The 251,813-nt window shown below is 38.8% G+C and overlaps 29 protein-coding genes, 4 long non-coding RNA genes and 1 pseudogene across 63 annotated transcripts; 18 read left to right on the plus strand and 16 right to left on the minus strand.

Annotated features, from left to right (window-relative positions):
- Positions 1 to 1,137: 1,137 nt before the first annotated feature.
- Positions 1,138 to 4,019, minus strand: LOC103975368 (transcription factor bHLH115). The gene is made up of 5 exons (XM_009390319.3): positions 3,704 to 4,019; positions 3,090 to 3,158; positions 2,445 to 2,522; positions 2,175 to 2,337; positions 1,138 to 1,668 (listed from the first exon to the last, which is right to left on the minus strand). Exons 1-5 carry the CDS (start codon positions 3,823 to 3,825, stop codon positions 1,408 to 1,410), a joined length of 693 nt encoding a protein of 230 aa, XP_009388594.2. The 5' UTR covers positions 3,826 to 4,019; the 3' UTR covers positions 1,138 to 1,407.
- A 2,570-nt stretch (positions 4,020 to 6,589) lies between these two features.
- LOC135630779 (spindle pole body component 110-like) lies at positions 6,590 to 13,828 on the plus strand. Of its 4 annotated transcripts, none has more exons than XM_065137952.1 (16): positions 6,590 to 6,750; positions 6,840 to 6,924; positions 7,019 to 7,059; positions 8,372 to 8,461; positions 8,534 to 8,587; positions 8,691 to 8,768; positions 8,859 to 8,927; positions 8,996 to 9,148; positions 9,242 to 9,368; positions 9,553 to 9,593; positions 10,520 to 10,606; positions 10,722 to 10,826; positions 11,849 to 12,022; positions 12,683 to 12,792; positions 12,876 to 12,964; positions 13,503 to 13,828. In XM_065137952.1, exons 1-15 carry the CDS (start codon positions 6,721 to 6,723, stop codon positions 12,949 to 12,951), a joined length of 1,320 nt encoding a protein of 439 aa, XP_064994024.1. In that variant the 5' UTR covers positions 6,590 to 6,720; the 3' UTR covers positions 12,952 to 12,964; positions 13,503 to 13,828. The 4 variants fall into 4 exon arrangements, with proteins under 4 accessions (XP_064994024.1, XP_064994027.1, XP_064994026.1 ...); XM_065137955.1 differs by having other exon boundaries at positions 12,689 to 12,792; XM_065137954.1 differs by lacking the exon at positions 13,503 to 13,828 and adding an exon at positions 13,068 to 13,142.
- Positions 13,829 to 13,990: 162 nt separating this feature from the next.
- Positions 13,991 to 17,443, minus strand: LOC135631260 (acid phosphatase 1-like). 2 transcript variants are annotated; one of them, XM_065138782.1, is made up of 3 exons: positions 16,926 to 17,442; positions 15,273 to 15,482; positions 13,991 to 14,332 (listed from the first exon to the last, which is right to left on the minus strand). In XM_065138782.1, the coding sequence occupies exons 1-3, from the start codon at positions 17,318 to 17,320 to the stop codon at positions 14,155 to 14,157; spliced, it is 783 nt and encodes a 260-aa protein (XP_064994854.1). In that variant the 5' UTR covers positions 17,321 to 17,442; the 3' UTR covers positions 13,991 to 14,154. The 2 variants fall into 2 exon arrangements, with proteins under 2 accessions (XP_064994854.1, XP_064994855.1); XM_065138783.1 differs by lacking the exon at positions 15,273 to 15,482 and having other exon boundaries at positions 16,926 to 17,443.
- Positions 17,444 to 22,427: 4,984 nt separating this feature from the next.
- Positions 22,428 to 28,128, minus strand: LOC135583880 (NAC domain-containing protein 75-like). Of its 6 annotated transcripts, none has more exons than XM_065139105.1 (7): positions 27,352 to 27,676; positions 26,964 to 27,237; positions 26,566 to 26,743; positions 25,691 to 26,253; positions 24,781 to 25,005; positions 24,337 to 24,426; positions 22,428 to 23,398 (listed from the first exon to the last, which is right to left on the minus strand). In XM_065139105.1, the coding sequence occupies exons 2-7, from the start codon at positions 27,075 to 27,077 to the stop codon at positions 23,318 to 23,320; spliced, it is 1,251 nt and encodes a 416-aa protein (XP_064995177.1). In that variant the 5' UTR covers positions 27,078 to 27,237; positions 27,352 to 27,676; the 3' UTR covers positions 22,428 to 23,317. The 6 variants fall into 6 exon arrangements, with proteins under 6 accessions (XP_064995177.1, XP_064995178.1, XP_064995179.1 ...); XM_065139106.1 differs by having other exon boundaries at positions 24,337 to 24,423; positions 24,781 to 25,008; positions 27,352 to 27,673; XM_065139104.1 differs by lacking the exon at positions 27,352 to 27,676 and adding an exon at positions 28,061 to 28,128 and having other exon boundaries at positions 22,430 to 23,398; positions 24,781 to 25,008.
- A 3,410-nt stretch (positions 28,129 to 31,538) lies between these two features.
- Positions 31,539 to 36,848, plus strand: LOC103975363 (ATP-dependent 6-phosphofructokinase 6). 2 transcript variants are annotated; one of them, XM_009390310.3, is made up of 15 exons: positions 31,539 to 31,665; positions 31,890 to 32,101; positions 32,542 to 32,588; positions 32,678 to 32,717; positions 32,873 to 32,935; positions 33,011 to 33,148; positions 33,526 to 33,684; positions 33,819 to 33,872; positions 34,001 to 34,069; positions 34,174 to 34,303; positions 35,213 to 35,253; positions 35,410 to 35,634; positions 35,914 to 35,962; positions 36,044 to 36,198; positions 36,356 to 36,848. In XM_009390310.3, exons 2-15 carry the CDS (start codon positions 31,997 to 31,999, stop codon positions 36,551 to 36,553), a joined length of 1,473 nt encoding a protein of 490 aa, XP_009388585.2. In that variant the 5' UTR covers positions 31,539 to 31,665; positions 31,890 to 31,996; the 3' UTR covers positions 36,554 to 36,848. The 2 variants fall into 2 exon arrangements, with proteins under 2 accessions (XP_009388585.2, XP_009388583.2); XM_009390308.3 differs by lacking the exon at positions 31,539 to 31,665 and having other exon boundaries at positions 31,725 to 32,101; positions 36,356 to 36,779.
- A 1,812-nt stretch (positions 36,849 to 38,660) lies between these two features.
- LOC103975362 (zinc finger CCCH domain-containing protein 2-like) lies at positions 38,661 to 40,305 on the minus strand. Its single transcript, XM_009390307.3, has one exon. The coding sequence runs from the start codon at positions 40,220 to 40,222 to the stop codon at positions 39,014 to 39,016; it is 1,209 nt and encodes a 402-aa protein (XP_009388582.2). The 5' UTR covers positions 40,223 to 40,305; the 3' UTR covers positions 38,661 to 39,013.
- Positions 40,306 to 44,185: 3,880 nt separating this feature from the next.
- On the plus strand, positions 44,186 to 50,296 carry LOC135631650 (U1 small nuclear ribonucleoprotein A-like). Of its 2 annotated transcripts, none has more exons than XM_065139392.1 (10): positions 44,186 to 44,578; positions 44,853 to 44,915; positions 47,235 to 47,313; positions 47,461 to 47,535; positions 47,791 to 47,866; positions 48,045 to 48,090; positions 49,029 to 49,120; positions 49,229 to 49,298; positions 49,666 to 49,748; positions 50,037 to 50,296. In XM_065139392.1, exons 1-10 carry the CDS (start codon positions 44,234 to 44,236, stop codon positions 50,065 to 50,067), a joined length of 960 nt encoding a protein of 319 aa, XP_064995464.1. In that variant the 5' UTR covers positions 44,186 to 44,233; the 3' UTR covers positions 50,068 to 50,296. The 2 variants fall into 2 exon arrangements, with proteins under 2 accessions (XP_064995464.1, XP_064995463.1); XM_065139391.1 differs by having other exon boundaries at positions 44,188 to 44,578; positions 47,788 to 47,866.
- Positions 50,297 to 50,900: 604 nt separating this feature from the next.
- On the plus strand, positions 50,901 to 54,329 carry LOC103975359 (RGG repeats nuclear RNA binding protein A). Its single transcript, XM_018820511.2, has 6 exons — positions 50,901 to 51,301; positions 51,446 to 51,839; positions 51,921 to 52,044; positions 53,565 to 53,723; positions 53,817 to 53,876; positions 53,959 to 54,329. The coding sequence occupies exons 1-6, from the start codon at positions 51,142 to 51,144 to the stop codon at positions 54,154 to 54,156; spliced, it is 1,095 nt and encodes a 364-aa protein (XP_018676056.2). The 5' UTR covers positions 50,901 to 51,141; the 3' UTR covers positions 54,157 to 54,329.
- A 1,815-nt stretch (positions 54,330 to 56,144) lies between these two features.
- Positions 56,145 to 57,124, plus strand: LOC103975360 (dof zinc finger protein DOF1.7-like). Its single transcript, XM_065139393.1, has one exon. The coding sequence runs from the start codon at positions 56,280 to 56,282 to the stop codon at positions 56,964 to 56,966; it is 687 nt and encodes a 228-aa protein (XP_064995465.1). The 5' UTR covers positions 56,145 to 56,279; the 3' UTR covers positions 56,967 to 57,124.
- A 4,774-nt stretch (positions 57,125 to 61,898) lies between these two features.
- Positions 61,899 to 63,677, plus strand: LOC103976228 (uncharacterized). The gene is made up of 3 exons (XM_018822240.2): positions 61,899 to 62,103; positions 62,210 to 62,732; positions 63,473 to 63,677. The coding sequence occupies exons 1-3, from the start codon at positions 61,899 to 61,901 to the stop codon at positions 63,675 to 63,677; spliced, it is 933 nt and encodes a 310-aa protein (XP_018677785.2).
- Positions 63,678 to 65,602: 1,925 nt separating this feature from the next.
- On the minus strand, positions 65,603 to 75,157 carry LOC103975358 (cysteine synthase). The gene is made up of 7 exons (XM_009390301.3): positions 75,026 to 75,157; positions 72,546 to 72,673; positions 70,630 to 70,832; positions 69,170 to 69,295; positions 67,412 to 67,570; positions 66,099 to 66,292; positions 65,603 to 66,016 (listed from the first exon to the last, which is right to left on the minus strand). The coding sequence occupies exons 1-7, from the start codon at positions 75,110 to 75,112 to the stop codon at positions 65,891 to 65,893; spliced, it is 1,023 nt and encodes a 340-aa protein (XP_009388576.1). The 5' UTR covers positions 75,113 to 75,157; the 3' UTR covers positions 65,603 to 65,890.
- Positions 75,158 to 77,802: 2,645 nt separating this feature from the next.
- LOC135630851 (protein IQ-DOMAIN 6-like) lies at positions 77,803 to 80,033 on the minus strand. Its single transcript, XM_065138096.1, has 5 exons — positions 79,721 to 80,033; positions 79,345 to 79,611; positions 79,022 to 79,249; positions 78,771 to 78,893; positions 77,803 to 78,641 (listed from the first exon to the last, which is right to left on the minus strand). The coding sequence occupies exons 1-5, from the start codon at positions 79,784 to 79,786 to the stop codon at positions 77,985 to 77,987; spliced, it is 1,341 nt and encodes a 446-aa protein (XP_064994168.1). The 5' UTR covers positions 79,787 to 80,033; the 3' UTR covers positions 77,803 to 77,984.
- Positions 80,034 to 82,849: 2,816 nt separating this feature from the next.
- On the plus strand, positions 82,850 to 84,304 carry LOC135632111 (heat shock factor protein HSF30-like). The gene is made up of 2 exons (XM_065140514.1): positions 82,850 to 83,242; positions 83,440 to 84,304. Exons 1-2 carry the CDS (start codon positions 82,955 to 82,957, stop codon positions 84,172 to 84,174), a joined length of 1,023 nt encoding a protein of 340 aa, XP_064996586.1. The 5' UTR covers positions 82,850 to 82,954; the 3' UTR covers positions 84,175 to 84,304.
- Positions 84,305 to 84,653: 349 nt separating this feature from the next.
- LOC135583890 (BTB/POZ domain and ankyrin repeat-containing protein NPR1-like) lies at positions 84,654 to 89,191 on the minus strand. Its single transcript, XM_065140513.1, has 4 exons — positions 88,406 to 89,191; positions 86,295 to 87,042; positions 85,702 to 85,902; positions 84,654 to 85,103 (listed from the first exon to the last, which is right to left on the minus strand). Exons 1-4 carry the CDS (start codon positions 88,967 to 88,969, stop codon positions 84,862 to 84,864), a joined length of 1,755 nt encoding a protein of 584 aa, XP_064996585.1. The 5' UTR covers positions 88,970 to 89,191; the 3' UTR covers positions 84,654 to 84,861.
- A 2,006-nt stretch (positions 89,192 to 91,197) lies between these two features.
- On the plus strand, positions 91,198 to 96,129 carry LOC103975354 (uncharacterized). Of its 10 annotated transcripts, none has more exons than XR_010494373.1 (5): positions 91,198 to 92,011; positions 92,206 to 93,919; positions 94,131 to 94,853; positions 94,915 to 95,043; positions 95,645 to 96,129. It is a non-coding gene; the product is annotated as an uncharacterized LOC103975354 (long non-coding RNA). The 10 variants fall into 10 exon arrangements; XR_010494375.1 differs by having other exon boundaries at positions 92,206 to 92,837; positions 92,935 to 93,008; positions 93,194 to 93,919; positions 94,131 to 96,129; XR_010494368.1 differs by having other exon boundaries at positions 94,131 to 95,043.
- Positions 96,130 to 97,200: 1,071 nt separating this feature from the next.
- Positions 97,201 to 100,013, plus strand: LOC135631859 (protein indeterminate-domain 7-like; annotated as a pseudogene).
- Positions 100,014 to 102,578: 2,565 nt separating this feature from the next.
- On the plus strand, positions 102,579 to 104,182 carry LOC135630794 (uncharacterized). The gene is made up of 2 exons (XR_010494139.1): positions 102,579 to 102,727; positions 102,890 to 104,182. It is a non-coding gene; the product is annotated as an uncharacterized LOC135630794 (long non-coding RNA).
- Positions 104,183 to 104,391: 209 nt separating this feature from the next.
- Positions 104,392 to 106,027, minus strand: LOC135630824 (uncharacterized). Its single transcript, XR_010494150.1, has 3 exons — positions 105,875 to 106,027; positions 104,645 to 104,952; positions 104,392 to 104,554 (listed from the first exon to the last, which is right to left on the minus strand). It is a non-coding gene; the product is annotated as an uncharacterized LOC135630824 (long non-coding RNA).
- A 1,300-nt stretch (positions 106,028 to 107,327) lies between these two features.
- On the minus strand, positions 107,328 to 112,501 carry LOC103975352 (uncharacterized). The gene is made up of 6 exons (XM_018820275.2): positions 112,179 to 112,501; positions 111,885 to 112,083; positions 111,024 to 111,225; positions 110,466 to 110,669; positions 108,821 to 109,141; positions 107,328 to 108,723 (listed from the first exon to the last, which is right to left on the minus strand). The coding sequence occupies exons 1-6, from the start codon at positions 112,395 to 112,397 to the stop codon at positions 107,697 to 107,699; spliced, it is 2,172 nt and encodes a 723-aa protein (XP_018675820.2). The 5' UTR covers positions 112,398 to 112,501; the 3' UTR covers positions 107,328 to 107,696.
- Positions 112,502 to 112,934: 433 nt separating this feature from the next.
- LOC103975351 (V-type proton ATPase subunit B 2) lies at positions 112,935 to 120,992 on the plus strand. Of its 3 annotated transcripts, none has more exons than XM_009390291.3 (15): positions 112,935 to 113,026; positions 113,712 to 113,778; positions 115,217 to 115,272; positions 115,406 to 115,504; positions 116,247 to 116,306; positions 117,416 to 117,527; positions 117,636 to 117,844; positions 118,221 to 118,346; positions 118,473 to 118,610; positions 119,280 to 119,430; positions 119,702 to 119,784; positions 119,951 to 119,998; positions 120,128 to 120,181; positions 120,271 to 120,354; positions 120,509 to 120,992. In XM_009390291.3, the coding sequence occupies exons 2-15, from the start codon at positions 113,721 to 113,723 to the stop codon at positions 120,692 to 120,694; spliced, it is 1,464 nt and encodes a 487-aa protein (XP_009388566.2). In that variant the 5' UTR covers positions 112,935 to 113,026; positions 113,712 to 113,720; the 3' UTR covers positions 120,695 to 120,992. The 3 variants fall into 3 exon arrangements, with proteins under 3 accessions (XP_009388566.2, XP_018678206.2, XP_064996670.1); XM_018822661.2 differs by having other exon boundaries at positions 118,218 to 118,346; positions 120,509 to 120,895; XM_065140598.1 differs by lacking the exon at positions 112,935 to 113,026 and adding an exon at positions 113,218 to 113,238 and having other exon boundaries at positions 118,218 to 118,346; positions 120,509 to 120,895.
- A 1,925-nt stretch (positions 120,993 to 122,917) lies between these two features.
- LOC135630650 (probable serine/threonine-protein kinase SIS8) lies at positions 122,918 to 134,856 on the plus strand. The gene is made up of 13 exons (XM_065137743.1): positions 122,918 to 123,394; positions 124,093 to 124,533; positions 126,184 to 126,287; positions 127,149 to 128,338; positions 129,067 to 129,107; positions 129,914 to 129,982; positions 130,098 to 130,198; positions 131,449 to 131,527; positions 131,609 to 131,707; positions 132,524 to 132,592; positions 133,534 to 133,583; positions 133,672 to 133,848; positions 134,258 to 134,856. The coding sequence occupies exons 1-13, from the start codon at positions 122,993 to 122,995 to the stop codon at positions 134,334 to 134,336; spliced, it is 2,901 nt and encodes a 966-aa protein (XP_064993815.1). The 5' UTR covers positions 122,918 to 122,992; the 3' UTR covers positions 134,337 to 134,856.
- A 2,517-nt stretch (positions 134,857 to 137,373) lies between these two features.
- Positions 137,374 to 138,653, plus strand: LOC103975348 (protein CYTOKININ-RESPONSIVE GATA TRANSCRIPTION FACTOR 1-like). Its single transcript, XM_009390288.3, has 3 exons — positions 137,374 to 137,667; positions 137,752 to 138,033; positions 138,131 to 138,653. Exons 1-3 carry the CDS (start codon positions 137,506 to 137,508, stop codon positions 138,449 to 138,451), a joined length of 765 nt encoding a protein of 254 aa, XP_009388563.2. The 5' UTR covers positions 137,374 to 137,505; the 3' UTR covers positions 138,452 to 138,653.
- A 2,794-nt stretch (positions 138,654 to 141,447) lies between these two features.
- On the plus strand, positions 141,448 to 144,675 carry LOC103975346 (cytochrome P450 90D2). 2 transcript variants are annotated; one of them, XM_009390287.3, is made up of 8 exons: positions 141,448 to 141,783; positions 141,869 to 142,193; positions 142,432 to 142,581; positions 142,673 to 142,918; positions 143,072 to 143,161; positions 143,290 to 143,475; positions 143,546 to 143,667; positions 143,816 to 144,675. In XM_009390287.3, exons 1-8 carry the CDS (start codon positions 141,575 to 141,577, stop codon positions 143,874 to 143,876), a joined length of 1,389 nt encoding a protein of 462 aa, XP_009388562.2. In that variant the 5' UTR covers positions 141,448 to 141,574; the 3' UTR covers positions 143,877 to 144,675. The 2 variants fall into 2 exon arrangements, with proteins under 2 accessions (XP_009388562.2, XP_009388561.2); XM_009390286.3 differs by having other exon boundaries at positions 141,449 to 141,783; positions 143,908 to 144,675.
- LOC103975347 (uncharacterized) lies at positions 144,216 to 150,230 on the minus strand. The gene is made up of 3 exons (XR_001976584.2): positions 149,950 to 150,230; positions 148,907 to 148,971; positions 144,216 to 144,520 (listed from the first exon to the last, which is right to left on the minus strand). It is a non-coding gene; the product is annotated as an uncharacterized LOC103975347 (long non-coding RNA).
- A 512-nt stretch (positions 150,231 to 150,742) lies between these two features.
- Positions 150,743 to 155,808, minus strand: LOC135583904 (nucleosome assembly protein 1;2-like). Of its 2 annotated transcripts, none has more exons than XM_065137744.1 (12): positions 155,657 to 155,808; positions 155,507 to 155,550; positions 155,287 to 155,382; positions 152,902 to 152,994; positions 152,672 to 152,762; positions 152,524 to 152,585; positions 152,258 to 152,442; positions 151,990 to 152,167; positions 151,855 to 151,898; positions 151,373 to 151,574; positions 151,266 to 151,283; positions 150,743 to 151,159 (listed from the first exon to the last, which is right to left on the minus strand). In XM_065137744.1, exons 1-12 carry the CDS (start codon positions 155,706 to 155,708, stop codon positions 151,109 to 151,111), a joined length of 1,116 nt encoding a protein of 371 aa, XP_064993816.1. In that variant the 5' UTR covers positions 155,709 to 155,808; the 3' UTR covers positions 150,743 to 151,108. The 2 variants fall into 2 exon arrangements, with proteins under 2 accessions (XP_064993816.1, XP_064993817.1); XM_065137745.1 differs by having other exon boundaries at positions 155,669 to 155,801.
- A 1,482-nt stretch (positions 155,809 to 157,290) lies between these two features.
- LOC103976226 (cytokinin dehydrogenase 6-like) lies at positions 157,291 to 159,708 on the minus strand. Its single transcript, XM_009391438.3, has 4 exons — positions 158,981 to 159,708; positions 158,493 to 158,875; positions 157,970 to 158,238; positions 157,291 to 157,904 (listed from the first exon to the last, which is right to left on the minus strand). Exons 1-4 carry the CDS (start codon positions 159,696 to 159,698, stop codon positions 157,607 to 157,609), a joined length of 1,668 nt encoding a protein of 555 aa, XP_009389713.2. The 5' UTR covers positions 159,699 to 159,708; the 3' UTR covers positions 157,291 to 157,606.
- Positions 159,709 to 167,118: 7,410 nt separating this feature from the next.
- LOC135630643 (beta-galactosidase-like) lies at positions 167,119 to 172,869 on the plus strand. The gene is made up of 18 exons (XM_065137718.1): positions 167,119 to 167,594; positions 167,705 to 167,800; positions 167,936 to 168,048; positions 168,148 to 168,214; positions 168,328 to 168,420; positions 168,564 to 168,710; positions 169,134 to 169,222; positions 169,347 to 169,452; positions 169,553 to 169,640; positions 170,053 to 170,171; positions 170,260 to 170,424; positions 170,706 to 170,875; positions 170,977 to 171,086; positions 171,180 to 171,289; positions 171,527 to 171,637; positions 171,715 to 171,816; positions 171,943 to 172,148; positions 172,252 to 172,869. Exons 1-18 carry the CDS (start codon positions 167,382 to 167,384, stop codon positions 172,361 to 172,363), a joined length of 2,217 nt encoding a protein of 738 aa, XP_064993790.1. The 5' UTR covers positions 167,119 to 167,381; the 3' UTR covers positions 172,364 to 172,869.
- Positions 172,870 to 175,775: 2,906 nt separating this feature from the next.
- Positions 175,776 to 178,573, minus strand: LOC103975343 (protein CHUP1, chloroplastic-like). The gene is made up of 4 exons (XM_009390281.3): positions 178,212 to 178,573; positions 177,986 to 178,059; positions 177,172 to 177,903; positions 175,776 to 176,852 (listed from the first exon to the last, which is right to left on the minus strand). Exons 1-4 carry the CDS (start codon positions 178,423 to 178,425, stop codon positions 175,914 to 175,916), a joined length of 1,959 nt encoding a protein of 652 aa, XP_009388556.2. The 5' UTR covers positions 178,426 to 178,573; the 3' UTR covers positions 175,776 to 175,913.
- Positions 178,574 to 182,508: 3,935 nt separating this feature from the next.
- LOC103975342 (GDSL esterase/lipase APG-like) lies at positions 182,509 to 184,326 on the minus strand. Its single transcript, XM_009390280.3, has 5 exons — positions 183,939 to 184,326; positions 183,719 to 183,849; positions 183,388 to 183,621; positions 183,053 to 183,308; positions 182,509 to 182,971 (listed from the first exon to the last, which is right to left on the minus strand). Exons 1-5 carry the CDS (start codon positions 184,195 to 184,197, stop codon positions 182,775 to 182,777), a joined length of 1,077 nt encoding a protein of 358 aa, XP_009388555.2. The 5' UTR covers positions 184,198 to 184,326; the 3' UTR covers positions 182,509 to 182,774.
- Positions 184,327 to 185,750: 1,424 nt separating this feature from the next.
- On the minus strand, positions 185,751 to 214,827 carry LOC135631278 (uncharacterized). Its single transcript, XM_065138809.1, has 22 exons — positions 213,733 to 214,827; positions 208,095 to 208,210; positions 207,214 to 207,422; positions 204,624 to 204,743; positions 203,651 to 203,779; positions 203,392 to 203,517; positions 202,050 to 202,105; positions 201,840 to 201,939; positions 201,635 to 201,752; positions 197,990 to 198,199; positions 197,403 to 197,715; positions 195,426 to 195,519; positions 193,155 to 193,263; positions 192,663 to 192,934; positions 192,454 to 192,581; positions 192,021 to 192,255; positions 189,440 to 189,628; positions 189,036 to 189,322; positions 188,745 to 188,928; positions 188,409 to 188,651; positions 186,355 to 186,437; positions 185,751 to 186,191 (listed from the first exon to the last, which is right to left on the minus strand). The coding sequence occupies exons 1-22, from the start codon at positions 214,566 to 214,568 to the stop codon at positions 186,044 to 186,046; spliced, it is 4,305 nt and encodes a 1,434-aa protein (XP_064994881.1). The 5' UTR covers positions 214,569 to 214,827; the 3' UTR covers positions 185,751 to 186,043.
- Positions 214,828 to 222,968: 8,141 nt separating this feature from the next.
- On the plus strand, positions 222,969 to 225,234 carry LOC135631137 (pectate lyase-like). Its single transcript, XM_065138573.1, has 6 exons — positions 222,969 to 223,303; positions 223,483 to 223,524; positions 223,607 to 224,264; positions 224,346 to 224,449; positions 224,555 to 224,693; positions 224,792 to 225,234. Exons 1-6 carry the CDS (start codon positions 223,113 to 223,115, stop codon positions 225,014 to 225,016), a joined length of 1,359 nt encoding a protein of 452 aa, XP_064994645.1. The 5' UTR covers positions 222,969 to 223,112; the 3' UTR covers positions 225,017 to 225,234.
- A 6,825-nt stretch (positions 225,235 to 232,059) lies between these two features.
- Positions 232,060 to 234,536, plus strand: LOC135631397 (protein NRT1/ PTR FAMILY 4.6-like). 3 transcript variants are annotated; one of them, XM_065139043.1, is made up of 4 exons: positions 232,060 to 232,160; positions 232,227 to 232,332; positions 232,680 to 232,897; positions 232,999 to 234,536. In XM_065139043.1, the coding sequence occupies exons 1-4, from the start codon at positions 232,158 to 232,160 to the stop codon at positions 234,415 to 234,417; spliced, it is 1,746 nt and encodes a 581-aa protein (XP_064995115.1). In that variant the 5' UTR covers positions 232,060 to 232,157; the 3' UTR covers positions 234,418 to 234,536. The 3 variants fall into 3 exon arrangements, with proteins under 3 accessions (XP_064995115.1, XP_064995116.1, XP_064995117.1); XM_065139044.1 differs by having other exon boundaries at positions 232,146 to 232,160; positions 232,648 to 232,897; XM_065139045.1 differs by lacking the exon at positions 232,060 to 232,160 and having other exon boundaries at positions 232,213 to 232,332; positions 232,648 to 232,897.
- A 733-nt stretch (positions 234,537 to 235,269) lies between these two features.
- Positions 235,270 to 241,043, plus strand: LOC135583920 (small GTPase LIP1-like). Of its 4 annotated transcripts, XM_065140426.1 has the most exons (8): positions 235,270 to 235,401; positions 235,515 to 235,680; positions 236,588 to 236,679; positions 236,762 to 236,903; positions 237,610 to 237,914; positions 239,262 to 239,315; positions 239,398 to 239,528; positions 240,607 to 241,043. In XM_065140426.1, exons 2-8 carry the CDS (start codon positions 235,584 to 235,586, stop codon positions 240,800 to 240,802), a joined length of 1,017 nt encoding a protein of 338 aa, XP_064996498.1. In that variant the 5' UTR covers positions 235,270 to 235,401; positions 235,515 to 235,583; the 3' UTR covers positions 240,803 to 241,043. The 4 variants fall into 4 exon arrangements, with proteins under 4 accessions (XP_064996498.1, XP_064996497.1, XP_064996500.1 ...); XM_065140425.1 differs by having other exon boundaries at positions 235,271 to 235,680; XM_065140428.1 differs by having other exon boundaries at positions 235,271 to 235,680; positions 240,610 to 241,043.
- Positions 241,044 to 241,937: 894 nt separating this feature from the next.
- LOC103975338 (ubiquitin-conjugating enzyme E2 2) lies at positions 241,938 to 249,248 on the minus strand. Of its 2 annotated transcripts, none has more exons than XM_009390269.3 (6): positions 248,922 to 249,248; positions 247,879 to 248,012; positions 247,766 to 247,791; positions 245,950 to 246,039; positions 244,667 to 244,755; positions 241,938 to 242,260 (listed from the first exon to the last, which is right to left on the minus strand). In XM_009390269.3, the coding sequence occupies exons 2-6, from the start codon at positions 248,001 to 248,003 to the stop codon at positions 242,132 to 242,134; spliced, it is 459 nt and encodes a 152-aa protein (XP_009388544.1). In that variant the 5' UTR covers positions 248,004 to 248,012; positions 248,922 to 249,248; the 3' UTR covers positions 241,938 to 242,131. The 2 variants fall into 2 exon arrangements, with proteins under 2 accessions (XP_009388544.1, XP_064996352.1); XM_065140280.1 differs by having other exon boundaries at positions 247,879 to 248,008; positions 248,922 to 249,143.
- Between the last annotated feature and the right edge of the window lie 2,565 nt (positions 249,249 to 251,813).

Raw genomic sequence — 251,813 nt, forward strand, 5'->3', positions numbered from 1 at the left:
ATATGATTAATCTCATTAAGGGTTTCATAGTAAATATTTCTAATCTTAAAATGACATAGGATAGGAACGTTGGTACTGTCGAGGATGCTGAACATTTGTAACCACATTTAATGGTGCGGGTGCTCATTCTCAAATTCGGTGCTAGTGAAATTTGAGCCTCCTTAAACATAATAGTATGTATCGACCTTGGCCTTTATTTTCTTTTCAAATGGTGAATTTTTAAAAAAATATTTCTTTATTTTTTATTTTTCAGAATGCTCTTACTTTAAAAAATATAAAATAATATATTTTTTAAATAATCATTTTATCCCTTTTTGATCATCGCCCTTTATCTATTGCTTAGTCGTACCTTCGCCCCATTGGTCGTCACTTGTGACCCTTGCAGTCGTACCTTCGCCCCATTGGTCGTCACTTGTGACCCTTGCACAAGGGTTCATCGCTCACAACCCTTGTCATTGTTGCTTGTAAACTTACCTCATTCCTTTGTTCATTTCCATCATTGATAGTTGCAGTCCATACTTCTCCCCTCATCCATAGCTTTCGTCGTCGATCGTAGGAGAGAAAGGAAGGGAGCATGCCATTGATTATAAGCGAGAAAGGAGAAGGGGGTGATCGCATGCCCTCATCGTCAATCGCAAGGGAGTAGGGGAGGAATAGGCGAGGAGGCAGCCTGCACATTCTCGTCATCGGTTGCATGGGAGGAAGGAGGAGGGGGGTGCATGTCTTCATCGTTGCTACCTCATGTGAGAGTCATGAGCGAGGCAAGCAGTGGTCGAGCCAATAGGGTCAACAAAAACGATCTCTATACGTTATGAGCAATGACAGATATGATGAAAGAAGAGATAAATTAATTTTTTCATAACGGCCGGAGGGCCGGAGGCACTAATTCCAAAAAATAAAAAAAATTTGTTAGAAAATTCGCCTAACAATAAAATAAAAAGGAAATGACCCGTTCTCTACTAATAAAGGCAGATGTACTCATCATTCTGCGTCCAGATTTGCGGTCTCTTCGGCTATAGTTGCAGGGTGGACAATCAGATTCGTCGATTGTTACAGTATGCATCACCCTGATCGAGCAAAATAAACTTTCTGGGGATAATACTCGCAGAAGAAAGTTCAACGCATGAATCTTACAAGTAAAGAGAAGAGGCAAAAGCTGGAACTACATTAGCCAAAATTCCAAAGTCATGACTATGACACGTTCCAAATTCATGAACTTAATCTTTGTTACAATTTCGCAAGATCCCAATGTTTGACTGGGACTCGAAATTTTCAAAGTTTTGACTGGGACTCGAAAATTTTCAAACAACCAATAAATTTTCAGAAGCTTTCTACGTTGATGCTAACAACAACCTACACAAACTTGATTGATGTTGATTTTTGACTCAAAATCATCGAACATAATGACTACGCAACAGGTGGCCTTAGCACATGATCCTGAGAAGTATCAATAGCTGCTGGAGCTGTCCATTGCCACATGCCCATCGGTAGATAGTTTGGATACGGAATGGTTTTGCTGTGAGCTGCAGCTGATGTCTCATGGAATGTTGCAGCAGCAGGTTGAGTGATGAACTGGGGTGTCGTGCTAATGACTTTGAGCATCTCTTCGATCCGTGCTTTCTCAGCCTTTAGCCTCGTCCTCTCATCCCTTAGCTCCACTTTCTCTGCCTACAAGTCATGCCAACCAATCAAAGAGTAAGAACATTTTTATGATGTCACTGACACACATTGTTATGATGTCACTGACACAACATTGATATAAGTGTGTGCATTGATAGGATTTTTATTTTTATTTTTTGTTGCACTGAATCCTAGTTGTTAAGGAGTTCCTTGGAAGTTGACTGTATTGACAGAATAAGACGAATGAGAACTGTCCATATGTTGTTCATGACTTGTTTGATCATTCCGATTGAAGCCTGCAGAATAGTTTGCAATTTGTAGGAGGTGAGAGGATCCAAGACACATGTCCTTGTTGATCTTGACCAAATGCTGAACTAGCGTAATTTACAGTGCTATTGAAAATTTTAGATGCCCTGTTTTGAGATGACCATTACGAGTATAACTTTGTCCCAGTAACAAATGCAATCTTAAATTTGCATATCAAAACTCAGTTTAACTGGCTAGAACTGAAAAATTATTTGTAGAGCTGGAAATGATAATAGATCATCCCTCACCTTCATATTCTTTATAGCATCATGAAGTGCTTCATTTGACTCTTCAATCTTCTTTGCTTCATTACGTAAGTGGTTCAACAGACGAGTGGCATCACCCAGAATGGCAAATTTATCTGTCTTAGGAGGCTTCCCAGGATCCAAGATAGAACAAAGCTCTGTAAATCTGAGCATGTAACAACACCCTTAATCAGTACAAACATATGCATAATAAGATACCCATAACGGGCTATTTTTCCTGTGCGTCACCAAATGCATATGAACTACACGTACCGACAGTTAAGTCTATCCCTTCGTATTTTCTCCCGGCAAGCTTTTGTCCCTGGTACAGCACAGGACTCGGCACGAGGTCTGCAGAACAGTAACACAGGAAGAACTCACATCAAAGTGTAAAAAAACGAAAGAAAATGAGAAAAATATTGGCAAAGTATGCAATCATCTGGGCTACATAATAAACTGAGTTAAATCATCGAGGTACTTAGCTTTTGCTTCAAAGTAGCACAAAATAAAATGGCTAAACTAATTCATTTATGTCATATTTAATACTATGCATATTTCCTCACATATTTTACAACTCATTCAAAATCAAGTCATGTGGGGAACATACTCTATCAACATTGGGAAAATCATGAAAATAGCATAATCAGAAAATAGATGCAAAACTGGTGAAGTTCTTCTGCTTTACCAAGATTTGAGTGTCTTCTATATGTGGTTATAAAAAACATGATTATGAAGGCAAGTCTTTTAAAAGAAAACAGAAATGCAATTCAAGCTGAAACAACAAACATATAGAGTTTTTGCTATATAGTAGTTGTTTATCATGAGACAATCACAAAAAAGACTTAACCTATCCTTACAATTTTATGATCTTCTCACCTTTAACGGAACACTCAATTAGAAAACAAAGTTGCTTCATACCGTTTTCTCAGGTTACCATTATTTGGACGGTTGTCCTCCTTGCGCAAGGCATCAAACCCAACCATTGCGCTGCACATGACACGCTAGAGTAAGGAACATCATACTGATGAACTATAGATGTATTTGATCAAGGAAACACTATCAAGAATCATGGAAATGTAAACTATAAAATCTCAAGCATCCTGATACATCAACTGAGTCACTAATTTGTGGTGGCATGGATTAAGGAGCATAACTACAGAGGTTAAGGGGGATCATACAAAGTAGCCCTTTTGTCAAATCTTTTCTCTTTCTGTTCAATGGAATGCTATTAATTAAGCCAACACAAAGAACCTAATACATCAAGTTGATCATAGAACATGATATCCATTCTGCTCGAGAGATACTAGCAATATATATGCTTGATCCAAACACCGACCGATGCCTTTGTTTCCACTTGCAAAGCAACCAGAGCTGGAAACTAGCTAAAATGGTGCTTCGTTTTCAGTATAGAACGAATCCAAGAATATAGTTCAACGCATTAGAACAAAATATGTGAACTCTCAACAACGACCGGTTTCAGAAGCTATTACATAAATCAAGAAAACACCGGGTGGAACACACGAAAAAATCACCTTGAAGCCGAGGGATCGTCGACGACCTGGGGCGCCCAGATGAAATCCGAGGCGTGCACATCCTCCATGAACCCTCCGTAGTTTATAATCCACCCCCCGCCGGCGTTCGGATTGGAGCCCATATCTTCCAATAAATCACCGTCAAAAAAATTCCCCCAAAACACAACAAAAACAGCTAAAATATCGAATCCTCAACACCAAGTTCAAAGATGAAGCTGAAGCATCCGGGAGCGCTGGGGATCGGCTACAAATCCAAAGAATAATCCGGTGCCTTGTAGAGGAAGGAGGAGTTTGGTTTGCTTGCTTCTTTGGTTTGTTTTCTCCATCTTTTCAAATGAGGATTTATTGGCTTCAATTATCATTACGGAGGAGGGTAAATTGTCCATGGGGCTCATGATAGTTAGCCTTCTCCAAAACCACGCTGTGCGATGGTAGGGCGTATCAACCATCGCCGCCCGTCCGCCATGAGTGCGGCACACTTCATGCATAATGCTAGAAAAGTGTACCATTTCTTATTGCACACTTAAACGGGCATAGGTTCTGCCACGACACCGCGGCTAAAAGAGATCGAAGATGCGGTGACTCATTCGACATCGGGAAACGTTGTTCCGCCGGTACACATGAATGACTGGTTTACTGTTAGTTGATTCGAGTCTCCAACCAAGCAACCCTTCTTCCCCAACGAGGCTGCGGGTCTCATATGGGGTTACGAAGGGGCACCGTTACTAGCGCCGTCCGCGGAAGAAGAGATCGAACGCACGTACAAGTGTTCGCGGAAGAGATAAGGATAACGACGCCAACCGCGACTCAGTCGAGGAGACGAGTCTCCGGTCGTATGGGCATGACGAGCATAAAGAATGCATAGTAACCTCTGGTTATGGTAGAAGTCAATGCTGGGATGCGGCGTCATCGAAGGAAGAAACTGTTTTTTATTCTAACTTTATGCGTTCGAATTATATAAATAGACATCATTTTCGCCCACTTGTGAAATATTTTTACTAAGATATTATTTTTTTATATATGAATATGGGCACATCATAGGATATATAATTGGGTTGGTGGTGCTTCCTAGAAAGATACCTACTACGTTCGAGCTGTTGTTGGAACTTGTGAACCCCTTATGCCCACGCAACCTGAAGGCCTGACTCAACCAGTCCAACTACGAGAGACCTTGCGATTGACATTGTTCCGGTCAATTGTGACTTCGATCGTAATATTACTGGTGGGGGGCAACTGTTTGACCGGGGAAGCCCGTCCCCGGGGTCGAGCCTCTGACCTCTCGTTTTATGGGCCCCACCATGTGTTGGGTTCGGCTGAGGCGCGTGGCTGGCTGTGCCGTGTGCCTCGCACGTTATGAGTGTGAAATCAGATTAGTGTCGCCGTAGAATAGGGTCGAACAGCTCATGAATCCGACCACATCAAGAGATCGCATCATTCTTCTTGGCTTGCTTTTCGCGAACAGGCTAGCGGCATCTTTTACCACATCAAGACCGAATCTCAAAGCATGATGAACGTAGATCTGACGCTGGCTTGCCAAACATCCACCGGGTTCATTCTCGGAACCTGTTAAACCGATGCGTCATATTAATTATCCGTATCTTCACGAAAACAATCATTAGACTTGAAGAGATAATGTAACATTAATACGCGTCAAATTTCACTATTTTTCCATCGTTTTAATCAATTGCAAGTAAACGTAAGAGACATCGACTAATTAACTGTCTTTCGACAGTAAGATTCCAAAGTTCTCTCAAAATTAACCAGTTGGTTGTTTCCCCTTGGTCATAATTAAAAAAAAAATCTTTCACAAAAATAATAGGACATATTTAAAAAAATCTATATTTTTATTTTTATTTTTCTTATAGATCTTTCTTTTTTTTACTTTATTTATGTAGAATAATATTTATTTTTTAAAATATGATACTACCTATAACCTTTGTATTGCTACAGCTGTTGTCACTACCGTGAGGTCCTTGTCAACGTCCTCATGACCTCGACCCATTGCCTTCGCGTGATCACTTCCACCCCTCCGTATAGCTATCACCTTTGTCTATTATGCTTCTTCACATATCGACTAATCTTCTTATCGTTTCTCCTATCACCCTTTCTCCAAGAAGGGGAGGTAAGGAACACAAGAATAACGTGATCACTAACCATTTGAGAATGGGTGAGGGATAGTGCTCATAGCTTCACTCTTTGCTTATCTCTTACTTCCTTCAGACATTTTTATCTCGCTTGTTCCCATATTACTAGCATCATCTCATGCCTCGTTGTCCTTAAAGATAAAGGTAACGATGAGAGAGTAGTCAATAAAAAGGATGAGGCTTCACAAAAAGTGAGGCTAAGGCTCTATGTATAATAATCTTGTAGACAATGATAGTGGCCCCGATAAAAAAAAAAAAGATATACTCAAATAATATGACGAATATAATGAGATGATGATGAAAACCTGAAAGGCGACTCACAACGATGACGAATACTCAAGTAGTGTAGAGAGATGACTAGGATGGGGGCAACTAGGAGAAGGGGTCATGATAGAGAATGACCAAAGGAATTGGAAACGTGAAACTTTTGTCAGAAAAAAAAATAGAAAAAAATAAAAAGAAAAACGTTTTGTCAGAAAAAATTGGAAACGTGAAACTTTTTAAAGGAATTTGTCTAAAATAATAATATTTGAATATATGACTGACAACATTTTGGTCCTATGTGGCGGCGTAACATTTTAGGCTGTGGAAAAATTTCAAAGATGTCGAATGCGTTTTCAAATTTTGAAAACAGAAACAACGTTAAGTTTCTACGAATCGTGTTTCCGTCGAATTCTGTTTTCATGGAAAACAAAGATAAGAAACAACAAACAGAAATAGAAAGAAACACGCAACAAAATCTAAGTCGGGTTGGCTGCGGTCGCATCAGAGGAGAAAAGAGAAAAAAAAAAAACCAAAAACAGGAGGAGAACTCGGTCGACGAGATCGAGCCCAATCTCGCCGCTCCTCTCTCCGCTGGCCCCTCGCCTCGCCATGGATGCTCAATCCCGCGGTCGACGAACGGTACTGAATCTCTTAAGCCTCCACCCTCCCCATCTCGTTTCTCTTCTTTCTCCCTCCAGATCTGCAACGGTTCCTTGTTCCCATTCCAGTTGGAAGAAATCCGTCAGAAGCGAGCGGCCGAGCGATTGCACAAGGTCCCCTCTGGCTCGGATCTCGAATCCGCCAATCCATATGGTGTGCTTCGCTCTCCCTCGTCTTTCCCTTTCCCTAATCGTTCGTTACCTTCTCTACTGCTGGAGAGTTGCTGTTTCGCTTTCGCGTTTTGCAGGCATGCAGAGATCAGAAGGCGGCGTCCGATCGACAGCCGAGGTTACTCTTCTTTGTGGTCTTTTACTTGATACCTAACGATGCCATCTTATTCTATCAGTTTTGTACAAGTTCTACATTGTATTTTGTTACATCTTCTCTTGATCGATGCCTCTAGAGGTTTACATAATTTTTCTCCTAATTTTCCTTGATTCAGTGGATCCTGGGCTTATTTTCACAATGATCTCAGTGTCCGCCGAGTTCTTCTTTTTTTGTTTGTTTGTTTCTTTTTGATGTTGCGGTTGTGTTTAATTTAGAGCACGCACACAGGGATAAAGAATGATGATTATAATAAATTGAGGTGACTATTTTTGCTGTGACAAAATTTTAGATAGATAGAGAGAGAGAGAGAGAGAGAGAGAGAGAGAGAGAGAGATAAATGGAAAATGAACTAGAAGGATTCAACTGAAAAGAAAGTGTTAAATCCCATAATTCTTGACGAGTATGTTCAGTAGTTGGTCTTCATCACTTTTCTGATTAAGACTAGTTTGTCGAAAGATTATTTTATTATCAAGTAAATGGAAAAGTTCATAGATATGAAGAGTGATCCACATCGTTCTTGTGGACTGAGAAAGAAAATGCAATTATAGTTCTTAAGAGTCATGGCTGATTTTCAATCACTTTGTTTCTTTCCTATCTTTCTGAGTCTTAAGTTTTCACCAACTTGGTGAGGTCATTTTGGGTTGTATAATTGATGGTTGCTTTTGATTTATTCTGTTGATTATTTTATTCTTTTCCTCTATTACGTTAGATGAGATTTTTTACCATCACTTGCCCATTTAATGGTTCCATCTTCCACTTGAAAATATCGTAGGTCGAAAAACTTTGTTTGACTAGTTTTTGAAATTTGGACTTTATGCTTCTTAGGTGACTATGATATTTTGACATTTGTAAATGGAAAATGTGATATTTTACCATCACGTTGCCATCCTTTAACTTTATGAGTTAACTTTGAAATTTGGAAACCCAAAACTGCTGATACAGTGATATTTCTTAACCTACAATCATTGTACATGGAGATCTTCATAATAATCATAGTTTGAAGATATGAATTATCAAAATCAGCTGATTTTAAACTCATTGTCTGTATAGCAATATACATATCTCAATATGACTCTGCAGAACTCTTAAAAATTACTTTCCTTTGTATAGGATACCACCTTTTGTGTTGAATAATTATATTATACCAAAGTAAGCATGCTTTCATATCATTCTAGAAATGAGATAATGCAGATAGTTTTTTAAGTTATAGTCGTATCTATTCATAGTCAAATGATTTTAAAGTTGACTAGATGTTTCTCTGTTTCATGTGCAGAGAGATTCTTTTGCAGTGGCATCTCGAATCAAGGAGTTTGAGAATAAGAATTCAGAACTTGAGAGTGAAAATCAGAAATTGTTAGCGACGGTATTCTGCTAAAATAACTTTTCCTTTATGATAGGCACCAAGAAAGTTCATGCAAAAAATTTATGTTCACAGCTTGATGAAAAGGAAGTTCAAATTGATTCATTGAGGAAGCACTTAAGTGATCTGGTAAAACAACTCTGGGTTACATATTATATTGTAGATCATGTATCCTAATAACATGTCAAAATTGTGTTAACCTTTTAGTTTCCTTTTGGTTCATCTATTACAGGAACAAAATAGCTTGCCCTCCTTGAGAAAGTCTCTGAAGGATGCTTCCATTGAAAAAGATGCAGCAATTGTTGCCAGGGTATTCGATATTGAATTTTAGGCTAGAAATAACTACTTTACTATAATGATTAATATTGATTATTCAATTAGCACTTGAATATTTATGTAGGAAGATGCTTTGTCCCAACTTCGGACCATTAAGAAACGATTAAAGGAGGCAGAAGAGGAGCAATACCGAGTATGTAATTTATGATTGTTGAGTTGGAATCAAAATGTTTCAACTACTGATACTGCTTTTGTCAGTAGGCTGAACAGGATGCTGCAGCTCTAAGAGCAGAATTAAATTCACTGCAACAACAAGGTCTAGAGACTTCGTTTAGCAGTGTCCCATTAGGTAACTCACCAGATCATGTTCTTTCCCTGGAAAAGGAAATAATGGAATTGAAAACTGAGTTACAGGTAAGTATGTATGTATTTCTTTCTTTAACAATTTTATTTTTAATCGATAGTTTAATCTTTTAAACCCATATGTTGTTTTGTTGCTTAATACAGCACATCTCACTGTTGAGACAACAAGAGCAGCAGAAACTATCTGAAGAACAGTTCCGCAGTTCTTCCCTAATGGCTGAAAAGAAAGAGCTGGAAGATAAAATTGCATCTTTCACCAAGAAGATTTCAGGTACCCCCAAGTAAATGATGTTTTCTTATAATCCACGAGAAGACCAAGTGTGTTTTTAAATTTTAATCACTTTATTTTAGAACCACTAGTCAAACACATGAGTGCGAAGTATTCTTTTGGTGTTATAGAATGGTGCTTTTTATTTGGCAATATTTTTCACCATGTTTATCTTCTTTGGGTGCAGAAAATGCTTCAGATTTAGCTGTGCGCAAGGCAATTTCAGTGGTAAATCACAAATTCTGAGGATCCCTATATAGTTTGTTTCATGCTATAATTAATTGAACAAGAGAACAATTTTATGTTCACGTATTCTTTTGTGTCACATGATTCAATGTTTGTTTTCTTTTGGCCTCTTCTGACATTTAAGTGAAAGCCAGTTGTTGGCTAATACGTGTTCATTTGTTTCACTTTTATTATCTTGTACCAAGGCTATTTTTCTATGTGTTTCTGTTTAATTAATGCATGTTCGGATAGTTTTTCACGCTAGTATTATTAGTGTATAAGTTGTTTTCCAAGGTTTTTCTATTCCACATTGGATGGTAGTCTTTCATGAGTGTTTTTCTTTAAGATAAATATCAAGTCAATATGCTTTTCCATAATTTTCAAGTCACTATGCTTTCCACATTGGATGGTTGTCTTTCACGAGAGTTTTTCTTTAATATTATAATTATTTACAAAATTTTTTCTTTAGACATTAAGGTCAAATCTTCCTTATGTATCATCTGATCTATCATTTCACTTAATTTGTATAACATTTTCTTTTCACTGTCGGTCTATTATACTTTCCCATCTCAGTTTATTTTTAACCTGGGATCGGCTTTTATAGGCTGATTTTCATGCCAAAATTTGTTTTGGTGTAATACTTAAGCATGAAACTGTTAGTTGTTAGTAAGTTCCCAATTTGCTGGCTGCTTCTCTCATTTCACTTGCTTTGCTGTATTCTCGTGGTTTCACTAGAATAAATCTTTTATATTATGCCATCAAATAAATGAAAACATAAATGTTGCATGACTTCTGATTTATTTCTTTATATAACCACCACAGCCGTTAATTAGATGCTTTATTGTTCTTCCTAGTCCTTGTATGTTACTTCCCAGTATTCTTTACCTATTTTAGTATTGCATCTACTATGTCAATGTCTTTGGCATCAGGACAAGGAGAAACTTGAAAAGCAGTTGCATGATATGGCAGTTATGGTTGAGAGACTTGAAAGCAGTCGACAAAAACTGCTGATGGAGGTATTTCTTCTTCTTATCCATTAGCGTAGACAGAAACGACTGATGGAGGTATTTCTTCTTCTTGTGCATTAGCATAGACTTCCTTTTTTTGACTATGTCCATCTTGTCTCGGCAGATTGATTCTCAGTCTACAGAGATAGAGAGGTTGTTTGAGGAGAACTCCAATTTGTCAACTTCATATCAGGAAGCAATGGGGCTAGCAGTGCAGTGGGAGAACCAGGTACACTGTATTGCTCAAATGAGTGGACAGTAACTTTTTAATTGAGTATATCACAATTATCTTTGTTTAAATGGTGCATAATAATAAAAGAAGTATAATACATGATCCTATCTATCTGGGACTTTAGGATGTATTTGTTAAACATTTATCAAGGGCTACATTTCCTATTTTCAATTGGGATTTATCAATTTTCCACTTCTTTCATCTGTGGTATTGTACATCTTATTCTCCTTTCCTGGATAAGTTTTCTTTCTCCTATTATGACAAAGGCTGCTTATATTTGGTTACTGTTAAGTAATCCATCAATTTCTCCAAATCACTGTCAATATTGTCATTGTAAATAAGGAGCAGAGTCTTCATCATTCCTCTTATTCTATTTGGTTTAGTCATCTCGTTTGCCTACATTCCTTCATAACACAAAGTTGTTGACTTGCATATGTTGACACAACATCATACATTGGTCCTTTTGCTGTATTTGATTTTGAGTACCTTGGCTTAGGGGTGTCTTATTACCTCAAGGATGTTGTCATATCAGTTAAAGCATGTAAAAGCCATGTCCATTCATTTAATTTATTAATGCATACATTTTGCCAAAGCATATGTGTTTTGCAAAATATTTATATGTTATTACCAACCTTTCTGCAGGGTTATCATTCATGAAAACGAGAACATTGTTTTTCACCTTAAGGGACATTAATATCATATTCTTTAGATCTACTTTTAGTGTCATCTTTTTCAGATTGAACTTTATTACTTTTCACAGAGATTGTTTTATTGTATTTAGGATGGTTCAGTCCATTTGCCTGTCATTATCTGAGATGTATCAAGATGTAGCTTTGGCTACGTTGCAAAGATAATTAAGATTTTCACTTTTCATGAAAACAATAACTTTACGGAGCAAGTAAAGCTTCTTTCGTGATATTCATTTCTTATATTTTGACAGCTTATCGTGCTTAGAATATGGATGAAACTGGTAGGTGATTCATGTGCATGGGTCAGTGTCCTAATCATGTAGCTCACAGGTGAAGGACTGTCTGAAACAAAATGAACAGCTTCGATACCTGCTTGACAAACTCAGGTCTGAACAAGCCAGCCCATCGCAAACAAGTGATAGCAATATTCAATCAGATGTTGAAGGTGACAAAGGGAGAACATCTGACCCATCAGAAGTTGCTTCTGAAAATTTGTCACTTAAGGTTAGTTGTTGGAGTAAGATTGAGAATGTCATTATTGGAAACTTGAGTTTCTAGAAAAACCAAAATATGCTCTATATTTTCCACTATGAAATCTTATATAGTGCATCAGTTTTATCAAGAAAAATGTATTATAGTCTACACAATTTAAATATTAGTTTTTCATATCTTTATTTGCAAATTTATTGAAATAATAAATATAATGGTAGTGTAATATGTGCTCCTAATTATTTATAGTATGATAATTGGATCTTAAAATATTCTAGACTTCTTTCCCGCTTTTCGCATGAGCGAGGTGCTAAAGTCTGATCATCTAAAACTCATATAAACATTCTTTTTCATGAAGTCTTTTGAACTCAAGTAGCACTTGGTAGTTTGTACTGAGCTGTGTGGGTCAGTCATGTAACTCGTCACAGGATGGTTCTGATAGGATGTGCTCTGTAGGATATTGGCACAGTTAAAGATATTTATTAGAATGTTCATATTGATTTTTTTAGCACCAAAAATGTTGTAAATGACCTGCTAAAATACCTAAAATATCATTGATTACCTGTGCTAATTCAACAGTAAGTTATATTAGTGACATACAGATTGATATGTCATCATGGACATATTAGTTGGAATCCACTAATACTCATTTTTTTCTTGGTTCATTTGCTCTAGGATCAGTTGGCAAAAGAACAGAGCAGAGGTGACGCATTGGCTGCAGAGGTTATGAAACTCACTGCTGAGCACAGACGTGCTGCCCAAGCATATAACACACTCATACGCCTGTAGTGCTTTATTCTTTACCCTCTCCAGCTTTGTTTCATCCTTTTTTTTTTCCATAGTAAATTGTTTCCCTTGTTTTGTGCAGGTATAGACCTGTACTGCGAGACATAGAGAACAACCTAATGAAAATGAAGCAAGAGAGCTATGCTGTGGCTTTGTGATGATATAATTGAGGTATGAATGACATCCTTCTGCCTTTCTGCTTCACCGTTGTATGGATTTAAACTATAAATGGTGTTGTAACAGAAGCTACTGCTTTGCAAATAAAACAAATTAGATCAATTTTCTATCTGCGCCTGTGAAACGTGGCCAGTTCAAGAGCATTGCAATTCAGATATGGCTTAAGATGCTCTCTTATATATCAAGGAAAGATTGGGCAGCACTGTTTCCCATCATCAAAACTTATAACGCTATTGAATTTAGGAAGTAATAGTTTTGCTAAATGCTTTAGTTTATGAGAGCTTTCTGCCGACCTGTGAATCCCCGACTTGTCTCTCTTCAGATTGATGCAGTATTTGGTCAGCGTTACATGTTACCATGGTAGTATCTCTTGTTGTAGGAGAATTTGACGATCCTATCAAATTTTTGTAAACATTATCAGATTCTTGCACTGTAGCTTAAGAACATTATCTTTAAAGCTACTTACATCATTGAAACTTTCTCCCACCTGTTACTTATATTTTCCCATTGATTGGTGATCCTCCATGAGCAGGACTTGGCCACAGCAAATATGATGTACGCATCCTTAAGAAAGTTTGAACGCCATCAATGTTGCGGTGCAATTCAATCAGAAGAGTTCTCGGGTGACAAAAAAATCCCCATCATTATTGCTTTCATTTGGAAAGCAAAATGTTAGATTTGCTGATTTTGTTGTGTTCTCTTTGTCGAATTATTCATTGGATCTCAAACACCCACAGTTTCTAAATCGTGTTATTGTGAAATCGAATGGCCTTTTGACTGTCGGACATAATGTCCGTCTTCGTAAACTGGACTTGGGTTAACATCAATTTAACTATGAGCAATGCAACTTTACCAACATGTACATTTCTGAGCCCTGTTAAAAAGTGGAATCTATTTAGCCGACGGCAATTAGAAAATAGCCAATATGTGCGTAATTAATTTCACTTCTTATTACGACACCTGTGGTCATATTAGAGCAAATAATACAATTTCACTTGCACCTTTGTTCGGTCTGCAGGATACTAAGAACAATTTTGACTTGCCCATGATTTAGATCCAATAGAGCATTAATACAATTTGCGAACATACTTGTATCCATAGAAGATTCTATCATGGAAAGCATTTTACATTTGAGGGTGAGATGTCCAATCAATCAAGCAGTCGGTCAGTCAGAGATCAGTAGATCAACCGATATAATACATGGGATTTGGGTGTTTAAAAGATCGTTGGGCCATCGGAAACCCCAGCAAGTCACTCCATTGATCCCCTGAGGATGCCAGAATCCTGAATCCTTGACCTTCCAACTCTGCCCGCCTTCCTGATTTGAAGACCACCGCAGGCTTGCCCATATCAGAGTCCTCCCTGTCGCACCACAATTTCAATAGATATTTGCAGGTGCAGAATCCATAAGCATCGGAGTACAAAATTATTTCAGATGCCTACTCTAACAGAAAATTTGATCACGGCATCCTACAAGATTATGAGAATCCATACCAATATGCAAAATGTAAAAACAACTAGGTGCCGATTATTTAGGGTGTCAATTTTTGTAGAAAATTCAAACAAATCCAAGAGAAATCAAGCATACAACAAGATTATTAGAATCCTTACCAAAATGTCAAATCTATGTTAACATGTCAACTTTTATAGAAAATTCACACAAATCGAAAAGAAACCAAGCGCGCAACACGATTATAAGCAGCAAACTTTTGCATACATATACACCACCCACTAGGATTTTTGCACAATTAGAAAAAAGTAGCAACCTTGATCCAAAAGACTCCATAGAACTGGGAATATCTCTGCTATGTTGAAAGACTTGTTTCCTAAGTTATTAGTAAACATACACTTCACAGCTTCTATTTAGCTCAGTTCTAAACTAAGATGACACTGAAATATCATACTTTACTTATACAGTGCTTGTTAACGTATCAACTCATTGGAGCAAAAGTCGGATGCCACAAAAACAAAATCTATTTACCAATAAAACCTATCTGACACAGTATTTATTGCTTCAACCATACTAAAAGACAAAGAGAAGTTGCTTCAAGCATAGTTCAAAAGCCAATCTTATGCGCTAATAAAAAGGTGCTAATAAAGTTGATTTTTTTCCTATATTCATAAAGCTATTTACATCATTATCAATAAGAACCAAAATAATTTTCTAGTTTTTGCTGTTCCGTTTAAACTGATTATTCTTCAGATTGCATGTCCTTTGAAGCTTTTAAAATTATCTGGTGCTACAATGATTGTAAGAGATGAAACAGAACCATTTAAACGGAAGACCATTAAATTAACGAACCTAAATATGAGACTTCTCCAAGAATGGTACCCAGCGTGCAATAGATTCTCCACAGTGACCTTCCTTTGAGCTTCATTTCGGCCAGTAAGCAGAATAATCTGAAAACCACTAACCAAGAGCTCTTCATACAGCCTTAGACTTGCTGCTAAAGCTGGTGCTCTTGCCTTATCTACCCATTCATTGAATGAAGTCTCATTGAAGACCTTTGTTCTACGAAATTGTAAAGCAAACAGAATTGAACACATACTTAGTTTTGATTCTAGATAGTGCAAAGAACAAAATACAACATAATAATAATGATAGTAATTACAATAATGATAATGATAATAATAGTATGATGTTCAAGTAGTAATACAATAATGGAGAGGGATAGTAATCCACCTATACTTTGGTGCAACAAATTAATGCAATATAGAATAAATGTAACAAAAACATATATCATTAGAGTGAAAAGGTGGGGGGGTATAAGCTGTGAATAGATTCAGAAATTTAGATAAACTAATGAGAAAGAGAGGTAAAGATAGTCAAGACCATTAGGCCTAAGAAAGGATAAATTTTTTCCATAAAGAATTCATCATGTCTTACTCAAAACAAACCATATACAAAATATGTAAAAGTTGACACATATGAAAGGAAAATTAAACAAAACATATATTTTTTAAGCCTATCATATGTTTGCTTTTCTATTCTTTCTATTTACATATTTGATATTATAATTTGATTTACTTTCTCTTTAAGGCACCAAATTCAATAAATTTATACATATCCCAATAACTTGACAACACCTTCCTAACCAACATAAACTCCAACCCAATCAATCTTTCCTCTAATAAAAAAATAAATATTCAGGTGAAAACTTAAAAAGAGCGTGGAGACCTAACCGGTTTTAAATCTAGACAAGCTAGAGAACTGACACAGAATTCTTATTTGATCCCTTCGAATCAGATTGCAATAGGTAGCTCAATAAGGCCACCACAATTCCATATAACAAAAGTACTATTAACATAGCCAACCATTGCCAATGGCCATCAAGCAAAGAATTTTAATGGCAACAATCATCAACTGTGTTCAAGAATAATGATCAAGCTCAAATATGGTTATTCCACTTCATTGGGATATATGAGTTCCAATATTCCCATTGATGCTAAACTGATAACTATAGAAGAGGCTTCCAGATAACATAATCTCAATGTTCTTGGTGTTGATCATAATGCTATTTAGTTATCCTTAAGTTCCACAAATAATCTACATTGTCTGATTAAAATTGACTGCCATTGACAAAATCTACTACCCCTTTCATGTCCAGGAAAATATTGAGATACTCTGTTTTATGAGCTTGATTGTTACTGAGATTGTTTTTTAATACGATCCTCAGTTCATAGATTCATAACGGCCGGAAATTTGGTACCAACATGCAAGAGGATTCACATGAATTTATCAGATAAATTAAACATCTTATATTCTGTTCTCGATGGAGTTTTCTCAACATATTATTCTTCTCCACAGCTGATCACATAAAACATGTGTCGATCAATTCGAATTGAACTCTACACAAATATATCTTCAAATCACCGTGATTTTCTCCGATCAATGTTCTACTAAACACTAACAAAAAGAAGATATGACGAAAGGAAGGGAAATACAAAGATATACCCGAATCCGTTGATGGCATAATAGGGTACATTCGAGAGCAGCGTCTCATCGACGTCAAAGATCCAGGCGTCGTTCCCGTCATTGGCGATCTGGACGCTTCGTGCAAAGGCCAGCGACTCATCCACGACGATGTCGGTGTCAGACGCGTACCGCGCGCCGCTCATGTACTCCTGCACGAATTCGCTGCACCGGAACGGGACCGTCCGCCAGAACCTGGCGTTGTTGGTCTCCACCGAGAGCCTCCAGCTGTCGCAGTAGAGGTGGTCGTAGGCGAAGGCGGAGGCGGAGGCGGAGGCGGCGACGGCTTGGGTCGTGGTCCGGAGTATGGTTTGGGGTGACTCGGCGGCCACGACCCCGAGGAAGAAGAAGAGTAGAAGGAATCGGAAGGGCCCCATTGGATCAGAACCCTAACCCTAACCCTGTATTCGTGGTTCTTGTTCTCGCTTTCGTTCTCAGTTTCGTGCGCGCTACGGTTTCCTTCGATGAAGAGAGACGAAGATTCACTTCGAGAAGAGGGTAATGGCAGCCTTGTTGTTATTTATAGAGGAGTGGGCAATTCGTAGGAGGCGATGGTGGCGTCGTGGTCGAGGAAAACTTTGGTCGGCGCACCTAAATGGCGTGACGTGGTTGTAGTTGATTGGTGTACGGCACCGGGAGAAGAATGCTGGAGTTTATTCGGTCTCCGACGCTTAATCGTTGACGAGCCACGTGGGCCTAATTTTGACTTATTCCCAATTAGTAGGACACCCCGTCGGGTTCACCCGCCGTAGACGGGCTGCAACGGGCGTCCCATGGATCAGCCTAAGTGGGTCCCATTGGTCATCTCGCCGTCGTACAAGTCGAGTCGGTGAGACGGACAAGTCGAGAACGAGTGGAAGGAATCCGACACGGTTCAGAAATCCCGCACGACTGTAGGAATGGGCCCACCGCCAATGTGAGCGAGGCGAGAAACGTGGCCGACATTATTTTTAAAGCGACCCACAAACCAACGTTGTAAAGTATTTATATCTTATCACAATAGTAAAGCGTTTATCTCATAATATAATCCATAATCGGAATAGAGGAAGAAGTCGTCCAGTCTGAAAGAGATAAAATGTTCACACTAATCAAAAACCATCTCACTCCCATTCCCACTACAACAAAATAAATATAATCTATTACTATGCTTGCGACTGTGGGGCGAAACAATCTATTATTGTGGTTGAGTTACCGCAATAATACGTAGATATTTATCTTTTCACGATGGTAACTGATAAGGTAGTTTTACCCCATGTACACGTCACAGTTGATGTCACACGTCACATCAAAACTCGTATCCCAAGATATTATTCGATACGCCTGGTCTCGGTAATCCTGGGACGACAACGCCCCGCATACCAAGCCAAAATCCGTATTAATGTCATGCTGTGTCCACCACGCCAATCCACGTACGACCGACCCTCTCACGTCAGTATAAAGACCTCTATCCCGACTTCAAAAAAGGAGGAGAAAAAAAAAAGAAAATAACTGACTTGCTCATCGGAGAGGCCAAAGTCGGGGATCACCCGACAAAGGCCATTTTTACAGGAAAGCAGCCCAACCTCGGGAGTCACGGACCGACGCTCCCGTGACGAGCCATCGACCAACCCATCCCTTGACTCGAGGATCTAGTCGGCTCCGACAACCAGCTCAACCGACATAGGCTCCCGACAACGATCCATGGACCAAGCCGTGCTGACTCATCATTCTTCACTTGTTTCACTTGTTTCATTCTTATAAAAGATTGTAATGGGTGCGTCCCACAAACACATAAAGCGGTTTAGGAGCTTAGGCTTAGTTGACTGTGTTAGGAAGAACACATACTCGGAGGGGGTGCTTATATTTTATTAGTTTTGTAACCATCATTTTAATAAGGAACCTTTAACATTTAGGTGTAATGCTGATGTAACACATCAGCTACGTGTTAATTGAACTCCATATATTGAATCTCGGGTCATATTTGTTTGCCTTCTCACCGATTGTAATTTGGGGATGTGAGCTTGTCCGTCCAAAAGAACAATATCCCTTTTGCAATCATGATTATTGTTATCCACGTTAAAAAAAATAGTTAAACGATACTTTTGATTATTTTTTTGTCACTAGAGGATGCATCAAGTGGAAGGGGATGTTTGGATCGCATTGATCACACTAGATGTCTTGTTGTTTTTTAGTAAATTTATTGTACATGAATATGATGTTCTAATTACATTACATGTTTTTGTCTTTGATGGATGTACCATGTTTAAGGAGATATTTTATTTGCATTAGATGATTTGAATACTTTAGTCATGTTAGATGTTTTGATTATTTATTTTAGATAAATATATTGTGCATAAATAGAATATCTTGATCATAATATTAAGTACTTGAAATGTTTTTTTTCCCGAAAACCAAATACATCATGTATAAAAGAGATTTTTTGGTTATATCAAACACTTAAGCTATCTTATTCCGAATGAATGAATTACTTACAAAGTCCATATTTTATGAATGCATCACATAAATAGATACTTTTGTGGGTTGTATGTCACAAATATATTTTTATTTTTATTTTTTTATCATAGGTGGACTTATAATTAATAATAGATATTTGGGTAACTGATTAACAAAATAATTGGACGCTCTCGCCTGGTCGATTTTATTAGACGTTTTCAATATTTATTTTAAATCATGAATAGATATACTATCTAGATATTTTACGTGCAAGTATATATTTTGTGTATCAGCTATATCAATCTCAAGACAAGTAATTTCTTACGCAATGATAAGGATTCTCATCGCTAAAGGAGAAACCAAGATTTGAATGCTAAAGGCAAAGAATAAAATTATTATTTTTTTATTTTAATAGAGGTGTTGTAAGTTGGGCTTAACATATGTTATATGCTTTCTTTTTCCTATCTTTTCAACCCTAACATAAGTCATACCTCTTTATAATAATTGTACCGTCAATATTATTGACAAAAGATACGTTGGTTGAAAGCTTCTTAGGTTGAGGAGAAAATTAAGCCTCAAAGCTCAAGATATTATTATTATTATTATTATTATTATTATTATTATTATTATTATTATTATTATTATTATTATTATGTGTTGGTGTATCCATTAGAGTAGGATAGGGAATGTGATCCAAATAACGAAAATAATGATCTCATAATAATTTTTCTAAGTTATCGATAAATGAGCTCTCATGTTGGCCTCAATTGTCCCGATAACCAAATATTTTTTTATAATAAAACATCATCCATCATTTTTGTTTCGACATTCCATCAACCGCATGCTGTCTTTACCCTATTCCTGATCTGGATTTTGCAGCTCGTGCAGCCTGCTTTGACCTTTAAATAAAAATCATGAGAACATTTTAGAGAAAATTTTAATTGTCGCACTTTTTAGCATGAGAATTTTCAAGGCTTTGAGTTATAATGACCATATCCAATTTTTTTTGCTAAAGAGAGATTGACATCTTCATCTTTAGAAGTTGATGAATTACTTGGAAAATTCTCAAAATGGGCTTCTGTTGGCCTGCCCACAAAGTCAGGCTAAATCCAATCCTTATTCGGCTTTTGTGCCATCGCCCTTTGGCTTGGCTTGTATCATTATTTTTATTTTTGGATCAACATGACAATTCTATGAATCATTTGCTACTATAGTTTAGACTTTTAGGAATAATCCTTTTGCCAAATAACAAGAACATGATTGTTTCTACTGATTACCAAATGATGCAGCACCAAAAAAATGTTACATGATTCTCCATTTATGTTTTCTTGATCAACATTAGTCATAGTCTTTCATTTTTTTTTTTGTCTTCAAGACAGATCTGAGATTATGATGCCTAACTCTGAAATCATATATGAATATGGTGTTATGGAGCAATCGAGGTGATAACTAAAGAATCATTCTGAAAGGAAGAGAATCCCAAAAGGAAGGCCATGTTCTATTATTCTCTCCCTCCACCGCACAGTTCCTCCTGCAACTTCTTTTTGGGACCGAATGCTCACATGAGAGCGGTAAGATGGCCTCACCGCACCTTTCGAAGAGCATCCAGAATCGCCCATGAAGAGAAAGAGATGAAGGTTAGCTTTTCGGAGGGAGTGAAGAAGACATGGCCTTCTTTTCTGCCTCCTCCGCAGGTGGTGGGCACACAGATGCTCCGCTGGATCTTATTCCCCTTACGTCCACCGAGCGGTTTCCTTTATCTGGCCAAGGATCCTGGAACTCAAGTGTAGGGATTCTCAGCATGATTGACCTTACATGATCCGGTATTGGTCCTGGTCGCGCATAAGCTGATGAGCAACTCTTTGATGCAGGAATTGCATGAACCATTGCAATATATTGACGGTCAAATGATGCGACTCCCTCTTTTTGTAGTGGGAGGGAGCGAAAGATCTATCTTTAGCATCTGATGAAGCAAATTTGAATGTCAGTGGGAGGGAGAGAGGTGATGTATGGAAGAAGAAGGAGAAGAAGGAGAAGAAGAAGAAGAAGAAGAAGAAGAAGAAGCAGGAGGAGGCTGGTTGTGTAATTTTATGTGATGACCACTTTATTCCTTCTGCTGTGAAACTTCACAGAAGGTTCCATGAGGCAACTTTCTTTCTTTCATGTCCAAAGCAAAGAAAAGAGTCGGAAAGAGAACAGTGTGCGCTCCAACACTCAAGTGGGAAAGCTGTACCAACGGGTGCAGCAGAGAAGAGAGTTCTTTACTTGTAAGCAGTCATAGGACGACTGCTGCTTTTTCTTGGTGGTTTTTAGAGGGAGTAGACTGCTTTGTTAAAGCCACTCAAGAAGAAGACATTGATTGATACATAGAGACGCAAAGATTTCACATGATGTGATTAAAATGTTTTCAAATCATTGGTCTAACACTCTAATAAGCTCCTCTTTTTTTTTGTGTACTTAGGGAATGGACTAACTAACACCGCTAATGTCGATCCCGAGTCGAGATGAAAAACATAAAAGTTATCGTATTATTTTGAGACGATGCAACTAATGAACTTCAAATATAAGAACACTTACAATAAGACGTGATGATTTATAGTTAGTGTTAGAAAAAGAAATATCAAATATTATAAGATGAGCAAGACAAAATAATAATAATAATAATTCTGCAAATTAAAAAAAAAATCCAACTGAAAAATTATCATTTGAATGGCCATAGAAAGAGAGAAAATACATAGAATTTCAAGAAAGCATGAGAGTTTCAAATGGATTTCAAGGGAAAAAATGACATAATTCTATGTTTTCATTTAATATCCTTTTCAAGAAAGGAGATAAACATTGAATTATTTATAATGATGTACCTAAAGAAAGAACTTTACTAATCAGCAAATGAATTGTTGATATTATAAATTATAGAAGAAAATAATAAGTAGATTTAGGAGTCGTCGGACATGATATTGCTATAAATTTCGATTCATTGATATTACTGTAAGATCACAAAAAGAGCAGTGACTTATACAAATAACTCTAAAATGAGCAAAAAAAAAAACACTTACCTAATATCCTAACAACGACCAAAGTTTTTAAGGCTAATCACATGTTTTACCAAATGCAAATAACATAACTCTTATTTTATTTCTATCACTAATATCAGCAAAGTCACTCCACTTGGGATCCTATCAGCAAAGACTCACCTCAAATTTCATTATAAAACATGTAGGCTACACAATTGCTGATGGAAGAAAAAGAAAAAGGACTATTATTCTTCACTCTTACCCCTTAAAAATCACAAGTTAATTTCCAAACAATAACAAACGCTACAACATTAATTTGAAAGCTTTCCCTTCCCTTCCCTTCTGGCTTTCTTTTCTAACATATAAGCCAAAGAACCACAAATGAAGAACAAAGTGAGAACAAAAGTGTGTCAATGTAGTTATTTGCTATACTTTGAACACCAAATGAAAGTTGATGATGGGTGATATTAGCAATGATGAGAGTGCTGATTTTGATGTGTGTTCTCTAGGCATTTTGGCATTCCCTTCTAATGTCAGCAAACAGCAGCAGCTGTCTTTTTCTTTTGCTTCCCTTGTCTTCTGTCTCTTTTACTTTCCCTCTTCTCTCTCTTCTCTCTCTTTCTTTCCACCAACACTCTTTGTCACTTTGTTTCCCTCCAACTTGGCTTATTGGACAATGAGTTATTATTAGTCGTATGCGCCTTCAGCGACCTATGAGAACCTCCTCCTCGGGTGAAGAGGAGAGGGCGGGGGGGGGGAGGGGAGGCGGGGGAGGGGGACACGTTTGCTTTTCTTTCTTTTCTCAGTTCTTTTTTTCCCACACCAGTTTCTGCTCCTTGGAGTAACTTCGTCATAAGTATATGTACTGATGATAATGATGATGATGTTCTGTTACCTTTCTTTCTTGGTTTTTCCTCCCCTTTGTTATTACCCATGATGATCTCGGTTGTCAGGTGACCAGTATGAGTACTGCCATTCTGTCTCTTGGGTCTGTGGAATTAGTGCTTCCTGCCAAGAAGAGTAAGAATTGAAGGGGTAAATCCTGGCTGATCAATCTATATCGATGCATCGAAAACAAAGACAATAGCATTTGATTGTGCTAGAACAAGAAATGCTTTGTCTATTCAGGTGTTGCATGTTGGAACACTTGAAAGTTAATCTTCATTCTACATTGGTTAATAGACATCAGCAGAGGTTACCAAGGAAGCATAAATTTCTCCAGCACAGATTGCCATTTTATCTGGGAGTCTTCTGTAGCTACTAAAAAAGGAAAAGGGAAAGTGTTGCTTGTTTCTTTTCCATCCTCTCAAAATAAATGCAAGGAATAACTTTTAGGTCAAGGCAGAATTATACTGCTCCAAGTGGAGTAATTTGCAAGTTGCTGCTATCAGGAAGTTTTGGAATGAATCTATAGATAGTAAGTACTACAGTAGAAGACAAATCTTACAAATGAAATGTCTATTCTTTCTTTAAACTTGTTTCCTTTACTTCAGTAGAAGAAACTTGTTCTCTGGTTTAACATTCAAGAAAGACAACAAAGTTGATCTTTTGGGGTTCTCTACCTCCTTGGGTAGATTCCATTTTTTGTTTCTAGATTCTCTGAATTAAGCCATTCAAGTGCAAGAAGAAGATTACAATGTGTTTGTCTAAATTCACATATTAGACTGGTACAGGAGCCACATGGCACCAACTATCTTATGTTGCTCAATAAATCTGTAGCATGCCCTCTCAACAATTACTAATTGCTTGCTGAAGTATATGTTGTTATCTCGATTGCTAAGACAAGATTGTCCATGTTCTAATAGGCATAGTATTGTCATGTCACGTAGCTGGGCATGGCTAGCAAAATCCAATAATGAATATTTTGTGTCTAGAGAGAGACGAAAGTTTGATGATGCTAATTGTCAACGCATGGTGGGGATATATTTAGGGTTTTGAACACTCACTCCTTTTGTGCCTGATGAAGTGCAACCCATTATCAATTCTTCCAGGCCAGAAGTAGATCTGTGATCCAGCTTCTGTTGTTGTTGCTGCTGCTGCCATTTGCCAAGTTCCACAAAAAAGAAGAGAAAAAACATCAGAACTTTCGTTGTTCATCCAACCAGTAAACTATCAGGTCCAAGTCAGAACACAAAAATATGTAAAAGGTGAATTATGTATTGCTGATCATCAGTTGTTTGAACAAAACATTATGTTGTGAGGATGGGATGATTAACCCATAAACTTAATATTGAAGACTCAAATTTTTGTTTCCTTGAGAAAACAACTTGAGTCCAATTTCATATGTAAGGTGAATTCTCCATTTTCCATTCTACAGCTCTACTGAATGTAAAATCACAATGTGTCACAGTTAATACAAAATGGTATATAAATTTGTCATGCAAAAGTACCTGATACTTGTCAGCCTGAAGAACAGAGACATGATAGGGGTCATCAAGAACGATCGACGTCTGCTGGATCGGAGGAGGAGAGACAAAGGTAGACATGAGGTTTGTAGGCCTCGTAATGTGCAAGGCCATGCTCCTGTCGCCATGGCTTTGCTGCTGCTGCTGTTCCTGGATTATCTGATGGTGCTCATGCTCTCCTCTCTTGGCTGCAGCTTCTCCCAAGCTGGCCTGCTGCCATAACACACACATTTGCAACTCAATTGAATTTTCTTTTTCTTTCTCTGTAATTACTTCGATTCATTTATTATTATCAGTCATTTTTCCTCACCTTCTTTATCATCCTCTTTAAAGGGATGGTGAGCAAGATGAAGAAAAGGTCGATGCCTACTACTATCATGATCAGTATACATGATTTCTTAGAGTTGCTTCTGATTTGAGTAAGCTTTGATGTGACAGTTTAGCTAACATATAGTGAAAGCTAGCTTCAACAACCGGCACATACTAGAGCATGAAGAGCATATCAAGGTACACAGACTAACTGTTTCCTGTGCAAATCATATGCATTGATTTAAGAAGATGAAGAGAATTTAGGAATTTGAAGCATTGATCAAATGAAAGTTTGAATATTACTTTGTTTCTTTTCTTTTATCATAAATAAATAAATACTGGTTGGAGTTTTTGGCTGAGCCCTTCATTGGAAGCACTAACTTGACACAGAGACACTTTAGATGAGATCAGCAAAGATCCAAGTGAAGTCTTCCTTTTTTCTTTTTTTGTCTTTTCATTTTGTGAATAAACTAGAAAAGCGTTATCATATAACTATTCCTCTCAGCATGCTTAGATTCTTAATGTTCATAGAAGTTTTCTTTTTCTTACAGCGGGAATTCATGTAGCAAGTGCATCTAAAACTCACCTCCTCAAAGCTTTTCCTGAAGGGAGAAAAGCTGAAGTTATCGGGCTTGAGATGGTGGTGGTGGCGCATCTCCATGCCACCGTACCCTGAGATGACAGGCCCAGAAGAGATCTCGTCTCTCTGGCCGATGACCTCCTTGGAGGAGCAGCTCCCGCTCCCGCTGTCCCTCCTCTGGTCCATCCCTTCCACGGTCGCTGCAGCTGCTGCATTCTTATCCGACCAATGACACTGCCTTGGCTGTGTCTGGTAGAATATTTTGGACACCACAAGCTCACCTTCCTTCTCTTCCTCCAACTCCCCCAGGTGGTACTGGTGCATCACCCAGTTGGTCTTCTCCGGCTTCCTGTTCTTCCCGAAGTTTGTGTACAGGACCAGTATCTTCTTGCACCCCTTCTGCTTCCCGTTCACCATCACCGGCCTCGTCTTGCCTGTCTTGTGCCACCTGGTCTCGCCCCTTTGGAGGTCGCACTCCGTCTGTATCTTCCTTCTCTTCCTCGTGCCGGTGGTGTAAGCCTTGGATGGCCTGTGGAAGAAGTGCTTGCTGAGGCCATCCTTCGTCACACCTGAGGCAAAATGCACGGAGAGCAGTGAAGCTAACTCTGACCATGTCGGATCACAAGCCTAGTTTTTCTTGTCAGATGCAACTACTTCTTAGACGTTGGCGTAACTTAGCAGCATCATAGATTTCAAGACAAAGGAGAAAGATTTGAACCCACAAAAGAAAACAACATATGACATTCTACAGAAAAGATTTCTTTCGAAAGTAGAGAGAGAGAGAGAGAGAGAGAGAGAGAGAGAGAGAGAGAGTGTGTTGGGGCAAACGAAGGAAGGAAGGAAGCATAAAATAATGTAGTTAATGTGACTTGATCTCTAACCTGGAAGTTTCTCAGGATGAGTGTAGCAGATGCCATCTTCGCCTTCAATTGTGGGTATGAACTCATCTATCAGAGGGTGGGACTTCAGTCCTGCTGCTTCGACCTTGGCTTCCAGATGCTCTATCAATTCCTGGTCAGTTGGATCGAACTTGACTCCTGCTGGTAGCCCAACCCAGTCCTACAATTCTCAACCATACATGCCACAACTGTTTCAACTTCATTTTGCTTATCTCAAAAGCTCTTATTAAATGCAGAAACAAGTAATGCAAGTAGATGAAGAACTACAACTGAAGCTATGCGTTCTTAGCTTCATTGAGTATCAGTTACTGCTGTCTTTAGTGAGTTAGAGAGATATATATATATATCGCGGTGGCATCCATTCTTGTACATTACCGTACCGGCTTGCGATCTAATCTGTGGCCACAGCTTGGACACTGGCTGGCTCCACACATCCGGTGCTCTTCGAGCTTGGCGTCGATGAGATTGGAGCTGCTGATATGACTCAAATCCATGGCTGCTTCATCAGCATCGATGTTCTCCGAGTTGTAGAAACTTCAAGACAAGGTCCTAATCACCATGACTGGCATCCAATTCCAGCGAAAACATGGCTTTGAATCAGCTTCTCAGAACTCAGCAGCAGGTTTCTACTTCCGCAGCTCAATTTGAGAAATCCTGGATAGAGATCCACAGAGACCACCGATTAAATTCATTACAAAAAGAGGTAAAGAAGAAAAGATGAAGAACTGAGGAGGGAAAAAAAAGAAAGAAAACTACGACTATGCTAACCATCAAAAGAACGAGCTCATAGAAAAGGAACAATTAAAGGCATGGCTTTCCAGAATCAAAATCAGATCGAAAGCCGGAGATCTGAGCGGAAGAAGCGAGTATGGAAGGAAGGAGAACGAAAGGCGGAAGTAAGTGGAGATGCTAGAATAAGAAAGAAGAGAAGAGAAGAGAAGAAAAAGGAGAAGCCCGGCCAGACTAGGGTTATCATCTACAAGAATAATCTTCTTAAAAGAGAGAGAGAGAGACACACACACACACAAAAACTCAGAATTCCTTATGCTTTAACTGAAACCCATGAGCAAAAGGAAAAGACTCTTAGCAACAAGCATGTAGATAAACACAACATCTTCGATACTATGCTAAATCAAGGGGTTAAAGACACAGGGTCTGTCTACCTTTGAGGTCTTCTTTAGGGTTCAGCTAGTAAAGCAAAAGCAGGAAACGGCTGTTACAGCACATTCCAAAGAACCCAAACTGAACACTGTTACCAAAAAAACGTAAACGTAAGTTTAGTACATGGGATTTACAGATATAAAGAGAAAGCCAACTCTGATTTGTCCCCCTAAGCAAAGTTCCCCACCAAAACATGTCTATTTCTTCAGTAAACTTAAAGATTTTGGATCAATAGCCTTCTTTTCTTTCTAGAAATAATGGAAAACAAGATGACTAAGTCGGGGATTGAATTGGCAAGAGGAAGATAGGAGCTCACATGGGTACTGGGAAGTGCTGACATGATGATCCTTTTTGGCATGAGGAAGGATGTTTGCAGGGAAAAAGAGGTCTGGGTGTGGATGCATATGTTGCTTCATTCTCAAGGCACATCAGCAGTCGGACAATCGATGGACCCCAAATTTAATATGCTAAATTAAATGATACATCACATGCCCAAGCAAGCTTCAAGTACAAGCAGTCCCCCCTATCAAATTATATATAATATATATATTCCTGGAAAGTGTATAGGGTACTGAGAAAACATTAATATGAACCAGAGAACAGGAGCTGCACCAGTTGTGCCCTATCCTGTTATGCTTTGTTTCTGCCTGTTTCTTTCGCACCGAGCCTGTTATGGAATCTTCACCCGTAGCAGCATTGAGATTTATTTGCGATCCACAGGGAGAGTGTCCCATAGGAAGAAGTGAGAGAAGATTGCCAGTGGTATTGCTTCTCCGATACTTCATCATGTACTCTTTTTCTTCTGAGCTTGCTTGATGTGTTGGCCCTTTTTAATTCATGTCTTTCCTCCCTGGAACAGCTTACATCTGCTGTTACGGTCTGGGTGTGCATGCATGTTAGCTGACCTTCTCGGCCATGAGAAGGTTAGAGAGAGTCGGTTAACTGCGCCGAGAGGACCACAGGATGCACTACACATAGGAGTTTGTGGCCTGTTTTTGACGTAGTTTCGTCAAGTACTTGGATACACACGAAACCCTAACATGGTCCACAATCATCATCGAAACCATTATTATAAGGGACGTCGTAGGGATGGATAGTAACTCATATATCGATCAAATCATAACTCACATCCGATGTGTGCCTAAACGCAAATACTTCTAAATTCCCATATGGCCTCCCAATCTTCTTCTGCCTCATTCTCTATGCACCATTCAATCACAAGCACTCTATGCTTCCCATCCAAGTCTCGTCATAGGAAAAGTGGGTACGTATGCCCCACCGGAACTATACATTGCTCGACACACGTAATGGTCATTAGATATCAATACAGCTTCCAGAACAGGGAGGAGGCTGAGCTCATGAGGATCTCACTAAAGCATGGCATCACCAGGAAACCGCATGCAGGCTGATGTCACTTCCATTAGCTTGGCATCGTTTTTGGATCAAAAATACGTTGAAAATTCCTAAACAGTCAGTTCATCTTTTGTGTGCTTTTCTCGGTGACTGCAATGATTGTTTGAAGCGTTACATGATAATGAAAGATCTCCACCCAAGAATACTAAGAACTCCAGCAGAGTTGTCTGGAACAAACTGTTAGGAAGAGACACAGTTGAAAGGTTCCATTTCCACCAGCCCATGGGCTACTCTGATCCACATAGCCAATTGTCTGCATTTTAGTGTGCAAAAATGGTCTCTTTTCCTGCATCAATTACCAGCACTATTTAGGCTGGAACTTTGCTTTTGATGGGAAGCAAAAAAGCACTCTCTGTATTCTTCTTGTGTTGCTTTGCCCTGACCGGCATGAGAATAAGTAGATTCATGAACTTTATTCATACGGAAATAATTGGTGATTCTACTGCTTCCTGGTTCATTCCAATTCCAGTCCTCTTATCTGTCTAGCATTGATGCTCGATTTTACTATGTTGTCGACTGAGCCCTTACATTTCGATGTAATGTTTGAACTTTACATGAATCAACGACCCAAGTCATGAATGTGTTTCTTGATGGAAATTTAATGATGCCAACCAAAAGGATTAATAAATGAAAATGGCTGTATCATGATCTATCTGGTACTTTGAACAGTAAGCTGTATATAATATTCCGATTCCCGTTCTGATGATGAACCAAATGCAGTTTTGATTTCTCACTACAGAGTGAGAAATTCAACTCTCTAAGAGTTGCTTGCATGACCTAATGTTTTCTTTCATGAGCTATGATAAGAGTTGATGCTCGATTTTAAGTTAATATATCAGTTTGCTGCATGTCTGTAATACAATGAAAGATTATAAATGACAGTCCTAGATTGGTTTGATTGCCGAACGGAACGTGACGATGTTGTCATGTTCATGGAGCGCCGACGGTCGATCCGCAGCACGGAAAGCATTAAAAGCTCAATAGCAAATTAGATCTTTGCATCCATAAAATACTCCTTTTGGTGTCGAGGGATGTGGATGTTTAACCATTAATCTTCAGTTGCTTTCTGAAACAAAACTTCTCTAAGAATTTTGGAAGATCCAAAGCTCATCTCATTCATCTAGCTGTAGAATTAATTCATAAATGTTGATCATGTCGAAATCTGTTGATGCTTGTAATCAACCTATACCTACAAAGAATCTTGTGTGCGTCTTCTTATTCTATTTCTTCAGCAATCAGACTCTCCGTATCCTCCTCCACTGCTCTTGTCCATTCGAGATGGATGCTGGAAGCCATGGTCGAACATGTCATGGCTTCTCGGAGACTTTCTCGAAAGCGATGCAGCTTCCTTGGAAACCAGTTCCTGGTCTCGCTGCGTCCTGCGTTCAAGCACCCGGTTTTGCTGTTGCATCACATGATGATACAGTGCAAGAGCGGCATCTTTTTGACGCTGCAGCGCCGACCTAGCACGATTCCGACGCCTGGGTTTTACAGAGGCCGCCGTGGTTTTAGCCTCGGCCTCTGCTCTTCAACCAGAGTACACTATTCGAGTACTCTGAATGAGATTATATTATTGTTAAATAGGAAGTAAAAAAAAAAATAACTCAGATTAAATTATTGTCGAAGGTTATTGAATTCATCAACTAATTTATAGGAAAATAATTATGTGCACTTATAGATTTTGTAATTACATTTTCCTTTTCGGTTATGTTTTTGGCTGGGAAGCTTTCACGAGGCCGAAGAAAGAGATGCTATTTCTCTGGAACGTCAAAGCAGGGAGAAGCCATCGACCGCTGTTTTTGAAGCAGCAGTCAAAACGAGGCCGCTTGCCGAACCACGCGTTGACCATATGTTGACCAAAACACATTTCGTCGACTCCCGTGTTGGCACGTGCAGACTCTGCAAGCTCGGGGCTCTCGTGCTTGACATGGACCAGCTTGGCACGTGCATGTATGATGAATCGATGGCAGTTACGTGGTTTCAGTCAAATATGACGGCTAGTTTCAGTATTCCTCCCGTTCTACAGGAGTCCAAAACCCGCCAACTTCGCAAACTGTCCAAGGATCATATAAAGGGTGGCTTGTAAATTCACTTTAAAATGTTGGAAGTAATTTAAATTATGTTTTTTAAAATGTAATCATCTTTTAAATAATTCACTTCCAAAATATTATTGTTCCTGAAAAAATAAGTAGTGACTTGGGAGGGATCTTTTACTAGGGTTCATATTCTTTTATTTTTGTTTAGGAAAATATTACAAGAAAAAGAAAACAAAATTTCACATTTAAACTTCCCATTAAAACAGTAGAACACACAGTGGCATTATCGTTATATGATCCGAATCCAAGACCTAATTCCACCGGCATGTTGTGCTCCGCTTGTGCCACTTCTTTCGTGTGTTCTTCCCCATCGCAATCGAACGAGCGTCAAAATCTTAACCCACAGAAAGGGAAATAAAATGGAAGAAGGGAAGAGAAGAAGCGCACAAAGAGAAGCAAAGAAGAGAGAGAGGTAATTGACTTCCCCTATCGATCTCTTCCTCCTTCCTTATAAATATGACGCCTCCCGTAAGCCATCTCCCCAAACACGAACAACATCAGCACCTTTTCCTGCTATCATTCTTACTCGATCTATTTCTTCTTCTTCTTCTTCTTCTTTTGACCTCACTCTCGCTCCATTCATTTCGATCTGCATGGGGTCGTTGCCTGATGCTCCGATCGTGCACAACATTCCAGTTGAATCGAGCGGCGGGCACCGGAAACCCAACCACCTCAATCTCCGCACGTCGTTCTCGTCAGCGAGCAACGGGAGAGTCCCAAGGGTGCGGTCGGACCGCCGGAGGATGGGCTCGGAGGGGAAGACGGCGCCGCCCAAGGTCGTCTGCGGGGACGCGGGCTACGTTCTCGAGGACGTTCCCCACCTCGCCGATTACTTGCCCGATCTGCCTGTGAGTTCCCTTTCGCTTTGCTTCCTTCGTGGTATTGTTTGATCTATTTTCCCCCCTTCTTCTTTGGATTGGAGAATTTTTTGAAAGTTGGTATCTTTTTCTCTGTTTTTGCGCCTTTATCTGGCTTTGTTACTCATTTGTTGCTCGATGAGCTTGCTGCAAATCGATTTCTGGTTTTCTGGCTCGAAGTTCATATCTTAAGCGCTCTTTATTGTTCCTACTGGCTTTTCTTTGTCGGATACTATTCGGTTTTTGATGTGGTCATGCCATAGTATCAGTGTTTCAGCTGCTACTTTAGTGCCTGCATTGTCTTATATTAAAAGGCTTTGTGCATTTTCCGCGCTTTATATCTCAGAGACTATTCTATTTCTGCAAGAGATAACGAATCTTTTCTTTCGTCCATCGACTTTAAGGCTGATACTTGTAATTTATTTTCGTAGACTTATCCAAATCCGCTGCAGAATAATCCGGCATACTCAGTCGTCAAGTAATTTCCTTTTCGTTTCCTTTTAGTCTGCCTTCTGCCCTCATTGGCACATTCCAAAGTCACCACACTGCTGCTATTTGTGGTTGCAGGCAGTATTTTGTGAATGCAGACGATACGGTGGCTCAGAAGGTGATATGTCAGATTAGTAGCTGTAATCTTTGAATTTGAAAATTGTGATTTTCAGATATCTCGTGCTGCATTAAAGAGAATTTTGGCACTGATTATAGTTTGATTCTTGAGATTTAGTTACCTAATTTCCCTCTCCCTCTCTTTTCTAAATATAGATTGTGGTTCACAAGGACAGCCCAAGAGGGACACATTTTCGACGTGCTGGGCCTCGTCAAAGGGTAGGGTCTCCTGCATGTTATCTTTTAGCAATTGTCAAAAATCATCTAAACTGATTTTTATTTTTATTTTTCCAGGTGTACTTCGAATCAGATGAGGTGCATGCTTGCATTGTAACATGTGGAGGTTTGTGCCCTGGGCTTAACACGGTGATCAGAGAAATAGTCTGTGGCTTATATGACATGTATGGTGTCCGCAAAATTATTGGGATAGACGTGAGTGTTTCCCTATTGAATTCTATTACTGAATGGTTTCATTTTGTTGACTAGGACTTGGTGTAATTTGTGGCTTCTAGCTTATGTAGCTTTTGTTCTTTTAATGAATCACAAATTACTAACCCATACCATTTCTGAAATCATGTCATGTTAGATACTTAATACTTGGAAACTGAAATTGTCTAAACTCTAGGATGACTGGGGTTGCATGACTACCAAGATCCATTTTGAATAGTTAACTATCTGACACAAGAACATTAGGTTCAGTCAATGGTCATTTTGGTTAGATATTGATCTTTACATTAAATCTTCTCCTCTTAATCACCTTGATAAATGTTTTTCTTTCTGTCAACTAATTTAGTTGGTGGCATCTATAGGGTGGATATAGAGGCTTTTATTCCTGCAACACCATTGACTTGACACCCAAGAGTGTCAATGATATTCACAAACGAGGAGGTACGATTCTTGGCACATCAAGAGGTGGTCATGACACTTCAAAGATAGTTGACAGTATCGAGGATCGTGGTGTTAATCAGGTTAGCAAGATAACATATACAATCTTTATGTTTTATTTTTATTTTTTAATCACAAACCAATATCCATAGATTAGGAAGTTACTTCTTTTACAACAGTATCAACAGATTATAACTCTTCTTTTTTATTATGCTAGGTCTACATAATTGGAGGTGATGGAACACAAAAGGGTGCATCTGTAATATTTGAGGTAATTATGAGAGTATATTTACTTCTAATCCTTCAGTTCCTAAAGGTCTTTAAAATTTCATCTATTATTATTGTGAAAAATAAAGTGTTGTTTTTATTTTGGCTCATTCTCTCATATTCCATTTTCAGGAAATTCAAAGACGTGGCCTCAAGGTTGCTGTTGCTGGGATCCCAAAAACCATAGACAATGACATTGTGGTACTTTCCTCTCCCTATTTTCTTCACACTCATTATTCATGTCAACTTTTGCTTTATTGATATTTATGTATTAACCATTTTTCCCATTGTGACCACTTAATCAGGAAATCGACAAATCCTTTGGTTTTGACACTGCTGTTGAAGAGGCCCAACGGGCAATAAATGCTGCACATGTCGAAGCAGAAAGTGTTGAGAATGGTATAGGTGTTGTGAAGCTAATGGGTCGCAATAGCGGTTAGTTGTAGCCCTTAACTAGCCTTGTGCAATCATGCATGCATATGTAGATTAGATTCAAAAGAGCTAATGACTACATATACATAAAATTGATTTCAAGCATTAGAAAGAATTATAATATCTGACTTTGCATGTTGCATGTTCCTATGCAACTAAATAAATTTTTGGGTAACATTATCAGACTAATTTGCTGGTTTTGAATCTCTTTAAGATGTTGAGGCATTATCAATTGTGTACCTTGATTCTGACTCACTTTTGGTTCAAAATGTTAATCGATGCTTGTAAGAGATGAGACTGGTCCCATGAATGAGTTAAAAGTAGTAAAGACATGATTGTTGTCATGGTACAGACATTTTAGTTGCCTCACTTTAGGCTGAGTGGGATCTACATGGTGTTTTAATCTCTTTGCATGTAACTTTCTTCAGGTCTTGTACTCTCTTTTGTTTTATCTATATTTTTTGGCTTTTATGTATTCTGCTTATTGTTATGTCAATTGTTCAAACATTTACTAATGTGTTGTATGATCTAATAATCTATGATGTATTAGCAGAAAATGTTCACCTTGATGTGAAATTTTAGTAGATAATTTAACACGATGATCTGGTAGCTTGTGCACATATCTAGGTTTAATGCATGTGATATACATGGAATTTGTCGGAAGGTTTCATAATACTCACTTACAAAGATGTGTAAGCCTCTGATCAATTCTTAGAACAGCCATATCAGTGTTGAATTTCCCAATTGCAAGGAAGCTGCATCTAATTATTACTGTTGGAGTGCTATCTTTTATAGTTGCTGATTCTGAACTATGATTGAGAGGCAATTATGGAACTAATAGTTGCATTACTAAATACATCTCTGTAGACTATCATCTCTACTAATGATCATTCAACTAATTTGATGATGCAGGATTCATTGCAATGTATGCTACTCTTGCAAGCAGAGATGTGGTATGAATTTTGTCTTGTTTGTTTTGCATGTCTGATCACTTTAATCTGTTTGTCAACTGCGCAATAATTGTCTGAGATGTTTCATTTTTCCTTGTGTATCAAGGTTAACATCTTCTTTTTCCTAAGAAGGTGTATAATTCTACTTTTTGTCCCCAGGATTGTTGCTTGATTCCTGAGTCACCTTTCCATATGCAAGGGAAGGGTGGACTTTTGGCATTCATTGAAAGGCGACTTAAAGAGAATGGCCATATGGTAATCGTTGTCGCTGAGGGTGCAGGACAAGAGCTGATCACTGAAAGTATGCGATCGATGGAGCATCAAGATGCTTCTGGAAATAAGCTACTTCTTGATGTTGGGCTGTGGCTGTCACATAAGATAAAGGTATCTTTTCTTATTCTGACTTCTAATAACAAGATCTCCTTAATAGTAGAGGAGTAGTATGTCTAAGGGAACATAATTGACACTGCCGGCCACTTTAGCATAGGGTTATCACAATTTGCAAAGTCATTAATCAATGTCTTTTCTACATGAGAAGGCTATCTTCAAGCTCACAATCCATTTCAACTATAAATAAGTGAATAGTTCTTTGAGAACTCTTTTTGAGCTGGAAATAATTGAACAGTCCTCCGACTACTCATTTTGACCTTGTGTGTACTGCAGGATCACTTTGCAAGAAACCAAAAGATGGCTATAAATCTCAAATATATAGGTATGTAGCATAGCAGAATTCTTTCACTGGATCTGACTCGCTTTAAGTATGATTCAATGTGAATTCATGTTTATATTGCAGACCCTACGTACATGATTCGTGCAGTTCCCAGCAATGCATCTGACAACGTCTACTGCACTTTGTTGGCCCATAGCGCATTGCATGGCACCATGGCAGGATATACTGGTTTCACTGTTGGTCCTGTTAATGGTAGACATGCTTATATACCATTTCACGTGAGTAGCATCTTTTCTTTTGCTTTTTTTTTTGTGTGTAGATGTTCTACGTAATTGGCATTAATTGGGTCGACTTCGATTTCAATGTTGGGAATGCTGAAGCTCTTTTCTGATTATAGCACTTTGTCCCACAATTTTCTGTTTCATGGTTATGCAGAGGATTACAGAGAAACAGAATAAGGTTGTGATAACTGATAGGATGTGGGCAAGGCTTCTTTCTTCGACTAACCAACCCAGTTTTATTAGCCAAAAGGACATTGAGGATGCCAAGAAGGAAGATGAGCCACCAACACTCTTATCGGACAAAGAGAATAGTCATGGAGTAGGGGTTGATTTCGACACCTCGGCTAATTAAGAACACCAGCTGAGACTAGTGCTCTTAAAATCTTCAGGCTATATTTGTCTTAATTGAGGATTAGATGCTTCTTGAAAGCATGCTTGTGCTTGAGCTATGTATATGGTGGATCTGATCGGATATGACTATCCGTTAATTTTCCGGGAATCAATTTGGCTGTAATTTTTCTGTTTCGTAAGTTAAAGTATCGATTGTTTTGATCAAAAGAGAATAAGGTTTTTTTGGATGTTACTGTTGTGAAAGAATTAAGGTATTTCAGTATTCGAATAAGATGAAGTTTACGAGCATTTATTTACTCGTTATGGGAATATGCATTTCTAAGTTGGAGGGCCTTTCAATTCGAAGCATCTTCGAACTTTATCCCACAACTTAAAAAGAAATTATATTTCTTTCCTGATTCCTTACCTCCACCAATTAGAATCGCGAAACCATCTTGGAATTGAAGTGATTGGCTTTTAAGACATGGCATAAGTAATTTTATTGTTTGATTCGATCCCTACTCTAAACCATAATATGCATTCTTATTAAAATCGATCTAACTAAACTGAAATCACAATCGATTGTTTAAGTTTTCAATTTCGGGCATTTATTTTTCTATTCATATTAAACCTAAATCAATTTAATGGATGTCTCGATTAAAGCTAGGGTAATTTTTCCAAATATAAACCTTTTATTTTTAATTTTTCCTAGTTACCATCCTCATTTTTTTATTTATTTTCATAGAGTATCCCTTATTTCTAAAATAAAAAGAAATTATCCTTAGCCTCCATACTATTGCACTTAGTCATGAGTCCCTACATACTCTCCACCCGTTCAATTACTTATTGATCGCGTGTTTTTATTATCGTCCTCACTTGCGATCGTCCACTTAGTGCTAGAGTTCAGCCAAGTTCATCACCCTTATCATTGTTCGCTTAATGAAGCGAAGGCTCTTGGGGACCTATTACGTATTAAATCACATTTGCTCTAATTATGTACAGATTTGTCAGGCATTGTACAATGACAAAGTGATAACAAGGGTTGGGCATGGGGAGTGGGCCAAAGGCCAAGGCCGAAGCCGACTCTCTCTACAACCAATAGCTTCACTGGTGTTCGCCATGGCATCAACGACAACAATCATAAGAACTTGTGTCGAACCCACGAGGATGACAATGAAGGTGAGGGTGTATGGGTGACAACAACGATGATGACATGCAGATGAGAACGACGAGGATAGGGGCGCGCAAGGAGATAGAGGAGGAGGAGATGATGATCAACAAGGGCGATGGAGGAAGAGGAGAGAGGAGTGACAAGATGGAGGTCACAAGGCAAAGGTTAAGGGTAATTTCATCTTTTTAAGAGATAAAAAATACTATATGAAAATAAATATTTATATATATAAATAAGAATTTGCCATTAAAATTAAGTGAGTCGAACTATAATGGGAGAAAAAAGAACCGCAGCTATTCATCTGTTGTTGGGTTAGATTGGAGGGAAGAAGAGATACGGCCCACTCGTACCTGTTTCAGTACTGGGGTTCATGTAAACCGAGACAAAAGTGACTATAACAGGACCAACAACGCCATCACCCTCCTCTCCCGTTGGGCCCCGCACTAAACGCTGCATGGAGCCCGCTGTCGTAGGGCCCTAACTCTCGGGTGACGACCACATCCCCACCGTTGATGTGGACGATAACGACTCCACGACGGACGGCCACAGATTTATTAGAGCCGGTAACAAAGAATTAGGACGCTCTTAATTCTTCTTCCTTGCCTTAAAAAGACCGGTGGGTGCGACGTCAGGGACGCCGGTCCCACGCTTTAACCACGTGAAAAGACGCGAGACTTGAGTCGCACTGCTGCTGCTGCTTCTGCCGCATCATGAAAAGGGCGTAACAGAAGTTAATGCACGGCTTCCTTCTCTCTTGCGTTTGCGGAAGACAGCAAAGCGAGCAAAGGGCTTTGCGGGTCCCCCAACTCTGTTGCCCTCCTCCGAGGGTGCTGCTGGACTCCGACCAAGAAAAATTCGAGTATCTTCATTAAATGATTTTTCCTATTTGATTACCCAATTATTATTATAAATTCCAACAACTTAACAATGCCAACCACCTGCAACCACTCCTGACATATACTTCAACAAACATATATATATATATATGTACAACAGTGAGATTGACGGGAGATGACATCGATAATTACAGGTTCAACATTGAAATAACAAGACAAAATAAGATTAGAAGAAGAAAGGTAGTAGCATAGACTCAGTGATAACGAAGCTTGAAAGCAATCGGAGCTACAAATTTCCACAGCCGCTCTAATCCATCTTCAGGTGTGTTTACCGATCACTTCACCTTCACTTTGTTTTCCTCCATCAGAATCCCCAAAACAGGCCACCGTTTTCTATGTACAAAGACACCACATCTCTCCGCCTTCGTTGTTTCTTCTGACGTCACTATTTATGGTCGTCCATGAAATCTACAGATTACATCACCAACTCCGACACCCACCCGACGTCGGGCGCCGGCATCGGCGGAGCCGCCTCCGCCCTCTTCGCCACGCAGCACTCTTTGCTCAGCTTCTCAAAGATCTTCGCCCTCAGGGCCCTCCCGGACTCCACTCTCTCCACTGGCTCTTCCCCCTCCGCCGAACCACCGCTCATGTCATCTAACCACGCGAGTCCGCCAACGCACGTCCCCGGCGTCGTTGGGATCGATGGCAGACCGCACAGATCGGCCCTGAACCCGGTTCCGGTTCCTCTTGGCGATCCGAACAGGGTGCTACCGAGTTGGAAGCCCCAAGAACTCGGCGCGGACTTCGCCTTGCTGAGCTGCAGCTGCCGCATCGAGGCCACGATCTCGTTGGGGGATGTTCCCAACGACCACGACGCCCGCCCGAGCGCCGCGGTGCTCGGCGACATCGGTGGGGAGTTCGAGGGCGAGGATATCGGCGGAGACATCAATGTGGAGGTTGGCGAGGAGGACATCAGGTGCTTTGAAATGTAAGACTCCATCGCCTGCTGGAGCAGCGGCGAGCCATCGTACGACTCCACCGTAGCCGATGCGTTGGTTGGCGTCTGCTGCTGCTGCGGGAGGACACGGAGCTGGTCAGGTGTGTGGGCGAAGAAGCAGACGCGGCGGCGGCAGGCGGTGCCATCCTTGCATGGCTGCGTCCGGTAGCGCGCGGGATGGAGCCAGCACTCGAACACCCCGTGGGCGAACTCGCAGGCGTCGCCGCGCTTGCAGCCGCCCTTGCGGAAGTCCGGACAGGCCGCGCCGGAGTAGTGGTACTTCCTGGGATCCCGGCGCCGAGCCTTCTCGCCGGGGTGAGCGAAGGGGCACTCTGTCCAGTCGTGGGAGCGCCCGCGCGCGCATCGGCGCACCTTGAACTCGTACATCCGGAACTCGTCCGACGAGTACACATCCACGGCGGAGGCCGGCTCCTCCACGTCCTCTTCCTCCGCTCCCGTCTCCTCGCCCTTGCACGAAAGCTGCCTCTGCAACGCTGTGAAGGTGGACTCCTCGAAAGGAAACTCTTGGCCACCAACACCCCCGCCGCCAGCAGCGGCGGTGACGTGATAGTCGGTCCCCGCCGCCATATTCTCGAAGGGCAATGACCACGGCGGGACGTGGACCGTGGGATAGCGAAGCTGCCCTCCGTCTCCGCCCGTCGTCGTCGTCATCATCATCATCATCGTCTCTCTCTCTCTCTCTCTCTCTCTCTCACACTACCAACCTTCTCTTTTGCCTACCTATTTGGGCGCAGGGCGAGATATCGGTGAGGGGGGAGGCGGTGATTATAAACTACTAGGGTGACCCTGGTTAAGGATCCATAACTGTGGTTCAGTTAAGCTACGTAACCGTGAACCAGGACGCCAAAAGTAACGGCGTTCGAAGGACCAAGGCGGTGCAGAGCAAGGTATAAAGCTCCGAGTGGTTCCGGAGGCAAACGGCGGGAGAGTGAGCGGTTAGCGGAGAAGCGGTTTAATGGTGGTGGTGGGACACGTGGAGGCAGTAGGAGGCTGTGTCAGGCCCGTACCAGTCTTTGGGCCCCAATCCCTTCGAACTCACCAGATTTATTTTCTAGTGTCATTATTATTACTGTTTTACTTCGACTCGTACGTTCACACTTGGTGCGGACTTCCGACCCCAACGAAGGCGCCACATCGATCGAGTCATGTCGAGTCGTTGCTTCGCTGTAGTGTCGTCGTTAATGTCGGTGCTCGCTGATATCGCCTAAGGAGCACGGTTAAAGAAGGTGGAGCCATTAATACGCTGTACGATTTAGGTAACGACGGTGGTGCCCCGGGTGCCTATTAGCCAAATCCCGTCACCGCAAGCTGCAGAATATTTTTATGTCTCCATACGGATGTGGCCAAGTCATTTACTCCAGCAGCACCCATGACTCGATACCACGAGTGACGAGACCGGTGCTGTGGGCCCAGTAGTTCCTGATACAGTATTTTACCCTCCTGTAGGTGACGAAATGTTTGTTTATTTCATGGCGAAACATGATGCGATCGACGGCATTCATGCACGCAGATTATGATGGACCATGGTAAGGAGCGCGCTGCCCGAATATAGAACAAGCAGCGAAACAAAACACTGCCACGAGACACTTCGCTTTAAAGCGAGGTGGAGGAGGAATCAATGCGGGACGTACGGCGTCGTGCCACGCGGCACGCCCATCACGAGGGATCAAAGGACAGGCAGCCGGAAGCGACGCGCAGGGCCACGCCGTGCCGCCACGTGGTCGACGATGCCACGCCTACCGGCCTCGCGATCCCCGTCCAAGGCTGCATCCTCTCATTATCGTGCCCCCACCCACGGGCTCGTCGATGAGGTTCTCTCTCTCTCTCTCTCTCTCTCCGAGTCGAGTTTGGAGGTTACCGGAACACGAAGGATGGCGTTTTAGGCGTGCCAGCTTTTTACGTACGCCGCACACTTTGCTTCGCCTAGGATGCGACCTTTATCCCTTCCGTAGGCCGGTAGACCGCAAGTCATTTCGCTTTTGGTGGGTCAGCCGTGGGTCCCGACGCGTTGTCTCCAATCGCAAGGTAGGAAGGCCAGCTGGGTGAACCAGGGGCGGGGTGGAGAAAACGGCGGTGAGGGTTGCGGTAGAGTAACCGAAGAGTGACGGCACTCGTTAGGAAGGATCCGCGGGCGCTGTCAGCCGTTGGTGACGCGGTCGGGTCACCGTGGTCAATGTCGTTGACTAACTCTGTAGCATTTGCTGTGCCAAGAACCGTAGGCTAACGTATCAGAGATCAGGAATAATATGAGGTCCCACTTGATATAATTAACATGCAGAAGAAGAGTTTAAGTATCTGGGACTAGCTTAGTCCAGCCAGATAAAGAAGAATGTAGGCTATTCTAGCAAGACATTTATTCCAAGGTTTATAAACTTTATAGGGTGAATACATGTATGGATGTGATTTGGATAAACACCAAGACATGTAATGTCAAGCCTACCTTCCAACTAATGGAAACTTTGCTGAAGATACTACAAATATAATGTCGAGCCTCGTATCTTCTGCTACAATCTACGTAAACAGTTCCTGTTGTCCTGTGTACTGGGAGCTGGCACACAGGCCCAACCTTCCTTTCTGAAGGCCGAAGAACATGCCATATTATCGTGTGATGAGGAGAGAGAGATGGAGAAGGGAAGGTGGCGAACTGTGTACTGGGATAAGACATGGAGACTTGTCCTCCCACAAGTTGATGCATCGAGATAATGTATTGTATGATGTATATAAACAATATTTTCTCTGACGGCTACAGTACCTGTAACGTAATATAGTGTTGTGTGGAATGGAAGGTGGCAGTAAAAAACATTATACAAGTAAAAAACAAATAGCACTTGTAGTGCAACTTTATGCTGTGCTCGATGGGGTTTGATCTTGTCCCGAAAGTATAAGATTATCCATGTGAATTATTAAGAAGAGGAGGCTGAGGGAGTGAGGCTAGTCATGGGTTGGATCTCAAGGTTCCGTTGTGTCTTCATGGTCGACCCGATGTGAGACTCGATCGATCTCATATGTGGTGTGCTTCTATAAGATCGATCTCATACGTCGAGAAAAATTTTTTGACTTGACGAGTGAATTGTAATGATATTAAAAATTCGATCTCAATGAAAGTTTGACATTTGTACCTACATAAGCAATCCGAGGGTAGGTGAGTCATTAATATTCATCATTATCTTGTTTAGCATGGCCATGCGAGCAACCAACTCGTATGTTCCCAACAGTGTTGATTGACCCGTCTCGACCTCTATTGTGTGGCGTCATCGATATGGTCTCAAGTGATACGGAGTCGATCATGTGTAATTTGCTAAGTCAGCGTCACTCCTTACGGGACACATGTCGAGTCATTTCACGTCGATTCTTTGGTAACTGTCAATTATCGCTTTGACCGGTGCATAAATATTCCTTATATGTTAAAAAAAAAATGATTGGAGAATGTATAGTAGGATAATTTAATCTATTGTATTGTATATGTTTGGATTATATATTGGGATATAATCGGGAATTCATATGATCAAATATTATTTTTTATATATGTATGATCATAGAAAAATTTATAAAACTAGCAAAATAAAAAAAAATAAGAAGTTTATGGAAACAAAAAAGGGAATGAGAAAAATCCCATCTTAGCAAAGAATAAACAATAAATTCCTCTTACAATTCCGACAATGTTTTTCCTCAAGTGGTGGTATTTTCTTGTAGCTCTTGTTAGTGAATTCCTGTCCATTTCATCTTAGTTTGTTTTGCAGGTAGAGTTCTATGAGAAGCTGACTGTTGTTAATGAGCAACCTCAGGTTGGTGAGCTCGAAGAAATCTACATAGGCTGTTCTTCATGCTCAGTAGCATTCAAGTGGTAGATTGCATTAATTTGACGGTGCTCTTTTCTTGCTGCAGGAGACTCAATGACCCGTGTTAAGATAGTTTTTGTTTGTCGGATGAGTAGTTTCTCAGGAAGTCAACCTATCGAAGTTTCTTCATGCGAGCGATTTTGCAAGGTTGTGATATGCTATTCGATAAGAAATCATCGGAAACGTTGGACATTATAATCAATGTCTGCCATACCGAATCGTACCGCCCGGTATGGGCGGTACGTACCGATCCGACAGGTCAGCAGTATGCGGACCGTCCGGTACCGATCCGCATTGTAGCAGTGCTACAGTGCTCGGTACACCGTACCGTACCGGTACTAAGCCCAGATCTACTGCTACAGTGCTCAGTACACCTGGGTGTACCGCTCGGTACACCGTACCGTACCGATACTAATCCCAGATCGAAATATCGGTACGGTACGGTATTACGAACCTTGATTATAATAACTATACTCGGATAAAAGAAATAATTATTTGAAATAGTAACTACACTCCCTCTTTAATAAGTTTGAATAAACGTAGAGGTGGTGGATGTAATACTACTTTATCGCTCATAAAAAAAGTTAGAATATCTATCTCAGATTTCCATTAACCTTATATTTTCTTTTCTTTCTTTCTTTCTTTCTTTTGTGTCTGTTTGTTGCTGTTAACGTGTGGCATTCCCAGTGCAGCTGAGAAGCCGACAGAGAGCTATCTTCGGAAAGATTTCCGGTAAGTAGAACACACAAAACATTACCAATTCTTTGTGGGCCGGCCCAATTTATTCTTCTCCAGCGGCCACAATCTCTCTCTCTCACTCTCTTGTCGGTGGGAGATGAAACCCTCCTACGCCTCCCACGCGCCGCCCAGCAACTCTTCGGCTGCGGTCGCGATGCACCCGCCGCCACCGGCCGCCGCAGGAGCGGTCGTCGAGGCCCCCGGCTTCCCCCAGCCCTACTACCTTCACCCTCACTCCCACCACCACCACCACCAGCAGCCACACCCGGCGCATCCGCCTGCTCCGCCGGTGGTCTACTCCAAGCCAGAGCAGCAACGGATCAAGACTCTCTTCGTCTCCGGCCTCCCGGACGACGTCAAACCCCGCGAGATTCACAACCTCTTCCGCCGCCGCCCTGGGTTCGACTCTTGCCAGCTCGAGTACACCGGTCGCGGAGATCAGGTCGCTGCTTTCGCCCCCTCTTTTTGTCTGGGGTTTTGATGCTTCCAGGGTTTTTGGTGTTCGATCTCCGTATTTTGTTGTTTGAAGAGTCCAATCTAGTGAAGTTTGTTCGGCTAACAGTGAGTATCCTTGATTTTTGTATATTGAACAATGACACGCACCTTTTTGGGCTGACACAGACAAAACTCCGTAGATGTTGCTTGTGTTATAGTTACTCTTTCGCGATCTTTTGTCCTATGTTGATCTGATATAATTATTATTTTTTCAATTACAGGTTGTTGCCTTCGCCACTTTTTTCAATCATCAATCAGCAATAGCGGCAATGAGCTCCTTAGATGTGAGATTTTGCTTGATTTATTCATTTCCGAAATATTATAGCTTATTCCTTTTACTGTCAAATTTCCTTTAGACGTGGAAATGCTTCAATGCACTTTGAGTGCGAATTCAATATTGTTTCTCCTTCTTTGATATTTAGCTCTTAGAATTTTTTTTTTTTTAATTGGGATATGTAATTGTTGACGTACTTGTAGATTTTGGTTTCAAAAGTGCTTTTCTGACCAACTCAATAGTAGTAGAGCAACTTCTTGACAAATTTTAACAATAAAACCAATGACAATGGTTGTGGTAGTGAAGGATGTGGTGGTGGCAGCTATAGTGGAGATTGAAACAGTAAAGGTGGCTAGCGATAGTGGTAATAGCATTGGTGGTGATGAAGATGGTGAGATAATGGTAATTGTTGGAGTAGCAGTAATAATATTGGTTGTTAATAGCGGTAGTGGTGGTGGTAATTTCGATGTCAGTGGATCGCAATAACTGATGGTGGTGGTGGTGTCAAATGGAAGCAATGGCAGCAGCGATAATGGTTGCGGCTGTTGACAATGATGGTAGCAGAGGTGGCGATCATGGTGATGACAGCCATGGTGGCCACAGTAGTAGCTATCATGACAATGGTGGTAATTCAATGATGACAATAACATTAGTTTCTATGCTAATGGCAGTAGTGATGGTTGTAATAGTGGTGTTGGCGGTGACGATGCCGGTAATAATGATGATAATTGATTGTTATTAGTGGAAGTGACGGTACTGGTAGTAGCGATGACAAGGGTAGTTTTGACCATAAATAGTGGTGGTAGTGGTAGATGACAATAACAGTACTAACTGTGATGTTGGTGGTGGCAGCATTGTCATGATGGTGACTGAAGCAGTGGCCGTGGTGATGGTGTTGCTGCTGCTGATGAGACGATAGTGGTGACAGTGATAATTTCTACAGTGGGAAGTTCAATAATCAAATGAGAGGGTGTTTATATTTATATAAAACATGGGCAAACTCTGTTCTGCTTGGAAATTGTAATTAGCAGGTGCTAACAGCTTAAAACTCCTTTTTTGCAAGATTTTTTGCTGAAATATTTATTTTTTTTAATCTCTGGCTTGGACGATGCATCTGCTCTCTGATATGAGGTACAACACACTGATACTGATAACCTTGGTCCGCATCATTTTCTATACCCTGAATGAATCAGTGAACCAAATTGTCTTAACACTCAAAGAGGTGGCAACTCTTGCTCTTTCTTTCAATTGTGACTGTTGGCTTTCTTTTACACATATCATATTGGCATGACACTCCTGAAAATAAATTCTCGCTGACTTAAATTCTCAAGTTAATCTTGATCAGAAACAAAAAATCATGAGAAATTGAAAAGCTAAAATTAAATAATCTAAAGTAGATTGATGACACTTAAATCTGTCCTATGTGAGTCTTGATTCATCTAATCCTAGTAACTAGCAACTACAAAATATCAGGGAAAATAAAGCTTCTTTTATTTTTCTTGTTTTCCTTCAATGTCACATGAGTTGGTGTGCCAAGGTGATAAAGTGTTAATCACCTGATTTCACTGAGCCCCACAAAGAAGCATATGACAAGCAGGGATAATAGCAGTGCCAACTGGACTTAGCCAACCCTCAAAATTAAATAAGGATAATGCACTATTACGTTAACAATGGCCAATAGTACTTCCGACAATTGCATACATGTTTTTGGAATGATCTTTGATCAGTTTTAGGTGCTCAATCTAATCTATAGTAATTTAAAAGCCACCTAAAAGAATCTTAGATTCCATACACACACAAAGGCATAGTTATATTTGTAATTTTCCTTTTCTTGATGAAGTATATCTGATCAACTTATGGAATATGTTCGACAGACAACTAAACATGTACTTATTTACTTCGGATATTTAGGCCATCCGTTTCTGGATGGTGGGGCCTTATCAGTGGAGAAAAATGTCTCTGTAACTATTCAAATATTGAAAAATCTAATGAATAACTTGATAATCTCTAACAGATAACAGCCGTTTATGTACACAACTTGATGGCATTTTGGAACTTTATTAGTTTATCCTTGTGTCTCTGGATCCTAATCTCCTAACAGGCAACAACTTTAATGTCTATGTGTCAGTGCATATCTTGATGAAACTCTCCAACAGGCTGTAATTGCACTTTGCATATAAGTTGGCCTATCCGAAGTCTGAACTTAAATATATAGTACTTGTTAAATTAGAGCAAACAAACAGCTACAACTGTGGCTATGTTACTCCCATCTATTGCATTTATCATCTTAGGGTCTTTATTCTGATTCTTTATGATGTATCTTTTTTAGGGGGTTGTTTTTGATCCTGAAATTGGAGCTACCCTGCATATTGAGTTGGCCAGATCAAATTCTCGAAAGCGCTCACGGGGTATGTAGAATTATTCTTTATTAATGCAAATGAGAAATGTTGCCAGTAGAAAATGATTTTGTTATTAGTTCAGGCGTTGACTACTTGTGAATAGTATATATCCTGAGCAGATTGTTCATCAGATAATATGGTTGTTTGTTGATATAGGAGTTGGTGCCTACACGGTAATTGACAAACGGGTTAAAGTTACAAATGATGATCAGGAGTTATTTAGTGATGATGGTAATGAAATGTTTAATTGCTTGAAGTCAGGATTATGTCTCCTTTGATCCATTAATGAAATACTATATTGTTATCATAGATCTCTTTCTCTGTTCCCATTTTATAAGTTTACTGTTATTTTTGTTCTCATCACTTCAGCTTCCACATAAATTTTACTGAGGATTTGCATGCTACATTTCACCATAAGACACTAACACCATGTGTTGATTCTCCAACTCACTTGCACATGTTTTTGACACATTTGCACGTCAGGAGATGGTGGATCTGATGAACCATCAGGCACAGATAATGATAATCCCAGCAACAAGGATGCTTTAGCTGCAGTAAAGAGGTCAAAATGCACTTCAAATGCACATGGTTACTTATGTTAGATTGTATTTACTATTATCGTGATTTTTTTTTGGTTTAGATCATCCCAGATATATGACTGCTTTAATATAAACTAGCAGATTGTTAGGTTTGGTTTAATTTTCTATTAGTTTAACTTTGTTTATTTCTATTGAAAGCAGTGAGGGGACCGTTGTTATACCTGATGGTGCTGATGGTACATTCAATGTAAGTTATCATACTGAGCTTTGATCTTATTTCAATATTCGTTTCAAGTACATCTTTTGGTACCAGGTCTATTCCCAATATTATCAGTCTGGTAATAGCAGACCGTAAGTCCTTTTTGTACACTTGTATAATGTGAGTTTCTTACTAGAATGGTATCAGATCAAGAAAAGATTTATGGTTATTTTTGGGTTCTCTTACATTGAAAATTTCCATATGATCTGGTATGTCATATTTCTATATTTCCATATTGTCCCTGGATTTCCAGTACAATAACTTTATCGTTCTTTGTCATCTTTTAGTGAAGATAGAACTTATAGACTTAGCACATTGTTAGTGTCTGGAGAAAATCACTAGCTGGTGGTTAGGATGATTAATTTTGCTTATTCTTTTTTTTCCAAAAGAAAAACACTATGTTAAGAAAGAAAACTATTACATCCTAAGCCCTGCTCATCAGAGCTCAAAAAGGAGGATAGAGAAGGGGGCCAGTTGTCCCTTCACAAAACCTCTATCCTATTAGATTTGGCATGATTATTTAACCAATGAGCACACCGATTAGCTTCTCTACGAATGTAAATCACCTTCCAAGCCTGAAGCTTGCTTAAAAAAACAAAAAGGTTACTAATTAGGTTGGTAAAGTTCCATGGTGGTTTGTCCTCTTGATCAAGGACTTGTACAATTTGGAGAGCGTCAGTTTCAATCTCCACAGACAAGAATCCCTCATCGATTAATTTTGCTTGTCAATCCAGAATAGTAATGAAGTGATTTCATATCTGTCACCTCATTTGGAAAGATCACTTTGGCTGATAGACAAAGAACTTCTTCATGTTATCTTGCTATCTGGTGTGTCATGCTTTTTATTCCTGCAATTAACTGTTACATGTGTGTATTCATTTTAGGCATTCTGAAAGTTGACATTCATGGTCATTCTCATGCTGCAGGATCACACAGATATTCCACCCTGTTCTACATTGTTCATTGCAAATCTGGGTCCTACTTGCACTGAAGAAGAACTAAAGCAAGTCTTGTCTAAGTAAGTTTTGATGCTTCCTACAGCTTCTGAGTGAACAATTGCTTTGTTTTTCTCTTTGTTTGACTGGATTGCATCAATAGTTTGTCTTAATTTTGGTTAACTGTCTAGATACTCTGGCTTCCATATGCTTAAGATGCGGGGAAGAGGTGGAATGCCTGTTGCTTTTGCTGATTTTACGGTACCTATGCTGTTTGTTATATTGCATTAGTTTGACTTGTAGAATGTGTTGCTTCTTTTAAATTGTCATGTTTCAAGTTAATGGTTCACTTGGACCATTTGTTTTCAAACCTTTGTGGGAACTCCCATTGTGTTCTTAATAAGAATTATTCTAGTTTTGCTTGGAAAGAGAAATTCTAACTAGATAATGAGAGTCAGTATTGTATATTTGCTTGAAGCATTAGGGGGTTGCTGATGTATATATTTGCTTTAATTGTTAGTGTCAAACCACATCAAAATGACTATAAAATAGTTTCTCTCAAGCTTTGATACTTTTGAATATAACTCACCATAAAGTCTCCTCTGACAAAGAGAAAGCTTCATTGCAGGACACTGAATCATCAACCGCTGCAATGAATGGTCTTCAGGGCATTTTGCTGGAATCATCTGACCGTGGTGGTGTGCATGTGGAGTATCCTCTGTTCTTAGTCATGGCATCTCTAGTGTAGTATAAATCCTTCATATGCTCACAAGCTTTCCTGAATCCATGTTTTGAGACTCTCTCTCACAGAGAGATTGCTTCTCCATGAATCCTTTGGCTGACAACCAGCATAATCTAGGTTTTTCTGAGGTTCTTACTCTTACAATTGCAAGCTCCTTAAGTATCTTAATCTCTAGCATTTGTCATCTTGGTTTGCTTCTCTCGGATGAAGCTTTCACCATTGTTTGTACTTGCTAAGAATTTCCTTAAGTTTTTCAGATATGCGAGGTCGAAAATGAGAAAAAGTTAGTCGTGCCATTGAAGAGCCAACTTCCATCTCTGCACTGAGCTGGTTTTATTGTCAAGATTCGAGTAAACTGGTGTGCCTTGCAGTACACACATGACTTATTCCCTAATGATCTCAATGTTTTAGGTAAACATTTAGCTTATAATTGTGTGTTCTAACTTGTAAACTATCCGCCGGCCTTATTGTATCCAAATAACGAAGACAATCATTCAATATTAGCCGAATTATTCCACTGGTTTCTGCCTGCTACCCTTTGATATTTCCTCTTTCCATTCTTGCACAACTCTAAAATAGTCCTGAATTATGATGTTGTGCTGGTGAAATTTCTTAGGTTAATGAATGATGATATGGAAGCTTATTGGTCAGTCTTTCCTCGTCCTACTTGCAAGATGCTGTAAATATCGTCTGGATTCACTGCAGAAAATTCAATTGTTTAACGTATATGCTGAAACTTAAAACGACAAGCAAAGGCCTCATCTTCCACGTCCAAACATCCATCTACATCAATTTCTGATGTCTTCGCTATATCCTGACCATTTCATTATTACTAATTCAGTATAATTGATGACATATTTTTGTAGAATTCGTGCATGAAGCTGAGGTGGCAATTTCAGCGGGCCCATGTGTCAATACCATGAATAAAAGGTGTTCATATATAGAGTATTTATTCTAAGCTCATCAAGTACATCGAAAAAGAATCTCGTTGAACGTCGTGCTGGTGATCTCATTACAACCGTCTGATGCAGATTCTAAGACTCAATCACAGGAATGCCCTTCCCTTGCTATTTTCGTAATAACAAACTCCGCAGGAGAATAGAATGCCGTCATTTCGTGACATTAACTTGCATTAACGTAATTAATCGAATTGGCTCGAGGCCAGGACGAGCCGCTAGGGTTTTCCTTCTCGAGCTCGCTCTCGCTGTCCCTGCCGACGCAGTAGAATTCCAAGCTTTACGCTAACTCTTGGGGCTTCCTATCCATACTGGCACGTTGGGTTCTTCCGTGGCGATCGAATCGTTCTAGTCGTTGATCCATTGCTGGGGTTTGGGGCGGTGTTTCCTCGGTCCTCCGACGCCGATGGCTAGCCTCAACCCCTTTGATCTGCTGGCGGACGACGATAACGATGATCCTTCTCATTTTATCGCTATTCAGCAACAAAAAGTCGTCGCCAAGAAGCCACCCGCTTCTGCTGCGGCGCCGGCGTTTCCGTCCAAGCCTGTCCCTCCTACCCAAGCAGGTATTTGTCGCTCTTCTTTTTCCTTGCCGATTACTTGATGTTAGAACCGTTTACGATCGGAAGTTGGTATATTCATTTTATCCTTGATCTAGTTTTGCTCTATACAACCATGAAATTCATCTTTTTGTGTGCTTGGATTCTCAGTGAGGGAGGCTAGGAGCAATGCTGCACCACCTTCTCGTGGTGGCGCTGGCTGGGGTGGGACAGGGCGTGGTAAGGGTGGGAGAGGAGGTAGGGATTTAGGATATGGGGAGATGAATGGATTTTCGAGGGGTTACGGGGGCGTTGTTTCTGAAGAAGGGGATGCTGATAAGCCTTCTGAAAGGGGACGTGGTGGATATGGGTCACAACGACAGTTGTTTCGTGGTGGTCGACGGGGTGGATATGGTAATGTGAATGGAGAAGGTGGGATTGACTCCGAACGACCCCCACGGAGGATCCATGAGAGACACAGTGGATCTGGTCGTGGTTATGAGATGAAGCGTGAGGGCGCAGGGCGTGGGAACTGGGGCACGACTTATGATGATTTGATTGCAAAGTTAAGATTTGTCTTTTATTATAATGCCACTCACAGTAGATTGTTTGTTTATTCGTGCTGATTTGAGTAGCGTCCAATTAGGGTGAGTGAAAAAGACTCAAAAATGGATGAGAAGCTTGCAATTCCTTATAAGCAGGCAGAAGAGGATGATAGACTGCCAATGGAGGTGAATAAGGAGGCCTCAGCAAATGAGAACGAGGAAAAGGTACCTGAACATAAGTTATTTTGTCATCTAATTTGTTGCACTTGTTTGTCCTCCTTTCTTCTAGAAGAAAGAAAGGTTGGATAGCTTTTGATGATGATTTTATAAATAAATCACATCAATGTCTTTTCTTTGTTTCTGATAATGGCAGTTTTTCCACATACTTGTTTATTGATATAAATGACATGAGAACCATTACCTTAAAACAAATTAGGAGGACATTATTTAGAGTCCAATACTGAACATACTTAGGGGGTTGAACATGTTGACCGATTGCCTTATTGAACACTTTGCACTATGTTACACTAGGCAAGGGTTGATCTCCTCTAGATCACTATTGCCTTTGAGAGAACTAAATGGCTTGCTTTAAAGTTCTTGAATGTGCCACTTTGGTTCCGTTGCAGGTATATACTAAAGACTACTTACAGCCCTATCTTTGAAATTTTCTTTCAACAGCAAAATGTTTCTTGCAAGAAGGGCTTTGGAAATTTTATGCTTTCAGCTTTCTTTATTTGTTTCAGAGTAAGATTCTTGAGTTTTTATTTATCGAGCCCATATAATTTGCCAAATTGAACGACGAGGAAGATTATTTTGTAACGTAGTTTGGGTTCCTAGAACATGGTGCTATCTTTTGATGAATTAAATTTCTGGAATGATCTGACTCATGCCTATGGCCGATCCAAAAGGTCTTGCATGGTGTAAACCAAAAGCATATGCAAGTGTTCTTAGTCACTCGGCCAGGTTTAGGCATGTTTCTTTTGGTCATGTACAATTCAGATAGGTGCCGCATATTGCACCATCCTATTGGTATATGGTAATTAGAAGTTTCCAATTAGTGTCTTAAGCTTGGGCTTCTTAGAAGTTTGTTGCCAGAACATCCTAGGTTTTCCAATATGTTAACTTTTAGAAAAGTCTGCTTCTTCTATGAGCCATTGTTTACACCTATACTCTGACTACTTTTTGCTTCAGAATTCTAGGTACTGATATATCAGCAATATTGATGGTTTATGGTAGAAAGACATGATATTAATTTTTTTTGGCATGAATTTGATTATGAATCATATTTTCTATGTTTTGAAAAGTGGCCACAGTATGTTAACTGTCAAAAGTCCAGAAAAATATCTAGTCAACTGCAAAAAGAAAAGAGTCAAAAAAATAATTTGATAAATATTGTTACAGACAGATTATTGTATTTGTACACGTTAAGAAGCTAACATGTTACAAGAAACATACAAGTTTTGTACATCTAAATTTATATGATATGTATACAAAAGTTTTTGTCATAGATACATATCTACTATGTGTTGACTTGAAGTGAATGTCTGAAATTATGATTTGAATATAAAAGAATCTAGTTAAACCAGTTAGCTTAGATTTATTTTATATTTGTTGAGGTTTTCTTTCAGAACCTCTTTGAGTAGTGGACTTGTGCAATTTTCTTTTGGGTTGGAAATACGTGCTGCCATTTTTTCCGTTTGATGGCATGGTTGGGCCTTATTTAGCTGTTGGACTGGTTGATGTAGGAAATGACTCTGGAAGAATACGAGAAAATAAAGGAGGAAAAACGGAAAGCACTACTTGCAATGAAGCCTGAAGGGAGGAAGGTGGAAATTGACAAGGATTTTGAGTCCATGCAGCAGCTGTCTATTAAGAAAGGAAATGATGATGTATTTGTTAAATTGGTAAGCTTAGTCACCTGCACCTTTTGTAGACTCCACCCGTCCAATGCATTGTAAATTATATTTATTGTTCTATGTTATTAATAATTTTAATAGGGTTCTGATAAGGATACGGGAAGAAGGAAAGATAATGATCATGAGGAGCGGGGAAAAAAGGTATTTTTTGTTTTACTAATTATGTTTGACTTGAATAAACCAAACCTGTTCTACAATTGAGTAATTTATTTTCCTTTTTTAGCATGTGCCTATTCCTGAGTTTCTGAAGCCAGCTGAAGGGGAAAGATATTACAGCCCTGGTGGTCGTGGCTTTGGTCGTGGGAGAGGCCGAGGTGATCGTGGATCAATCTGGAGCGAGTTTGCTGGTGAGACAGTGATCTCCGTTTCATCTCCTTCTCTCGAGGATCCTGGACAGTTCCCTGCCCTTGGTAGGAAGTAGAATTTTAGTATGACAAGCCTCTTACTATCCTTGCAGCTTTAATTCTATCTGTTATCTATTGAGTTCAACCGTCAGGGTTTGCTTTATCTGCATAAAACATATCCCGTTTGATTGTTCTCTGCTATGTGGTATTATGAGGGCCATGTATTTTATTGTGCTTGCATTCATGTCGAGATTATCTTGCATGGCATTCATGTTTGTGGTGGACCAGCATATGGATTGGGCCAGAGAACACATTAGTCCTGAAATATCTTGTTTTTTCGGTGGACCTATATAGGATCGAGATTGCGAGGATACGTAGATTTTACCCGATCCGATGCTACCCAACTTAGACCTGATCTGTGTGGTTAATTGAGTTGAATTGGCTGCTAAGCCAGGTTTTGCTTTTATAGAGCCCAAATCAGATTAGAGATTTTTGGGGAGTAACTAATTGTCAAGTCAATGTTGATGTACTTGAATCTTCCTGCTGCTCATTTTTGCATTCTGTAGCCCATTTCCCTGAAATAAGGAAGTATATAAACTGTTTCCAAAATATTATGTTCTGGTTTCTGCCTGACTAGTTATCTTTTACATGGTAGATAAGTAAAGGGCTGCTACTATAAGAATTCATAACACAGAGTCAGGCATGTATTGAATTCTTGACAGCAAATGTTGGCTACAATTGCGCAGATCAGCAAAGCATCACAAAACTGAGTGATTGTTTACAGCAGTAGGACTCGAACTGTTTACATGAATTAATAGCAGTAAGTGATTGTAGCAACAGTAGGAATGATTTCAGAGGTAACACTAATATTTGTCCATCCTTGATTAAATATATGTTAGGAAAATAAAATAAATCTTCACCAAGATGTGCTAAAGTAAAAACAGAGAAAGAGTAATATGGATGAGGTGCCTATTTCCCCATGTTAACATGCTCCTGGACTAAGAAGTGATTTGAGAATCAAGTGGCCCTTGATCATGATTAATAAGTCACCAGAGAGAACTTTAACGGGTTGAGAAAATTGTGGTATCCAACATCGTTTGTGGCGTGAATGGTATCAAGTAGTAGAAATGATCGTCTCGTCGCCTCCAGCGATGTATGATTAGACGCAGAACATGTTAATCGTGGCCTCATGACAAGTATTCACAGAACACGCCCACGTCCCATGCAGGCCCCACTCTGATAATGCTTAGCGGTTCGGTTCATCGTATTTTAGTACGCAGCCCACTCGTGGCGGGTCGCTGCTTGACTTCCCGAGTCACGAACGGGGAACGGTGTGCGATGGTGCTGCCGACGCGTCGCGGGTCGCCGCGTGGCCTTCTCTACGTGTTTCGCGGCGAAGTTCAGGAACGGGGTCTGAGGCGCCGATCACGGAGCGGGAGGGCTGCGGCTGCGGCCCTCCTGTGGGGATCAAGGTCTGTGACTCGAGCCGGGCGTGGCCGTCGGACGCGCTATCCGTGATCAAATCACCGGTCCTCGAGCCGAAATTTCTCGGGACGCCGCGCAGCTGTCAGCGACAGGCGTAGGCCGTAGGATGGGCGGCCTACGAGCTGCTGCCGCTGCTACAGTGCACCAAACATCACAGGGCATCACCTCGACGCGCCGCCGTACCAGGGCAGTTCGCGCGACGCACAGCCGACACCACCTACCTCCTCTAACTCTCTTTATCCCCGACTTTTGTTCTTGATCTCTCTTGCCCTCTGTTGCTGATATTAAGGTTTCTCTGCTTCAAGAGTGACCACGATTCATCTTCTTCCTGTTATTTCTGCTGGTTAAACAATAAGACATACATCTTTAGTGACTGACCTTTGTTTCCTTGTTCATGCCTTCGTCAGCTTGTCTTCGTCTCTCCTCTCATTCGGCGAAGTCTCCCGAAAGCAACCTAACCCGTGGAAGTGGAGCATATTTCTTCGAGGAACTTCGTCTACACGGTTCAACTACCCTTCATAAGTCTTTTCGTCCGATCAATTTCAATCCACGCGCTGCAGGAGCAATCTGGGGCCAACAATCCATACCATAGAACAGCGTGTCATGATCAATGAAGCACAGAAAAAGAAGCTAACACGGATTCAAATTCTATCTAAAAGGTTCTAGCTTTACTGCAGAATACCACTTTATATCTCGTCCTCCGTCTCCGCCTCCAATGATGCAGGACTCGGCGGCCGCAGCCCCATTCCAAGCGGCGGCCGCGAAGTCTCAGATTCCGGAACCAGAGGAGAAGCTGCGATGCCCAAGGTGCGACTCCACCAACACCAAGTTCTGCTACTACAACAACTACAACCTCTCCCAGCCGCGCCACTTCTGCAAGAGCTGCCGCCGCTACTGGACCAAAGGCGGCGCCCTTCGGAACGTTCCCATCGGCGGTGGCACCCGCAAGAGCTCCAAGCGCTCCAAAACCTCCTCCTCCTCCTCTTCTGCTTCCAGTTCCAAGAGCTCCAGTCCCCCTAAACCCGGCCTTTCCCCGTCTGGACACGCACAACCTGAGCCCATCTCCGTTATGCTCCCACCCCTCGACGCGGACTACCGATTGCTCGATACCAGTGGAAGTTTCATCTCGCTTTTGGCATCGAGTGGACACTTCGGAGGCCTCTTGAATAGCTTCCTTCCGGGGGGTGGCGCCTCTGCTGCGGTGCGGAATCCCAGTACTGTGAGCAGTTCAGGCGTCGATGGCCATGAATGGGAATTACAGAACTTCACTGGCAGCAGTGGCTATGAGAGCATAGCTGCGACATTGTCAACTGAGAACTTGAGCTTGCAAGTTGATTCTGAATGCTGGGCTGGAGCATGGCCTGATCTCTCCATCTACAATCCAGGCTCAAATTTCCTCTGAAAAGATCACCTTAAAGCCTTGTAGCAATGTATTATTAATAGGAAGGTGGAACTGAAAAAGATCACCTTTTTATTCTTCTTCTTCCTTGTCACAGGTAACTGAACTGCTTATGATACATATCATGCTTAATGGTATAGTTAGCATATAGTTTTTGAGAATGTTGTGATGCAGAGATGGATTAGAATAATCTCCAGCCCACCTTCTGGTTTTCTAGGCTCAAATTCTCATGTTTTATGTAGTTGTTGAGCTTAGAAGTTTTGTTGAGGTTGATGTGGGTGTACTCGGCACATTTTGGTGGTATAGTGTAGATGAATGCAGATTGGTGTCATTGGGCTTGTGTTGTTCTGTTTCTCTATTTTGTACTTGTTACTGTGATTTCGTTTTCGTAGCTAATGGTTGACTGAGCTACATGGAAACTTAAATGGAGTCTGCGTCTCTGCATTTGTTATATGGATCTTTCAGTGGATGAACACAGTAGCTCATCTTCTATTGTCATTGACCACCATCAAGGACTGCAGGTAGCATAGGGCAATCTTTCTGATGATGTTGAAGAGGTCAGTTTGACTGGTAGTAATTAAATATTACAATGTAAATGGCAATTAAACATCTAACATTTAGAAATTTGGAGCCTTGTGGCTTTGAACGTTCCTGTGTACTTTATGGTCGAGGAGTATGTATGTACGGCATGATCCAATTGGTTATGTCTAGGGTCGTCCCGGGGATGAGGTCCTCTCTTGATCGGGTCGAGCTTGGGATCGTTTAAGATGTGCCTCTTTATCGAGCTCGTCCGCTTTTGTCATCGTTGCGCATTGGCCTAGGTTGGGATAGGGAGGGGATTCCCGGCTTAGGCCCCTTTGAATATTAAGTTAGTAGAATTCTGTTTTGTCAAAGATCATTTCCATTGTCAGATGTTGGCAAGGGGCTTTTATCATAGTGCAGAGGGTCAGTTGTATACTTATTGTTTTTAAGATACATTGAATAGTGGATGATCCTTTGGATGACCAACGAGGTTGCTTCTCTGAGACCTGGGTGTCAAGTGTTGACATGGAAATAGGTTCTCCACTTGCAAAGTTAGAGTTTCATACTTTCACCCTCAGGGAGCCTGAATTGGTGGGAGGTTTGTCTAGTAGATGCCCCTTTTAAGTTGTATTGAACTGAACTCAGACTGAATGATACGTTTAAGAGCGTTGATGCACAATCAAGGAAATGTGTTTCTTCTATTGACAAGCGATGCAAGAGAGAAGTCATTGATTATATGCATTATCATAGTCCATGGTCTATTGGTTAGAATCTGTTCCGGACATATTCGGGTTTCAGTTTGTCTTCCGGATTTGAAATCAATTGTATGATTCTATCAAATACACTTCTACGCTTGTATATTACTAAGCCCGACACCTTACTACACATGTATGGGTTCCTCTGAATTGCCCCTCTTGCTGTCCAATTTTGGCTTGTCATAAAAAATACTTGGTTCTACCAGTAACTACGAAGGAGACTAACAATAGCAGCTTATGTAAGGGTTAGGGGAGCTTTATATTCTAATGATTTGCTCAATCCTCTGTTACCTTCATCTTGTCAAACTCACCACATATGTTCGTTCGGGTGCACTGATGTTAACATTTCATACTTCATAGTCTTGTCTATATATTCTAAGGCCTCTCCTTGATAAATAACTCCATAGGTTTCGTAATAGATTTATTTCAATGGTTACGAACTCGATCTTCTTTCAAGATTGTCATAACAGACAAGTACATAAGTAGTTACAGTTAGAAAATACCATCATTTGGATCTGCCTTTTACATGACAATAAGATTAAGCCATAAAATTATAAAAATACATATGTTAATTCATTTATGGTAATATATGGTAGCTCACATTGTCTATTTTATTTATTCATAGATATGGTAGTTGCTTATGCCTCTGGCTTAATGTTATATTTCTTACTAGTTATGATGTAATATCTCACAACACAACAAAATATCTTCTTTCAATATAACACAATGTAATTTTTTCTCCATTAGGAACTAGTAGAAAATGTAACATTAGGCTAGAGGTACAAGCAAGGGGAGCTATACATGGAGAACGTAGAGGAGGGTAAACCAGAGGGCTTCCCGCGTTTTGCGTATGAGGGAGATCCACAAGAGGTTGTCGAGGCCACTAATTACAGTAAAAAATCATCTTTGCTTTCCTTTGTTCCCGTGATGTTCTTATGGTTGTTCTTTTCCAATTTTAGGCAATCAGTACATTTCCTCTGTGTCTTCCCTCTCGGCTTTGAGAGGGGAAGGGGAATGGAGGGGAAGGCGAGATCTTCCTCTTTTGCATCTCTTTATTATTAATTATGCTGAATCATGCTCCCTTCGAGGTAAATTACGCAGCCCTTGAGAGCGCTTTGTCTTTTGATTGATAAGATTAGGTCAAGATGTGCTTTGCGCTACCATCCAATGATGCTCTCATTTCTCTTAGCATCAGACATGATTCTCAATAGTTACTGCTCTTAGTAAATCTCAGAGTTATAGTCTTGTGGATCCTAATTTCTTTTGAACTTATTAAGATTTTATCTAATATTGACCTTTTTGTAGGATCTTTTTTCTTAACTTGTTTTTTTAAAGATACATTGAATAGTGGATAATCCTTTGGATGACAACGAGGTTGCTTCTCTGAGACCTGGGTGTCAAGTGTTGACATGGAAATAGGTTCTCCACTTGCAAAGCTAGAGTTTCATACTTTCACCCTCAGGGAGCCTGAATTGGTGGGAGGTTTGTCCAATAGATGCCCCTTTTAAGTTGTATTGAACTGAACTCAGATTGAATGATATGTTTAAGAGCGCTGAAGCACAATCAAGGAAATGTGTTTCTTCTATTGATAAGCGATGCAAGAGAGAAGTCATTGATTATGTGCATTATCCTAGTCCATGGTCCATTGGTTAGAATATGTCCCGGACATATTCGGGTTTCAGTTTGTCTTCCGGATTTGAAATCAGTTGCATGATTCTATCAAATACACTTCTACGCTTGTATATTACTAAGCCCTACACCTTACTACACATGTATGGGTTCCCCTGAATTTCCCTCTTGCTGTCCAATTTTGGCTTGTCATCAAAATACTTGGTTCTGCCCGTAACTATGAAGGAGACTAACAATAGCAGTTTATGTAAGGGTTAGGGTAGCTTTATGTTCTAATGATCTGCTCAATCCTCTGTTACCTTCATCTTGCCAAACTCATCACATATGTTCTTTCGGGTGCACTGATGTTAACATTTCATACTTCATAGTCTTGCCTATGTATTCTAAGGCTTCTCCTTGATAAATAACTCCATAGGTTTTGTAATAGATTTATTTCAACAGTTATGAACTCGGTCTTCTTTCAATATTGTCATAACAGACACATACATAAGTAGTTACAGTTAGAAAATATCATCATTTGGATCTGCCTTTTACAATGACAACAAGATTAAGCCATAAAATTATAAAAATCTATCTGTTAATTCATTCATGGTAATATATGGTAGCTCACATTATCTATTCTACCTCTTCGTAGATATGGTAGTTGCTTATGCCTCTGCCTAATGTTACATTTCTTACTAGTTATGATGTAATATCTTACAATACAACAAAATATCCTCTTTTAACATAACACAATGTAATTTTTTTCTGCATTAGTAACTAGTAGGAAATGCAACATGAGGCCAGAGGTATAAGCAACTATCAAATCTATGTATAGGTAAAATAGACAATGTGAGCTACCTTATATTACCATAAATGAACTAACAAATGGATTGTTATTATTTTATGATTTAATTTTGTTGTCACGTAAAAGGCAGATCCCAATTATGGTAGTTTCTAACTGTAACTACTTACGTTTATGTCTATTATGACAATCTTAAAATAAGACTGAGTTTATAACTATTAAAATAAATCTATTACAAAACTTATAGAGTTATTTATCAAGGAGAGACCGTAGAATACATAGACTAGGAAGTATGAAATGTTGACATCAATGCACTAGAAGAAATATATTTGGTGAGTTTGACAAGATGAAGGTAACAGAGGATTTAGCAAATCATTAGAACATAAAGCTACCCTAACCCTTACATAAGCTGCTACTGTTGGTCTCTTTTGTGGTTACAGGCAGAACCAAGTATTTGAGAACATAAAACTATATTTTCTATTTTAGCATTTCATTTCCTACTAGTTCCTACAGTTTCTGTGCTGCTGCAAATTTGTTGTGTTGAAAGAGGATACTCTGCATCATGCATGTTAATGAAATGTATATGTGAGTTCATTTTAGGTATTCTCCCCATGCCATTTTGCACGGCAATGCATTGATCATTCTCACACCAACAGCTTAATTGCTGTATCTTGTGCCTTCTCCTTTTCCTAAAAAAAAAATATATATATATTTGTAGTACATATTAAGAAAAAGATCCTGAAGGCTGACAACATTTGTTACTCCCAGCTAAAGACAGGGCTTTATGTGCAGACTGTGGACATCATGCAAGGATTTTTCTTATGGTTAGTTGGTTTATAAAATGCTTTCTGGAGCTGCTGGTAAAATTTCTATCTCTGACTGAAGGATTTACATTACCCATAGGATACTCGTACCACAACATGGTCGTAAAATTGCAAGTGGATTAATCTGGCACTATATTCACAAGCCCATTCAACACTTTTTAAGACATGATCATAAAATGGCAAGTGATCTTAATTTCTCTTTGTTATCTGTATCACTGCATGCATGCTTTTAAGCCACCCATCTATCTGTTCCTCTTGTTTTACACCCTGTATTATGCTTTTTTATCATGTTAACATAGTTTGCACTGAGGATTTTACAATTAATTCATTCTGTTTTTTTGTAGGTTTTAATTGACAAACTATTAGAATCCATTACATATTATGTAGTTTAAGAGTTTGAGACCTGATCCAGACATCACTTATGGACTTTGAACATATGAGAGCAAGTTCCAAATCGAGCAACACAAGTCCAGAGAATGAAAAGGAACATACCCATGCAGCCATCATTGTCGATGACCATGATGTGACAAACTCAGAAATTGTACCTAAAATTGTGGAAGGATCCTTGTCGACTTCCCCTTCTTCAAGCACTTTATCAGATGAAGATTTCTTCCAGATAGATACAGGTAAGCACAGCAAGCCAAAGACAGGGCTTTATGAGATACCAAAAAAACAATTTGCAGTCTCCTTCTCATGTGGTGTAATATATGACTGTTGAACCCATTTTGTCAGGTAAAGTGCCAATTGGAACACCATTCTCTCCCTATGCTTCTGGTGATAGTCTTGGATCTGATAATTTTGGCATGGTTGGGGCGAAGCAGTCTCCATCAATTCAGTTAATGGGAAGAGCAGATGTCCCTGATCCAAACAGGATACCTTCTTCGGTATTCGATAGGACGAAGTCCAACGCACCGATGGAATGGAGTGTGGCTTCTAATGAATCATTGTTCAGTATCCACACGGGGAAGTCCGGAGATCTGACTAGCTTGTACGGCAACCATTCAGATGGATTTCCTCCACCACTTAGCGGCTCTTCTCCAGCACGGAGTGTTGGAGTAGGATCTAGTTTCCGGCAACCGGTTGAATCTGAAGTGACAAGTGCCCAACCCAAGAAGGATGTTTTGAAGGCGATCACAGAGGAGCATGCTGAAAAAGATAGACCTTCTACGCTTGGCAATATTCCCCATTCCGATAGCACACCTCGATATTCTGATTGCGGCAGCGTGAACAGCTATCGTTCTTTTGCATTTCCGATGTATGTACTCGTTCTAACCCTCTGTCATTTAACTGGTACGTACACATGAATACGCTGAGATTATTGACATACATGCTTGTGATGTCCATTCTTATTATCCTCGAATCTATTCGAAGCAAAACATGAGATGCTTGAAGCCAGATAGATACAATTCAAGTTTGGCTATATGGTGCAACTACTGTTTTATATTAAGATAAAATTTTAATGATGCTGTGGGGATGTCAGATGTCTTGGCAATGAAATTTAAATCTGTAAAAATGTTTTGTTTTCTCCTCTTCTAAGTTAATCTGTTTCAGATTGACAGTGGAAGGAAGAAATGGATCTTTTAAAGGTGAATCTGTACAACCATTTGAAAAGGAGCAGACGCAGCAGCCTCAACCACAATCGGAAGAGCATCCTGAAGCAGACACTCCAAAAACAAAACCAGTTGCAGCACGAAGGACATGGCTCAGATGGCCTTCATGCTTTTCTTGTTGCTCATTCTGTTGTTGAGTTAGTGAGTTACAATGCAACTCGATTACTCCTTTTAGTTTTGTTTGTTGACATCCATTTCTTGCCATGTCGACTGATACATCACTACAAGTTGATTGCTCTCGGATCTCATTTGGCTAATCCACCATACGTGGAAAAATGTGTTTATATATTTCTATGAGATGATGGTAATTCCAAATTTATCACCCTTTTCATTATAGGCAATGAGTATCTAAGTAAACTTGACAATAGTTTTCCCTCTATTACAGGAGCAAATGGGAGAAGGCCAGTGTTCTGAGTGCTGCCCTGGAGATGCTCAAGTCATCTAGCATTTTTTTCACTCTTTCATGGCCTTGGCTTACAGCTCTATTGCTTATCTTGGATTCATGCACAATGGTAAAAGATTTAAGTGACCTTAATTATGTTGGTGATGACCAGCAGAATGTGCTCATTGTTTCTGTTGGTATGCTTTAAGGAAATGCATACAAGGTGGCCTCCAATGTAGCAAAAGGGTGATGAAAGTTCCTACAAAGACCAGAACCAGAACCAATTATATGGATACCAATTCCAATAATGTTGTGATCCTTGCTTCATGTGTAAACAGTGTGTAAACTTGCAATTATATGGATACCAGTTCCAATAATGTTGTGATCCTTGCTTCATGTGCAAAACAGTGTGTAGACTTGTGTTCTGTACCATTAAAATAGTTAACCTCGGTTGACTATGAAAAATGATCCCTGAACTTACTACTGCAGTCAGTCTACTGCAGGAATTCTAGCATATTATGGCTCCCTTCCTACTAACTCTTACAGGTGATGAGCCATGTTTTCCCAAGATTTGCTAGTAACTGTTTCCTGTGGGTTCATTCTGGCAGCGACAGTCATACTCTCCATAACATTCTGATAATAAGTCAGGCATGCAAAACTTGATGAAGGAATCAATCAAGGGTTGCTCAAGTTTCTGTTTCTGAAAAGGAATTCTAATTCTTGAAGATACATTTTGAGTAAGAAAAATTACTAACCACCCAATAGGGCAAGTTGGAAGTCATGGGTTTTCAGCTGAGAACATCAAATGTTTTTGTCACACACTTAGATATACAATTTATAAATAATTTATAAAGATACTATTCAAGCAGGGATGGGAGCTGGAAATAATAAGAGACAAGAAAATATCATCCACTTGACCTAAGGTTTGCTGAGTTTGCAAATATTCAAGATAAATGGAATATTGGGCAGGTTTATACTTAATCTTTATTTATGCTCTTCTATGATTAATTACATATTATCTCTTGTAGTTAACGACCTTTAACATTTTAATCCCTATACCTTAAAAGATTATATTGATATCTCTATAGTTATAAAAGTGAAACATCTAGATCCATTTATCCTAACAATATTGATTTTTATCAATAGAAACATGAAAACAAAAGATAAAATGATAATTTTAACATTTCAGTTGGTGGTGACGGATGATGATATCGCTAGAGGCCACGGGTGATTGTTGTGGATGAGGAGAGTGACAGTGAAAAATAAGGATTGCTCTGCATCTATGTCAACATCGACGTAGTTATCAAATAATAAAAGGGCCACTAATGCAAATGCCGAGTAGTGTCGCTCGGCAACTGCATTGACGCTAAAGCAAATGCAAAGTGGCATCACTCGACATCTACATCAACGGTACTTTCGTTGCTCGGCAACTACGTTGAAGCTATTGCAGATGCCAAGCGATCCTTTCACCACTCTACATCTGCGTCAATGATGATGCATATGTTGAGTGGCCCTTTCGCCACTCAACAACTCCATCGACATCGACATAGTCACCAAGCAATGAAAGAGCCAACGATACAAATGTCAAGTGGATTGCATTGACATCAACATAGATGTAGAGCAACACAAATGCAGAGCAGCCCTCACCTCTCACCGTCGCTCTCCTCATCCACAACAGCTACCCGCGACCCTAACGATGCCACCGTTCACCACTACCGACGTCGTCCGTCACCACCAACTAAAATATTAAAATTATCTTTTTATCCTTTGTTTTCACATTTTCGTTGATAAAACCAATGACATTAGGATAAATGAACATATTCATTTTACTTTCATAACTATAGGGATGTCATGTAACTTTTTAAAGTATAAGGACCGAAATGCTAAAGGTAACTATCTACGTGGGATAATATGTTATTAACCCCCTACTGCACTTTACAACTTCTTTATGAAATGAACAAAACTTTGAATAGGATATAAAGTAGAAGAGAAACATGTATCCATGATCTTCTATGAGCTTATGATAATGTCTTCATATTATGAAATAAAAAGAACAAGTTAGGGCCAAAACCCAATTAATGGCATAATAGTAAACGCATAACAGTGAGAACATCACAGAACCATACTTGAATGTGACAAACTACAACATATTCTTTCATAATCAGATTCTTAGAGACTTACATTGATATGATGTATGCTGGGAGTTGGTTTGAGGACATCATCTGACACTTGTTTCCTGTTGCCAATCACATATGTAATATCGACTCCTAGGTACAACCATGGAAACACACAATACAGAGATTAGGGGAAGTATGAACTTACTACTGGAGTTGTATATCGGTATCATGCTTCAAACAAAAATTGGTGTAGGATACAACATATCTGTAGAGGTCTTTACAATTTACTGAAAGAATCCATCCTTCAGTAAGTCATATTCATGCATTCTTCTCTCACTTTGTCGAATAGGTCTGTGCTCATATATCTTTCCCCACCACTAGGGAATATTGTGACAATCATCTTGCCCTCATTCTCTGCTCTACGAGCGATCTATATCCAGTAAATCATTAGAAACAGAAAGAAGAAAACAAAATTGTATGCAAATTTTTTTTCAAAATTCAACAAAATCAACCTTTAGGCATGCTGCTAAATTGGCTCCTGAAGATATACCAACAAGTAATCCTTCTTCAATTGCCAGTCTTCTTGCCTGTGTCATTGCCTCTTCAGTGGACACAGTGATAACCTCGTCGATGTAAGATGTATCCAGGTTCTTTGGAATAAAACCTGCTCCTATCCCCTGAATATTATGTGAGCCTGGATTTCCACCTACATGACACAAACAGACTTTAACTTAATATATCTCCTCTTGTAGAAATCAATGACATCCAAAATTCTCAGAACAAGAGACACTGGTGCATGCTTTCTTTTTTCTCCATGCTTTCTATCACCAAGGCAAGTGTGCAAGTTAATTATATATGGTCAACATTTATCTCCATGACTGATGGAGAAGTTATTTCACTGACATGATGAGGCGATTAAGCACCTATTATGATTAAGAAAAATCACAATGGGGAGTAAATTCAAAAGATTTGACATCTTAGGCATAATATCATGACAGGATCAATACGACTAAAAGGTGGTTGCTGTAAATTTTAGTTAAAAAAATATCACCCATGATAATAATTGTTTCTTGATGAAGAATAAAACCCAAGCTGCTACCTGGTCATGTTGGGTTACTGATTAAAACGTATATATGTTAAAGCATACATTAGGCTCTTTCCTACTGACCTAAACTTTGGGATTTTCTTTGTGATTTGTAGTTTTCTAATCAAAATCTTTAAATTATATCATTAAAATCCTGCATCTGTCCCTCATAATAGTATCATTCTTATCTGGGTTTGCACCATATATTTAGTATGTACAATATTTGAACTTGGCAGCCTTTTCTGATATCATCCTAAATTTTTTATCAATGTCATTACATACTATAGTTCAAATCAATAGATGAAACATGATGTATATGTTACCTTAAGTTAAATATATTCTTAACAATATAAGTCAAAAAAGCATCAATAGTGAGAAATTTACTCGTTGTAGCCTGCAGATATTCATAGGAGGCTAAATTTATTTAAAAGTGTCACAACACAATGTGGGATCAAAATAAGGCTACCAACCTAAAGACCATGCAGAAATACACTAAGGTATGACCAGAGTTGGCCTATTAATCTTACCACATGATCTGATTGCATATGACAAAGTGATAAATTTACCTTCTATTGTAAGTAATTCATTCTTCTCAAATGTTCATACTGACTTTTGATTCTAAGGTTCCTTGAAATAAAGGAAAATCATTCACAAAATTGAAATGGAATTTACAAAATCCACATAAACACACTACTTTGACTAGATACAATCTGGTACTCCAGAACACAAATCAAGTTGTACCTGAAATAACTGCACTCTCTGTAGGTTCAACACAAATGATTTTCAAATCTTTATTTTTCATCTTGAGATACTTGGCAACACCAGTGATAGTACCACCCGAGCCAGGACCAGATACAAAAATATCTACCTTGCCCGCTGTATCTTTCCATATTTCCGGTCCTGAGTCAAGTACAAACAAATTGTTAGCATATACTATTCTAATGCGTGCCTTTTCATTTACTGGATAGTGTTGTATAGCAGGCCAAATAGGATATTTTAAAAATCACTTAAAGAAAGAAATAGAGACAGCAACAGAAGTATCTTATGACATGCAAATTGCATATCACCTATTACAATCAATTGCAATAGATTATTAATCAAATTGTACACATTTTCTATATGATGTTTCATAAGTCAAAACATGTTGACCTATCTAGTCAGGTTCCTCCTTGAGATTGGGTGAAGACAATGGATAGAATGGTGAAGGATGGAGGCAACATAGTGAGGCAGCTTTTAAGAAGATCAAAGCAGAGAGTGGTGAAAAAAATGGAAATAGGCAAGAATCAAATTCTTGGAGATCTTGGGCAACAAAGCTTAAAATGGTAGTGAGAACCAGAGGGCCTTGAACTATAGAGATGGTTCACAATTTGCCTTTCAGATAAGGACGGATCGGTCATATCATTAGAGTTTAAAATTATCTTGAAACTAATGAGATAATTAAAAATCATTCCAGATATCATAAGCAACAACCACAAAGGGAGTAATTAAGCTACTGGGGTATTTTGGCAGTTGGATCATAGAGAGGCAGAGATTTGAGCTTTGACACACTGATGGTCTTAGAGTTTTATACAAATTCTGTTCAACGACAATGGATGGGCCAAGGTAAACACATTTTTATAAAAAAATGTAAGTAATAAGTACATGTACCATGAACTAGATAAACAAAAAGAAGAGTGCTATTGGAAGTATTCACTTAGTAGAAGAGTTTATCTTCTATTCCCAAGACATTTTGTGTTAAATATTGACAATGTAATCCTCAAATTTCCTCCTGCAACTGAAATAATAAATTGTATTTCTCATGTTAACGGATGCACTATTTTTTATTTTTCAACATGTTAAGCATTTACAATTTTGCATTACATAATTGGCATCATTTAATTGTTCTACAAGACAGAATTTGATACCATTGAAGAACATTTGGTGGTTTTCAGTCAGATAACATCCAAGTCACACTATCAGAAGCAACAGTGTCAATTTAAACCGATTCATTTTGCTTATAAGGTTGCAACTGAGTAATTGTTCTTTATTACATATAAAGGACAAGCATGGGAATGCCATGTTACAGATCAATAAGAGTTCTATAAATTTGGTCATGGACGTGGAAGATTCAGAAATGCAGTTGCAAGTTCTAGAGGCATAGGTGGGGACCATACCCTACAACACTTGTTCAAGTCACACCATTGAACATGTATAAGTTCTTCATTACACCTTCCTAGACATTAAGCTGCAGATAAAAGATAAGTAATGCAAGGATAAACAACAACCACCAAAGCAAGGCCATGACATACAGCCACCAAAGTAATAAAGAAAAGATGAAGCTGTTAAATCTCCAAATAAGATGAAAATTTTATTGTACATATTATTGGCAAGGCAGAATTTGAGTTGTTCATAATTAACCTATTTCAAGAGAAATACTATGAATTAGAAGCTGGCAGTATGTATCACAGTGTTACTTAATGACACCAAAGTGTACAAGAAATTATGTGTAAGAAGTAATACCAGTTCCAGTGAAATGTGCCTCGGGATTCGCTGGATTGGTGAACTGATCAAGCACATGCACATTTGGTATTTTCTCCTTCAGTTGCTCTATTCTGTCAACCAATCCCTGAAAGCCTAATTTAGGATCTGTAAAAGAATTGAACTATGAATTTACTCTCAAAAACTGGATTCATTGAAGAAACCAAGTTAAGCGCATAGACTCATCAATTGAAGAGAAGTCTATGATACAAGTGATGATGGATGGCTATGACACAGGATGAGCAACCACTACTTGCAACTGATGAGAGCAACATTTGCCAAATGTGTCTACTAACAGTACTCAGAAGTTTTCTACGCTTTTTATTGCAACAGACATGATGGTCACTAATGCTATACACACACACACAAGCATTATGGACTTCCTCACATGACTAAAATGTGGCCATATCAAGATTAAGGATAGTCATACTCTTCTTAATAATAGGACAGAACCATTCTAATGCAGACCTTATAGAAACCTCAACATTCATTCAGGTCACTGTATATATGAAAGCATGTTCCTAATATACTCATAAGTTGGATAAGATTTCTTCTAGGTAATGGGCATTATGATGTTCCTGCAGAAATAATAGATTGTAGGCCTTTTAGAAGATATATGACAGAATTTTATTATTGTAAAGAAAGAGAGAAGTACAACAACAAAGACATCCTACATGGTCTTGGGAACTAACTAATATACCTGAACATCAAGGAATCTATAAATCATTATTCAGGAGATAATGTCGGTCAGAATTTTGTTGAATCATCGTCTAGACATGGGCTATATCCCTCTGCCTGTGGTCTCAGTTTGCAAATCAGTTGCAGCGATAGCAGGTGGTCTGAGTTGATAGAGCCAAGAAGAATCATAAAGACATAAACCAGCATTAGTCACCATATCTATGCCATCATATGCATTTTCCAGAAATTAAACCTGATAAATATTACCGAGAGATGTCAGCTAGAAGCCTACTTCGACTGTACATGCTTTGACCAGAAATTTGATGCCAGTTATAGAGGGCTAACAACAGTTTCATGGTTGCTCACAAAATTTTGTAGATACCCTTCTATTTTGAGCTGTGTTTTCTAGCCAATCTCTTTGTCTGGAAGAGCTGGATAACGATGAGAAGCAGATACAAGCATTTTAATAAAATCACATAGTGACCAGAGACTTCCAAACCATTATGCGAGACAAGGAATTGACCGTACTTTGGAAACCCTTATATGTTATATTTTCTCCATCGTTGTTAATGGGATGACCGCATATTATTACCAAGTCCATTAAAACAGGAAATAACATACTGAAAATACAGTTATCTAAAAGGGAAACACTTCAAGTAGAAATTTAAAAGGCTACAGAAACTGTAAGAAAAACATCTGACATGTAAGAATGCTGCAAGAAAGAGAAATTATTACTATCGAGAACTAAACAAATTATGAATTACCAGTCAGTGACACTTCAGCACCCAAATATCTCAATAGGATCCTTTTGTCCATTGAATAATGACCTGGCATAACTGCAATGAACTTGTAACCTTTCCGAAGAGCTATGTACACCAAACCAATTCCAAGATTTCCACTTGTGGGCTCCACCAACGTTGTAATTCCAGGTGTTATCAGGCCCTTCTCCTCTGCATCTTCTATCATTCTAACATATAATAGACAATGAGAAACACTAAGACAAATAAATTTCTAGCACTGATAGTGTCCACTAGGATGAAAGAGATGATCTTCCATGATATCTAATTGTCCATTCATGTGACATCAAGTACATCTGTCATTTTAATATACTACCAAGGCTCTAGAAGAAGGATGATTTTAGATTTGTGCAACTTTTTAGAGTCAAAACTTCCTATTCATCAAGAATTTAGCAATATTGAACATATTTTCTAGTTTCTACAAACTGGTAAATCTGGAAATGGCAATTTGCTGCCCCATAGTGGCATATTTCCTTATGTTTTCAGTTTGTTTGTTATACTTGTATGGTTCAAGATAGTTACTTAGTTTTACCTTGTCAAAGTATGTGGTTGTGAAACAGAACAACCAAAATTTCAGTCATAATAAATATTTGCTCATTCTTAGCTTCAAATGCATACAATGGCAATTTTACCAGGTAAGTACTGTCAAGTTCTGACTAAGGAAATGTATGAGGATTCATCTTGTGCATAGAACACCAAATGAAATTGCAGAGGAAATTATGTGATTGATCACTGAATTATACTATTATTCTTCTTGGACTTCTAATTTGTCAGAACTGCTGGATAATATTTTTGGTTACTGACCAGTTTCAATCCCTCAATTTTGATGACTCAACTTTATTGTTTTATATATATTCATTTTCTGAAATTCAAAAACAAAAATGATTGCAAAAATGAGCTTGACGATACCATGTGGAATTAGCATAAAAAAGTATGCGAGTGCCACCCTGCTTTACAATTCTGTTGCAAGAAAAACACAGATTCTACTGCATAATCTTAGCACCTAATGAACTTCTATGTATTGCAGAAAAATGGAACTAAATCATAAAATAACTTGAAATCTGAAAACCTTGTCAATGTATTTCCAAAAAAATACTGTTCTATGGCTCTATGTGTGTCCTATAAATCCAATGGTGCTGACTCAGGGCCAAGTAAACACAAAAAAGAAAGCATCTACAATTCATTGTATAAAATTTCACAAAAAAATGCTTTCCCCTTTTTTCCTCTTCACAGTATAGACCTCATCCAGACTTTTCCTAAATGTTTAAGCCAATAAAACACACTGAATTTTGTATTCACATAATTTAATTTAAGGGAGTAAATTATTAGAGCTAATGTTAATGTAGTAACCATGATTAGATATGTATATTCATGTATATGACTATATAACTTACGATGATGCATCCAGCAAAGTTTAGAAGATTATTTTATCAATATAACTAGAAGTGGAAGCAAGAGATAATTAAGGTCATACTGAAAAGAATTTTGTATCTTCCAAAGAGCATATGAATAGTAAATGTGAATTACACTTGTGGTATTAATTGCAAGAGTAAAGTAATTATCTCATTGGTAACAATTATGTGGTATTTCTACATTACGACATGTAAAGTAATTGAAAACACATTGCTATTATTCTTGATGAAGTTTAGTATATTAGTCAAAGTTTGTATAACAAGAAAATTTGCAGTTATAAAGCTTCAAGGTAGTGCATAACTTAAAGTCATCCATATAATTGCTAGGTGGAATCTACAAGACATAAGAATAAAGTTAGTATGAAGAAGCTGGACCTTAAGAATGACTATTTGGTCCAATTTGACCTTTAGTGTGATAATAAAGGATAAAGACTGTCTCATGGAAATGTAGCAGATTGTCCAGTGACAAACCTGAGAGCACTTCGGTCTTTCACAGAGGAAAGGGGTTGGTATGCTTCCATCTTGGCAATCAATCTTACATTTATTTCCTCTTTTTCCACAATTATTTTCAATTCTATAAGTGGCGTCCAACCTATAAGCTGAATAAATTTACTAACATGATTTAGTTTACACGCTTGAATAGAATAATTTAAATGTTTCTTTGGCTAATGATAACAACAATATGAATTTGGAGAATTAAAACAGTAAATTATCGTGAACATAAGAAAAATCAGCAGAAAAACCACACAGTCTCTCCCAGGGGTCTGCCGTACCGAGCCATACCGCCCGGTACGGGCGGTACGTACCGGTCCGATAGGTTTTCGGTACGCAGACCGACTGTTACCGGTCCGAGGTACTGTACTACTGTAGCACTGTACTGTATACTGTAGCATTATACTGTAGACTGTAGCAGTGTACTGTAGCACTGTAGCAATGCTACAGTCTCGGTACACCCAGGTGTACCGCTCGGTATACCGTACCGTACCGGTACCGAGCCCAGGTCGAAATACCGGTACGGTACGATATTGCGAACCTTGATCTCTCCATCAACTATAGAATATATATCACACAAAGTACAGTGTCATGTAAAATGTGTTATAAGCTTATAAGTGCACAACAGAGACAAATACTCTATATTGAATGATTCCACATCTTCAAGACATATAAACAGACTATAATTTCTTGTCAGAGTATCATTTGTACATTTGCAACTGCTATAAAAGAATAATGTAGAAGGATGTAGCAACATAGAATTCCAAAAACATCATAGCTCATCATCCTGCTGTCATTGTCCAAGTATCATCAGTACATAGTAGGTGACGGCCTGACTCACAGACACTAATAGTTTATTCTCTGATGGCATATTTGCTATAACTTGGGTCCCAAACAATATGAGTAAAGCCCCTTAAAATGAATATCAAGTTCAAGAAGATCATGGATTTGGCTTTAAGATTGATATTAGATTTTAGAACCAGGGTCTATCAAATATAATATAAACAGAAGGGGTAGCACAGCCACAGAAACACAAAAGAAACTGGAAAGTAAAGAAGAATAAAATAACTAAAAAATACATATATTTACATGTATAAAGACCAATCTGAAAAAAAAAAGGTTTAAAAATTTACTAAGATATAGTGCTTTTCTTCTTTCTTCTCAAACTTTAGGGTGTATTTCTAGGGCATGTGATATACAGCATGCTGTTATCTATACAATATAAAGATATACTATGTGGTCATTTTGATGTTTGCTTATACTCAACTTCAAGAATTTTAGAGTTTGTTCTCCAATTTTCCCCCATTTCTTCTTCTTTCTTCCTTCTTCCCCTGAACCTTTTGTGTCATTGGATAAATTTGAGTTTATCCATACAAATGCAAGAGCCTTGGATTAATCCGTCCCAGGCAGTTGTGGGTTTCTGGTGTTACATCAATCAACTCCAATGATGATCACCAATAGTTTAAACACCATTCTATTGCATTTGTAACATCTGAAGCTAGGTGGAAAATGACCAAGTAATCAAGAGAAAATATAGTGACACAATAGACATCCATGAGAGCCTAGGCCTTCACAAAGAACATACCTCACATGGAATTTTAACAATGTTGGTAGATGCATAGGTGTTACTGGATGTGTTTATTTTGATAAAAAATGAAGTAGACATAAGCAACCAAAGTTGCCAAAATTGGTCAATGTTGTAATGTAAAAAACTCAAATCAGATACGAACCTTCAGACTTAATATTCTGGAAGGCATCTTTAATACTAAAACTGCAAGGTTCAAGATATTGATCCGGTCCAAACACAAAATGAGTCATTTTAGGAGTTGCAGTAGATAATATCTGAGACATATTATTACAACATTTAACTTCAGATAGGAAGAAAGTTATCCCTTGTGAGGCACCAAGCAAAGCAGTTTTTCTTTCTTAAACCAACCTCGATATCAGAAATGCCATATTGCATACACCCTTGTATTAACTGAAAAGTGGAAACTTCTCAAAGTCCAACCTGATTCATTGTGTCATCTTTTTTTCTTTTTTCTGGAGAAAATTGAAGTCAAGAAAATAACCTTCTTTTTCACAAATATTATCCAAGGCCACAAGTAATTATGCCAGGATCTTTAAGTAATTAGTCAAGAAAAGTATATTTTGATAGAAGATAAGATTTCCCTAACTATACAAGGAAATCTCTCTCTATTCTATTGAAAAAAATCTTCTATTCTGTTAAGGAAATCTTTCCTATAAATAGGAGAGGAGAGGGACAGAGAGAAACCCCATTTGTGCTTCACATAAAGCAACCAACTTTGGAGAGCAAAAGGCATCTAAAAATCAGGAAAAGGGCAGCAAAAGGAGCTCAAAGCTCCCAGTGAAGCCCAGAACCGAACAGTGGAAGACGAGTCGGAGCAAGAAACGGTGACGGAGAGGAGAGGGAAGTGGAAGACGGGCGACAACAACAGCACCTGAGTGATATCAGAGGCGATGTTCTCCCTCTCGCCTTCCGCTTCCTGCGACGAGATCAGTGAAGGAAGCCCTCTCCTCGCCTCCATCTCGAAGATGAGCTCCAAGCAACGGACTGCAGACTTCAAGACACATCTTTGTATGCATCCATCTACTATATATCTATTTTTTTATTTATTTAAGCAAGATTTATCTACATTGTAGATATTGTATTTTTTTTTAAGATTAATTATTGGTTAACTATAATCTTAAGAGAAAAATCATCCAGTGCACAAGGTTTCTCAAAAGGATCAATATCATTGATTATTTGATTAGGGAAAAGTATTTTTCTTCAAGTAGAAATTCTTACTTCAAAAAAATGATGTCCTTGAAAAAGATCCAATGAGTTTTGCGGCTATAAATTTAATCATCAAAATCACACCAGAACATAAACAATCACTTGTCAACCTTACCCATTCCAACAAAGAGACTATTCTCCTCGTATTACTTATATCTTATTCGATTAAATCGCAGACACAGAATATTATCATGACATCAAGATTTATTTCCTTTATATTATTTTTTGACTAATGTTTTAAAAGTACTAATTATCTTAGTTGATAAAGACTTTAACAAATTATCATAATATTATCATGACAGAATATTATGATAAATGACTTTTTCGTCGATGCCCAAAGAGGTATTAGGTAAGGGTTCAAAATATAATATTTTGACTAATATTTTAAAAGTACTAATTATCTTAGTTGATAAAGACTTTAACAAATTATCATAATATTATCATGACAGAATATTATGATAAATGACATTTTCGTCGATGCCCAAAGAGGTATTAGGTAAGGGTTCAAAATATAATATTTTGACTAATGTTTTAAAAGTATTAATTATCTTAGTTGATAAAGACTTTAACAAATTATCATAATATTATCACGACAGAATATTATGATAAATGACTTTTTCGTCGATGCCAAAAGAGGTATTAGGTAAGGGTTCAAAATATAATACTGAATAATAATAATAATATTTTTGGCTATAAGATCTATTAGTTAGGTAGGGGATCAGAACATAATACTAAAAAATAATAGCATCATGACAAATTTGGAGTGCTTTGTGCTCCACAGGAAAATTTGATCACATTTTGTATCCTTCAAATGTTCTTATAGAGTCAATTCTGCTCTTTAATTTATAGGCTTAAGGAAATGCATGACTAAAAATGCAAAATTATAGATTTCACATTGAGTTTGTGATAGCATTGGTTACAGATTTCAGATTTCTCTTAGCATTGGTTACAGAAAAATGTTTATTTTCTTTCCTGTTGATTCACTTTTGTGTTGCTGTAGCATGTGCTTTCATCTGAGTTTTATGATCTAAATAAGACAAATATGTCTAGTTCACAAACAGAATTAACTAATAGATTCATCATTGATTCATGCATCATTCCAACTCTGTCTGTGTGATATATTTCATCAGGTTTGTTCAGGCTATCATGCCAGTTGAGAAGGCCCTGACTGATACTTGCTGTCCTTCATCAGTTGGATGAAGTCAGGAGGAGCATGCATTTCTTATTCATCGATCATGTAATGTTAGATTAATCCCAAGTACATGGATTTGAAGTGCTCATTTGAATTTTCTTTTTATTTATTCTTACATACTGTTATTTTTTCCCTAATAACATAAGAAGACATACTTCAGAAAGAGACAGCATTTATTGCCCATTTGCTTCCTTCCTGGAAGTGTCCAAATGGAATATGTTGAGGGCAACATGAACTAGCAAGAGTTGATGTAAGCAGCAAATCCATTGTGCACGAGGTGTCATTTAATTCGTAGTTGGTGGGAACAGCACATACCATAATGGACTGTCATGTCAGATGTAGTGTTCATCAGCCTCCTCATCACAGTTTCTAAACATGGAAATGGGAAGAGCTGAGAACAGGAAGTCACAGTCACATTCAATAATGAGTAGAGGATAAAGGCAAAGGAACTCATCTCACATTCAGTTGCATTTCTTTGCTAAGCATCAGTCATCTTTAAACCTAAAGTTATCATCCACCCACAATTATCAGAATCAGCTCAAAGATTTAAAGAGAGAGAAAAAAAAGAAGAAGGAATTGCTACTTTCCATCGACATCCCTCTGCAGTATCGGATCAGTCAGATTGATAACCGAGTCCAGTGAGTTATCCATTCATCTTTTCTAAGTCAAAGCCAACAATGCCATCAAGATTTCAAATGTAACACTGTCCATTTGGTCTTATCAGAACAAACAGCTTAGTGCAAGATGGTCAGAAAAGTCTGCGAGTTGTAATTGTTCTAAATTTGTGAAGCTCTTTCACAGAAATCTTAACCAAATAGAGGAATTCTTTCTCCCTTGGAAAGGACATTTCTCAATGCCTTACTTTGGCAATCACAAGTGGAAGTGCTAACCCTGGGATGAAATTATGATGATTAGAAGATATTATAATATATCACATGAAAATGCATTAGATGGCTGATGGATCTCTCCTTTTCTGATTCCTTTCCTGTGTCAGATGGTTTATTTAATATATCTCATGTTTTGAGGCATACAATATGTGCAAAGATCTCTTGCTAAAGGCTGAAGGCTTTTGATTGTGCATGCTTACAAGGATCTCTTGTCTGCTTGTCATAAATTCAAAAAAATCTTGGATTAGAACTAATCTGAAGCAGGCAGGTCTTGGTAAAATATTGAGAGGTTATAAAGAGGCAAGACTACATATTTTGATCCTACCCAGCCAACAACTGTGAAGGAAAAAGACAAATTGGAAATGATGGTAGCAAGCAAGCAATGCAGATAGATCTCTCTGAGGTAGGAACACAAACGAATTTGTTCAACAGACTCATACAACACAACAAGATGTTGAACCCTGAAAGCAGATACAAAGAACTCATGCACACCAGACATAAATGCTGTAAGAGGACAAGGTGCCAAAGAGAAGGGGAAAAAAGGGCTAATTCACATAGTTATGTTGCTCATCACAACTGTAGTTCTCCTTGGCCATGCTTCTCTTGTCCCTTGCAGTCACCATCTTGGAAGAAAAAGCTGAGTGATTCGAGCAGAGGTTGCTCCTTGTGTTGATGTGAGACAAAGCCTTCCTCTGAAGCTGAATTGTTGTTTGTGTGCTGCAAGTTTTCTGCTTTGCCTTGATTGATTCAGTCAAATTCATGTAGCTTGGCCTGCTTCTGTGGCTGCCCTCGGAGTTCTCTGCTGCTGATACATTGGAGCTGGGCAGCGGCGTCGATGTGCAGATCGAAGAAGATGATGCGGAACTCTCATTGAAGTGCAGTTCAGTGGGTGGAGATGAAGTCGACTGAGTTCTGCAGGATGGGTTGAAGGGTGTGGTCGGAGGTTTGGCTGAAATCCTAGTGCTCATATTGTTCTTTTTTATCTTTACAGAACCAGGTTCTGAACAGATGCCATGCATGTCTTCGCAGCTTTTGGATTGAGCCTGAGAATGATCATTCTGGGCCTTTTCTTCCATTAACCTGTTCTCCCAGGGTTTGGCAGCCATCCATCTTTCTAACCAGCTCCAGTTCCCGTTGTTCTTGTCCAAATCATACAGCTTTAGGGAGCTGCTTGTTTGATTTAGCCTTTCTTTCACTGTCAACTTGAATTGCCGAATAAGGCAAAGAAAGAGCCTCGATTAGCCCAAGGAAGGAGAAGCAAATGCTGTTCGAGGACAGAGCAATCATCTGTAACCTTAAGACTCAGAAAAAGATCACCATGTAATGCATACCATATGGACCTGCTGAGACATGGCGTAAGCAATGGCCCTCTCTCTCTTTAGAGCTCCCTCCTGCCTCATCTGCAACCGTGTTCTTATCTTTTCCAACGTGCCCTGACTGTCACACCATCCTTCCTAAATGAGCATCAAATTGCAGCAAAAACAGATGAAAAGATATTAAAATGGATGATATAATCGGTACAAGACTGGAAATTACCGAGTAGCAGATGACTTCATATATGATTTTGAAGAAACATGCATACCTCGGCGTCCTTCAGCAGGTCCTGTTTGCTTCGATGAGCTTCGAGCATTCTCTGCACGGCTTGGCCCTCGGTGGACATGCGTACGCGACGAGCTCGTATGCGGGCTTGTACTCGGACGAGCGCCTGCATGCACCTCAGCGTCACCGCCGCCTGCTTCCTCACCTGGCGGCCTCGGACTATAGCCTGAAGCCTCACTATTCCTTTCAATGCCTTCAGAGCTCTTCTGGCCTACGCTTCCGCAGCATGAACACGGTCGAATCCACTTCAAATCTGAAGGCTTGCAACCTCAAAATAGCACGAAAAAAGAACGATCTTTATGTTACCAGGAAGGCGCGGAAGGCAGTCTGAATCCGGATAGCAGCCCACTCTTGGCTGACCACCTTGAAATCCTTGGGCGGCGCACGAACCACCGTCGCCACCGCTGCGGTGAACGCGTCGGCCAGTGATGAGACATCGGACGCCTCCGACGCCACCGACCGGTGGCTGCCGCCCTTGGAGCTCCTCCACAGAGATAGGTGCTCCCCTGAGGAGCTCCTCCACAGCTTCTTCCACTTCCTGCTCTTGCCATTATCACTGCCACCACTCTTTTCCTTCAAGCACACACACACACACAACAAAAAAGGCCAGCTTTAGCAAATCAAAACCAAGAAAAGAACAGCACAAAGCAACAAAGGGAAACGAATGGGTCGGAGTAATCACATTGTCATCCTTCTCTTGTTTCTTGAGTCCTATGAAGGATTTCAACCACTTCCCTGAGCCGCCCATGTCTTGAGACAAGCCCTTTTCGGTGTAAGAATCTCAGCTTCGGGGAAAGAGATGATGTTGTACAGTTTGGTGAGGCCTGGTGTAGGATGGAAAAGGATTCAATGAGCTGAACCACTGTGGGCTGCTGGGGACAGTCAATCCAGCGGTTTGTTTGGTGTCTCGCAACTTTCAAATTCAAAAGAGAGGGAGAGAGATGCAGATCAAGTGCAACTGTGCGTGAAGACAGAGCATTATCCTAAACCATGAAATCCCATTGCTACTGTTAAAGGCTCCTTAACTTGGGGAAGCTAACAAGGACACTGCACCCAAAGCTTGTTGCTTTCTTTGTTGTCACCCTCGTGACATGGAGTAAGCGCGCGCCCTCTTGTCGTTCTTGGTCTTACCCGTGTCTTTTTGGGGAGAAATGAAATGATCTTTCAAATCTCCACTTTCGGGAGGAGGCAAAGGCCTGAAAGGGCCACAGTTCATCAGGTCTGCAGCTCAGTCACACCATGACTGGTACCCAAACCTGGAAAAAGGGTGAGATTTCGCTCATGATTTGAAACAAGATCCACAGCAATGCGAACAGGTGACTACTGTACATCCCCACTCTCTCTCTTCTTTAAAGATGGATCTCATTCACACGTGACAACACTCTCGGACCATGCAATAAGAAGAACATAGTTCCTGTTTTCCAGCGTGCTGTTTCCTGGAGATGATGGTATATATTACCTCAATAGAAAACATTGTTTCTTAAACAAATCATGCATTCGTACAGCAGTAAAGTAAAGGACAGCTTCTCCTCCTCCTCATCAAAGCATGAGGACAGGATTGTGCACATGTGACCCTCCTCAAAACCAAGCAATAACAAGAACATGGTGTACTGCTCATCCTGATCCAATTCCTGTTTTCCCGGGATGCTGCTTCCTGCTTTGAAACGTCGCCTGGATGCAAAGTATTGGATCTTTAATGCTGTGGGGTTTCCCCAAGCATTGGGTTGTGGCTCATCATTAAACCATAAAGCACCCAGAGCAGCCACCAGAGTCTTCATAGCCTTGTTTCCGGTCCTCCTTAGATGATAGAACATATCAGTGCGTACGGATCAGAATCTGAAGGAAGACATGGGATTAAACAATCATGCGTCTGGTAAACAGCACCAACCGGGAGTAGATTCTTCAGATCATCGGTTCTCATTTACCATCTAATGATTTCAAGCTCTCAGAGATGCAAAAGCATGAGATTTGCAGATTTGAAATTAAAAAGGCCTGTAGCAGAGTGACAGGACGATCATCATCTCTTCTGCCTGAAAAGTGGCAGGAAATTTACCAGCATGTTCTAAAGGCTGTGCGAGCAGACTGTCACCGCCTGCTACAAACTGCGATGACAATGCTGTTAGCACATAAACCCAGATCAAATAAATTATAATTAAAATACCAACAAAATTTTCAATAAAAAAAAAACAGAGAAGTTCACAATAAAATCGAGTATTTATCGAGATTTCTATCCCAACATAAAACAAAAGTCTCTTTCAACTTTCGAACAACACCACAAAATTTCATCGCTTAATTCTAACAAATCCTCCTCCCTACAAAGATACATTTTTCTAATGCAGATACGGTGGACATTAACCAAGAGAAGAAAATGCAGAGATTTCACCAGAACAAAGTATGTAAGCATCATACAAGCACAAGCGACTATCGTAGAGATTTCACCATAGCAAGAACCTATTTTTTCCCCCAACCAAACAGAAATCTATTGGATGAAAACAGAGTTCTTCCTCTCTATCAGGTATCTTAAAGTTACTAAATCCAGCCCACCTACAATTGGATTCTACAGCGGATGGGGCCCAATCTCACTCTCAAAGCCCAAACCTTTTTGAATGATTGAATATGAATTCTTTCAAACCATAAAAAGTTACAAAATTAATTATATCATCACCATTTTAAAATTAGTTTCTGTTAATAAAGAAATAAAAAAATATATTAAAAATTACTTGGATCTTAGCTTTTATTATTTATCGACAATTCTACTCAGCAAAATCCAATTAACATCACTAGAAACCATTGATTCACAATTATCTTCAAATGAAAATACATTTAAAAGCATCACAAAAGTAATATATTTCATATTTCATGCATGTAAATAGAGCCAAGGGACAAAACATCACAACTTCATGTCACCTGGGCTCATGGTTATTTCGTATATGTTACAATTGCATCAAGTCTTTTGCTCTTTTTCTTTTATTTTTCAAGTTTCCTCGTATTTAAATAATAATAATAATAAATAATAATAGCTACATGACTGATAGTGTTTGTTTAATGACTGGCATATGTATTCTTTATATTAATTTGAGGAGAGATTAATGGAGAAACTACAACTCTAGTTAAGATGAAAACCTAGAAACATGGTATTTGAAGGTTCTAGAGCTTTCTGGAGTTGTTTCTGAGGGTTTAGAGAATCTTCCGGACTTTCCAGATCACGTATGACTACGCATCCAGATAAGATTTGGATACAATGCATTTTTAATTCCAAGTGTGCAGCTCCACTGCCTCTGTAGTCACAATCTCCAATTACATTCCTTGGATTGATTTGATGCGACGAAGATTAGATGTATCCGTCGCATATCTACTCGACATCCACAGAGCACAGGTAGAGGTCCCACATGTTCTGGACACGCGTCGTCATCCGAACCCGTTACTCGACGCGTTGGCCCCGATGCCAACCACGCACGTCATCCGAACCCGTTACTCGACGCGTTGGCCCCAGCCACTACGCCCTGTCGCAGCCGTACGATGCGTCGGCTCGATGGAATGGACGGCTGAGATCACCGAAGTGCTTCCGGCGGTGTTCGGGGCTGCCGATGCTTCTGGAAGCAGCGCATCGATGGGAGACGGGTGTCGTCTTCGTGGCCCCCACCCGGCCGCGACACGGAACACGGACCTCTTTTGGTCGACGTGGCGCATGAGGAGCGTGTTCGCTGCGCTGGCCCGGACGGGTGAGTTTTCGACCTGCCGAAGCACCGCCCTAGTCACCCGTTCCAGAAACTTCCATCCTCCTTCCTTTAAGTAACCCCCGCCCTTTCCTCACTCTCGCTCCTCGCTCGCGAGGAGGAAGCGGAGGAGCAAGGCACACCAACCGACGGCAGTCCAATTCTTGGCGCTGAGTTCTGATCCACCAATTTGGCGAACCATGGAGAACGCGGCGGCGGTGGTGAAGGAGGAGGAAGGGGAGGAGGAGGAAGAGGAGGTTATGGCGGCGCCGCAGCCAATGGAGGGGCTCCATGAGGTCGGCCCCCCGCCGTTCCTGACGAAGACGTTCGAGATGGTAGAGGACGCCGAGACGGACGCGGTGGTGTCGTGGAGTGGCGCCCGGAACAGCTTCATCGTCTGGGACTCCCACCGGTTCGCCACCGCCCTCTTGCCCAAATACTTCAAGCACAGCAACTTCTCCAGCTTCATTCGACAGCTCAATACCTATGTAAGTATCTGTGTTCTGTCTCTATGTGTAATTGATTCCCAAGTGTCACGGACCAAGCCAAGATTTGGGTAAAGATCGTGTCTTGATGGAAATAGTCGTCAGGAAAAGGAAATTTTGGTTGAAATCGAGACTCGACAAATTGAGCTTAAAATCTTCATCGTCACTTAGCGAAGTGTTCATGGTGGTGGTGGATGCAGGGTTTTAGGAAGGTCGATCCGAACAGATGGGAGTTCGCAAACGCGGACTTCTTGGCCGGGCAGAGGCACCTCTTGAAGAACATCAAGCGGCGGCGCAATGTTCCCCAGAGCCCGCACCAGCACCACTGTGACGATGCTAGGGACCAATCGGGCATGTTTGGGCTGGAGACCGAGGTGGACAGGATGAGAAGGGACCGCAACGTGCTGATGCTGGAGATCGTGAAGCTGCGGCAGCGGCAGCAGAGCTCCCGAGCGCAGCTCCTCGAGATGCAGCGGCGGATGCAGGTCACCGAGAGGAGGCAACAGCAGACGATGTCCTTCTTGGGGCGAGCGCTCAGGAACCCCGCCTTCGTCCGGCAGCTAGCGCTGCGTGGCGAGCAGCAGAGGCAGCTCAACAGCGCGGGCAAGAAGAGGAGATTGCCAGCGACTCCGAGCTCGGAGGACCTCCCGGCGATAGAGGACCTGTTGCTGTCTACAATGGACGACGACGAAGGCAGCTCGAGCGACATTGGCCAGAGGGATGAATCGACAGTCGATCAGGGCGCGTCTGTCACCAACGATTTGACATGGGAAGAACTACTGAACGAAAGCAAACTTATGGGGGGCGAGACAGAGGACGATGAGCAATCTGAGGTGGAAGTCGAGGTCGAGGCATTGGCCGCAGAGCAACTCGAGTGGGGTGAGGACATGAAGGATTTGGTGAAGCAGATGGGTTACATGAAATCAAAACCTTGAGACTGGTAAGCCAATGCATCACTTGCGTGTGATGGTGGATGTGTACAAAGGCTTTATGGAATACTGTTGCAAATCCAAAACATATGTAGTTGATGATAATGGAATCAAGACTTGTTAGACTTGTTCTTCACTGCATCCAACTCTGTTCTCTGTTAAGTCAATGTAGAATGCATCCCATGGAACTAAAGATGGATTGGCAATTTCTCAGCAATTAAGTACATAGAAAACCTGAATTCCCCAAAAACATGTCATTTTAGTCCTGTTCTTGCCAAGGGCTATAAAAACTTGCATGGAACTTAAGAAGCAATACATGAAAGCCACAGATGCAAATACTGAAACACCATTGTCTATCTAAGCTGCTACTATATGTAAATACTGAAACACCATTGCCTATCTAAGCTGCTACTATATGCAAATACTGAAACACCATTGCCTATCTAAGCTGCAACTGTACTGTAAACACCGACAAGCTCTTTAAATTGATCAGCCAAAGTCAACTGTGATGATACCTTTTATAAATAAGACAAAAATAGAATGTCTAGCATCTGCAAAGAACTATACATCACCAATATTACATGTTACGACATGATCAAGTGGTGTATTGTGCCACCATGAGATCGAAGAGCTGACACAGAAACCTAATAGTTTATACAAGATACAAAATTAATTAGGTGATTATCATCTCAATCATCTTCTGGTACAAATAACCCCTACAGACGTCGATGATGACGAGGAAGATAAGGAAGACCTGTCGAATTCCTCCTTGTCCTCGCTGAATGCTTTCGACAGGACTTCTTGCAGTTCCAAAAATCTCCTCCTTTTCTCTTCTGAACTGTTGTGTCCGAAACCAGTGATCTCGGTTATATCATCATCCATGATTTTATTGATAACCTCTGAGCATCGAGGAAAAAAACGCTTCCCAAGTTCCACTGTCAAAGTGCCATAATTAACTTTTATCAGCTGAATGTTAAAGGGTAGTTGGATTCCAGGAAATGACTTGCATACAATGAAACATAACGAACTGCAAATAGCTTATCAATAGAGCAGTTGGCTAAACTGAGCTCATAAAAATAACCACAACCATGTCATTTGAATGTTCCTTGAATCCTTGTGGAGGTAGTGATCAGGTGTTTGACCTCGGTTATTGATTATGCTTTATAAACTGAAAGACCAGTGTTGATCCAAATTGAATACACATCTTTCAAATAATTATAATGAGGTAAGTAACTCTGGCAGAGGACAGAGGAATCATTAAACTAAAATGAGAGCTTAACTTTTTCAAAGATTACAACAAGCTCTCTTTCTCTTGAAAATTGTCACAGAACATGTCTAAAAAACTTCATTTAGCAGTTAGGATTCACTCTGCATCTATATGTTTCAGCTCCTCTACCAGATAACTATACATACAGAGTGAAAAAATTCTCTCTTTTATGGACTATAATAATATCCTATTACAAATACATTTTTTGCACTGATTATCGAGCATTAAAGGGCATTGAACAGGGAATAAAATGCTTAAAGAAGTACCTGTTCTAGAAAGTGCTCTCATGCGTGCTAGATGCTCTTCCTTGATCTTGAACGGCGCTTCATTTAGGTCCATTGCAGTCCTTTGATTTCCAGTAGAATGGTTGGCAGCAGAACCTAAGGTAAATTCCAGTGTGCCATCAACTTGAGCGATGTCCATCGCAACTCTTGCCTCCATGGGGAACAATAGTCTTGCCAAAGCAACTGCACAGTAATGCAGAACACAAAAGATATTACAAATATAATACATATAAAAGTAACAAAGACTAAAATTTTTGTATGCTACTTCATGTAGGGTCATGAGTTATGCTTTATGAAGTAGTTAGGATTTATGTCACTATTCAACATACTAAAAATCTTTCAAACTCAACATTTTCAGGCTTTAGAATTTCTTGAAAAATTTCGAGAAAATCAGTTGAAATATAAAAAAATTGTATTAGCCATTTAGAAGTTACCAGAAGACCACACAAGATAAATTTGCAAATATAAAAAAAAAAACAATCGATCATAGATGATCAATCTACCAAAATACCGCAGAAAAGATGTGCAATTTTGTCAAAGTGAAAAAGGATTAGCTAGGAGCCAAATGGAATCACCTCGATTCTCAAGGTATAACAATCTACCCCGCAAGTCATCTCCAGCTATTGCAAGGGATACAGAAGCTTCGCCTACTTGTGGATCACTTCTTTCAGCTTGCTCTAATATCTCAATGCACAAACGACTCTTGGGCGATGCTTCTCCTTCTTCAGTTGACCTGAGGTACTCCATGGAATTGGTAAGTCTCTTTGATATCTGAAGTGCTTTCCTTCCGTCCACTGTAAGATCAGATGGTCTAGCTCCCTTTGTTAGAAGTGATACAATAATCTTAGGTTCTTTACGCATTGCAGCTATGTGAAGCACAGTATAACCTCTAAGGTTTCGGTGGTTAACATCTGCGAGTGCAAGATCTAATAGTTCTGTTGTAATTTTTGAATCACAATATGCTACTGCATAATGCAATGCACATGCATCATCTAGGGTTGTATTCCCCTCCTTTAACAGCATTCTTACTAATTCAACATCATCACAATCGAGAGCTCTATGTATTCTTCTAACATGTTTATCAGGGAAGCTGCTGCCTTCAGGTCCTACTAGCCCCAAGTTCAAGCGTGAATCCATAATGTGCTTGACAATATCAGGAGGCATTGTCTTCTCAAGGGTAATAACATCGAGGTCTGACCTGACGACGATCTCAATGCACTTGTTGAGCAAACTGGCACATGACTTGTCACACAATTTAGCTACAGATAGAACCATTGGTATGTCATCGGCTGCCACCTTGTCCAAAATATCAAGGAGGTGTCGCTGCAAAGAAACAATTGGTGTTTATCCATTATTTCGAGGAAATCATAACAAAAAGCATACAGACCTATGAATGACAATAAGAGAAAAAGGAAAGAATATAAACAAAGTCAACTATTGTTATGACATATATCAAGAAAAATGTGGTTAAGACCACATGAGGAGGCCCGAAAACATGCTTTGCAAATCCTGGAAATGTGGTATTGATGAATAACCAACTGATTATGAAAATTTCTCTTATCAAGATAAACACTATTTCAACTCTATAACAATAGTTCCTCTTATTTGATGATGTACAAAAAAAATCGACCCAAAAAGATGTACAACAATGACATAAAAATCATGTTTGCCTCTGAAAAGGTAATTATATGAAGGCATAAGTAAACTAGAAGATGCCAAACAAAGGAGCCTTCGCATGTTACACAATTATATATGTTTAAAAAAAAATACGAATGTGTTTCCCCTTTCTTGACTATCTGCTTGTGGGGGCAAACTTACGTATTGTACATTGACCCTCTTCGGTACCCACATGTATCAAAGCCCCATACGCTGGACAGTAATATTTCCAGCTTCACTGTTAATGGTAAGCAAATATTAAAGACAACATCCTACTTTTACTTTCAGCTGCCATGTATGAAGTTCTCTTCATCCCAGAATATAAGAAATCTTAAAGGTTGCTGTCCCCCCAATTAGCTGTTTCAGTGAGCCCAATACAAGACCTCAGATTATTTATGATGGATTCTCAAACTAAATTCTTCCATAGATTTGATACTACATTCATTATAAAATTTCCCTGGTTCTTGTTTCTGGTTCCCTTCGTCCCTTCACCCATTTTTTTACATGGGCAAGCTCATTCTAGTTTCCTAAGCTGACTTTGTAACCTATAGTGTGGCCTAACAGCAACTACATCTTTTGAGTCCAAATGAAGACTTGCTACTACGATAAAAACAACAATAACTTTCAATCCTTTCAAAAAGGTTCCTAAATTCATATTGAAATAAAACTAGAACAGATTGGAAGGTGAAAGATCTACCTAAGGTATTACTATTACACAGAAAAGCAAAGGCTATGTGGCTGATCTATCTTACTAGATTTAGTTAGTGCTCATACAACTAAGAAGCAATCCTTTAAAGAAATGAGAAGACAGGTACAAAGAGATGATTTAACATAAGACCTTAAAACATTATATAGCTAGTAGAAAGATCTAAATTGCTTGTATATAAGCTTAAAGATCACTTGGTTAGTAGCAGGATCCATCTTCTCAGTTGTAGTTTATGCTCATATGCCCACACAAAAGCTGAAGAGGTTGGAGAAAGAACAGAACGAGGGTAAAACAGATCGAGATCCAAGCACACCATCAACTCACCTGGAAGAGACTGACCAGCTCGGAGATTTGGAAGCTGAAGGAGGCGTAGAGCACTTCGGCCATGAAATCGACTGCAGGTCGGCACGCCTCGTGCGGGCACACCTCGTCGACGCACATGCACACCGCCCTCGGAAGCGGCGCCACCCTCCCGGTGTAGAGGTACCCCAGCACCGCCACCAAGGCGTCGTACCCGACCTCGAACTCCCTCACCAGCTCCTTCAGCTCCACCCTCACCGGCATCGCCGCTCCCTTCCCCCGCTTCGCGAACACCTCGCGGAAGAAGGGGCTCCGGGCGGAGAGCACGCAGCGGTGGACTCCGACCTCGAGCGGCGGCGCCCGGCCGTCCCCAGTGTGCCCAACGGCGATGCGGGCGTCGGCAAGGAACTCGAAGTCCGGTGACTGGAAGGCGGAGCCGAGGTTGTCGGAGAGGCGACGGAGGGCCTCGACCTCGGCGGCGGGCGCGGCCGAGTCAGGCGCCCCAGCGGCCTCGCCGGAGAAGTGGACGCTGCTGCAGTTGTCGGAGTCGGACAACGCGGTGACGGCCGTGAGGTGGCTGTACTCCATGTCCACCCGTTATACCGCTTTCCGTTGAACGGTGTGCCGGTATATTCTTCCGATACAGCCCACACCAAAAAAGGGAGATCTACGTGAAGACGGACACGATAGGGGTAGCAAGAGATGCGGGATTCGGGTCTTAACAGAGACGCCAACCGAGAGCGGAAGCGAGAAGAGGGAAGAAAGCAGAAATAGATGCCCTTCTTGCTTCCCGTGCGCGTATGTCTTTTTTGACTTTTGTGAGCGATCAAGTCGGCACGACGACGACCCTTCTTCGGGGGAAAAGTATTTGCTCTTTAGCAAGCACGAATTTTGATGTCCCACTGGCCCTCGGATGAAGTCAATTAGTCCTGTGGCCGGTTCAGGTTTTGCCATGACATGGAGGACTCGGTATTCCGGTTCATTATCCGTATCTCTTGTCGGAGAGGCTTATAATGTACTTCCAATGTAACGAGTCAAACGTTGAGGATTGACCACGCATGGATGAGGCTGTATATACTTGATTCACTATCAACCATAAAAACCCATTAAATTGAATTCTGACCTTTATTATTATTATTATTTAAAATATATTTTATTTGTATTAAAATATATCAACCCACAGGGAGTTCATCCTACTGATTACTCCCCTAGTTTTGGGTCATGAACATGTACCATTTGTTGTCTGCTTGATTCAGTAGTTGTCTTGGCCTCTCATAGATCGGAGAACACATGAGGAGTTCACATATTTAATTGTATGCAGATTATACTCAGATGATCCACACAATGTTTCTGAGATTTTCTATTGAACCTTCACAGCATAATGCTTTAAGAAGAGAAGAAGCACCTCCAAAGGGAAATTTTATGATTGGGGTCAACTGGCAATACTTCGTCTGCTTCATCAGCTTAATAGAAGACGACAAGATGGCTCAAAAATACTAATGAGGTGAGTAGGAACAGCTTGATAAGCAAACTATTGATACAAAGAAAAGGTTTGGCAGCTCTTATACATACATATTACTTAGCCATCCATCTCCATATATATTGTAGTGCAAGCAGTCCTAACGTGTAATTATTCATCACAGTGAAGCCTGGTCATTCTTCTCGACCTTCTTCGTATGGCATCAGAGAGAGAGTGAGAGAGAGAGAGAGAGAGAGAGAGAGAGAGAGAGAGAGAGAGAGAGTATATAATATATATCTTTTCAAAAGTGTAGCTTGAAATCTACCCCGAGATGCAGGTCTTCACTTCATAGGGAGTTTTAATGCGTTAAATATTGCAGGAAGAAGAAGAAACAACGGCGCAAAACATGCCTCGTTCAGCTCTATGAATCGTATAATATATGTCTTGAAGAGCACTTAGCATTGATGGTCTTATGCGCATGTCGAGGTCTATTGTCTTAGTGGGCAATAATATACTCTATCGAGAGGAAACTTCAGAAGTGGCAGACATAAGTTTACGATAACTATTGACCATAAATACGTTTACTGCATGCGCCCATTTTAACTGCTTGGAAGAAGATGCAAATCTTGAGATGATGACATTTATCTACCTTGATAAGGACTTCATGTTCATAATAGTAGAATCCCGTCAAGTCAAGCTTGGGTTCCAAAGTTGCATGACGTGAGTATTCATGGAAGACTCTTGATCAAGAAACAGTACAGTGACCAATTCACAGAAGGTGACAGGAATAAGCATGATAAGCTGCACACCACTGCCGACTTGATGAGCATGACGACCTCATACTATTCCTGAGGTCACGGGTGACTTCCAAAGTTGGATGGCTTGTGACAAGGAAACAAGCTTGTTAAGTTTCACTCTACCTCGGACTTGATGAGCATGGCCGGAGGCCAAGGGTAACTTCCAAGGTTGCATGACATGGAGGACACTGGAGTTGACTACAAGTCAAGGGACCAGTACAACAAGACTCGGTAGAAAGTGACAGGAATAAGCTTGATGCGCTGCACTGTACTTCAACAGAGTTATGGACAATAAATTGGTCTCTGGTGCAAGTCAACTTCTCTGCTACTTACTGAAGAAGACAAAGAGTATCCAAATCTGACAATCATAGCGAGTACGAAAGTCAAAGTTTCTTGTATTGATCTCTAATCACAAAATTAAATTGACCATAGAAATAAACAACAATAAATTTTATGCTATCTTCATCATGTAAATTTCATCAGTTAATTCGTCAAGTATTTTGCTTTTAATGTCGATATCAGTGATATTTTGTTTCAATTTTAAACCCATTAAGGCCTCGTCGAGCTCGACCAACTAGCCGCCGCCATCCGTCCCGACACCGCCCTCGTCTCTGTCATGGCCGTCAACAATGAGATTGGCGTCGTCCAGCCCCTGGAGGAGATCGATCGCATCTGCCACGAGAAGGTCGTTGTCTTCCACGCCGACGCCGCCCAAGCCCTTGGGAAAATCCCCATCGATGTCGAGAAGATGGGGATCGGGCTCATGTCGCTTAGCGGGCACAAAATCTACGGCCCTAGGGGCGTAGGCGCCCTCTACATTCGCCGACGTCCCCGCGTTCGGGGTGAGCCTCGGATGAGCGACGGCGGGCAGGAGAGAGGCATCCGGTGCGGGACCGTCCCCACCCCTCTATCCGTCGGGATGGGTGCCGCATGCGAGATCACGAAGAAGGAGATGCAATACGATAGCCGTCGCATCTCGTCGCTGTAGGCGAGGCTCTTGAATGGCATCAGAGCAACGATGTGAATGGGAGCCGTTCACGTCACTTCGGCGCGTGATATCATCCGGAAGAAGACGCACTCATTGCGCTCGTTCGTGCCAAATCTACCCTCGTGTCGATTCGATGAATCGTGGTGCCCGCTCTGTGCGGCACCCGTATAGTTGCTTCTCGGTGGGCAAGTGGCTCATACTGCAAGCGTGCTCAGGGCAAGCCTCTTGCGCTCCAGGTCACGGTTGCGTGATTAGTTTCCGTTGATCTCGTTTTGAAGGGCTTATGGTATCACTCCCGTCTCCTCTCCTGCAATCTCCGAGACGATCGGACGGTGAGGTCTCTGTAAAGATGCCATTTTGAAGTGGGCTTAGGCATCGATTTTGAGGTGCGTCTAATCTTTTTTTTTTTTTTTGTGTGATTTACTTTTTCCTCGAACTGAACGTTTGTTCTTGGCTCCCTCTTTCTTGATCTGCTCTCTTTTTTTTTTTTTTGGCGGATTGTCTCCTTTTTTTCGGATTTTGAATGGTTGTAGTACATGGGCGAAGATATCCTAGCGCGAGTTCTTCGTCTAATTTGCAGATCACATAACAATGCCGTCATCGATTTTGTGTTCCATTTACTTCCCTGCGTTGAAATTTGCGGTTCCAGCGGCAAATTTTGCTCTTTGTTCTCTTTGTCCCTGGTTACTGAATCTGAGTTAGCATTGGGGAGAAACGAATCCCTAATGCTTCCGTGTTTTTAATATGGCGTACATGCCAGTGAAGTGGAAATCGCTGCCGCCAACAGATGGAATCAGAAGCTTCCGGTGCTCCTGAGCAGCAAAACGGCACTCCACACCTTTAGGCGGATAATGTGGGTGCTTATGGATCATCGGCAACTGAGTCGGAAAATGGGATTTACTTACTTGCATGGCCGACAAGTGACAAAAGCCTTCCACGACCACCTAATGCATGGAAACTGGACAAAAGGCTCCACTCTTAGTACCATTCTTATGTTCTTCAGGATACTCGCTTTGTGTCACACAGCAATTCCTGATCTAAACGAGGAAGCAGGTGGTTTCGCCAGTGAAGCAGCCACCAGATGAAGGAGCATTTCTTGTCGCAGCCAGGAAATCTGTAAGAGGGCCCAATCTGGCATATACATTAGGCAGAAGTATTTTTCTTCTGCGGACACTGTGGAGAGGTCATAACTCAATCTATATATTGAAGTCAGTAAGTTATCATTTATCTCTGTTGTAGACTCCTGGTGTCTTAATCATTTCGTGCGTTACGGGGAATTCAAGATTCTCAATCTATTGGCATTCGACAGCTAAAGGAAGAGAATTCTGTAATCGTGCATGATGAGAGTGAGCAGGTTATTCTTCTTTGCAATGGTGATGACAGGTATGTCTGACTAACCCTGTCCGGGTGATACTGTTTTGATTGTTGATGCATCTGTATCATGCAATGAAACACATTTATTGATGTTCTCAAATCATTTAACGTAAGTGGATTGAATATGGATTTAATTATTTTGCATCTTAAATGCTTCAGCCTATTTTTTTCTTGAGTATTGTCATCTTTGGTAGACTGTCAAAAATGTGGATGATCGTATGAGAGTGGCACAAGCAAGCATCTAAATGAATATGGGGAAGCAGGCTTGCAGATATTAGCAGTCAATACAGGGTATGCCTCTTTGGTCTTTCACATAACTCATAATGTATCATTACTGATGTGTGGAATATCGATTATGATTACACATGAATGTTGTATAGAGCACCATTTTCTTTCCAGATGTGCTTGCAGTTTACTTAGCAAGGTATGAAACAAATATGTTTAACCATTGTCTGAGAGTGACAAAGTTGGATGCTTGTGGAAACTCGAGTATTACCCAAGTTCCAACATTTTTGAGATGTTAGGGCCATACTTAGCTTGGCCTGGATGGCTGGTGATTTCTCCATTTCCCCCAATTCAGATTCCTTGAACAACTTATTGTTGTACAGGTCCACTGGTGCTATAAGAGGATAGCACTTATGGTGAGAACTAAGGAATAATCAACATGTGCTTTTGCAGTTATGATGTTCTACGCTTTTTTCTATCTAAATATTTTGGATCATTTTTAGATTTGCTACTTTTTTTTATGAAAAAGCATTTGAGCTGACAACATTCTACTTTGAGGCATATGCTGGCTTCTCAGGGCAGTCGGCATATGATGACTAGCACATTCTCCTATTAACATCGTTCTAGCATAGTTGTCGGTTGACATGGCAATGGGAGTCTTCGAGCAGGATGTTTCTCCTGAAGTATGCTTGCAGGTATGCATGTTAAACTTCTTTCATGTTTTCCCTCATGCTTGTAACATTTTACTGTCTGTTGACATGGCTCAGATTTTTTTTCTTTGTTCTTTCTGATTACTATGAACCAAATGTGGACATGTTTAATGTCTTTATTTAATGATCGATTTGCTTTGTACAGCAATTATGCTCTTGGTTATGTCTGATACAATAACAGCCACTTCATCTGCAGCTCCCAGGAAGGGCCAAGGAATCTGTTTACTGGTTGGTACAGGATCATCAGTTGGGTGTTCAATGGTCTTTGTGCATCCATTGTCATATATTTTGTCAACATCAGGATTTTCTACAATAGGGCATTCCGCATAGGCAGCCAGACTGCGGATTTGATTGCTGCTGGAACCTCCATGTTCACTTGCATTTTACATGGATTCAGCATCTCTTTGTGTGGGGTAGTATCGCTAAATTGTATCTCTTCTTCATTGGCTGAGGAATGTCTTCACCAACAATCTCCAAGAAAGACTAGCAGTTACTAGTAACTGGAAGTCCTTGGACCAGCACTCATTTATTGGGCTGTAACATTTTTGGTTGTTGCAATCTGCAATGCTTAATATCTGGTCCACATGACCTTCCAGAGGACCTTCAATCCACTGGTCAACCATGTGATCCAAGAAATCAAATACTACAAGAAGGATGTGGAGGGCCAGCATATGTGGAAGAGAGGGAAGTCTAAAGCAAGGCAGAAGATTATGATTGGTTTTACCGCAAGGATGGATGGCAACATCAGACAGCTAAGAAGGAAGTCTCGTAGAAAAGTAAAGGACAAACCCAGTAGACGGGCTCCCACCAATGAGGGGCCTGGGAAGAGTCAATAGCAACCTTACCAATATATTTAGGAAGTATCACATGAAAGTCTCATACCATATCATTAAGCAGCAGCTTCATGGAAATAGTTGAGGTATGTGTACATCGAGCAGTAGATTTATACCCTGTCATTTATTTCAGAGCACTTGTTGCAGGCTTAATATGGTGCTACATCATCCATATTCATATAATGCGGAGGAAATCAACCAGAAAGCTGTAGATTATGCAGGAGAAAGCTAGTTTCAAGATGACCATTTTTTATTAAAAGAATATTATGGATCAAGGTACCCTCTGTTTCAGTGAGCTAATTATCTGACAATTTCAATGTGCTTGTTGATCAAATAGTCCGATTTCTAATTATAAATTTCAACATGAACATCTTAGTCTCCTAGAAGTGGCCAAAGATCTGCCTATTTAGGCATTCTTTTTCCCTTGTGAGAATGAAGCGTTCTATTTTTGGATCACATCTGCTGGATTTTGACATCATACTTTCCCTTTTTTTTTTCCCTTTACCTTCAGTATGTAAGCTGTTAACTCATCTTCATCAAAAGTAATTCATAACAATTTGCACAAGCTGCTAAAATCCTGAAGAAATGCATGTTGCTCAACTGACACAAACAAACATTCTTGACCTTCGATTCAACCTGGGATTACTCAAATGGCATTGACACCCCAAGACATGAAACCTTCATGGATCTGAGATCAATAAATTAGTGCTATCATATAAATCTCTTGTCATTTCATAGCTGTTACATATGAATTTATCTCTTATAAGCTAATGTTAGTCCGACATGTCTGATCAATGATACTGAAGCTTGTGCTGATCCGTTTCAATTGTTTGACATTGTTTATAGTGCAATCATCTGACATACTGAATGGTAATAGGTCATGAAGTAAATGCCTCCAACATGTGACCCCAGCGGCCTGCTAACCTCAACTGCAGGTAACCAAACATGCCCCAATATCTCCTCTTGCTGCATTATTGTTATGCATGCATGCATGCAAGCTCGACCAGCATGGCTGATCGGTATCGTAGACGACGAAAATTCACGTTCAGAGAGAATTTTTTGCTTGTACTAATATGTTCCTCAAACAGTACTCAGGATGCCCTTATATAAGTTCTAAAGGCATTCTTTTGGGAACATAACATGTACCAATCTTTGGATTCCAACAAGTCACCTCCAAATTTCTTGTACTCTTCTCTTTTTTTTTTTCTTCCTGTATCGTCTGGACCAGTCTGCAAAAGCTGTAGAATCTCATAAGACATTGCTATCTGAAGCGTCGAAAGCCGAACTACTTTGGATGCATCACACGTTGTCATTCAAATAGATGATGAATATGAAACCATGTAAATTGCTGTTTATGATCCATTTTAGCTTACAATTCTAACCCCAGAAATCCTTGTCATCGTAGATCGACTCGACTAAGCTTCTTACGATGAATCGAGTAATGATGCAGCAGAAGAATAAGAGAGAATTTTTGTTGATCTTCTGAGGTTGAAGGAACAGTTTATGAGTTTGCAAAAACGTCATGTAAAAATAAAAATCAAAGTTCTAGTAAGATTATAACAGTGTTTAGCGCGAGTTAAGAAATAATGACAAACGAAGGCTTGCAATAATTGATCGATCGTGCAACAGAGTTGTGAAACACCACACGAGATATCTGCTGAGCGTTGCTGTTTCTGAGCCTCATCTTGTGGCTACAACAAAGTTCGATGGAGTAAATTCCAATTTGAAATCATGATGATCATGAAAACGACTCGATCTAATAATGTAGCCATGTCGAGGATTGCCCAAATTATTTCTTAAAAATTATATTTATAAATATAGGAAAAATTCATCATATTTCCTTTCACTGATCAGATGGCTGCTGTAATTAGTCATAGATAGTAACAACAAGAATACGAGACTGAATTAAAGGTGAGATTTAGAAGGAGCCAAGAAAATGTTGGAAGAACATATCGAGGAGTTGCAGATTGGCTTTCACTGGATAATATGAATTAACTTTCTTTCTCCGTTGAAGTACACCAATTTGCATCGATCTAAATAGACACAGACACCTAATAGCTAGTACAGCATCAAACATACGCCTAAAAGCTGGTACCACAGCATGCAAAGGCAAGCTGCAGAGGAAGTTAGGCCATTGGAATCCTAGGGTTTGCGAAGGTCAATATATCTGGAGTTCGGTCCCTGTGTACAAACACTGCATGATTGCATGCAATTAAATGGAGTCGGTAGCCACTCGAACTCTCCACTGTACCAGGGTACTGTTCTTCCGATTTGTACCATGATTACAGTGATGTTGGCCGGTGTAAGATGGTAAAAGCTGAGGTGTTTTACGGCGAGTAAAGGAATTTCTAGATATGCGTTGGGAACAAAGGAAAGGACAGAAAGTGCTACGTCAGGGTAGGCTGTAGGGTTAGGGTATTCAATGAATGGAGGATTCCACATTTTCTTGCTTCCCTCATCCATTTAGATCCTCTCTCTCTCTCTCTTTCTCTTTCTCTCTCCTGTTCTTCTTCTTCCTCCCTCCCTCGGCTTTGGTTTCTCCTCCTTATATTTTATGTTTTAGATTCTGGCAATAATGAGCTCTTCCTTTTGCCGGTTTCCGAGTTAGAATTCGAGTACTTTGGATACTGGATTTGATGGATTTTTCCTGAAAGAATTTGACACTCGTAGCACCTCGTACCAAATTTTACAGGCATCTCAATCTGTTTGTTCTTTTCCACCTCTTATTTGATGTGTTCATGGAGGAGGTATTGGTGTAGTTCTTCTATATATCTGTTGACGAAAAGGCTTCGACTTTTCATGTTTCTGTTTGGTGTTTCATTTGGAACGATATAGTCCTTACTGCTTCCTTTCAGTTGGTGTGTTCTACTGCAAAGATTTAGTAGAAACTGGCAATTTGCAGAATCCTAAAACAAAAAGGCCATTTTATATTTCATGTCGAGTTCTGTGGAAGTTCATCGGATGAGAGGAGCATAGATCTATCTGCTTGCTTCGAGTACTCGAGCTCCTTTTTATCGCTTCCTCCAAACTGGTTGATGCAAGCCACTCATCATCCCTTTTTGTCCTTTTTATTTATATTTCTTTTTCTGTCAGTTTTTGCCAAGCCTTTCTGATTTCTGTCCCATCCATCCGAAACTAAACCGAGAATAAGAGTTCCTCGAAGGTAAGCTTAGGTGATGAAGGGGTTCATGATTCAGCAACACCACCAACTGGCGGAGGAGAACATGTCCAACCTCACCTCTCCCTCCGGGGAGGCCAGTGTCTCTTCCAACCAGTTAGTCTCCTTGGCCTCCGCAAATCCAAACCCAGTCAAGAAGAAGAGGAGCCTCCCAGGAAATCCAGGTCTCGGAATATATTTCCCTTCGTTTACTGCTTTGTGCACAGGGAAAAGATTATTGAGCATCCTGCTCTTCCTGAACTTATATCTAATCTGAAATCTTTAGACCCAGATGCTGAGGTGATAGCGCTGTCCCCCAAGACACTGATGGCAACCAACAGGTTCGTGTGTGAGATCTGCAACAAAGGGTTCCAGCGGGATCAGAACCTGCAGCTCCACCGGAGGGGCCACAATCTCCCGTGGAAGCTGAAGCAGAGACCCAAGGAGGTGAGGAAGAAGGTCTACATCTGCCCGGAGGTGACATGCGTCCACCACGACCCTTCCAGGGCGCTCGGCGACCTCACCGGGATCAAGAAGCACTTCAGCAGGAAGCATGGCGAGAAGAAGTGGAAGTGTGAGCGGTGCTCCAAGAAATACGCCGTTCAGTCCGATTGGAAAGCTCACTCCAAGATCTGTGGCACCAGGGAATACAGATGCGACTGCGGCACCCTCTTCTCCAGGTATCACCGTCACTGAACCCATGCCCTAATCACACTACATGAATGAGGAATGTTCTTTGGAGTCAAGATCTATGGTGAGCTTCCAAGTAACTGCTGGTTCCTGGACATGTCGAGAGGAAAGGTGAGATGAAGTTTGATGGCCCAAGACCGAAGGCATCTCGACGTCTACTCAGCTTTAGTGTTTCATAGCTTTCGGCTTGCTTAGCCCTTGTTTCTTTTTGGAGCTTAGTTCTTCTGCTTTTCGTGAATGATGTGTGGCTTTGTTGAAGCTTGTTCTCTTGCGTTTTCTTGTTTGCTTTCGCTTGTTGCTACGTGGTACTGCTGCTGATTGCAGGAGGGACAGCTTTATCACTCACCGAGCCTTCTGTGATGCACTGGCAGAAGAGAGTTCAAGGGGCATCCCGGCAAACCCTATGGCTAGTCATCACCCGCTCCAGTTCTCCCATCCCTCAACGTCCCTTGACACCCTCCCTCTCCAGCAGACTGTGATGCTACAGACCCAGTTTCCTCACTTGATGCGCGCCACAGAGGTCAGCCATGAGCTGAAAAGAGAGCAGCAGCAGCAGCAGCAGCATTTCGACGTTAGGTCGGAGACCTCGCCGTGGTTTCAGGCAGCCACTTCCCTCGACCACTTAGCCCACTCGTCCTCTGTTTACTCCTCTAGGCTAGAGCAGGAGTACTCTCATGATAACCCGGCAGACGCCCCTCCTCCACCTCCTCTTCCTCCTACCTACCAAGTCCCAGCTTCCTCTCCCCACATGTCAGCCACTGCATTGCTCCAGAAGGCAGCTCAGATGGGTGCAACCGCAAGTAGACCTCCACGCATCGGTCAGATGGCAACTCACACTACCCATTCCTCTTTCAGGGCTCTTCCTGCTTCTGGCTTTGGCCTTGGCTTATCCTCGCAGCAAGACACGAGTGGTGCTGGAGGTGGAGGAGGAGGAGGAGGAGGAGGAAGTTTTGAACAAGCGTCAGCAGCTTCTCCTCTCCTTCAAGACATGATGATGAACCCTCGCCCTTCGACTCCAGGGTTTGATGGGTCCTTTGCGGATGCGTTTGGAGGAATGCTGGGATCAAAAAGAGAAGGGAACGACTTCATGGATGGTGCTGTTAGAAGCCAAGCGAGGACTGACGTCGGAGGTGGTGGTGGTGGGAATGATGGGATGACAAGAGATTTCTTAGGCTTAAGGGCTTTCTTCCCACAGGGATATCCTTAACCAAAGATGAAGCAGCGGCACACTATGTAGTCATCTCCGCTTGTCTTTGCCCTAAAGGGAGGAAACTTTGCATTGTAGGGCTCACTGTCATAAACTTGATTGCTGTAGCACTCTAGTTTGATCCTCTGAATGTTCTTAAATGACTGTCACAATAATTTCTAGCCGAATAATGGAACATTTGTTTGAAAGGCATGTTTTGGTGGTCATCATCATTCTTCCTTCTTTAAAAGTCAATTTCAGTGTTCTTCGAAACAATGCATCTACTTCTAAAAGACAAAAGATTACAGTATGTTGTTCTTCTCCTAAATAAAGAAAGAATTTAGGGTGATAATTCCAATATTTCCCTTAGCTTCTTAGACGAATGTTTAGTCGTATCCATCCTTTGAAGGACTATACATTATCTTGCTCATCCAAGTTCCATACCATGCTTGAGATTAAGCTTCAACAATGGAATTATATATATCATGGCATCTTATGATGTTTTGCTTCATGATCTTGACTTCGCAAGTGGCTTAAACTAAGAAGACAGATGTCTAAGGCGTGATCATCGAGATTACATGTAAAGATTTCACTTTCAATGATTTGGTAGGCGAATCCTATAGCCTTTGTCAGGAATTGACCCGTGACAGATCTAAAATGAGTGCCGGCCTCACAGAATAGTTCGACTCTTTGGATCGTAGTAGGACTAAATTACCACATCGATCTCTTTTCTTTCCCAACATTTTAATCAGTAGGAAGTAAGATCGATGTTTTTGGACTGAGCAAACGAGAAATTTCAGCTTGAAATTTGGGTCGATTTCCACATGCCACCTCAAGAATGTTCTTCCAACATTCAAACTAAGGCGGCGGCGATTGCTAGGAGTCGAGAATATTGTAGGACGATGATAAGATTCCTAAGAATATATGAATAGATCACTTGGCCTACAGGACAATCATGCGATAAAGTATACGAAGGTTTGGCAGCGTCTTATCTAAATGGCTTTCTGATCATATGAGGTTCTCCAGCATTCGAGTAGTGATTTCGTGTTTTACTTCCTGATGCTACAAATAATCGATCAAAAAACATTTATCGTAGTGTTCTTCCGACTTGCATGCGAGAGGAGGTATCGTTAGAGTTTATTATTGATTAGATTATTGGTAATTGATCTGCTCATAATCTTTGTCACCAGACACCCAATCTTATTAACCTCGCAGGAATCTATGCAGTAAGTGTAAGGACTCGCTCGGAGAAGAAAATGACATGAGGTTATCCTGCTGCATTATAGTAGCGTGAAGTGTGCAAATTTTGTGATGTTCTTCTGCACGCAAGAGTGTGTTACTGCCAAGGCGAAAAGCAGCAGCTATCTCCTTCAGAGTGTCTTTTGTCTTCGTTTATGTCAACGGCTCGTTGATGGAACAACAGCGCCTCGTTGTCAAGCTTATCAGAGACGCACTTGCCACAACACACGGGCTTGCGACATGTAGATAGATAGAGAGAGCGATAGAGAGAGAGAGAGAGAGAGAGAGAGAGAGAGAGAGAAGAGAGAGTAGGGAAAATAATGCAGGAATCTCTTACAATCTTGAGGACTTGTCTTCTGAACATTTTAGCCTTTGTCGGATGAGCACCTCGTGGCGAAACATTTCTGAGATGTACTTGCCACAGATACAGAGACATGCACATGAAGAGAGAGAGAGAGAGAGAGAGAGAGAGAGAGAGCAGGGAAAGGAAAACAGGAATCTCTCACTCTTGAGGACCTGTCTTCTATCCTTTTTAGCCTTTGTCTCGTCGATCTATGTGTGCGTGTGACTCTGGCTGTAAGGTTTTGTTGTCTAGGACGACATCATCATCATCATCAGCAGCAGCAGCAGAAGCCATCACGAGATCTGCTGAAGCAGTATTGCAGGCCACCTCACTCTCTTCTTTCTCGTGAACTCTCTCTCTCTCTCTCTCTCTCTCTCTCTCTCTCTGTATATTCTTTACTCTTAGAGAACACCATCTGAAACAGCTTCAGGTTGAGATAAGAAGACTAGAGGTGGATGAAGTTATATACCCATATCCTAAAACCTGTGCAGTCTTTGACATGAGACTGTTCTTCCTGAGAGAGAATAGGGCAGAAAGGCTGAAGAAATTATATTGAGCTCGGACTCGCAAGCATCGAGTGTTGTAGTTGACACGTAACAATCTCTCCTAGGGAATTGTGGTTGAACGAGACCCGGAACAGTCTGCTACCAGTCAAACTATACATCCAGTCCATATAGAGTGTGGTTGGCATGCATGTATCACTATGTAGAGGTTGACAACTCACATAGTCAAAGATAGTGTTTGACTTCTCGTTTGTCGCAATGTCCCTTGTGTTTTTCACCCATTGCCGACTCCTCGTTTCTTAAATTTAAATTATTTAGAGGCAAATAAAAAAGTTATTCTCGTCTACTGTACTTAATTTTACGTAAATAAATAAGATAATTACTAAATAAAAAGGATATAACTATATATGTCTTGGAGGGCTGAAGATTAGTTATAATGGTATATATATACATATATATGTTTTTGATGATAATTAGATTTGACCAATTTTGACTGAGAACGAATTTAGATTAAGATATAATTAATTAAAGAATCAAGTCACTCTTCGAGGCTATAACGTAGCGTTATTCCGTTACACGAGGCGGCCAGAGTGCAACGTCTCGGGCGTTACGAAGTCAATTTTCGTAACGGAAGCCACCGTCTCATCGGCTATAAATCCGCTGCTTCCCTCGCGCGAGGCTAGGCGCTGTTCGGACATGTCGTTCCGCAAAGGGGCGGGGAAGACTCAAGCTGAGAAGAATGGTGGCGAAAGGGCGAAGGAAGAAGGTGGAAGGCACCGATCGTGCTGCTCGATCAACCGGTTCACCGACCATAACCTCTCTTGGCGTCCCCTCTCTTGCCGGTTTGCTCTATTCTCCTCACCATCCTCCTCCTCTCTTTGATCCGTCTTAGGGTTGCGATCGCAAGGTTGTCTTGTTGTTTGCGATTCTGGTCTTCATTCTGTTGTTCTTGTACGATTTAGGGCTTTTCGAACGACTCTTGACTCTTAAATTTGCGATTTCAGAGATTCGGTTGTGATTGCGGTGATGGGGAAGCGGATCTAGGTCACGTTAACTTTCTTGTGGTGAAGTAGGCTTTCGTTTCTGGGTTCTTGGTTTGAGTGGGAGATGATTTCAACAAAGAATGCCGGATGCCGTGATAAAGGATGATGGAGGAAGGGGATCTTGAGCGGCCTTGGCCTGATTGAGTTTCTCGCGATGAAGCCTTGAAGTGGGATTTCGATTCTTGGATCTTAGTTCTCATTGAAGATGATTCCAGGAAATGGATATTCATGCTGTGTTTCTTGATGATCGGGACGAAGTATAGAGAGGGCGGAGAGGCTCTTCTTGATGACGCTGGCGTGGAGGAGTTTCTTTCCTTTGTGATGATATAAAGTGGTGGAGGATTTGTAGAAATTTGCAAACAATTTATCTCGTAAAGTTGTGATCCCCATGAAACGATTGCGCGGTGCGGAGTTCTTCTCGTGTTCTGTTTTTACGATCTGATAGGGGAAGCGGATCTTGGTCACGTTGGCCTGATCGAGTGATTCGTGGTGAGGTCAGGAAGTAGTGTTTTGCTTCTGTGTTGCTGATTTATGTCGCAAGTGAGTTCAACGAAGAACGTTTGCATTCTATGTTAAAAGGATGATGTAGGAAGTGGAACCTGGCGACGGAGTCCTGATTCTTGATTCTTGGCTTTACTTGAAGATGATGAATGAGTGTTATTATAATCGGGCGGAGAGGGTTTTGGTGACATTGGCCGGATCGAGTTCTTGGTGGTGAAGTAAATCGTGGAAGATTTGTGCAAGATTTCGTTGTCAAATAAGAAGGATAACCTAAAAGCTTGAGAAAAGAAATTGCTGATTACTGCTTTTTTATGTTCACCAAGTCATGTGTTCAAATGTGGGAATATGGTTTTCGACTCAACCTTAGCAGTGACTCGAAGTAACAAATAGATTCTGAATTAAGTGCTGAAGATAGAGATAGTCATTCTAGAATCCGCAAAGACAAAAGTATTGCATGAGTTCAGACGTAAAACTTGCTACTGTTGCATCAACTGACATGGATATAGACCCTAAATTCTTTGCGTTCATGATGTTGCAGTTTGAAGGGTTGCAGAGTGGCTATCCTAACTCTTTGTAGGAGAGGAATTCTGACATGAAAATTTATTTGATTTTGTTATCAACTTATTCTGATTCGGCAAGAACCATCTAATTTCAATTTCGTCCCACTATACTGGTGTGAGTATAGTGTGACCTATTTGATTTTGTTATCAACTTATTCTGTTTATGCAAGAACCATCGGATTTTAATTTTGTCCCTCTATACTGAGCCACATGAAGAAAATTTTCTACAATTTCGGCAATCAACCTTCTATAAGCAACATGCATCTTATGATATACTGTAATCAAAGTTTGGTTCAATTATTAATTCCATATTGCCAATAAATTGACATTATTTAAAGCACATTCTCAGTCCCATAATTGTTGATACAAACATAGAGAACTCACCAAATTGTACTTTAAAAGTTCAGACAAATCTCAAAGTGTCATATATCAAAAGCTAACAAGTTATTAAGTGATTAGTAAAAATACATATCCAAATGTTTGTTACGAAGAAGAAAAATCATTGTTAATTTGTCTTTATGTTGTTCAATCCAATGTAAAAACATTCATCGAAGGAACAGGCCACCTATGAAACATAACAAAAGAAAAGAGGGTAAGCACCAGAGTTTCCAGACTTGACTGCAAATAGTAACTCATCACACATGAATTAACTTACCTTGTTATGCAAGATAACTCTGGATGAGAGACAAACGTAAATGAGTAGATAAGTCAGCAGAAGTTGTTTGCTGATCATTATGCTTACCTGCTAGTCATACAAATTTCTTTTCCAGATTATGATTGGCCTAATTAGTTGGCAGTCCAGGTGGATGAAGTTATGCACACTGAGACTGTTCTTAATTTAGTAGCAATATCCTCCACTCCAAAGCCATCCCATGATATTGGCAACTCATAGTACACATGACTATTCAGCAAACTCTTGAAGGCAGCCAGCTTCACTTCAATGGTCCAGAAAGACAGAGACACCTGGAAACGATCGTGACGTAAGCCAGAGAAAGCAGCAGAGTACACTTCAATGGCCTGAGGGTCAAAGCCCCACAAGTAACAAATCAACAAAAACCAACCCACTAGCAAATCCGGAAGCTGTCTCCTGGATCCAACATGCACACCGATGGGTAATCTTAAATTCATCTGAGTTGAGTTGACATTGTCAATTCGGGTCAAGAATGTCAACCTAAATATGGGTTATGACTCAAGCACAGTAGTCAAAGATTTCATCCTCAAAAGACAATATAAGGAACGTAAGAAAACATTCTAAGGGATTTGAAACAACAATCTTCTTGTCAATGTAGGGAACAAACCCAGATGAGCACGGAAAGCCAGAGATCTAATGCAAATAGTCATCTAAGGAACACTCACAGCAAACTTATCCTCTAAGATGTCTAAAAGACTCATGCTGATATCTGAAACCCCAAAATAAAAGAACAAACCTTCACCAAGGTCACGACAACATCAGAGGGTCGATATGGAAGGCAAATAAGGGGAAACAAAACAAAAGGGGAGACGAGACATTAGTTTCAAGCATGTAAACTATAACTTTCGTATAATATCTGGAAGTAAAGAAATTGCCATATTTTACACAAGTGGTAACTTCTTGAACATTCAGCACCCAAAGAATGCACGTCTGATCGGAACAAGATTCTTCCCTCTTTCCACAAGTTCCTAAGACGGAACTGGTGGATCTTGAACTCCAGCATTCGATTTGCCAGTAAACAACCCTTTCATCTTGTGCCCAAGATCTTTCACCAAGACCGGGACAAGAAGCCGATCTAGTGCCCACATCTTGCATCAGGGATCCATACACCTAATTCCTCTTATCGTACACGGATCACAGAGGAGATAAAAAGGAGATGAAAAAGAGAGACAAGAAAGAGGGTCAGCGGCGCACCTCGGCCGGCCACAGAGGGAGGATACCAGAACTCACGTGCGGTGGAGTAATAGGACCCTCGTTGCCGCCGCCGCCGCCTCGATTGCTTCGGAGACAGCGGGCAGAGGGAGAGAGGTCGGAGAACTTACGGGAAGTGGGAATGCAGCACAAGTGATGTACCGTGGGTAAAGCGAGTTGCGTTGAGTTGGATGTCGACATACATCGAACCCCTCGTGCCGGTCCAACTCGTCACCGGGTTGGTTTACAGTTGAGCCGGCTTAGATGTCCGAGCCTAGTTAATCTCTATTTACCCTGATCTATATATTTTAAAATTTATATTAATATTTTTATAATTATAAAAGTGAAATATCTAGATCTATTTATCATAACGTCATCGATTTTATCAATAAAAATAAAAAAATAAGATATACTTTTAACGTTCGATGGTGGTGAACGGTGATACAATTGGAGGCCGTGGAAGGTTGATGTGGATAAGGAGCGCGACGATGAGAGATGAGGACCGCTTTGCATCCGTGTCGATGTAATTATCGAACATTCCTTTTGTCGCTTGATATTTGCATCACCATCGATGCAACAATGTCACTTGAAAACTACATCAGTGTTAATGCAGATATCTAGCGACTCTTTCGTTGTTTGATAATTACGTCGACGTCGATGCAAAATAGTGAAAGGGTCGTTTGACAATTGTGTCGGCGTCGACGTAGACATAAAACGATCTTTATATATCATCATCATTTTTCTCATCTATAAAAGTCACCCGTGGCTCCTAGCGATGCCATTATCCACCACCACCGAAGTTGTCCATCATCACAAACTAAAACGTTAAAATTATCTTTTTACTTTTTATTTTTATGTTTCTATTAATAAAACTGATGACATTAGAGTAAATAGATCTAGATATTTTATTTTCATAAGTAGCAAAGGGGTGACTCACTTGCTAAAGGATTGTAAATTATCTTTTTACTTTTTATTTTTATGTTTCTATTAATAAAACTGATAACATTAGTGTAAATAGATCTAGATATTTTATTTTCATAAGTAGGGGTGACTTACTTGCTAAAGGATGGTACATACATCATACGATCAACGTAACAAGTTTTACTCACAAATAAGGGACTAAATTCATGACAAGAAATATAAAGACATTGCCATGGGGAAACATAAGTTGGTCAAACTTAAGATTTACCAAATGAAGCTATAACTTGTGGGACGCAAAGATCAACAATCATCTTCATCATTCTCTACATTTCTGAATCTTTGGGAATGAGACCTGTAGTTTCGTCTCGTACAACTACCAATGCATATGTGATATGAAATGCCGAACTTAGTGCAAAAGAATGGACAGTCTTGAAGTAATGTATCAAGTAAAATCTACCTTCAAATGTGATCAGTCAAAGTTCAGAAGGCACCGTGAAATAAGATTCAACAAGAATAGAAGCAACACAGCAGGGCATAAAATATGATCAACCTGGATTTGCAAATATAAGTTCTTAGATAAAACACTAAATACTATGTACAAGTTAGATCTTCTTCATCTGATCACTAGTTGAAGTACATTCTGGTTGACAGTCATGGAGAAGCCTATTTACATGTAACTGGACCACATGCATGTATTTGCTGCTCCAACAAAAGCCAATAAGTATGGCTTCAACTATCAGGAGATTTCAACTTTTGCTAGAAAAAAGTTTATATAAACACTATGTCTGATTTGATTGATTGAATTGTTTTCAATTCTTAAAAGACTTCTATCCATAGGAACCCACACATTTCTGATCATCACCTCACCAGTATGCCATGGTAGCCTCATCAGTTCTTCATAGCATCATTCCGAAAGTTGACATCTTTTGGAGAGCTCACCAACAAAATCATCAAATTCCTTGTATCCCTCAAACATTCCTAGTCCTAGTTTATTCCACTTCAGCAGTCTATGATGAACATCCAACATCATGTCTCCTACTGCAACTCCATCGATCTGGATCTCCTGGTGGTTAAGCAACATTCTGAGGCACCGGATTAAAAACCGACCAGCCTTGCCTTTCATCTGGTTAACAAAACCAATCCGATTATCTTCACTGTCAAACAACATTATTGACATGTCCTCTATTACGTCTAACAAATTAAATACCAGACAGGCACCTTTCAATGCCCATTTGCTTGGATCACTATGGAACAAGACTCCTAAATCACTATAACCATAGTGATCTTTTAATTTCCGTATCTCCTTTACTAGCATAGTTTCACCGGTGGCAGCATAATGTAGCAGTATCTCACATCCCAATTCGTCTAGATAACTAGGGGACACAAGAAGTATGCCTAGAGGAACTCTTGCCAATAATAAATTAGGCTTCATGTTGGCATCTTGTTCTGATGTTACTGCAGACTGAACATTGCTGGCAGTGTTTTCATTGCACACTTCAATATGAATAGCATTAAAATTTTCGAGCCATACTCCTATATTCAGGCTGCTCACTTCTTGGGGAGCCATTCGATGCTTCTCAAAGCAATTGGCCTTTGGAATCTTAAGTTTCTTACTGCGGCTAAGCACATTTTTAGGATGCATATCTGAGAATGATCTTTCTTCATAGATAGATTTTGCTTTATGTTCCGTCATAAAAGACCTTAATAATTCATCTATATTTTCAGCCAGCATATCACGATGAGCTTCACCAATCGGACATAAAACCCAGGAAATATAGTAAAGAGCAGCTTGATGCAGTTCCAAATCATTCACTGGCTCAGTTCTCAATCTACCACATAGAGCTTCGGACAAGTAATCTTGAGAGCTATTTCTGTAGAAGATTAGTGCATTTGCAAAATAGAACCAAGCTGGAAAGTCTATCAAAACTGACCTGCAGTGCAGCAAATCAAATTGGCATGGATGATCAGTTCACATAAGAACTGAGAAAAGCTACCACTCAATCTAAAGTAGAATTCAGATGTGCTTACCAGGCAGAATTACTACCTATCATATTAGCTAAGCCCTCATGATTGTAATTTGTAACTGAAGGATGAGAAGCACTTTGGCATATATTTGATAAGATAGCGACTTCTGTTTTTATGTACTGAACTAGATGCAGTAGGTTTTTGCATGATAGTTGTCCAGTTAGTATGGTCAGAAGATCATGATGTCTGATGGAGAAATAGGCATAAGAAGATGGAAATCTCAATCCCAATTCAACTGGCACACCCCACCACATAGGCCTCGAAAGTATATCTAACACTGATAAAACTATGCCAATCTTAAGATCCAAAACAGACGTCAAACCCCTGTCCAGATAATCCACTAGTAAGAACACAAGCAAGATAAAAGATGATGTGCAAGTTCCATTATGTTATATAACATCCAATCAAAAGTAAGAACAACTAACCTTGGTCATGAAAGAGAAATATGAGATAACAAATGTGACAGATAAATTAAAAAGCTGCCCAAACAAGCTTTTGAATATTGTTCAAAGTTCACATTTTCATTCATTTCCCATAGAGATGAATTAATGTTCCTGATACTCCAGTACCAGAATAAATTCTCATATTGGTCTAAAAAACATTTCAATAGTAAATTAAAACTCACATTCAAGGCAACTCTAGAACTACTCAAGACATCTAAAAAAGGGAAAGAAAATGTCCTCGACAGTTAAGTCTGGCTTGAGCATACTTAATAGTATGTTACATACATATAGCAAAACAACCAATCTATGCAAATGTCTGGCCTTTCAAAAGCACCTCCAACTATGTGGTGATACATGATGGACGAAACCCAGCACAATTGAAATTTTGAAGTATAAACTCTAAATCAAAGTTTCTGACTGATGCGTTTCCCTGACATCCTTAACCAGAGAACAATGACTAACATTTGATATGCTTTGCTATATCAACAAACATAGAAGAGCACTTCAAAAAGAGCATAAAATGGCTTGAATATTGTACTATACCAATAGACATAATTAAGTACATGTAAAGAGTACATCACTTGGTCGTACTTCTATGTCCTATATTTTAGCAGTTCCAAGAATATAGCAAATATCAGAAATTTCTCATACTAGTACAACTGCGAGAGCAACATATGTACACGGAGTTAAATATAGAGCTCCAAAATAAAGCATAACATTATTCATTTCACAACATTCCACCTAGCTCTATCAGTCCATGTTGCTATGCCCCTTTCAAATAACCCCTTAAGCTTTGTAGATGGGCTTTGAAAATCTTACGGTCAATAATCAAAATCTTAAAATATTGGATGCAGCAACCACCTAAAACAGGAAGTCTGTCACTAGAACTAATGGAAAGATAGTGGAACAGAATCAGTCAGCAAAAATGGTAAGTGCATATGGAAATATTTAAGGAACTAATATACAAAGGATGCATCAGCAAGTAAGTGAATTTGGCCAGTGCACTTGGGTATTAGGCACATATATGACCATTTGATAAAGCATAATACAAGAAAACAAATAAAAAAGGAACCAAAATTTCAGGGTTTAACCAATTTCATGAAGTAAAAACCTTAAGCAGAACAAAGAAAAAACTGATCATCCATGGAAAGCATATAAATATGCATGTCATATATGTGAGATGGCTTCCTGAAGATGGAACTTACGTGAAAAGAAACCATGTATGCAATGTGGCCTTTGTTTCTATGAAGAAAGTTGGAGAGGTTACCAAACAAGTTATTATGTTGCGCCAACTCATTCGATCGTGCAATTCTTTCCTCAAACAAAGGAAAGGTCTTCGAATTACTTCCTTTAATATTTCCGATATGTCATGCTTTAAAATCAATGGATCAAGATACCAAAATTGTAACCTACCACAAAAAGTACAAAGAAATAATACAATAATGAGAAGAGTCCTACTCTTTAAGCTGTCAGTAGTAAAGAATTCCAGACAGTAGTAAGAATTATCAACTACTCTAAGGTAAATGCAACATACATAAAGAAATACATTTAAAAGTCCACCTTAAGAAAAATCTCTACAAAAGCATGAAGAGATGATTGTCCAACAATTGAATACATAGGACTTAACAGGACACCTAGAAAAAATACAGGGTTGCCGTTTGAAGTCAATAATGCAAGTTATTTTAAAGCTTAATTAATTTGACAATTACACATTTAGGGGTAACCAAATACATGCCACCTAGAAATGTGTTCCTCAAGCGTACCTCAATGGAAATTCATGTCCAGTGCAAGATGTCTGATCAGATAAAGAGTATGCTAGCTTTGATATTTCAGTTTGGACACCACAATCCGTGTCTTCATTTCTCAAGTAGCCTGTCGGCAATGAAGGAAGTAAACCTTGATATGTAGATGATGATATCACTGCTTTCACCACAGCATATAGAAGAGCATGCGAATCTCCTGCACCTGAAGGAGACTAATGTGTAACGCAAGAAAGAAAAAGAACAAAACCATAACATTTTAAACAAACAACGCATTGAAAACAACATATCAATTTAGAATCAAAACATTATGCTCCTCATATTCATATCTTAATGTTCTCAGAGAGAAGACAATCGTAGTCATCACAATGCAGGACACTAAAAAGCTACCACAACAGAAGGACATCAAGATATCTTAATTTTCTTCACATGAGATCTACTGATTGTTTCAAGGATTTAACATATACTACAACTAATGAGAGCAAGAACAAGTCTTCACTCCTCAAGAGAATATTTGACAGCTCAGTAAGTAAAAAGTTTGTGCTTTGATTCTACCCTTTGGTTAGTATTTGTCACATTTTCCAAGTGGTCGTAAGCTACATACAATAAGTTTTTGCAATATGACTTTGAAACTACTCTAGTATTAATTTATCTCTCTGCTCCTGCCACAGAATGCCCATTGCAAGACAGTGAATTACATAGACCAATCAGAAAGCCTGACATCATGCACAAGAGCCGTAATCATATCTAGAAAGATGCTAAGGATCTACCACAGCCTATCAAGAGAAATCCAAGAAACTACATAAGAATCTAACAATTTATGGAATTATACAAGGGAAAGAAAAGAAATGCCGAGCACTTAACCACAATGGCCTTTCAAACTAGCCAAAACATCCACACAGACTCGTATCAACTGTACGCAATCTTCAGAAGAGAACGAGGTCCCGATCCTCAGGAATCCTTCATCCCTTTTATCTGGAAGACGCAAGACCCTGCAAGAAACGGAGGAGGAGAGCATCGCGACGATGGTCCCGACGAGGCACTCAACCCTAGCTCTGTGCACCTGGAAGCAGCACAACAACTATTCAAAGAAAGCAACACATAACATCTCAGGAGAGAGAGAGAGAGAGAGAGAGAGAGAGAGAAGAATGGGAAGACCTCCGAGGCTCTGAAGCACATGAGTGAGAGCGCCGCGTTCAAAACCCCAACCCTAGGTGCGTCGCCGAAACTGAGTGAGGCGGCGAGGGAAGAGATGGCCGAGGCCAATTCCCCCCCAGGGCCAACGCCATCGCCACCATCAGTGTCATCTTGGGGGCTCTGGATACGGGAGGCGAGCTCCGCAAACAGGCGGGCGATTTCGGCAGGCGATGTAGCCATATCAGTGAATGCGGGGGCGGGCGGGAGAAGGGCAGAGCAATCGAACGCATTCGAGGAGAAGATTTGCCATGGAAGAACACGCTAAGCGAGCCGACGTCTCGAGGCTCAGCAGATCTTTTTAATAGTTTATTATCATTGAGCATTTTTTGTAATGACATCTGGAATATGAAGAGGGATAATACAAAATTACATATAATTCAGTCTTTTTAAAAGAATAAATAGCGAAAATAGAATTCGATCACGGGATATGTTGCTGTTCCTTTTAAAATATAATAAGTGATAAATTAGTTATGTGTTAATACCACATTCCGTTAGAATATTGTTTTCCTCGGGCAATGAGTTGCATCGATCAGCTGTCCGTCCCTCCGTCCCCGTAAGAGGATTCACGTGGACCACGTTGGCCAATCAGACGGTATCGATCATCCAATCGACAGTCCATCACCGATCTGACGGTCGCCATGTGCCGTTTGGCCGGGCCCCTGTTCTCGCCCCGATCGTTGTTCGCCAGAGCGGCGTAGAAGCCATTATAAACGCCCGTTTTCTTATCTCATTTATAATTATTTCTTCCTCCCCCATCGCATCATCCCCCTTCCATCGCTTTCTCCTTCCCACTGTCGATCCAATCTGAGGTCTGCTTCTCTTCCGATCTGTTTTCTCGATGTAATCGGTATCGGTTTCTGCTGTGGCTTGTGATTTTTTAGATTTTCGATCATGATATGACTCCGATAATTTGGCATCTGCTGCTCTGGTAGATCGTATTATTTATGGTTTTCGTCTGCTCCTCTCGATCAATTGCGCCATTGACGCATTCTTTATGTAGGATCTTCGATGGGTTCTTAAGGTACTATATTCGATCCAAATTTTGTCGTTTTATTGATAGAGCCTGAGATCTTGTTCGAGGCAAAAGGGGAGAAATTTGAGTTTGATAGCCAACTTAGAAATCCTGGTGCTGTAGGTTTTAACTGCAATGGGTATACCGTCGATTCTATCTCGATTATTAGGCTGTAGCATTTTTTGATTGGCATCTTTATAATTTGACTTCGAATCAGATCATCCCTTTGGTTTTTCCGTTTGCTGCTCTACCTATAAGGGTTTTGAAAAATCCTTCATGTTGGGGTTTTGCCAATAGTAATGCGGAAAGTCTTGTTTGATCTGTGTGAAAAGTTGACAACTTTGTCTTTATTGGCATCATGACTTAACAGCCTGAGCCAACGGGTGGTTTGATTTATCTCGTTTTCTTGACTTAGGTGATTGGAAAATTGTTTATTCTAGTTTATGGTTGGATTGCAAACTGTTGCTTCTTGCTTTCTTCAGGTTGTTAGAATGGGCGAGGCAAAGAAGCTCGTAGACATGGAGGAGGGATCCCTGGAAATTGGCATGGGTATATAAGATCTCATCGTCTGGCTGTTCTTGTTCCAGCTGATATTTTTATAAAAGAATTGTTTGATCTATGTTTTTGTGGTTCATTGTTAACAATCCATATCAAGAAACTTGATGTATTTTTAGTTCTCCTTGAATACAAGGCTATGCAGTATATGGAATAAGCTACGAATGTTTGACTTGTATACTGTTAGAAATTTATCCAAGTCCAATACATTTTTTATTTTAAGAACGTCAACATATCTAAGTCTTGGAAGAATAAGCTATGCATTGTTTTAGATTGGTAGGATGCACTTAGAAATTCAGTGGTGAAACTCACAATCGTTTTGCCAGGAGATTAGACCTTTTAAAACAAAGTTGCAGATATATTTGAATAAGGGCTGAGCTGCATTATGAGAATAACAATAAAGGGTGAACCAAGTAAAATATCCAACTTAATATACAGTTATAATATCTATTATGTGTATGCTTTCTTTAGAAACCAAGATGGTGTCTATTGCTTACAATGCTAGAGTGAATGTCAGAACAAGTAATTTTCTTGGAGATATTACCCATTATCCCTTTTCCGTATATTAAAGTTCTATAGTTGCTATTATGAAATTTAGTGATCCACATCCTTTAAATTTTAGGTAAAATGATAGTATAACGTGACTGCTCATATCACAATGAATGATGCTTTAGAAGGGAACCATATCTGGATTTCATGTTTTAATTTTTGTAACCATTTCTCCATTATCAAGGAACTGGAAGCAAGTTTTATTATTATTATTATTATTATTTAAAAGTCAGCATGATTTGAAGCCCTTCGTTCTTGTCCATGAACCCTTGAAAAATATAAGAGGTGAGGATTCAATGACATAGAACATTGGTTTAGAATGAAAAGTTTGAGTATGATGAAGCAGTACCTTACATTCTTTGTCAGGTGCAATGAGTGAACTGTTGTTCTTCATGAATGCTAAAATAAAAAGCCATGTTTCATGTGCATCTCCTTTGTCTTTAATATCTGGTCATATGCAGAAGCAGCAACCCATACAGCTTTTTTGAAGATGATTCATTTTGCAAGTTAATTTTGGGAAAGGAAATAAGAGCAAATCCTGGTATTTTTTCATGAGACAGTGTAATTTTGATTCAGTGCTTGCATTAAGTGGTACACTATTCCAATTGAAATCATATAAAGGGATCACCATGTTGGCTGATATAGTAGATATGATAATCCAATCCCATACATGTTGGATGAGTTAATATTACCTCAAATGGACTATCTCATTTTCTTCCATTCTCAAAGACTCAGGTTATTGAAAGGGCAATTATTTTGAAGCATTTCTCCAGTTCCATTGTGGCATTTTTTTTATAGCCCATGATGCATTTTGGGCTTCTGTGGCCTTTCTGTGGTTCAGTTATATGACAAAAGTACCTATAATTTTACATTTTTGTGACAGAGTACAGGACTGTTTCTGGAGTTGCAGGACCTCTAGTCATCTTGGAGAAAGTGAAGGTATCATTTTACCTTATCTCCTGTCTAACTTTCTCCCCAATGTCTTCTTATTTTAATGAATGCGTTCTAATGAATTTTGGAGTTGTCTGAGTTTCTTGGGCATTTGTTGCTCAATGTCACCAATTCCTTTCAGGGCCCCAAGTACCAGGAGATTGTTAATATACGATTAGGAGATGGCACCATACGACGCGGTCAGGTCCTGGAAGTCGATGGTGAAAAAGCTGTTGTACAGGTGCTAATATATTAAATGATTTTTCTGTTTTTAAATACTTCTTTTTTCACTAGAATCCTGCTTAGGCCACTTTGAATCTTCGTATAGCTTATAGCCTGTGACACCTTAAAGTATTCAAAATTTTATTCCCTATTTAGAGCTCCGCTGTGTTGATACGAACTGACCCTGGAAAACCAAATATGAAGTTCTTGTCTTAGATTCACATATGCAAGCCAGTTTGTTTGGTCTACAGGTGCAGAGGGTTGTGAAGACATTTTTCTATCTCTCCAGTTCATTATACATTTGTCTTTTCTTCTTTCGGTAGTCTAGGTATTCATTGTCTGGTTCATGTCCTCTTGTGTTAAAAGGATGGACCTACATGCTTGATAGCTAGTGATGCAACTGGGCAAAACAAGGCAAATGTTGTGTCAAAGTTTTATAGTTGAACTTTTAAGAGATTTACTGTATGAATATTTGAGCTAAAACACATTATATCTGAATAAACTTGAACTGAAAGACTGACAATAACAATATTCATTATGGAACTGAGCAAAACATGTATCAAGCCAAATTGAATGGCATTATTTTGACAAAAATTATAGGAACAAAAACAGTAACATTGTACATCATCCTAAAAGCCACACCGAAGATAGATTTTGGAAACCACTAATAGATCATTATTTTAAACCTTGTCATGAAGTACTGTTTTTTGCTTCTGAAAGCTAATTTTGTGCATATCTTAGCATTGTTTTATTCTGGTTAGGTTTTTGAAGGAACTTCGGGTATCGACAACAAATACACCACTGTCCAATTCACTGGCGAGGTAATATACTCTTTCTTTGGTTTTTCTGATAATATATACCTCAATTCACTTTCCCTTGATTTTGTTAAATTTTGACATGTATTAGACTTAGTTCTGAACTTAATACAGCATGACATGTTGCAAATGACATATGCAGTTAATTATTGTTGTTTAGTAACATGTCTTGATCTGTGGATGTTGGACATTTCAAACTACATACAACTGTTTTTTCACAACCACATGAGCAAGATTCCTTATTGTCCATCAAGAGATTGTTATAAAAATGATGAACACAATGTAGACAATATATCATAATGATCCACCTGTTATATATATGTGTGATGGTGTACTAAAATGGAGCAAACCTTCAAGTAGAATCCTAACCCTACACATGCATATAGGTGATATTTGCCACCATTATATCTTCATAAACCAAACAATACTGTGCTATTTCCATTGCTTTTAGTTTTATTACTTATTCTGTTTGTTGAATCAGTAAAATTCACTTTGATCAAAAAGTAGCTGATCCTTTGATGGATTATCGAAATGTTTAACTACCTCAACACACTGTTTTGCATCCAAATTTGAGTTATTATTTTATTTTATTTTATTTTTCACAAATGCAATCTTTTGGTTTGTGCTGCCGAGCCTGAGCCATCATTGATTTGAAACAGAGGTCCTGTCCATAGAAAATCATTGCACTGTGAACCAACCAATTGAAAGAGAAACAATAGATCTTTTTTTGAGATCAATTTATTTTTCTCTATCACAGCACACAATGCTCCATTGTGCTGCACTCCTCAAGCATGCTTGTTTTCACAATGTGGTTCTTAGAAGGTTTGTCCTGCCTAAATTTGTTACCTCAATTTTTGTTAGTAGGTCAGTCTGTTCTGCACATAACTGGCTATCTACAAGTGATACTGGGGGTGTGTATGCAAATTTGCCTACACATTTTTGCACAGCATTATTCAACTTTCAATCATGTTTTGTAGCTAATGATCTGAATAAACAGCATCTTCATTCTTCTTGCTAGGGATTTTCTTTTGTAATTTTGTGATACTAGGTGCGTGCTTTTCTGTTAAGACTTTTGCTGCAGAACCCTACTAACTTCTAATCTTTTCCTGATGCAGGTTTTGAAAACACCTGTGTCTCTTGATATGCTTGGAAGAATTTTCAATGGTTCTGGAAAGCCTATTGATAATGGCCCTCCAATTTTACCTGAGGCTTATTTGGATATATCTGGTGAGTTGATAAAGGGAAGTGGACTAATATTATAAACTGTATAATATACCGTCTTTTCTTTTTTCCTGCAAAAGGAGTTGCTCTTAATCTCTAGCAATTCCATTGCAGGAAGTTCTATCAATCCCAGTGAACGAACCTATCCTGAAGAAATGATCCAAACTGGAATATCTACCATTGATGTTATGAATTCCATTGCTCGAGGACAGAAGATCCCCCTTTTTTCTGCTGCCGGTCTCCCTCACAATGAAATAGCTGCTCAGATTTGTTGTCAGGCTGGTCTTGTGAAGCGTCTTGAAAAATCTGACAATCTTTTAGAGGTACTTCCAGCTCATTGATCTCATGTAGTTAATAAAAAAGGGCAAATTGTGGTAAGTAAATTAGCTTTGTGTGCCTTGAAATAAGTTCCTTTAGAGCATGGATTCATGTTAATGTTAATTTGTGGCATAGCACATGCAGATGCCTTTTGACACAGTATGTATCATGCTGTGCTGGTCGGTTCACCCCCTGTATTTGTTTGCACTTGTAAAAATATGTACCGATTTAGATTTACCATTCTAAATTGTTGTCTTGCTTAAAATAATTTACAACTATAGGTTATAACCAGTTGCAATGATTATTGAACTCTAGTTCTTTCCACATCACAACTATAATTATTTGTTGCATTTTTTATATCTGTTTCTCATTTATCAGCAGGATGAAGAGGACAACTTTGCTATCGTATTTGCTGCTATGGGAGTAAATATGGAAACTGCACAATTCTTTAAACGTGATTTTGAAGAAAATGGTTCAATGGAGAGAGTGACTCTTTTTCTAAATTTGGTAGGCTCTTATCTATTTCCATTATGGGAAACCATGCTGCTCCTCTATTCTTCTTTCCTTCATTGTTTAACAAGTAATAATATAGTTAAGCATTCATATCTTTTTTTCTTGTACTTGATTGGACAGGCAAATGACCCCACAATTGAGCGCATTATTACTCCACGAATTGCACTCACAACAGCAGAATATTTAGCTTATGAATGTGGAAAACATGTCCTTGTCATCCTAACTGACATGAGCTCGTATGCAGATGCACTTCGTGAGGTAATGACCATCTCTTTCATATTAATATCTATTACATTCTTTGTCAAATGAGACATAATTCTATATGTATATATGGCTAGAATACACACAATGTGTACATGAAGATGCACATATACTATCTACCTTTATAAACTGTAAATAGTATGATGAATTTCTTGTGCCATCTGAACAATTCTGTTCAACAATGGTTTATACTTTTAATTCCTGAAAATGTGTTTATGGCCTTGCAGTCTTCTTGTATATCATATGGTTGTCTCCTTAAAAGTGCATTGAGCTGCCTGTTCTAGACAAAGGCTTCTGCATTGCAAGTTTTCATTTATCTTCTGGTGTATCCCATACTTTCAACTGCATATAATTTATGTATCGCACCATTTGTCTTGAAATTCCGTTCACCAATAGGGAGGTTATAACTATTTAAATGCTTTTAGTTATTAATTTCATCTTCTCCGACTATAAGTCACTTTTTAATTTCTAAACAACAAATTGCATAGAAATTTCTTCAACTATAAGGCAGTTTTTAATTTCTAATCAACAAATTGCATAAGAAATTTTATGGATTTTCAGTGGCTTTTGCTTCATGCTATTCCAAGTACTATATTCTAACTACTAGACCGATGAGCTAATCAATTTTCTTCTTTTTTTTTCAAATAATTACCTGTATGCTTTTAGGTATCAGCAGCTCGAGAAGAAGTGCCCGGTAGACGTGGTTATCCAGGGTATATGTACACTGATCTGGCAACAATATATGAGCGTGCTGGCCGTATAGAGGGAAGAAAAGGCTCTATCACACAGATACCCATATTAACCATGCCAAATGATGGTATTGTTAGATATAATGTTTTTGTACTTTGCTGATCATTCTCTGTTTTTTTTTTAGATTAAAGTGACTATGGATCAGGAACTTTCATGCGACTGTTCCAAAACAGTAGTCACAAAAGAACATCTCTGTTGGCTCTTATGTTTTGATGTTGTTTTGTATACCATACTGCTATGAAAAGTTATGAGTGCTTCTGCCGTATTTTCTCCACTCGCAGAATTCTAGGAAAAGAAATTATACTCTTCTTTTGGCTGAAGGTTTCTGTTTTTTACAGATATTACCCACCCCACCCCTGATCTTACTGGTTACATCACTGAAGGCCAAATTTATATTGATAGGCAACTCCATAATCGACAGGTAATATATACATCTGCACATATTTCTATCACAAAAGGACTTATTTTGTTCCAACAAGTGTATATGTGATGGTATTCTCTACTATTTCTTCTTTTGTTACTAGGTATTATGGAACTAATGTTACTTATCTTGCAAGTTTGACTTGTTTTCTTTGCAATGTTGGCAGATATATCCTCCTATCAATGTCCTTCCTTCTCTTTCTCGATTGATGAAGGTTAGTTTCTTTCCCTGATGGTTATTGTGGATTTGATATTCTTTGTTCATTTTTCTGGCAATTGTGAATGTTGTCAGGTAATGTAAAGATACCACATTTCTTCTTATAATTTAATCACTGTCTTTGCAGAGTGCTATTGGTGAGGGCATGACCCGTCGTGATCATGCTGATGTCTCTAACCAGGTTTGTTATAATGATATATGTGTTTTCTACTAAAATGAAATCCATTTTTCATTTAAATCTTTACTTGTTTGACTGTCTTCATTTTTTAGCTCTATGCCAATTATGCCATCGGAAAGGATGTTCAAGCAATGAAAGCAGTTGTGGGAGAGGAGGCACTATCGTCTGAGGATTTGGTCTCTCTCTCTCTCTCTCTCTCTCTCTCTCTCTCTCTATATATATATATATATATATATATATATATATATACACACACACACCTATATTTTTTTATGGTGGGGTAACGCAACATCAATATGCTAACCATGTTGTGATCTTTATGATGCACAGCTCTACCTTGAGTTCCTAGACAAGTTTGAAAGAAAATTTGTCGCTCAAGGGGCCTATGACACTCGTAACATCTTCCAGTCACTTGATCTTGCATGGACTCTCCTGCGTATCTTCCCTCGCGAACTTCTCCACCGCATACCTGCAAAGACGTTAGATCAGTACTACAGCAGAGATGCCGCCCACTGATTTTGTCTGGACGACTCCAAAGTTTCATCTGCTGTGCCACGAGGAAGCTGCTGGCTATACTAAAAGCTCAGAAACTCGAGACTCTTTTCTGCTTGATTGTGCAGATTCATTTCTTCTCCCTTTGCTATTGAATCTTAGAGCTGAACCTCTATTGTAATATTAAGATCTTGTACACCAATTAATTATGGTTTTATTTTGGTATTTGTTGAAAAACCAAAATTCGTTATTATTATTGTAACTCTACACTCGCTGCTTTTTAATGATAATGAAGACCACTATGCAGGAATTTTGTGCTGAATTTTGATGAATACCTGTAGCTTTAGAAGTATAATTAGACTTAAATAGCATCAAATCGGTATTCAGTTTGCCTTTGGGCAAATTACATTACAAGCGCTTTATGCTGCTTAACTTTTTCTCTCATTATTTGCCTTTGATGAAGGAATGGTTGCTTTGGTGGAGCAAAATCCAAGAGCTTATTGTTACATAGCTTATAGTTTCATCTTAACAAAACATCTTCTAATTATTTTCTTAATATTTGATTCAAAATTTACAAGATCGGATTATGACAAAAGTTATACTACAAAACCTTATTATAATTAATATCAATTTACAGAACTGTGTGCTATCAGATATGACTCCATAATTGACTTGGATTCACTGAATTGAAGCTATCAATTATTTCATCTTAAATCGATAGTCATCCATCAAGAAGATTGGATTGAAGCCATCAATCATGTCGTTACAAATCTACATACAGCTATCAATTTAGAGAGTGGGCTTCTTAATTCCACAGTCGAAGCCATCAACTACGTCTCTTTTGCAATTAAGAGATTGGGCTCCACCATCCCTTCACCCTCCAATGTCGGTTTGACTGGGAAACCAATCAACCATATTTGCTCCTCTGTTATTCTTTTCGAGGTCTAATCGCATTAAATTCCTCCTGTCATCACATCGTTATATCGTCAATGTTTAAATTAGATGAATAATTTATATACAGTATTTGACCTTCTAAATTCAAGTTTAGTATATATATATACATTACATTCAAATTACAGTGACTCATTCCACCTAAATATAATTTTTATTTCTCGAATTAACAAAAATACTACCACTCATACCATTTGACGTTGCTTTACGGTTCACAAATCTTAAGATTGGAAAATCTGGACCGTTTGATCTTTCCGTCTGCTCGAGCATCATCAATTCTCCATCCTCTTTAAACGGTGTGGAATTGGAGGGATCAACTCGACCTAATTAAGTCGAATGCTGTCATCTTTGATCAAGAAATTAATATGGACAATGCCATTCAGCTAAATTTACTTACTACCTTGTAAATATAATTCAAATTATCGATCAACGATGTTATATGTATCTGCATAGGAAGAATACTTACATCTTGTGATTTCTACCGTGTTTTGCATGGCCAACATAATAACATTACGTTCACGGAGAGCTATAATACTTCATTGTTTTATCAGGCACTGTATGGTTCACTTGCACCGTCTGTAATAATCATGCGGAGCCCACCTGTTTTGCATTTATTGTCCCCAGTCACAAGGGGTGCGGGAGCGGGTAAGTTTGAACGGGTGAACTGGCGCCGACATTTAATTCGGGCCACTAAATGAGTACCACGTCAGCATTCAGGGTCCAGCGAAGTGTATGCAAAAAAGATGCAGACGTGGCTTAGTTTCATTGGTTGCACAAAAATAAAAAGGGAAAAAAAGAGGGGGTAAATAGAAAGAATTCTATTGGCTCTCCAAGTCGACGGTGTCTTCATCGTTATCGTCTCGATCCATGGCTTCTTCAAGTGGGCGACTCGCTTCCTCGTTCCCTTCCCCGGCAAGTTGACGCCGAGGGCCGTCGACTCAGCCCCAGCGCATCTTTCTCCCTCCTCCTCGTCGTACGCCAGTTACTTACCCGTCTTATAACCGGCTTTCAGACTGGGCCCCACGAGAGAGTTCCCGTTACAACCCGGAACGGGTTCGTCTTGCGGGGAGAGGAAAAAGCAGTTCTAATTTGCCGGTTTGCGGGTTACCACTGTAACCCACGTTTGTTGACCTCTTTGGCCGCTGCCACACGTGTGTCTTATATGGGACCCTTCTATATCTCTAAGACAGAAATAGGTATGTAAGAGGGTATGTTTAAAGGATAGGAAAAGTGTTCTAACCAGATTAGATCGAATAAGGGATTGCTATTAGTTAATTGTGAGATAATTTAAACCAACAAGAAGAGACGGAGAAGAGCGGAGAGAGAGAGAGAGAGAGAGAGAGGGGGGAAGGGCTTTGGATCTGATGGTCAATGTCGAGGATGAAGCATCTTCTACGAAAGCTTCACATCGGCGGAGGAGGAGGTGGCGGAGGAGTCGACCACCAGCACCATCAACGGCTCGGTGATCCGAGGCGAAACCCTTCGCCGCCGCCCGCTGCCTCGGCCTCGTCGAGTTCGAGAGGGAGCGGTCAGGAGGCGGCCTCGGCTGGGCCAGATTTCAGATTGTTCGAGGAGGAGTACCAGGTGCAGCTGGCGTTGGCGATCAGTGCCTCGGACCCTGACGGGCTCGAGGACCCGGATTCCGTGCAGATGAAGGCGGCCAAGCGGATGAGCCTGGGGTGCTCCCTTGGTGTTGGAACTGCCGCCGCGGACTCTGTTGGTGTTGGTGGTGCGGATGAGAGCTCGATGGAGTTCCTCTCGCTCCGGTACCGGGTGAGTCTTGAGGTTTTCCCGGTCTGTCACTGTTTGTTGTATGCGATCGTTTTGATCCCTTGTCTATGGTATTTCAAGTTGAATTATTTCCTTGATACGTTTCAGATCGAATAAGTATCTTAAGAGGTTTAAAACGTAAACTCTCAATCCAATCATCAAAAGCTACTCTTGAAGCTAGCTATTATAGGCAGTGCAATTTTAGGATAATGGCTAGCGCAATTATATAAGGTTCGAGTGGTTACGAATTTTTTCTCAAGCAATTTGGTTGAGGAAAGAAGGTGTCTTTATCAGGCTTAACCTTCAGTTCAGAACACCTGTTTTAAAAGCTTTTTCTCATGTTCTAATATAGTTTTTTTTTTTTTCTTTTTATGCCATAGTTTTCTTTCACAGGTTAAGTCTTGTGAACAATAAATTTTGAAGCATCAAACTGAATCAAGACATTTCTACCTCCCTTGAATGAAATATAGACTTAGACACTTCTGGATATTGAATATAAATACTGCTTTCATCCTTGCTGTGTTTTCTGTCATATCCTTCATCCAGTTGATGGCGTGGGTGATCTCTTGCTATCTGTTCAAGAAGTTTTATTGTTGTTCACCTTTAAGTTTAGAGTTCTGATTCTCATGCTCATTTTTCTCATAGTATGATTCATAATTTGGTTAAGGATTAATTTTTGGTCATTGTATGTTTTGTTGCAGAGCTACAATGTTGTTAACTATGATGAGAAGCTAAAGGATGGTTTTTATGATGTATATGGAATTATCTCAAATTCCAACCTAAGAGAAAAGATGCCTTCATTGTTAGATCTTCAAGCAACATCGATTTCAGATGACATTGAATATGAAGTAATTTTAGTGAACCAGACAAGAGATCATGCACTTCAACAACTTGAGAAGAAAGCAATCTCTATTGCTTCAAAAAGCAAAGCAGAAGAGCGTGGCATACTCACCAGTGGGCTAGTCCAGAAGATTGCAGATCTTGTTGTTCACAGTATGGGTGGCCCAGTTGATGATGCTATTGATATGCAAAGAAAGTGGGCTCTCAAAAGCTGTGAATTGCGGACTACTTTGAACACTATTGTTCTTCCTCTTGGTTCACTTGAAATTGGATTATCACGCCACAGGGCCTTACTCTTTAAGGTTGTTATTATTTTACTCTTTTGGTTCAAACATATGCTCTAGAATGCCTTTATCCTGACCACATAAATCTAATGAAGTACCTTGTAATTTCTTCTCATCTAGTTTTGCGGCATATGTGACTTTTTTTTTCTCACTTATATTATGTTGTTTTACAAACCTTTTGATAATTAAATTGTATAATAGTACAGCTAGATCCTTTGTAACATGTCTTTTTATGGTACATGGACATTTACTCAGCTATTTGATTGTCATTCCAGGAACATGTTTTGTCATGTGCCATAAGCATTTATTCAGCTACTTGATTGTCATTCCAGCAGTATGCTACCATGATAAACCCTTATTGATTTGAACAATTTAGTATTTGTCCTTTCCTTTTGCTAATACTTGACACCATTTAACATATTGAAGGTGTATAGTAAGCAACAGGCTACCACATCCTTATCCAGTTTTTTGTGGAAGGAATGTACTTCTTTTAAAGATTTAACCTGAAATCATGAGTCTGTTATCACTCATTTGGCCTGAACAAAAAATTTAGAGCATTAATGAACATGGAGGTAATTGCAGACCAAAAGGACTGCAGCAAAACTATAGTTCTATATGTGGAATATACCACAGTAATAAGAGTACATGCATATTCAAACAAAATTACCTAAAATTTTTCATTATTTGATCAATGATAATGTACATCTTGACTTGGAAAGAACCATATATGACTTGTACTGGGGAAACCCAATCTATGTAATAGATTTTAGTCTGATCATAGTATTTGAGCTGAAAAGACCTGGGAAATCACATTAAGAGGGCATTAAGTTGGCATCCAATGATCTTTTTTCTAATATTGTTATCTGACTTTTGTCAATTTAGAGGTTTGGCAATTCATCTGTGATTGTAGTTACTTTTGTCCACTCAATATGACAACGTATCAATACTGTGTTAAGAATCATTATATTGTTCATCCTACAATACTGTGTCAAGAATCATTATATTGTTCATGAGTATCAAATTAACATGTCTATGCTTTATCCTTAGGAGGGCATGTTATTGTCATGTGTTTTGCTCTACAAGTCTGTGATCTTCATATTGTTTTATTAGAAAATATGTATGTTATTTCTATGGTTTGCCTTACTGATCTAAACCGGTGTACCAATTAACTATTGGTACGATATGTACCGAGCCATACCGACATACCGACATACCGACATATGGTATAGTGGGATATACCGATGTACTGGTATATATACCGCCCATACCGATCCCTTGTCATACTCGTATGTATTGCCTATACCTGCTGTAGGGCAAATCTTGGTTGTTTCTATCAATGGGATTATAAGTGTACTTTGGTCTTTATACATGTTAAGGGGAAAAAACAGAGTAAATGTTGTCCTAGTATGGTTAATTGGTTAGCAATTATTAAAAAAATTACAAAATGTTATTTTCAATGAAGTTGAAATTAAAATTGACAAATTGCCCGATTTGTGAGGATACAATTAACATTTCTGTTTACATTCATTTTATAAGCTGGGATCACCAATGCTATCTTTAAAAACAGTAGTAATTTAGGTAGACTATTTCCTTGTTTACTTTTCTTATGAATTTTTTATTGCACAAGAACAAGAAGTTGAATAAACTACTCATTTTCCCCCTTTTCAGGTACTAGCTGATCTAATAAACCTCCCTTGTAAACTTGTAAAAGGCAGTTATTATACTGGTACTGATGAAGGGGCTGTGAACTTTATTAAAGTTGATTATGACAGGTTGATTCCTTTATTTCATTCTGCTTTCTTATGGTTGCTATAAATAGTTATATACCTTTTAGGCATTTACTAAATTGGCTTTGGTTGGTGTTTCTATTTGTTCATTATGTAGATTTTTAACATGAAACATAAATTTTATATGATTTCTATTTTGTTTGAATATCTCCTACTATTTTAATGACAATTGATGTTAGTACTATTGTAAATGTGGATACTATTCTGATTCTAGCATAGCTAAGATATCAAATGATGTGTTTTTTTGTGGTTCCAACATGTGTTGAATCCAGCAGTTCTCAGGATTTCTTTATATTTTTGTCTCATAGGTTTTAATTTTTTTAAAAATAATAAAATGTTGCTTGATATTTGATTTGTTTGTGATGTATCTTTGGTAGTTTTTAAACTTTTGATGTGTGCTTCAGTGTCTGGCCTCTCTTAATGTTCTGTTTCTTTAAAGTATTTCAGTATTCAAATAATCAACTAGCCTAGCTGGGAAATACTTTAGCTGGTTGATAGCAAGGATCAAATCCCGTCCTCACCACGTACCATTTGCAAAAGAAAAACGATAACAAACAAGAAACAAAAGAAGCATTAGATATCATGTTTTTGTTTCCTCCTCACCATTACCATTTGCAAAAGAAAAACGATAACAAACAAGAGCAAAAAGAAGCATTAGATATCATGTTTTTGTTTCCCCCTCAGTAGCTGATGTAATTCAATCACCTTTATCTCTTTATACAAAATTCTATAGAGTTGCTAATATAACCTGTTTACATTATTGAACATCATATTATATGTAATATATGTATACATAATATATAAATCAGAAAGAAATTTGATAGAGCATCACTTCATGTGTGACAGTGAATATATTGTTGATCTTATGGGAGCTCCAGGCACATTAATTCCTACTGAGAACCCCTGCATTCATCTTGAAAATTCTGGAAACTTTCTGCTGGGCCCAGAAACCATTGAACAAACTGTCAAAGATTTATGCTTGGCCCTTGATAAAGTCAGTTCCCAGTTTGAGAGGAAAACAGATGTATTAGAAGGAAGTTATGATAACAGCTTATTATCGGGGCATCTTGGATTGCAGCTAGAAGAAACATCAAATTTAGTCAGTAGACCAGAAGATGTTGATGCAAAATTTGATAATGATCAAATTGAAAGATGTGAAAATGAACTTGGGAAATTTTGCCCTTCACCGAGTAGGCGACAAGACTCATTAAAACCTGAAGAAGTTATATCCCCTTCTCAAAGGATGAAAGTTAATGATGTTTCCAAATATGTAGTTACTGCAGCAAAGAACCCTGAATTTGCTCAGAAGTTGCATGCTGTTTTATTGGAAAGTGGTGCTTCACCTCCTCCAGATTTGTTTTATGACTTAAGCCCTTCACTAGATTTAATAGAACAGGACCATAGAAAAGGCAACTACAAGGAAAGAGAAGGGAGAAGTGGGACAGATTTACCTGTCACTGGTTGGACGTTAAACTTCCAGCCTTTAGTTTCACATGCATCAGTTGCAGAACACTCGAATGATACTGATAATGGAAAAAGGAATCAACATGTTGGTGGAGAATCCACATATAATATTGACAAAGGCATATTTGGTACGAGCATGTCTACATCTTTAGTAAAAGCAAATGAATGGTTAGTTAAAAATGATGTTCAGGTGGATGGAAGTTCTCCACATGATTTTTGGAGTAAATTCACCGGTCCAGTTCTTGATACTGCATATGTATCAACAGCTACATGCATGAAACAAGTGAATGTATCTTCTGTACCATATGAGGCTGAGTCAAATGTTCTTGGATCATCAGATGCACAATACTCTCAGGAAAATGCAGGAAGCCATTCTAATCCTTATAAACATGGAGATATTCCTTCAGAAGATTGTCAAGAATGTGCAAAGAATTCTACGGTCAAACTCTTACAAGATGATCCTCATGGCTTAAGTGCTTCTGACAATATAAAAAGAAGCATAATACTAGATGCTGTTGCCGAATGGGAGATACCATGGGAAGATCTTCAGATTGGAGAAAGAATTGGTATTGGTATGTCTAATAATTGACCTCAACTTTTGAAGTTGTTAATCTAATTAAAGTACAAAATTTTTATATGTTGTTCTGTTTATAGATGTCAAATAAACTTAAACTATAATTCTTAAAGTTGTGCAAACATATCTATGATCATCTTTTCTTTGATAGATCAGAATGTCGCTTTCCTGGTTTTTTAGTATTTAACCTGCATAATTTATTTAGATTGGTTTCCGACTTGCCAACTATTCTTGTAGTTCTGGCCATACATTCAATTGTCATTCTCAAAATCCATTTGAGAAGATTAAATTTTATTGCACAATCATGGATATAAACAACTTGTCTTGACCATGATTGATAGTTATTGGGATCTTTCCATGAATTGCATATGTCAATTATTATTTCAATTGGGTTCTACCTGAGCTTATCAAAATGATGTTTTTCAATGGCCAACTTCCTTTCCATTGATGCTTATCACTCTTTTTTGTCTCTCCTTTTCTCCTTTTCATTTGTTTATGTCTCACCTTAGCTTTATTCTTTTATGATATTTACCTTTAATTTTTATGTGGGAATATGACTTGGAAAGAGGGTAATCTAGAAGTCATGTTGAAGCTGAGTTTTTAACACATAGTATTACAAGTCAGTTTAATTATCTACATCCATCCTCTTACTGTTTGATTCTTTAGTTTGTGAAAATTGGTGGATAATAACTGATTCATACATAACTAAATATTCTTATATTGCAGGCTCGTATGGGGAGGTTTATCATGCAGATTGGCATGGCACTGTAAGTTATGGTCCAGAAAATTACCTTTTATTTTGGACTAAGTATGAAATATTCTCATTTTCTTAAAATCAGATGAATAAAGCATTGAGTTGATGATGCTTAGACATTGTTGTAAAAAACCCAGAACTTTTGATTTTCTTAATTTAGTGGGGTTAATTCACAGTCATGAAGTTTTTTGGATTCAGTGATTATGGATGCACAAAATCCTGATATTGTGGTTAAAGTATTTGTACAAAAGATTTTCAAGTTTCCAATCAGACTACAATGTTTTAGAGATTTACAGAGAAAAAAAGCGTAATGCTGAACTCACCCTAGTAGTTAGGAAAGATTTGCAAAAACAACCAAAAGTGATTGGAGTTGCAATTCCATATCAGGACACCACAACTTGCTAATAGTTGTGTGATCCTTCCTTCAATCTCAACAAGTTAATAGGTTCATTCAACTAAATTTTCCGTAGAAAATTCTAATGAATTCTGTTATGGATTTGTTTGCTAATTGTTTGATTGTCCTTATGCCACTCATGAATATATTATGCAAATCCTTTGGTATAATTTTTGTGGTAATTTAAGTCAAGCAAAATATAATGTTGTCACTATTCTTTTCGTAATACTGGTGAACCTATAAGCTTTTAGATTTCCATGAAAGTAAAAAAACCATGTCCCTATCTAGAACTAAAGAAGCTTGAAATTTTAAGTTGTAGTGGAACAATTGGATGGTTGTTTAAGAATCATTATTTTGGTTTGTTGAGAAATGAAAAGTTTGTTTTTTTTCTTGGTCCATATTGTTTTATTGTTGCCGTCTTTCAGGAGGTTGCCGTGAAGAAATTTTTGGATCAGGGTCTGTCTGGTGATGCATTGGAACAATTCAGATATGAAGTAAGATTTTGATGAATCCAGCATGTTGGACGCTTACCATAGTAATTTTGGAACCTGTAGTTCTCTATTCTTTTTGTGTTTTCAGGCTAGTAATGTATCAAGTTTGTTGCTGTAGGTGAAAATCATGTCAAGGCTACGGCATCCCAATGTTGTTCTTTTTATGGGAGCAGTGACCCGTCCTCCAAATTTGTCAATACTAACAGAGTTTCTTCCAAGGTTTGTGCAATACACCTTTCTACTTGATCAGTGGGCATAACAAGTACCTTTTGCCATGATCTATGATGCCTATTAGCTCAAGCTTATATACAAGTCTTACCACATGACTGAATATGTTCAAGTTATTACTAGTGGTTCAATCTAGTATTTTATACAAATCCAAACCTTTCTCACCTTGAGGCATGGGTACTCGTTAGCCTAAAATTCTTGCAGAATTTGTCTGTATGACTAACTCAAATGTATGGTATCTTTGGTGTGGAGGGGGTTCATTACCTTGACATATTTTAGCCCACATGAAGGGTCCTATATATTTTCTTTGGTATTATACTGCCCAAATTTTCAATCAGTAAAGAGTGAAAGGTGGAGCCATATATGAGCTTAATCATTTACTATCATCGCAACCCAGCTTGATAGAGCTACTGTGACTCAGTATAACAAGCTTAAAACCATGTGATTTAAAATGTTTAGGCTGAGGAATTTGGTAATAGACTCATCCAACTCTTTATACCATCATGATATCCTCTCAAATCTAATGTAGGAATAATTAGAGTATAAAAATTACCTCACTCATAGACAATGCCATTATCAAGATCCAACACATTAACAATCCCCTAGCAAGTAGAAATCCATGGCCTAGTGGAAGCTCCACGAATCGATACGCTTCTTGCACCATCCATGAGTAGTAGTTTCCCACTTGTACACACTCACCACACATATAGTAACTTCCATACCAATTATTACAGCCCAAATAGGTACACCTCCTATTAAAACAAGTCCAGAATCATGTAGCCCAAAATGCTTCTTTCCACGGTATTTGCAGTAGATTCATCTAGTTGTATATAGTAAATACTACATTAACCCTCTTTCATTTTCAATATGGGGCCAATGTAGGTGTCATAATTCTCACCACTACAAATAACTGGACTATTGCTTTGGTTCATTGTTAGTGAGGAATGACTGATGGTCCAGTAGGTTAGTCATTGCTGATTAATGATATAAGAGGAGCATATGTCATGATGGTATCATGAATACAACATCTTTTTAAAATACAATATCCTATCATATCTTTGAAACAAGGAATATCATGAGTATTTCATCTGGTACTGTCAGATTTGCTGGCTGCACCAAAACAAAGACAAAACTTCATCATGCTAATGTATGGTACACATGATATCTTCATCAGGCATGTAACCACATTAACTTCAACATTTTAACTTAGATGATCACAACATGTTATCTTCTGTTTGCAGGGGCAGTTTATATAGGTTGTTGCATCGTCCTAATGTTCAACTTGATGAAAATCGACGACTGAAAATGGCACTGGATGTGGTACTAGTTTGACCATTTATGATAACAATTTGGTTATGCATACTGATATCCACCTCAGCTCAACCTGGGTTATCTTGGCAGGCCAAGGGGATGAATCACTTACATACTAGCCATCCAACTATCGTGCACCGGGATCTGAAGTCTCCAAATCTTCTTGTTGATAAAAATTGGGTGGTCAAGGTACTTCCATTTAATAATAGTCATTGACCTTCTTGCATACCTCCCGGCAAACCTGTCCATGCATAAGATTTTCACCATGATTTTATTATAATAAGGGATGGTTTATTATGATGGTTATTCGGTCATCACAATTAAAATGTCAGATTCATCATTTCATCAAGTGATTGCCTATCTAACTCCATGCAATTTGTTATGAAGGGCTTTATACAAACTATAGATTGCATGTCCAATTTAGCAGATAGTTGTAATGCACAAAGATCAGCTAGCATAAATTTGTATCACAAGTAGAATTCTAGGATGTGTGGATGTATAATACAAGGATCAGTAGAACTTTTTTTATTAGTGCTTGAAACAGAACTGTAGTCTTTGAGTTGCTGGTTTTAAAGAATGATGCAAAGTTAAATCTAACCTAATGCTGTATTTGTGGTACTTCTATTGAAAGTAAACCTATTATGATAAGATGACCCGGCTCATAATCCATTTCATAACACTGGGACCAATCCTCATAAAATAGTCATGTCTTTCTTTCGCTCTTTTTTGTTCTTGTCTTCTGGTTCATGGTCTATCTTCTACTTTTTAGTTTTTATTGTCAATGTATTTGAGAAATTATAATATTAGCTACATAAGGTTAAAGCAAATTGAGACATCATTGATGATGGAAGTAAACTTGTTAATTGGATCTGAAGAAGAGCTGTTTATTTTGGTTGCAGTACTGCTGTTTCCTGTGCTGTAGAACATGCAAAATCACATAGTTTATATCAAAATTGTTTTACATTCTTTCTGAAGTATACAACTTTACACTCGATTTTGTCTCAGGTCAGTGATTTTGGCTTGTCAAGATTGAAGCATCACACCTTCTTGTCATCCAAGTCCACCGCCGGAACAGTAAATTTCTTATTCCATTATTTACTTCAGTAATATTTCTGTTATCTACTGCAGTTTTTGTTCATCTTTACCAATAATTGGTTCACTTTTTGCAATTCCCCCGTGGTTTGTGAATCCTGAATTTAAAGCTCGTATACAAGTTTCTTTTGAAGTTTTAAATTCTAAGCACGGTTGTTAATGGAGCCTGATAACCTGGAACCTAGTCCCATTTTTTTGTATGGATCCTCATTTTGGATACATTAACCTTATTAAAATCAAGCATGGATCTGAAATATGTACCAACAAATGCATATAAATCTGATACCTGACACAAAATATCGAGTATGGATCCACATTTTGTACTTATAAGCTCAGCAGAATTTTATCCTAGGTAATCCTACCTGACAACATCTCCAGTTCTAAGGATTACTGAAAAGGTAGAAATAGGGTACTCTATACGGAAAACCCAATACATGATGCAGGCATGACCCAAGAGTCTGACTCACCTGACGCTTGTTGATTTCTTGCCCTTTCTCAATTCTCATGCTGATTTCTCATTGTTGAGCCACATTTCTTGTTTCTTACATCAAGTTGTCCAAGCTGCATATGTTATTTTCATGATACATGTACACCATCTCAGCTTCTAACATTAGCCAATGTCCTATTTTCTATTTTATCTGTTTTCATTAGTTATTTAAAGTGTTTATTTTATCCTATATCAAATTTGCTTCATTTTCATCAGGTTGTATTGGCCTTCAGGTCTAAGTACTTAGTTATTATTTTATGTTTTCTGTTATTTTTTTTGTGTTTGTGCAGCTTCGTGTCTTGTTACTTTTCTTTGGTTGTATTTTTATGTTAAGTTTTAATTAATAATTCATCAAAAAACGCTGCATCTTAGCTTCATCATATTAGTTGATTTTTACTTATCATGTACCAAGTTTCTGATATTTGTACTCGTACAGCCGGAGTGGATGGCGCCGGAGGTATTACGAAATGAACCATCAAACGAGAAGTAAGTGGGTCATTCAGATTTCAAAACACTGCAGAATTCTACAATATTTGGGAACCTCTTGGTAATAAGAAACATCTGTATGTATCAGATGTGATGTTTACAGTTTTGGTGTAATCCTGTGGGAATTAGCTACCTTGCGCATGCCATGGAGTGGAATGAACCCAATGCAAGTGGTTGGAGCAGTGGGTTTCCAAAATAGACGTCTTGACATACCTGAAGAGGTCGATCCAATGGTTGCACAAATAATAACTGATTGTTGGCAAAGGTAAGCTTGCTTGCTGATGTTAGTAGCAATGTAGTTCTCTGTTTTTAACTATTAACCGACCTTTTGTACCACAGTCAATGCACGTAAAAGTTAGTGAAACTTCATTTCCAAATAATGAAGTGGTTGATGGATACAGAAGGTTAATAATAATAAGTGAACTGTAGATAGTGGCATTCTGGTATCACAGCAAACATTGTTCATTTTCATTGTGCTTTTCTGGTATTTGTAGCGATGGAATCGATCTGTTCTTTTAACTGGCATTATAATTCGCTTCCAATTGTATTGCAAGGATTCCTAGAGGTTAATTTTTTGCATCATTGTTTTTGCAAATGTTGGTTTCAAAACTAATGCACTAGATTGAATGTATTATTACTAAGCATCATGCTCATACACTTGGTTTCTCATGCAGTGAGCCAAACGAACGCCCATCTTTTGCCCAGCTTATGTCATGTCTTAAGCAATTGCAGAAGTTGGTCGTCGGAAACTGAAACTTCCCATGTCGGCGAAAATATAGATGGCTACTGACTGAAGGTTGCAGAAGTTGGTCGTCGTAAACTGAAACTTCCGACGTCAGCGGAAATATATATGGCTACTGACTGAAGACTACAAACCACGCAAATCGATGTGTCTATGCTGGAACAGCAGGGCACCTACTATGTATCACAAAATATATTTGTTTCTGTTCAAAGTAGAGGATTCCTAAGAGGCTGTTGGTAGCAGAAAAGGCATTTTGGCTGTGCGAAGTGCAGCTGCAGAATTAATACCGGTATACTCCGAAGCTCTTACACAACGATTAAAAGTATAGCACTGCAGTATATAATTCTGTCATTTTTGTTTCGGAATCACAAGTCGATTCTGAAAACTGCTTGAAATTATACACAGCGGCCGGAATTGTAATTATTGTTGGTGTGGAGAAAAGAGAAGGTACTGATCAGAACATTGAAGGGGTTGCATAAGTTGCGTGCCCTGTTCATATCCTCAATAAAATACCTGTTTCTTGAGTTTTAATATTTTCTTTTTCTCTTTGTCGTCTCTAAGTCCAAAATCTCGTCTGCAATGATATCCGTGTGCGTGTGCATCTGCAGGAGCACAACCAGTTGGTATGGTATTTATTCTTTCCTTTTCCTCCGTTCTCGCAGTGAAATGTGTGATATAAGAATTATATGCTCAAATTAAGTCATAAAACAACAAAAACCAAAAAGAGAAAAATGGAAATCAAAGGACCAAAATCATCAAATAGTATGGAAGAGGAAATATAGCACCAAAGGGGAAAAAAACAAAATGAAATTATGAGTTACAAGATCTTCTACCGACGAGGGTTGGACTTTCGACCTTATACATAGTAATATCGATCCAATCATAATGTCATCAAAACAAAGGTTTTGAAATGAATCTTCTCATGCTTTTATTATTTTTCCTTGATCGATTCGTCCAAAGAGAAGTAGCATGATGTGTCACACATCATCTTCCTATCATTCAGAGTTTAAATTGAAGCTCGGTTGCATCAATGATAGCAACAGTCCCAATCTAAGTTGACCACACATCGTTTGAAACATCATAAATTAAACCGCGGTTGCATTAATGAGACCAAACTTAGGCAGTCCCACTCTGAGCTGTGACCACATATGACAGACAGCAAGGTCACCTTACTTTAAATTTATGGATTCGACGAAGCTTGGCAGTGACTGCTCTCGAGTCGAAGGGGGCATCTTCTTCTTCTTCTTCTTATCCTTGCCTGATAAGGCAGGCCTACTAGTTTGTACTCGTGAGTGCTTATAACAGCGTCAGAGACGTGTGTTCTCCACGACCAACTATTGTGATTTTAAATGATTCCCTTAATGCATCCAAATTCTCTTAACATTGTTTTACTATTCGTTATTGTATTGCCATCTCTAATTTATTTGATTCTGACGAAGCTATTTTTTTTTTTAAATTAGTTGGAAACTTGGAGAGCAGCCACTCTTCACCTGAAGAGCCAAAAAAGATCACTCCTTTATCGAAGGCAATTTGTGGTCTGATAATGGATTTCGTTTAATTATCTTTTATACCAGTTTTAATACCCATACATTATGGACACAATAATTGTACGTAAACCCAAATTCGGACGGAGAATGAAAAAAAAAAAAAAGTACTTTGTCAACCTTGCACTCATTCTATTAGTCTTAATCTTCTTAACTAACGGTTAAAGATTTTGACGGATTATCGTAAGATCTTACTTTGCTTGAATCTCATCTTCACCACTTATATGTTTCGTAAAAGAAGAAAAAAAAAAATCTTCTCGCTTTCTATACATAGTTAATTGAATCCACTTAAGTTTTAATTTACAAATAAATATTTGTTTGAGGTGATATATACATTAGGTCGTGTTTATCTGTAGTAATTTCACTAATAAATTAAATTCTCAAAAGATGAAACAAAAATTATCACAAAAATCCTCACCGGCCAATTAATTAAGGAGAAGAAGAGGCAGGAAACCCAAACATTATCCCAGGAGCAACACACGATCAACTCCATCTTCGGAATCCAATCTGCAGAGCTGCATCATTCAATCAGTCAACTCGAATCCGGAGAGATAGAAAAAGAGCACCGCGGCATTGCTTGTGGAGAGAAACGGGTCCATGTGGCAGGCTGTGTACTGTCTTGTAGCTGCAAGCCATGATCCTTGTCTTTTGCAGACACCCTTTCGAAAGCTACACTTGCTTGGACGCACTCCACACCGCAGCCCTACGCCTTACACCTCACGGCAGTGAATCCTTTCTCCCTCTCCCGCACAGCAACAGCAACGGGGTACGTATCCATCCTCTCCATCATCCAAAGAAAGCAGCAGCATTTTGATGATGATGATGATGATGATGATGATGATTTGGATAAGAAGCTCCGACTCGAAGCGTAGACGCTCACCAGTCTACTTCGGGACAAGCTTCCCACGGATCCTTTGGATCTTATGGTTCATGAGATGATCTTTGTCTACGAAGATCTGACATCATCAGTTTCCTTGGTTTGGAGATGGTAACTTCCCGGCATCCGCCAGCGGTAAAATTTGTGGGATCATCACGAGAACAGCGAATTGCCAGATTTGGCTCATACGAATGGAGGTATGCGAAGCGGCAGATGGGGAGAAGAGACAGGTCTTGCAGTGGTACCCAGAAACAGAGTACCAAGTGAAGCTGAGATCTCAGCCACTCTTCTGGTTTAGTAACCATCGCACCAAATGCTCTTTGGCTAATACTGTGAGATGCCGCCATGCACGCCCATCGTCCTCGACGCGGAAGATTGTGTTCATGTGCAGTTGCGATGGACCCTTCGGCGTTCCATCATCTCTCTTTTGTGTTGTGCTGCGTGGTGCCTCTCTGATATGGTTTGGGTTTGTGTGCTAAGCCCCACACTGATGTTGATTCTCTTTTACCTCGGTGAAGAAGATAATTACTGGTCTGCGCATTTGATTGATCAACCACTGGTCACCGCTGATGTTGGCATCTTGGCCCAGCGTCCTCTCCTCTTTGGTACTTATCTTGGAATGGACTGAGAGCCAGGCTACATCCCTACGCCCCACCTCCTCACCTTTCTACTCCTCCTCCTCCTCCTTCTCCTCCTCCTCCTGTCTCTCTCTCTCTCTCTCTGCTTCCATTCCATTTGAGCCGCTTTTCTGCTATCTCCATGGCAGAGGGAGACGAAGATCAAACTATTGATCGTCCGATCTTTGCAGTAGCAAATGATACTTCTCCATTCTCATGTCCGTTTCTCTTAGGAAACCCCCATGAGCATGGAGCAGATGGCAGAGGTTTCCACCCACCCCGGCAACAGCTACCGCAACAAGAGGCAAGTAACTTCTGCTGCACCAAATATAGTTCATGACTAGTTCTGGTGCAACAGGACTTGATGCTTGCAACTAATTTATGGCAGACCGTGGATCAGTCGAGTGATCATTGGATATCACGTCCCACCAGAGATCAAGATATCGGGAAGACGATCGAGTTGAATTGGTGCAAAGATGAAGAACGTCATGAGTGGACGTCTTCTGAGATGCGGATCATGAAGAAGACGACGAGCTCGGAAGATGGCACACCGAGGGGATGCAGGCAAACCAATTGCAGCATCAATCCTCCAGCTGATATTACCAGAGTCTGCTCCATCTGCAAGACAACAAAAACTCCTCTGTGGAGAGGTGGCCCTCGCGGCCCCAAGGTATACAACTGTTAATGTTTTGGAGGCTCCCAAATGAACCACGGGCAAATGTAACTGCAGTCCGAGTTGTTTATCTTGCCCGTCCTTCTTTGTGCAGTCCCTTTGTAATGCTTGCGGGATAAGACAGCGGAAGGCGCGACGGGCCATGGAAGCTGCTGCCAGAGGCGGCGGAGGACTAATCCGCAGTGATGCTCCAACTAAGATGCGGAAAGAGAAGAAGCCAAACATGCGTCGAATTCTCCCATTCAAGAAGCGGTGCAAGATCACCACTGCAAGCACTTCTCAGAAGCAGCTCGGCGTGGAAGATGTCGAGATCGGTCTGAGTTCCAATTCAGCCTTCTATGAAGTGTTCCCGCAAGATGAAAGGGATGCAGCTACCTTGTTGATGGCTCTCTCTTGTGGCCTAATTCGAGGTTGAGCATTGCTTTCCCTCTGGGAGAGCTACGTTGACTCTTGCACTCATGGGCTAATTATTAGATCGTGACAGTGTGAGCTCATAGTATGTTTCTGTCGTGTGAGGGAGGGTAAGAAGCGTTCGAGTGAGCTAGTAAACCGGTGAAGGCACTGTGTGATCAATTGATCATTATTTTCACTGTCATCAACCATTTCTTGTGATCGAACCTCGGTCTTTCTCCTGTTCCAATGCACATGCATCAGAGATATCAGCTCTTCTATCAAAGGTGTTCACGATTCCTAGCTTCTGAAAACTAGTCATTTGTGTAGGGCAAAATCTCACAGAGTTGATGAGCTTCATCACCATCACGACCAAACTAAGGGGGCAATGGACTATGAATTCCACAGGTAAATATCCTGTAAGAGAAACAATCTCATCTCAAAAATCATGTTGCAGTCCGTACCAAAGAAGACTCTGGCTGTATGCCTGCGACGCTTCACGCTTTGTACCCTACATGAGATGGAGAAATGGATATTCTACTCAGATGTCCGCAGTAGCAGATGGCGAATATTGCAGTGCCGACCAGTATGTTGGGTTGCTGCTGCTTTGCATAAACTTGATGTGTTGTCAATTCAGAAGCAACGATCCAAAGAATAAAGAAGATCCACCTGCAGATCATTGCTTCAGGCATGCAAGTTTACCCAGTTTGCAGGTGTTTGATCGATGAGAAGCTTAAAACTTGCAGCATCAACCTGCCAACAGTGGAAATGTTTGCGCAGATGTTTGATGAATGATATTAATCGTAAGCAGTTACAAACTGGGTGGAGCTGCCTGTGGTTTTGGTTTAGCTGATCTGGACCCTGTCTACTTGCTATCTGGTGGGGGCTTCTTGGTTTTGGCTTCATGTACTCTTAGATGTTGATCATGAATTTGTGGTGGAATGGTGTCTGACAAGTACCAGTTGGTAATTCAGATCAGACTACAGTTTTGGTGGTCTCGACCTATGATTTTGAAGTGTTTGTTTTGTAGCTGTACAAATCCTCCAAAAGAACGCAGCAACTGTGCAAGTCCTCCAAAAGAACACAGCAACTGTACAAATCCTCCAAAAGACCACAGCAGCCGTACCATGGATCAGCTGGTAGATTTGGATCTCCTTTGTGACACTAAATTAGTGTCTCCATAACTATTGAATTGATCTCATGACTACAAACAAGTCTCACGTCTTCTATTTTGTCACTTTCAAACATAGCGACTTCTGCATGATCAGAACACCAAGTGCATGGACTCATGAAAAGAAGAATTTGCTGCCTCAGTTCATATGCCCTAAGAAATGATAGCAGAGGGTGGATGAATCATGGCGAAGTGGAACTTCGAAGAACATCTTCTTAGTTGAATCTGAACCTTTAAGGCAGCATTGGGCCTAGAAAACCAGAACCCAACCCGAAGTCATTGTTATTCTGATAACCATATTTGTTTTCTGATCCTACTGCTTCAATGAACCCCACCAAGCAAGCAATTGCATCCAATAAATCCCAGCTGAGTGAGTCCAACCCAAATTGCAACCTTCGACAGCCAATGATATCATCGAATTCCCTAACGAGGAACATGAAATCGAGCAGAGCATCTCTGTATATTTATATAAATCCTATCCTCACCATGTCAGATCATTAAATTAAAAGGGTTGGGTCGATGAATAAAGGAGGAAGCCGAATGAATTGATATGGTCACATCATGCTTTGATTCCATCTCCCACCCACTCTTTCTCCTTGTTCGTCGTGCCTGCCTCTGATGGCGATAGGTTACACGGTGGGTTGCATAGTTTACTGCTCCCGGTGGTAGTACCGACGCACCATTAAAGAACGCCATTATGGCCGGGAAGGCTATCCCTGCCACAATATCCTATAACTTGCTTTCCTTGTAATGGGAAGATATGGATGTCGCTGTCGTCGTCACTTGTCAGGGCCGCTTTGAATCCATGCACGCTGTGATGCTCACGGTCAACACCACCACCACCACCTTCTCTTCGTGTTCTGGTTTTTTTGCAGCGGCAACCGGTGTTCATGGTGTGTGATGCTTGCAATGGCAACAAAAGCTTCTCCTGTTTGAGTTCTACCTTGCAGAAGCAACCAGTGTCGTTGCAGCAATAAAGAAACTGATTCCATGGCCATGCTCTAGAATTTGCGTGCAACCAGGCACTGACTGCGACAAGAAGACTCGCATGCAAGCCAAGATGAATCAACTGATGTCACAGCCATCTCGGTCAGCTGTACTTCGTGGACTCCGCAGGAGCTCCGGGTTACTTGAGCACCCCGGGCTTCAGTCTTCGTTCTTCACTTATCAGGTGACAAACCACAGAGAGAGCACAAGTACAATTAGCTCAAACGAAGGATCCTAGTTGCATTACTTTATGCCTAATGCTCTCACCCAGGCAACAATATTTATGTGGAACATGAGTCGAAGCAGAATTGCCAAAGCAAGAAAGGGGTCAGGATCTTAACCTGACTCCAATTGTTTTTGTGCAGCAGTAGGTGGGACAACAGCTCTCGAGAAAGATGCTTTTGGTTAGGTTAATTCCACCAAAAGCAGGATGGCTTGATGCAGCCATTAGTATATTACTGGCCAAAGAGTTACAGCAAAGCACAGAGGGGGGAAAGCTAAAGGAGGGCATTCTTAATTGGGCGCCTAGCTCGAGTGCTGCCTTAAAGACATGGCCACCACATGCAGGTGGCTGGATCAAAGGTTATATTATCCCATTTCTAATCGTGTGGAACGGATTGGATATTAGATGATAATTTTGTGTGTGTGTGCGTAGGGAGAGAAAATTTTGGGAAGAAGATGAAGATGACGACAGGAGGTTGGTGGGTTGGATTCTATAGAACGGACCTCACATGTGGCCCCCCAATGGTCTATGGTACATTACAATCATAGAGTTGGGGCGATGCCACCATTAAATATCGTGCACTGTGAAAGCTCATCCACATTTACTTAGCATCGCTAACAGCTCTGTTCTTCTCTACTTTCACTCTCTCTTTGCTCTCCTTTGCCCCCCTCCCCCCCACCTCCTTCTCTCTCTTCGATCCGTCGTCGTCCTCATCGTAGCGTGCTGGAAAACGCACACAACCATCCAAAACGACAGAGCTTTGCAGCATGGATAAGTTGTTGATCATATGGCTGGCAGCATCAGTTATCGTGGTGACGGTGATCCTCTGCAAGAGTCGGAAGCTGAAGAGGAGAACGAGAGCTGCTCGTCTCCCCAAAGGAGCCCTCGGCTGGCCTCTTATCGGAGAGACGCTCGAGTTCGTGTCCTGCGCCTACTCGCCTCGCCCGGAGAGCTTCATGGACAAGCGCCGTCTCGTGTACGTAGATGTGTTACCAGCTCATGCATGCTTGTGTGATCATGATGTTGTGAGGTAGGGTTTATGCCATGTACGAATCTTTTAGGTATGGGAAGGTGTTCAAGTCGCATATCTTCGGAAGTCCAACGATCGTGTCAACCGATGCAGAAGTCAGTCGGTTCATCCTGCAAAGTGATGAGAAGTCCTTCGTGCCATGGTATCCCAAATCGCTCACGGAGCTGATGGGGAAGTCCTCCATTCTGATGATCAACGGGAGCCTCCAAAAACGAGTTCATGGCCTCATCGGCGCCTTCCTGAAGTCCGGCCACCTCAAGAGTCAAGTCACCAAAGACATGCAGCGCTACGTGCAGGAGACCATGAGCAATTGGAAGGATGGGCACCTCATCCACCTCCAAGATGATGCCAAACTAGTGAGTCCCTCACGACCTTCCTCATCTGATCTCTTCCCCTCATCCCAAGGCACGCAACTGTGACTGATGCACACGTGCGTAAGACCCCATGCAAAGCCTGGCCGGCAGGAGAGAATTTAATGACCTTGAGTCGGGTTTGACTGTGTCCCAACCTTTTCATGTCACCATTTACTTTGTGTGGTAATAGCAGTTACATATTCACCAAACAATTTCTCTCATGCTGCCTTATCTTAAGCAGATTGTTTTCCAAATCCTGGTGAAAGGATTGATTGGGTTGGAGCCAGGAGAGGAAATGCACGTCTTAAAGCAACAATTCCAGGAATTTATTGCTGGTTTGATGTCTTTGCCAGTGAAGCTACCGGGAAGTAGACTTTATAGATCGCTGCAGGCAAGTCTGGCTCTATGTTTCAGCTAGCTAACTTGATGGCAAACCTGCAACTTCGATTCATAATGACTTACTAGTGAACAGTTCAACCCAGGCAAAGAAGAAGATGGTGATGCTGATCCAGAGGACCATCCAAGAGAAGAGGATGAGCGAACCTCGGTGCCCTCCACGGGACGTGGTGGATGTTCTGCTGAATGACAGCAACGATCAGTTGCCCGACGACCTCATATCGGACAATATGATCGATCTGATGATACCAGCGGAGGACTCGGTGCCGGTTCTTCTGACGCTTGCAGCCAAGTACCTCAGCGACTGCCCTCTTGCTCTCCAGCAACTGGAGGTACCAAACCACATGCTCCTTGATCCTTCATGCGCGGTTTAAGATCTGGATTCATCTAGTATTTCTCGGATTAAGCCGTGCCATACATCATCTCCGAATGGGTTGATCAACGTTTTCTCAACCCAAACTAATGGATTCCTCTCATAATCTCAGGAAGAGAACATGCAATTGAAGAAGAGCAAATCTCTCCTCGGGGAGACACTGCAGTGGACCGACTACATGTCCTTGTCCTTCACACAAGATGTAAGTTTGACAGTTAAAACTGAGGACATCGATGTGCAGTAAAAAAGCATCATGCGTACATGTATATATACACAAACATATACATACATACATACATACTGAGACTAACATGGTAGTACTCGATACAGGTCATAACAGAGACGCTGCGTATGGGGAACATAATTAGCGGCATCATGCGCAAGGCCATGAAAGATGTGGAGATCAAAGGGCACCTGATCCCCAAGGGATGGTGCGTGTTCGCCTACTTCCGATCGGTCCACCTCGACGACGACCTCTACGAGGAGGCCTACTGCTTCAATCCATGGAGATGGAAAGTAAAGTGACTGCCTCCTCCTTCTTCTTCTTCTTCTATTTCTTCTTCTCGTGCTCATTGAAACCCTACAGGGCAAGGACACGAGTACTTGTGGCTTTACTCCTTTCGGTGGTGGGCGAAGGCTGTGCCCGGGGCTGGATTTGGCCAGGCTGGAAGCTTCCATCTTTCTGCACCATTTGGTTACTGGCTTCACGTACGTATCTGCTGCCATCAATACATGCAACTTCTCCTAGTTTGTGATTCCATTTATAGCGGTCACTGGTACACAAAGCATGCATCTTCTTTAGACATTGTCACAACGTGGTTCCAAGATGAAGACTGAATGGTGTATTACACACCAGTGCTCTAACATTTACTGCAGCACACACGTGCTGTAGTGCCACTTTAAGGCACCATGGTTGATGCAACCTGCACTTGGCTGCTGTGCCCACAGATGGGTGGCTGAGGAGGACCAGATCGTGAACTTCCCCACGGTGAGGATGAAGAGAAGGATGCCCATCATAGTGAGGAGGAAGAACTGAGAGAGGCTGGCTGGTTGCGGTCACAACACATGTTGACACAAAAGAAACAATTAGGGTTAGAGCAATGTGTTGTGTGTCTCAACCACTACTACTGCTTCCTCTTGGAAGCTCACAATGTACACAGAAAGACCCAGCAGTGAAATTGGTTAGAGAAGGTCCTTGTGTATTTTGTGCATGGCATATCAGTCCATGGCAGAGAGATGGCAGTGTACAAGTGCTATAAATAAAATTTTCCTTCTTTTTAGGAAAAAGGTTGAATGAGATAAAACAAGGTCCACAGCTCCCAAGAAAAGAATTAAATGTGGTGGAGAGGTTAAAAGTGAGTTACGAGTTCTGAAGTTTGACCACAGCAGCTTTGTGGCAGAGAAGACTTTGGAGTTGAGGGAGCATGCAGGACCTGGAGAAATTTACCATCGAGCCTAGAAAAGCTGCTTTAGCTGCAGTGGCGGGATCCGTCTCTGTGGCCTGTTTCTGCAGTTGCTGCCCTTTTGAGAGAGAAAAATGCGCTGAAGTGGGGCTGATTTCCTGCACTGAGGATTTTGGAAAGGCATGTTCACTGAGACAGTTTGGATGGACAAGTAGTTCAAGTGTGCAACACAGGTATGTTCTCATTGTGAGTACTGTGTGTGACAATGAATAATGCAAATGTGGTGGTATAGAGAAAAAAATGAATTGAAACACTGAATGCAGCAACTTGTGTGAAAGGCAGTAGGAAAATTTTTTGGGCGAACCAAAATCCATAACTTCATGGTTATATTGCATCAATAAACAACAACTAGAGCCGAGGAAGTTGCTCAAATTTAAATCTAGCATATCATGGATTACTTGACATTCTCATCTTTCTTCTTTTTGTGTGTGACTGAGTTGCAACACTAATCAAAATAGAATACTCAAGCAAGTATATGCTTATTCAACTTACACTTTAGGGTGGAAGATGAATATTCCATCAAAGGAACAAGAAAGTAAAAGCAGGTGCTCTCTTTTGAGCTTTATGTCCATTTTATTTAATTGCAACCCACAGCTTAAAACACTTGTTAGTCACCCTAAATTGGTTGTTTCCAAGTAGTTAACCTATTACAAGCATACAAACCAAAACATACAAGCAATACATCACATCATTTATGATGATAAAAAGGCTGCTAAACATTAAAGCTTAGGCCGACAAAGTTGGACCATACATATGTCTCCACCAAATAGAATTTGGTTTCTCTGACTTCATTGATCACTAGGTTGTACAAAGTTCTAAATAAGTTGTAGACAACCTAGACCTATACAAATCAGGACTATTGAACCACAAGCCACATCAAAAAGCCTACATTTGGTTCAGAGTAGAGCTCAATGTAAGCTTACAACTTACCAGTTTACTCCTTTTTTCTCATAAGAAGGAAAATAAAAAGACAAGCGAAGCTTTCATAGCACAGTTATACAAGAAACATTTTGAATGATAAATGGTCTTGTCACATCCTGACTAACAGCTTCAAATAATTCATGGATATGAATATCCATTTGTAAAACTTGTTTATGAGCAGCTTAAGCTCGAACAGAAACCATCTTGAAGAAGTGGTGCATAAGAGTCGCCTACCTTCGACATCCCACTTATGAGCATCCAATTTATGAATGGTTACGATAAATTGCATCTACAATGCTAATCCTAAGTCCCAAGAAACGTATCTTATATGATGTGAAGATTCATCGGATTCATCCCCTTACAAGTATATTGTTTGTTATAGTCGTTAGAGGGATAAACTTAGACAATATGTAATATCCCCCACAACCACAGTTAGAATACCCTCGTTCATCTGAATGAAAATCTAACATAACCTAGAGAGACAAAGGAAATCTTATTTGTTATCTGATTTATCTGATTCATTTTCAGCCGTACTCGTGATGCTTCCTACAGTTCTTGCCAGTCTAAGAGGCTAATCTACTTGGGGCACACTCTCTTTCATAGCAGTGCCAATAATGCTAGGTTTTACATTAGCAAGGACTGCACAATCAATAAAAGGTTCTTTCAGGCATACAAAAAATGATATTCTCCTATACTTGGTCCATCCTTTAGCCTGCCATAAGTGTGGATAAAGGTGTGACCTGTCCCTCCAATGTGATAGAAGTCATGTGGGCAGAACAGAAGTCATACGACTCCATGAAGTATAACATGAGGGATATGCAATCATATCAAGCACACATGAATAAGAGAGTTCATGGTGGAAACCTAGTTCAGAGAAGAAAAGGCAAACGGGAATATGACCAGATAGAATTTGAAACACACTAGATCTTGACAGAGCTCATGAATTAATCACTTCAGCATAATAGAGAACCATAATAACTCACATGCAACACATAAACCAAGGTTTTGAGAAAAAGTCTACGAGTTTGTCATCTCGTTGCCAATATCAGGACAGAAACAACTGCTTAGCTGAGTAGTTTCAGATTCGGATTCTAAAATAAGACATATTTCCCCTAAAAATTTGAATTAAGCAACAGGCTCAGGTATCTCTCTGAGTAATCAATTTTTCTCAAAAAGTATGCAGCTTACTAGCCTTAATCTGGTATCTAATGTCAAAGTTATACCTGGTTAAGATGTAAAATCAGCAAATAAAACGATCGAAAAGCATCACGCTACTTTGAAGTTTGTGCTGCACCCTCTAGCCTCTAACTAAAGCACTCAAATGTAGTTAGGTTAGACTCAACCACTTGACTTGATGTTTGTGAAAGAAGCAATCATTGACCAACAGAAATTGTGGTATTCTGTAAGTGAAATGGTGTCTCAATCGCTTATCATAGAGGATATTTCACACTAAGAACTGATAGATGGGAACAACCAACCGACCATGCTGTCAGGTGATAAAAGCTGCAAATTACAATGTTCCTTATGAGGTAAAGCTAAAGACCACCAAATCACCATGTACCTAAAAGTGACAAGAAACTAAGGGGAACAAGTGCCTAAGGAGTCGTACTCAATCAGTTTGATTTAAATCTATATTGGCCTAACCAAGAACATATAACATGGACTTTGCAAAAAGTATCAGTTGCATCTCTCCATAGTTTATATTTTTGGGCTTAGAACAGGTTGCTGATTCATCATTATCAGCTAATTGCTAGTATAAAAACAAACAATAAATTCTAGGACCACAAGGAAACAGCACAAGTGGATTCTAAATATTTCTGAGCATTGATTTATGTGATAGAGCCTGTGCAACAACCAAAGAAACAGGTTACGCTTTATGTGACAGAGAGAAAGGCACCTAACCAGGAATAAATCATTCTACCTGGAGAACAAACCAACAACTAAGCAATTACTTGATAAGAATTATCTAGTAAAGCATGTCAAGAAGGTATGTTTAGAATAAATCTTAAGAGTAGAACTACAGGATAGAGTATGTGATTAAAAAATAAAATCTGAGAACCAAATATCAGTCCGAAAGTTATATCAATATATAACTCCTTAGCTAAGTGACAAGAAATACTGCTTGAATTTTTAATTTTGTTGGCCTGCTGTAAAGTACCCCATCAGACTCCATTAATAAGTCTCAGCTACAGCACTAGCAGCAAAAATTTTCTGCATAGCACATCTAAGATCTTCAGGCTATCCATCTAATTACCGAGTGTCATAAAGCTAATTCCTCTTTGTTAATGCCTAATAGATGAGATTCAATAACCAGTTAAAGATAATCAAACAAACTAGCATAACATTTGTTATCTATTAAATTTTGTACTTACAGTTGGGATAAAAGGACAGACGGTCTTTTATACCTTTGTTATTGGTGCCAATTTTTAATTTCAACCTGTACCTGATGCATCTTATAATAAGAATGTCATCATCTAATGCAGAATTGAGAAACTTTCCAGATAGGACAATCACTGCATTTAGCTTTCATCCTTGTGGGATATGACCAAAAGTTATTTCCAGTCCAATTTTCACTTCCAAATGTGTCATGATTATAAACTCCTGATTAGCGTTTAAATTGCAATCTGAAAGAGCCCTTTTGACCAGCTCAGAACATTCACAGGCCTATTTGTGTATGGCATGTATTATAATACATATAATAGCCAAGGATTAAGCCATATACTATCCCCAAACTAGTATTTTCAACTAAAAAATGTGATGCCAATTAAGATAGTGGCAGACATCATGCCAACCGTGTCAAAGATATCAACATATGACTCAACCACCAACTTTTGGTTTGGTCGATATCAACATATGACATAGCCACCAACTTTTACTTGTTATCAGCCAGCAACATACAAATTGTGCTATATGAAAAAAGTATCGAGATACCGTCATGTCATGAAACATCAAGTCTTACTTTTAATACCAAAATTCTTTTTTTTAATGAAATAAACTAGAACAGAACTTATATTATATTGTATATAGAGCTATATAAATTGGCTACCATCTTATCAAGATAAGCTTATATATTTCATTTCTGATAATAATCACATTGCAGATTTATGAACAACAATCACATTAACCTGAATTTCAAATATGACCTTCTATATGTGAAAAAACAATTTCTAAAATGTGTTACCAAAAACCTTCAAGAATCAGATTGCAGTTTTTTTTTTTCCTTCATTGAGAAAAAAGATTGTAGCATACCTAGAGAATTTTTTGGAACATGGGAATAAATGACATATTCAGCTGGTAGTTACTGTATATGGAATCCTTCTGGAAAATAGTATACTGATGGATTAGTTGGGCTTACAGTGAATTTGTACCTCATTTGTTAATGGGATGAAGATAATTACTTTTTAAAAAAAGATCCATATATGTAAACCAATGAATCATATTTCCATGTTCCTATAAGCAGATGATTGACTTGGGAACCACAAGATGGTTAAAAGAGATGATGCTTCAGACAACAGCAATTAAATACATCGATGAGACAAAAGGAAAAGAGTGTAGAAACTAACCTGAAAACAGAGGTGGTGCACATTGCCATTTTAGCAAATTTAGGACAGACTTTCTTCCAAGTTTCCTGTAATAGGTTAATAAGAGACTTAGTGAATCTTCTATTAGTCACAGTGAAGAAGGTAAATGTTGTGTTTTCAGACCCAACTCTTACATCTGTTAGTAGACATACACAAAAGAGAAGGGGGTTACAAGTATAATATTCTTCGAATGGAGAGATTTATAGTATTTCACCAAGGAAGATGAACACAAACCGACAGAACCATACAAGCAGCAATTAATTTAGGGTCCTGATCTAAATGTCGTCAGGACCTAACCCCTTTCTGATTGATTTGTATTACCACATTAATTTTGCTGAGACAACAATTTGTCGATAGCCGTTGTATGTTCTAGCCAAAACTCTTTTTGGTGCCCATGACCAGAAATACTATTTAATCAGTTTTCCATTTAGATACTGACGGTTGCCAAATTCCAATACTTGGAGTCCGCATTCCAAGCCAAATCCTAAAGAAACCAACGTGTTTTCTATAGTTTGGCTTTTAAGAAACATTGACTCGGCTATAAATCATGCTTCCCAGAACATATGGATGCTTTCTACACAGTCCTTGGTAAACAGAGGAATGTTCTCTACTGCTTAAATAGAAACGAGAAGAACAGCAACAATTTTGCACGTAATACTGAAGGGGTCTTATCAAACAATCCAGATCACCATAACTACTTAACTAGAACAACATGAAGTAGAATTATACAGGCAGCTCATGACACATTTAGATTTCCAAAGATTTTAGAACACCGAGCACACTAGCTGGATTAGAAATTTAGATCCATCATGAAGTCATTCAATATCTTGCAGTGGTAGAAAAAACAAAGTTCAACTCTTGACTATCATAAGTATCAAACTCAGATCGTTTTTGTAGCCTTAACAAGGAATATCCAGAAAGCATTAATGAAATCAGCAGGAACAACAAAAGTCATGAGGACTGAGTCATTCTACCTCATGCACGCAATAGAGATCATTAATTCAACTTCTTTAATGAAGATTTACCTAAATGCTGATATTGCAGACGCACGAACGCTCGTAAGCCCTTCGGGCGGATAAGGTAACAGAGAAGTAGATGTTACCAGGCGCATGTGACTATAACAGTACAAATAAATAGATCGGTCTAGAATATTAGGGAATGTTTTGGGTAGCATATCCATTTAAAGAAAGAAATTTGGATAAACTTGGGAAGAACGAAGGGAGAAGACTATCAAATTGATGGAGTGTTAAAGGTGATGGATCAAATCTATGAAATAAAGCGGAAGATAGACAAAGAAGAACGGAGAATGGGATACCTCCCCCGAAGAGACCGGCGAGGGAGATGACGGGCTGGCGGCGGGTAAGAGGACTTAGCGGCGGAGGCTGCGAGGGTGAAGACGTTCTGGCGGCAGGACCACCAGGAGGGAAAAACGGTGGCGGCGGCGCCGCCAGCGCGGAGGAACTACTTCTCGGTCTTGATCTGCTGCTGCCGCCACAAGGAGCAGACTCTTCCCACGATCTCTCCGCTCTTCAAACTGCGTCGGGCTCTGCTGTTGATGGTCAGCACGGATCTCGTCGCACCATCAAGTGCATGCACGAACCTGAATGTCGAGATGCGGTGCACACCAAAGAAGATGACCAAAACTCGCGCGCCGCGGGACCCACTTTCGGGCCATGGTAGGCCGCCAATCACAGCGCAGGTAAGCTCGTGGAGGCCGTCCCCTGCCTCATCGATTGATTTGAGGGCATCATTGCCTCCCGCTTTATTAAAGAGCAACAAGGCCAGTGCACTTAGCAACTTATAAAGTACTCGTAAGTATGGCACAATATTCCTCAAACAATAATAAAATCACTAATGGCATACACAATCGCAAGTCCATCGACAGACACAGAAGAAGGAAACTAGTAATGTTGCTACAATATAAGAACACAAAACTTGGTTCCCCACCCTGATCCCCAAGGGTTCTCCAGATAAAATGACAACACGATGTATAAAAGTAGATTGTTCCAACTACATGCAAAACCTCAATGACTGCAGTCTAGGTATTACTTTGTCTCTCAGATAAAATAATAGCATGATGAAAAAAAAAAAAAAACTTGATCATCCAAAGAACTGTATGCAGATCCTCCACAACTACACACCCTAGAAAATACTCCATCCATTATGGAAGACATTATAGAACATCTATTGTTGTTTGCACTCTGCAGGACGATCACCTTGATCCCCTCGACTCTTCTGCGTTCCACAAATCATCATTATTAGAATATGAATAAGCAGGATTGGAGCAACCACAGATTAAGGCCAAGGGAAATATATAAGAGGGGATAAGTTAATACTGCACCTTCTGCCCTATAGATGACTGCTTGTGATAGCACACAAAAATAACACCAAGTCAGTATGTAACGTTCCCAAACAGCAAACTAAATCTTGAAAGTATTCCAGTCATACCTTTTTCTTGGACTTGCCTCTCTCTTCTTCATCCTCATCCTCATCCTCATCCTCATCATCTTCCTCTTCATCATCTTCATCATCTTCGTCCTCATCTTCACCATCCTCCTCATCCTCTATTTCTAGTTCATCATCATCTTCAACAGCCTCCCCCGTGAACCATGAAACTGCATGGGGAATTATCTTATCTCTGATCGTGGACCTGCAGGTTAACAATACTAGTCAATATGGTATCAACAAGGGACTGGACAACAATATATTGCAAAACAATGACTTAGCATGGAATTACTATTTCAAGCAAAAACATCACAAGAACTAGTAAACAAAGGGGCAACACTTGATATCACTGAACAGGTTCTAAATATAAAAAAAAAGACTTTACCTTCTAGAATTATCAACATGCTACCTGTATCTATTTATCTACTTTCTTCATGAGACAATGAATCAGTAGACAGCCAAACAAAACTAAAGGAAGGGCTTACCCAATATCATAATCAGCTTCCATTTGACTCTGCAACTGCTCAGCCTATCCAAAGAATTACAATAAAATTAGTTGCATTTTTCCTTCTTTTACTCACTAATATTTCTTAAATTGATGGAGAATGATAATAGCTTACAGTATCTTCATCAATATCTGCATCATCATCTGGAACCTGTGGTGGATTAAAGAAGTTGAAAAAACTCTCACAATCTTCAGTTTTTGTTATGGGCTTGGCATTCTTTGAACCCTTCTTTGGCTTCTTCTTAAGAATCTTCTGGGTCAAACACTTCCCTGGAAGCCATTCAATTTCCGTTCTGCAGCAAAAGCAACAATTTATAAAAAATCAAAAGTACACAAACCCTGATCTGATACCACTGGCCAACTAAGCAGAAAAGAAAAATTACCCAATTGCTTTTTCTAAGATTGGTTCATCTTCATCAATCATGTGGTACGTTTTTGTAAGAACAGCATTCTTGAAGTAAGGGTTAGTATCGAAAAAAAATTCAAGTTTAAAACCCTTAGGATCATCAATTCTGCACCACTTTATATCCTTCAGATACTTGAGAGCTTCCTCATCACGCTCTTGAATCTAGATGATGAAAAGTTAATGGACCAGACAACATTATAAAGTTGGCAAGGAAAACGCTGTGCCATTTAAACACTTTATTACCTCCTCGGTTAGCACTTCATTTGTTTTCATCGCAGTGAGCCAAAAGCCTGGCACACCTTTTTCTGAGGCAAGGTAGAACAAATAAGAATCCAAAAGACCAAAGACAAACCAAATCAGAATATTCGGCATCTTAGGTTTGTTAAAAGACCTTCAGTAGTCCTATCCTCGGCAGGGATTTCATCTGAAGATTCATATTTAAGGCCTTCAACTTCAACAACACCATTCACAATGTCATATCTCTGTAGTCCATGTCGAATAATATTTAAAAATAGCCAATATCAATAACATTCTGTACTAGGATTAGTAAAAGATTTACGTAATTGGACAAGGATGTAAGATAATAAGATCATGAAACAATAGTGGCAATTAAAAGTGCACCTTCGTATATAATGGCTCATAAAGCTTCTGATATTTAGCTTCAAGTGCGGCCCTCTCCTCAGAAAACTTTGCCTCAAGCTCATCGTGTTGGCTCTACAAAAATGACAGACAAGAGAAGATGCTCCATCAACTTATGCGAGTACGTAACACAGTTACCAAGAGTCCTGTCTCTTTTTAATCCATGTCTAACAACCCTCATGTTCAATCCTGAATGCTGGCAGATGCATCTAGAAATTATAGGTGGAGATGGAAGTAGAGTGTTTATTCCCGAATGCAAGCACATCACATCTAAAATTATACATGGAAATAAAAGTTGTAGTAGTTGGAACGTTTCAGATTGGTGGTGAATAGTGATGGATGAGCTGGTTGATTTTAATAAACATTTGGACTATACCGTTGCATACATAGTAATGCAGGAAAGAGCATTGGTTAAAACTGCCATCACAAGCTTGTGTGTTTCTTATGGATTCAATGTTTACCTCCACCAGAATAATTTCACGACTTAATGTTACCTCCATCGATTTCAGAATGTCAATACAGTTGTGCCACAAATCAAAACTTCGGAAATGTCCTCATTATTGTGCCACGAATCAAAACCAATATGGTTGTGCAATGAAGAGATCACTCAACTGATCAATGTAATATATACCTTTTAAGGAGTAACATAGTACTGTTGCTAGTAATAAGTATAAATTCTTGCTCAAAACATCCATATTTTCTAGGTCTTCTATAAGGTTTCATGATTGTTTCACAAAAATCCAAGAGAAATGGTGCCTACACAAATTTTTTAATTTTGTAAGATTGTGCCCATATATATTTTTTTTAATTAAGGAAAATTTAACTTATACTGGAAATAGACAATAACAACAATAACAACAAAGACATAGTCAAAACTATTTGGGGTCGGCTACATGAATCTTCTGCCACCATTGAAATCTGTAAAAAATCATATGTTTAATTAAGTTCAAAATACTTAAATATTTATTTATAATTTCTATTAAATCTTTTCATGTCTTCATCATACCACTAATATTAATCATTTTATCTGTTCTAACTACTGCATCCGAAGATCTCCTAAGCACATGCTCATATCATCTTAAACGATTTTTTCACATCTTATTCTATACCAAAGTGATACATAATTATTCACGAATAACAATATTTTTTTTTCTATCATTCCTATAATTCCACACATTCATCTCAGCATTCACATCTCAACAGCACAAACCTTTTGTATATGTTGATTCTTAACTGCCCAACACTCAAATCCATAAAGCATTATTGGTTTCACAACTATCCTATAAAATTTTTCTTTTAATCTCAAAAGTATCCGATGATCACACAAGACTCCTGATGCTCTTCACCGTTTTAGCCATCTTGTTTTTACTCTATGAATAATATCTTTAGCGATCTCTCTATCTTATTGAATAATTGATCCAAGATACCAAAACTTTTACTTAAAGCGACTTCTTGTCCATTCAACGTAATTATATTCTCCTATCTATTTCTAGAATCACTAAAATTATATTTAATATATTCAGTTTTAGTCCTATTTAATCCAAAACCTTTAGTTTCTATGACTTGCCTCCATAACTCAAGTTTATAATTAATTCCACCTAGACTCTCATCAACTAAGACAATATCATCAACAAATAATATATAAGGCCTATCATAAAAGTGACCGGTAAGTTCATCCACTATACAGGAAATATACAGAGCCAATTTGCAAAGGTCCAAGGGGGCTTTAAGCATCTCATCCAACAACATGAGAATATAAAAACAGCTGTGGATGTATGGTTTAACCTTCACATTCCTCTTTAAAACAAAAGGCAGAGCAGCAATTGGATGCATTGACCACTAGCATCAATTCATGTAATTAATGTAGTCATATTTTGTACAAACCATGCCTCTAACGAAGAGACAAATGATGACTGACTTAACATAACTGGCAACATAATTGAGAACTATAGCAGATTGAGAACTTCCGAACCACCAATTTCATAGTTATCTTCCATTTTCAAAGAGGCTCAAGTTAATGTGGAGGATGACATTTGAAATTGAGACAAGAAAAACTATGCATTTCCCAAAGATAAAAGGCTACGGAACCTCGTAATAAATTTTCCACTTGACCAATGCCAAAATAATAATGATCCTGACTATCAAGCAAAAGGCAGAACATATACACGTGACCTATCATGTTCATCCTTGAACGTATTTGGAATTCTATTGGTGAGTTACAAAGCTTCATCAGGCAAGTTCGGTCAAATATCTAAACAAAATCTAAACAGAGAGAAGGATATGATTAATTTTAATCCCCAACGAGAACCAACCAGATACCCATGTCAAAAGACAACCAAATCCTACTAAAGCAAGATAAAAGCGAACCTGGATGTCCCTCAAAACCTCAACACGCTTCCTGACCACCGGGCTGAGCGTCTCCAAAACATCCGCATGCTTCCCCGCGAGGCTCTGGAGCTTGTCCTGCGGCCCAACAGAAGCACCCATGAAAACACGTCAAGCAAATACATTGAATCTTTCCTCCTCCAATCAGACGCAAAGGCAAACACAAAGTTCAACATAATCCAAAGAAGGCCCAGGATCGCACCTTTAGAGCATTGACGAGACCGGCTCTATCCTCCTCGCTCAAAGCTGCACACGAGAAACATTTCGACACAAGAATAAAAAAAAAAGAGGACACAAATGGGAGCAAGAGCGATCGAACGGGAGAGAGAAAGGGGATGGGGAGGGGTGAGACCGGAAGCGAGACCAGCGAGATTGAGGCTCTCTTGCTGCTTGTCGTTGCTCATCGCCGCCCCTTCTGCTGCCTTCCTTCTCGAGATGAGAAGCTCACAAGGGAAAACCCTACGGCGGGGTGTACGAGTGGGTTCGAGAGGAGTGAGCCGAGGAGAAACGAGATACATTTATACCACCTCACAATTATAGTGGGCATATATTAATTAATCGAACAATTAATTAATTAATTAACTAATCCATAGTTTCTACGCACATCCCTTTCTCACTCGGTGATTCATACCCTCTATTTACTAGAGGACTTGAGACGGGCTAAAGCGGGTTCCACATGGAAATACCCAATAACGTTCCGGGTAGCTGAGGAGTGAGACCAAGAAGGTAGGAAAAGTAATTTTGTATTATATTATAGGGTTTAGGGGCCTTAATTAAGCGGCGCGGATGGACCGAATCGGCCCCCTTTCAACCCAAATCATGATGTTTTCGTAATTATTGTGCGACACAGGCCTGACTCAAAGCTGGCATGCCTCTCTCTTTCCGTCCCTACTTTATTGATCCTTTTCCCTGTCATTACTTATATCTTTCTTAGTGTAATAATCTGATTATAAATTGTGATGAAAATTATCCAACACCACTTTTTTTTATATATAAAAAAGGCTTTAAAAAATATATAAGAAAAACTTGTGAATGATTAATACAGTGTATAAATGAACTAAAAATAATATATATATATACACATTTTTATGATTAGGATGAAAATATCGAGATGGATGTTTTAACTTTACAGAAAAAACAGTAAAAATATCGTGTAAGATTGTATTACAAAATATAAATATATATAAATATAATTTATTCAAATATATTATTTAGTGGAAAGTTCAATGATGGTTTAAAAAAGATAGAAGAAATTTTTATTATATCATATTCAAACATATATAGCATACTGTAACATCATTATTATTTAAATATGATATAATAAAATAACTACGTGAAGAAAATACAAAACACAAAAAAAAAAACAAGACACTTTATTTTATTACTATTTTATTCTTTTATAATTTATTTAAACTACTGACTAATTCCTCAACTTCTAACTGCCCTCTTGGTAGGGATGATCCAATTAAAGAGTTCATGTGGTATAATGATTAAAGTGTTGGTTTTAAATGAAAAGGCTTAGGTTTGAATTCAAATCCTAATAATGTCATTTGTATTATAATTTTTATATTTTTACGTTTTTAATTAAAATTTCTATGTTACTACACTTATTATAGTTATACATCTATTTTCAAATTTTTTAAAATAAAATTATATTATTTTTTTTCTATTTTTATACTTTTTTGAATAAAAATATACGAAATTGATGATTCGAACCGGACCAATGGTTCATTGGTCCGGTTCAATAATCAGGTTCGATTTTGATTCTTAATTTCGAGAATCCGATTATTCCGGAATCACGATCACCCTACTTCCTACATATAAATGTTCCGAGCGGAATCATGTGTTTAGGTAGAATCGCATTCGATGCCAATAATAAGTGAAAGCATGCACAAAGCTCGACCAAGTTGTCCATATTAACGATTAGAATCACATGTCGCACCTATCAGCATTTGACATATTAGAAAACAATAGGAGAATATCCACTGATGTCTTCGCAAAATCTTTGATCTTTCTCGCAATATCTGCATGGATCTTTGCCACAATCACCTTGACGATGACAGTGGCAAATCTTTCTTAAAGTAGATATCATGTTGCCGTCGTCCACAAGTGCATGATCACATGTATATGTCCGTCACAAGGCTATGGTTCTAAGGTGGGTAATTAAGAAGGGATTCATACGAGATGTGGCAGAAGATACATCAGGTTACGTGATGAATGCTGTGGACGTTCCACAGATGGATCGCAGCGTGTGCATGCATGGCGTGGGTTACGTACGCACGTACGTACTCCGAGATATGAGCTACAGCGAGGTCGTAAATATTTGCTGCCCGGGTGATAACAGTGCTTTGGGGTCGTATCTTCTCTTCAGCTGCACAAACGTATCCCATTTGAGGCCGAAGTGCTTCTTCCAGTCCGCCTGTGTCGTGTAATGCGGCAAATACTGCTTGAATTCGATCCCTGCCTGGTTGCAGAACCTCAATATTTCGTCGTTTTGGTCGTCTAAGTGCTTCCAGTCGTCCATCGTGGCAGATCTCAGGAAACCGATGGCGTAGAATATGTATTCGTCCGGGATCGTCACTGACATCTTCTCATCCCACCTGCAATCGCGAGTTAGCAGACTCGGAATTCTTGACGAGGAAAGAGACGAGTTTGTTCCACGTACTTGCTCCTGTTCATGGGGGAGATGAGGACCGTAGCCATGGGGGTGTTGTTCTCGATCAGGATTCCCCGGAAGATCCCAGTCTCGAAGTCTCGCATTCTGGACTTGGGCACGAACAGGTTCAGCCATGGATGGGGAACGTCCCACAGGCCCATGGGACGCAGCTTTATCTCGTCATGGTGAACTCTGTCGAGGAAACGGAGGTAGGAGACGTCTTTCGTGAACGCGAAGCCAGGGACAAAGCTCAGCTTTTTAAGCAGCAATTTTAGCTTCTGTCGAACGAGTCAGTGATTAAGACTGGAGAGACAACCTGATATATTGTTTTCTATTTGTTGGAGGAGGCAACAATCACACGGGCATGAGGCTGCATGCATGCATGCATGCATGAGCCACCAAAAACAACATGGGTGGACAAATCAAGGGAATCTTGGTGGTAGAATCAAGTAGCCCATGGGAGGATACGATGACGGGGAACTTTTCTATGTCCTGTAGCTGCATGAGAAAGAGGAAGCAGCAGTGTTGTTACCTGATCAACCAAAGAGGCCGTGGCTAACTCATAGTATATAGCTCCTTCCAAGAAGTAGATTGCACCGAACTCAGCTGCGAGCACTTTGATCTTCTCCGAGTCTCTCTCTGAGAAGAAGGAAGAGTTAGCTGCTCCATTCTTCATAAGCAGCTGTCCCTCCACGTAATCGAAACCTTCGCCCGAGATGGAGATCAGTAGCTCCTGGTCGTTTATGAAGGAGCCGAAGTCGGTGTAGATGAACCGCACCCACCGGACCCGTTGCGGCGCTGGTTCCACGGCGATTCGAGCTCTGGTGATGATGCCGAGTTGGCCGAGTCCTCCCAAGACCCCGTAGAACAGGTCTGAGTTGACATCACGGGAGCATGTCACCATGTCGCCTTTCCCTGTCCAAGAAGAACATGACGTCAAAAGAGAGTGTAACAGAGGACATCGAAGAAAATGAAAACAGAGGTCAGAGTGATTCGTGAATGCGTAGAGGTGCGAGGTACCGGTGATGACATCGAGTTCATGAACGTTGGAGATCTGCGGGCCGTGCCGGAAGGCCTGGCCGCTTATGCCGGCGTTCGAGAGCGTGCCGCCGACAGTCAGGTAGAGGTAATCAGTCCACGAGCGGGGTGCAACGCCATGCTCGAGCGTCTCACGCAGGACGTCGATCCAGAGCTGCTCGCCTCCAGCATCGACGTACAGGAGCCGGTGCACGTCGTCCAGCGGCACTTTGATCCGGTCGCAGCGGCGGGCCCTGCGGCTGCGGCCTAGCGATGCCATGTCTACCACCACGCCACCAGGGGCAAAGGCCTGGCCCCTGATCGAGTGGCCGTGGCCTCGGGCGGCTATAACGAAGGGCCGGGGGGAGGCGTAGGAGAACCGGACGAGGGAGGCGATGTCGTCGGGAGACGACGGGTAGAGCACGGCCGCAGGTGCCGCTTCGGTGAGGCGGCCATAGTCGATGGAGAACCGGGCGGTGGCGTTGGGACCATAATGGAGATCGTCGGCGATGTCGAGGGAGAGGAGGCCCTGAGGAAGGGTGGCAGGCCATGGCCTGAGCTGGCCAAGTAAAGAGAGGAAGCTAATTACGAAAGAGAGAGCCATCACAAGGAAGGTTGATGACATGAGGCCAAGTCTTCGCAGCGCCATTTTGCTCATGGATTGGAATTGGATGGAAGAGTGTGGAGACGGGAAGAGATAGGTGAGGTACTTAAAGTGCATAGTGCAACTGTTGGCTCACTCGAGAAGATAGGATTTCTCGATGATGAGTCAACAAAATCTCGGAATAGGATCGCGATGTCCCATTCGGATGATCTGCTAGATTTCATGGACGATATATACGAGGTTTCGTGTTGGGAGACATATGGTGGGGATCTTTCTAGAACTTGGAATCGAGCCCTAAATTGATATCTTATAGTTTAATGAAGTCATAATGATTAATATTTATTTTAAATTTATTTTTTTATTGAATTATCAGTTTGATGAATGAAATTTGACTAAATTATTTTTTAAAAAAAATTACTTTTATGTATATGGATTATATTGAGATTATATTTTTGATGAATGTAATGGGTGCATAGGTAAAAAATAATATTTTTAAGGTTATCTATGAAATTATATTTTTTTGAAAAAAATTTAGAACTCACCCTTTTTCATTTATGAAATATAAAAAAAAAGGCCCAGTAAAACCAAGTAGGAGTATCCAAATAAAAAAAAACACACAAAATTTAACACCAAAAACAACTCAAAAAATTTGAAATATTTGTATGCCACATTGAATAATGAAGCTCAAATCAGAACATATTTCAGTTTATAACATAAATGAAAACATACATTGGAAACATATACATATATATAGTCCTATTATGGCTTCATAGAACAAGACTTAGAGAGTGGAAGGAGAAGCGTGAAGGAGAAAATAACAGGATTCGAGGGTCTAAAATAGATGAGATCTTATATTGTAGAACTTGAGCCCACGCAATTATGAGCTATCCTACCCCATCTCTCTCATACCACGCTTCACATTTATTGATTTAAAATCTATCAATAGGGATGCCAATTTCAATTCAAACCAGCAGTGCACTGATTCAATTTGAGTAGATTAGATCGAGTTAAGACAATACTGATATTACTAATATTATTCTGATGGTAATGCCTCGACTCATCTATCTTATATTATTGACAATTATCATAGAAAATTTTAAGAATGCCAAGCAGTAAAGTTAGATCATTGCAATATTAGCTGGCTTAGTCGATAAGGATTTTATAAGATGATAGAAAATAATTATTTTTTGTGTGGGTAGGATGGTACCTATGTGTATTTTAATGTTGTTAGAGGTAAAATAAGTAGCCAACCCTAAACATCAATTGTGATTTGGTAGGTTTAAAGTTGCAAATAATCTTAAATCAGTACTAGAAAATAATATCAAGCATGTTTGGTTGCTTCCTTCCTTTTACTCCTAAATTAGGTTGCATTGCATTTGTCAGTGCAAGTTGTGTTTAATTGTTTGTAGATTGAGGCTAAATTAGAACCCCATTGCATCACATCTTCCTACTATTTTGTGTTGGTGTTTTTGTAGTTTTGACCATAGACTGTAATGATGACAAATCTTATTCTTCATAATTTGATCAATAAGAGGACAATCCTTGTTTGTCTTCTTTTTCTAATGATTTGAGTTACTAGAGTTTGGACCAATATGGAAAATATATATAATTATATACAAAGAAAATATCACCAAAAGCTAAAATTTGTCACTCAAAAGCAAAAATTTGGATGTGTATACATATAATATCATTAAGAAGACAAAGATTGAGACTCTGTCAATCTCTGAGCAGCCTCTCCTAGATTGATGCCTCATTTTCATGGATGTGCTTCTCCTGTTCATGTGAGATCTCACTTGTGGTGAGCAAGGAAAAAGTCTTCTGTGCTCTTTCAACAGTTGGGGAAAGGCAAAAGCTTCTACTTTCCCAATTGCTTGTTTTCAGCTCAAAACATGCATGGGGTCACTTGCAGTGATGCCATCAGATGACATGTTTCTTTATTTCTCTTGGGGTCTGTGGTATCTCCCCAAGATATGATTCCTCATGTCCTCCATCACTTGCTATTCCTTTTCATGATACACATGTTTCATCCATTGGCTGAAGCTTTTATTAGTAACAGTTGTATAGCACTTGGACAAATCTTTTGATGAACCAATTGTTTTATGATCATGAAATGCCACAGGGATTTGAGGAGATTTATGATGAGCTGATACAATCTTAGATGGATCATGATTCTGCACCACATGGTTCTCTTGCTCATATTGAAATTGGGGTGTTCTGGACTAAATTATATTGCTGAGTCAATACTTAAAATCTTTGTTAGATTTCCTCAGATTTTGGGTAGATTTGTTTCTGACCAAATCTTTGTGGAATTTGGATGCTCAAGTCTTCGATGAGAAAGCAGAGGGCTTTGATTTGTTCATGCAAGCGTTAGGACCAAAGGTTATGACAGGATATCATCACCTGCTCTTTGACTACTTGCTTTGATCTAACAAATTCATTAATGGAATGGGTTCTCTATTTCCTTGATGAAGAATAGCGAGCTCAATGCTCTGAAGCTTCAGTATCTGTTATTTAAACCGAGGCTTGCTGGCATATCAGTCTCTCTGTTTGAGATTATTATTGATCGATTCATGCATTATTGCTATTACCTCTCAACAATCACGAGTTTGAGATGTTCAATGCTCTTCAAACCTTACACTGAGCCGAATCATTCTCCTTTGTGATCAATACCAGACTCTGAGCTGTTGCTCAATCATATATAGTTCAACATACAAGGGAGAGATCCTCTTGCAAGATGAGGCTGACACCTCCATGAAACTTCTGAAACAGCTGTTATGGCTCAAGAAGATGGTTGCATGTATGGCTAATTCAAACGATGAAAGGATAAGGAAAAGGGTGGCTACACCTTGCATCACTTGGCGTTCAATTTCCTCTTCTTCTTTTTCTTCTTGATAGAGCTCTTACATTATCTTATCTTTTTCCTCTGAAGAAAGAGTAGGAAGTCTCTCCCTTCATACAGACCTTATCTCAATGCCACAATGGCCAGCGAAAGGCTTCTATCATATCTGGCTTGGGACCATAACACTAAGCTATCACTAGTTTGAAGTCACATTATCTTGTAATAGTGTACTGATGGAGAATTAGAGAGAACAGAGAGAGCAGTGAAGTTGGTGGCTGTCTGCTATCAAAGATGCATAAGAACATCATTCTTTGTGTGTGAATTGGGAAACTGATATTGCCCTACATACATAAGAATAAAGATGCACTTGCCCTCATCAATCTGCTAATATGAAAGGTTGGATCTACTCATTCAGGCCAAAGTTTTCAGCATCAGTGCTCTGCATTAGAAGCCATCCGTGTCTTCATCAGTTATTCTTGATAGCCATGTTTGGTGGTGACTTCCTGTGTCTATCCTGATGAACATGATACTGTTTCATCGACTGCAAGGTCAGCCATGGGCCACTCAGCCATCTATGGTCATGGCCAAGCCATTCATCTTATCCTAATATGTTCCATGTTACCTTGTTGTTGTCAGGAACACAACTGATGATTTCCTGATAACCGAGCGCGCTAATTCAGTGCATGATCTTTGTGGCATGCAGTCAAGCTATTTCAGTAAGAAAAGGTCATGGCTTCTTTCACAGATCTAAAACATGTAAACTTGGATGCATATGATGTCTAAGGTCTGGTGGTTGAACCTTCCAATGGACAGCTGACTCACATTTAATGAGTAGATATAGATATCTAACAAAAGATTGCTACAATTCCTTGCTGAACTACATGTCTTTTATCCTTTATTTGGATGCTGAACTGAAGGAATGCTAGAATCATTCCTTTTAATGTAACATACAATTCAAGATGAGATCAATAGATGGAAGCAATCAGGTCAATCTTTTCGGTTTCAAGACAATATAACTGGAAGTATCAAAATCAGTTTCAGAGATTTAATGAGGTGGTAAGATACTAATAACAGTTAGTTCTTGAAAGACACAGATAACCATGAGTGTGGTGATGACTGGGACTGGAAGATATGTAGATGTACATGGATTTGCTTGCATTGCATCTGAAATATATGGTAAACAAGCATCAACAAACTGCAATGGTGTGTTCCCTCATGGTTCTTCTCCTTTTCTTTCAATTTCTTTTTGGATATATAGCAAGAAGGGGTATGTTCATGAGAAAGAAGGTTAGACTGGCTTGATGGACAAGATCTGTCAAGGTCCTGAACTTTGTGAGGTGTGGTGAGGCTAATATGCCGCACTCTGTGAGGGTCTTCAGATCTGAACAGATCAGTGGTCTACAGCTCAAGAAATATCCACAGGAGCTTTGTGTTCGTCTTGAGAAGGTGGAGGTGTAATGGTGCAAACAAGATTGTGTTATTGCTGCTCAAACTTGCACCTTCACTTGATCGAATGAGATAGGAATTGATGACAAGATGCATTTGGTGGTTCACTTTTGACAACACATGGTTGCCTCTATCGAAAAATTGGATAGGCACACAGAAGCTCACTAAAATATCTTAGAAGAGCTTACTTTCTGAATTATGTTTATGTTGATAAGAAAAAAAGCTCACTTTTTGAATTCTGTTTATGTTGATAAGAAAAGATTTCATATCTTCTTCTTCTTCTTCTTCTTCTTCTTCTTCTTCTTATCAAAGAGAAGAGGAATCATTCCCATGAACTGTAAATGATGCTTTTGTGATCAAAACTTATATGGAGGCAATAAGCTGCTAGGAAACCAGCAGGTTCAGAATAAGAATCACCTCTTGCTTTACCACTTCTTCTTTTACCCATACTAATCAATTCTGGGTAATTTAACCTTCCTAATAACGTCAGATGCATTAGATATTCCACAGACACAAGAACGTTTTCATTGAATAATTATAGTGTGCCAGGCATTTGGAGAGGTTTAGAATAAAACAAGAAACATTGGGACCAGATGGCAGAGGTCGGCAAAGGGAATTAGTAGCTCTTTGCTGAGTTGCTATTGACCTCTTTGTTCCTTTCTCTTTTCTTCTGTTGTAGAATGATCTTCATAGATAACCTAATGTTTCATTTGTTTTCACTTTCTTAACAGATAAATTAAAATATCTTGTCAACATTTTATACTTCATTTAGCCATAGTTCTTCCTCTGAACCTAAAAGTTAGCTTTAGTGGCATAACTAATTGCATGGTAGCATCATCTGCATCTTAATATGGACCCTTAATAGTTTTCACTGTACAGAACACTGCTATAGTTCATGTGAAATTCTATCAAGTGCTTCCTAAATTAATGGGTTTTATTACTCCCCAAAAAACCTTTTATCAAATTTCCAGTAAGATAATTCATTGTGCTTTTTGCTGCCTACTGGATATATAAAAAGTGAAAGAGGAGTATGGGGATGGAGGAAAGTCTCCTATCAGAGTACTTCAACAATAACAGGAAAGTGACACCAACAATGCCTTCCATCTAGCTTAAAACAAAGAGCAAAATGGACCACTTTTTTGTAGTCTTCTTCTCACCCTATTCTTCTCTTGTCCTTGAAATGGGATTCCCTCAATCTCTCTCTTGTATCTCAGTGCATCTAGAGTATATCAATTTGCACTGACAGGCATGCCTAAGCATCCAATTATCTTGGCCACATCAACCAATGCTTTTTCCTTGAATGGTCCACCGCCCAGTGTTCAGTTTACTAAATTAACTCTTCTGAAATGAGAAAACCAATCTCAATGAAAATTGAGCAAATGTAAGATAGTTAATCATTCTAGTTTTTATCTTACTGCCAAAACTTTATATTACTTGGCTTTTGGAAGGCATCAGTAGGAAGACAACTAAGAATCTAGTAGTGCTTCAATTGATGGACTCAAAAGAAACAAAGGTTTAAATATTATGGTAGTTGAGGCAGCTGTCTCAAGGAAGCTCCTATTATTGATCATGGCATAAATAAGTCTTCGATCTTCGGAAAATTAGGTAGTATGACCACATTAAGTTGCATGATTTGTAGCATCACATGTGTTGATTGAGTTGTTATGGTATCCCCACAGAGGGAGGTGAGGGAGCACCACTTTTGCAAGTGTTGCTGCAGTGGGACCTGTGATTTATGCTGAGCTACCCTCCTTCCTAACAATATGGACTCAACAACTGAGGAATCTGAAGGACTAGGAGCTATATAAAGATGCAACAAATATGCATGTACAATGCATGAGGAAAGGGTCAACAAGAAAGAAGAAAAGAGAAGATTATTGGGTGTTTCTGCAAGTCTATTTAGATTTTAGCATCTAGTTTTACAGCATGACAAAGTAGGTCTGATTAAAATCAAGTTTGGTCACCCAAGTAGGTAGATATCTCACAGAATTAGCTACCTTGATTTCACACCATCATTAGATGTGGAAGCTAGCATAATGGATAGTCCAAGTGTTTATTGATGAATTAAACTACAACCAAATTCTTAAGCAAACCCAATTGGCTCATTCACCTAGCTTTTGCTGGTGTTAATATGAAAGATCACAAGGGGATGGTCTTAATAAGTTGTTGATATGATTAGCAGCTGTTGTACCCTTTTGTGTCTTAGGAGTCTAAGACAATGAGTATACTGATGAGTTTAATACCTCATTTTGTATGCATAAATAGAAAAAGACCAAAATAAGACAATCACTCCAAAGTCTGATGCCGATGCCATGTACATTGAAACAATGGACCACACAAGATTATATTAGCAGGAAACTGATACCATACAGACAGGAGACCTACAATATTTTGCAGCCTAGCAAGTTTGATTCTTGTTTGAGTTGGTGCAATGTCTTCTTCAAGACACTTGATGCCTGCTTTACATACAGGCAAAGCTAGAGTTGTGCCAAACGAGCTGTGATCCTTTTGAAGTGACTGATGACCAAAGCTTGCAGCATGAGCATCAAACCAAGATGTGTGAATCACAGGATAAGACAGCTACTTGAGTTACCCAAATAAAAATTAACAGATTAATGCTGAAGCTCTTATAAAACATACTGATAAAGAAAATATTGATCCAGAGTTCTAAAGCATCAACATAAAAAGGCTCTGTTCACTCAATCCAAGAGTGAATCAGATACAAAAACTATGGAAACTTCCTGTTTCTCCATTTATGCACCAATTCTTATGTAAATAATCTCAGTGATTAGTGACAAAGGTTAATTTTCCTACTCAACAACTCATGCATTGCCTCCTCATTCAGTGCGCAGTTTTTTCTAGTGTTTGAACTGTCTCTGTTTAATCTGTACACTAGTCAGTAACATGCAGTTATTTTCCTCCTTTTTGGATGGGATTTGGCAGCTTACAGTCTCAAGATCAGCAGAATTATATAGCAACTTCTTTCTCAATATCTTGATGCCATCTCTTGCACATTGCTAATCAAAAGTCACAAGGAAACAGAGCAAGAGAACAAGCTATTGCTTCTCTGCTCATCAGTGTCCTGTTGGCTGGTTCAGAGAGCTTCATGGGACTGCTCCATAGAGAAGAACATGAGTGGTGGAATGAAGCCTCCATGTCATTGTGGGGCTATGGGACCCACCTTTCGTCTCCAGTCCTCAGCTCACTCTCACCCCTCCGGTATTAAACCTCAGTGGCATCCCCAGCTCACACTCCACAGTCTTTCTTTCCCTCTCCTTCTTTCTGTCTCTGTATTTGTGCTGCCATTAGTCAATAGTTTCATCAACTCTTCTCTAGTTAAGAAGAAGATGGAGAGCAGCATAGGGAAGAAAAGAATAGCATAAAAGATAAAGCAAAGAAAAGAAGGCGGCAAAATATTGTAGATACAAAAATATCATTTCCTAGAATTCTCCACTCATTGTCTCTTTCTGTATAAAAGGAGAGTCTTTGGAAGCCAAGAATACTCATCGGCCATCATGGGCGTCGAGCCTATACCGGTGGGACGCAGCCAAGGACGGTCGGCGCTGCTGCTGCTACTGGCGGTGGCGGCAGCGGTAATGTTGTCGTCGCCGTGGCTCGTCACTCCAGTCGATGCCTCAGTTTCCTACGACCGCAAGGCCCTCATAATCAACGGAAGGCGCAGAATCCTCATCTCCGGTTCCATTCACTACCCCAGGAGCACTCCGGAGGTACGGATTCCCCCCTTGTGGGAAATGTGGCTCCTTGGTTCCTTTATTTGCTGGCCTTTCACTGTTTTATTGCGCAAAGCTCTGATTTTTATCCCCCGGATCGCCTCCAGATGTGGCCAGATCTTATCCAGAAGGCCAAAGATGGCGGCTTGGATGTAATCCAGACCTATGTGTTCTGGAATGGGCACGAACCCTCCCCTGGCCAGGTTTGCAGCTTATTGAACCTTCCCCATCTCTCTCTTCTCAGTGTCTGCTGCTTTTTTCGCAGTATAAATGGAACAGCCTTAATTGTTTCCGGTAAATTTACCTTAGATTTGTAATCTTTCCTTGATTGGTGACAGTACTATTTTGGAGGGAACTACGACTTAGTTCGCTTCGTCAAGCTGGTGAAGCAGGCCGGACTCTACGTTCATCTCCGAATTGGTCCATACGTTTGTGCCGAATGGAATTTTGGGTAAGCTTCTTATCCACGGCCGTGAAAGAAGAAGCGGAATCAAATGCCTTCACTTCCGATCTGACGGTTTTGTTGTTTATCTTCTCTTTGGGGAAACAGGGGATTTCCTGTCTGGCTAAAATATGTTCCTGGTATCAGCTTCCGGACTGACAATGAACCTTTCAAGGTAAAATTTTCAAAAATTAAAAATTCTTTCTTTTTCATATAGTTCTAAAGATGTATTCTTTCCACCTTTGCTTGATCTCAAAGAACTGAGTCAGTGCTTTGTTCATCTACAAGGCGGCAATGTCAAAATTCACAGAAAAGATTGTCTCCGTGATGAAGTCTGAAGGATTATTCGAATCACAGGGTGGCCCCATAATCCTCTCTCAGGTAGCATTGAACCATTTTCGATTTTGTTGCATTGGTTTGTTAGCCAATGTAACCAGACAAACAGGAGAAATCGACATAAAGTATTGTACTTCTCTTCTAATGCATTTTCCTGTTCTTCCATGTTTTGTGCCTGATTTGAGCAGATCGAAAATGAATATGGTCCACTTGAGGATTATTATGGTGGTGGTGTAGCGAAGAATTACGCAAGCTGGGCTGCTCACATGGCAGTTGGCCTCAATACCGGCGTGCCCTGGGTCATGTGCAAACAAGATGATGCTCCTGATCCAGTTGTAAGTTCTAAAGGAGACGTTGTTCATTCATTGAATTTTCATGTTTGGTGCACTGTGCATCAACTCGAATAGGTTGCAAGCAGTGAGGCCCCAATGCACATGCCTTGAGCTTTCGATTCTCATGATTTGTCACATCGAGGAGAAAACTAGATTCATATTCCTCGTTACCCTGTCACATTCAACATTACTTTCTTTGATTTTATATACCAACTGAAATTGCGTAAGCATATGTAATACCTGATTACACCAACTAAATCACTTTGTTACACCAACAGTTTTCCTATGTTCTTGTTGAGGTCCAAGCTTATGTGTTAGGGAATAATTTGTGATGCAATGAAACTACTTTAACATATAACATATATATATTTATATGTATATGTATATCTCTTCCTGTAATCTTATTCTTGGATTTTAAATTTACAGATCAATACCTGTAATGGTTTCTACTGTGATGATTTCTCACCAAACAAGCCATATAAGCCTACTATGTGGACAGAAGCTTGGACTGCCTGGTAACTTTTCCCTTGGACAATTAGTTCAGCTCGACTCTTTGTTATATTTGTACACATATGTATTTTGCAAGAAGTCAGTCAATCTACAGCTTAGTGTATTTATTCGATCTAATTGTGAAAACAGGTACACTGCTTTCGGAGGGCCAGTTCCTGAAAGGCCTGTTGAGGACTTAGCTTTTGCGGTTGCAAGGTTTATACAGAAAGGTGGATCCTTCGTTAACTACTATATGGTGAGAAGTTGGATATTTTAATCCACATTTCTCTCAGTAATTAATAAAATTTCTACATAGTCTCTGAATATAAGCATTTTCATGTTTCTGTCAACTCCAGTACCATGGAGGAACAAACTTTGGTAGGACTGCTGGTGGTCCATTTATTTCAACAAGCTATGACTATGATGCTCCAATTGATGAATATGGTATGTAGCTTTGCTCCTGGTAGTGATATTTTTACAATATAGTTGTCTTATGACAAATATGCCTGTATTTGAGCTCTTGCATTTGTTGTGGAAAAAAATTTGGAGTTGACTGAATCATCTACCAACCATATGGTGTACATTGTTAGAGCTTAACATGCTTGTGATTCAATGCAAAAAAGTCTTACCAAAGGATGCTATTGTATTGTATACTTCACTTCTTGGTCAAACACTTTTAACGTTATGACCGTGCAATTGTATCACAAAAATATCTTCTTTCAGATCTGACACTCTCATTCTTTGAACTCCTCAAAAAGCCAGATCATGCGACCGAATATATGCAATAGAGCTCAGTTCGATGCTCAATTTTAATTTCCTTTGGCTAATGTTTACCAATTTTTGTACTCTTTACCAGGTCTCCTAAGGCAACCAAAATGGGGTCATCTGAGGGACATGCATAAAGCTATCAAGATGTGTGAACCAGCTCTTGTATCAGCAGATGCCACTGTGACAAAACTTGGAAATTATGAGCAGGTTCATCTCTTATGTGTTGCTGTACAACTAGCAGAAGTATTTCCAATTTTTGGACATTGGAACTAATTCTATATTCAATTACTTCCAGGCACATGTCTTCAGATCAAAGTCCGGTGCTTGTGCTGCATTCCTCTCTAACTACAACCCAAAATCATCTGCAATAGTTACTTACAATGGAAAGAAATATGATATTCCACCTTGGTCGATCAGTATCCTTCCTGACTGCAAAACTGCAGTATTCAACACTGCAAGGGTGAGAAATTTCTGATATTTATTGTTGTTCATGGTTGCCGTCACATTCTATTCTTGTTTTTGCACCACCAACTCACCTCTCTATTCTGAGTTATTCATTTCTTGGTTTGAAAGAATTTTATACTCGCTAATTCTTTCAAGGCATCCGAAAGTTTATTCTATTAGTTTTAAGTTTTGGTTGTAAGAGTCCTTGGTTTCTCTTTTAATATTAGAATTAAAAAGAATACTCCCATGGTTGCAATCTCAAGAATTCTGAACACCAGTATACAAATTATGATACAGGTAGGAGCTCAGACATCACAGGTGAAAATGTCACCGGTTGGCAAGTTTTCTTGGACGTCCTTCAGTGAAGAGACCAATTCATTAGATGATAACTCATTCACGAAAAATGGGTTAGTGGAACAGATAAGCATGACATGGGACCGGACAGACTACCTGTGGTACACTACATCGTGAGTAGCTAACTCATTACATTTGTGACTTTCACTCGCTGTTAGTTATATTAAAATCACTAACCTCCAGAAGTTAATACCTCACTTTTTTCTGTTTGCAGCATTGACATTGACCGAAATGAGAATTTTTTGAAGAATGGCCAGAACCCTGTTCTTACTGTGATGTCTGCAGGTCATGCTATGCATGTTTTCATCAATGGACAGAAGGCTGGTTAGTAGCTTTGGCTTATGGATAATTATATTTGAAAATATGCCTAATATTCGATGTGGCTCCAATAATTCACTTAAATTCCATGTTTGGCAGGAACTGTCTATGGCGGTTTAGACAGCCCGAAACTGACTTATACAGGAAATGTGAAATTATGGGCAGGAAGCAACAAAATCTCAATTTTAAGTGTAGCTGTTGGTCTACCTGTGAGTACATTTGTTTGGAAAATTTTCATGGAGTACCAGAATTTCAGATTTTCCACAAAGTTTAATTTTCAAACATATAACATAAAAAGAATATGATAACTAACCATTTCTCAAGTTCTATAACAATATACATGATGTTTTGTGGGGACATGAATGAAACCTTTTCATCTTGTCTATAGCAAATCTCATTGCAGAAAATCTGGTTATCTTATTTTGTCTCTTTCTGATTTGTTTCAGAATGTTGGTAATCATTTTGAGACATGGAATGTTGGTGTTCTTGGTCCAGTGACACTGGAAGGTCTTAATGAAGGAAGGATAGATCTTACATCTCTGAAATGGACTTACCAGGTTTTTCAAATGTGCACAACTTAGTTTCTTCCTAGGACTTGCAAGTTAGCAAGTTTCATGTGTGTGTGTGTTTGCAGATTGGTCTGAGAGGTGAATCTTTGAATCTTCACACAATTAGTGGCAGTTCTTCAGTTGAGTGGGGAGGTGCATCTATAAATCAGCCCTTGACTTGGTACAAGGTTAGTGTACCGCAGACCGCAGACCACAGACGAACTTGCAATGCGGAAAGATAATCTCCTAAAGTGCATTTTCCTGTCATCAGCTTCTTCTTGATTAACATTGTGTTAATCTTTGTCATCTTCCAGGCTTTCTTCAATGCTCCAGCTGGGAATGAGCCATTGGCATTAGATATGAGTAGCATGGGTAAAGGTGAAGCATGGATCAATGGACAGAGCATCGGTCGCTACTGGCCTGCCTACAAAGCATATGGTTCTTGTGGTGGTTGTGATTACCATGGCACATACAGTGAGAAGAAATGCCAAACTAAATGTGGAGAGTCTTCACAAAAATGGTAAGAGATCGGCATTCTTCTCTACCTGATCAAGTAACCGGTTTATGAACATCTAAAATTATGCAAAATCAAGTAAATGACTGAATAGTGATTTCAATCTCAGGTATCATGTTCCTCGCTCCTGGCTAAATCCAACTGGAAACCTTGTGGTTGTGTTTGAAGAGTGGGGTGGTAATCCAACAGGCATCAACCTGGTAAAAAGAACAGCCATATGAACAGGCTTGTTGCTGAAGCTATCTGCAGATAATAGCTGCAGAAGGGTGATTAAGTTAAAATAAATAAGATAAGATAGTATTCTTCTATGTCATCCATAAAACAAAGTTTCATGAGTTATTGTGATTAGTGGAGATGCAGGAACTGCAGCCACTGACAAAGAAGGTATTGCCAGGTTAAGTTTCAGCAAGTGTACCTATATTAGCATGTTCAACATGGCTTGTCAATAGTAATATCGGTAGCATTTAGCATTATACTGCTCATGAGACTCTGAATATAATGTTTGAGTCCAAGTGTGGACATCTAAGAATTGGTGGTAGCAAACTGTCGGTTTATATTCTGTAAGGGGTCAGATTTAAATGTCTACAGAGTTGAATGGTTGGTCTTGTTATTGCAATAACCAAGCATTGCTTTTATACTACTTAAGCTTGTAAGGACTATGATTCATGATATACTACCTTTATCTTTCAATGTGCAATGAATACTGATGCCCGATGGATGTTTGTTACATGCTTGTACTTCAAAACCATAAACTAAGAAGATATTGCTTGAGATGTGCTGCCTGTTTGCTATACAGGAAAGCTTGTAAGAATAATAATCCTTTGAAGAGAATTCTGATGGCATTGACAAAGTTGATATATCAAGATATAGAATTGACCTGTTTGAAAATTATTTTGTAGTGTAGCAGTCCTATATGCATCATACAGTAGCCTTCAAAGAACTATGAGACTTGAACACCACATGGTTTTGGTGGGGTGGGTGGTCAGTAGCCTAACTATCCTCTTAAGGACTAATTAAATGAAATATTAACTATGCTCTGATACACCAAACCAAACAGTGGTTCTCTTTTGGTGGTTGAGTAGTTCAGAGATCAGCAGGCAGTTCAATGATGATAGACAAAGAACAGAAGGGCCCCATGGCTCTTTTCTACTCCTTGAAAAATGAAAATTTTCTTGAGGCAACATAATTTGTTGGAGTGGGATGGATGCATTGGATGGTCAGTAGCTTTCAAGGAATCCATGCGACTTGGTTTCTTTTCTATGTCCCTCCAAGAAGATGTTAATTGATGTCCTTGTTGTGGCTCAGAAATTCTGGTAGTGGCTGACCAGCTGGTCTCCAAGTCATTTATCTATCTACTGTCATCCTGGGAGGCAGGCAAGAAGAAGGTTTTCACCAATAAAAATTCTTTTGCATGTTTTCTTTTGCAATGTGGAGGTGAAGCTGATGTATAAAGATTTAAAAGCCCTTATTTTAGCTGCTTGGAGAATCTCTATTTTTTTGCAGAAAAAATTTGAAAATGACAAGCAATCAAGCATTGCTGACAAGGATTTGTCAACTACAAAGAAGCATTAATCATATGTCATCATAAATTCAGAACTTTGGTACTTTTATTTATTTTTTTTCTGAAACAAAGATTAGAAAAACCACCAGTTTCCATTCATGAAGAATTCATTGCTGATTAACCAAAAAGTGAATTCTATGATAATAATCAGAAAATCTTTAGAAGAGATGATCTGTAAATTCTGCTAATTGTCTCATTTTAAGATATCAATTTGTCCCATTTATGCTCATTTCTGATTCTATTATATCTTTAAACATATCCCGGGTGTAGTATAAATTATAATATACTGACTCTAAACTTCTAAACTCATAATCTGTAGTTGATGCTATTTTCATAAATCTATCATTACTCACTAGATGAGGGAATCTGTTCTTGTAGCTAAAAGTCAGAATGAGGGTGGAAATAGAGGTAGGCCTTTTGGTCATATGAGTAAGCCTTGTATAGTTTATGCCAAGTCTCTCTCTCTCTCTCTCTCTCTCTCTCTCTCTCTATTCCTTATTCCATATCTTGTGCTTCTCCAACTTGTGCTGTCATAGTATCATGCACAACCACTGATCTCTCATTGAGGGATACAATAGCGACACAGTTTTTTCTTATGATTGTGATATAATAATGAATAAATAGTCATTCTGCTTCAACTTTACATAACTCCAAATCTTGTCACTGTTCCAGATATTTGACCTAAGTAATTCTCTTAAGCAAGGAATCAACCCTATTATCTCAATTTCCAAAATCACTTAAGAGAATTACTTAGGTCAAATATCTGGCTACAACTTACACAATGATTTAAATCCAGAATCTCTTTCTGAAATGAAGAAGGATGCTAACTACTAGGCCTAGACACAGATCATATTCTACAACTAATCTTTTGTATAAGGTGAAATATAATCTTAGAGTCTGGAAATTGAAATATGGGGAAAATGAAACATGTGAAATATAATGCTCCACAACCTCCATAACAAGTCATTGCATCAAGCACCAGAATCTAAACTATTTAAACAGAGAACCTGTAATGCATCAGTTTCTTCTTGTGCATACAGTACATCAATATCAAAAGCACAAAATATACCAAAAAAAGAGAACTAGCTAAAAGCTAAAGAAAGAGAACTTGCTAAAAGAGAAACATCTCTTCCATTTACTAGATATAATATAAGTTCACTAGAAGCAAATGCTAAAGTATCATTCAGCATTTAAAAAAGCGGTGGCAGTTAAACTGCCAATTACAACTTACAACAACCTAGAACTCAATGAAAAGGTGCAGCATAGTGCTTCTTGGTTCTAAAGTGAAAAAACCAACAGTGGTGAATTTGGATATTAGCAAAGAAGCCATTCAGTGTAACGCTTAACATAATCATGATTAATATAAATAAAATGCATACTAACATATGGTACAGCCATATTACAAGCAAGATGCATATAATTACCTTTTCAATAACTAGAAAGCTTAGGGAATCCTAAAATATATGGCACTGGACAGAAGAACCATTCTACTGCTTTGGTTAGATATTTAAAGTTTCTTCTGCAATAGATGACAGTAATAGAATAATTTGGAAGACATTCATCACTATACTATCAGAAATAGGTAAACTATTATGTATTAATCATTAACTCTCTTGATTTGGTTTCAAACTACTTCTCTGTCCTGGATATATCCTTCATAATTTACAGGAAAACATGAGAAAAATAACTGTCTTAGCAGCCAGGTCAAGTCAAGTCGTCCAAACAATCCTCCAAACCAGTAAATCTCTGCTGCAATTGAATGATATTTGATGCATATAAATTGTATTTGTGATCAACGATTGTGGAACTGAAAGAAGAAAATGCATCTAAGAATTTTACAGAAATGATACCTAGGAGTACCTAAAGTGCCCAAAATAAGCATTCATCTAACTGGTCTCAATATCACATACATATTCTCAAAAGTTAGTCTGATTCCGCAGAAGGACGGAACTGAATCCATCTTAGAGCCACAGATTATCAATCAACAAGCCCAAATGAGTAACAACTGCATTGGCAATAAAGGTAAAAAATGCAATTGTATGCATATAAAAGTCTCAGATTTCATTGTAGAAAGAAATCTACAAATTTGACAACATTTGTATTCATGATTTCAATATTTTACTGGCAAAACACAAGCATCTACTCTGCTGGGATCCAGATACTTCAGCTGTGTTTGGACAACTAATACTCCGTGATGAAATATATTGGCATCAATATCTAGAAGATGCTGATCTTCTATTTAATTTGGGTATCCCTCTTGAACTTCTCAAAGCATCTGCATACTTTTTCAGCTCAACTTTATCAGGAATGTAAGCATTTTCTTGATCAAGAGGATTCCTTTCACAACTGATTAATGAATGTTCTAAAAAGGATATTTTCATATAATCACATGATGTTGCACAATCCCTTCTACGAAGCAGGCCTTTTTCCTCCATTACTTCTTCCAGATCATGCTCCTGCAACCTTTGAATGTCTAAAGAGAGCCTAGAGTTATCTTGAGAGAAAACATCTTTATTACATTGTCCTTCAACTGTTTGTGCTTCTGTTCCTGCCAATGAATTCACTGCAGCCACTTTCTCTATCATGCATGATGATGAGCTATCATATGAATCCATTCCAATGGCATCATCAAAAGAACAGGTCGAGAAAGATGCTCTTCTTTCGGAACTTCCAGAGCTTGTATCTACGGCTGAAACTTTCTTACTGTGCTTGCCTTTTCCTAACACTATCTTCTTAAGTTTGTTAAGAAACTTTGCTTTATTTGAACTACCATGTTTTACCAAGGATGAGTTGTCAATTGACGTATCTTCAGGTTCTCCGGCAGATGCTTGTGAAGAAGAAGAATAATTTGAGTTGACTTCAAAATAATTCGAACTTTTTTCATCAGCACCCAAATTGGCATATTCCAGTATAAGTTGTTTGGCCTTCGTTTTGGATTTAACACTCAAACTCTTGCTAAGATCTCTTGCAAGTGTTTCTTCTGAAGGTGGCTGGTGATTCTTCAGCTCGTACCTTAAGCAAGCATTTACCCATCGAAGATACACCAGCTCCTCAACATCAGTGCACCGATCAATTTGGAGCTGTTCAATCTCCTCTATCAATTTTTCATTCACCTTCCTGAAGCGGTTGGCTTCCTCCAATGCTTCTGCCTGCAGTGAATTACAATTGGTTTATGCTATCAACATGTGCAAGTAAATAATTAGCAGCAGAAGCATCATAGTGCATGCCAACATGATGCTCAAACAATGGCAACAGATGAAGGGTTTGAACAGGTCAATAGGAGAAGGAACATGAGACAAATTTGGATTATATAAGAATACAAAACCATCTAGTTACAGCAGTTGACAACAGTTACTTGAATATGTTTTTACGGTACGTTAATCCATGAACAATTAGCAGGTTTGAAGAAGCAAAATAAGCAATGGTTTTGTAGCAGTCTACTCAAAAGGAAGAAGAACCGAGACAGACCTTTGCATCCTCACGAACTGCAGATGCAGTATTTTGTGTGGATTTCAACTTCCTCGCCAAGTCTGAATTCTCCTCTGCCAACCTTGAGTTGATCATTCTGAGATCCATGGACTCATGTTCCAGTTCCTCCAACTTCTTCAACTTGCTTTTGACCTCTGCATCATTCTCCACATCTTTCTGCTCCCTTTGCTGTAACGAACTGATTCTCTGGTGAAGGGAGACCATTATCTCTTTTTCCTTGTCCCTATCTGATTCCAACTTCTCATCCAAAAGCTTAATATGTTCCCTTGCAGCATCAAGCTCACTAATTGCTTTCGCATAGTCCTCCAGCTGAGCTTGTAGAGTCTGGTTGTCAGCCTGCAAAGACTCAATCTTTAACATGTACAACTTAGCCTCCATCGAACTAATCTTCAATCGATTCACAAGCTCTCTCACAACAGCTTCTTGCCCTTTCAGTCCATGGTAATCTAACAACTGTTGCTCAAGACACCTCTCCCTCTCCTGTAGGGACAAAACCAACTCCTTAAGATTTGTAATCTCTTGCTCCATCATGGCCCTTTCTTGCATCACAGGTTTCTCAGGCATGGTGGTAATTGGGGTGGTTTCCAGGTCCTTCCTTGTCACCTCAAATTCTTGCATTACAAGATCGTCAAATCCAGGCAAGAGAAAGCCTGCTTCTTCGCCTGTGGCAGTGATGGCGGTGCCATTGATAATCTCCATCAAATCCTCTTCCTTATAAACATAAAGGCTAAATTAAAACAAAGCAAATTAATGAACATGGCGATAAATAACATAAAGGCTTCCCAAAACTTACAGTTTTCAGGGTGCCGACTTCCTGTTGGAGGCAACCGCCGCTATCCTGCCCACCTGATTTCGACTCTGCAGCAGCTGTTTAAGAAAGGAAAAAGGATAATGGAAATCCATCATCAGATGTAGTCCAAGACAATTTTTGATCACTGGTTTGTATAGTTCACCAATTTCTAACATCAGACAGACAAAAAATTCAAATCTTGATGAAACCACAGATGGATGAAAAGAACCTGAGGGCGAGGGCCGACGAGAAGGCGGACGAAGGGAAGAGCGTGGATGGGGCCGGAGCTGGGAGACGACGAAGCCGGCCAAGGAGAGAGCAATGGCGATACCGACCCTGACGAACATAGGCTTCACGTCCCTCTTTCCTCTCACCACCAACTCCATCTGCTCACCACATCTCCGACCGCCATCAGCCGCCGCATTATCTGTCCCCGCGCTCATCTCTCCGCTCCAAGACGCTACCTTTGCACAGCCGCCCGCTTCCGCTCCCCTCAAAACGAGAAGGAGCGAGGGAAAGGCGACTCCTTTTGAGTCATCTCCTACACTTCGATACTACACCTCAGTACTTCTTGAGATCCGCAGCCTCCGAGGCGACGTTGGCGTTTCTTTGGCTTCCGCAGAGGGCGAGAGGAAGGTGGAGAACGAAGACCCGAAGACGTAATGGACTGGCGATCGCCGCAGGGTCTGCTAAGCCTTATTGTCTCGACCCATTTAAACAACTCTTAGCGCTCACCTGCCGGTCTTTGACTAATGAGGCCCGCTTTCACGGCCACAGTCCTCTCCAATCACAAGAAAGGTGGCCGATCAGGTGAGACAATTGAGTGAAGATAGCATATCTGTACATTTTGGGGGACTATATTTTGGCCTCTCGGTGAAGAAAGGTGGGAGCTTTAGACTGACTTCTTCAGTGCTTTGCTTTGTCTTATGGCAAAGCTTGTGTTTTGTGTTAGCTCATGTTTTCTTGTGCTTGCAAAAGCTTTTGTTCCATGCCACATCATCCTATGTTGCTTCCTTTATTGGATAGGATCATGAGAAGACTCCATGCTGTCACATGTTACATGGAAGTTTTCATGATTTGAAGGGCTTTTGAGGGAGAAAGGAAGAAGTTTTCAGCTCTTCTCCAATGTATAATTCATGTGAATCATTGAATAATGTGTTACATGTTTAAGGCATTTTTTTAGTGTGCTATTCCTCCCCACTTTCCATCAGCGACCTATCAGTACAAGTAGAAGGTTTGTCCGATGTGAGCTGGTTTGCTTGCTTGCTTGTCGAGACTTATTGATATCATGTAAAATCAGTAATGTAGAATGAGTAATGGAACTAATTAGCTAAACCTCTTTAGTGCTAGATTAAAAAAATCTGTATTGAAATCTTTCTAGTGATAAAAATAAAATATTTAATTTTATTTATCCTAATATGATTGACTTTATCGATCGAAGATATAGGCACTTGTATAAATGACAAAAAAAATGATAAACAAAAAGATAATTTCATGAGGAACTAATTATATATTATCTCGTATAGTTAGACCTATTTAGTATCCCAATCCCTAGGTTTAAAAAATCTATATTGAAATCTCTATAGTTATAAAAGTAAAATATTTAACCCCATTTACCATAACAGTTTCAACTTTACCGACGGAAGATGCATGAAAGACATTGCATCGTTCTGTCTCACCTACCTCCTCTTCCTCCTCCCTCCTCATCGTTTGCGATGCAAATGCCTCACTTACCTCCTCGTAGTCGATATTCGGATCGATATCTGTAAGGTCGATCATCACATCATTGTCATCGATCGTTACCATAACAACCACTATGGTGCCACCATTTGTCACGATTGTTGAATTATTTTTTTGTCCATTATTTTCGTATCATTTGTGCTATCACGTACTATATCTTTTATCCGTAAAACTATCTACGTTAAAGTAAATGAGATTAGATATTTCGCTTACATAGCTATAGGGATTTCAATATAATTTTTTTAAGTTTAGGGACCGGTATGCTAAAGAGGCATAACTACAAGGGATAATATGTAATTAGTCCATCATCATCATTGAAATTATCTTTTTATCTATCGTTTTGATATCATTCATGCACCTGCTGTATCTTTCATCGATAAAATTAACGATGTTAGGATAAATGAGATTAAATATTTTATTTTTATAATTATATAAAATTTAATATAATTTTTTTAAATATCGAGATCGAAATGCTAAAGAGATCTAATTAGATGGGATAATATATAATTAGCCATGAGTAACGAGCTAAATTTCTAATGTAAAAGCTCATGAGTATGTTTGAGTTTCATGCAGAATCAACGAGGACTATTCTCTCAGAACCGAAGAAGAAAAATTACTAATTCATATCCTTAACACAAAGGAAAAGTCGTCGAGCAATACATCAAAGTCTCTAAATAATGGAATGTAGTTCATTTGTGAGGATTTCATAAGTCTTCTAGTTTCTACAGTCTGTCAATTTGCTTAGGCATGACCTCTGCTTCGTGCTCAATTGGTCCATTGTATCATTGTATGTGTAATGGCACTTCACTAAGAGTTGTTTGTTCCAGAAGAACAACTAAGTAGCGCATGGTTTGAATGTTTATCCCATGGCATGATCATGAAAACAAACATTTGAACCCAATTGCCCAAAGGCCTTGATCAAGAGACGTACCAGTTTTTGGCTACCCAGACATCAGAATGAAGCAGCAAAAATCCACCTTCCTCATCAGATTCTGATTTGGAGTTTGCAACAGATGACTTGAAAGACTCATCACACTGGTTTTCCTGCCAAGAACCTGATGTTGAGTTGCTAGCAGAAGACAAAAAGAATTGGCGCCACACTTCCTTTTCTTCCTCATTTGTCTTCCTCACAGGTCTGGGAAGCGTCCACATCGCCATGAACTTTTGCAAGAACCTGAGTCAACATAGACTGATACTTTGTGCTTTCGGTGATTTGACCAAATCACCTCTAGAATGCACAGTGTGATCTCCTTTGGCAGCGTTTAGAAGCATCTGATGTTTGTTGGGCTGACAGCCCACCGATTCAATTAATAGTGGGCTTGAGCAGTCCACAGCCCATACTACTCTTAATCTAACCCTAAGTAACATTAGAGGCTACGTTTTAGAGGCGGAAAGAGAAAAATAAGACAGAAAAGAAATAGAAAGAAAGGGAAGAAGACAAGGACAACGCAGAGAGGCTGTTCTCAATCATCTAGCAATCTCATCTCAGGTTAAATCAAATCTACAGTAAATTCTTGCTATGATTACTTAGGAGGTTTTAGATATTGTGGACAGTGACGTGATCCTTATATCCCAGTTGTTCTCTTGAGATTGTTGATAGGGTTTAGAGCAAGAGATTGAGATTTGTATATTCATTATTCTCATAGTGGATTATCTCTAGTTTGCCCTGTGGTTTTTACCCTTTAGAGGGGTTTTCCACGTATATCTTGGTATTCTATTTGATTATGATTCCATTTAATTCCGCTGTGTATTATGATATTCTAGTATTTATTCATATACAAAGATTATTCTTGTTTATATCCCCATCAATGTTAACAAATCTATCTCGGTCCAACTGCTAATTCATGTACGTTCTACACTGTGCTTTCAGTGAGATATGTGGATTGATAGCGTAGCAGAATATGCAGTTCAACTTGCCATTAACGAGGCAGAGGAAATCCTCTATTGCTGCAAACGATGGTCAAGTCGAAGATGATGGAAATCTCTGTCATGGCTTCTCAGGATGTAGAAAATTTTGGACACGCCGAGTCGCATGTTATTCAGCTCTTGGAAGACATTTGTATTTCAAGATCTTAACAGGGGAAGGAATGGCTGATTTCATGACGACCGATCATGGAGCAATCACTTCCCTCATGTTGCACCCTTTGGCGATGACACCGAATCGATGGCTAATGCAGACTAGCAACCTTCATCGAAACATAACTGATGGCGCACACACACTGATACAAAACTGAAAGATCAAAGTGGAAGAAGGCATCCTCATCTTTTTAAAGATCAACTTGATGAGCAGAAGCTACATCTCATCAAGGATGCATCTCCGTTCAAGCATGTTTAAACTGAATATTACTGTAACATTAAAATGCACAATAAACTTATCAGTATCTTTTCAGATAGCCAAAATGAGAGCTAGTAAATAGTCCTTGCAAGTGGACCAGAGACGGAAAGAGATCATTTCTAGCATAGCTGGTCCCTTCACTTCTTTAATTATTCTGTACCAACTCAATCTATTGATGCACTGTACAATCTCTATTTTGATCCAGCTGTAACTCATGATTGCAGCGCATGTTGTATGATATGCCTCGTAAAATCTACCTTCCTTTCTTTCATGATGCATGGCTGTCCCTCAGAGACCATCTCTGCTCCTCTAAAAAGTGTATATTACTCATCACATCAAAGTCACTGCAAAAGTTGTTTCATCCCTAGAATTGATCCTGAGATAGAACACATATGAACTGGTGAATTCCTTTCAAAGTCATGGAAGAAGTTGTTTGTGGAAACAAAGAAAGTGCAAATGTTAAGAACTGGTACTGCGTCAACTCTGTTTTCTCAAATAAGAACAATAACAACAAGCTTATTCGACCTCCACTGATCTATAAGCAACATATCCCTATCGACAGTTAAGTAAACACCTTACAACTCGATCAGTAATAGTCACTATAATTGTTTTTATTTTTCCCTCGCTAGAACAGTTTATTTTGCTCTCGAACACCGCTTACTGAGACATAACACGCATGAACCGTTGGGTTTCTTGTTGCTGCTGCTTCTGCTGCCTTCACAGAATGAGGTTGATGCCCTCGACGATGAGGGAGTCTGCAAGCACTTGGTTTGCAGACTCCGATGGGTGTACGCTATCCCAGAACACATACCCGGTGGCGTTAGGGCACGTCCCGATCGAGTGCTGATTGCACAGTAACGATGTCGTCTCCACTGTCCCGGTCCCGCAGCATCCTCTCCTTGCTTCGAAGAACCCTAACAATTCCAATGACAGCAGCACTAATGCAGAGATCCGAGACATGGACGGTCATGATTCAACCAAAGAACACGACGTACCGAAGTCGGAAGGCTTGGTGACAAGGTCATCCAGGGGCTTGTAGATGTCGAAGACCGCGATCTTGAGGTTGGGCAAGTGCTTAGCTAACGAGTTCGTCGCCGCATTTAGCTTCCTGTTATAGTTCTGCGCATCGGAGTTGAGTCTCGTCACGCATCGGTTGCTGCCATGTCCAAAGAGCGTGATCGTTACAGGAAGGCAACCCAGCGGTGGCAATGATGTCACGCCGATCCTTCGAGCACCTAAGCCATACAAATTCTGCGGACAAGGAGGACGACATGAACGACGACTACAGATAGGAAGACGCATCTTTGAGGTGGCATGTTACTGATGATACCTTGACAAAGTTTGAGAAGATGTCAACGAGGAACGAGGAGAACTGGTCGGGCGATTGGGTCTTGAAGAGAAAAGGATTGATGTAGTAGTTCTGGATGAAGTCGCTGGCGCCGGTGCTCACTATGTAGAGGGCGTCGGAGATGATGGCTTTAGCCTGGCTGCTTCCAGCCACGTGAGCAAGCTTAGATTGGTACTCCTTGTAGTACTCCAGCTGCTGAGTTAGTGGAATGGCATGCTGCATGAAACATCAAGAAGATGGGCAGAGAGATCTGAAGTCATTCATTTCCATGAGCAATATCGGCACTCTCATTCGAAGGTTTTCACAGGCTTACAGATAAGTAAGAAGTTTCATCATAGAGACCAGATCCTGCGGAAGCAAAGTTGGCTCCAATGAGCAGGTTCTTCCCGGATGCTTGTGGGCTAAGATAAGCAGGTGGGTAGGTGGTGAATCCCAGGGTGTCAGCTGCAACAAGAAGAAGAAATGGTCAGGACACAGAGTTGATGTGACGAGAAGCTCCAAGGTACGTCAATGGACAGAACGTATGAGCGTACCAGTGAGATCTGTTGCCAGCTTCCCATTGCAGAACCTCCCGGTCGGCTCATGGTTCTTGAAGTCCCTTCCATATGGAGGGAAGTCCGCCCTGAAGACGGTTTTGAGGTAGTCATTGTTCCCCACATCAACCGTGGAGTCACCAAATGTTATTAAGGCGGGGACGAGCGCCGCCGACGATTGTGCATCGCCGCCCACGAAATGAAGGAAGAAGAGGGCCAAAGTCACCAGCTCCCCCACACTGTTAAATCTCCTTGCCATCTTGTGTTCTCTGCTTTAGTACAGGTCTAATGGAAGAACGCAACTAAATATATACACGAATACCGAGGGGCACAAGAGTCTTAGGCATGCAAGCAAGGAAAAGCCGGATGAGATCTCTCCATCATTCTCTGCAACCACTATGGCGACTCATAATTTCGATGAAGAGGGATGAAATGAGGCAGTTGGAGAGTTGGATGGCCATAATGAGGCATAAGGAAGCTGCCCCCTGCGCCATGTACTGCACAGGAGAAAACCAGCTTCATGAACTGTGGTACGTACCCGTTGTTTACTTTGCGGGTGGGGGGCCAAAATCTACGTAATTAGAGCTACGTACGACGTGGTAAATGTACTTCCTGGTGATAAATTATACGCCACTTCATTAACAGTACTTGCATGCTTGCTGTGACTCCATGAATGCTTCTGGTTACTGCTTCCACGCTGTGTTGTATGTACATGCATGGTTGAGTTTTGAGAATGTGGATAAGATGGAAAGCTAAGAGCGAGTGCCGGAGGCAGAAGGGAATGTGTCCTGCCAGTTCTTCAAGTTTGTCTCATTGGACACGAGCAAGTAGAAGAGGATCGAAACATCCAAAGGAGAATTGAAGGCACTTTGTCTCCTTCCCATCACGAGAGGTGGTAGATCGAAGAGGCGGTTCAGCTCTAGCGTGCTGCTGCTGCTACTACTACTACTACTACTACTACCTGTGAGGGGTCTAAAGCATGATGTTAACAGTGCGACGAGTGGCAATAGATGCGCAGGAATCCACCATACTTGGAAGAAGATATCCAAAGCATGGATCAGTAACAGGGGCCTGGCAAAGGAAACCAAAAGATAAACATGTCTCAGCTAGGCTGGAGAACTGTCTGCATCAATTCGCTGTAAGAAACTGACTGCTCATAAGAGCAGTCAAGAGTTCATCATTGGAAATAACTCACGTTGAAATATAATAGCTGAGTTCGAAGATTGTTCGACTAGTTAATTTCGAGACGCTAAAAATATGTATATGAAAATCTAGGAAGAGTTTGAATGGAAAAACTAGGAAAGCTGAAGACAACAAAACGTCGGCAGCTGGTTCCCATCACCTCAGCGACATGCAGGAATCAGAGCCCATGTCGGAGCGGTTCTTTTCACTCTTCATCAACCTTCGAAGAAAACAAAACCTCGGCGGCAGATGGGCGCTCTGTTGTAAACATTTAGCATCGTCGAAAACGACGGCTTATTTCTCACCCACTGTGACAGCAGTAATATTGGCCAACATCAACTGACATGAGTTATTCGTGCATCCAAAAAGAACCGCTGCAGTGAACCAAGTTGCAATATGCAGAGGCTAATGACATAAGAAAGCAATTATATACTAAGCTTATTCGACAGGCTGAGAAACAAAAGAGCATAGATTCAAACAAGGAAAAAGTAACAGGAAAGCATGTTTGAGATCTTTAGTTTAGTAACTGCAAAAATTGACATTTATCTCGGCTGAGCAATGCAGCATGAAGTTAACATCCTTTTGGGTAACTGACAATGTAATATAAGTTGCAGATTCCAGGCTTCACGCTTTCTTCGTTAGCACAAGTGTCACTTTATAATGTCAGCATAACTTGATTGTGTACAAAGAATGAATATTAGGTCGTTATATACAAAATAAAAAAAGGTGAAAACTGTGACTGCACAATATTCATGAGGGGTGTACTCTGCATCTGATTGCTAAATAGGGCCTGATGCAGAGATGAAAAAAAAAGAAAAAAGAAAAAAAAAACATGATTTTCCTATTTCCCTCGCATGGTAACTCCAAAAGAGCAAAAAAATATCAGAGTCGCTTCTAACTCCAGTAATGCTAAGTCAAATATGTCAAGACTGCCAGAATAGTGTTGGATCATTACTATACAATGATCGGTCCTGAATCTCCAAATTTGCCACATGCCAGTCAACAAGTCTTGCTTGGATACATTTACACAGAACGAGGCCAGCTGGAAACAGCCACCATCCACTCTCATCCCTGCTTAAACATAAAAAACAACTATATATAAATTGAGAGTTTATATATATATATATATATAGTGCATGAGGCTTCAACTTAATGCAGCTTTGGAAAAGGATCGATTTACTTAAAAAAAATAAAAAACTAAATTTCCTAGGGATAGGCAGGAAGAGCTACTTACACGCCCAAATTCCATGGTTGTAGGTTTTGATGTTTTCGACTTGATGACTTGTAATGAACAAAACCACATATGAAGGCCACAATCTGCAAGGTAAAGATATAAGCAACAGTTTCCCAAAAGCAGAATAACTCCATAAGATTTAAATGCCTTGACAAGTCATGAATTAATAAACAGCACTTTGAGTCTTCACCTTGGATTCTGTTCTTGCAAAGATCCTAATAATTGTTATAATTGTTTAACACCATTTATTTTAAATGTGTAATGTGCAATAGTACTAGGAAATCGTCATCGCATACAGACCGCTCTAATACAAGTCAAACATGAGCCATGTGAAGCTCATTAATCATTTTCACATCTAATTCTATCTCAACAGTACTACGTCAACTTCCATACAACCTTAAAATACAGAAGCATACGGGTCTGATGCAAATTTCAGACAGAACAATTCATGCTAGCCGATAAGAGGCAGAAGAGCTACATATGACATTTCAATGATCTCCAAAGATCACAGCACACAAGCGAGGCTACTAATGTTGCATAAATCCAAGGAAGCTGCGATTTATATCCAAGTGCAAATAAGTGTTAAATTCAACATAAACTAGGGCTTAATAATCAAGACAAGTTTCAGAGTGAACAATAATCCTATGAACCAATCATAATTTCCCCAAACACAAGAAATAGTTCATACTATTTTGCAATATCATAACTGACTATGAAATCACGGCACCAAAACATAAACTTCTAGCCTATCAAGGTACATCTGCATTAATAACCATTCTACACGTACACATGGATTTGTATTCAAAGATGTATGCATCTATAGCATGGTTTGTCAGCTTGGCTGATCTAAGCTGCAATTGGGATAGGACATGCCTGGCCGAAAACAAGTATTTTTTATTTTTTAGCCAAAATCGACTGAAGCTGCACAGAAACTATGAAACTGGAAAGGATCCAACATATTTTGATTGATTAAGGTTAATTTTTGTCATTTCAAAGAATCCTGAGCCGAAGATCAGTTCTGATCAATCCATATGGATCTTGGTCCTATACATGTACAGTCACTTTTAAACCAGATTCTGATGCTAAATTTTGATATAATATCAATACTATCTATTACTCCTATGAACTTGTCATGCATAGAGGAAATTATTAGTGATATTTTCATAGCAAACTAGATATTTCTTATCTCCAGAATGCAAAACCAAACAATTCAATACATTGAAAAAAATACCAACTTTAGAAGCGCAAAAAGTTCATCAAAACTAAGCAATCTTATTTCACAGCTATATCAAATTTAAGGCAAATTTGAGAATATAAAACCATAATCCTTCATCCTTCATAATTACACCCGTTCATCCTTCATAGCATAACTTCGAAGTATAGGGGAGGACAGAACTCATTCCGGACCCTAAAAGACCACAGTTTCCTAATAAGCAGACATCACACACTAAATTGAAATCATTCAGCTATAGAAAACCAGCACCTCTTGCCTTCTGTAATTACAAGGGAACAACCATCGCCACACCTTGAGGTTGTTATAGAACTGTTTCCATGTCCCTGATATTTCTATCTATCTCCAAAAAAACATGAAGCTCCAACTTGGATCATAGCTTATATGTGTCCCTAAATTCATTAGGGCACAAGGATAGGCAAACAAGTTCAAGCATTATGTGTGGTTGTTTGCATTCCTCAACTAAAGCAATGTTTTTATACCAAAAATTTAATCCATGGGACTGTTGTAAATCATAAGAACTTCATCACCTCATTCCATACTGCTCCCAAATGCAATTGCTTTTCTGTTCTTATTTTTTTCAAGCGGGCCTCAGTTTCCAGAGCCCCTGCTTTGACTTTAACTACCAACACATTGCAATGCAACATTTCTCAAAAAATAACTCTTATGGTCCTAAACAAAAGCTAAACAAAGGATCATAAGATTTGTGGCATTTAATGACAATAAAGGAATTCTCCTGCATACTTCAACTGACCTTCATGGGAAAAAGAAGATTAAGCAAGATATGGTTTTAGGTAGAAGATCATGAGAAGAAATTACTTACGACATTAATCAGAGATGCAATGTTCCACAGGGCATATACACGTGCAAGGCCGGCTGATCGTCGAGGTCCATGACTAAAAAGAGCATTGATTCCAGCAGGAAATGGTGACAGTATACCAAGGGGAAGAACAAACAAAACTAAAAAGATGTCCACCATTGAAAACGAATATAGCTGTAGCAAAGTAAGCAATACCAAGCTGAAATCTGCTAAGAGCAATATTGATATGACCAAACCAACAAGATCCTGCAATGAAACATAAAATGAAGAGAACATAAGTAAGTTCATCAGTAATCTGTACATTCATCTATAGAATAAGCAACATGATTAGAGAAATACCTGATGCCCAACAGGTTTAGTATTATGCACAATGAGAGAGAAAGGGTAAAATAAATCTTTTTTCTTCTCTTCAAGCATTCGCAGGCTAGAAGAATCTAGAACTCCTCCACTTATCCTTTTATGTAGAACAGCTTCTCTGTTCATTGTACCACCAGGTTTATTGTCCCTCTGAGGACTGTGAACTCTGGGGAACACATCCATAATGGTAAGTGGATGAATGTGACAGAAATTTGATTTTAACTACCACTTGTTTGGCGTCAGAAACAGGAGTATAAAGCCAGAATACCTTACCTTGAAGATTGATCCATTTTCAAGGTTCTGGAACCACCATCAATTGTACTCTCAGTTTCTCCTTCCACAGCATACACCACAAGACCAAATTGACAATAGCCTAATGCCGTGGCTCGAAACCAGGCTAGATGAACACAAACACCATGCTGTCTCAAATAAGGATTTGCATGACTTTCAAGCCAGCTGAGTACAGGCATGAATGTAACTTTGAGGTGCCCACGACGAACTAATCGCAACTGTGCATTCAATCCAGCTACCAGCCTGTACCATATTGTTGGTGGTACAGCCTGCAATATAAAAAGAAACACATCAAAATATGTACATATGATATTCATCAAATATTGGTATGAAACTAAAGGTGGTACAATGTTTAAAGATCTTCAGAGGATAGACAAGAACCAGACCTGACTCATAAGGCTGGTCAGAACATTGTCACTGTGTAGCAGAAAGGGAGCTGCATAACTTCCATCACCTCCAAAAATTAGACAAATTGGAAATCTTTGATGGAGACGGGGAGGAAGATCCGGTCTCTTTTCATCTCCACCAAGAAAAAAATCTAAATATCCAAGCATTAAATCTGGTGTTGCGGCCACCTACATTAACAAATATTTGTATGTTAAATATCTTAAAAGTTAGAAGAGTGCAGAATAAAGTCAAATACTTCAAACCACCACAGAACATAGAGCATGTTGCTGCATATTTCCAAATATCTGCTACCATACATCAAATTAATTTGACTCCTCTCACCATCTTTAGGAAACAAAGTTTTAAGTTGACAAAGCTCCACAGAATATTTGGAGTTCCTTGTTTACAGTCAGTTGTCATCCAAATCAGTGATCTAAGAAGGCTTACTATCACAAAAACCAAGTCTTTCTATTTGCTCCAGCCTCTTTTTGCACCTTAAGTTTGCAACAACACTCCTAACAGCTACCTAGATATCTTCTTTGGATATCTCCTAACCACATAAATTATTCCTCTTCATACTCCCTTCAGCAGGAATCATTTCGCTTCATACTTGCCACATCTGATGCTATTCCAAATCACAACATTTTTTGTCCTTCTAGCAACATCATCAACTTGTCCTAACATTATTATTACAAAAACCTCTAGCCACATATTATAAGCAATCTTCAAAAATTCTCCTGGAAACAATATAAATAAAGGGAGATGGTGCTTACATTAAAGAGGCCCAGATAATCCAAAGTAAATGCAACACAGCCCCAAAGCTCAAAATTTTGGATAAACTGAAGAAATATAGCAAGAAAGTGGTAACTTGATAACACTCTGATATAAATCTTCTGGCTTAAAGTAAATGTCCAGGACCAAAAGACCACCCAGTCACCAACTCCCTGCATTGCCTTGGAAAGTTTCCAACAAAAGCTGTCCAAAGGTGATCCTTTTCCTTCTAAATCCAGCATGCCTAACTGGCTGCAAGCTTCCCCACTGCTACAGACCAAGAGGACTGATGCCACCTTTTTTGTTTTTTTTTTCTTTCAAAACCAAGAAAGATACTAACTTATACCAATTACTGATGCTCAACATGAATAGGACCTAATTTTAGTTGGATTTGCATTGAATTAAGGTAAAATATTCCACTTCAATTGACATTGAGAAAACCAAAGCGTTCCAATAAATTAAAACCGTGAAAATAAGGTAATTTTAAAATAGTTCTATGAGTAATTGATAACATGTTATGCAACCCTGAACCAGAACTGGTAAGGATGATCAATACTAGTCCAAGCATGGACCAAGTTGTAGACAACTCTAAACAGTCCAGTTCATATCAAGTACATAAACAAGTCTATATCTTATAATCAAATCTTAATTCTGCTCTAATGAAAATGGATTGACTCATATGTAGATTCTGAATGTCTTCAGATATCTGGATTGAGGATAGTTGAGTGTAAAGACCACAATCATGATTCACAAACCCCCTGCATTTCAGAATAAGAGGAAGAAGAAGAATTTCCCTTTCTTTTTCCTCTTTTCCCTTCCCTATTTTTCTTTTCTTCTTCTGACTGTTACCAGACAAAACGTCACTCGGTAAGGCATTATACACCAACAAGTTCTACTCAATTATAATATGACTATGACCTCATCATCTAGCCAGCTTTTAGGTGGAACCTATTAATACCATGTTTTCCTTTTTGTTACTTAAGATTCAAAGAAAATAAGAATACATTCTTGGTTTTTATAAAGCAGGTGGACGTAACAGATCTACAAAATTGCACGGTTATGGATCAAATTGTAATTGGCCAAAATCTGATCACACTGTAGTTAAGGTTTCATTATTTAAATCGTAACCCACTCAGTATATTAAGACACATAAAGATAAACCAAGTAATTCCAAACAACTCTTTATTAGGGTTCCTTCATTTATACTGGCATATTCAATAACAATCAACTCATAGCTTCAAAGGAAATTGGCAAGCTAATTTATAGCATACATTTTCTTATAGAATACATATTCCACTAGAACTTTCATATGCTTGTGATCAGATGCTAGCTTCATATAACTCTTCCTAAACATTGCGAGCATATTCACGTTACCAACTAGTAACAGCAAGAAACATTTGCAGAAACTTCACCAAATAATATCACATAGGTGTCTACATTCGCACACCAATAGCTTTTTAGCATGGCACCGTTTCGTTCCTCACTAGGTGGCATAAGCCGAAAACTGGCCTACCATATGCTGACACCTTAGTCTCAGGTTAAAAAGGCATATGTCGTATCTTTCTAGAATGTTACATTTAAACCACACTGGTATGTGTTCATTGGCATAGCAATCCTTAGCACGTGGTGCATATCATGAATGGCCATTCCAAGTTCTGCCATCAATGTGCATGACACCCATGTACATGTCGGTATATTTCCAGCATGTTTCATCCTAAATATTCATTTGATTGGTTTTCAAATAAACCATCAAAACGAATAATAATTTGAAAATAGTGTCACTTTTTAACCAGACTATATTATACAAACCTTAAGCCCTTCATAAAGAGCACGTGAACGGCAAGAACGTAGGCATGCATGATCATACTCAGACCGAACAAATTCACGCAGTAGTTGTAACTTCTTTCTCCGCCGCCACTGCTGCCATGACCAGGCGAGGGGATAAGCAAGTAGACACAAAATGCTGTAGATTGCTCCTTCCCACCACTGATAAGCAGCAAGGGCATTTATCTCGTCAACAAATCTATTATATGCATCCTCATATCTGAAAAAGAATAAAAAAGAGACAAGAAAAGAGTACAATATCAGTTTAGATCTAAGACAATTACAACAAGACTAAAGGAAGCATATTGGCTTTCTAAAATAATTAACAGAATATCAGTACAAATATGCATTGTCAAATGAATTTAAAAAAAACGAGACTTCAAAACAACATAGTATGTCCACAGAACATCCCACTTACACAATTTCTATAATTTGTTTGGGAGGAGAATGTGGAAGATGCCAAGGTTCACTAAAGGTATTTGGACCCATGAAGTACATTCTATGAACATGACTCTGGGACTCCTCAGCCCTGTTTGTTTCCAAAACCTATTCAAAAAAGGAAAGTCAAAATCAGCAACAAAAACAGATAACCATGCTCTAAAATGTAGAATAAAAAATTATATGCACCTCATTCAATGACTCCAGAAATGGGAATGAATGATCAATATGAGACCCGGGTTGAGTTGGAGCAGGACCTGGTAACTCATCCATACCAACGAATTTCATCCGTGCAACGCTCAGAACTAGGGCTAGCAAGACAAGAAGACCAGAAAGAAGAAGACCAAACAACCATGGTCCACCAAAAGTGTATATCAACTCTTCAAGAGCTGTATAACAGTGTGGCATGTGATATCTTTCAGAAACACATTTGTACGGACAAGGGGTTTTAGCGACACCTCCTGTTAAAATGATTAAGCGGCTTCAAAAGATTCACAGCAGTCCAACAAAAGCACTAAGCATGTAAGTTGATGGAGACAATATCAGGATTACCAATACCTTTAAACAACTGAATCAGATGACTATTAACTCATTAGCTACTGTTGCATGCAACTTAAGCCATAATGCAAATTCAAAAAATTACCGTCAGTGAAAATATAAAAGAACAGATGTAGATCATACCTCGAACATTTGTGTATACAGCACGATGAGGAAGTTCATTAGAGGGGCATGGGTAACATAGAGCTTCATCAGATCCAGTGACATTCTTAAAGGTTCCCAAAGGGCATTCCTGGAATATTCCAAAAGGATCATATATGATAGTGAAATATCAAAGTTACAAGCAGTGAAGTAATTTGAGGGCAACCAAAATAAAAATAACCAAGGATCACAACCATGTCAACAGAACATAAGTAAATAACTGAAAATAAGTACTCTCTTGATCACAGAATATACCAATTTTCAGATGCATCATTTGGTAAAACAAGTATGTCCTTCACTCATCATGACAAACAATTGTCATGTGCTTATGTGTTTTTTTCTGCTTTCTAAGCCAAAATAAATCCCCTACAGATCCACGCATCTTGATGCAAGATGTGGTGTGGTGTATTATGGCAATCATCCTAAAGAAATTATATTGTATGTCAATAACACGGATCTCTTGGGTCATGTGAGATATCAAGAATCTACATGTTATACTGAAAATCACATTAAAATAAAGAAAGGAACCTAGCATGATGAAGCATGGTGCAACTATCCAAAACAGCCATTACAAAGACTTATGTCAATTATTTACAACAATAAAATAAAGATAAACTCACTTCTCAACAAGAACGAATACCAAACACACCAAGGCAATTAACTAGACATCCAACATGGGTTTGCTTTCTTGTGTTATTTTAGTTCTCTCTTAACATGATAAACTGAATATGATAGGATATGCCCCTTTCTATCAAGGGTCTTCTTTCTTTCAGGGAAGAAAGTACAATACACGAGAATCGAGAGAGAAATAGCAGAGCGGATTGACAGAAAAGAGATAGGAGGTAGAAGAAGAGGAAGAGAAGGAACAGAGGAATAATGAGCGCACATTATTGATCATTTTAGTTATTCTATGCCTTTAGAGCCTACGAAGCCTTTACCAATGGACCCAGATTCCTTCACTTTCCTATTCCTAACCTAAGCAGGATTAAACAGGGTCAGTCAATAGTGACAAAATGAATTATGCATTCCATCAAAGAGCTCTACAAATATGACTAGTAATATGAAATCATAGCATATATTGTACCTATCTTGAGAGAATAATGTAACTCTAAAGATAGCTCTAGATATAAGACTATACATATAGGTCTAAACATAATATATAGGACTAGGACTTTTCTTCAGGATTTAGTCCATTCTTGACCTAATACAGATAGGACACTGTGAGTCCACACCCATGCTGAAATAGCCCCTCCTGGATCTTTGAAATCATTTGACCACTGTAATTTGATTCATCAATTAGGTTGGATCATTATAACAGATTACATGTTCTAAAGTCTCAACGTCCAATTGACGATGGAAGATTTTAACATAATTCTTAAAATCTGGGCACTAAAAAGAAATAGCACCTCATAGTTCCTAAAAACTAATAGATAAACAAAGCATTTCTTTGTTATTTTTTGGATGTGACCAAACAAACAATCATCCAAATGCTTGCATTAGCCTAGATGAAGTCCGAAAAAAATTGAAGACCAAAATTGCGTTTCTTGGTTCTTGCATGTTTTCTTTTGTAATAATCCATTTTCTCATCTCATTCTTAAGTTTTGTCTACAAAAGAATGTACAGGATCAAAACTACAATAGAGAGAGTAAATTTCAATTCTTTGAAGGTAACAAACACCATCTAGATTATCTTTTTGTTAATAAACTAACATGGAACAGAAGCCTAATGTAGAATTGGGTAAAGGAACCAAAACTCTTGACAGAATGAACTACACATAGGCATAGAACTAAAAGATAATCTAAAAAGAAAGAGTAATTAGAGAAAAGAAACATACGATAACCAATCAGGCTGATGTTACACATTACAAGCATATAGTTACATTTCTTAAGCAAAACAGCATAGTAGACAACAATATCAAGCAGTCAAAATGAAACCTATAGAAGGATAATTCCTGCTCTTTGAACCATTTTCTGTAATATATTAAAGTTTTACCGACTAAGAATTATTCATTTATAAACTCCCCATTCCTTAGAGTGACAACTCTCACTGAGAGAACGCCAGGGTGATACTAATACATTAGAATTGAGAAAATCATCTCATAGACCTATGCAACAAGAAAGCATAAAGGGTATCTTATAAGAACAAATGGTAGATAATACACAAAAACCTACAACATAATAGAGGCCAACCAAACAAAAAATGAAAGGAAGCACAGAAAATGTCTTTAAAAAAAACCACAATCCAAAACGCTACCTCACAAAAAATTCCATAAAGCCCCTTGGGGCATGTTTTCCCAGTAAGTGTTCCATTTTCCCCTGGCAAACCAGAGCCTCTGCTCATGCCTCCCCTGCCAGAAAAAAAAGCTGATTATTAACATGCAAAACAATTCAATGTTAACCCATATGTATATTGCAATTTGTCATCACTTGACAATTAATTTCGTATAGAAAATATCCCAGTAAATTTTAAATTCCAAACTTCCTTTAAATACGATGCTGGATGTTAACTTCTACTAGGAAGAGAGAAGCATATGTCAATGTATTTAATGAAAATAGGTAGACTCATCAGGAAGCAAAATCCTCAGGCATTAAATAAATATGTACATTTTTTTAATAATTATTACATACTAGATTTAATGAACTAACATAAGAACAGAAGATTTTTAAAATGAAAACTGAGTACATAAACAATAAAATAGTATACTAAAAGCTAAAGACAGACCATGCCAGATCAAAAAACATGAACAAATCTAAATATCACTGCAGCCAAAGGTGTAAATAACCAGCCATGCTAACTAGAGAGTAATATGTAGCACTGTTATCAACAACTGTCAACCATTACAAACAAAAATAAGTTGCCAATGACAAGCTGCTCCAAGCGTTATAACTTGGATGACAATGTTGAATAACCAAGATATATTCTTGCAAATTTATTTACAGACTAGCTTGGTGTTCTTTTAACACCTGGTCACAATGAACAGAATTCATTGAAGTTGAATAGGAACATGTTTGGTAGCATTGAGATTTCATGATTTGATTAACTTGGCCAGGTTAAGAATGAGCAAATTTATGTCGTTCCTAAAATAACTCAAGCCAGAACAAATCCACCTAACTAAATTGCCTCCACAGTTGCATGCAAGATGCATTGAGATGACATAACAATATCATCAAGCGAGTGATGCATCATTTCCAACTATGTGAAACTCACAAGGTCATTAATATTTTTTCCTTGAAAACCCACTAGGCATTAATTACTCCAGTAACTAAAACAATTGATTATTTTACCTGACTTCATGATCACTGCAGGCCATAACCCAAGATAGTCTCATTAAATATTAGCCTTAATCACCTTTAAATGACTTCAAATGTAAATGGGTTTCAAGCTAAATTCAGATAACCAAACAACCAGAAATTCAACAGCCAAAATCTGTCAGTTCATGCTAAGTCAATCTAAACAGGCTTATGACAATAATGACATGTAAAACCTATGACGTTTATGCAATTTAGTAAACTTGTATTTGTTTCATATATCCTAATGCAAGAATTAAGGCATATAATTAAATGTTAATTTTTCACAAATAATAAAAATTTTAGCAAAATATATGTCATAGCAAAATCAAGAAATTATAAGCAATTATGTATTTAAGCCTTAGGTTGACTATAACTTGGATACATAAGCAACCACGTTGGCATTAGGCTAAGTCGTGCCTAAGAGTCAGACCATAAACAAGAATGCAACACATTAGCTTTCAAAGAAACATTCAATTGGAGAAATTTGTGATAAAAATAGAATTTTGGAATTTACCATATCAAAGAGACCTAAACAGATGGTGAATAGATCTTGCGTCACAATTAGATCTGAAATGTTTTGGTAAATAGGAGAGCATACCACCCCAGGGACGCTAATGCTGATATTTTGTTGACTGTATTGAACCTCATATTGGTAGGAACAATTGAATTTTACCAAAAACAACAAAGAGATAGTACAATGATGTTTCTCTCAATCAATTTAAATAAATCTGACAGAAGAAAATCAACCTAAGACTAAGTGAGGTACTATAACCAACAGCTTTGGAAAGAGAGTTCATTCATCACAATGATAAAAGGCACAGCAATTCTCTAAAGCAACATAAAAACTTCATTAGTATGCATAAAAATATTATTAAATTCCCTTTCATTACTTATTAGACATAATAGAATAAAAGTAAGTAAAAAAAGGATCCATTCAGACCATGTGTTTATTTTCCCCTTTCCATTTGCAACTGGAAGATATTCATCACCAGTAGGAATGTCAGACCAGTGGAAGTGAATCCTTCCGCCACCACCACCTCCCCCACCACAACTACCATGTCCACCAACACTTGAAAGGACAGAAGAACCACCAAGGGTCAAAGAATGCAGAAACAGAAGAACAGTACCACCAGATCCTCCACCAGGCCCTCCATCCGATGAGCCAGTGGCTGCTTCCCTGAAATTTTCCCCATCTGCTTCAACAGAGCCATAAACTGACAAACTTGCTAGTGAACGCTCCATTGAACCCATCACTATAAAAAAGATCATTATAGCAACACAATTTTAAATAGAAGGCACAAGCAAAAAAAAGGATGATGTCTTGAACATACAATCAAAGCATTACAATATTGCATAGATTTAGAAAAATCTAAACATGTATGTCAAAAGGCAGGTTGCCATGAAATTGGTTGGCATACTGTTTATATACAACCACATCAAGTAAACAACAAATTTTCCATCAAGATCAGGATTTATATTCTATGTGAACTTTTATAAACAAATCAGTTTATTGTAGGAATGATATACCTATGATACCACCACCAGCAGTTGAGGTTGGTACAGTATCATTACCACTACCACTACCAAGCTCGCATGGCAAATCAGCATTTCCGTAAGCAATGCCACCCTTAACAACAACCCCATCATGACAACCATCTCCACCCTTCCCACCGTGACCACCACCACCACCAAGACCATTCCCCAATATATTCCCACGTCCAACACCACCTTTGCATCCTGCATATGAGCAAAACAAGAATGCATGAAGTTAGATTTATCATTTCATCACTTAAGCCCCAAATAAGAAGGAGATTATCTTAAACTTTATCAGATCTTATGGATTAAACAATTAATTATGTTGAAGAATTCCACTTAATTTACTCAAATGTGTACAGAAGCTTATCGATATGATGTTGCCATGAACATAGGATAACTTTATTTAGATAGGGTAACTTTCTTAAATTTCAATGATTTAGATTAAAAAAATTAAATCACCATCTAAAGTCAAATGCAAATAAATTTGATCCTATAGATATCCAGCGCACCTCATCTCATAATTGCCTAATTATTATGCCAATATATAATGGCAAAATATCCAAATCAGAGTTTGCGTTCAAGTTGTCCATGACATTCTGTAAGCAAGAGATAAGGAAAAAAAAAAAAACTAAATCATCACAGCTTAGCTGCTTTATTTTTCTTGGCAGTTGCTAGAAAGATTTGTAATACTCTTGGACAACAATTGCACTCACTATTATGGTGGCAATTCCCATCCAGCAATACATGATCAAAGAATAGAAGATAGAAATGATCAGGTAACTACACATGTAAACCATATCTCAAACATTTCATCTAGAAGACAGTAAAATTACCAATGAAGACTATGTAAACCTCAAATTGACCAGAAGTGACACTTCAAACACAAAAAAAGAAACCAAAAAACACAAGGAAGAATATTAAGGACCAGATATCTATGTCTCAATCCAACTGAACCTAAAACTGACGTAATATTTCCAACACAAATGATGCACTTGGCAAGACATGAGTGGTAGGAACTCAAAAACTATAGCTCGCTTAACTGGATATGACAAAGTGTGAAGATGGAATTCAACAGATAAGTGGACATTAAGTGCAGTGCTTTCACATTCTCTAAGAAGCTACTGGAACTGTGATATCAAAACAATGATTTACCATGTCATACAAACAGAGCATAGCAAACCAGACATTGGGCAGGGAGACGAGGATCATAGGCGGCAAGCAAAGCATAGATAAGGACATGAGAAATTGATGCTAAAACAAAATGGACACATTGATGCACCAAATCTTGCAAATACATGATATGCCAATAATCCTTGACACTATTAGTGCTAGAATATGTAGTTACATATCATGATGAATAATGATATTTAATTAAAGAATCCTAACTATTCATCATGAAAAAGATATATATATTAATAAAAATATACTTCAAGTACATAGAGTAAATACCAAGAAATTATAACAATTAAATATCATTATCTTAATTTTACTAATAATAAACACATGTTTAATGTTAAGATAACATAAACAATCCATCTAATCATTTGTAATTCTCTCTATAAGCAAAATATCAAAATTCATGGAAAAAAGTTCTCCCAGGAGGTATCCACATTCCACAAAGTAATCCCTTTAGTATCCTAAACATATTTTATCATTTTCTATTTTGAAAACTTTGAGAAATTATCTCACAGGTATCCTAGGAGCACAGGAATCTCACAAGTCACAAGTATCCAATAAATATCATATATGGTATGTATCAAATATGAATATAGCAAGTATATCAAACTGCCCTCTTTCACAGATGGCAGACTCAGCACCACTTCAAACCTAGGTTAAAAAGGTTAAGATTACTGCAATTGTATTATATTGGACTGAACAGACTCCATCCAAGTTAGGTTGGCCTTTGGCCCATCAAAAAGACCTAAAAGATAGTTCTGACATCCTGGAGTTGGTGACCAGGCTCATCCATTAGAAGTTGAAACATGAAAGTGAACTAAAAACTTAGTTTAAAGGACATGCAGCTGGTTGAAAATAGATTATAGCAAGTGGCTCTTTCTGAACAACTTCGTGTTATTTATTCCTCCAGTTCAACTTGAAAGTCATTTCCATCCAAATGCTTTGATGAAATCCATAACTATATTTAAAATAGATTATAGCAAATGACTTCAGACACCCAATGTGGACTTTAATAATAACTGAATACATCAAGTTGATTGTTCATTGTGGCTGGACAAAACGAGAAAACCAGTACAATGAACAACAACAAATGACAGAAGATATCCACTAATATGTTGTCAATGTGAAATGATGTCCAATTGGACACAGACAGTCAGCGATATGCTGGTGAGTGACCATTATTGATCAGTACTCTGTTTGCCTCGAATTCTACTAAAATCACATTCAACCAGCAGCTGACAGTCATTAGTTATCAAACAATTTCACAGTCAATTGGTGGTTAGAGAACATGAGCACTCTGACAGCCAATGGGCTACCAAAGTCCAAATGAACATCAATCACCAACAATGGTCTTAATAACAATCCCAGACAACCAATAACCATTAATGACAATCAGTTATAATAAAGAGACTAAGCGATTATCATCTAGCGACTAGAAATAACTTGCTCAACGAACATCCTACAATGATTATGAAAAAAAAAAAAAACAAAGAGACTAAGGGAGACTATTTATGGCAAGGTTCGCAATACCGTACTGTACCGGAGTTTCGACCTGGGCTCGGTACCGGTACGGTACGGTATACCGCTCGGTACACCCCAGGTGTACCGAGCAGTATATTCAGGCGTGCCGAGCACTACAGTACTGCTACAGTAGTGCTACAGTGTCGGAACGGTAACATATGGTCGGCGTACCGAAAGTCTGACGGACCGGTATGTACCGCCCGTACCGGGTGGTACGGACCGGTACTGCAAACCATGATTTATGGTATTTCAGTTGGTGCATCTTCATCAAGTTTCTTTTGACCACATTCATAATAAAGAAGACAGAATTCGAAATTCACTTAGAATGTAATTTAAAGAGAATGGATTTTTCACTTTAGCCACTTATGGAGAGACAACTGAACTTCTGGTACAACATTAGGTACCAATCAATTCCAAGCAAATTACATTTCAATATTCTTGCTCCCTCAAACCTATATGACAGTAGAAAAAAATTTCACTGAAAGAAGTCTCAGTTTACATCTAACTCAAAAACTAAAGACAAAGACCCAGTGACGCCTCTAATAATATCAGGACTGAAAAGACTTGCATATTGGGTTTCGAGTCACTGGTATCTTGAAACTAATCAAATTGTAAAAATACAACAAACACTACTGTAGTTTTACTATAAAATAACACTGATGTATGAGACCAGCCAGAATAAGTTTCAGAATTCAGAGTGAATTTGGTCCAAATACTCAAAAACAACCAACTCTTCAAACCAATGGACCCAAGCTATCGATGTTGCCTAAAACCAGTACCACTATGGCTGGCAACAAATCCAACATAATGGTTATTTCTATATTAGCTACGGAAATTAAGGGCTTCAAATCAGAGAGTTAATAGCATTAAATAGCTCATGGCACATATAAAAGACATTGTCATTATCTTTAAACCAGATTTAGAGTAAACAGAACATACCCAAACCAGTTGCACTAATTTTTCCTGTAGGGTGCACAAAAACACTTCGTGCTCTATGGAAATGAACAACAGTTCCTTGAACAAGGCCAGCAACATCAATATCTTCAACACGACAAACCTAAAAAGATATAGCAAAAGTGAACTGAAGACAAATTTGATGCACATAGTTTAAAAAATAAAATTCAATATATGCAAAATGAACTACCTGGAGGGTGAAAGATAGTGAAGAATTCACATTGCAATCCTCCGGTGGATGAACTAATTCCAAAGGACAATCTTTTTTCTCACAATCAAGCCTTGGGGCCCTAAAACCAGATATGCAAAAAAAAATTACATAACCAGAAAAAATAACACAAAACACAGGCGGCAGACGCCATACAAGACAAAATGAAATAGAAAAAGAAACAGAATATACATGTCATCAGTAGTTGCATTTATCAGTGGACCACGCAAAATGGATCCAGGCCCAACCTACAAGGAAAAAATATATATCAAGGATTTAAAGGTAACAAACAAAAATCCTAGAAAATATAGCATAGACAAACATGACAAGCAAGATTCAGGAGATGAATTTTCTCATAAAGAGAAGATTTTGAGATAATTATTATTGATCAAATAAAAAGAAAAATATAAAATGCTAACGGAATCATGTTCATACAAAATCAAAGTAAAAGAAAAGCACTGGTAATAACATCCCTCTATGAAAACTGTTGGTGTCGATATTCACCCTGAGAAGAAACAGAGAATCTTTTTTAGAGCACACAACCAGAGACAGATTTCCACCTAGGATTTAGTGCTAACCCAACTCAAACTATAAACAAAATTTGTGGGGTTTCAATCATAATTAATTGGCATGCCTAACCCAATCAAGGAATTTCTTTCCTACCAAGACAAGCAATGCCTCCCAGCCATCAAATAGTGTCATTCCATGACAGGCCGACTGACACTGCTCAAAATCCCCAGAAAAACCAAATATTTTCATTATACTATGAATATTACTGTAGCATCACTTCTGGCACATCTCCTCCAAACAACCTACAGCAAAGTGGCAATCGCCCTTTGTCAATGATCCAAACCAAAGAATAGAACCTACCTGAAGAATCACCAACCAACCATCTTGTCATCACCAAGATCCCCTTCAAATGTGATATTCCACATTTGAAACTTCCAAACCCTAGTATCATAACACTGAAGTACAAATCAAATAAGGACATTTAATACATTAGTTGATCAGCTCGGCCTAGTTCCATTTAATCTGAATGTCCCACCCAATGGATAAACCTACTGTATGTTTTAATTCTTTAGGAAACCCAAGTATCAGCTTTAATCGATAATACATAATTCCAGCCCATATATTACAGAACCATATATCTTTTTCTTATTTTGACACTAGGAAGCATTTTGCTCCATTATGTCATGTTAAATACAAACAAAATGACCTACTTTTTTAAACCTTCAAATAAAAGGCTCAAGTATGATTAACTTGACCCATAGGATCCAAAGATGACCCAATTACCAACCATATTAACATGATATGGTTGTGCACATTGCATAAAAGCACTACAGAACAATCTTAAAATTGTGTTGAAAAATACAACAAAATGCAGAGATGAAAGGATGTGATAGTCAAGGACAAACAATCTGCAAGGAAAAAATTAAACAATATTATGGTATTAGATATTTTTAGCACATAGATATCAAGTACAGCAACACCATGTCAACAGCAACAAGATGGAAAATGGTTTTGTTAAGCTTACATGAATGCTGTAAAAGAGTGACAATATCAACCGTTGTGCCTCAATTAGATCTCCTGGTCCAGATAAATTGAGCAGGCCTTGACCATGAACTCCTAGATTGGCATTAGAGTGTATCACAGATGATTCCTGACATTGAAACAAAGATAATGATTAAGCTTTGTTCCATCCAACTAATGTTTTGCCCCTTGTAGAGCTTGTTTTAAAGAAAAAGATCAGATAACTGAACAGATTCAACACAGACTAAGAATCACTAACCTACCTTCAGAACAATCAAATTACTCGCCTCAAGCAATGATGTTGCAACTAATGTATCTCGACCACCATTAATAAACATTTTGGAATTCCACATCAAGAGCATCTTCACTGACATTCGTAAAGCCCCAAACACCTAAAATCCAAAGACAAAAGACAAATTGCTGATGTCAGATTAATAGTCAATAACAGAGCAAGATATGAATTGAAACAAAAAAGTGATGAGGAATATATGAAAATGAGAGGGAAAAAGAAAGAAGGTGAAAATTGCAATTAACTAGACGAAGTTAACTAATCAGCAAAACGAATCGATGAAAATATAACAGAATGCAAAGACTACAGATTCTACTAGATATTATGTAGGTATATATCTATGCACAAATTGACCATTTTTAAGATAATCAAGATTTTCCAGGATGATTTTATAGTGAAATATGAAAACTTAAAGAATTACTAATTACTAAATTTGTCAGAAATATGAAATCAAACTTATTATTATCTTTCTTCAACAGTTGCAAATAGTATCATTGAAAAAGAATATCTACACCCTGCAAATGAACGTAAGTATCACATAGGTATTACTTTGACGTTATCTTTATCTTTTTTTTTCAAACCACCGACCAAAGTCAAACGGAACTAAAGCCAAGCACACAAACATAAGGCACAAGAAAAATCTCAGACATATGAATTGCTAAAGCATAATAGATGATCATAATAGCATGAGCTTATTTGCCAAGTTCTCTTAGATTTTTGGACTTTGCCAGCTCTAGTTGAAAGGTGTCAACATGGCATTGAGTCATTGACACTATATCTATCTTTTCTAAAATCACATAGAGAACTACATCAAAGTTAAAAACAAGCATTCCAGAAGATATGGTTCCATTTATGTGGCAACAGAAGCTTATGTCTGCTAACAATTTGCTTGCAAAACCATAATAAAGACAATAAAGTTTAAACCAATTCTTGAGAGGGAAAAGCACCTTAATTATTGAGTCACTCATCAAAAGTTCTTCAGCCATAAGCTCAAACTCAGAGTAAGGATAATGAGTCAGACCAAATGTTAATATACCACCACAAAGTAGGCTTAGTTGTCCTTGAACCTGGAAATTGCAGATAGCACTAAGCAAATTCTGACAGAAGAGGCTTTTCATAACATAAAGTTTACAATTGAACATTTAAAACAAAGAAAAACTGTCTCATAATCATATGCAACATATCAAGTACATAGTTATTCACATCAAAGACATCTATAAACTAATCCACATCCAAGCCAGCTATTCAACTATCACAAGTTCTAATAATTGTATTAAGGAGTGACGAGTGACATTGCACACAAAGTTTGCAGGATTAGAAATCTGGTTCATGATCAGCTGGACCAGCAAAACCAAATTATAAGATTAAGTATTTGTATCCCAACTAAATATCAACCAACATTTATAAAGATTGGTAGGCTATCAAACCATCAGAATTAGCCAACTTGTCAAAACAACTGCATTGACTACATCAAACTACTGGGATCGGCAAGCATCGGTCAAAAGATTGGATTGATTGAATTGTGGCTACAGCATCAGCTGAATCTGCTATGTCCCTAGATCCAATCCAAATCCAATCTATAGTTGCACACTCATTTTGAGAGACAAGTTTCACAGGCAAAAACATTATAATTAACATATATGTAGCCATGAAGAACATAATCACAGTTCCTTTTTCTCAATTCTACAACATAAATAAGAGAATGTTGCACAAGTGATACAGATCTTGGCCCGTAAGCCAGTTTTGAATAACAAGGATAACAAAAATATTGCCAACCGAGTTAATTTTGAACAAGCCATGCCTTTTATATATCAGAAAAAACAAGATGCATTAATAGCTTGTAAGGTTATTTAACTGACTAATAGAAGAAGGGAACAACCAATTGCTACTCACCACTTGGAAGAAGAGGTGATTTCATTATGAAACTTTGATAACCACAAAAACAACAACAAAGTCGTAAGTCTCAACTATTTGGGATCGGCTATATGGATCTTTTGTCACCATTGAGATATATAAAAGATCATATATTTAATTAAATTCAGAGTACTTAATTTTTTTTATTATTTTTATTAAGATTTTTTATATCTTCCTTTACCATTCCTTGTACCACTAACATAAATTATTTCATGTTTTTTTATTACAGCATCTGGATATCTCTTAAGCATCTGCTTATACCATCTTAAACAATGTTCTCCCATTGTATCCTCCATCAAAGTGATACCTAATTGTTCATGAATAAAGGTATTTCTTTTCCTACCTTTCCTAGTAACTCCACACATCCTTTTCAACATTCTTATCTCGACAATACAAACTTTTTACATATGTTGCTTCTTAATTACACAACACTAAGGTTCATAAAACATTGGTTGTCTCACAACTGCCCTTTTTTTTATCTCAAAAGTATACGATGATCACGTCTGATGGCTCTCGTCATTTTTACCATCCTGTTTTTACTCTATGAATAATATATTTATTGATCTCTCCATCTTGTTGAATAATTGACCCACGATACCTAAAGCTTTTATTGATCTCTTTATCTTATTAAGGACTTAATTATATTCTTCTGTCTATTTCTAGAATCATTAAAATTATATTTTATATATTCAGTCTTAATCCTTAATCTAAAACCTTTAGTTTCTAAGGCTTGCCTCTATAACTCAAGTTTATAATTAATTCTACTTGAACTCTCATTAACTAAGACAATATCATTAGCAAATAACATATATCGGGGAGATCTATCATGTAAGTGACTTTGACAACCATGAGAAAAATACTTGTATCATGCACCATGTGTTTCTCAGTACCTTTTCACATTCAATATGATTAATAAACAAGATAAAGGCTGAAATATTAATATCCATCATGTAAGAATGAATGTTGTCAAATGACTATTTATATGCTTAACTTCAAGCAGCATGTGCCATTGTTATTCATTAATCACAGGTTTTACATCGATACTTAAAAAGAGACCAGCAAATTGAGCAAAGCACAGAAATTATCCTACCGATGAATGGATAACTATAGAATGAATCCCATCACAAGTTAATTTAAGATGAAGCAATGAGAAACAAATGACCCTTTTTACAAATGAATCAAAAATAAGCTTCCAACACTGCATATGCACTATCAAGTACCTAACCACCTGCATAAAATGACCCTTTTTTACAAATTGATTGTACACTATGACTCGAGTAGTTTTTGTCTTTTTGATCTGTCTCGATTGGCATAGTTTTTTAAGATATTATGGTTCTGAACCATATGCAGTCAACAAAGACCAAAATCCTTGAACCGCACATATCAAAACCTTACAAGAAGAAACATTTTTCTTCATAACATGACATCCAAAACCAAGAAAAAAAATATGGCTCGCTTAATATTATAAAAAAGAAACTCAATAGTGATACTATAGTGTGATCTATAATGTAGACATTTCAGGTGGCACAACAGACTAGGCATATTACATCATGTATGATCAGATATTTTTGACTAAAGCATTGATCAACAACAAAAATAACACACAAAAACTTGAAAACTGACCTGTACACGACTCCAAAGTAAAGGAACAGCAACTTTGGCACAATTTCTAATCAAAACATTTGTCCAAAGTGGCTGATACGGAAATTCTAATAGAAGTGTATCAGTCTGTGTAGACAAGTTATGGTTGCTAACTATAAGGCTTTTAGGAACTGCATCATAAAGAGTCCCTGCAGCACCAGCATTTTCAGGACAACCGAAACTCTTTCCACCTGTACAAAAAAAAGCATTATACAGCACCCAGAAAATTCATGACATAGCAAACATCAGCACAAAAAAAGTCCAAAGCTAACATACAATCCAAAAGCACCAAATCAGAAAAGCTAAGAATGCAGATGAAGACACGTGATACATAAATATAATTTCCAAGGGGATAGGCAACACCATTTCCAAAGTAAAAAAGATTAAACATGTTTATCAAGGCATTTAAAAGCAAAGTAACTACCTAATGATCAAGGAACCATACAAAGACATGTTAAATGAGAAATTTCTAGTTAAGTTGTGTGCAGCATCATGTTGTTCAGTATGTTCCCACATATCCAAGCTATTGCAAAAGAAGCCATTGGTTACACAAAGTCATGAAAACCAAGCAAGCTGCATGCAGTTCAAAAATAAAGTCAATAAACAGTGCTTATTTAAGTAACAGAAATTAACCCAAACAAGCATGAGCAGTTCAAATACAAATAAATATTAATTAGCTACAAAGAACATACACATAACAAGATTTAAATACCAGAAGCCACTGTATATAGATCAGAACATGTAAAATAGAAATCTTGAATTGAATAGAGTGCCAAAAAAAATTGTGAGATATGACAGTCAGCATATACATAAAAAATACAAGTACAAATATCAAACACAAAGTTGGACAAACCATAACATACCATGAACAAAAACATGTGGGTCATCATGCCAGCTGAAAACTTCAATAGAAACACGCCCTCCTCCACCACCAGCCAAACCACTACCACCTGAAGCACTTATTTTGCCTGTGCCCCTCCTGCTCTTCAGAAAAAAATTAGTTAGATATTGCACAAATCATGAGGGTTTACTACTTTATTATATTCATCAAAGATGATTTGATAGTAAAGCACATTATCCAATAAAGGAACAAGAAAAACACTGCAAACATTTGTGGAACAGAATAGGCACTGATTGGCATGCATTTACATTGTTAAGCAACCAAAACATATTTGATCTCTTTTCTCCTCAGTTTCTGTACTAGTTCAACAAGAGTAAGTTCACTGTTCACATAGGCTGTATAACTAATGAAGCTAAAAGTTGCAAGTATACCAAAAGATTCTTCCCAAATTTCTATGTAAAATGCAAAACATTAACATAATTAACATAGTTTTTAACAGAGATCGCCAAGGCTCCTGTGCTGGAATCACTATATGTACATACATACAATTATGTAAAATTCACATATGCAAAAAGTCCATGGTTGTATGCCAAAATTGAATAGATATCCCTGCAATATAGGTATATGTAACTATATCAAACGATACAATAGCACATCATCAACACATAATGAGATGTATAACAGTTTACATATATTAACAAACTATAGTGTACCCACAAATGTTCTAAAACTTTTTCCACCTTATAACAGAAAGAGAAGATTGCATGTTAATTTTCTATTTTAAATGAACACATTAATGTAAATTTTGATCTCATTGTTTAGTCAAAAAATAATAGTAGAGCAGGTTTAGTCCAACAACCCATTAAAAGAACTTGCTAAATATACATATGCTCCTCCCCGAGCCAACCAGAAATGATTTCTTCTTCATACAAAATGAAAAGTGGAAAAGGACATGTTCATACACGCAACAGCAGCAAACTCATCAACAATGCACCAAATGAACAGCAGAACATTCACTTGTCATTGTTCGTGTTTATCTTTCCCCTTCCATATTTGTTCTTTCTTTTTCCTATCTGACTATACAAAGATAATCCATTTGATAAGGTAAATGCAAGCAAGGTTCGCCATACCGATGTGTACCGCCCGGTACGGGCGGTACGTACCGGTCCGAGAGGCGACCGGTACGCGGACCGCCCTCTACCGGGCGGTACACCAAAAAAAGCCTGTATCGGGCGGTAACGGTCGAAATTTCGACCGTTACCACCCGGTACCATTCGGTAACGGTCGATTTCGACCGTTACCGCCCGATACCACTCGGTAACGGTTGATTTCGACCGTTACCGCCCGATACCACTCGGTAACGGTCGAAATCGACCGTTACCACACTGTAGCAGTGCTACAGTGCTCCAACGGTCAAATTGACCGTTGGAGCCATTTCTCCTCCTATTTAAACTAATCTTCTCTCCCCTATTTCATTATACACTCTTAAACTCTCTCTCAAACATTTCTTTTCTCTCATAAACTCTATAAAACAACGATTTGTGAATTCAATCGAGGTAAATTTGGGAAGATTAAGAGGAAGAACTTTCTAATCAAGAGGTATGAGTCAAACTGCTCGAGGAACTACCGATACCCAACGGTCACACTCGTCCGCCCAACGTGCAAAGGCAAAGGGGAAGGCAATAGCATCAGTTGCATCGTTGGAAAGAATCGAGTCGGGCGACGAGACACCTTCACAATCACATTCTCTTTCTCGTTCGGTCCAGAGACATGACAGCAACACGGATAGCAGTGCCTCAACAGATGATGGCGGTGATACCGGGCAGTCGTTGGTCTCGTCTGCACAACTTAAGGGTGGTGAATGGACTGAGGAGCAATATTTTACACATGCCACTCAAGATTCAGATCATGAAACTCGACAAGGTACTGGTTAAGTTTATGCGCGGAAGGGAAAGGAGAAGGGGAAGGCAGTGGATGAATATGAACAAATGCGACAGAGCATACATGATATAGACACAGAAAGAGACTCATCGTATTCACAGCCATCGTATTATGAAGAATCATATGGGCAACAACAGTATGGTGATAGTTGGTCATCCTTCTCTGAGCAACAGCATGATACAGAACAACACCAATATATGCCTCAAGAGCTGCCTCGGACAAATATGATTTATGACGATCAATCTACGATCAGTATCACATTGATGCATCATTGGCATACGGTGTATCAATACACTATGTCATGGGATCAATTTCATGATTGGGTCCAACAAAAGTATCATATTGATATGTATCGGATCGAGGACCCCGATCCACCACCCGTGAAGGCCCGTCGTTCGTTTTGGTGGTAGAATTAACAATCAGGTATATCTAGATATATGATTATTTAATTCATTTGAATTTTAGAGTTTATATTGTAACAAAATAGTCTAACAATTCAACTGATTTTTCTATAGATATTTCAATCTATAACGAGCTGAAATACGAACCTCGAACAAGACTACCTCAAAGCCCGAAAAAGATATGTGATGCTATTTTTACCAAATTTACATTGATTTTGCTAAACTTATACTATTACTATATTTATTTGTAACTTGAAAACTCTATCCTAACTTTTTTTTTAATTTTCAGGTATTTTCGGAGGGATAAATCGGTGAAATCAGGTGTACCGAGCGGTACACCTCGGTATACCGCTCGGTACGCCGTACCGTACCATACCGAGCCAGCGTCGAAACGCCGGTACGGTACGGTTCGGCGAACCTTGAATGCAAGTTTCTTTCCCTTTTGTATTATTTTCAGAACTATGATCAGTTTGATTTATGAATTAAATAGAAAGCATATCCAACTATCCATTACTACAAACTTTCTTGAGACAACATTTTTCCTTTTCCTTTTCCTTTTCTTATGTTGGGTAAAAATATTTTGGAGAGATGAACTAAAAAATAAACAGAAGAACAAAATGAAGTTTTCCTTTGATGTTTAAAGATTAAAAAAATCTGGGAAAAAATAAGAATAACTTTCCAAACAATCTAGAAAAGAGTTTCCCAAATTATTTTGGTTTTCCTGCTTATCAAACATCAGATAAGAAGCTTTTCATGGGAAAACCATTCAATCGATTTCTCCACACAACCAAACAAAGTGGGTGATTCACTTTTGCACGTATCACAAACTTCCAGAAGGATGAGATTTCCATATTGTATGCAACCCATTTCTCTCTTTAGAATTGTAGCTAGATAGGAAAACAGAAAATGAATATACAATTTAAGCACTAAAGAGATGTTATATCTAGACTTAAGAGATTACCCAAGTATCACCAGTAGGTAAAAGCTATTCCCATCTTGCGCAAGGTGCGCATTTTTAAAATAATCGACATCTGAAGCATCTGCTTACATTTGCTTGAACTTGTCTCACATCCTTTTTGTGGTCTAATAAGACCTTTTGAGGCTTAGTGGGATGCATTGCAGTGCTTGGTGTCCCTTCTAAAATTGTTATTCCCTTCATCAACTAAAAAAGGATATGATTCCAACTTCGTTTCTCAGACAATCAATGCAAACGTGAAAATCTTTTGTAAGCCCAATAGATGATTTCTCAATTGCAAATGAGATTCTGAAAAAAAAAATTAATTATGTATTCAACAAAACTTATCTATGACTTTTTTGTATATTTAGGTCCTGTTGAAAAATATACATGACATCAGACTTGCACGTTTCACCACACCAAGAGTATAAGTTTAAGCCTCTATTTCACCACACCAAGAGTAGAAGTTTGAACTTGTATCAAAAAACTTCATATACATATTGAACAAAATTTAAGGCAGTTGCATTATTCAGCTTAAACAGCCAAACCAGACCAGATCAAGGTGAAGTGGACAAATATGAGCATCGACTTTAGAAAAAAAAATTGATTACAAAAGGTTAAGAAAAATAATGGTTCTTTATCCAATCTGGTTCCTTATTTTTTTCTTTCAAAACCAGATGAAACTATGCATTGCAACTGTCTACACATTTATGGTCAAAGCCCAAGCTAAAGTGACAAATCCAAGCTCCTTTATTCTTTTCATGGTCTGCACTGTCTATAAACTCTCACAACACAACCTCATCTTGAAAGTTAAGTTATATGAATAAAGATTAAACCAAAATAGAAGCCAAACAAAAACATAAAGGTTATGTTTTTGTAGTAAAAATTATTTGATCTCGTTTAACAAATCAATAAACTATAATCTATGATGAGTTTTTTCAATACTCCATAAAGAAACCAAATAACACCATGCACACATAAAAATGTATTGCAAACAACATGATGGCAGAAAACTAAAGAGCTCCCATGTCAAGAACCATGCCTATAGCCCAAGAAATTCATCTGACAGCATCTTTGGTTCAAAACTAACTCAAGCATGGAACTTCTACAAAACAAGGAACAATTGAAAGTTGAAACAAGTCAATTTAAACTTTTTAACACCTTAACCTTAGCAATTTGAACTTTGAAGATTAGATGAAAATAATGAATCACTCAGCTCTTCCCCCCTTTCCTCTCAGTTTTTTCCTAACCCTTTGTCTACCAGCAACAGGAAATCATGCAGTTAAGTCCCCAGGACTCAAATGAATCACTCTCTCATAGTTGTCCAATGTTTGTCCCAAGATTAGCAAAATGTGGACAATGATCAGCCAAATCTGATCCATAACATCGGATATTCATGAATTTGTCCCAAACTGAGATGAGATCAGCAAGTTTAGATCACCAAGATCATATAGAAATCAATGGAAATCAATGAATCCTATCTGACCTCGTATTGCTTTTAGTTTTCTGATGCTCTTTAAGAACGAAAATAGCATACTAGACCCCATTCAGAAAAATGGATTCTATCATTGTACATATTTAGAGCATTACTACCAACCATGGTTTGTTATACTGTCTGAAACGATACCGTATAGGCAGTGTGTATCAGTCCGACAGCTGACCAAAATGCAAACCATCCGGTACCGGGCAGTATAGCAATTAGGGGGTGTATCGAGCGATACACCTTTTGTACCAGACAAAATGGTCGAAATTTGACCGTTACCGACCTATGTCGATCAGTAATGGTTGAATTTCAACCAAAATCAATCAAGGTTCAGGTTGAGTTGGTTCCAACAGTCAATTTGACCATTGGACCCATTTGAATGCTTATTTAACCCGAACCCTCCCCTCTCTTTCTCACTCAGTCACTCTCTCTTTCTCACAAATTCTCACTCTTATTCAATATCAATGGAAGAACCGTTCAAAATGTGTATCGAAATTGCTCATCAATTTTCTGAAAAGAAAAATCCACCATCCCTTCCTTATTTGCATTTTTTATTGAAATAAAATTAAATTGGAATTTAGTTCTAATCAAAATACCCTAATTTAGGATTTTTCCTCATTTTTGCAATTTTTTGAAGATTTTCTAAGCATTTTTTCAAACTATTGACATGTTCCAATATTCTATGTGCCAATATGCCGATATAGATCGGTATCGCATCAGCCAAAGACCGACATGACCGATCGACATGAAATTACATTCCTTGCTACCAGCAACCAGATGAGTATAATTAACTCAAACAACATAGCACATGTGTAACTTACATAACCAATTAAAGTAATTAAATTAGAAATAAGCTAATTTGAATTTAGGGCCCACGTACATTTTTGCTGCGTTAATGAAGATGCTCCCACCCGAGCCTCCACCACCCAGGGAGCCACCCTCGCCACCATCAGCAGTAATACTTCCATTAACCTCAAGCGCATCCTTGACCAACAGGTAGACCCGCCCACCCCCTCCTCCCCCATAATCCTTCTCCCTGCTCGTTGAACCACCCTTGCTGCCATAGCTAACAGGCTCTGTGAGCGTCGACCACGAGTATGCATCCCCACCCCAGGAGTCCTCTTGGGTCTGACCCTCTTTCACCACGCAGCTCGCACCCCGGCCGCCATGCCCACCGCCATCCCCATTAATCCCGGCAGGGGACCCACTAGTCCGGGGCGGTGGATCCCCTGCCAGAGCCGTCGTATCAATGGCCGCACCATCAGCGAGGCTCATGTTGCCCGCCCCAACACGGACACCCCCAGCCACAATCTTGGCGTTGCGCCCGATCCTGACTTCCCCAGTAAGATTGACAACGATGGAGCACCCGGCGACGGGGCAGCTAAGCACAACATCCGGGTAAAGGACGAAGCTGCCATTCGCCTTAGCAAAGAAGTCGCTGGAGAGCTCCACGCTGGTGTGGAGCTCGCAGAGGGTGTCAAAGTCGCCGGTGCCGCCAAGGTCGGCCTCGCAAGAGGAGGACGGTGGGTCGGGCGGCGACGGTGGCGGTGCCGGCGGCGAGTAATCGTGCCACAGCGACTCGTAGTTCAAGATCGAGAACCGCTCCCCGCGATCCTCGAGAGCGAAAGCCAACCGGGAACTGCCGATCTCGGGAGAGACGAAAAGGGCGAAGAGAAGGAGGAGGAGGAGGACGCGAAGGAAATACGCGGCGGCCATGGGCGAGGGGAGGCGAAGCTCATCAGAACGGGGAGAAACCCTAGGGCCGTCGATCGGAGGGGGGGATTAGGGCATGAGAAGGCCCCTCAGCCCGAGGGTTGGAGTTCGGGGTTTCCTCCCCCTTTCCCCTTTCCCCTTCGCTCTTTCCTCGCTTGCTCGGCTAAATTCGGTGGGAGAGAACAGCGAGGAGCGCGACGCGAATCGCACGACGCGTTGGGGGTATCTTTTAAGGCCGCTGGCGAGAGAACTGAGGAAAAAGGAAGACAAGACACGAGTCGCGAGCAAAGAAAAGGAAACGACATTAAGAAGAAAAACGACGGTGAGGGTGTGTGGGTACGTGGATCCCGCCTCGTGATTCGCAATTAGTCGATCAGGACTATCTGGGTACGTGCCGCTGCAGGAGACTGTCTGATGATTCCGTCGCTTTTGGTGTTGGGATGTCAAAAGGAAGGCCTCCTGTTTTTACATGTTTGCCCATGACAAATTCCAAAATGATCTTTTTGTCCCTATGAATCTGTGGTTCTCTACCAAAGAAGATTCTCTCAATTTTTTTTTTTTTATGATGCTAATATTATTTCTTAAAATATATTTTCCTACAGGATTTTTTATAATTTCAATCACAATATATTCTATATATCAAAACATTAGTTTTGATAATTGTCAAAATTTTGACCAGTTGACAGTCTTAAAATCTTATTAAATAATATTTTAATTTTTAATTTCTTAAAATGAATCTTACATGATATCATTTGCAAGAAAAATAAAATATTGAAATTGAAAGTGCAAATGAGTAATTTCATTGTTGCATGGAATGGAGAGGAATGTGAAGAAAGATTGGGCTTAACTTGATGGCTGCTGTGTTTGTGTGTGTGTGTGCATTGTTCCCACCAAGAAATGGCTTGGGGCTGAAAGAGGCACCAGGTGTGCAGAATAAGAATTTATTGAGGCACTGACCTGGGGTTATGGCAAAGGGGAGAGAAATTGACATTTGATTGAGAAAGGAGGAGTGGGAGTTTGCCTTTGGAGGTTGAATTGACTCATGTCATGAGGATCTCAGTGTGATGGGCACAGCTTTAACCATTCTAGAGGATAGAAAGAGAAGGATAAGAAGAAAAAACAATGCTTACTAAGTCAAAAATGAAAAAGTGCATTAGAGAGAGATTATTAGTAATTGTAGGACCATTTGAAGGGATAAGATTAGCATGAGTTAGATAAGAAATCTAGAGGAGGTATGGAATGTCTTTTGAGTGTGTTTTGTTTATTCGGAGAAGATGGATGTTGCTATTCTTCTTCCATGGAAAGTGTGTTGCGTGTATTGTTGGCAACTCTATGTTACCTTTTTCTTTCCATAAAAACTTTATATTCTCTCAAAAACATGTGTATGATCATCTCGCAAAATTAGCTAATTAGCTTTAAACGAAATTAGCTAATTTTGATCACACAATCTCGCAAAATTAGCTAATTAGTTTGCACATCTATTTAGAGCTAATTATATATTACCTCTTATAGTTAGTTATCTTTAGTATCTCGATCTCTATAATTTAAAAAATTATATTGATATCTATATAATTATGAAAATTAAATATTTATGTTTATTTATCCTAACATCATCAGTTTTATTAACGAAAAATAAAAAATAAAATTTTAATTTAAATATTTAAATTTAAATTTTAAAAATTTAATTTTAACATTTCAGTTTTATCATTTTAATTTTAACAAATGATGTTGTCGCTTAGGGTCACGAATGACTATTGTGGATGAGAATAATAACGACCGGATATGAGAATTGTTTGACATATGTATCGCTAGTGAATGGTGAGTGTCGATGCTAATGTAGATGCTGAGTAGTTCTTTTATCACTCAACAATTGCATTGATTTTAATGCATATGCAAACGAACGAAACGATTACTTGTTAACTGCATCAACATCAACGTAAATATATAACAACTCTCACCTTTTATTATCGTTCTCCTTATCCATAATAACCACTTGTAGCATAATAATGTTATTATCCATCACCACCAATTAAAATATTAAAATTATTTTTTTATATTTTATTTTTATGTTTTCGTTGGTAAAACTGATGACATTATAGTAAATGGATCTAAATATTTTATTTTCATAATTATATAAATATTAATATAATTTTGTAAAATATAAAAATAAATATATTAAAAGGATAGATAACTACGTAAGATAATAAGATAATATGTAATTAGTCTCATCTTAGTTTTTAAGGAGGACAAAGTTATGCCAAAATAAAAAAATAAAATTATCTAAAAATAATAAAATTGACTTTAGATATGTCAATTTGCATAAGAAATCATACCTCCTACTAATTAATTTATTGATAAATATCTTCAGATATGTCAAATCTTGATGGTCTTTCATCTGAACCAGCTAATTCTGTGAGTACAGTGTGGTCAACTAAATTTAAATCCAGAAATGTATTCACTTACTAAACCGAATGGACTGTGCATGTACAAACACACAGAAAAGTCATACATAAGAGACAAAAAGAAGAAACATTTAGGTAAAATCTCAAATCAGGTATCACATCAATACTTAGTTAGAGAAACACTTTCCAGTTGATTAGTTGCTTCAATAGCTTATTGCCTTTAAACATGTTTAAGGGAAACAGTGTAACAGAATAGCTTCTTAATCACTGGGATCTTGTGAAGCTTTCTTGAGGCATGAGGGTTTTGTAGTTTGGCTTCAATTTAATCTTCTGTATACCAACTTGTTTAGCTAAATTTAGGTCTCCACTATTCTTGACAAATCTTGAGATAAGAAGAGGTCTACCAGTCCCATTCATAGGATATTTTGAGCAACAAGAGAACAGATCCCATTCCAAGCTAACAATTGGATCCATCAATATTAACTTTATGTTCAGTTGCATCTGATTAATCCTCAGTTGTTGGAATTAATGTTTTTTCGATAGTCAATTTAAGATGAATTAACTTGTAAAATAAGAACCCGAGTTGAAATTTTAAATTTGAGTATCTAACTCATCATCGTCATCGTTTGTTTTGATATTCTACTTAAATCATGTTTTAAGTTTCATCTACAAATTTAAATAGAAAAATATATTCGGATCGTATCTGAGTGTCTCGATAGATAGTTAATTATGTTTGTATTTTAATAAGATAAAAACTTTCTTCTAAAATATGTTAAAATCATATTATACCTATCTTCCACAGCATTAATCACTTACAACTTAATACCTTTGTTCTGTCACACTCTATTGCCTTTGCAGTGACAAATGTTTTCATGCTCAAGAGAACCTCATACACTGTGTCTTCATGGTGCATTCTTGGAAGTTACAGCATGAGGGATGCAGCCATCCTTCCATACATCAACCCCATGCCATTTCTAATTCTCCAGCATATTGCAAGTTACAGCATCTTTCCACTCTTCAGAAAACTCTACCAGATACATGATGGCTTGACTCTATTTTTGCACTCATGAACGTCATTAGAAAGTACTTAATTCAGTGTTTGGAGCTTAATCTTCAAAGTTCCTTCAATAAATGAGCTTCACGAATTAGCAACCATTTCTAAATGCATTGGCACCTTCATGCTTTTCTTCTAATGCTCGACCTCTTCTTCATGAGAGTCATGCGAGTGTTATAATCTCCTCCACTTATCAATAATCGTGATCTAATAATTGCTTGCCTCAATAAGTTCACCATCTCTAACCTGAACTATGATTTGAAATTGATTAAGGGTAATCAACATTTAATATGTAATGATGATTAACAATTAAGAGTAGTAAAGGACAATTATGCCTCATCAGCAAATCAATGAACAGCTAAAGGGGCAAAACAACTTTTCCACGCAAATGAGAATCTTTCTTTCATAAAGATTGAAGAAGCATTTCATTGAGAGAATCAAATGCAAGAATATTTTGAAGCAAACACAAAAGAGAAGAAAAACTATGTTACTGCATGCATGAAGAGAGGAGCGGTTCTAACACCACCAACATATGCCCACTACATGTGTAAGTGGGATTGGTAGCGGTTGACAGGAAGAGACGTGAGCACACATGGATTCGAGCATGCAGACTTTTCATGCAAGAGATCACCATGGGTGCTCACTCTCTTCTGTCAAACTCCCATCAAGCTCGTTCTCTCCTTGTAGAAAGCCTGCATGCATCAAGATCATCCATGGAGAAGGCCAAGCTGGTGAGAGACAGGAGGAATTGCCGGAACACCGTAGGGTTTGTGTGCTTGATAGAACACAGCAGGATTTGAAGGATTTATATAGAGGTGGGAAGTACCAGAGGGAACCTGTTTTGCACTTTGAATGGAATCAGTAGTCACTTGCTCTATCTGCCACTACTCTTATAATAAGCATTTTCTTTTTCTGCTCCTATCAAATCTCATCCTCATACCTGTAAAGCTTTCAGGTTGTGAAACCCTCCATCACCACTGCTCTCGCCTCCCTCTCAACCAATCAATCACCTTCCATTCCTTATATTTATATATTTCCAGTATTATGTATTCTATCTCTTCAGAATGATAAGATAAATATATTTATATCATAGACAACTCAGAGTGGATTGGAGCATCTGCTTGTTTATATCTTAACGCATATATATGAAGTGCAGCACCAAAGGGGATGGAATTAGGATGTCTCTTTCGAATAAAAGAAGCATGATTTCCATCTGTATCTGCTCATATTAGGAAGCAGTAATCTAACATCGCAAAGATGATTTCAGAAGAGGAATACATGCATGCATCACTGCTTGTGTCATTGGGATCCCATTCTACTTGTCTTTTGGTTCTTTTGGTTGATCTTTAAAATAGGAATATGTTCTTCGTGGATCTAATAAGCACTCCACCTGTGATGTTTCAGTGTGTGAGGGTCATTTGCTTTACTTTATAAAAACATTATTTAGCTGACAAATACCTAAGAAAGAATTATAATGCATTTCTAGCAGATGAAAAAAAGAGAGAGAATGGGGGTTGGGTTCTATTAAGAGTAAAATTGATGTAGTAATTATCAGTGTCAGCAAAAAGAAACTTCAGCAAAGACTTTCAGACCCAACCTACTGATACACAGTTTCATTAAAAAAATTGCTCTATCTTTAATCTCAGTTTATAAATATTAAAACAAAAATAACACCGGGAAATTACAAACTAGGAAAATTTTCAATGCTATAGACTAGATTTGAGAACCAAGATGTAAAACTAGATTCCATCATTATAACTACAAGAACTAGACTTGGAATAATGATTTCATACCCCTCAGATTAAAATGTAAAAAACTAATGCAAGTGATGTTTCCCAGCTGCAAACATGGAAGAATAGAACATTGCAAAAACAATATGAACCAAAATGCTAGAAATAGAGCTTTGTGAACATGCCCACCCCTTAAAGTAGGTACTAGATGAAGTAGAAAAGCATCTTATAAAATACAGTCTCGACAGACTTGTCTCTGTCATTCAAATCATCTTGATTTCTCTCTTCTGATGGTCAAGCAATTTTTATGAGAATGCAAGGGCTATCATTTTCCAATTCCCTAAATATAAGGCAAAGTGAAATCCAAGAGCATAGTTGCTGTCAGCACACCTATAAGCCCCTTTGACCCTTCCACCCTTCAAATTAGAAAGAATGAAAAAAACAAAGAATCAATGAGAGAAAACCAATGGCAAAAACAACATTCCAATGTCAGAATGTTTGAGCATAGAAAACATGCTAATAAGCCACTCAGCTACTCAATTTCAGGTCATTCTTACAATATAATAAACTTATCTGCATCAAAGCACCTACACCACCGAAAGTACTCGCTAATAAACAGGCAAGCATCACATGAATACATCTAAAGCTCGGATGAAGTATTCAATTGATATCAGTAAAATTGTTCATCTTGTTCACAAGAGAACTACTTCAACATTTTCAAACTTGAATAAGTCGGCAAATAACTATGGTTAACAAGCATATCTATACATTTTATAGTAAAAAGCTACAAGAAACTTCAAGTATAACCACACTTTTAAGTCGTCCACAGTGGCAACCATGCAATTTCATAATGTTACAGTAACTTGTATTATGTAGTATATCAAACTGCATATGGAAGAGGCTGTGAATAAGATATTATTACTACCAGTAACTAAACTAAGCAAGATGGTAATTACAAAGTGGCCGATCTCAATGATTCTCCTGGCATCTAAGCAATATTTATGTATCCAGAAATGGTACAATCATAATAAAACAACAAAACCAAGAAGCTCAAACCACCAATTAGAATCCAAGTTTCAAAGCTTGAACTCATGGTGGAGCAATACAAAGCTAACTAATATATTACATTGACAAGTTAAACAAAAGAAGTTCATTAAAAGATGCAACCAGGCAAGATCAATTTTCGCCGATGAAATTGTTATGAATTAATTGATCAAACTAGTACCAAAAACCACAGAAGAAATGTGAAGATCATAAACATCCAATCTAGTGAACATGACACAATAAAATATGCTAGACCAATGACATCTACCAAAACGAAGTCATTCATTTTCATTCTTAGAGAAAAAAAAAGAACCAACGTCAACCTCAGAGTGCCCTGGTTGGTCATTTAGCAATAAACAGAACATGATGTAGGAAGCCAAAAAAACACCAAGGTTAAAGTTTAGACATAGTGAACAGAAACGAAGTACCAAGGAAGAAAACCATTACCAACGAATAATAAGAGAAGTGCTCAGCATAATCCATTAAAGAAAAGAACATAAAGAAACACTAAAATTCTCCACAAGACAAGACAACATAGGACTTTCCATTTTTTACATTAATAGAAAACAGAAACAAGTTTCAGGTGAATGATTAAAGCAGTCATGAAACACTAACATTTTGACTGAGCCACCTATATTCTTCAACCATAAACTAGCATCCAGCAAAAGCTTCAACTACTCATTCAATGGCTTCTCCTCTCCAACTTACCTTTGGGTCTCGTCCCTAATTGGGGCTTGCTTACACGAGACCTTTTTCCATTTCTCCAGGGACAGTTCTGAGCAGCCATGACACCAAAAACAATCGCTGTCTTGCCAGGAGATTGCGAGGAACCATCTTCATTGGTCAGTTTCTTGGTGTCAATCGCGCCTTTATCTGGATCCTCAGGAAGCTTTCTCTTTTGGCTACTGCCCACCTTCTTCCCAGATTGTCTTTGCTGTTTCAATAAAGACCGCTTCTTCCTCTCCGCCTCCATTGTCTCCTCATATGTCGATCTAGATGATACATTCTTCTCACTAGCCTCGCTTACAGGTGTTTGCTTGTTGATGTCAACCGCGCCTTGCTCTGGATCCTCAGAAACCTTTCTCTTTTGGCTATCGCACACCTTCTTTCCAGATTGTGACGGCTGTTCTATCTCACCAAATTCACTTACAATGGTTGCAGATTCAACAGTAGCTCCATAAGCGTTGAGGTCACGCGAGTTCGACCCGCTTTCGTCTTCCTTTGTTGATTCTCCATCCAAATTCTCGGCCTGGGTAACTGAAGCACATTGAAAGTGCCCCTCTTCGGTCGATTTGTTGGCACCACAGCCAGGAGGGAAGATCCGGATGCGCGAAGCAGTGTTCTTCCGCGAATCACGATCGCGCTTCTCGGGAAGGGATAGCTCCTCAGCACCAGACGCCTCCGTCTCATCCAAACCCCCCTGCGAAGGCTCCGACGCGCCCGTCCCATCAGACACCGGCCCTCGTTCCGCAGGCGCGATATCCGGCGAGGAGCCCTCGTCCAGCCCCCCCTCGTCGGTGGCGGAGCTGGAACCGGAGGGGTACCCGGCCGATGGGCTGCATCCCGGCGGGAATGTCCGGACAGCGTAGGCCTGCAGTCGCCGCCACTTGGGGCCGCGGCTGGTGTGCTTGGTTCCCATGCGGGAGTGGCGACGAGTATTCTAGGGATTTGACCTGGATCGATTTGGGAGTTTCTGTAGCAGGTGATGATAGCTTGCGGTCTAGGCCGGCCCAAAACCAGGCAAATTGGGAATAGCTCATCATTGTGGTCTAGACCGGCCCATTACCGGGCGACTCGAAAATAAATCGTTATTGCCGGCTAGCCCGGGTCAAGATTATCTATTTATCGGGCTAAGCCGGCCCAAATCTGGGTGAATTGTGAATAACTGGGTCGAGTTGACCGTCGCCGAAACGTACTCGATCACACGACATTATCGTCATTGACCAACAGTAACTCCACAACCGGAGTTTTTGCTGCGTTGACTTTGAATATTTATCCTCTTTTTACTCGAAACCAACCAACACAACTCGGTGCGGCACAAGTGGATCTAAAAGAAAATGACGAGAATAGAGGATCTCGTCGAATGAGAGATCTGAGAAGGATGAATGCACCGAGTGTTTCTATTTCGATCTATATATAGACACGAAATCTGTGACTCCCATGTCTTCTCGCACCCTCTTCCTCCTTATACAACGTCCCTCTGCCTCTTGTATCTCTCGTAGGAGGCCGAGAGGACAAGTTCTGGTCCGGTCTGGTACTGCATCGAAGAAAACAAGATCGTAGACGAGGAGGGAAAAAGAAGAAGGGAGGTTGTGTGATGGAGTCGAGGCCGAGGTTGTTCTTCTTCTCCCTCCTCTTCTTGGCCTCCGCTGCCTTCGCCAATGCCCATATCGCCGACTTTGATGAGTACTGGCAGAAGAAGGCCGAGGTAGCGCAATCCAAGGCTCGCAATTCCTACAACCCCGACCCTGAGTCTGTGACTCGACATTTCAACGAGGCAGTGTATCAGTACGTTTCCTCTCCCTTGTCTTCCTCTGCTTCCTCCATCATTCCTCGCATGCACGCTTCTGTTGGCGCGATTTAGCTTTTGCCGCCCATGAAGATGATTAATCACGAAAAAGACCACTTAATGCTTCTCAGCAGAACAACCGTAATGGTTAGGGTTTACGTTTTGGTGATGTCTGCAGGGAGCTGGAGAGAAACGCCACAAGGAGCGGCCTTCTGTTCCCGTATGCCCCTGTTCTTCCTCCATCTACGTGTACAGCAGAACAATTATGGTGATTAGGGTTCATGTTTTGGTGATATATGCAGGGATGCGGAGACAAACGTGACAAGGAGGGGCCTGCGCGGCAAAAAGAGATCCCATGGCCCGTGCCTGGCGACGAACCCGATCGACAGGTGCTGGAGGTGCAACGAGAACTGGATCCACAACCGCAAGCAGCTGGCCACGTGCGCCAAGGGTTTCGGCCGCCACACCACCGGCGGGAAGAACGGGAAGTTCTACGTCGTCACCGATGCGTCCGACGACGACCTCGTCAACCCTAAGAAGGGCACCCTCCGCTACGGTGTGATCCAAGACCGGCCGCTCTGGATCGTGTTCGCCCACGACATGGTCATCCGCCTCACCGAGGAGCTGCTCGTCAACAGCGACAAGACGATCGATGGCCGGGGCGCCAACGTCCAGATCATGGGCGGCGCCAGCATCACTATCCAGTACGTGCACAATGTCATCGTCCACAACCTCCACATCCAAGACATCAAGGCCGGCAACGGCGGCATGATCAGGGACTCCGAGCACCACTACGGCCTCCGAACCAGGAGCGACGGTGATGGCATATCCATCTACGGTTCGAGCAACATCTGGATCGACCATGTCTCCATGTCCAACTGCATGGATGGGCTTATTGACGTCATCGAAGGTTCCACAGCCATCACCATCTCCAATAGCCACTTCACCCGACACAACGAAGTAAGCCATTAGCCAAAAGTTATGCTTCCTCTGTGTTACCATTCTGACCAATCAGAGCTTACGTTGAGCATATGTGAAAAGGTAATGCTGTTTGGTGCTAGCGATGCCTACTCGCCAGATGCAATTATGCAGATTACAGTTGCTTTCAATCACTTTGGAAAAGGCCTTGTACAGAGGATGCCAAGGTTAGAGACGAGACTCTTCCACCATGACATATATCCAAATCCTACACGATCTTGACTGTGACCGAACCAACCGGGTTTATCCGGGTGACGATTTCTTGTCCGCAGATGCCGATGGGGTTTCGTCCACGTTGTGAACAATGACTACACCCACTGGGAGATGTATGCCGTCGGCGGCAGCCAGCATCCCACCATCATCAGCCAAGGGAACCGCTACATTGCTCCATCGAACCTCTTTGCCAAGGAGGTAAACAAGTCGCAAGTCAATTGTCTCTCTAGTACTCTCCAAGGCTTCCTTTCTTCTATCTGTTTACGTGAAGACGTCGGGTGAAATGTATACTGCAGGTGACGAAGAGGGACTACGCGACAGAGTCAGTTTGGAAGCAGTGGACATGGAGATCTGAAGGTGACCTGATGCTGAATGGAGCCTTCTTTGTGAAGTCAGGAGGAGGTGGGGGATTGCAGAAGTACGACAAGACGGATATCATCAAGGCCAAGCCGGGGAGTTTCGTGACGAGACTGACGCGCTACTCTGGGGCTCTCGACTGCTTCCCCCAACGCCCATGTTGAGGTTTTAGAAACCTGTTCTAGGAAGAGAGAGAGAGAGAGAGAGTGAGAGAGAGAGAGAGAGGGGTTGCGGGAGTGACAGAGCACAGATATATATGCTCGAGGCTCAAACAAGACGAGAGAAGAGAGGCAGACATAGGCAAGTAAGGTTGAGAAGAGATTTGGCTATGTATTGTGTATTCTTTCGTTGTTTGAGACTATAAAGACCAGTTTATGGCTAATGCTCGGTAATCCAATCTTTATTATCTTCTTCAAGCTTCTATATTTACTTAACACATGTCCACCGAATGCACTCTACACAAGTCATAAGGAAGCCAAACTAAAGATTAATATTTTTCCTAAAATCACAACTTGAAGCATGAGATTTACTATTTGAGATTCATATTACTAATTATAGATATATTTATGTATGCATATGTTTCATATTTATATGCATATGTGCATATGTATACATCTACATGTATACGTAGACTCTGTATCGTCCAAATAATAGGCTCTCTTAACAGGATTAACCTTTGAAATTAGATAACTTATATTGATTTCTGACTTTTTTGTGTCAAATAACTAATGGCAATAGATTTCCTGAATGTGGAATGTTGAAGATTTTAGCTTTCAGATCCCATCTCAGTGATTATCTTGAGACTGTGACACAGTTAATCCATCAGCAAATGAACAAAACAAATAAATCTTGATGGTGTTTTGTCTTTAAGTATCTTTTTCCCCAGTTGCTATTGGGAAGCAAATCTCACTTGCATGATGTTCACCCAACAAAGAAAAAATCCATTTATTTCTCTATTGTTTTGTCTCAATTCCTTCCTCTTCACATAATCATCATAGTCTTTGTATTGACTTCTCTGGTTGCATCTTTCAAAGATTTTAAAGGGGAAATCCAAAGATCTTTGCATCTTTCAAAGATTGTAATCATCATAGTTTATAATCATCATGGGCCTATTTAGGCTTGAAATTCAGGGTAAATAAGCTTGGCTTTTCCGGTTCATTAATCAGTCTCAAGTGTAATCTTTACATTCTCATATGCTCAGGATATTGAATTTTAATTTCAAGTGAGATAGCCAATCTAAATCTGCTTTGCTCCACTCAGCATCCTTCATTCTTTTGTATTAACACACATTTCTTCCCACACATTGAACTCTGCTTCATAAGAATTGTGCTTCAATTAAGTTCTCTTTAATTGTTCTATTACCAAAAAGAAAAGCAATTTGCAACTGAGATATCCTCCTGATGAAAAATTCCATTTTTTTCGAAAGGAAAATTTAGTAGTAATCTGCAACATTTGCGTATACAGAACTTAAAATTCTGACAAAAAACACATTTTTGTGGATTATTCAGAAGTGAAATCAGATTAAAGATTCTTTTTGTGAGTAATGAACTTCACATAGATTCTTTTTGTCGGTGGCGATCACAGTGTTTAGATCATAACAAAAGCTAAAAGTGTGTTAAGAACTTCTGAACACTCAAAACATTATTCACTTGTCAAACTATTTAAAATGACTAAAGCTTTGAGATGCAGTTCCTGCTGGTGCTAAAGTTATCTGTTGATGGAAAGACAGCCTTTAAATGTACTATTATTTGTAAAGAACATATGTTGCTGAAAGGCAGATGCTTTCAAATAAGCATGAAATCTATATCTTCTGCAGCTATGATTCTTCTTTTTGATAAAATATAAACAAGTTAGGGATCTTCAATCTTCAACAAAAGGTCCAGAATGATTTAACATTTAGTGGATTTCTTGTGATGTATTTCAACTGATTTGATTCTGCATCTCTGTCCCTTCAAGGGTCACAAAACTGAAGTCTGTGAAATCATATATCCCCTATACTAACTTGGTGTGCCATTAACAAGGATAAATTCATAAGAATATATTCCAAATTTGGACTCAAACACTTAATTCATAGGCCTTTTGTGATTCCATACTTTTCCAGGTTCAATATGCATTGTAGGACTTCCTTAGTAGTGTCATCTCTTTTTTCTTTTTACTTTTTTGGTAAAAGGTCTGCCTAATGAAATTAATCATAGATTGGTCCCAGTGGACTTTGGAAGTATGTGGATGTGACTAGCATATAATCTGCAGCCACCAGTGAGTATCTTCAGTCACCAACAACTATTGATTGGTGGATACCATCTGGGACATGAAAGCTAACAATTTATTCCATCTTAGTCAAGAACAGCCAAATCATCCTACATGCCTAACAAGTTCCTAACACCACCTTGGCTTCTGACCTAAGATCATGACACAAAACCTCATAATATTCTTTGAGATTCTTCGATAAACATCTAAAAAATTAGGGTGTGTCCTAATGGCAATTACCTTTTCGTAATATCTCTGTTTGTCTGCTAAAAAGGTTTAAGAGAAGGTTTCTGAAAGGAAGCAATTGAAAGCATTGTAAAGTATGAAGCAGCACCCTCATATCGGGAAGCATAAAATATGAGCTTTTGTTGCCTTGAAAATGATATATGATACTTCATGAATTCTTCTTTATCCAAACGATGAAATTGACTGTGTGTCAATATCAAGGTGAAGATAGAGATATGTTTGAGCATTGCCTTCTACTTTGCACCAAAACAATTGGAAGAAGAAGCTTAATCAAATCCCAACATGAAACAATGGTATGCATCAGTGTTCTGGTCATTTACCTTGATTTTGAATTGCATTGAACTTCAAATGTTCTGGCTCAATGCCTCTAATGGTGTGACCTTCTTTGTCAATTGCTCTTCACAGCTTGGAAGATACTACATGGAACTGAACGGTGTTGGACTTCGATTAGGTACTCAGTGTTGGACTGTTGGATTCAGGTGAACCGAAAGCTTTGAGAGCGTTTTTGACTTGAATTCTCCTCGCAGACTCTGTGCCTTTTCATTGACTATCTCACCATTCCACCAAAAGACCGAAGCTAAAAGAAAAGAGAGATCTTTCAAGGATGATTTCTTGCCTTGTTTTCTCCTCTCCACCGTCCAAGATGTGAAATGCGTTTCATACTATCCACAATTCTCTGTTGTGATTCTTGCCTGTTATGATAGCTAAGTCCGTAGATATTCTCTGCACTTCAATGCCCAGTTCAACTCAACTCCCATCTGTGAGAATCATGCTGTTTAGCAAAGTCAAGAGCAGGCATTTGATGGTCATGTTTGTTGAGCATTGGATTTAGGTGAAAGATCTTGTCACATTGACAGTGACTCGAGGAATAAGAACACACGCTGCAACAAGGATGAGACTAAAAAATGAATTATCCAAAGGTGATAGAATGCCACAAGCACAAAAAAAAAAAAAAAGTAAAAGGAGGATAACATTGTGCAATCTACACTGGTTTCAGCAACAGTTGCCACTTGAAATCTGGACATAAAATAAGATCACATGATATGAACTTGACACTAAGTGTGTCATGGGTCAAAAAGACAAGTAAAGATATCAAAAAGTTCTATGAAGTTGCCATCATTAGCTTATCATAGTATTGGTCTACCTTTATGTATTTAGAGAGGCTAATCAAGTTGAAGATTTGTCTGAGAAATTATGCATGCTTATTAAGCATCAGCATAGTATTGTATTAAGTGAGCATAAAGGCCATGCTATGTGTGCAGCATGATGCAGATGGCAAAAGAAAGCAGTAAATGACAACAGCTGCATAAAGTGATATCTTTGCAAAAGTTGCATGAGATAGAGGATGTAACTTAAATATTAAGTTAAAGCAGATCATTAGATTCAGAAGCCAGGAAGATCCAAAGTAGAGTCAAAGATAAGTTTAAGCTAATTATCTGGTTCTGACTTAAGCTAATAGGAATTCTAGTCACGCTGAACTCGGAAATTTAAGGTTACCCATTAATGTTTTCCTAATATTATACCGACTATCATACCATCTGTATTCTTATATTTTAATCTAATAAAACAATTAACCTCTTGAAACTGAATATTTAATTTTATATTAATAATATACATTCATTAGTCTTTGTTAAATTAATATAAAATTTAATAAACTTATTAAATTAAAATATAAAATATAAACATCTTTGACAGAATATAAATATTTATTTTGGCTAACAGTTGGGACAAGAGAAACATCTCTGTTAAAAATACTTTTGCATTAATTTGGTCTGAAATGCATCTGGCATTAGAATTTGGCAAAGTTGTAAAGCATTTATGGTCCAGAGAACTCAGTGGGACGACAATGTTTGATAATTGAACAGAATAGCCACCATATGAACTTTAATTCTGATTGATGGGTGGTCGTAATCCAGCCGGTGGTCCAATTCCCACCAAGTCCACTATGTTCCGATTCTAATACTGTGCAATGAATCCATACAGGTGCAGAATGTCTGCATGAGAATATGAACAATTGCTTGCATTCATATATAAAAGAGACTGTATCCACCACTGACATGGAAAAGCCTCTCTTCTAGGAATGATGCTAAATCCTTTTCAATCTTCACTGCACAATCTGTCCTCATAAACTTCAACAAAGTCTATCTCATGGACAAATCAAATAGATTTTGTTCAACATAGTTTGGAATATTTCCATGTTATACTCAATAATATGCAGGCCAGCACTAATTACACACACCAACAGATATGAAACAAGTGCTGATTCACCTAAAGTCAATGCAACCTTAACTCACACAAAAAATAATTAACTGTGGTACTCTTTATCATTTTCTTATTATTTTAAAAACAATTTTATATGTTATTTCCTCATGCTTATCTCTAGTGCGAAAATACATTTATAATGTGGAAGAAAATAGATCCTCAAACCATTTTCATCTCAACAATCATTTTGGTTCATCACCTTAAAAAATTCATGTTGTTGTCCATTGTGTCATACCCATCGGATGAGTGCCAATTCCTATGCTTCTTCTAGGAATTTAGATTCCCAAGTCAATCAGAGAAAAGGAGGACATACATTTTATGCATGGTGAAACTTCTTAACATATTTCTTCTTTCTTTCTTTCCCAATCAAGTGTTCACAATGTTTTGAGTCCTTCACTATTGGTGCAAACCTAGCACACTATGAACTCTCACTGTCGTAGCAGAGCTGGTGCTATACTGCACCATATTATATTTTGAACACTTGGAATATTTTGAGGAACAGTGTGTTGGATTTCAGAATAACTTTGTAGATCAATTCATGGGAAGGGGATTCGTGTGGCAGAATGCAAAGTAGATCATGATTATATAAAAGCTGTTCTCGTTGACCTTTCTTTCGTTCAAGGAAGGGCGATCAGGTAGCTTCATGCAAAAACAATTAAAATAATATTATAAATTATACATCATGATTATAAAAAATATAATAATATTTGGACGAATTTATGATTAAAAAATCTCTAGTATATATTTTTTAAATAACGATATTATTCATATTGACTACCGCTTCTGTGTATCTGCCTTATCGGACCCTACCCCTACTTTCGTAGATCCCAGTAGATTTACCCTTGCACGCCTCGATCTCATCGGTGGCACAAGTGGTCATTAGTTGTTGTCGTCCTAACTCTCCTTCCCTTTACCTTGTGGGATCCACCCCTACCTCCATGATCGTAGTCCCTTCCGCTTTTGTCATTGGCCACTTGTGTCGTGGGTAAGGACAACAAGGGCAAAGCATGTATGGGCAGGTTTGTTGCGAGCCAATGAGCTCCATAAACATGGGGCAAGTTTGACGAGGCAGAGGGGAGAGGAGTTAGGGTCAACGATTACTTATACCATGGGCGAGATATATAGAAGTAGATATGATGGGAGCCAACGTGAGGTCCGCAAAGACGGGCAAGGAGATGAGGACAATGGGTTCGATGAAAATAGGGATAAAATAATTTTTTTAGTTACTTTATGAGAATTTTTTAAAACTATAAGTTTTTTTTAATTCACCAAATTATTTTAAGATATAAAACTTACTACTTATTATTTATTAATCATAATTAGATTTTAAACTAATTAAAATAATATTATAAACCAAACATTATGATTTTAAAAATATAACATTATTTTAGCATCTAATTTTTTTATATCTAAAATATATAAAAAAAACTAAAAATAGTATTATACATACCTCTTTCCTTTTCGGCACGAGAATACAAGTACATATATATCATCCTTATATAAGAATTGAGGGAGGGTTCTCCTAAGGATTTAGAAATAAATTTTATTTCCTTGCTTGTATAATTAATGAAAAAAATTATCAATTAATTTTTATTAATCATGCTACACAAACAAGGAAAAAAACTAATGCAAAGTAGAACACTAATTATAGAATATTTTAGTTAAGGAAAAAAAAGTCCCTTGGTTACATACACAATGTCTCAGCAGCAAGTTATGAATGCTATGGTCATGGCAACAGGGTGTTACATTAAATCTGGACATGAGTACCTATCTCTCCTTGGGATTTATCTATATATCCAAACAACATAAGATAATAAGAACCTTTTTGTAATATCGTTCATTTTAATCTTTTTGTATTTGTATATGAAAATTTTTTATTATAGTCAAGATATAAAGTGGGAGTATGATAGATGATTATGGATAACCCTTCATAATTTTATTATATAAGTTACTCTTAATATATTATATCCCTTTTTATTCAAAATAAATCTAGGATCGATATGAAATATAAGATGAATGAATGATCCAAAAGATCGCAAATTTTGTTATTACATTATATCACTTTTCATCTCAAATGTTTGCTAAATTTGATTATATCAGTCTTACAATATTCATTCTTTTTTTGTTTAATATAGGTTATTGAATGCAAATTCTATATATTTAGGGTATTTTTATGGCATTACCTTCATGACTTTTGTAGGCAGTTGAGATGAAAAGGGAAAATGGGATGAACAGTTTTGGAGTGACCTTTGCAACTTTTTAAGATCAAAAGAACAGTAAACAGAAGAAGAAAATGGCCAAAGGATAGGAAGGAGGCAAATCTAAAAGATTCACTCAAGTGGAAAAGATTAAAGGATAGGAAGGATGGACTGTTGACAAAGACTCATTCTTTTATAACCAGTCATTGTCCATGTTAGGATTGGTAGGTCTACACATTTCTCTTAAGTAGTAGGCCCTTCTCTGTCTTTAAATAAGGATCCATCCCAACTCTCTCCATAGTCCCTTGGATTGTTCCATCTTCTTCGCCAAGTCAGAGAAAGCAGAAACAAAATGGTTGGCTAATTACATCTCTCTCTGGTTTCAACATCTTCCTCATCAGTCTCATCATTTTCATGTCAGGAAGAAGTGATTGCCTCTGAAAGATGGGTTGGCTATGTGGATTGGAGGAACCAACCTGCCTTGAGAAGCAGACATGGTGGCATGGTTGCAGCCTCCTTTGTTCTGGGTAAGCTTCCCTACAGAAAAAAAGCTTCTAATTCTTCAGTTTTGATTACTAATGTACTTGCAGCACAGTGTCAATTCATTCCTATCAATCTCATAGCTTTGTTTTGCTGAGTTCTCCATGCATAACTTCCGGTAAAACTTGATCCAGAGCTATAACAACTGATAAATTTGCTTCTGGTTGTCCAATTTCCATCTGTTGTTATGTGAGCTGTTCTTGCTATTGCCATGAAAACAACAAGAGACTACTCTCCTGTCTTTCTTTGTTTTGTTTTTTGTTCAGACATGCATACATATGTTTCTACCCTCTCTTGCGCAGACTTGTTGATTGAAATGTGCAACTTGGTGCAGTGGTGGAGATAATGGCGAATATGGCATTTCTGGCCAATGCAAGCAACTTGGTCACCTACTTGGCAGAGTTCATGCACCTCTCCCCCTCTCACTCAGCCACCACAGTCACCAACTTTATGGGCACAGCCTTCCTCCTGGCTCTGCTTGGGGGCTTCTTGTCTGATGCCTACTTCACTGCCTATCATACCTACCTGATTAGTGCACTTCTGGAGTTCTTGGTGAGTTCATGTCACATTAATTTCTAGTAGATCGACTCTTCTCTCACCGTATAGATTGCGATGACAAATACTGACCCTTTAAGCTTGATTCAACGAAACAGGGACTGGTCATCCTCACAGTGCAAGCCAAATCTCCGGCGCTCAAGCCGCCTCCCTGCAGAATCTCGGACACTTCCCTCGCTCCATGCCGAGAAGTCTCCGGCGGCGACGCTGTGATGCTCTTCGCCGGCCTCTACCTCACCGCACTAGGCGTCGGCGGGATCAAGGGGTCGCTTCCTGCCCATGGCGCAGAGCAGTTCGACGAGGACACCGTCCGGGGACGCAACGCCCGCTCCACCTTTTTCAACTACTTCGTATTCTGCCTCTCCTGCGGTGGCCTCATCGCCGTCACGCTCGTCGTGTGGGTGGAAGACAACTTGGGGTGGCAGTGGGGCTTGGGCATCTCCACCATCACGATCTTTCTCTCCGTCCCTGTATTCCTTGCCGGCTCCGCAATTTACAGGAACAAAATTCCAGCTGGAAGTCCTCTCGCCACCATAGCCAAGGTCTTGGTTGCTGCAACGATGAACCGCGGTTGTAACCAGAACGTAAGAAATGCCGTGGTCGACATGATCCCAATTAGCCCTGTGAGGACTGCCGAGGTGGAGGAGGGGAAGGCAGAAGAGAAGAGCAAAGAAGATATCATGGACGCCGAAGGTCCAAATGGAGAACTGAAGTGCCTCAACAGAGCAGTGGAAGGAACGCCCACGCACAGAGCTCTTGTGTGCACCGTAGAAGAAGTCGAGGATGTCAAGATAGTCGTCAAAGTCCTGCCCGTCTTCCTCTTTACTATAACGCTAAGCTGCTGCTTAGCTCAGCTCTCCACCTTCTCGATCCAGCAAGCAGCCACAACGAACACTCGCGTCGGCGGGCTCTCCGTGCCGCCGGCCTCCCTCGCCACCTTCCCCATCGTCTTCATCATGGTCCTCGCGCCGCTCTACGACCACGTCATCGTCCCCTTCGCACGCAGGGTCACCAAGAGCGAGGCGGGCATCACGCAGCTACAGAGAATAGGCTTCGGGTTGGCGCTCTCGGTCGTAGCCATGGCCGTGGCGGCGCTGGTCGAGGTCAAGAGGAAGAGGGTGGCGAGAGACTCCGGCCTGCTCGACTCCACCGAACCACTGCCGATCTCCTTCTTCTGGTTGGCGTTCCAGTACCTGTTCCTGGGCTCGGCGGACCTGTTCACGCTGGCCGGGATGCTCGAGTTCTTCTTCAGCGAGGCGCCGGCGGGGATGCGCTCGCTGGCGACGTCGCTGTCGTGGGCGTCGCTGGCGATGGGGTACTACCTCAGCTCGGTACTGGTAACCATCGTGAACGGTGTGACGGGTAGCGGACACCACGAGCCATGGCTGTCGGGGAGAAACTTGAATCACTACCACCTCGAGCGGTTCTACTGGCTCATGTGTGCTCTGAGCTCCGTCAACTTTCTACTCTTTGTGTTCTGGGCGAGAAGGTACAGATACAGATTCAATGCACGCTAGTATTAGTCTGCAAACCATTCTCATGCTTCATATTGGGATCAGATGTATAACCAACTTTGAATGGATCCAAATTCTGTAAAAGCCATTATTTAGCTACTACTTGATGGCCTTCTCTCATCTGTTCTCCTTCTTCCCCAATTTTTGATGTCTTGGTTTATCCTGTGACACATTAAGTGCCCAAACACAAAAGCACCAAACAAAATAAAGAGGGATCGATATCGACATACTTTCGAACACATGACTTGTCCCGGAAACTTGACTGTCACCTAACATGTCACCATTTGTCCTTCTCAATATGGGCATGTGCTTTAAAGAGTTACTGTAAGATTTTGTCTCTTTGAAGTCTGATGGACCCCCCCCCAAAAAAAAAAAAGAAAAAAGAAAAAGTCTCTATGTTTTTTGGATTGTTTTTCATTAAATAACTTTATAAATTATTAAACATGAATTTTTTAAATAAAATTTAAAATAATTTATAATGTATATCAACATAATTTATAATTTAAAAATAATGTATATCAACAGAATGTATATCTAAAATAATTTAAAATTTTAAAATAATTTATAATGTATATCAACATAAATTTTTGGATGTTTACATTTTTAATAATAAATAATGTTCTATCTAAGTTTATAGTTTTAACAGAATGTAATTTTAATATTTAGTAAATGCTATTTTAAAATAAAGACTCATATTATTTATATTTTTCTTTTTTTATCAATATTATTCTTTACTATTAATTTGGTTCCATTTAATTAGATAGAATGATTCTTTACTATTAATTCGCCCAAATAATATTATTATAAAAATACTTAAGTAGGGAAATAAGAGAACGAGAATCTGCGATCTACCCATTGAGGTCCAAATCGGACCCATTTCCATCGATTCCAGAAGCCTCCGATTCGTCTCGACTCGCATCTCGCCAATTTGGGGGCACCTCGTTCCTGTTCGATCGCGAACCGGAAACTTCCGCCGTCGAGATTTAGGTCTCTTGTTGGTTTTTTGTCGGTGGATCTTGGCATGCTGCTCGATTTGGGTGGGTGCTTGTGGAGTTTGGATGAGATGAAATGAAACCCGTCGTTTCCGTCTTGAATTTTAGGGCGCTTGATCTCGATCCTGGATTTCTTCGAGGCGTTTCTTGTGGTCGAAGGATTTGGTGGTGATCACCATGTTTTGGTGGGAGAGGGAGAAGGAGACTGGTAGTAGGGAGCATAACGGTAGTCCTCCTTGTGGCCAGGTCCGCGTTCTCGTCGTCGGCGACGCAGGTATTGGATTGCTGTAAACAAACTTGAGCTGATCGTTGGATAGTTGGTCAGTCTATTTGTTGGCTGTTGCGAGTGCCTCTACATTTATTGCATATTTCTTTCTAATTATTCCTACAACAAGTATGGGAATATGCATGTTCATGATTATACAAGTATGATTAGTTGTCAGTGATACTTGAGATCATTATTAGAAACTTAAGGACTCCCTTCATCGTTTGTGTAAATTGATATTGCAGCTAGTTATATGTGTCTGCAGTGAGGTTTTTGTTTTTGAATGTTCTTCTGTGTGAGTATCGTGGAGGGATTATCCTTTTGCTGGAGTAGAGTTGTTTCATGATAGATTGTTGAAGAAGACACTTAGGTGAATACTATTGACAAAATAATAATTTCTCAGTTCTCCTGTTAAAAGGGGTTTTTGAGATTTACTCAATATACTTTAAGAATCATAACAAATATTCAAATTCTTATATAGTTTCAGTAACAGCCAATGTTCAAATTTATTGTCAGTGAATACAATTGATAGAATTCAATAGATGTGTGGGGTTTTTTATCCCTTTTGTGCAATGTTTCACATACGGATTTTGTAGAAGCTCAGAGTTTGTATTTTAGTGGATCTGGTCATTTGCCTTTTCCTTTTGCATCTGAGACTCTTAGTTTTCGACTATCAAGCTACTGTCTGATTTTTAAATGTTGTTTTGTCCAAATAATCCTCACATGTTGATTTCCATGCAAATTGGTCCATTTAAATTTACTCAACTGTTTTCTGATGAATGCATATATTTGCATACTTTCATATACAACTTATTCATGAACATCTTTGGGGGGTTTTGTTGCATGGAGTGTGCTTATATATGGATATATGTCATTGTAGTTTACCACTTCAGCTTGATCTTTGATCTTGTGTCAGGTGTTGGAAAGACATCCCTAGTACACCTAATCTTGAAGGGTTCTTCCATTGCTCGACCTTCTCAAACAGTTGGCTGCACAGTGGGTGTGAAGGTAATTCTTTTTCTTTTTCTCAAAACTTGCATATGTTTTTCATCAAAGTTAGCTCACAATGTCTTAATGATATCATGCCCAGCATGTTTCTTATGGAAGTGTTAGCAGCTCTTCGAATAGCATAAGAAGTGACACACACAGAGACTTTTTTGTTGAGCTTTGGGATACCTCAGGACATGAACGTTACAAGGATTGTCGATCTCTTTTCTATTCACAAATTAATGGTAAGTTCTTGTGTCTCAAATCGTCAGTGGTCTATTATTACAAGTCACCAGTGTTTGATTTGTCATAGCTTTATTGTACTTAAGATATTGTCATAGCTTTTAAATATTGTACTTGTAGGTATTGTCATTATTATTTATGTCTTCAAGACCAAAAAAAGGTGAAAAATATGTTGCTGAATTATTTTTAATTGTATCCTATTGATTAATATCCTTTACCTGCTAAATTTAATCTAATTGGTATTTTTTTGTTTTATTTGCATTTCTCATGGTAAAATGATATTTTTTTAAGAATTTAATTGGACCTTGATTTAGTTGGAAAATTCTGGTTTCTGTGATTTCAAGGTTGATGAGCCCTTGAACTTATTTGGGCCAAAGCAAATTTGATATAGAAAAGCTATTTCCATCCAGGGCACCAATTAAATTGGAACTAAATAGCATGCTCTGTGTTCTTTAACTTTAATGATTGATCTTATAGTCCAGGCTCAGGACAACGTATTTCCTTAAGTTGAATGGTCATAGAAGCCTGACCTTATGATTATGGATTGTCTGACGATCATCAATTTTCCATGTATGATATTCGAGTAATAAAGGAAACTGATATGTTCTATGAATACACTTCTTTTTTGTTTGCATTGACTTGCTACAAAAGTGTATCTGCTGAGAGTACAAGAATTCTGGTCACCTTTTATTTAAAACTCTTTTGTAGGGGTTATATTTGTTCATGACCTCTCTCAAAGAAGGACCAAGACAAACTTGCACAAGTGGGCTGCTGAGATTGCAGCAAATGGTACATTTTCAGCTCCTTTGGGATCTGGTGGTCCTGGAGGCCTTCCTGTTCCTTATTTAGTTATCGGTAACAAAGCTGATATTTCTGCCAAAGAGGGTACAAGGGTAAGCAGCGGCAATCTTGTCGATGTTGCTCGCCAGTGGGTTGAGAAACAAGGCCTGCTTCCTTCTAGTGAAGAACTTCCATTGGCAGAGAGTTTTCCAGGCAGTTCAGGCCTCTTGGCAGTAAGAAGTTTTACTTTGAAGCTTGAGTTAATTAGTTTTTTATCAGCAATTTAGGCCTTTTCTGCAATGAAGTTACCTTTTTCCCAGTTGCAATTACTGTTTCTCTATGGGTGGGTCTTGGTACAACAGTAAGGTTGCTCTTTTGCGACCTGGGAGACCAGGGTTCGAGTCACGGAAACAGTCTCTTTAAATATTTAAAGGTAAGGCTGCGTACATTGGCCCTCCCCAGATCCCGTATTGGCGGGAGCCTCGTGTACTGGGTATGCCCTTTTTTAATTACTGTTTCTCTATATTACAATTGGCATGGAACCTTTGATGGTTTTTTTTTTTAAATTTTGATGATAAGATGAATAGTAAATAAAATGCAATACCTTTAATAGTTCCCTATTATTTATAAAAACCCGTTAATGATTTTATGTCTAATAGTACGTGCCATCAGTATAAGCACTTGACACTTGATACTATAGTTATTTCTGTTAATTTATGTCTGATCTATGTCATGTGAAAAAAGTAATTGATATCATCACTGAATTAAGAGATGATGTTGGGTTGGATCGACTTATATAATATTAGCTTACATTTAAGCATTTTGTGCAATATGAATAAATATCAGCATCTAAAATAGGCTAGAAGGATATCGGGTTGTGTCACTACGAGAAGGGGAGAACATGCTGGCCTTTCTTGCACTTGTTCTGATCGTTCTCTTACACTTGGAGTAAATAGTTGAGCCTTGCAAGATTGTAGGTAGGTAGAAGTCATTTATGGACAAAAGGTTCAATGAATCTTCTTTCTCTTCCATGTAGTTGGTTTGGTTTATTTTCTATTTTGGGTTTATCCTGATCCTGTTAAATTGGTTGTTTCTGTTTTTTGATGACTCTTCTCTCTGGCTAGTATGCCATGATATCATGGAAGCCTTTTTAAGCTTTCAATTGTTCTCTCCTTGCTGTATGACTATGATTTTAAGATGGATTACAGAACTCCTTTTTCATAACAGTAGACCTTGAACTGCCCATCCTTGTTTGATGCCTTAGCTTGTTGTAACTTCAATCCTCCAGAACAATTCCAACTCTTCCCTTTCTATCTAGCGTATGTAGACGTACTATGTTATATGAGAATATTCCAACCCATAGTATCTTGTCAAGGTTTAGCTGGAGCTGCCTTTTGCTTTCAGTAATTTATTTTTAGAAATCATGGTGGAAAATTATCTTTGTTCAGCATATACCATTATTGTTTTCGACCATTCAATTTTCTTTGATTGATTCTTGAGACATGGAACAGCATATTTATGTGTGTGGTCAGTAATTGGTCTGCACTTGGATTATTCCTAATTCTGTTAACTATCTCCAGGCTGCCAAAGAAGCCAGATTTGACAAGGAAGCTGTGATTAAGTTTTTTCGTATGGTCTGTATCAATAAACTAATGTTGACCTGTAGATTGTTTTGTGATAATTCTTATTCTTTAACATTGTCATCTGTCTTTTCAGTTGATCAGGAGAAGATATTTCTCTGATGAACTACCGGGTCCTAGTCCATGGTCCATAAGCCCACTCCAAAACTCGCTTCATCTTACAAGTGAGAATTCAAGTGATGAAAATCAACTTCACCGAAGATTGAGGTATATTTTTAATAAATATCAAGTTGTTTTAGGATCATTTACCTTTATTGCTTCTTCTGTTCTTCATATGCAAAAGCAAGTAGTCCTTGCATTTACTTCTTGTTAGCCATTTTCTTTTAGTTAATTTGGGAAATTTATCTTTCTGCATCTCACCTATGGATATAACCTCAAGGACTTCCAATTTTTTTCTTACTCTGACTAAAAAGTCAAAACAATGGTATACATATCTCGAGCTTAGATTCTGTGATGTACTTTATGATACAGATATTTCTTTGTCTGTGTGTGTGTGGTATGACTAATTCTGTGGCCTAATTTATTCAGTTTCACAACATTTATTATGGCTCCACATTAATTGAGTTCCTCTGGACACAATGTTACTCTCTCAGAAAAGTATTAGGCCCTGATGCAGGTGTTGGTTGAATGAAAGAGGCTTCTTTTTTTAAATTAATGATCAGTAATTGATAATAAAAGGCAGATCCAGACAAGTCTGATTGTAGATATAAGAATCCTGATTGAATGCATGTTAGGTTTGCCCTGTATCTGCAATATGAGCACCTGCAAATATTCTGATACGGTACTTACAATTAAATTATAAGACCTTTAAGAAATCCACAATTTAAAGTAAAAAAATGACTCATAAGATTTCACGGAAGTTGTGATCTACCAGGCTTTATATAAAAAAAAACTTTGTGATTTAATCAAGTATTTCTGGATCATAATCTTAGTCACACCGAAAGATTCTTGACACAATTTGAAACATATTGTGTGGTTCAATATGTGATTTTAATATATCCTCTACTTTTCATGTTTCAATCTAATATCTTGATCATCCCTGAGGGCCTCATACATCACATTATCCAGTTCAGCAGTTCTAAAGATTAGGTACTCCGGAACTTTTTTTTCCTGTGATTGTTACGTTATAGTGTTTGTTTTGCCATGCTGATATTTGTTTGCTACTGGGGCAGCTTGATATCATGAGAAGCCAGCACCACCTGGATCGCCTTCATAGCTATTGTTTTTTTGTTTTCTTTTTCCATATATTTGTTCTATTATGATACTAATGTTGACCTTTCTCTAGCAGTTTAAGTGGTGAAGGTTACAAGTCCAGTGTGCTTCCACCACTTCCTGCTCAGCTAAACCTTGCACCACCACCTACACTCTATCCTCAGCAGCCTATGTCGGTGCCTGAGAGCTACAGCTTCCACAGATTCTCAACCTCTGGGCTGTCTGAAATGGGCAGCACAAAATCAAGTAGAGCTGATATCAATGTTTGATTTCAACATCTAATGGTGCTTCTGAGATTGATGTTTTAATGTGATTCATCCTGCTTGTAAAAGCTTTCTCATATCGGTGACGATCCCCTTGGTCCCATGTCGAATTTGCCGCGGATCTTGCCTGTGCTTCTTGTTGCATGACTATATACTCGATTGTTACATCACATGTACGCAATTCTTTTTTACTTGCTATGACTGTATACCGATCATTTTTTATAGAGGACAAGCACCGTTTTGTTTATCTCTTCGAATGAAAGGAAATATACACCACTTATAAATATTGGAGAAGGCCGCATCTCTTGGGGTTGAATGGTTCCTGTTGCTTATAAACTAGGGAAGTTGTGACTGCCAACTTTTTGTGTTCTCTTTGTAGTGATTTAAGATATCAGTCCAGTAAAGGATTATATTGTTTGATGTATCATTGTTTCTTATTTATCTGTTTGATGTGGGATGATTTAACTTGGTAATCATTTGATGGGGAGACAATTTTCTCTTTGCTGGTCAGTGACAATGGTGTTATTTGGTAAAGCAGGACAATTTACAAGCTTTGGACGGACGGACGAGCGATAAAGCATTCAGGTTTCTATACTTTTCTTTTGCACTGTACGATAGGGTTAAAACTGGTTTGATAAAGCATCCATATGGTATTACTGTTTGGTGTATTGTTATTTTCATGTCGTCTTCTATTTTATATAGTGATATCAGAATATATAGGTTCTTACATCATTTCCTACGAGTACTGTATCGATTTGTCAGGCTGTTGATCAATATTATTTCACTGTCTACCTCTGTCGGAAGCTCATGGATTCTCTGCCATGAGTTCGGATGGAGGACGACGCCATCGCCATCGATTTGGTTAGTTTAGGACTCTCGGAAATAGAAGTGATCTCCATAACGAATCTAAACTCTCAGATACCAGAGATCATCGATTTAATAGCGACAGCAAGGTACTCATTGTTCGGACTTTGATTGATTAACCAATAGAAAGCTATAAAAAAAGTATAAAAATACATTAATCAACCTGTAGAAACAGAACAACGGAGCACCAGTCCAACATAGATCTTACTTCAAAAAAGTCAAGTAAAACCATCTAATGAAATCAACAAGGCACAACAGAACAAGCAAACCAGCAAGGTGAAAATGTGTATGATTAGAAGCAAGCTAGATATGAGTAAGTCAACAGCAAGCAAAAGAAACCGAATGGGTGGTTCGTGTTGGATTACAAAGTTTCAGGCACAAAGGCAAACCATTTTACTACAGACAGCAACATACAACTGCAGGATAAAGCAAGCACCATTTCTCTCCCCATGTGTGTGATGCACTGTGTCATTAATCCGCTGTCCAGCTCTGTTCGACAATCTCACGCAGTTTTCTGTTGTACTCACGCTTGTTCTCACTGAACATCCGTGCAGCCTCAGAATTTGCAGGCGAGTTGGGATTAGGATCACAGAGCAAAGACTGCACCAAAAATTTGGTTCTACTGTTAGTAGATGATTGATCCCTTTGTCAGCTTAGATAGATAAGTGATAAAAGTATTGACCCAGAGGGTGTTGGAACATATGCTTCCATACAGAGCGATCATCAAATCGTCATAACTACACAGGTACAATGCATATACTCACCAACTAAAGTGTAAACATCCACCAATCCATTTTGAAAAAAAAAAAATTGTTATTTATTGTCTGCAAATTTAGCTGATAAGATGCAAACATGACCCGCTATAAAAAAAATATGAATGCTACAGCCATCCCTGTATCCTTAAGAATATAAACTTGTTCACAGATGTTGCACACTGCAAATAAACCCTAAGATCATTCCAGTAAGCCATTTACAAGAACAAGGATGTAGAAACAAAACTATGCATGAATTATATCTATATGTAATCTATGAGCTATGAATGTCGATCTAATCAAATATTGTAAACTTATGAATTATCCCAATCCAAGTTGAGTATTTACGAACTTCATTGCTGATAATCCTGATATGAAATGCTGATTTACGACTCAGAAAAGAGTTTATTTAACATTATTATCCTATATCTGTTTGACATCAGCTATCCTATATCCCAATCCAAGTTGAGTATTTACGAACTTCATTGCTGATCATCCTGATATGAAATGCTGATTTACGACTCAGAAAAGAGTTTATTTAACATTATTATCCTATATCTGTTTGACATCAGCTATCCCAATCTCCAGCTGCTCAGCATTCTAAAGCAAGTACCACATCCTCATATGACTAGTCTTTGATGGACCTTAGATAACCCAAGTTATCATCTACTAAGATAACTATAATTATTAGCTCAATTAGACTATTTGTGACGAGTCAAAGTTGTCAAATGCCTCGGTGGTCCTAGACGGAGATGGAAATCTTAACAACCACTGTTTCATATTGAAACTTAAACTACAATCGTGAGACTCCTTCAGTGTTTGCTAAAAGGTGTTCTTATGGAAGATACTATGTTCACAGTAAAAAGATTTGATTCATCTTATTGTTTACCGAAAAAAGCCTAAAACAACTATTACAAACAACTTGATAAAGAAAACCTTTTGCTATTGTTCCAATGTTCGAATTGAAAAACATTCCCAATCTTTAGTCAAATCCTATTACCCTCCAGTAACAACTATTTGTAACAAACAACCATTTTAGAGAGAAAAAAGCAGGCCTTGGGAGTTTTAAGTAGCTTCCTATGCACTATCACGGTGTTCTGCTGTTGTTTGGATGGATACTTAAGTGAGGTGCCAAGGCCCTAAGCAGCCTAGGTGACATCCATAACAATATTTTAAGAGAAACACAGGATTCAAAACAACTAAGCTCATAGAAGTTGTGACATAAAAGCCAAGCCTTACAGATATGATTGGAAAACTTCCAACATATTTTTTCATTCCACCCAAGAAAGCACACCACCCAAGATATTTACCAGTACTGTTAACTTTACAAAATCTACCAATTTAGAAACAAGGTTTGGCAAACGTATAACCAAAATCGCAAGGCCTAGACCTTGAACTCTTTTCTCCCTCTTCGTTCTTCTTGTCTTTCTCATCAACTTTGATATTTTCATATTTATCTGAGACCATTATCCATCAACCCTCCCAAACAAGCCTCATCTGAGCCCATCACCAAACTTCCCCACCAAGCCACCACCACTCATGCTAATGCTACCACATAAAAAAAAAACTCTTCCTCTCCTTTTCTCATTGCCCCGTTTTTCCTAGGTTTGGCATTTTTTCCAATTTTCTCCTCCACTTTACCATAATTGAGGATACAAAAACAAAATCCACCTAGTAGAACCAAGCTCAACGAGTCTAATCTACCACAGAAGTCTGACCTCAAAAGTAAGATGGTAGATATTGACTGCCTAACCCAAATAAATGCCATATAAGATTGAAAAATAAGATCAACTGAAATTCAGAGGATCTCCCTCATGTTACAAATCTGCAGTTATATTTCCAAGACTCCACCAATCAGATGTAAAAAAAAAATTGATACACTCAACCTGTTTATAACATCCAGTCACCATATACTAACAAGATCATTTATTGTGAAAACCTCAAGGCCCTTCACATTGTTAGACAAAAAGTATGAGCTTGTATACATAAATGAAATTGTTGAAGTCCATACTGTTAAAATCAGCAGAAAAAAATTCCTGAACAAACATAAAAATTGCTGAGCAGTTGGCACACTTATTTATTCCAGTTCACATTAATGATAAATTAAGGATGTCAAACACTAAATATATTTTGCATTTCAAAGCACAACAACAGGGAGAGAAGGGTCATCAAACTAACAAAGTTTTAAGAAAAGCTCAACAAGAATATAGGAGAAACTTTTGTGTATGATTAAGAAAATAATGGATCCTAATACCTGGATAGAAGTAAGAATGGCAGCTACATCATATATTGGGCTCCATTGGTTCTGCAAAATATCCAAGCATATACTTCCATCTGCGTAAACTGAATAATTCATTTAAAAGCATTAGGATTAGTCTAAAGAATATTAAACACTCAATATATAACAACATTAATTTAAACTTCCCAGGATCACAACCAGTAAATTCAGCAAATAAAGGACAACCTCTGTGATGGCAAATAACGTCACATTCAAACAACTCTACAACAAATTGGCAATGAGGTATTAGCATAAAAATTAACCCCTTGATCAGTTGAGCTCTAAACGAGGCATTTCCCACCGTTGAGCTGTCAGCAACAACCCTAGTTAAATAAAAGGGCAGGAAGATCATATTTCATTGTTTATAATAAAGTTATCTTAGGTCTCCCACTACCTCTAATCACACCATTAATCCTAATAGACTAACTTGTCTAAATAGATTAAGCCTTCTATGTACGTGTTCATATCACCATAAAAGATTTTTCCTCGTTTTACCCTCTCTTAGTAGCTCAGGAATTAAAAATATTTTTTATTTTATTTTTATAGTAACCCCATATATCCACATTAAGATTCGTATTTTGACTATATTAACTTTTTTGTACAAGTTTCATAATTGCATGACACAATGATCAATAAAGCATGATTGCCTTACAGCTCTCAAAAATATAAAGAAAGAGAACTACTAATTTGAAAAGGGAAAAAATGACCATCCGAAACTCCTATTGCTCCTCTCCACTCTAACAATCTCAATTTTACTTCATAAACAATATCTTCAACAATCTCTCGACTTTATTGAATAATAGTAGCAAGATATCTAAAATTTATTCATAAGAACTTCTTGTTCATCTATCTCAACTACTCTCCTACTTAAACTAAAACTTTTAATGTCTGGCAATAATATCCATATCTCAAGTCTAACTGAACTCTCATCAGCGTAGACAAAATCGTAACCAAATAACATATACCATAAAACTCTATCCTATATATGACTAGTGAGCTCATCCATTATCTATGTGCAAGGAGACATAATATCTCCTGTTGTTTAGTGACAATATCACCCAGTCCAAGAACCATCTGTTGTTGTTTAGTGACAATATCATGTAGTATGTTTGTCTTGGCATTCAACTTACATGTGTAAATAACAATTTCTAACACAGGTAGTAGTCATCAGGCCTTGCAGAATAAAGCACAACCAGAGAAGAAGAAGAACATATATATAGACATTCATGAAAGAAAAAGGAACCAGTATCTTCACTTACTATTAGGATGAAACATTCGAGAAACAAATCGTACAGTTGGCGGCTTATTTGGATAATCCTCTGTAAATTGAAGTGTCAACTTAAACGTTCCTGGTCAGATGAAATATTTCAAGCTCAGAGAACGTAGAAACAATATCAACTGCTGATAAACTTATGAAAGCAGGTATATAATACAAAATTTGCAGACAGAAAATGAAATAAGTTAAAGCAACACATACAAACATAGATTTGCACAAAAATAGTAGTTCAGACAATGAAAGATCTTACCACTCTTGAAACTTGAACAGAATTCTGATTAAAAGATTAGATATCAAAATCTCATAATATTCAAATAAGCGTAATATAATATTTTGCTAGATAAAATTTCAGGCTTAAGAATGAATATAGATGCAAGCCGAAAAGGTTAACTTGGTAGACTACTGCAGATTCTCTTTCTACATGATCTAACAGTATGACTGGCTCTAGATAATACACAATATGGTAGACATATTCTAAGATCAAACATACTAATTTTCTTTTAGTGGACAACATACTACTTCATGTTTTGTTACATAAGCCACAAGAAACCCCAGAAAGAACCAGATCCTCATTAATTAAATGAGCAAGCAATAGGATGACGGCAGGGAGAAAAAACACAAGTTGTTGAACAAGGCATTTGAGCATAACTTACACTATAAGAAAATAAAATCTCCTCTCCCCAATTTAAAACGTAATATGGACTTAAAACCAGTCAAATAGAAGAAGGATGATAGGACTGCATTCCTTTTTTTCCCTTTGGTATGCCAGTAACCAATATTCTTGATGCACTTACCACTATGTCTCATTATGCAAACAAATAAACTTCAATCATCTAAAATTGATGCTATATGTTTCCTCTTCTAATTCCATAATAATCATCAGACTTATTCTGTAACAAATGCTAGGATTGTTGGGAGAATAAGTTGTCTATGATGCAAGATAGCTCACGAAAAAAATGAGCAATTACAAATATTGACAAAATTTATTTTGAAACAAAAGGATATCAACTAAAGCCACATAATAGGTTTTATTTTTTTTCTAATACCAGAAACGCATGAATGAAAGCTAATAAAAAAATTTCAATCTAAATTCCAATTTTAAGCATTGAAAAAAGGCATCGTATTTAGCTGCCTAGTATCTTGGTTGACCATTCTAAGTGCCTAGCAATTTAGATACCTGGTAATTCCCAAGATTTCATACCAAGTTCTTTCATGTCTAGCGAAGAATAACATCCTAGGCTTCAAGGATAATCCCTAAATATGACTTTGGTTTAAAAAGACCATTTCACATTACAATCTTCATATTAAAATTCATGACCTTTCATTTGCATACATAATGCCATAATAAAAAAATAAAGAAGACAATTTCCATTATACAAGCTGACAACAATTAGATTATTAAAACTTCTCACTGTAATAGATGTTATAACACAATTTGTTAAGCTATTGAGATTGTTCGATCTTAGAGAAAACCTTTATAATTTTGCACTGCAGAAGCTTTCTCTTGGTTTCCCTAGAGTAAATATTATGATATAATACCAGCATGGATACAATTAAACATGCTTAATAAAATATGAATACAAATGAACAACTACACAATTTATTAATTATATCGGTCCATGGAACACGACAAAGTGTAACAGCTAAATATCAAACTTCTGGACAAGTGAAACTAACTTAGCAAAAAGCAAAAAATGGGAAACATATGTGGTGATGAGGTACAGGGGTCATCTGCATAATAGAAAATCAGTAAGATGTTCCAACTCCTTGGGCAGACACTACAGCACCAGAAAACCTACCTCCATCCCAAGGTGTGTCATCCGGGCTGCAGTTAAAAACCAAGAAAATGGTTTCAGTAACATAAACCCATAATTAGCAAGGAAAACCACAATAAATTTCTTTCCAAACATACCCAAATATTACAGCATTCCATAGCATGATGTTGTTGTCATGAGGAGCACCACTGATACCTGCAGGAGGGTCCTGCTGCAAACGCTTGAAGTCCCTCATAAGCCTCTTCCTTGCTGGTGTCGACATCCTCGCTACCTAGATGAAAGAAATTTTCATGTTCCATACACTGTCAATATATAATTCACAAGAATCCCATTTCTATTCAGGTCTACTTTTAATAGAAAGAAAAGGTTATAGGCTTTTCTATTCAAGAATCTCATTTCCATTTCTATTCCCAAACACCTATCTCCCAAAGTTGTACATTGGCATTTTGACTCCCATCTTACACAAACTTCACAATTTCCCCATCCTACCCTCTATGCGGCTATAGGCTAGAATCATTAACTGGTCTTGTATTTGACTTGCCCCCCCCTCCTCAAAATGAATTGGAGATATCAATTCATTTATCAAGACTGGTTAACCATACGTTTTGGGTACTGATGCTCTTCAAGAAAAAAAAAGGATAGAAACCACGTTTTATTTATCTAGAGAGTATATTTCATGTTGATATATACTAGATAAAGCAACGAATGCATGACGATTTTTTGTGACAACTTGAACAGAGAACTGCATCATATTTCACATGCAAACGAGAAAAAGATCACAAGAGCAAGAATTCATTGAATCCAATTAGAATTTGCATATTATCCCCTTCAATACCCCCACACACAATCACGAAAAGCAAAAAAGGACCTCATTTTGGTCAATACATTAACCTATATATATATATAAACATATATCAGACCCAAGTTTGACAAAGCGGACTAATTCCATAAGATCATCCAAGGCTTCTACACGTAAAAGTCTCAGAAATCAACCAATACTTCCTACCATAATAGCAAAAGAGGAAGACAAAGCGAAATTAGGGTTTTCCGCAACAAAATATATCAATTGATGTTTTCCGCACAAGATCAATTCCACCACCAAATCGCATCGGTAAGAAACGATACCAAACAAAACAAATACGAGATCGACAGAGGACGCGAATCGAACGGATTCCTCTACCTGTGACCCAGCCGCGACTGCGAGAGACGGAATTCTCTCGGGACGCAGCCGCCCCGTCTAAGAAACAATAGCTAATTTGGCGTCGCCCTGTTGCCCGATCGACTCCTCCTCCGCCCTCGATCTCAGTCACGAAAGCAACGTGAAGAAGAAACCTTCGATTATTCGGGAACGACGAAGAGCAAGATGACGAGGCGAATCGCAACGAAGAGAGAAGAATTCGCACGATTCATCCGGAGCGAACCGAAGAGGGCTTTTTATTGAGAGCGTTGATTGGCACCGCGAGTTAACTCGCGACTTAGACACAGTCGGCTCGTTTCAAAATGTGTGCCATTTCCTCTTGTCGTTTCCTAATGTGGTATATATATATATATATATATATATATATATATATATATATATATATATGTATATATATATATATATATGTATATATATATATGTATGTATATATATATATGTATGTATATATATATATGTATGTATATATATATATATATGTATGTATATATATATATATGTATATATATATATATATGTATATATATATATGTATATATATGTATGTATGTATATATATATATGTATGTATGTATATATATATATATATGTATGTATATATATATATATATATATATATATATCCTAAGTCAGTCGATAATATAGAATAATATTATCAGCACTATCATTGATAGTATCGTCAATTTAAACGATAGTACCAAAATTTTATGATAATAATATATTTTTAAATTTATGGCTCATGTAAAAAGTTATGATAATAATATGCTCAAAATTCAGATTTTATGATGATAATATATTTCTAAATTTATGACTTATGTCAAAAGTTACTTATTTGTGATTTAGTATTATTTTCTTTATTTATAACTTTTACTTTGATTAATCGAGTTTCTAAACTATATTATTTTCTCTATCGAATTTTAAAATTGATCAATAGCATTAATTCATCTATCTTTTTTCTAGTGTCATTAAGATTCGAACGATCAAAACAAGATTTTCTCCTTTAGATTAACACATAAGAAAAAAATAATGATATTTTCAAGCAATCAACAGATACTATATCACAAGTCCTGTTCAATAAGATAAATTACACCTATTGAAAAAATACGAATGAAATTTTTTTTTGCTTTCTATCGATTATGATTTATGGAATATTATTGAATTTAGTTTTCAACTTGTAGATATTTTTACTAAGCCTCCAAGTAAAATTCAATTTGATTTTTTTAGAAGAGAATTAAACATGTTGAATCTTTCAAATATATGATTAAATACCTTTTATTATTTGTTCTCCTATCATATTATTTTTTTTGCTAATGATTTTGGGGAAGATTTATCTAAATTAATTATGATCTTTCTCTTGATTTATTGATATTCATAATTTGAGATTTGTTTTATGACTCTTTTGTATTTATGTCTTATATATTTTGTTTTATTTTTTATGACAAAGAGAGAAAAATAGTAACTTATATTTTCTTTATTGTTGATCAAGGAAAGAAGCAGTAATTCATACCTAACTTATGTATTGAACAAAAAGAATTATAATGCTTGCATAACTTTTAAACTATGCATTAAATCTTGATAATGATTAAATATTATTTTTTAAAACTTAAAATTTGATTATATTTTTGGGCTTATAATGATAATATCAACAAAATCAAATTTCTTTTAACTTGAATTCAAGATTAGTATTGAATTGATATATGTTATTAATTTTTAGTTCAAGTTCATTGTACCCCTTTTAAGATGACATATACACATGAGAAGTCCTTCTCTTGTTAAAGCCATATCATTAATCGATTATTATCATCAAAATGAAAAGACAGTTAAATCTTAGATTTTGATAAATAAATTAATTAATAAATTATTAGATGAATATAATTTTGAGATAAGTAATTGAATAAATATTTTAATAATACATTCGAACCACCAAGGAGACAAATGTTGAGTTGAAGGATTGTTTGATATGCCAAAAGGTAAAATTTATGCTAGAGGTTTGAACATCATATTAGAAGGAATGAATCTTATATCAGAAGATCGGACATCGTGACAAAGACGATGAGTGATAAGATAATGTGTCGAATGTTCATATAAAGGGTCATAAGATCAAAAAACATGTCAAAAGCTTTAATGTTATACCGAATGAAATTATTGAGTTAAGATTCAAGTGTTTTCGATCAATTTGAGTCAATTTTGTACTAATTTTGAGCCCAAGATTATAGTAGCCTTTAGGTAAGAATTGGACCTGTTAGAAGACCAACCAAGTTATCTATACTAGGTCTGGATGATGGTCCTACTAGGCTTAGGCGATAGTACTGTTTAAGTCAATCAACAACACAAAAAGATATTATCAATATTATTAGCAATAGTACTATCAGTTTAGGTGGTAGTACCACCTAGGTTGATAGCGATACTATCTAAAATTTAAATTTTATGATAATAGTACTCCCATAGTCTATCTAGATTTGTGATTTATATCAAAAGTTATGACAATAGTACCACCAAGTGTTAACGGTAGTGCCATCTGTACCTTGAAATTTTAAGAATTTAAAATTTTAACTTTATTTTTGAAGTCTTTTGGGCCTATAAATACCTTATTAAAGCTTAGTTAATGAGGTATGCTCTCATTTTGAGCATAGTTTGAATCTCCTCTATCTTGAGCTTAGTTGTAATACTAAGTTGAGGTAAATGGTCTTTTGTAAAAAGTGAGTGCGAAGGTTATCTCCTAAACCTGAAAAAAAAAATTGTAAGAAAGATAGTTGATCTTTGCTTATTGAAAAGAAAATTGATAGTGTAAGCTAATGATCACTAGGAAAGAGAGATCGAGAGGGGACATAGGTTGAGAAGACTGAACCATTATAAATTAGTTTGTCTCTCATT

The sequence above is a fragment of the Musa acuminata genome, chromosome BXJ3-2, assembly GCF_036884655.1.
Source record: "Musa acuminata AAA Group cultivar baxijiao chromosome BXJ3-2, Cavendish_Baxijiao_AAA, whole genome shotgun sequence".
In the NCBI taxonomy this organism is placed as follows: Eukaryota; Viridiplantae; Streptophyta; class Magnoliopsida; order Zingiberales; family Musaceae; genus Musa; species Musa acuminata.

Coding starts and splice junctions, on each gene's coding strand:
- LOC103976228 (XM_018822240.2), top strand. CDS start 61,899: ATGGACTTTGAACATATGAGAGCAAGTTCCAAATCGAGCAACACAAGT. Junction 62,104..62,209: donor TTTCTTCCAGATAGATACAG/GTAAGCACAGCA, acceptor CCATTTTGTCAG/GTAAAGTGCCAATTGGAACA. Junction 62,733..63,472: donor CGTTCTTTTGCATTTCCGAT/GTATGTACTCGT, acceptor CCTCTATTACAG/GAGCAAATGGGAGAAGGCCA.
- LOC103975348 (XM_009390288.3), top strand. CDS start 137,506: ATGGCAGAGGGAGACGAAGATCAAACTATTGATCGTCCGATCTTTGCA. Junction 137,668..137,751: donor AACAGCTACCGCAACAAGAG/GCAAGTAACTTC, acceptor AATTTATGGCAG/ACCGTGGATCAGTCGAGTGA. Junction 138,034..138,130: donor GTGGCCCTCGCGGCCCCAAG/GTATACAACTGT, acceptor TTCTTTGTGCAG/TCCCTTTGTAATGCTTGCGG.
- LOC103975368 (XM_009390319.3), bottom strand. CDS start 3,825: ATGGGCTCCAATCCGAACGCCGGCGGGGGGTGGATTATAAACTACGGA. Junction 2,338..2,444: donor AGGGATAGACTTAACTGTCG/GTACGTGTAGTT, acceptor TTACATGCTCAG/ATTTACAGAGCTTTGTTCTA. Junction 1,669..2,174: donor ATGCTATAAAGAATATGAAG/GTGAGGGATGAT, acceptor CATGACTTGTAG/GCAGAGAAAGTGGAGCTAAG.
- LOC103975358 (XM_009390301.3), bottom strand. CDS start 75,112: ATGGAGGCGAGGAGAGGGCTTCCTTCACTGATCTCGTCGCAGGAAGCG. Junction 72,674..75,025: donor TCGCCTCTGATATCACTCAG/GTGCTGTTGTTG, acceptor AAATTTATTCAG/CTTATAGGTTGGACGCCACT. Junction 67,571..69,169: donor GGCACATTTCACTGGAACTG/GTATTACTTCTT, acceptor TACTTGACTCAG/GACCGGAAATATGGAAAGAT.
- LOC103975360 (XM_065139393.1), top strand. CDS start 56,280: ATGATGCAGGACTCGGCGGCCGCAGCCCCATTCCAAGCGGCGGCCGCG.
- LOC135632111 (XM_065140514.1), top strand. CDS start 82,955: ATGGAGAACGCGGCGGCGGTGGTGAAGGAGGAGGAAGGGGAGGAGGAG. Junction 83,243..83,439: donor TTCGACAGCTCAATACCTAT/GTAAGTATCTGT, acceptor TGGTGGATGCAG/GGTTTTAGGAAGGTCGATCC.
- LOC135631260 (XM_065138782.1), bottom strand. CDS start 17,320: ATGGGGCCCTTCCGATTCCTTCTACTCTTCTTCTTCCTCGGGGTCGTG. Junction 15,483..16,925: donor TATGCCATCAACGGATTCGG/GTATATCTTTGT, acceptor ACAATTTCGTAG/AACAAAGGTCTTCAATGAGA. Junction 14,333..15,272: donor TGGAGAAGTCTCATATTTAG/GTTCGTTAATTT, acceptor GTGGTGCGACAG/GGAGGACTCTGATATGGGCA.
- LOC103975359 (XM_018820511.2), top strand. CDS start 51,142: ATGGCTAGCCTCAACCCCTTTGATCTGCTGGCGGACGACGATAACGAT. Junction 53,724..53,816: donor ATGATGTATTTGTTAAATTG/GTAAGCTTAGTC, acceptor TAATTTTAATAG/GGTTCTGATAAGGATACGGG. Junction 53,877..53,958: donor ATGAGGAGCGGGGAAAAAAG/GTATTTTTTGTT, acceptor TTCCTTTTTTAG/CATGTGCCTATTCCTGAGTT.
- LOC103975338 (XM_009390269.3), bottom strand. CDS start 248,003: ATGTCGACACCAGCAAGGAAGAGGCTTATGAGGGACTTCAAGCGTTTG. Junction 244,756..245,949: donor TCGAATGTTTCATCCTAATA/GTAAGTGAAGAT, acceptor TGAATTATTCAG/TTTACGCAGATGGAAGTATA. Junction 242,261..244,666: donor CCATTCTTACTTCTATCCAG/GTATTAGGATCC, acceptor TTTTTGGTGCAG/TCTTTGCTCTGTGATCCTAA.
- LOC103975351 (XM_018822661.2), top strand. CDS start 113,721: ATGGGCGAGGCAAAGAAGCTCGTAGACATGGAGGAGGGATCCCTGGAA. Junction 117,528..117,635: donor GGCTTATTTGGATATATCTG/GTGAGTTGATAA, acceptor ATTCCATTGCAG/GAAGTTCTATCAATCCCAGT. Junction 120,355..120,508: donor CACTATCGTCTGAGGATTTG/GTCTCTCTCTCT, acceptor TATGATGCACAG/CTCTACCTTGAGTTCCTAGA.
- LOC103975362 (XM_009390307.3), bottom strand. CDS start 40,222: ATGATGATGATGATGACGACGACGACGGGCGGAGACGGAGGGCAGCTT.
- LOC135630643 (XM_065137718.1), top strand. CDS start 167,382: ATGGGCGTCGAGCCTATACCGGTGGGACGCAGCCAAGGACGGTCGGCG. Junction 167,595..167,704: donor ACCCCAGGAGCACTCCGGAG/GTACGGATTCCC, acceptor GATCGCCTCCAG/ATGTGGCCAGATCTTATCCA. Junction 168,215..168,327: donor CTGACAATGAACCTTTCAAG/GTAAAATTTTCA, acceptor TTCATCTACAAG/GCGGCAATGTCAAAATTCAC.
- LOC135630779 (XM_065137952.1), top strand. CDS start 6,721: ATGGATGCTCAATCCCGCGGTCGACGAACG. Junction 6,925..7,018: donor CGAATCCGCCAATCCATATG/GTGTGCTTCGCT, acceptor CGCGTTTTGCAG/GCATGCAGAGATCAGAAGGC. Junction 9,594..10,519: donor TGCGCAAGGCAATTTCAGTG/GTAAATCACAAA, acceptor CTTTGGCATCAG/GACAAGGAGAAACTTGAAAA.
- LOC135631137 (XM_065138573.1), top strand. CDS start 223,113: ATGGAGTCGAGGCCGAGGTTGTTCTTCTTCTCCCTCCTCTTCTTGGCC. Junction 223,304..223,482: donor TTCAACGAGGCAGTGTATCA/GTACGTTTCCTC, acceptor TGATGTCTGCAG/GGAGCTGGAGAGAAACGCCA. Junction 224,450..224,554: donor CTTGTACAGAGGATGCCAAG/GTTAGAGACGAG, acceptor TCTTGTCCGCAG/ATGCCGATGGGGTTTCGTCC.
- LOC135583904 (XM_065137744.1), bottom strand. CDS start 155,708: ATGAGCAACGACAAGCAGCAAGAGAGCCTCAATCTCGCTGGTCTCGCT. Junction 152,586..152,671: donor CGAGGATAGGACTACTGAAG/GTCTTTTAACAA, acceptor ACCTTGCCTCAG/AAAAAGGTGTGCCAGGCTTT. Junction 151,575..151,854: donor GAAGCTGATTATGATATTGG/GTAAGCCCTTCC, acceptor GTTAACCTGCAG/GTCCACGATCAGAGATAAGA.
- LOC103975363 (XM_009390308.3), top strand. CDS start 31,847: ATGGGGTCGTTGCCTGATGCTCCGATCGTGCACAACATTCCAGTTGAA. Junction 32,589..32,677: donor CCGGCATACTCAGTCGTCAA/GTAATTTCCTTT, acceptor TTGTGGTTGCAG/GCAGTATTTTGTGAATGCAG. Junction 34,304..35,212: donor GCTAATGGGTCGCAATAGCG/GTTAGTTGTAGC, acceptor TTGATGATGCAG/GATTCATTGCAATGTATGCT.
- LOC135583890 (XM_065140513.1), bottom strand. CDS start 88,969: ATGGAGTACAGCCACCTCACGGCCGTCACCGCGTTGTCCGACTCCGAC. Junction 87,043..88,405: donor AGCTGGTCAGTCTCTTCCAG/GTGAGTTGATGG, acceptor GTTTCTTTGCAG/CGACACCTCCTTGATATTTT. Junction 85,903..86,294: donor GTTATACCTTGAGAATCGAG/GTGATTCCATTT, acceptor ATTACTGTGCAG/TTGCTTTGGCAAGACTATTG.
- LOC135630650 (XM_065137743.1), top strand. CDS start 122,993: ATGTCGAGGATGAAGCATCTTCTACGAAAGCTTCACATCGGCGGAGGA. Junction 123,395..124,092: donor TCCTCTCGCTCCGGTACCGG/GTGAGTCTTGAG, acceptor GTTTTGTTGCAG/AGCTACAATGTTGTTAACTA. Junction 124,534..126,183: donor ACAGGGCCTTACTCTTTAAG/GTTGTTATTATT, acceptor CCCCCTTTTCAG/GTACTAGCTGATCTAATAAA.
- LOC103975343 (XM_009390281.3), bottom strand. CDS start 178,425: ATGAGCGCGGGGACAGATAATGCGGCGGCTGATGGCGGTCGGAGATGT. Junction 177,904..177,985: donor AAGTCGGCACCCTGAAAACT/GTAAGTTTTGGG, acceptor TATGTTTATAAG/GAAGAGGATTTGATGGAGAT. Junction 176,853..177,171: donor CAGTTCGTGAGGATGCAAAG/GTCTGTCTCGGT, acceptor AATTCACTGCAG/GCAGAAGCATTGGAGGAAGC.
- LOC135583880 (XM_065139107.1), bottom strand. CDS start 27,077: ATGGATTTGAGTCATATCAGCAGCTCCAATCTCATCGACGCCAAGCTC. Junction 26,254..26,565: donor TCATCCTGAGAAACTTCCAG/GTTAGAGATCAA, acceptor ATTTTGCCTCAG/GTGTGACGAAGGATGGCCTC. Junction 25,009..25,690: donor TCAGGAAAAGCTTTGAGGAG/GTGAGTTTTAGA, acceptor GTGTTATGGCAG/CAGGCCAGCTTGGGAGAAGC.
- LOC135631650 (XM_065139391.1), top strand. CDS start 44,234: ATGAAACCCTCCTACGCCTCCCACGCGCCGCCCAGCAACTCTTCGGCT. Junction 44,579..44,852: donor ACACCGGTCGCGGAGATCAG/GTCGCTGCTTTC, acceptor TTTCAATTACAG/GTTGTTGCCTTCGCCACTTT. Junction 47,314..47,460: donor TTCTCGAAAGCGCTCACGGG/GTATGTAGAATT, acceptor TTGTTGATATAG/GAGTTGGTGCCTACACGGTA.
- LOC103975342 (XM_009390280.3), bottom strand. CDS start 184,197: ATGGCAAGGAGATTTAACAGTGTGGGGGAGCTGGTGACTTTGGCCCTC. Junction 183,309..183,387: donor TCTTCTCAAACTTTGTCAAG/GTATCATCAGTA, acceptor CCTTGTCCGCAG/AATTTGTATGGCTTAGGTGC. Junction 182,972..183,052: donor CACCAAGCCTTCCGACTTCG/GTACGTCGTGTT, acceptor TGGAATTGTTAG/GGTTCTTCGAAGCAAGGAGA.
- LOC103975352 (XM_018820275.2), bottom strand. CDS start 112,397: ATGGCTACATCGCCTGCCGAAATCGCCCGCCTGTTTGCGGAGCTCGCC. Junction 110,670..111,023: donor GGACATGAATTTCCATTGAG/GTACGCTTGAGG, acceptor TTTTTGTGGTAG/GTTACAATTTTGGTATCTTG. Junction 108,724..108,820: donor ATAGGTAGTAATTCTGCCTG/GTAAGCACATCT, acceptor GCTGCACTGCAG/GTCAGTTTTGATAGACTTTC.
- LOC135583920 (XM_065140426.1), top strand. CDS start 235,584: ATGTTTTGGTGGGAGAGGGAGAAGGAGACTGGTAGTAGGGAGCATAAC. Junction 236,680..236,761: donor GCTGCACAGTGGGTGTGAAG/GTAATTCTTTTT, acceptor TATCATGCCCAG/CATGTTTCTTATGGAAGTGT. Junction 239,529..240,606: donor CAACTTCACCGAAGATTGAG/GTATATTTTTAA, acceptor ACCTTTCTCTAG/CAGTTTAAGTGGTGAAGGTT.
- LOC135631278 (XM_065138809.1), bottom strand. CDS start 214,568: ATGGCCGCCGCGTATTTCCTTCGCGTCCTCCTCCTCCTCCTTCTCTTC. Junction 197,716..197,989: donor TGCTGGTGGTGGTATCATAG/GTATATCATTCC, acceptor TCTTTTTTATAG/TGATGGGTTCAATGGAGCGT. Junction 192,935..193,154: donor TGTATACACAAATGTTCGAG/GTATGATCTACA, acceptor TCATTTTAACAG/GAGGTGTCGCTAAAACCCCT.
- LOC135631397 (XM_065139043.1), top strand. Junction 232,333..232,679: donor TGCAGCCTCCTTTGTTCTGG/GTAAGCTTCCCT, acceptor AACTTGGTGCAG/TGGTGGAGATAATGGCGAAT. Junction 232,898..232,998: donor GTGCACTTCTGGAGTTCTTG/GTGAGTTCATGT, acceptor TCAACGAAACAG/GGACTGGTCATCCTCACAGT.
- LOC103976226 (XM_009391438.3), bottom strand. CDS start 159,698: ATGCACTTTAAGTACCTCACCTATCTCTTCCCGTCTCCACACTCTTCC. Junction 158,239..158,492: donor CGGCCTCTTTGGTTGATCAG/GTAACAACACTG, acceptor CTCGTTCGACAG/AAGCTAAAATTGCTGCTTAA. Junction 157,905..157,969: donor TCCCCCATGAACAGGAGCAA/GTACGTGGAACA, acceptor TCGCGATTGCAG/GTGGGATGAGAAGATGTCAG.
- LOC103975346 (XM_009390286.3), top strand. CDS start 141,575: ATGGATAAGTTGTTGATCATATGGCTGGCAGCATCAGTTATCGTGGTG. Junction 141,784..141,868: donor ATGGACAAGCGCCGTCTCGT/GTACGTAGATGT, acceptor CGAATCTTTTAG/GTATGGGAAGGTGTTCAAGT. Junction 142,194..142,431: donor TCCAAGATGATGCCAAACTA/GTGAGTCCCTCA, acceptor TATCTTAAGCAG/ATTGTTTTCCAAATCCTGGT.
- LOC135630851 (XM_065138096.1), bottom strand. CDS start 79,786: ATGGGCGGCTCAGGGAAGTGGTTGAAATCCTTCATAGGACTCAAGAAA. Junction 79,612..79,720: donor AACAAGAGAAGGATGACAAT/GTGATTACTCCG, acceptor GTGTGCTTGAAG/GAAAAGAGTGGTGGCAGTGA. Junction 78,894..79,021: donor ACCTGCTGAAGGACGCCGAG/GTATGCATGTTT, acceptor ATGCTCATTTAG/GAAGGATGGTGTGACAGTCA.